This window comes from Colias croceus, chromosome 20 (assembly GCF_905220415.1).
Source record: "Colias croceus chromosome 20, ilColCroc2.1".
In the NCBI taxonomy this organism is placed as follows: Eukaryota; Metazoa; Arthropoda; class Insecta; order Lepidoptera; family Pieridae; genus Colias; species Colias croceus.
The window spans coordinates 4,483,225-4,714,032 of NC_059556.1; the positions used below are offsets into that span (position 1 = coordinate 4,483,225).

The 230,808-nt window shown below is 31.9% G+C and overlaps 11 protein-coding genes and 1 long non-coding RNA gene across 22 annotated transcripts; 5 read left to right on the forward strand and 7 right to left on the reverse strand.

Moving 5' to 3' along the window:
* Positions 1 to 7,868: 7,868 nt before the first annotated feature.
* LOC123700632 (mediator of RNA polymerase II transcription subunit 15-like) lies at positions 7,869 to 60,060 on the reverse strand. Of its 2 annotated transcripts, none has more exons than XM_045647875.1 (6): positions 59,908 to 60,060; positions 19,818 to 19,942; positions 10,762 to 10,811; positions 9,761 to 9,947; positions 9,155 to 9,382; positions 7,869 to 8,986 (listed from the first exon to the last, which is right to left on the reverse strand). In XM_045647875.1, the coding sequence occupies exons 1-6, from the start codon at positions 59,933 to 59,935 to the stop codon at positions 7,931 to 7,933; spliced, it is 1,674 nt and encodes a 557-aa protein (XP_045503831.1). In that variant the 5' UTR covers positions 59,936 to 60,060; the 3' UTR covers positions 7,869 to 7,930. The 2 variants fall into 2 exon arrangements, with proteins under 2 accessions (XP_045503831.1, XP_045503830.1); XM_045647874.1 differs by having other exon boundaries at positions 9,155 to 9,385.
* LOC123700633 lies at positions 49,231 to 51,403 on the reverse strand. Of its 2 annotated transcripts, none has more exons than XM_045647876.1 (2): positions 50,712 to 51,380; positions 49,231 to 50,282 (listed from the first exon to the last, which is right to left on the reverse strand). In XM_045647876.1, exon 2 carries the CDS (start codon positions 50,018 to 50,020, stop codon positions 49,379 to 49,381), a length of 642 nt encoding a protein of 213 aa, XP_045503832.1. In that variant the 5' UTR covers positions 50,021 to 50,282; positions 50,712 to 51,380; the 3' UTR covers positions 49,231 to 49,378. The 2 variants fall into 2 exon arrangements, with proteins under 2 accessions (XP_045503832.1, XP_045503833.1); XM_045647877.1 differs by having other exon boundaries at positions 49,725 to 50,282; positions 50,712 to 51,403.
* Positions 60,061 to 66,957: 6,897 nt separating the features above from the next.
* Positions 66,958 to 76,965, reverse strand: LOC123700875. Of its 2 annotated transcripts, none has more exons than XM_045648238.1 (3): positions 76,184 to 76,965; positions 72,815 to 73,010; positions 66,958 to 68,323 (listed from the first exon to the last, which is right to left on the reverse strand). In XM_045648238.1, the coding sequence occupies exons 1-3, from the start codon at positions 76,365 to 76,367 to the stop codon at positions 68,188 to 68,190; spliced, it is 516 nt and encodes a 171-aa protein (XP_045504194.1). In that variant the 5' UTR covers positions 76,368 to 76,965; the 3' UTR covers positions 66,958 to 68,187. The 2 variants fall into 2 exon arrangements, with proteins under 2 accessions (XP_045504194.1, XP_045504195.1); XM_045648239.1 differs by lacking the exon at positions 76,184 to 76,965 and adding an exon at positions 74,820 to 75,185.
* Positions 76,966 to 105,493: 28,528 nt separating this feature from the next.
* LOC123700922 lies at positions 105,494 to 167,152 on the forward strand. The gene is made up of 8 exons (XM_045648295.1): positions 105,494 to 105,654; positions 153,076 to 153,299; positions 158,557 to 158,762; positions 162,224 to 162,399; positions 162,755 to 162,861; positions 163,888 to 164,075; positions 165,800 to 165,912; positions 166,250 to 167,152. Exons 2-8 carry the CDS (start codon positions 153,109 to 153,111, stop codon positions 166,472 to 166,474), a joined length of 1,206 nt encoding a protein of 401 aa, XP_045504251.1. The 5' UTR covers positions 105,494 to 105,654; positions 153,076 to 153,108; the 3' UTR covers positions 166,475 to 167,152.
* Positions 167,153 to 167,749: 597 nt separating this feature from the next.
* LOC123700742 (copper homeostasis protein cutC homolog) lies at positions 167,750 to 170,197 on the reverse strand. The gene is made up of 4 exons (XM_045648060.1): positions 169,990 to 170,197; positions 169,211 to 169,353; positions 168,782 to 168,838; positions 167,750 to 168,451 (listed from the first exon to the last, which is right to left on the reverse strand). The coding sequence occupies exons 1-4, from the start codon at positions 170,000 to 170,002 to the stop codon at positions 167,882 to 167,884; spliced, it is 783 nt and encodes a 260-aa protein (XP_045504016.1). The 5' UTR covers positions 170,003 to 170,197; the 3' UTR covers positions 167,750 to 167,881.
* A 537-nt stretch (positions 170,198 to 170,734) lies between these two features.
* Positions 170,735 to 178,338, forward strand: LOC123700848 (protein Pixie). 2 transcript variants are annotated; one of them, XM_045648193.1, is made up of 12 exons: positions 170,735 to 170,858; positions 171,079 to 171,293; positions 171,400 to 171,615; positions 171,878 to 172,085; positions 172,361 to 172,547; positions 172,722 to 172,843; positions 172,927 to 173,027; positions 173,108 to 173,285; positions 176,193 to 176,314; positions 176,723 to 176,919; positions 177,235 to 177,469; positions 178,166 to 178,338. In XM_045648193.1, exons 2-12 carry the CDS (start codon positions 171,081 to 171,083, stop codon positions 178,211 to 178,213), a joined length of 1,827 nt encoding a protein of 608 aa, XP_045504149.1. In that variant the 5' UTR covers positions 170,735 to 170,858; positions 171,079 to 171,080; the 3' UTR covers positions 178,214 to 178,338. The 2 variants fall into 2 exon arrangements, with proteins under 2 accessions (XP_045504149.1, XP_045504148.1); XM_045648192.1 differs by lacking the exon at positions 178,166 to 178,338 and having other exon boundaries at positions 177,235 to 177,541.
* Positions 178,339 to 182,214: 3,876 nt separating this feature from the next.
* Positions 182,215 to 182,908, reverse strand: LOC123700998. Its single transcript, XR_006752668.1, has 2 exons — positions 182,719 to 182,908; positions 182,215 to 182,385 (listed from the first exon to the last, which is right to left on the reverse strand). It is a non-coding gene; the product is annotated as an uncharacterized LOC123700998 (long non-coding RNA).
* Positions 182,909 to 183,334: 426 nt separating this feature from the next.
* Positions 183,335 to 193,790, forward strand: LOC123700994 (annexin B9). Of its 4 annotated transcripts, none has more exons than XM_045648393.1 (8): positions 183,335 to 183,470; positions 183,736 to 183,775; positions 185,993 to 186,169; positions 188,004 to 188,208; positions 189,677 to 189,906; positions 190,350 to 190,446; positions 191,314 to 191,495; positions 192,692 to 193,790. In XM_045648393.1, exons 2-8 carry the CDS (start codon positions 183,746 to 183,748, stop codon positions 192,740 to 192,742), a joined length of 972 nt encoding a protein of 323 aa, XP_045504349.1. In that variant the 5' UTR covers positions 183,335 to 183,470; positions 183,736 to 183,745; the 3' UTR covers positions 192,743 to 193,790. The 4 variants fall into 4 exon arrangements, with proteins under 4 accessions (XP_045504349.1, XP_045504350.1, XP_045504353.1 ...); XM_045648394.1 differs by having other exon boundaries at positions 193,051 to 193,790; XM_045648397.1 differs by having other exon boundaries at positions 193,545 to 193,790.
* On the reverse strand, positions 193,495 to 198,536 carry LOC123700995 (DNA repair protein RAD51 homolog 3-like). 2 transcript variants are annotated; one of them, XM_045648399.1, is made up of 7 exons: positions 198,410 to 198,536; positions 196,126 to 196,256; positions 195,748 to 195,854; positions 195,426 to 195,589; positions 195,038 to 195,166; positions 194,729 to 194,920; positions 193,495 to 193,830 (listed from the first exon to the last, which is right to left on the reverse strand). In XM_045648399.1, exons 1-7 carry the CDS (start codon positions 198,443 to 198,445, stop codon positions 193,801 to 193,803), a joined length of 789 nt encoding a protein of 262 aa, XP_045504355.1. In that variant the 5' UTR covers positions 198,446 to 198,536; the 3' UTR covers positions 193,495 to 193,800. The 2 variants fall into 2 exon arrangements, with proteins under 2 accessions (XP_045504355.1, XP_045504354.1); XM_045648398.1 differs by lacking the exon at positions 198,410 to 198,536 and adding an exon at positions 196,369 to 196,414.
* Positions 197,127 to 202,647, forward strand: LOC123700997 (mediator of RNA polymerase II transcription subunit 29). The gene is made up of 5 exons (XM_045648402.1): positions 197,127 to 197,527; positions 197,701 to 197,762; positions 198,065 to 198,149; positions 201,661 to 201,759; positions 202,447 to 202,647. Exons 1-5 carry the CDS (start codon positions 197,312 to 197,314, stop codon positions 202,561 to 202,563), a joined length of 579 nt encoding a protein of 192 aa, XP_045504358.1. The 5' UTR covers positions 197,127 to 197,311; the 3' UTR covers positions 202,564 to 202,647.
* LOC123700996 lies at positions 202,588 to 213,334 on the reverse strand. 2 transcript variants are annotated; one of them, XM_045648400.1, is made up of 8 exons: positions 213,148 to 213,334; positions 209,751 to 209,806; positions 209,495 to 209,629; positions 208,494 to 208,632; positions 207,411 to 207,472; positions 207,099 to 207,233; positions 205,861 to 206,001; positions 202,588 to 203,218 (listed from the first exon to the last, which is right to left on the reverse strand). In XM_045648400.1, exons 1-7 carry the CDS (start codon positions 213,230 to 213,232, stop codon positions 205,870 to 205,872), a joined length of 744 nt encoding a protein of 247 aa, XP_045504356.1. In that variant the 5' UTR covers positions 213,233 to 213,334; the 3' UTR covers positions 202,588 to 203,218; positions 205,861 to 205,869. The 2 variants fall into 2 exon arrangements, with proteins under 2 accessions (XP_045504356.1, XP_045504357.1); XM_045648401.1 differs by lacking the exon at positions 213,148 to 213,334 and adding an exon at positions 212,477 to 212,589.
* Positions 213,335 to 217,515: 4,181 nt separating this feature from the next.
* Positions 217,516 to 229,762, forward strand: LOC123700865 (biotin--protein ligase). Of its 2 annotated transcripts, XM_045648222.1 has the most exons (15): positions 217,516 to 217,950; positions 218,183 to 218,442; positions 218,657 to 218,810; positions 219,257 to 220,031; positions 220,389 to 220,584; positions 222,318 to 222,442; positions 222,573 to 222,599; positions 223,487 to 223,619; positions 223,806 to 223,982; positions 225,382 to 225,567; positions 225,901 to 226,086; positions 226,822 to 226,928; positions 227,128 to 227,228; positions 227,528 to 227,744; positions 228,588 to 229,762. In XM_045648222.1, the coding sequence occupies exons 1-15, from the start codon at positions 217,815 to 217,817 to the stop codon at positions 228,760 to 228,762; spliced, it is 2,955 nt and encodes a 984-aa protein (XP_045504178.1). In that variant the 5' UTR covers positions 217,516 to 217,814; the 3' UTR covers positions 228,763 to 229,762. The 2 variants fall into 2 exon arrangements, with proteins under 2 accessions (XP_045504178.1, XP_045504179.1); XM_045648223.1 differs by lacking the exon at positions 222,573 to 222,599.
* The last annotated feature ends 1,046 nt before the right edge of the window (positions 229,763 to 230,808 follow it).

Consider the following 230,808-nt stretch of genomic DNA (forward strand, 5'->3'; position numbering starts at 1 on the left):
TTTAAAAGGCTGAATTGTTCGAGCTTGGTTAAAATTGCGATGGAAAATTATGAGAGCCCTTCATAATATGAGTTGTACAAACCTTTTCACGTTGAGTGCGGAATAAGGCTGAAAACATTGTTATTATAACTTGACTGGTTTATATTTAAAAGATACTTTATTTTTGTAAATATAAATGAGCTTTTTAATAGAGAAAACCACCAAAATATATCTGAGTCTTAACAAATAAATCTCATTATTAAAAGCTAGAGCAATTAAATGAATGAAGTAACTTTTCGTGCATTTTCCTATGGAGAAACACTATAAGTATTCAATGACTATGTGGATTCCGCGGCTTCACTCTGGTTAAATTCGTATCCTAGATGCTTATTGCTTATCCAGTACTTTAGTCATCTATGTACTAATACTAATACTGTAAATTCAAAAGGATCTGCTCAGCTATTTGGCGTGAAAGAGTCACAAATTGCCATATACTTATTATAACAAGCTTTCGAGTTTAGGATATTACTAAGCTAATTTTAGTATTCCATTCAACACCTCCTAGAAGTCCTCCTACGTGCCTTATTCCATATTGATGCCATAAATCTTTGTCAAAGAGACAGCTCGTTTGCGATAGCATTTGCTTAGTTTTGGTTGACCTATATGGATCAGCTATTTTCCTATACTATCATCGCATAGCAATCTCTACAATCAATGTTATACTGAATTCTGTGGGCATATTGATATAAGCAGTGTGGTTCAGTTCTTTTGTAAAATATAAACTTCAACTTTTGGGTGACCTATATCGACCTGAGCTAAGGATTTGTATCATATGGTTAACAATAACAATGGATAGCAATCTTTACAATCGATTAAATTAAAAATATACTTATATAAGCAGTGTGGGGATGTTTTTTTCTTAAATATAGAGTTCAGCTTAATTTACAAATATGAATTAAGCAATAATTTGAATCTCAGGGTACCAAACCTAAAATTTATAACCGTAAGGATACCATTGTAATCCTCGGTTAAATGTCTTTCTCTCTTAAATCATCTTTATAAATATAGAACATTAGACTAGTGAATTTTATAACAGTAAGTAGGTACTGTCGTATATAGAAAGAATTTATGCAAAAATTATTACGAAGAAATTATTTGTTTACATTCTGTTTGTATTAGACACTCGCGTTATCTATTTTCAACCTGAATACAGAATTGTTTTTCTTCGTTTGTTTGTTCGCAAACAATACTATTTTCTGTCCTTTTTTGAGTAGATTAATGTGAAATATATTCATATTTATTAGTCAAGTTTTAGTAGTTTTCCTACATAGACTTTGTTTACTGTATTCGAGATTCGAGCCCTTTTTTTACCTAACTATAATAATTTTCCAGAAAACTTACCAAATTATTCTTACCGCGTAAAAAAATTGATACTGTGATATTACTATGTTCATGAATATGGTATTGTTCGAAGGCGCTAGTCTACTAGACACTAGCGCCTTCGTGAAAACAGTTACTTCTTACTTTCCCATAGTGGAACTTAGTATAAGTGACAAGCACTAAGCACGTAGTTACTATGCCTGTGTATACCGACCATAAGGCCAAGAAAATAAACTCTAACTCCAACAATTATTTATTCAATTAGACATCTTTTAGAAGCACTTTCGAATCGTCATTACATATTTTAATAATTACCACCAATTACAATAATTAATCATAGTCTTATACTATAATGCTGCATAGTAATTTTGCACAACATTGTAGTCAAATATATTGCAGGAATGTACTACACAAATTGAAATAAAAATGGGTTGCCTGTAAAGTCGGTATACGGGCGAAAGTTTTACGTGACAACGACTTTTTATGTCTGTCTCTCTCGCTCTTAGGCGGGCTAACCATGCCCGCGTGCCTCTTTCGGTGACTCATCGTAACGTTACCGAGCGTTACACTTTTTCATAAGTGACTTCCAGCCGCAACCTAATTTAACCCTTAGCTGGTATCGCCTTTTTTGGCAACACTACCGGTATCGTGGGTCAAATTCTACCCATACCAAACAATCTGTTGTAGAACGTAGATTTTTTATTATTAGTATAAAATATGGTTAGATAAGAAATAAAAAAATATTTTTTTACAAAATTAACTTTATTTAATTTTAGAATATATAAAAATATCATGTTTTACACGGATTTGTAATTAACCTTATTTTATGGCACTTTTTGGTTAGTGTGCACTTAAAACATAAAAAAAAAATATAAATGTTAGAAAAACTTTAACTAAAATATATTTATGGCACTTCTCATATCTTTATTGTAACAAAAAAATAAATTGCTTCTGAAATCAGCATAAAATAAAAAAAATGACAACCAAATCCAAAATGACTTCTACCATCAAATATCATCCTCATCTTCTTCACTCTCATCTCTCGTATTTTCGTTCCTCGTATATTTTCTATTATTCTCGTATTTCCTCTTCGTTTTCACTGTCGTCAGAACTTACTCCAAATACACTGTCTTCTGAGCAACTAACAGATTAGGGATTGTCTCGATCGCTGATGATTTTGTCGTCACAAAGTTGGTTTACATTTGGTATTCTTTCATTTTTCAATTCCAAATCATCACTTAAGTCGTCCATCAACTCCTCGATTTGTCTGTCGTTCAAAAAGCCCTCCAATGTAGTACAAATAAACAATAAAACAAAAAAGTAAGTAATTACACTCAGTGAAAAAAGTTACTTATTTGGTGTCGTGGGTCGAACGTGACCCAGAAAGCTACATACCTCCGCTCCTAAGATAGTCACGGTGCTGCACATCCACCCCCCGCTGCAGCTAGTGACGCACTGAGAATACTTAGAAGCGCACAGTCGTTGCATAAATATTTAAAGAATTATAACCGAAAATGTGCGCTTCTGGGTCAAATTTGACCCACGATACCTGCTAAGGGTTAAGACGTTGTCACGTCAAAATGGAGATATCTCCTCAGATGAAACCTGGAATAACAGCTAGTCGTCTATAGCTTTCTACTCATAATAGAAGCATAAACGACAATATGTCTTGAAATATTTAGTTTGATGAAATATTGCCTGGATGCTCCATAAACTATAATGCTATGTATACAATGTCTGGCGGAGACAAAGCTTCGCAGCTGCCTTATCTAGACACATCCCGCACCTGGGATTTAATGCATAAATTGTGTTTGCGTTTAGTTCTATAGTCTATGCTCACAATATGTCATATTTTAGTCAGTGCGAGGTGTAAATTGCTTTTCATGGTGTTATTTTTCATCGCTGATTGAAATATTTTGATAGCAATTATATTTTGCACTGCGACATTAATACATTTTCATGTCTTTTTTACTCGCTGTTGGTTCGTTCATTCATAAATTTATTAATTCACGTAATTTCAAACAGCATGACAGCTATTTTAAAAGGTTTCATTCGTCGGACGAAAACCTTTTACCCCTTTAGGATTACCCGTACCCGTCCTTCATTTGTCAGCGTATTTTGGAATTCGGATGGATAAATATCACTGGCCATATTTATGTTATGAAGATTATATATTAAAGAGAAATATACCGCAACATATATCATAATACTTACATGTGTTTAAGTATGAGTTTACGGCTAGTTTACGATAAAAGGAAACAAAAAATTCCCTGTAACAAAAACATTTTCCTATTCTGTTTAATATCTTCTTACTTATAAATGTGCTTTAAAAGAAAATATTTAATAAATCTATACAGGGATATGACAAGCATCTGCGTTGGACGGTCACTTTGAGCCTTCAGATGACGTCACTGTGAATGCTGTTTATCTACCAGATTTATTTTCCTACCTCATACTGAATATAAAGTTATACATACATGAATATAAAGTTATCTTCCCGAGGGGTTATATCAGTCATTGTCCGTGTAAAATTGATGGATGACTTGTCAGTGTGTAGTGGCCCAATATTCATATTCCATTACTATACCATTTTGACTATCTAGTTAAATGAGTTTTCGCTTCTTTGGGACGAAATATTGTATGAATACAACTACCTACAATCTAAGGAATTGTATAGCTAACTAGCAAACTGGGCGAATACCAGAGACACCTTTTCTTTGCTATAAACCTCACGGAGCCCGAGACCTTTCCAACGAATGCAAAACCGTGGAAATCGGTTCGTGCATTCTGCAGTTATAGCGTCAGGAAAGAAAACCCGAATTATTTTTATATAGTAGACTAGCTTACCGCCCGCGGCTTCGCCCGCTTTCTCTAAAACGATTTGAGATTTAAACTATCCTATCTCTCAAGTTGGATCGAACTGCATATGGTGTGCGAATTTTATTATAATCGGTTAAGTGGTTTAGGAGTCCATTGAGGACAAACATTGTGACACGAGATTTATATATATTAGAGATAAATAGAAGCATTGTAATTTTAAGTGAAAAATTAATCTACTTTACTTAATATCAACCTATAGGTAAAATAAAAAGTAAAAAACTTAAAATTCCTGGATTGCCGCCGCCCTGCGGAATTCAGCTGACCGTGCTCCCAATACATTTAAGATAATCTCATTTTAGGATTCTAGATCGATTTGTTTTACGAGGACACCAATTGAATAATAAGTTCCTGATTAACCTAAAAGCCAGGTAATGTGATTACCGTAGTCGTGAGAATTTTAGACAATTATATATTATTTCTTTTTCAAGAAAGTTTTTACTGAGACAGTTTCTGAGATTGAATAAGATTTTTTTATGTTCAATTTATGAAAATTAGTTTTGCTGCTGTGTTGACGAGAATTTAGAGTATGCTTTACTAAAAAGGTGTATAATGACTATTCGTTTTTACAGCTAGGTACAGCCTGCAGTTGAATCCATGGCTTTTGACTTCTTTACAATGTTAAAGTTCTTACAAGTAGGCGCAGAAATGCCCGTCTCCTTTCTCAGGTGTACTCAATTTATATTTCATATATTTCTTTTTGTAGGTATTTGCATTGTACTGTTTGTTAAAAATGTATGTTTATATTCAATCTACAAGTACATAAAGAAGCCATACCATACAAGCCTTTCAGCGGTCATATACAAAGTTTTAGTGGCCTTTCATATAAAGTTATAACTGTATACACGTCGCTTTGATAAATAATGACATGCCCGGGCACTGAGCAACTTTGCTGGTTCGGGTTTAAAGGTCGATAAATCATTTTGTCAGTGTCACTTTATATAGCAGTTTTGTTAACTAGAAAACTTTTTGTTTTTAATCACACAGCTGTTTACGGAACATGTGACGGGAGTGATTAGGTTGTTGGACAGATATCTTTAACAGTAGATATACTATATATTTTTAGAATATAATTGATCTATGTATTTTACTTTAAAGTAGAAAGTAGTAGTATAGTTTATCTGTGGTACATTTTTTAGGAGTTTATGTAGTGGTTTTGTCTAATCATTTCCTACGGCGATTCCATCTGAGCAAAATCAAGAAGACAATTACTCTATCCGATTGGAATTCTAAATATGATAATATAAATAAGTAGGTACCTTTAATAAAATAAAATCACGTGCTAAGAATTATAAAATTTACTACCCTTAAGTAGGTATTAATGCATTTTTTTTATTCGTCATTATAAAATCTACAATAAATAGAATCTGAAATTGATACCAAAAATCATAAGAAATGTTTCTTACGATTTATTATTCATATTCTTTGTAAACGTCTAACATTTTTATAAAGTAATATAAAGGTATATTATTGTCGGTTCAAATTCTAAGAAATGTGCAATCCATCAATAAACCCTATTGCTTACTCAAATATATCTTGGAAACTGTTTGTTAGGTTAACAAGCAAAGTTGATGGAAAAGTTTTAAGATCTTAAGGGAAATGGGAGCGAAAGATTAATCCGCGGTATTTTCGCTGAAGAAATAATTTCGGCGAAAGTTTGTGGTCTGGACGATAGGCTAAAGTCTAAACTGTTTGGAGATTGTTTGAGCGAGTTTTATCAGGTATGCTAAAATAATAGGGGCATGACTTCTATAATAATAGTCAAATTAATAGAAACATTACAATGAACGTTGTGTTGAAGTATATTAGCAAGTTAATTTTTTAAGTTATGTACCTATGTATTCATATCCTACATTGGGTTCAATTCCTAGTGGAGACGAAGAAAAAAAAAAATGTCTCGGTCTGGCAGGACATAGAAGGCTGATCACCTACTTGTTAAAGTTAATCGATCAGTGAAACAGATGTATGCATAATGCATCTGCCCCTTACCACACTTGGGGGCACAAGACTTCACTTTATTCGCTTTAGAGGTTATGTAGGTATGTGCGTGTGTGTGTGTTTCAGAAAAACGTAACGCAGTCTACCTACATAGCTTCACTAATTAAGACAATAAGGCATAACAGACAAGAATTAAAAAGCGGATGAGCTAATTTCCCACTTCACACGGCTTTCTTGAGTCGACGTAGGTTATTAAAGTAATTGCATTAGTGTCTTTGAGAGGACGTCGCAAATTCAATTACGGGGCGAACAGGCGACATGCAATCTATCTTTTTATTAAATTCTTTTTTAACCTTATTTTTAATCGATTTATTGTCTGTGGAGATATACATAATCTTTGCTTTTTAGGGCGTACTTTTATCACATATGGAATTGAACGGAAGCCCGTTCGTTTATTTATTGAAATTAATAAAGAATTATGTATTGCTCGAGTCCTACGTTTATTAATTTGTATATTTAATTATGTAAGAAATATGTTTCATATACAATATCTTCGAATTTATGTACATATATATAAAAAAGTGATTTTAATACATACATACATTTTTCTTAAAATAGAGGTGAACTACATAGGTACTTATTTCCAGCGAAAGGAAAATTTCAAGTAAAAATTTTCGTCTTTATTTTCATATGAAATGTTTTGTTATGGCGAGTGTATGTAACCATGTGCCCAGCACCAATAACGAACATAGCAAGTTAAAAGGTTTCTGACGTTTATTGCACCGACCTCTTTTGATTTGCTTCGTTTATTTTCTGCTAGGAAAGTCATTTAGTTAATGTAAGGGAGCAATGACTGTAAAGTATGCGTTCAATTATATGTTTTTGATGAAATTGTTATTGCCAATTAACACTACTTGTATATATTTTATAATGTGAAATAAGTATATTATATTTCATAAATGATGTGGTTTATACCTAATAAAACAAATTTGAAAAGTTGGTGGTAGGTAGGTATACCTCCATCGATCGAACGAACGAAGTTGGCCATCATCCTTTCAGTATATTAAATATATTATATCAGTAAAATATCCTAATTTTTATAATTTATAATGATGTCATGAGTAATGTAAGTAACAAAACAAGTAAAAAAAAAACGATCCCATTAATTAAATAATTTAATTTCGACACGAGACGTTGAAGAGTAGGATATGACTAAAAAGCAATGGATTCCTTAGGCGTTCCCTTTTGACGTATTTAAACGCCAATTCGTTATATTACGATGGGTTAATTTTCCTTCCTGTTAATAATAATCAATAATCCTAATGGATATTGTTTTTTTCTCAAACTAATTTGCCATGTTGGGCATTTTGGTTATTATTTTAAATATAATTTCAAAACATTCTCAACTTCCATGAACAACTTAATTAATGTTTTGTTAATACAGGCTTACCAATTATTTCGTGTATCTAATTAATTAATGTTTGAATTTTTGATTACCTATTCAGTTAGAAGGTAAGGTTTTCTTTTTCTTTTTACAAGGACCTTGAGGACAAGGTCTTACAAACAATTTGTGTTATTTCACCCATTCGTCTATACCTAAGAATTTGAGAAATTTTGTGACAATACTACCTACCTACCTACGCACTAATATCTCATTATTCTACGAACATGAATATAGAAAAGAAAGAATAATGTATTGTAAAAATATTTAATATCTAGCAATTATATCTAATTTATGTACATCGCAGTTTATTGTTCAAGGTGCCTCATCCCCTCGTAGTGGTAAGTATTGGTTACGTCTTGTATAATAAGGTCGACGTTGGTACATTGGTTCCACAAAAGACCTGGATTGGGCTTGCTGCGGCTGTTCTTGTGACTGCCCTACTGGAATAGGAGTTACTGAGTACCCAGCCGCTACCAAAGCTTCGAACTCTTCAGGAGTATACGCTTTGTTGTTCCTTGGAGGAGGCAACTGCGATCTTTGCTCATCCAAATTCTGATTCTGCCGTTCAATATTTACTTGTTCCGAACTCGATGCTTGTTCTATCCTGTAAGGCTGCTCCCTGTACTGTTGATCCCTAGACTGATCTATCCTTACTACTGGACGAAGGACTTTCTTGGGTGCAATATTTTTGCTCACGTAAATAGCGGATAGGGGAGTCTTCGTCGCCTCGATAGCTCGCGGTGGCTCTTTTATCGCCTGAGCAGGTATTTCGTATCTACGCGCTTCGTTTTGTCGATAGACTGGTCGATAATAATATTGATCGGCAATTTGCACTGGTCGTTGGGCAGCGGACAGATTTTCTTGAATAGCTTGAACCTTTTCTGGTTCAGGGAAACGTTTCAGATATGTGACAGGCCTTTCATTTGATAGAATACGAGGTTGCTCTTGCCTTAACAGTGCTCTTGGCGTGTCCACAATTCTAAACTGTTTTGGGGTTGCTTCTTGTTGTTGATACTGAGGAGCAACACGATAGAGGGGGCTTAAATTTTGCAACTTTGGTGCTGGTACAACTTTGAGACCTTGAGCTTCAGGACGTTCGTACAAAGGTTGCTGAACCGATGACTGTGCTGGTTGTATGGTCACGTAACGAAGAGTCTGTGGAATGCGTTGGTTTTGCTGAATTTGGCGGTATTGCTGTTGTTGTTGAACTAGTTGCTGTTGGGCTTGTTGCTGGTTGGCTTGTTGCTGTTGAACATTTGTTGTTTCTATTAAGTATTGTTGAGGAGCCACTGTCGGTTGCGGAGTGACGTGGATTTTGGGGCGTAGCTTTGTTGGCTTTTTGCTTGGTTTGGTGATGTATTGTTCGATCTGTAAAAAAATTAATGCATCATTTTAATCACAATTCCCATAACCTATAGTTATTTGAATTTAAAGTATAAAAAGAGCTTAATTAAATCCATAATATTCTTTGATTTTCCAGTTATGTTTAGTTTATAACTATTACGTATGATATTTATTGATTTGAGAAAAAAATACCTGTTGATATTGCGGAGGTGCTGTCTGAGTAACGATTTGGGGAGCCTGCGTTTGCGCATATGCTTGAGGTCTCTGCACCGCATTTAGCAATGCCAACAGATCTTGGTCGTATGCAGCTGCTGCATTGGCTCCATTGTCACTGACAGATAAAGCAGCACCAACAGAAGCTTCTCCACCATTGGAAGAATAGTGTGGTCTTGCAATCACTGTGTGTGATGGTGGGGCGATCTGCTAAGAATACAAAAGATAATATTAATAATATACCTAGATATTTTGAAGAAAACATTGAATTAAAAAAAAAATAATATGTTTAAGTAGTTTTATATCTACTGTTTGAATTTCGACAGAATTTCTTTAATGGTAGAATAACTGACAACTTGACCGGAAATTAAAAAAATAAAATGCGAATTGTTCAAAAAGTAATGGTATCCGTATAACACTTAGTATGAATATATTCTTAGATTTAGTTGTTTAAGTTTATGATAGTTCATAAGAGTTATTACTTCGTATAGTTTGATAATATCAGGTGAAGATATAGATAGTTCATGGGATTTATTTATGCCTTCGTTTTTAGCCTTGGATAACAAACATAACAAGAAGGCTCACCTGTCGTTGGACTTGAGGGTCGATATAATAGAACTGCTGCAAGTTCTGCTTGTGCTCCTGCTGTGGGTTTTGGTATAACTGCTGCAACTGCTGGTTGCTGGATAGCGGTGCTTTTCTCTCCGGTTGAAGTTCTAACAACTCTTGTGCGTTTACCGAGAACACTTGGCCTGGGCGGTATTGTTCATCTCTGGATAGAAAATAATATTGTTTAAATAGTTGAATTATGCATGAGCATATTTGATATGGATATATAATGCATATAGAAAATAAAATTGTCAACAATACACAACTATCAGGCAGTTGTAATTCATTTTTTTACTGTGCGGATAGTATATGAATGATATTTTTCTAGACACAAAGAAAAAAAAAGATGTGTGACACTCGGGGACTGCCGCGGTAAAGCTATTGTATAGCATGCCTTCAAGCCATACCTCCGTACCCGTCGGAGTGAAGAGCGTGAGGTTTTTTTCGTCACGGAATTTCTGGATTCGGTCCCCGCGCTCACGGCCCGCGATAGAAGCTATGCAATAGCTTAAAAAATCCTTACGTTTTGATGATCACAATTTCAACATTCTCAATAAAAAAGTTAAAGCCTCTAACAGATTAATTCTTGACTTTTCCCTCTCGTACTAAATTCCTACCTTTATAAAGACGCACAATTGCCTATAGGTAAACAGTTTATTTACCAAGGAAGCCAATTATCGCTCTACGACAGCTGTTTCTGATTTGAAAAGGATTAATTCAGAGAACTCGAAACTCCAGTAAACATTAAGGTCAAAACATTACTTAATTATCTCAATGTTTTGTTTGAATTAGAACAATATCTGAATACAACATTGTTTTCCGTTAAGAACAATTTTTGAGTTTGTTCCTGGTTATTCAATTTATCAGGAAGATTGATTATTTAAATTTAAACGACTTTCCTGAAAACATTGATTTAAATTTATTGTATAGGTATCTAAGGATATTGAAGAACTATTTATTTAGAAGAATATTTTTACCTTGCAGCTTTGTCATCGTCTTGCGGTTCTTCCACGGGTGCTACTGGTTCCTGAAATATAGAGAAAAAGTTATTATTACAAATTCATCAATTTACTAATCTAAATTAACTATTTTTATGAAAAAAATACTCTACGTTTTGCCGCCACTTCGAAATTTACAGAAAAGAAAAAGGCAAGAAACTTCAGTAAAAAATTATAATGAGAAAATGTTGGATTGACACGCATGATTAAATGGAACTTTCATCCAATTAGTGTCGCATTATCTGAGAAAAAATTACAAAACAGGAAACTATAAAATCCAACAATCGTATCTAATTGTCAAATAATTATCTATGTCGCATTCACACCGTAATATATAGTGTAATTATGTGTTGCATTAGATACACATTCTAGTGAAAGTGTTAAAATATGTAACAATGCATTTCCATCATTAGCATGACGTGTATCGAGGTGTATCAAATGCAGTATACGTATAGAAGACAATAAAAAGTGGTCGTGGCAAGCGTAATCCATTTAGGTAATAGACCGGTCTCTTTGGAACTTAATCTATACATATAATAAATCTGTAGAAGGGTCAATTCTGTACATTGAAAATATTGAAAAAATAAATAGCAGGGGGTGTTACTGGATCGATACCAAACCCAAATATGTGATTAAAAAAATTTTTGTCTGTCTGTCTGTCTGTCTGTCTGTCTGTCTGTCTGTCTGTCTGTATGTGAAGGCATCACGTGAAAACTAGCAGTTCGATTTCGATGAAACTTGGTATAATTATACCTTATTATCCTGGGCGTAAAATAGGATACTTTTTATCCTGGAAAAATACGTAGAAAAAAAAAATCGTAATTTTTCAGTTTTATCCATAGACGTTGTTCCGTAGAACCGCGAACACACGTTGCGTATTATTATAGGCCTAGCCGTATTTGGGAATTGGGTCCAATAGATATTTATAAGATGTTATTGTCAGAGGTACTCAAAATGGATAAATAAACCATCCACGCGAAGACCGACATCCGCGCGGACGGAGTCGCGGGCGGAAGCTAGTATTATAATATAATGTTTATAATTTAAACCATTTATTCTTCTAAGCTCTGAAAATATACTTTAATTATTAAATATTAAATTCATCCTTATTTCTATGCCTACAATATTACCTATATACTTAAACACCGCATGTTTAACTTGATACACAATTGGTTCACCAACCTCTGTAGTTATCTTAGCAAAACTTAATTAGAAAACATGGGTTAGAATAAACATTGGCTTTTCAGTTTTCACCCATATTTACATTACATAAATGTTATCTCATATTTCGAAGGTATTAGCAAGTAATTAGATATTCCATGGTACTTGTTAGATTTTCGCAACAAAGAAACAGTTTTAATGGCGGGCTATCGTTTCGTCACTGCCATTAAAACATCACGAAATAATAGTTTGTTAGCAGCAAGTAATAGCACGTTGTTTACGCGACTCACCGCCGTGGAATGTCCCCTAATGTTGTAATAATTACACAAAAAAGCAAGCGTGAAACATAATCTAAGCAGAACGGTGACACGAATTGATTATAATTTGCGATATAAGATGGCCTAATGGAAAATGCTTTGGCATTTACGACGGCTATGCTCATCGGCTGCCTGTTTAATCTGGCTTCACAACCAGGAAGATTAAATTGGTGGATCATAGAGAAAGGTGTCTTGATTGATATATTTAATTCAATTAGCCTTTAAGATAATCATAGTTATAACAAATGTGAAATCCTGTGTTCCTTAACCAGGAAATGAAAAGCTATTGAGCTTATTTCAATGCTTTGCGCAAGTTCTTGTAAATATGTAGAAGAGATTTATGAGTAGTAAATTCGTAGGTAACTCTTAACTGTTAAGAACTGTTAAGTATTTTGTATTCATGTATGGTTACTCAATAATAATAAGATAGGCGCTTTAGATAATACATGAAAATGTGGAAATTTATGAGAGTGGTACTAAATTGTTTTTATAAAATGTGCATTGTTTTCTTTGCTCTTTCTTATCTATACATATAATAAATCTGTAGAAGAGTCAATTCTGTACATTGAAAATATTGAAAAAGTAAATAGCAGGGGTGTTACTGGGTCGATACCAAGCCCAAATATGTGATTAAAAAAATTTTTGTCTGTCTGTCTGTCTGTATGTGAAGACATCACGTGAAAACTAACGGTAATTATACCTTATTATCCTGGGCATAAAATAGAATACTTTTTATCCCGGAAAAATACGTAGAAAAAAAATCTTAATTTTTCTTAAGTTTTCCGCGCGGACGGGGTCGCGGGCGGAAGCTAGTTATTTAATATAAATATTTGTTTAATGGGAATACAATAAATTTTAATACGATAATATATACATTTAATATATTGGTAAAATCCGTCTGGTCTATGAATTGTATTTTTCATCAGTCAATCAACGTAATTGCTTCTATCGCAAAACGTGAGAGTCACCATTTCAAACATTTTAAATGATTGCCATTTAACTATTGAAATGTATTTTATTTCATATTATTTAATACAAACTTGTAAATCAAAAGTATTTGTGCTATTGCAAATGGTTCGAAAGTTTTAATTAGCTTGATTTTCTAGCTATTTATATTGATTTTCATGGAATAACAAGTTCAATTTCATGATAGAATTTCAAGTTGAATGATTTTATTAGAATAACGAATATTATAATATTTAAAGATAATACCAATAGTTAAGCCTAAAATAACGGAATAATGTTATTGTAGTTTTTGTAGCGATTAAAATACAGTCTAAGTTTCGTAAATATTTCATTTAGGGCCGATTTTTCAATCCTTGGATAAAACTTACCCGTCCAATAAAGTATTACACGATAATATTAACATGACACCTGTAAACTGTCAAATACCGGCAATTAGAAGATATTTCATAAATGGTAGTTTAATACGTTATTCGACGAATAAGTTTTAACCAAGGATTGAAATATCAGCCTTTAGTTCAATTATAAATACAAATCATTTATCATGATCTTATCTTAATTATATCAACACAAATACATTATCCTTTTTAATATAGGTACCTCTAAAGCAGAATAATTAAAATTGTCAAAAATATATACTGATTTAATTTATTCGTAGAATAGGCTTTTGCAATTCACATGAAATTGAAAACCTACGCATCAAATTGATTCTAGGTAAATCCATCATAATGTTAAAATAGTTAATGCATTTCTAGAAATTATTTCCCAACTAATTACGTAGTGTCGTCATAATAATAAGCTACGAGTGCGGGTCAGAAAATCACATTTCCACAACGTGTGTGAAAAGATCAAAGCCATTAGGTATTACAGCTATTTAATATACTTAATGACAATATTTTACATGTAATTTGGAAAGTCAATATGTGCTAATATCTCGATAAATTGGTAAGGCTTTGCCGCTTCACTTTATAAGGTAGGTAAGATGAATATTATGACTTGACTTGTATGACAGCATGATAGGTATGTTCCTGTGCCCCTCGCTGGGGCAGAGGGCATCCAAAGTGCTCTGCCAGATGTTTATCTAGTATGTAGCAAAGTAAAAATTTTAAAGGATTCTCGAAAATGATGTAGAGAATATCAATTGACGTGTATTTTCTTTTTAAATAAATATAAATTAATAGGTCCGACCATCTGTTATTATTCATAATAACATTGGTTAACTGTTATGATTATAAAGACCATTTAACCAGGGTTAAATAGTAGTTAATTATTGTTCTGGCTTTTAAATTGTAGTAATTTATAATCGTATTAGTACAAAACTAAGAAACTGTGAAACTATTAGTAATATAATGAAAGAAATAGAAAGATTTAAATATCAGCTTCTCTTACATATGACTATGAAAGTTGAAGTAATTGAAACATCTATTAATTTAATGTAATAAATGCTTCAATTACCTTTATTAAGAATACATTACGTTTAATTTAAATAATGGCCATTTGTAAAATTTTGAAACTTGATATTATGGACGATGAGTTGCTAAAATAATTGAAAGTTTAGAACATATCTTTTGAAGGAATGAGGAAATTATTTTGAAGAAAATAAATAATATAAGGTTAGAAAACAATAATTTATATAATATTTTCGCAGTGGAATTGCGTTAAATGCTTAGCTATGTTTCGCTAACCGACATCAAAGCGATTTACAATTTGTTCCGTTTCTGCAGACGTGATCAAATTGTAAGGTATTTTATGTACAAATACCTTAGATGTTAATGTAAAGTCACCTTAAAATCATAATTAATAGTAGTTAAGTGCTTTTGCGTAAAGATGTGTGAAAAAAAAATAATAAAATGGAGAGTATCTCCAGAAATTGAGCACAACAAAATCGATAGGTACTCGATATTTTATATTTTGTAGATAAAAATCCAATTATTTATTTTAATTTCTCATGGACTGCAATATTAATTTTTCTATTATTTTACACATCAAAATAAAGTAACGTAAATAACTTCTTATGAGGTCTTTATTTCTTACAATAAACTTTAACTATTAGACGCAATTAATCACACTGCAGGCGCCATGTTGAACGTGACCACAGATTAAATATATCTAGAGCAAATTATATTATAAGTAAAAAGGTGTAGGTAGGTTACAAACACTCAGAGAGTGGGTAGAGAGAAGGTGGGGGTCACTCAGTTACCGGCTTGTGCAGGTCCTGTCAGGACACGGATGCTTTGGCAGCTACCTGCACAGGATAGGTCGGGAACCGGCCCCCACCTGCCACCACTGCAGTGACCAATTAGATACGGCACATCACACCCTAGCCGAGTGCCCGGCATGGACGGCGGAGCGAAGGCCTCTTGAAGATTTGCTGGGAGAGGAGGAGCTGACCCTGCAGGGTATCGCGAAAATGATGGTCAGTGGCGACACGGAATGGAGGACGGTCGTGGCCTTTTGCGAGGCTGTGATTAAAGCGAAGGAGGTTGCAGAGAGGGCCCGGGAGAACGACCCAACGGCGGATCCTCTGCGCCGACGCAGACCCGGCAGACGCAGGCGTCTCTACGCCCAGCGTCAGCCTTGAGACAGGATTTGACGAACATACGCAGGGGGAGGTTTACGTAGAAACGAGCATACTGTAGCTATGCTCGCTGCAAGTAAACCGACCCCCCCTGCGACAGAAGGTGGAATAGCCCGGCAATAGCGCGGCGATATCCTTATTGGATACCGTCGCCTATTGCCACATTATGGGCTTGGGAGAGTCGCCAAATCGCGGCACTCACCACGTAGGCGGTAGGGGTATAAGGCCTGGCTGTTAACCCCTGCCGTCGAAGGCGAATGGTGGCCACCGTTGGGTTTTAGTGGGTATGGCTTCTCGCGAGTCCCACATACCCCCTCACGCAGAAAAACTGCAGAGGGGGATGCGTAAATGCATTTCCCAACGTTAAAAAAAAAAAAAAAAAAAAAAAAAAAAAAAAGGTTACAAACACTAGATTCATTATTTTGATCTTCAAAAACAGCACACGAACGCACACACGATTTAGACATCAAAAGATCATTAGATGGCATGATTCAACTATAGTGACCGAAAAAGAGACAACCAAAGAAAAAGGTGGCAAATTTTAATATGAGTATCGTGGAGAGGTTTTATAATAACCTATCTACACCCTTTTACTTTTCGCATTATCTAGAAGCTGATAAAGCATAATAATTTTTATAACTTACAGATAAGTAAAATTATAAATTTTGTTTGAAGAAATTAGTTTGAGGGAAAGTTATACGATTTTATCATACCGTTTGTACAGAGCCTAACGGTTAAATTCAACCTCGAACCTATATTCGAGGAAGTTTGTAACTGTTCACTGATGTTGAATGGATGGACCTATACCTAGATGTATTAATAAATAATATAATAATATTAATATGGATGCTAAATATGTGGACGTAATCGACAAAATTGAATAGATAATTTTATGTACCTAATTATTATATAAATATGTACTTATTTAAATACACAGAGTCACATTTTTCGAATTTGGACTGAAAAATGTAGTTTCCTAAACTACAATTTTATAAACTTATTTCAATAATTAATTTATTCTGTGTCATATTGTGAATTCTCTATATGCAAAATTGGGTTAATTATAATTCAGATTCAATCCATTTATTCTCATCATCACTTTATAATTAAACCTAGGATTTAATTAAGCTGAGAACAAAATTTAATTTCATAATTACTGTTTCTGAATATTTTACGTATCTGTTTTAAATAGGTGACTGCGTAAGAAATAGCGTTTGCATTAAAATATGATTATGATGTGTAGAGATTCTTATGTATAAATTGAACACGTTACGGTGCATTTACATCAAACGAGCGAATGCTCATTCGAACCCCTCTATGTCAAATAGTGTCAACATGCGTAGAACATTCTTTCGTTGTTCTTAGTGCGTTCTAAAAGATTCTATACAATGTTCCAAAACTGAACATTACTGAATACGAGTTTTCGTTGACACTAAAAGATAGCGAAATAAATGCTCTTGCTCTAGCTCTATGTTCGTTTGATGTAAATGCACCGTACGGTGTATTTTTAATGACACAAGGTTCAAAGTATCGTACTTTTACTTGACATAATTCATTCTGAACCTTAAAACAATCGATGTTTTTAAAGCAACATAAATCTTCAGAGAAATTATTGTATAATGATGTTTGCACATATACACTATTAATTATCACTGCCCTCTTAAGAAAGATAGTCACAGGCGTCTCAAAAAAATAAATTCGTCAAGAACATACTTAATTATTTACTGAGGTATAAATATATATGATAGAGATAGACCGATGAGGTTTGATTTACTCTGTTACATTGCAAGTAAAAATTGCTAATCACAAATACCATTTAAGTATTGGGAATAGAATGTCATTGTAAGAGGAAGGGACTGTGTTGAAATCAGGCTAGTGAAAGGGCGGCAGGACAGACAGCTGTACAATCTATATCGATATATAAAATACTACTATTATCAATACGATTAAGGTATTTAGTGAACGGATATTCGCGCCTGAATCCTAATTTATAGCTCGGATATATGCTCTTTTGGAAGCATTAAATTCATGGGAATACTTAGATTATGACGTCATGTCTCTCAAAAGCTTTTAGGTAGAGTGAATCAATTATTTTCTCTATTGCCAAGTAGCTAGTTATTGTCCAACCTTTGCGCATACAATTTGAATATTCTTGTTATGTTTGAAGTCATAGCATGAGTACTTATCAATATAACAAACAACGTAGACAAGTAAACAGATCATACGAAATAGCGGAACAAATAACACTATAAGATAACTAGCTGTTCACCCCGGCCAGGGTCGTCTTTTTTCAATATTTTCTAAGGTATAAAACCTTCCGTGATCTTAAAGGAACATCAAAAAACAAATTCTTGAGTTATGCGCTTACTAACATTCATTTTTATGTATACAGAATACAAGATTATATGATGTTCTAAGATAGTTTTAAAGGAAGTGCTTACTCATCTCTCTCATTAGGCTTCTTACTGTCACACTCTAATGAAAGCTAAGACATAATTCATTAAACTCGTCACTGATTGGCGGATATCGTCAATAATCATTAATTAATAAACACATAACAATGTTGCTATGACTTACTCGTAATTTCACAGATTAATTTAACCGTCTTCAGTCTGGTAATTAAACGGATCATAAATTATTTTACTGCTAATAAATCTTTATTATATAAAATAATCATTACATATAATTTATATTATAACATTATAATCGCATATAAAGCCGTGAATTGCGATGGTCATGCAGCGGTGATATGCAAGATTTTAATCAAAAGTTGACGATTTGAAATTAAACGAGCGTGCAAAAGTATGTCTATGTCTTAATTTCACTAAATAATATTATTGTTTAAATCAATGTTATTATTATAAGCTATACAAACTTAATAAAAACAATATGAAGTTTAACAACTACTAATTTCTATAACTTCCATAAAATCCGAAAATTCTATGTAGAATGATAAATAATATTTAATACCACAGATTACTAAATAGTTACTGCATAATCATTGAGATATACATATGGAGACGACACCGCCTACATCACTTATGTTCCGCTCAACATACGCCACATGGCTTAACTGCACGCTCATTTTTTATTTGTTTTAAAGTGAAACGCATCAAAATATATGCCTTCGTGTGTGTTACGATATTGCACAAATAATACGGAAAAGTGCAAAGGAATAACTTTCATCGGTAAGTACCTAACTAGATAATAATTTTTAAAACTTAGAGCAAAAAAATGGCGCACAGATTTTGTTCGTGGTGTCTCCTCCATACGTAGTAATATTATCTCAATGTGCATAATAATTTATTTCTAAAGCTGCTTAAAACATAGTATTGTTAGTATTGAATATCCAACCCATTGTTTTGCCCGCGCTTCCTATTTTAACGCATTAAGGGATGAATTTGCAAATATCTTGAGTTCCCTTGCGTCTTAAACCTTTTGCAAAATTCAGCTACGGCGGTTACGTCTCCACTTTGATATATTGTTTTGTTTTTTCATTGCACTCATAGAGATTAAATATTTATAAATATACAAAAAGTCTGTGTATATTTTTATTTTAATAATATTCTCGTGTGATACATAATATCTTACCAAAGTTAATCTTAAGCTGCATGTATTCAAAGTTCAGGCTATTTCCTATAAAATTATAGTTTTCTCTACAATCATTAGATCATACAATAATATTTAATTGTATTATACTTCTACGGTATTAATTTTTTCCTATTTCACTTCCAATTTTTATTTTCATGACATAAAGTAGTGTTTGTGAAAAATGTATGTTATCTATATGCTAAAATCTGTTCAATTTTTTACAATAGGTAGATACATACTAAACAGGAACGCTAAACAGGCACTAACCTTTTCAAATAGATCTGTATCTAACGTGAGGTAGAGTGGCACTAGGAATGCCGGGATGGAGAAGGCAAATTGGCATAGAAATATGCGAAAGCGAAAGAAGGTATCATCATCCTAACTGATTGAAGGCTAATAATAATAAATAGAAATCCTAGTCTTACCTGTTTTCTCGCGTTTCTATAATAATAGTGTCCCGAACCAACATCTTGGGTCTGCCGTTTGTCCTTACTGGGCTCGGCTTCAGCTTCTTTCTTAGTTTCTTCGCAAGAGGCGCATAGAGCAAGAGCTGTAACAATACAACATAGATTAATTAAAATATTCAAAAAGAATATTATGAATAATGAATTATAAATCTTATAAAAGAATAAATTGAATTAATGAATTAGACCTCTCGTTTTGATTAGATTGAATTAAAGAAATGGATATAATTTTAGTGATTCAAATTAATATTTAGGTAACTAGATAGTCTATCTATAAATTTGATTAATAAAATTACGTAGATTTATATAAAGTTTTCGTAACCATTCCTAAAAAAATAATGTCGTGATCATTAATTGGGGCATTGTTAAATACCGTCTGTTGGTTAAAATAATATTTCACAATTTCCTTTTGTAAACTTAGCATAATTTTAAATATTATGAACCCACAATTACTTAGTTATTATATTTTATTACTTTGTAATGTATGAATGTATAATTGTATAAATGTATAGTCAATATTATTGCCTATAATTACATAAATAAAACGTTTAAACATTGACAAAGGTCAAAGGAAACGAATGGCATAATATAATTCACCTAATATTGTTTTGGTCTAAATTTATTGCAAATTAATTGAATGTGGTTGACGGTTTCCGTGCCGCATAGAATTTAATTATTGCACTGCTAGGTTTGTCTGTTAAATCTAATAAAAGATGCTATATTAATAAGAAATATTTTTAATCTAAAAAAGAATTTGTTATGTCTAGAATCTTATAAACTAAACTAATTAAGATCACAGTCCAATTATATTCGCAAATCGCAACATAATATATTTGCCCTTGAGTAGTGAGCTATAGAAGACATTTTATTCCGTATTTCAATATATTATATAAATTAAAATTAAAATAAACATTAAACTGATTTATGTATTACGATGAAATATGAACTTAATTGAAGGATGGCAGAACAATGGTATTAAATATGAATCTATTATAAAGTAAATTACCCATAGAGAAATCGGAAGCACGTCTATAATGTATGCAGTTTTAATTACTTCAAAAATCATTCTTACCACTAAATTATTACATATTAAGTCGATTAATATTAATGAAACTAATTTGAATGCATTGTTTTTTCGCTTAAAATAGTGTAGAATTATTTATTGCTCAACAAAAACATGTGTTTATAACATTGCATACATACATATTCAAATGTGTACATACATTTTAATAATGCATAAAATAAATACGTACTTAGTTATATAACATAACAAATGTGGGTTGCCTGGAAGAGAATGCTTCTAAGCAATAAGGCCGCCTTTCGTACATATGTGCCAGTGCATTATTCTCTAAGTTTGCTACTCCTGGTATATATGTACAATAAAGCATAAATAAAATAAATAAATTCTACATTTGAGTCGAGTTACAGTTATTTACACAATATATTATTATATCCATTTTCACCTGCATGTGTCTCAAACAAATACCTATATTAAATTCAAAATATTAGATAAATGTTTCTTTATTAAACAACTTAAACGTTAAGCTTCAGCTTTTCTTTTGTGTTTCGGTTTATCCGCAAATTTTTATCTAAATAGCAGTGTGTTTCGAAATGGTTTTCCTCTTTAAATTTTCGTACGTGGAAAGAATAAAGATTTTTCTGAAGTGAGTTGTTGTTTCATTGAAATTATAATGTTATTGTTAACTTTGTTAGTAGTTACCCTATATATTTTAAAACGATCTTCACTCATTATTTGAATTACTTATGACCATTATCTACACTAGCTATTTCTTTTTTCGTCTGGATTTTTTTAAATAACAAGTTAGAGTTATGAATTGGTTTATAATTTAAAAATATATAACAAATTGATTTTCATTTCCATTGTTTACTTTTTTCGACTTAGTAAATACGAACCTAGTTATAATTTATACGATAAATCATTTATATTCAACTAGGTTTCCGCCCGCGGCATCGCTCGCGTAGTCAAAGAAAAACCCGCAAAGTTCCCGTTCCCGTGGGATTTCCGGGATTATTTTATTTTCCCGGGATAAAAAGTAGCCTATGTCCTTTCTCGGGTATCAAAATATCTCCATACCAGAACTCATGAAAATTGGTTCAGTAGTTTAGGCGTGATTGAGTAACAGACAGACAGACAGAGTTACTTTCGCATTTATAATATTATCTAATATAAGTATGGATATCAAAATCATTAACAATATAAAGCTCTATACGAGAAAATGTATGTTCATTAAAATAACGGCACAATTCAGTAAAGCCTATTAAGCTAAAGGTGCTTAAATCTAGACAGTGCAGGTTTTAAACCGGCTTTAAAAGGCTAACCTTAGACCTTTGGCATAAGCTGCTTAGATTTATCGTGGAAGCTTATAAATGTATAATAGAAGTGGGTTTTAAAAGCTGGGAACGGAAAAATGATACTTTTGCAAATAATAGTAACTAGGTTTCGTTTTTGAATGTCTATGTATACGATATACGAATGTTTTACGAATGTTTTCAAAGATTATGTATATTATAATAGTATTAACATTGTAGTAAAAGTAACAAATTGTAATACACAGCTTCCAAGTAGGTACAGCAGAGTAAATCCCAATCCCCACAAATATCAAGACCACAATAACCAATTCAATACAATTGAAACCGAAACATCAAACCAGACCTTTGTAGAAACTACAGGCTCTAGCTACAATATAATTCCTGGATATCAATTATTATAGGTCTATACAATTTTCTGTCTATGATTGGCTTCCCTGTAAACACGGTACAACATCCAAACAACATTTATCAGTCCGGGGAATCGAGGTTAGAACTAAAGTGCATTAAAACTGAAATTTCACCATTACCAAGATGGACAGAGAGATGGAGAACAATATGATAAGTTTAATTTATATTTCGTCTGGTACCTACCTAACTCTAATTGCAGATCAATTTAATATATTTTTAGAAATACATAATCTGAAGTTGTGCTTCTGCTTTTGTTTGTTTATAATATTTACTATTTCACCTCAAAACGAAAACAAAAAAAGATGTGATACTGATAATATAAGGCACTGTTCTTATATCGCTTAGGTAATAAAAATGTAGATATTAGAGACTTTAAACTGAAATAAATAAAAGAACATTTAACCGCTTCATTTTCCTTTAGATTTTATTTCTTCCTAGCCCTTGTATTCCTATGCAATAATGCATTTAGTTCACCATCTCTTCGTCTAAATGAAGTTATCCCGCCGCATATTAGATTATTTCTCGTCGCAATCAACAAACTCGATTTACGATGCTTGTGAATGCCAAACAAACGATTTTGTTGCTGCTACGATGGCAAAAAATCTTGAGAATCTAAGAATTATTCCTTGACAAACCGTGAAAAAAGCTCTTGAAGCTTTAAGAACATTTGAAAAATGAAATTCTTTGTGGTATTTAGCAGGCAAAATGTATTCATATCACTATACAATACGCATTTATGACAATTTTAGTGGAATCATTATTCCGACCACGGAGGTAATGGTTATGGTTATAGACCTAACCGCTATTTGTTTTGCTTTGGAAAAACGAAGCATTTTATTATACACAGACAATTTTGCCAATGAAATTTTATATACCTACTAAGTAAGCTATCCCGGTAAACGCTTTTCTGCATTACTGATATAACTTAGGAGTATGAAAATGAAAAACAGAAATGTCCGATACTCGAACTATCTGATATGCATACAAATTTACATGAGAATCAGTCAAGCCGTTTCAAAAGAACTACAAACAGAGCGAAACGAGAATTTAATAAAGTTATGAAATAAGATCAGATTAATATAAATGCATAATATAATTTTAAGAAATAAGCACAAAAATTGTAGAAAAGATATTGGGATTTATTCCGATCAAACTCCACAGCAACGAGCATACCTAAAACTTCTAAAAGATGAACTCAAACAAAAAACGGACGAGGGTATAAAAAACTTAAGTATAAAATATATTAAAGGCATCCCTAAAATCGTTGAAACGGATTCAAAAAACTAGATCAAGCTAAAAGAACAGAAGATTTAACCAACCCGGCTATCGATAACCTGACATACCAACTAACCAATAACTATGGTGAAATTAAATTCTCAAATAAATCCCTGAAATTTATGTATGCAAATGTACGTAGTATTGTAAGACCAGGTAAATTAGATGAACTTAGATGTGTGATAGAGTCATTTAAATACACAATACACGTAATCATATTGACTGAAACTTGGATCAAAACAAAGGACGAAGGTGAACGACTCCAACTTCCACGATATAGGCACTATTATAATTACAGGTCAAATAGTAGAGGAGGTGGGGTCTCAATATTTGTCCACAACAATCTCCAACACAATCAAAGTCACGATCTAGTATTACTTGATAACCATTATCTCTGGGTCCACCTCTATAACTATTCATTGGACATAGGTGCTATATATCGTAAACCAGATCCAGTTACACTTCAAAATTTTTTCGAAACCTTTGAAATACAACTTCAAAAAAGTAGCAGAGCCATCATATTTGGTGATTTCAATATAAATTTATTAAATTTGGATCGAACTAATAATACCTACAAGGACTTGGTTGAGATAAATGGCTTCCAACTACTAAACAAGATTGATGAAACATACTGTACACGAGAAACCAATACGACAAAATCAATTCTAGATCATGTTGCTACAAATGTGAAACAAAACGATTTCCACCTTGCCATTGTAGAATCAGCAATGTCAGATCACAAACAGATATTCTTAGAAATGAAGAAATATAAACCTGATTTATTTAAAAGAATAGAATATGAAGCACTAAATTACAATGAATTATACTTATACATAAAAAATAACCATACTTACAATAACAATTTGGAATATTCACAAGTGGAATTAAGATTAAAAGAAGCAATAAACAAAAATAAAGTCATTAAATCAAAAATACTCAACAAACCAAGACAAGACTGGATACACAGAGATATAATTAAAGAAATCAACGACAGAAATCAAATTTATTACGAGCACAAATTGAACAAAGATAACAAATGCATTGAACAGAAGTTTAAAAAAAAGAGAAATCAAGTAACTGCTAAAATACAGAAAACAAAAAACGAATATTATACAAGAGAATTTCATAAAGTTCTCAAACAACCAAAGAAGATGTGGAGCCTTATAAACTCGTTATCTAGGAATAGCACAAAGGATACTGTCATTCCACAGATCATAACCCCTACTGGCTTAATAAGCGATGAAAAGGAAATTTGTAAGTGTTTTAATATCTTCTTTGCTTCGGTTGGCTCGAATTTAGCAAATAAAATTCCTAAAACCCAGAATTATCAACTTAATGTGACATTAGATTACAATAATTCATTCACCCAGTTTAATCCCACTAACGCTGAAGAAGTAAAAAACATTATTAACTCGCTAAACTCAAATACCAGCTCAGGGTTAGATGGCATTAGCGTTAAAGCCTTAAAATGTATCAAAGACTTGATAAGCCATGATCTAGCGTGTTGTATAAATAAATGTCTATCAGAAGGAACATTTCCAAACTCTCTAAAAATTGCCAAAGTCGTACCTATATTTAAAGCTGGTAGCAAAACAGACCCTAACAATTACCGACCCATCTCTGTCCTACCTGTTATATCAAAAATTTTTGAAAGGGTCTTGCACACTCAATTAAAAAAATTCCTTGACTCAATCAACTTTCTTTATCAGAAACAATACGGCTTCCGTCCCAAATCCAATACTCTCTCAGCCACGTCAGATCTTATAACAAAACTTATTAGTAACTTAGACAATAGAAATATTGCGGTTGGCATTTTTGTGGACCTAAAAAAAGCGTTTGATACCGTGAGCCACGACTTGTTACTAACAAAACTTCATTGCATTGGTATCAGGGGAACAGCTCATGAATTAATTAAATCCTACCTCGCAAACCGTTGTCAAATTGTCAAAATTGGATCATGTCAAAGTGATCCTATGCCGATATGTTATGGAGTACCACAAGGCTCTATTTTAGGCCCACTATTGTTCCTAGTATACATAAACAACGTATATGAGCTTCCCTTCAAAGGTGACTTAAGTCTATATGCTGATGACACCAGCCTATTCTATTATGGACAGTCAATACACTCTTTGATATCGGAAGCTCAACATGACATGACCCTCCTTAACACTTGGTTACAAAATAACCTACTGACAATTAACGTTGAAAAAACGAATTACATTATATTCTCACCTAAATCTAAAAAAGTTCCAACACACGCCCCTCTTTTTATAAATAATCAACAAATTAAACAGATTAATGAAGAAAAATATCTGGGTCTAGTATTGGATAGTCATATGACCTGGAAACCGCATATTGAGAAAGTCAGGAAAAAAATAGTTTCATTGTCAGGTGCATTAAGAGGATTTGCAAAATGTCTTCCAAATACTGTTCGATATACTATTTATAACTCCTTAATTAAATCCCACTTAGATTATCTAATACCTATATGGGGAGCATCCGCTAAAACTAACATGAACAAAGTGCAAATAGCCCAAAATAGATTAATAAAAACCCTTTTTTGCTATAATTATCTCACTCCAACAAAAAAAATATATAAAGATACTAAAATAATGGATATTTCGCAAATTTACATCTATAATACTTGTATCCTGATACGAAAATTGTTTAATAAGGAAATTCATACAGATATCACTTTAACTAAAAGAAAGCGAAATTCTAATCTACGACAAAATGTATGTTATGACAACCTAAATATCCATCCAGCCCGTACCTACTATGGCTCAAAAAATTTACTTCATGACGGAGTTAAAATATACAATAGCCTACCTACAGATATAAAACAAATAAAATCATTAGGATTGTTCAAAAAGAAATTAAAACTTCATATACTACAAAATGAAAATATTTCCTGTAATAACTATCGTGTATAAAACTTAAAATAGTAAATAACTGAAATAAAATCAGCAATATAAAGAAAAATAACAACGATCACAAAGTACTCTTATCACAGTCACTAGTTAAAAAAAAAATAAAAAAAAAAATATATTATAGTATAAAGTGTTAATTATAACATAAAAAGTATATATACAAAAATAATCAAAAGAGTAAAAACCATTATAACATAATATTATGAATTATTATATAAAGTAATAAACAAAAAAAAAAACAAACAAGAGTGTATATATTCAAGATTGTAAAATTACTTTAAATAGTTAAGTCATTTACACTAAATGTTTGAATAAATTTACAATTAATATTTATTTTAGTTCATGCACTCGATGTCACATTTAGTTGATTTATATCCGCGTTAGCATTCCTTACGAACACAGCCATACCGTCATAAGACGATATTATTGTACAGAGTAGTTCTCCGCTCACCCGCAAGTTTTTAACATTTTTGTCAAGGTGTACAAGTTAACACTATTGAATTAGAATAAGTGAATTGTAAAATTCTTTTGAAATAAATGTCTCTAAACCTAATATAATGTTTCTCCCCCAAACTGTGGTTAAAAACCTTTTTACAAAATCCTTCTATTACACGGTACAACACGGTATAAAACAGTATAACCACAGTATAACTGAGTTTGAAAGTCGAAAGTGTTGCGTGTTCGCTCGTTCCTGTCCAGTAAAAGTAAGACTTCCTAATCGCGTATCTGACATAAACCTCAGCGGTGACAAACCCGCACGCACAGTTATTAAACGTTATTAAGTGATCGGTTAAATTATTGTCATTTTGGCAGACATGCTTATGTAACTAACACAACGGAACTCTATAGGTATTTTTAATGTTTAGAGTTTTATTTTAAGTGTGAATAAACAATATATTTATGACATTACTAAATGTAGAGTCACACAAAAAATAAAAATAAAATAATTATGACAATAAAAACTAACTAGTTATACCGTTATAAGTTTTATAACATACTCAGATTAAAAGAAGAGTAATTATAAAAAAATAACATCCAAGGTGCAGATTGCATTCAGGGCATTATTATTAAATACAATATCAAACATACATAATGAATGAGAGCACAACAGAAACTTCAAATTAAAATTCTTAATTAATAAAGAAAAAGAGCGTTTAAAAAAGGTTGAGAACAGCTTAATGTGCAATTATGTTTCTGAGATTCGGTACACTGTGTCAGCGTGAGGAAGGTCAAGGTGTTTTCTCTGCAAGTTCACGCGCTTTTTTGCTTATGAGAATTGATGAATCATGTTTTTATAATATTGATTTATGACTTGTAAACGATTTGTAGTTAAGTATTATCATTAAGAGAAATTTAGATTACATGTTTGATATATAAGTAAGGCACGAAAGAATTTGGTTCTTGTTTTTAAATAATAACTGTTATTAACAACATTACTGTATAATATTAACCAGCCAAACTATAATAATAGTAATTAACGTCAGTTGACCTACCTTATAGATAACTACTAGATAATATCAGCATTCCAAATTGATATTAACTCATTCTTGTTTTAGTGAAGGTAAGTGCATATTGTTAGTAGGATCGATACGTAATACACCACTTAGCGAAAGAGGATAACATAGCTTGTATATAACAGAAACGATTATGTATTTGCGTTTATTGTATTTTAATTAGAGATTATATAAATATTAGATTATTATAAGCATCGTTACCCAGTCATATTAAGTACCTACCTAAACAAATTACTAAAATATAAACGTTCAAATTCTGTTTGTACTAATAGTTACTAGGAATTTCTAATGTCTACCCCTTTATATTTGATGACTATTTCATTATAATACATCCCTAGAATTATTTAAGTTTAGCCCTGAGACAAAGACGAAATTTATTTAGTTTATTTATGTCGCTCGAAATTGTTTTGGCTTCAAACTCAGAGGAAGATTGAATTTCGTTTTCAAGGCTATCTTGTGAATTTGGCTAGAGACATCGAAATAAAACCAAATAGCGGCTAGCGATGATTTTAATTAAATCTAGATTATTGAAGAGATTTACTCTATAATTCGTTTATTCTTGTTCTATTCTGAATAGATATTTTGATGTGGAAAAAAATAATTGTACATAATAGATATTATGTAAATGCTGGCACTGTATCTTATGGAGTGGAAAGCGTCGATCGCCTATAGCACTAGTCTAGTACCTAGATTAGTCAATTGTCATGTCTCTTTATTTGTAAACTTTTATAATGTGGGCTCAAATAAGTTTCATTTTCATAAATAATAATTAAAGGAACGTGAACCTAAAACATCACTTGCTTAGTTACATACCTTACCTCGGTATAAATTAAACATTAATATGTAGTACACTTTGATTATAGAAATGTAATAAAATAATTTGCACGCTGTTAAATAACGGCTAAACATGCTGTAATATTATATTGTAAGTTATAACAGCCTAAAATACCATGTTTAAATGCAAATAAAGGATTTATTTATTTATTTTATTTATTTACACGATGTACTTTAATAACGTTAATGGTTTTATAATCCGAAGTAATTAAACTTTAACATTAAATAATATTTCACATACCTATTACGCAAGTTGTTAATATTAATATTTACCAACGGATCTGTTTAAAGCGGTAACTCAAATAGTGACCCTTACAAAGTTAAATATATCAACAAATTAGCTTTCCGCCCGCGGCTTTGCCCGTTTCAAAAAAAAACCTGCATATTTCCCGATCTCGTGGGATCCCTATCCTATGTGTTAATCCAAGTTACCCTCTATATTTGTGCTAAATTTCATTGTAATCGGTTCAGTAGTATTTGCGTGAAAGAGTAACAAACACTACACGTCCATCCTCACAAACTTTCGCATTTATAATATCAACAAATAACACTAATTTACGTACAAAGCAATATTCGATAAGAAACTATACACGTAAAATGACTTTACACCTACACATTCCATATTCTTACAAGGATAAAAATTTATCGCAAGTCACTAACACAGATTTGATGCCAAGTGGTACAGAAAAGATTAATTTTCGTGTCGATAAACTGTATCTATTTATAAAGGGTATACTTATTTGGAAACCACTCGTAACGTTTTATTAAATAAATGACTGTTCAGAATATAAATGGCTCGGTTTATGCTATACAAGACAAATAAGAAAATAAATTGAAATTACTGAAGTTCATTTTTGTTCCTTCGTTTACGTAATAATTAATTAGCTGACTGCCTAAAAGACATTCTACTATTTAGTATTCTGTTAAAATTTAAAGACTAACAAATGATTAAAGTGACCGCTTTAATCATTAATTGTTGTCATGTTTAAAAAAAGAGCGTGTTTGCCGAGCACACTTGTCAGAAGTGAAACGTCTTTGAAAAGATTTTAAGATACCAAAAGAGTCACCTTATTACATGATGTGAAGAAGTAGAAATTGCTTGAAGCAATAAAGCCGCCCTTTGCATCAAATGTCCTGTCTGTGTGTGTGAAATTTGTATTTGTTTTGTATGCAATAAAGATTATATATAAATAAATAAATAAATGGTATTGACATGACGCTACCTTGAAATTTTACTCTCAACGCGCTTAAAGAAGATTCTCTTCAAAAATAATGTAATAAAATGTATTAACTATTAATACATAATATATAACAGCCCTTGTACGTAGTACCTACTATTAACAGTGCAAGGGCTGAGGAAAAGTACACAGTTGCTTGACATTTAGTAATTGCCAATCACTTAATAAGAAGTTCAAACAGCACTTTTAACAGGGCAAAGAAACTTAATATAATATATAGTTTTTATAATAGGTCGGTAATTTATTAATTTTTAGACCGTAACACGCTATATGACGGACAGGACTTATATTACATTTTAAATTTTTAAAGGAAGTTGTGAAATAATGCTTTTAATTAAAGTAATATTTTAGTTAATTCCTTTGATAAATGTGAAGTAATTGTGGAGGTTCCGTGACCCACTTTATTAGGATTTATGTATTGTTTGATAAATATAAAAGTGTATTATTATGAGGGTAATTAACTTATATTTATCGTAAATATTTTATTCTTTGCATTTAATAAAAGTAAGCTACATCCTGATCCTTGTCTAGAGGTGAAATCAGTTTGCTTTAAATTTAATAGCAATAAAGAAACAAGCAAATAATTGAATTTAACTTTTAAAAACAGTTAGAAGAGACGTCAGAGGTCATATTCTGATTACACATCATAATATTATCTATACTTAGTAAAATATGAATTTTAGTACCAAGTTTCCGCATGGAAGTCATTTAAAAATACAAGTAGAGCGCGCGTCATTACTCCATAATAGCCTCATGTCCAAAGTTATGTGATGTATTTTCACTGTCCAATTGCCACAAAAATAGCTGTTATTAATGACCTTAGACAATAAAACCGGAGAAAGTGTCATTGCGGTCAAGTGAAACAAAATTATATGTCCAATTTATGTAAGTAATGCTTTGGAAATTAGAGTCGTAAACGTTACACCTGTTGTTCGGACGTTAGCTACTAGCTTTTCGCCCGCAGCTTCGCACGCGTAGTCAAAAGACAATCCGCATAGTCCCGTTCCCGTTTGATTTTCGGGATAAAAACGGTGCTTTGTGTTAATCCAAGTGTGTGTTTGTTACTTTGGCATTTATAATATATATATAAGGATTAGATAAACTTATTATTTATCTCTTGTAAAACTTCCTTTACAAGAGATAAATAATAAGGATGTATTGTATGTGACACTATGCAAAAACTTTAATATAGGTATGTAATAAAAAATGGGTTACGCATATGTCTGCAGCGGGATAGGACTACACTATCGTAAAAGATCTGTGATAGTTTTAGTTTACTACTTCCTTTTTGCATCTAATCGTATTGCTGGCAATTTATGGAGGGTTAGTGTCCATAATCTTATCATAAAATTCCATCCATATCGGTATGACGTAAAATATACACATCAACACCGTCTAGGGATATTATGTTTAAAGTTTTTAATTTCAAAAAATACTGGCTAGTTTTAAAATATTTTAAGAAAGCTTATTTTATAAATCTTTTTAAATAATTCTAAATTTGAATTTAAGAAATTAAAGAAAAAACAAAAGATTTGCGCGGCATAACTAGAGAGAAGGTCGAAGGTGCACTTTACCTACCATTAGTTTTCGGTTCTTTTTTGTCATTTATTGGTGTTTTACAACAAGTTAGCGATTAATTTCGAAATTTTGACACTGTACGCATCATGCAGCGGCGCCATTTAACAAGAGAGGAAATGTTAAGGGCAGTAGGCATGCTCCAAGCTGGGGCTACTCAACGGAGTGTTGCTGAGGAGATTGGAACAAAACAGAACGTTATCTCGAGATTATGGTCACGTTATCGTGCTACTGGAGAAGTGGCTGAAAGACACTCAGGTGGGAAGCGCATAACCACCCGACGACAAGACAGATTTTTGCAAGTTGCTGCAAGAAGGCAACCAAATGTTACGGCCATGCAGTTGGTTCAAAGGCTCCAGTCAGAGCACCAGTTGCTTGTGAGTGACCAAACTGTGAGGAGGAGACTGCATGAAGCTAATCTTCATGCTCGCAGACCGCTTCGTACTCCAGCACTACGCCGAGGAAATCGTGGACGAAGATTGCAGTGGGCTCGTGAACATTTGCTCTGGGAAGATAACCAGTGGTCTGTAGTGCTGTTTACTGATGAGTCTCGATTCGGTTTCCATCCCGATTCACGAAGAGTACGCGTATGGCGAGTTCCTGGTCGTGAGAGTCGACTACTACACCATCAGGAAGTCCACCCTTACCACGGTGGAACAATTATGGTTTGGGCCGGAATTCGTGTTGGTGGACGAACAGACCTCGTTTGGATCAGAAATACCATGACGGCTGAAAAATACCGTGACCAGGTGCTAGGACCAATAGTCAACCCCCATCGGTTACAAATGGGCCAAGAATTTACGCTCATGCACGACAACGCCCGTTCGCACACAGCGCGAGTGGTAACCAGGTGGCTGCAGGAGCACGACATATCCGTCTTAGACTGGCCCGCGCAATCACCTGACCTAAACCCTATAGAGCACGCGTGGGACATGCTCCAAAGAAGGGCTTTGAGGAATTTTCCTGAAAACATTGTGACTGAGGAGCAACTTTTTTTACATCTTAGCAGGACCTGGGACAATATCCCACAGCTTGACTTTGATAACTTGATTCAAAGCATGAAAAACCGTTGCAGGACGGTTGTTAACGTCATGGGTGGTTTCACTGATTATTGATTTTCTGAATGATTGCAAAAACTGGCATAATTTTCTTTTATTTTTAACTTTTTTCTCAAAAAACACATACGTCGTTAGTTTTGCCATTACTTCACCTTTTGTCTTTTTATAAATAAAATTTTATTTTCGCAAAAAAACTGTTTTTGTTTTATTCTAAGCTATAGCCTAATAAATAGGCTTTATAAAAAATATTAAGTTGCATTCTATTTATAACAAATTTTTAGTTAATTGAAAAAAATTCGTAATATCCCTAGACGGTGTTGATGTGTGTATTAAAACACACAAAAAATATTTAATACATAATAAATAAGGACATTAAATTAAATATACTACGTTTTCGATTAAATGTGTAAATTAAATTAAAATTAAATATTTTCATATTTAGAATAATAATTCATTTTAATTTTATCGTATCGTGATGAAAACAACGAACCTTTTGCATTGGTGCGTTCCATAGAATTACACGCGCGTAGGAAAATGTATATCTATACGTAGGTAAGGACTTTTCTGGGAGTCGACCGTGGTTTCACACAAATTAGGTCACGTTTGCACTTAGCACATCACCACACCCTTACTGAATATTAAAGTGGTACTGTAATTACTGAATTACAAAATGTACTCGAATACAGCGACTGAAGATTGAATTGCACGACTTTCTTGAGCTTTAAATTTACTTTTATTACCTTTTGCTCGATTAATACCTTTTAAATACTCTGTTTTTTATAGGTAATTGTCTAAAATATAAGAATCATTGTATGTATATATATTTTAAGATGTGTATGAACCAAAATAAATAAATATATCAACGCGGTAAACTCGGAAGCTTAATACGGAAAGCTAGTAAGATATATAAATCACATAATATATATTGACATGATTTTAAAAGAGCAACTATGGAGTATCTTGCTGGTTCTTCTCCATAGATACTGCTTTCCGAATCGGTAGTAAATGTTAAAATATGTTTTGACGATTCAAAAGTGCTTCTAGAAGAAGTCTGATTGAATTAATTAATGTTTGAGTTTGAAATACCTACCATTTGGGTTTTGCAAAAGATGAACGACCAGTGTTGTGGAGTAAAACATAATTTATTTCAATGACTCGGGTAAATAAACACACAGCTGGATTAATTTAACTGCATGTTGAGATAATCTCGCTACAGATCTACATTGAACTAAGTTTATTGTGTTTGGTTTATCTAATGCTTGCTACAAAGGGGCTAGTAAAAACGTAATTTTAAATGTGAACATACATGTGAACATTTTCTTATTTATGTATTTAAAATAATTTATTGTACAAAACATTATAAGTAAATCTAGTACAAACTAATAAGGTAGAAATATTTTGCTCAATAAACGGCCTTATTGCTACACAGCAATCTCTACCAGGCAAGTTTCTTTTTTTTTTGCTCGCTGTTGGTTCATTTTTTTCATAGAAAGTATTTTTTTTATTACAATTGCTTAACTTAATACCAAAATATTGAATCAAATCATGTAATTACATTTTGCGGAAAATGAAAAATAACAAATTCTCTCTCTTTCGTGTTCTATTCTCAACTAAATTTTCCTATAGAAGTAAATAACTGACCTTTATTTCAAAATTTTTCTTATTATAACAATTTGAAAATTTAAATGTATTCATAAATAAATGAAGCGCACATTTATGAGCTCGTTACACAATATTAGATTTCAACCAGCTAAAACCATCCAAACTTCGTGACAACATCTACTCGTGACAAACTTTGCAATTGAAAACAGATTTTCCCCAAGATTGAAACTGAATCTTGATTGATTTATAACCCTTGAATATAACCACATAACTGTGTATCTGATGCTATTAAAATGAGATGGGTAATACAATACACACATACATACTCAAACATGTACACACAGTATACAATACTTGTTATATTAGTTACTGGTTACTCTAATAATTTACTTTAGTTAAGGAAGAGCACGACCTTCTCATAAGCTTTCATCTAAAGTTACTAAGAGGTATTTTATACGGACTCAATCTACTTTCTAAAGATTTTTATGAAAATAATTAGTAATTAATTTTGTTTAGTTAATAACAACTTTTTGTAAAACAAAATTTAAACTCGCTCGTTAATTAATGAAAGCTTTGACAGTAATTAGAAGAACAACTCTGTTCATTACATTTAATTTAATATATTTTCTTAAACGTATTGAAGATGAAAATAGCAAAGAAGGCAAAGGTCGTTAAATGTCAAATCCATAACGAGAATAAAAATGTTAATAATCGCAATGAACTGGCAACACAGTTATAATTCACTAACCAAGCCGTGAGAAGCTCTGACTGTGTCAAAGCTATTGTAGAGAAAGTTGCACTTGATATAATTATTTGGAAAATAATCTCTAAAATATATAAAAATGAATCCCTATTTGCCTTGGTCGTGGCATCACGCGAGAACGGCTGGACCGATTTCGATAGCAAGAAAAGTTAAGAAAATGCGAAAACTTAACGACAATTTATATTTCTCGGGTTTGACAATTTGCGCGAAGATGTCGGGTCAGCTAGTTTTATATACATTTTATTACATATCCGTAGAGTGAAGTAGGCTCAGTGATGAGAAACTCGTACTTCAAATAGATTATTATGGGTTTTGATACCAAGCGAGCGTGCAGGATATAAATTGATCTTTAAATATCTGCGCATGATAACTCAAAAACTGCTCGAAACGATTGTCGTTCATCGTGAGGAAATTGACATTTAGATCGATTCAGTCAGTCGAGACAGTCGATTGATCAAAAGCTCGATGACATACAGTGTGTCCGTATCCCAGCAGTGGGAACAAAATATGTGGTGATGATGATGATATCCGTAAACAAAACTTAGACGAGGGAAATATTATGTTCATCGTATTTTTCCAATTGGAGAATGAACCCACGTCTTTATTATAATATAACAGTCTCTGAATAGAAGTTGAATTGACAGCTATGGTTCCGTGAGTTGGTCGCATCGCTGATTTTTGCATGTGCTACTAAAATATTGATAATATAATACTACAAAAGTGAAGCGTTTGTTTATATGTTTGTAAAAAATGTTATTAAAAAACCACGTGTGGCACTCGGGGACTGCCGCGGTAAAGCTATTGCATGCTATGCCGCCACACCTCCGCCCGTCGGAGTGGGGAGCGTGAGGTGTTTTCGTTACGGAATTTCTTGATTCGGTCCCCGCGCTCAAGGCCCGCGATAGAAGTATACGATAGCTTAAAAATAATTAAAGTGAATTCTTCGATTTTTTAACTTCGATAACAAATTAAAATAACTATAACTTTCTTGACAATTTAAATATGAAAATAATAATATTAATAGGTTTTTATATTCAACCAATTTGTAGAAAATTATAATTGGGACAGAAAATACCTACGCAATACTGGAATTTTGTGACGTGACTTTAAAATATTCCGAATATCTTAAAATTCTGATAGAATAACGGATTCTCTACTTTCTTGCGATATTGTTGTGTTACTAGGAAAAGATTAGCAATTATCCACGATATTATAGTATGCATGCACGACCGCGTACGGTAAAAAATGCATAGCTTGATATTTAAACGTTAATTTTTAAGTCATTTATTCGGCCTTATTATTGGCATTTTGATTAAATAATTTTAATACCTTATTAGTTATTACGCAATTAAGCCATGCACTTTTCTGAGCACTCTTACGGAATTTTTAACCTCAAATTTACTTTCGATTTTTAAGCATTGTTCAAATTTTTATATTATGTTCTGATCTATGCAATATGTGATTATTGTATAAAATATACACACATGTAGGTATACACCGTAGATATCTATAACTGAAAGAAATATGATTTGATAGAAGGAAATGAAATGTATCTATCCTTGAAGGCTTTTATTGTACTAGACTCGGTTGATATGATCGATCTATTAGATTTTCTTTTACTCAGAATATCATCGAGATCTGTCTATGACAGTCACGTATAATAACTATGAATTTATATGAACTGGAATAGACATTGTACAGCTTACAAAGCTTTCGAATATTTCGAAAAATTCTTGATCGAATTGAAGACCATAAAAACTGACTGACATACAGGATGTTGTTTACTTTCCTTAGGTTACTAAGATTAAAGATTAGTACGGAAAGTGCCTAATCTTCTTTAAGTCGTATAAAATTTGATTCCAATTTATTTGTCTTAGATAAATCATTATATTCCAATTATGTATAATGTAAGGTAAAAGCACCTAATACGGAGGTATTTCGCAACATTTGAAAGTAAGTATCAAAAATAAGCATTTCTAAGTCTTTCTAAAGGTGCCAAACCACTTTATCGTTAAAAGTGGAACTTAAATTTTGTATTGCTGTTGAGTCTATGTTTATTTTCATGATATTTCTTATTTTAAAAAAATATTTAAATAGTCATGTCGATTTTCCCTAATACGGAGGTATGATTTTGGTCAGAGCCTAATACTGCGGTAGGCGGCTCCTAATACGGAGGGTCAGATATTATATACATTGAAGTTCCGTACAAATAATATTTGTTAAATAATAGGAATGTGTTAGTAAAGTAAATTGTAAGTTTTTTATTCATTAACCATTGGTTTGATTACGTTGATTCACTTTTACTGTGTTTCATTTATGCTTTTAGTTTTATCGGAAAAAAAAAAACACGCATATCAAATAAGAATCCACAAAAAAGACACAAAACTTCTTATTTATTTACGCAACCCTAAATCTGATAATTTTAAGTTCTATGAAATAGGGCCGTAATAGGAGATCATATAAAACCTAATACAGAGTTACCTGGAAATATCTACCACCGTAATAGGAAAACTACTCGTGTTTTTAATAATCCTAATTCTGACCCATCAAAAATTCGATAAACAATAGAATGTAAATGCTTAATCAAATGCTAACAGTTTTTTGGCTCAGATGTGTAAAACTCAAATCAACAGTTATACAAAATAAATGATTTGTGATACATTAAACTACACCTTCCTATTTTTACCCCTTTTAAGAAACAAACATTTTGTACTCAACCATTTTCATATTTAACTGGATTTCTAATTAAGAAAACATACCGCAGAATATGGTTTCTAATTTATCAGATTAATAATTATTCCAACTAATCTTGGAATTAATTCAATAAGTAAATAAAATGAAAGTTATAAACAATTAAACATGCCCAGTATTTTTCCTATTTCGGAGTTATGCCACCGTATTAGGATTAATCTATAAAATTTGTATGTTATTACGGCGGTATTTTATTTCTTATTTTTTGGGTAGAAAATGACTTACAAATATGAAACAAGCTATTTAAATAGTGAGTGTAATAGTAGGAAAATGCAATAAACAATACATATACAAACTTGAACGGTTTTTTAATACGAAAAACTTAGTTTATAAATATTAGTGTACTTACTTTTGTTGTTTCGCGTTTGTATGGAAACACCTCTCATGTCGATGCCGTTACACAGATTGATTGATCTTGTTGTGTTGTCTATGTGCTATACTTGCAAACGTTAGTTAAGTCATGGAGTAATAAATTTGGAATAAATAGCTTACGTTTTGGTGTACTTAAAATTTATAAAACAGGAATAAAACTCGAAAATAGAAATACCACCGTATTAGGAAGCGATTTTGACTACCGCCGTATTAGGAGCCTTTACCTTACATAGATATAATTAAAGGAAAACATGTCAAGCGAACATAGTACATAGATAGGGAGGCGAGGTAGCTAAATGACGTAATTCAACGGCGTCGTCGAGACTTATCAAAATCGAAAGAGAAAATAATTTCGAAAAGAAAAGCTTCTATGGTAAAAATCATTTAAGCGGTGGGTTTGGCGTGTACGGATTTTCAAAAATGTAAAAAAAAACAGTTACTTGGGCATTCTCGAGCGCGTCAGATATTCATACTACGTATGCCCCAAGTCCCTCTGATAACAACGGTATACTAATCTGCCGGTTTGCGTGGTGGGGCTAGGCATATAAATTCGTCAAAAATGCACAAAAAAAAAATTTACTCGAGCGCGTCAGATTTTCGGAAGGGGTGTTAAGTAGGCCCCAAGGAAGCTCCCCTTAAAAAAACTGACGATTACGACATGACGATAAGTTATGATGAATTTTTGAAAATGCAGAAAAAAAGAGTCCTTTTGAAATACTCGAGCGCGTCAGATTTTCATAGGGGAGGTTTATCTCGGTATCCTGAAAGCATATTTTCTTAATCTGACAAAAATGTTGGTGGGTTCTCTTAATCTGACCGAAAAAGGTTTGTGGGTTTCTTTTTTTTAATCATCGTTATTTCATATCAATTTTTCTTAACTCCCTCAGTTTTCGTGATATACACAAAAAACCGGGAGTTTGACTTTTTACGATGCTTCAATTAAAAAAAGTTTTAACTTTGGACAAAAATGAAAAGAGACCTTTTTTTGTAAAATAAAATTACCTTTTTTGTTTATTTAAACTTTTTTTTTGGAAAAAGTAAAGTTCGCGACTTATATGCTGCAACGCGTTTTTCGGAAGATGAAATGGCTCCTCCAGACTTCCGGTCATGCGGAAACCGGCAGATTTTGTATTTTTAGTAAGTTTTAGATTATATTCTTCAAAATAAAAATAAAAACAATCGCGCTCGAGAATGCCGGATTAACGTTTTTTTTTTACAAGTTCGCGACCCTATAACTCGGCGGCGTCAAGGACTTATGGTCAGATTAGTTAAATTTAGTCTTAAAACACTAAAATCAACCCCCAATATCTTAATCTGACGCGCTCGAGTATTTCAGACTATCGATTTTTTTTTACTAATCTGATCGTCTATCCTAGGCGCGCGTCACTACATATAGAGCTAAATAGTTAACAAGGTTGTTCTATTAGGTCTAAGGTATCTCTCATATCTTAAACTGCCACGCTCGAGTATTACAGAAAATTCCCCTCTTCGCCTCCCTATCTAACAGAGTAAACCTCGATCGAACGGGCTCCGAAGAATAATTTATCTTATCTAACTAATGAGATGTTATCAGCCGCTATTGTGGCTTCGATATTACGTAGCGAATTTCTTTTATGCTTACACGAGGAAGCACTTGAGAAATGCGAATTGATCGAATAAGTTCAGATAAAATTGCTTGCGATTTGAAATTGTTGAGCACGACGTAGGTAGGATTTTACAAATTCCTTGAGAATTGAAGACGGGTCGTGGCTTTAATAGCGAAAGTATTCGGTTGCATACTTTCTTGTGTACTTGAGTTTTGAACGCGTCATTGCGTCAGTGTTGAGCGCGGTAACTGAATGATTTGAGTTCGATATCCAATTGAGTATGCTTGAATGTAGAAGTTTTATTTCCTAATTACCCATCTATTGGGGAAATAGATGGAAAGATGTATTATTCTTTAGTCTCCACTAGTCTTGTAACTTTACTAAAAGAAACTTATTTGTCAATTTTGCTGTATAAAATGAAAATATTAATGAATTTAATGTTCATATTCTCATAGCCGGTACGCTATCAGTTTCACAATAGTTATGACCGCTTTATTGATCTATGAAACTGGTTGCGAAATGGATATAATTGATAGCTTGTTAATAAGTTAGTCTGTGAGATTTCAAGCATTTTACGATTAAATATAAATACATAAGAAAGCAGTCAGAAATATTTGGAACTACGTCGCATTTGAAAGTTTTTTATTGTAAGCGTAAATCGTTCAAATGTACCACAAAAATAGTTCCTAGTGAAAAACGACTGCCATTAGTTAGAGAAAAGGAAAACAAAGCGTATTTGCTAGCGGCTTTTTAGGGTCAATTCATTGTATAAGCAAAACAGGAGTGTCTAATTGATTAGTTTCTATTGATGCCAAACAAAACAAATGGATTTAGCTCGGAACTTGCGATAAATTACGAACTCAATCCCAATGAACGTAGCATTTATCTAACTTTGCTTCGGGAATAGTTTAAGTGCTTAGTTATCGGTAGAAAAATACTCGAGAATGATAATAAGTAGGTACTGTGAATGGGCAAGCTTCGATAGGGAGGTTGTAGAAAGTTGACCCATGTCCTATACTAGCGTTAGATACTATAAGTACCTATTCTGTGCCCTTATACAGAACAATAATAGCAGATTATAGCAATGAAATGGGTACAATTGTGTATAGACTAATAAACTACAGAGTAAATAAAAAAGGAGTTTGTTGAACCTCTCTTCTTTATATTTCTATAGTGAATTTTTAAATATCTTCCCATTTCACAATGGTTGAGGTCATTATGTTCATCAAGAGTGACACAATTGTTTCTTCGACCAAACACGTAAAAGATTTAATTATAATTTTCTTAATAGAGTGAGAAAATCCTCCAAATAATAAGCAGTAACAAATTGAATTAAATGTCATAAAAACAAAGTATGAAATCATGAACATTAACAATTCCATTCTCATATTCGTCACAACTCTTTGCTAACTAAAAGCATTGTCTGTATTAATTATTTAATGGAATTTTGACAATGGTTTAAGAACAATAAAAACAACGAGGTCGTGTTACCATGTTGCTGTACTGGGTTCATTCCCACAATTATAAGTCTATACCTGAAGGTCACCAACAGTCCATACTTTATCCGTACTAATTGTTATCTCGATCTAAATGTTTAAAAACTATACCCATATATCAAGGTCGATAATTGATGTGTTTTTAAGATATCTTAATGGATTTGTTTAAGGCAAGCGATTTTAGTTCAGATTACGAAAATTCCCATTATTCCAATTTCCAAACAATGTCAATTTTACAATAAAAACACTTCAAAAAACATAAAAATCCTTGGTATGCAGTCTTCTTGATTTTACTGCAAAATAAAGCGTCATTAAATTACCTATTATTTGTTGAAACGGTCGTAGAATAATAAATTGCACGTTTTATACATAAAAGTTAATATCCCGATGTTTTACACCCGTGTTAAATGAAATTCAAGATTAATGAACCCTATTTACGAGACATAAAAAGTATTAAGATAAACAATCAAACCTTTATATTTTATATATTTATTTAGTGACGGTAATTACAATAGATATTATTTATGGTAGAGCCATTTTAATAGGCAACATTTGACAGTTCAACAAAATTCAACAACGTAACCTAGTAACGACGACATAGAATAACATGATATTTCGTTTTGTTAGAACTGCACATTTGCTTAACTTTTTTCAATTACGATTACATATTTATAATTATAATGACCGATACAAGTTATTTTAAGATTTCATTTTACTGATAAACCATCCTAAACATAATAAACAATTTCTGAATTGAAGAACTGACGTCGCTACAATTTTGTGTCAATAAACCTTTTTTCTTTTTAAATACTAGAGACGTTACTCTAAAAATCGAAATCTGATATCTAGAATCGAATGCATTGATTACTTGTCAATAAAAATCATCATAAGTTAATAAATTCGATTGACAAATGTTTCAAATCCGTATCGATTAATAAATACACTTTAATCGATGTTTTTAAGCAGGTTACCTCTCTTCGAAGATAAAATTGATAGACGTCAAATGTTGCCTATTAAATTGGCTCGACTATAGTTACATTGCATTTTCCATCAAAATTAAAGCCAATTTTAACGTTGAATTATAAATGAATCAAACGTCAAAATAATTCAACACGTAACTTCAACAAACATGCTCGAAAATATTATTGCTTTTAAGTAATACGACTCCATTAATCTTGTCAAAATTAACTTGTTGGTTATTGTTTAAAACTATCTTAAATTATATAAGTAGCCAAATGGCTTTATAATAAAACTGCTACAAAATAAACAAATATTTCTCTACAATATGATTATATTTCTACAGATTTTACGCGTGTAATAATTAACTGGAGTTTTAATCTATTTTCAGTTTCAACTTTTCATTTCATAACAGTCAAAACAAAAAGTATTCTTTTGAATGCTATATCTTATCTGTGGTGCAATGTTAAGGCTTGAGGATGCAAGCATGCGTTAAAATAAATCAAGCATAGAAGCAAGTCATGCGTATGTTAGCTTAATAGTTAATACCATACCATAACGCTATAATCGGCGTACTTCGTGAGCGGGAAAGACGGTTAATACATTCTAATCGGTTAGTGAAGTTGCATATTATATGGAGATAGTCATAGTAGATAAAAGACTAAATGCGAATATTTTCTGACGTGGTATTATTGACTAGACAATTAAAGTCTACCTAAAAGAACCTAACTACAAAATAGCTTCAGTTTTAATTTCTTAGTTTAGTAACTACGTTGTTTATTACATGTTCCAGGGCTTTGCCCATCTCATATCATAATTATATCTGTGTTTAGATACACATAGAGTATCTTTTGTAAGAATGCGCTACGTTTTCCAATATACAATCAAACTGGTTCCCAATAGTATAACGGCATCCGAAAAATATGTTTGTTTTTCTTTTCCGTGCTTACTGTTTGTGTTTATAGAGCATTAAAAATAAATATTTAAAGCGAATTTCAGTGGAGAAATAATTTTCTTTTTTTATACGTTAGAAAATTGTGCAACATGCACAAGAATTATAAGCCGTTTCATTAGTTGTTAACACTAAGTGCAGAAAGGGGTGTTGAGACACGGTCTCTTACTTCTTAGCATGCAGCAGGCTTCACTTTCATTTCGTTTCATTTTCTATATGTGTAAATTGTATGTAAAGAAAATATATACAGTTTTTTACAGTAACGTCGAAATTAATAGTCGTATAGCTACATAACTTGGGTACTCTACAGATAAAACGGCTATCGAATTCAAGGGAGTTATTACTCCGAATTCGATAGCCGTGACTCGATAATGAAGTAAATCACTTAATCCACATCATAATTATACACATGTTCATATACACATAATTATTTCGCTTAGGTGCATCCTAGTTCAGTCGACTCGGCTATCCACAGATTATATCTCATACAGGATATATGTAACGGTAAATTCACTGCAACATCCATAACAATGACGTCACTTCATCTACAATTCAGACACCTCAATTCATCTATTGAATTGACACAGTGTAGGCACAAATTGCGTTTTCAGCGCCATCATACAATCTAGTACTTACTTCTTGTTTATTTATGTACGTAGGTACCTTTATTAATAACGTCATTTTGTAAATAATTGGTTTTAGAATAACCAAAATTGAACAGCAGACTAATGATAGAGCTTTAATGTCTACACATAATTATTTAAAAATGAATATCGAGAGGAGTGTGAAAATTAAAATATTATGTTTGAATAAATAATTTTGGGGAATTAAATCGGATCGATCAAAAGCTTAATCATGTGTTAGCCTGATTTTCTTGAGCAAACTGAGAATTCATTAATTTTCAAACCTTGAGGAAAAGCATAGAATTACGAAATGGAGAGAGATTTAAGTATATTATACAACCATTCATCTCTACTCCTTGAGAAAATATGTGATTGTAGGCTGTGTTCATACTTTAGGTTTCATATCCACGAGTTATTGCTTTTTTTAAGTGAAATTTCTCTATGCGCGTTGAGAGTAAAACTTTAAGGTCGCGTCATGGTAATACCGTCCCATCATGGAGTAGGGCGACGATTTTGGTATCATTGAATCTTGCCAAAAACGTTTCACTTCTGACACGTGAGCTCGGCACAAATGCTCTTTTTTATACTGAGGTAAGTACTAAGATATCATAACGTGGCATAGAATAATTGCTTTATATTTCTAGTAGTTTAGATACTGCTCATAAATTGAGAAATAAGTTTAACCCGATTTTGTAGGAAATGAGTCACAGGATTTTGCAAAATACTATTTGCAATCTGACAGAAAACTTGTACCGGTATACAGATAAAATATAGTTGTACCTAGATTATTAGTGTGACGTAATAAAGTTGACAGTTACTGTAAGCAAGTCATATTATATTCATTTATGCTAATAAATGGAACGATTTTCATAAAGTTATTTGCCTCTACTATTTTTTATAGTACGTGTAGGTGCGTCATTTGTTCGTTAATATTATGTTTATGATATTAGATTTAGAGATACCTAGCAGGATTATAGTCATGCAATTTAAAAACCAGAACTAAACTTACTATTAGTTGGTTCAATAAAGAAACGAATCTTCAATGGCGGCCAAAGCTGACTTTGACAGATGGTAGGATCAGCAAAAAAGAAAATAAAACTAACGTAAATTGATAATTATTTTATTAATTATTTCAAATTGTTTGTTGACAAACTTTTTTGTTATTGTATTTGTGTATTTATATGAATTATCATATTAACGTATACAGAATGTAATAAAATCCCCATAATACTTGTAATAAGCCCATAAAACTGAACAACTTTTCCCAAAGAACATATTTTGTCAAATTCCAATAAAACATTATTTACTTTTGCAAATGCATAATTGTCATTGTAAATTTATGATAAAAACTATTATAGGGAAAATCAAATACATTTTAGTGATTTTATTTTTCCCTTTTTTTTGCATACCGTACGGCCGTGTGTGAGCGAGAGGGAATGATAAGCGCCGCCATTGAAGATTCGTTTCTTTAAAGAACTGACTAATATATACTAAAATAAACTAGAACTACTTATAAAAATATTATATTATTAGGTATACTTTAGTTAAAAGATTTCTATTAAGTACCTTCCAGAGTGCTAATAATTTGCTCATAATATAATATTTCGCTAAAGTTATCCGATATAAGTCCGGTATTACAAGTTTAATTACTTCTTGATCCCGAGGTAAATATAAATTGTTTCCCAAATGATTTCAGGAGCATTAACTTTTCTTACGAGAGGGTCGGATATAAAAAGTAAATAAAGTCCCTCTCCTCAACATTTTACGCGTTTATCCATCAAATAAAAGAGATTTTGAATTGTAGTGTATGTGATACAGTTAATTTAGTCTCTGCTTGGCAAAAATATCTTCAGATAAAAAGAAAAGATTTGATTTTTAACATCAAACGAATATAATATGATTCAGAAATAATCTCAAAAACTACCAAAAATATTTTGAATATCAATTCAGCCGTATTGCACACTATTTACAGGTTTTATTTTTTTTAGGGGACACCCGAGCCGAGTTATTGAACGGCTTGCTTCTTTTTCAAACAGAATCAAATTGCATTTTTTTCGATATTCAATTTATTTTTCAAATAATAGTTTCCTGCACATTTAGTAGGAATTCTCCTACTAGAGATATTCGTTTCTACTAAAAAAAAGTGCATGATGTGAGAATGAATGAACAGTTAATATTCTCAATATACAAGTGCCGATCAAACCTAACCTGACCTATAAATTGGAAAACACATATTGAATATTTAAAATCTAAGTTGTCGAAATTTACCTATGCCCTATTCCAGTTAAAACATAGCACAAACTTACACACCGCTTTATCTGCATATTACGGGTACGCCTACTCATGGCTAAGATATGGTGTGATGTTATGGGGAAACAGCGTTGATGTTAACGATTTATTTAAAATGCAGAAGAAGTGCGTGAGAATCTTAGCCCAAATAAAAAACACAGACAGTTGCAAACCATACTTTAGAAAATATAACCTTTTAACATTACCATCGATGTATATACACGAAATTTGCACATTTCTCTATAAAAATATTAATACATTTTCACGAGTCGAGGAACACCACGAAGTAAATACGCGCTTTAAAAATAGATTACACCTACCATTCTCAAGAATCAAAATGTTAAATCAAAGCCCCTATCACATGGCTATAAAAATATATAACAAACTTCCTGACCAAATTAAAAACCAAAAAACTATTTATTCTTTTAACAAACAACTAAAGCTCTTTTTAATCCAAAAATGCTTTTATTCAATAAATGAATATTTCGAAGCTAAACTACGCTAAACTTGAATTTTCGTGTGGCTTCGTGTGGCGAGTCTTTCCAATCTCATATACCTAATAAATGTAATTGAAACTAAACTAAATGTAATTGTGTAATTCCGGACATATATAAATTGTACATTATTATTTTTGTTATTTTTGTAATCTAATTATTGTCAAATTTAATTGTATGAGATAATATTATGTAATTTAAATATAACATTATGATTGTATTGCAATACCTGTATAAGGTTACTAATATGTAAATTGGTTGGTAAGCAATAAATTATTTGAATTTGAATTTGAATTTGAACCTAACAAACAAACAAAACAATGTATCGATTGAATTTGAAAAATTTATTGTCTCTACACTACTACGTACATTAAAAAATGTCTCACTATTACAAGCCTGAATTTTTGCATCATTAAACTCTATTATATTCAAAAGAAAATCGTTGTCAAACTATTACTAAAGTGTTGTGGTAATCCAAAGTGTGTAATAGCCACTTTAAAGTAAAAGATGGATGTCCTAAATTTTATAAAGTGGATGTAATTTATCTAATAATTAACCTTTAGAAATCACTTTATACCTGCCACTATCAATAAATGGGACGACCTGTGAAATTTGCTTGACGTTAATAATAGTAATTTTCATCTAGGTCAGACCCCCAACTATATTAACTATTTCGCCTCTATCACAGATAATATAATACTGAATAGTTGTAACATCACTATATGTTAGGTATTTCGGATTTTAGAACTATTTCGGTGACACTATTTGGGTAAATTATTATCGAATAAATTGACATTCTTGCAACCTTAGTATTTTATGCTCTGCTGTATGCTCTGGATGAATTATCAAATTTTCATAAAAATGATAAAGAAGAAAGAACATTATATTTATCTCTACTGCATTATTTTTGAATGTATGAGGCTATTATTTTATTGTTTGCTTCTATCTCATACGAATCCGGACGCCAGCTTCTAACATCTAAACAACATAATATTTTTAAATTCATATTCTGTTAAGCGACCATTATGTTGCAAAATATTAAAATAAAACATTACGTAGACTAGTGTTAAACTTTTTATGCATTATTATTGGAAGTAGTATTGACAATCCGTAATAATTGAAAATTCCTCAAAAACTCAAGCTTACCGCGAATTCAACATTGTAGCTAAAATGAGCACAAAGAAGTTAATCCAATTCCAATCAATGAGAATTCCCTTTGTTAAAGCTTTAATCAAACCTGAATGATTGGTTGTTTTGCAAAAAAATATATGATTCAGAAATTGTTTTATATTTGATTGGAGATTTCGATCTAGATTATATGAAATCTATTTTTATTCTTTTCTATTATCTGAACCTGAAATAAAAAAGAAAAAAAAATCTTTTCTATACTTAATTTCATTTTATTTCTGTTTACCTACAGCCAGTAAAATTAATATCATAATTCATGAAAATTGAATATTAAAGCAGGTCGGCCGTCAAATGCAATGTACTGTTAATCTAGACACGCGGCAGCGTGTCAAGCCGAGTTCAAGCGAAGAGAACTGGCGAGCAGCAGCCGTGTGTATATTTACACGAACCATTTCGAGCCACTTTTCACCCCCTTATAACTCGAAAACTATTTAAGATAAACAAACCAAATTTGGTACATATCAAGAGGACCTCAAGATAAACAGGAACCTTAAATTTCATAAATACAGATTAAACAGTTGCGTAGATATTAATGTCCAAAAATCGCAATTTTTAAGACTGACTGACTTATAGACATATACAAAACCTAACCCACTTCCAGATGACCTAGAAAGTTCAAATTTTGTAATCAACTAGGTAATAGTGAGTGTACAAAGGAAAAAATCAGAAAATACTGAATTTATTTGTATTTATTTTTTTATTCAATGACATTAATTTTGTTTGTATGGAAAAATGGAAAAGTTTAAAAAAATCGAAAATAGTATATTCACCTTACTAGTCTTAAAAAATAGATCAAAACTAATCAGTGGCCGAAAAAAATTTTGAAATCCATCAATAAATGACTGAGATATAGATTATTGAAGTTTACATATTTTAGGACGAAACATCTGTAGATTCGATGCGCCTCTGACATCACACTCACTCGCGCTAGTATCGCTAGGGCGGATTAAGTCGATTGCATGATTTCTTTATTCAAGACTGTTATTAAACGTAAAATAAAAGAAAATTGTAATAAAAATATTGCTCATACAGTTAAAAATAATATATGTGGGGATGGTGTAAAATGAAAAGCCAAATTCGCCCAATCGATTTATTTCCCAGACACCGGTTACATATCAAAAAAATATTTCAACAACAATCCTCCATTACATCGTACCAAAAAACACAAAGTCAAGTCATAGACAACATAGATCGTTTTACAGTCTACAGATAACATATCCACAGATTAAATAATAGAAAAGCACAGACTAAAAATAAAAGTAGTTATGAAATACAATCTTAATTATTTATCCTATTCCCACACGGTCATCCTGCAGAATCATCTGTCCCAGATGAGTCAACAGTCGTAGATGATCAATATGGTAAGTAGACAATGGTAAATCACCTTTATCTATTACATGTAGAAATCCTTCCTTCTTTCCTCTTTTATTTGAATTAAGTATACATTCCACGCAATTATCAATGTTTGTTTTAATCTTTTCTTTTAAATTCTCCATATAATAATTTCTATTTATTAATTCCTCAGTCTTAACACAACCAAAATGTCCGTTTTCATGATGTTTTCTTATAATTTCATTTTGCATTTTCTTAGGTACAACCATTAATTTATTTCCATCCTTAATCTTCCATAACATTCCATTCTTCTTTTTTGCAAGCACAATTGGACTAGCATAATCAGACTTACTTGTTTTTATTATTCCTTCATCAAGCCATTCTTTAATCTGTTTGTCAACAATGTTAAGCTCCAAAGGTGACAATCGTCGTGGATTCTGATAAACTGGTATATCATCGGTTAATAATATTTTAAGTTTTACATTTGATTCTTTAGTACATCTTTTGGGGTTATATTCTTTTATAATATTCTGTATTTTATTCTTATATTCTTTGTTTTCAATATTTGTGATATCTTCATTTTCATTCTCTAGCATTGTAAGGTGTAATATTCTTGTTGCAGTGATAGTTCCAGATTTAAAATTGATTTCTACTTCTTTCAGTACAGGATTTCCTAATATAATGTTGACAGGGATAGCGCCATCATCAACAACATAAAATAAAGTTTCAAAATAACAATCATCAATTTCAATTTTTGCTGTGAAAGATCCTTTTGTATAAATTTCCTTTTCAGCTATTCCAGTTAAAGTTTCTGTTGTTCCTGAACTATAAGATAACAATTTTTCACCTTGAATCTTCCTAAAATAAGACATAATTATTAAATTAGCATCGCTTCCGGTATCAATCAGGGCTTCTACATCAATATTATTTATTTTCAGCTTCTTGAAAGGTCTCACATCAATATTATTTTTAGTTGACATACTTAATTTCCAAACTCTTTTTTATACTTTTAGAACATTCAGTTGATTTATGGCCAAACAAGTTGCATTTAAAACATTTAATGCCTTTAGTACAATTAGGCGACTCATGATCTAAATCTCCACAATTGAAACATCTCTTTACTCGTAGTGTTTTTTGAATTTTCATGCCAATGGACTTTGATACTGAATTACTTTGAATCTTATTAGGTGAATATGATTTTTTTCTTAATTTCTGAATAAATGTCTAATTTCTTTCTGAATTCTTTAATGTTACAAGCGCCATATAAAATATTTTTGTTGGACTCACTGTCTTTAATACCGTCGATGACATATTCCATCAGGGCTTCATCTTCAACATTCCCAAGTACTGCAAGTTCCTTCATATGTAAAAAATATTGCTGATGAGTCTCATTCATCTTCATCCGGCGAGTTGAAAGTCTCTTGTGAACAGTTGCACTGTTCAACTTCTTACCAAATTCCTCACGGAGCTCAGACTTAAGTGTATCCCACGTGGTGGTCCCACTTAGTGAACGTAAAAATAGCTTGGCGGTTCCCGCGAGAAGCCGCTTCGAAAATATGAGTTTTTCTATTTCGCCCCATTGCATTAAAGAGGAAATATCTTCAAAATCTTTTACGAATGTTTCGATGCCATAGGCATCATCACCCGAAAATGGCGTCATTGATTTCTCTAAGTCATTGAAGGAAATACGCGGCGATGGTTCACCACAATCATCATCATCTTTTACTCGTTTCGGCGGCATGTTGAATAATGTAAATAAAAAGTTTTATAGTCTTCAAGTCGTAATCGTATAATCATAAGCTTCTTTAAATCTTAGTCTTCGTTCGTAATTCGTAAATTCTTAATCAGGTTAAATCACCGGCATCATAGTCTTCGTCTGTTTTTTCTTTATTCCACCATCCCGTATCCCGGACGAGCCCCCAAATTATGTGGGGATGGTGTAAAATGAAAAGCCAAATTCGCCCAATCGATTTATTTCCCAGACACCGGTTACATATCAAAAAAAATATTTCAACAACAATCCTCCATTACATCGTACCAAAAAACACAAAGCAAAGAGTATAATGTATAATAGGGCAACACAAAGTCAAGTCATAGACAACATAGATCGTTTTACAGTCTACAGATAACATATCCACAGATTAAATAATAGAAAAGCACAGACTAAAAATAAAAGTAGTTATGAAATACAATCTTAATTATTTATCCTATTCCCACATATATAATTTTACATATTCACATTTATTTATTCTTTATATATGAGTGTTTAGTTTAGTTTTAATTTCAGTGTAAATAAATAAATAAATCAATAAAATCTTTATTTTGCTTTAAACATGGTATTCAATGGTGATACAATTATATTAATAAAGCACAAACATATTCAGCCAATACAAGCATGCAAAAATAATTACCATAAATGGTGTAATGGAAGAAGGCTTCGTCGAAGGTCGAAATGATTTAATTTGCGTAATATTAATATGAGTGAAACATCTTTAGGCGCGTTTAGAGTAAAATTTCAAGATCGCGTCATGGCAATACCGTAACGTCATGGAGTAAGGCGACGATTCTTCTACAACGATCTTTGCATCTTGGTGTGTCTTTGCATCTTGTCTAGTGTGTGTACAAATTCACGCTGGATGTTTAGAAAATCATGTTATCTTTTAAACAGAAAACGAGTTTAAAAAATTGCAGATAATGACGGGGCAATGTGCGCTGACATTCATAACATTTATGAAAATATAGAAAATAATACTAAACAAACCATACAGAGAAACCGCAAGAAAAAATAAAAAAAATCCTATATAAAAAGTATTATACTTATTCATGCTTAAAAGGATGTCTCAATGACTGATATAATTGTAAACATATTTGTTAACGAATAAATATTTTTGATTTTGATTTTGATTTGATTTTGATTCATAAAGTAAATCAAATATGCAGAGTAATTTTCTGTACAAAAAGTAATGATATCCCACCAAAAACATAAATGTAAAATTTGGAGCCGAGTTCAATCGTTGACTTAATTTGCCAAAAAAAGAAATGAGATCTAAATGTGTGCCAAGTTCTGCAGACAGTCCAGAAATTTATTTACAAAGATGTATTAAGTTCTTAGGTTGACTGAAAACTCAATTGTTTTATTTTCCCTTAGTGAACAATGTTTATTCCAAAATATAACTTTTTTAATTTGAACAATATAATTATTTTCACAAAGCAAACAACTAATGACCTTTTGAACCCCATAATTTGATGAGGCTAGTTTTTAGAACCTCACAAATTTTAAACAGTATGTAAAACTAGCCTCATCAAATTATGGGGTTCAAAAGGTCATTAGTTGTTTGCTTTGTGAAAATAATTATATTATTCAAATTAAAAAAGTTATATTTTGGAATAAACATTGTTCTTTAAGGGAAAATAAAACAATTGAGTTTTCAGTCAACCTAAGAACTTAATACATCTTTGTAAATAAATTTCTGGACTGTCTGCAGAACTTGGCACACATTTAGATCTCATTTCTTTTTTTGGCAAATTAAGTCAACGATTGAACTCGGCTCCAAATTTAACATTTATGTTTTTGGTGGGATTCAATTATCAAAAGCGTCTGTTTGAATTGCGATTCACGCTTGATCATATTGAATAGTTGTTTAATTTAGGATCTCGTTTGATAATTTAAATCAAAAGGGTAAATCGTTTGGAATCATACTACTATCTACATTATCCTAAGCGAGTAACTTTGTTAGTTGTTGTCTTTTCGCAATAATGGCTGATCATTTTGTATAAAATTGTGCACAGATATAGTTTATACCACAGTATAGATATAGCAGAAACATTATTCGCAAGCAAGCAATTCTATAATTAACAAATTTTGCTTCTCTAGAGTCTACACTCTACCATGCTACTTTTATCATTAACTAGCTGTGCCGCGCGGTTTCACCCGCGAGGCTCCGTTCCTGTTGGTCTTAGCGTGATAATATATTATAGCCTATATTACTCGTGGATAATGTAGCTTTCGAATGGTGAAAGAATTTTTAAAATCGGTCCAGTTGTTTATGAGGCTATTCATTACAATCAAACAAACAAAGTTTTCCTCTTTATAATATTAGTGTAGATTTGAAATGGAAATATCCTTGCATTAGCCCTAGCGCCTAATGAACATGTAGGTACATCAATAAATAGTATCAAATAAGTACATGGATGGTTAACTACAGGAAGCCGTCGTCTGTACGTACAGCAAATGTTTACAAATTACTATCCCGGCTACAGACCGATGGAACTTGTTTTATTCGTAATATCCTCTGCAGGATTTACGCCTACAGCCGATTGCTTCCTTTAGGGTGCTTTTCCACCAATAATTTTGCGAGGATGTGTAGTGAGAAATATGTTTGTAAATAACTAATACTAACTTCAAACTAAATGAAGCGATATGATTGGTTATTTACAAACACATTCCTCGCTACACATACACATCCACGCACATTAATGGTATAAAAGCACCCTTAAGAACCAATCATGTCGCTTCATTTAATTTGGAGTTTAGCGTTTTGCGTTTGAAGCGATACTATTGGTTATTTACAAACACATTCCTCGCTACACATCGTCCGCAATTATTGTTAGAAAAAACCCTTAATCCAGGTTTTATAGATATGCCTTTTCCTGTATTCATATATGTCATTGCCCTATCACATGCCATTGTTACGTTCGCGTTTGATAGGTTAAATATCGAATATTTCCTTTGATACTTGTAAATGTTGAACAAGACCCATCTCCTTTGTCATGTCTTTAATGTTCCAGCGAAAAGAGAATAAATTATTATTATCACAACGTAGTAAATTTGTTATAATAAATTATTTACTTTACATAATAATGCACCTGAACCTGAGTAATGTGCCTGTAAATGCATATTTTATTATGTACAAGAGTATAACTATATTAATATTATGTTTATGTAACATCTAATTTTTTTAATAAACGAGTAAATAAATAAGAAGGCATACCTACATTTTTATTTTATTTAATTGCAATTAAATTTAATTGAAGGTTAACCTCTAATATTATTTCCGTCCCAAATTTTTAGACCTTTAAATACATCATACATATATTTGGAATATAGCCTCAACATTAGGTACGAGTAATAAAAATTGAACACCGAATTTGCCGTGAGCTTCGTGTCCTTACAATTTGAAAGGTATGTTTTCCATACTCAATGACTCAGAATGTATGGCAATTGAACTAAAATCCCAATTATTCATCCTCCTTCACCTTTAACATATAAATAAACTTTAATGTTTATGTCTCGTTGAACTAACATGCATGTTTTTGGAATCTATGGATTAGCCTTTATAGAATTAGCTTCATGCTACTTTAATTGAATCAAACGAGGTTTAACAAGAGTTCAGACTAATAATGGACTTAAAAACGTATTTACGTCACGTATTAGTGAGCATATTTAAAGCATTATATTAATATTAAGTTGTAATATATTTCATTTCTGAATATTATTACTTTACTTGCTAATATCAGGTAGTACTGTAACTGGTAAGATTTGATTAAATAATTCTGTAATATGTAGGTCTTTTATAACAAAGGATACTAGGTATATAGGCTATATTATACGCACTGCAGCCAGTCAATAAAGTTAATTGTTATACATACAACCATCCACAAGTAAGCACAAGGAATGTAACATTATGAAGTAATCATAAAAGTAATAAGTTGTCAATTGCAATGTTAGATAATGCCAAGATATATTTATATATGGGATTCTCAAAGGACACTATCGAGAAACGCAATAAATCATGAATTAATCGTGGATGTGTCACAATCCACTCGAGTTACGTATTATGAAGTAACCATAATGTCTCTAAGAAAATATGAAGAAGCTGTACCACACGGTTTATCCCACATTGGTCAGCTACTATTGGTCTTAATGTGATCATATATATAGCATATAGCCTTCCTCGATAAGTGGACTTTTCTCTATCTAACAGTGAAATAATTGTTCTTTTTTTTTTTTTTTATTCAAGATTAGGCAAGCATTTGACCATCGCTACGCCTGATGGAAAGCGATAAGCATGGTCTAGGATGGAACATGCTGACCTAATAGATGCCTATTCACTTTTCTTTTGAATAAGTCCAGATTATAATTATCAGGAAACACGCAGGCCGGAAGATTGTTCCATTCCCTACTGGTACGCACGAGAAAGGAAGAAGCGTAACGCTTAGTGCGTATAGGTGGAATGTCGATGACATAGGGGTGGAGACCAGCACCGCGTCGACTCGACCGGTGGTAAAAAGGAGAAGCAGGTATCAGGTTATGCAGTTCTTCAGCACATTCACCATGATAGATCCTGTAGAAGACTGCCAAACTAGCCACTTTTCGACGATGTTCCAAGCTGTGTAATTTCGAGGTGGTGAGGGCCTCATTCCCGATAAGCCTTATCGCTCGTTTTTCAATCGAGTCCAAGGCGCTAAGTTGGTATTTTGCTGCACCAGCCCAAAGGTGAGAACAATACTCCACACCCGGCCGAACTTGAGCCTTATAAAGGTTTAGGAGCTGTTCCGGTGTGAAGAATTCCGCCACTTTGGAGAGAATTCCCAGCTTCTTGGCGGCAACTTGCACCTTGGACTCAATGAAGGTTTTAAAGTTGAGGTTAGAGGAGAGCTTTAGGCCAAGAAGCTCCAGTTCATTGGACAATTCCAAGGACACATCCTGAAAACTAGGTGTTAAATTTAAGTCGGTGCGTTTAGCTGTTCATTTCGGAGCCGCGGTTCCTGAGAGAAGCGAGTTCTAGCAAACAAACGAACTCATCAACTTTACAATATTAGGTAGGATATATTTCATATACATTGCGTTATACTGAATTATACAAAATATATCGAAACACGAGTAGTATCTTCAAATTCCCTATACGATCGCTATACACGTAACTCTAACAAAAACACTTTTAATATATTTCCAACATGTTCGTTCATACAGGCGTGAAATGAATATTACGATGGCACCAAGGTTTTATTTCAAATTACCAAGAGCGAAAGACATTCCAATTTTCTAGAGGAATTCTCTAGTAAGTCAGTCTGCCCGAAATATTATATTCTACATTTAATATGCCATAGATTTTACGATGTTAATGTGATTACGTGCGCACTCGATTGCCAGAGATTTCTCATCAATGAACGACAATTTATTTATTGTATTAATAACATATCTATGACATTATTTACTAACCTTTATTTCTAAAGGGGAAGGGTAACGTATTTATATTTATTACCTAGACACGCATTGTCAGTAGGTTATTGGTATAGGCAAAAGCTTTAATATAGAGAAAACATAATATTTCAACTTTTGTTAAATGTGAACGAATAAAAACAAAGATTATTTTCTACAGTTGGTGATCATGTTCTTAAAACGAATCGATTAAAAATCTGAACTGAAAAACTAAATATTTTTTTTCTCCATGACAAGAATAAAGATACTAAATAAAATTGTGTATTTATGTAAGTAATTTTGTTCTATGTTGTGAATTATGGTTATAGCTAAAAATTTAACAGAAAATATTTCGCAATGTACCAGGAACCCATGATCACAAAGAACAAGACCGGTTGGGAAATGATCGGTATCTTATAATTGTTATATTATCTGTAAGCTAGCTTGTATTGTTTAACGGAAATAGCATTGTGTGTGAAACCTTAAATTATTTTTTATTTATCGTGATCACTGTTGTGATTAAATTTAAGTGCCCATTTATTATGCTTATAATTTATGTGATGTAAAAATTATCAAATGAATAGCAAAGGTCATAAGTATGTGAAAAATTATCATTTACTTTATTGATTTGAGTGCACATTTTTCAATCCATTTTTCTAAAAATTAAGAATACTAAATAAACGTTTTTGGTAAAACTTTAGGTAAAAAGTTAATATTATTAGTCTTTTTTGCTAATAACAAACGCAATTTTTCACGTTCAAAACAGTAATCACATTTAAACATACTAAATATATTTTAAAAGTCAAACAAAATTATGCTAAACCTTTTTAGGTTTGTTACTTCACAAAAACGAAAGAATGTAAACGATAGGGTTATTCAAGCATAATTCAATTAAGCTATTGTTTGTGCGGACAATAGACAAAAATACCATTTAAAGAAATCATTTTCTTTATGTTGTAAAAGTACCTACTTACTTCTTTGTGAAGTTAATTCGCAATCATTGTGTCAATTTTCATGGAAATTGATAATATTTTTAAAATCATTTTTATAATTCCACCTATTAAACTTAAATACCAAAAAAATGCATATAAAATATAAGCTTAAGTCTTAAGCTAATTTAAGCTATTAATTTAGTTAACAATTTAAACAGTAATAGCATGGTAATAGCCAACCGTATCTAGAAACTACAAGTGGAGTTATAACTGCGTTAAAAACAACCGACTTCAAACTTGCACGTTTGCAACATTTACAAATACAGACAAAAATGCTCATAAAAAAAAACTACTGGGCCTATCCGAATAAAATTTTTATGGGACCAATTCGACACCATCCCGCATCGAACAAAAAAAGAATCACGTAAATCGGTTGTAAACCTCGGAGTAATCGGTGTACATACATAAAAAAAAACATACCGGCCGAATTGATAACCTCCTCCTTTTTTTGAAGTCGGTTAAAAAGTAGAGCAGACAATAGTTTAAGCAAAATTATCATAGAATGAAGTAAACTTCTGTAGTATACTTATACATATTAAGACATTTATACATATAATTAAAAAAAAGTAAAGCCTGTTGGACTTAAAATATGTCTTAAAAAGTCTAAAAGAAATTATAAGGAAAAACTGTAATGAATTTAGTTAATATTTTTCCTTAAATGTTTCATTCGTTGAACTCTAAGCCTTCTTACTGTTACATTCACAGTCGTCTAATTAGTTGTTTTATCAAAATTATAATCTTATTAATTAATGTTTATAAAACTGACAATTCTTTATATTTATTTCAAAGAAGACAAAAGTCATAATATCACAAAGATGAGTCAATTAAAACTGTAAACCTATTAATTGCTACAGTCACATAGCGAAGTTACTAATTGAAACAATAACAAAGTATTCAACCTTCTAATTAGCCTTTTATCGATTTAATAATCCAATTAAATAATGTTTATAAAACTGACAATTCTTCATCAAAGTCATAACAAGAGTATTTATTTTTAAACGATTTATTATCTAAACGTTAAAGATTTATTTCAAAGATAAACAAGTTAATTAATTTATATTTTAACGTAGACGTAATGAAATCAAACAGGCAAGAATGTATATTACGTCATTACAACGATATCCCGGCACGCTCCCTCTGAAAATATTAAACTTTCGTCTGTGCACATGTATCACGCAAAAACTACATAATTAATGAACAGTATTCTCGTTTTCACTGTTACACGTAAATATATCCGTGAATAGTTGGGAAATATTTCATCTAATTGAGATTTTCTTGTCGTCAAGCATTTTAGGGTTTAGTATGTAATATGTACCTATAGTTAGTTAATTTTAGGGATCTACATCAAAAGATAAGTTATGATAACTTATGAATGTTTTAAATATTATATCATCTCTATGTTCAATGCAATATTTTTGATTATTGTCGTATATCATCTAATATAATATTATAATGTATATTCTAATACAATGTCTATACTCTATAGTAGAGGTTAAAGTGCTAATTTTTATCTATCATCAGAACTATTAAAATAGCAATAGGTACATTCAGGTTTTAGCATTATAATTGTTTTATTTTCAAGACTAAATATTTTAAATATTATGAATAAGTTTATTAATAAATGACATAGTAATCTGAAGCCATTCTTAATAATATGAAATGAGTATTTGAAGTGATAAGGATAACAATTTAAAGGTAGAGCTGATTATATTGCGTATTGCTTAAGAAAATTCCTACACATTTTATCACAAAGTTTAAAATCGATATGCAATCAGTTTTAATTTATTCATATTAATAAGAACAGCAACTTATACAAAGTTGCCGTTAGTAAAGAAAACTATTAATAAACTTGATTAATGCAAATGAACAGTTAACTGCTTGAATAATTTTATAGGCAGATTATTAATTTTGAAATTGTTATAAAATTGTAGCTACATCTTCATGGTTAAGAATTAAGATAACTCTCAACTTTCCCGCGCATTTTCCAATGATTGAGCACGCGCTCATCTATTTGATTGATGCTATCTTCCTAATTAAATGAATTTAAAAAGGAAAGTAATTTTTCTATAATAATCATTCAGGTCGGGTTTTTCCTTTCTTCGTGATAAATTAACAATTTCATTTGCTTCCAGATACCTACTTCAGCTAGTTAGAAAAATTCGCTCAATTATGATCCATTAGCAATATCAGATATCTACCTAAATCTATCAAATAGATAATCATGCAAATAATACCTACTTAGTATTTTTTGCGAATTTAGCACTTGGACAGAAAAGTTGTAAAAACTTACCTAGAATCAGTAAAATCTTGAGTTCCATGTTTATGGCAACACTGGCACAGGATAAAAAAGAAAAAAAAAAAGGATTAGCTCGATTCAAAATTGGAATGTTTTTGCGGCGGCGTACGTCGCGCGTTACCGCCAAACCGCGTATGTTTGTATGCGCTTGTCTTTTGAGATGACCACCTCAAGCGCATTCACTTTCTACGTAGTGGGGCTGCTAGGAAGACCGGGAACGGTCTGTTGACTCAACAGCATAATCATTGCTTACCTTGCACAATACAGACAATGCATATTTTATTTGATTCTAAAACACGATTGACCTTATTATCGGGTAATCAAGAAAGCTTTTGTAAGTTCTAAAGAAAACATTTGTAAGTATAATGCCAATTCTGTAGCGATGTACAGTTTGTGATAGGGGATTAATTAATTCTAAATAATAATTGCGATAGATAGGTATGTACGTATAATTAATAATTATAATTTATAATGTAGAGCTGAGGGTCTACGTACAGAGACTTATTTATGTGTTTGTATTTAATATTTCGTAACAATTTATTATAGACCACAGACACATAATATTCTTCATTCCATTTCCATTCTAGGTATGTCATCCGCAGTATTGTTTTTACAAAGGTTTATATGTTATTAATTCGCTATACTAATTGCCTTCACTAATTTTAATGTCAGTTTTTAGGTTTTTAATCAACTCATACTCTAAAACAATGTAGGTAATCAATTTACTTTCTTAACTAAAATTTTGCTTTTCATTTACCCTTAGGTCCCTTAACCGATACGCTTTAGCAGAATAACCTTTAAGCGAACAAAATTAATTACCTACATTTTTCCCAATTTTAGCGCACAAAATCAGCAATTATTAGGCCTTATTAATTCAATAGAAAACCCAGGTCTCATTTCTGATTAATAGTAGGATAAGAACACCTAATCCCAGACATTAATTATATGAAAGTCGATAATAATTACCTCTTATATCCGAACACATTATTTGACTATAATATATCATCAATGTATAAACCTAGTTAACTTTACCCCGCTTCATTGGCTGGATCCGCTCAACCTTGAAATAGGAAAGGTATATCTATTTTATTCGTCATTTACATGTTGCAGTATAAATGGGAATAGGAGCAGTACGAAAATGTACCGGTATCGTATGATATAAATTATTTTAAGTTACAAGTTTCACTTATGACGACAGAATGTGTCTTGAGACAAATGTTAGAAGAAATTGTGTTTTAATAAAAAATCTTCGAAATACAAAATCTTTGAACTTCCAGTAGACGATTATAGTCAAATGAGTTTAACTATATTTTTTGAAAAATTGTATCAACTATCAAGTTATTTGTATATTGTGCTATATATTAGTAAGAGTTTATACATAAATTTTCAGTCTTACAAAATAGTAATTTGACTTAACCTTAATCTAATTCTCATAAACTGTGTATATTTTCTTAAACGGTCACTATCTCGCTTTACATCTAAAGAATTGTTAACATCTACTTTATTCGCAAATTAAGTTAAATTGTAACTTCATTTGAATACGGGTCACATTCCACGAATTGTCCAAACAACCTTTCGTAGAGCTGAACGTTTAAAATATTGTACAACAGCAACTACACTGGACTTTAGTAGTCAGAATAATGCTATTATCAGTAAAATGTATACCTAGCCTAGATAAATTAAAAATGTCTCGGGAGTGGCACTTTGAATTGTGGCTAATTATCCAAGAATTTACTTCAGTTGTCTCTTTTTCGCTCACTATATAAATCATGCCATCTTACTTTAACATCTAATCGTTTGTGCGTTAGTGTACCGTTTTTTGAAGAGCAAATGTAGTGTTGCTGTTGGTAACCTATCTACACCTCTACTTACAATACTTACTTACTTATAATATAATTGAGTCAGAATATAGTGTTATTACGGCAGCACAATCGAACCTAGTTAGAGGTTGCTATCATTAGTGAATGATGGAGACACACATAGCTGGGGATTGCAATACCACGCAATAATAGGCCATTACTTTGATATATGAATACTACGGGTATTATAACGTGCGAGAAAATATTCATGTAAATTATAAAGCTTTATTGTCTGTTAATTTGTTTTATTTAAAGTACCTGTAACATCCTGTTTGTTATATTTTTGTGTAAAGAACGGAATTTATCTTGTTTTCATATTAAGCGTGTAAACACGTATTGAAACTTTTGCTTATTTTGACTGAAGCGGGTAAAAGTTCGTGGAAATTGGTGCAGCTGTTTGAATTTTGACAATTGTTTGATCTGCTCCAAACTAGGTATATGTTTATTATGTAGGTATTTTAATAAAATATAAATAAGAAAATATAGTATTACAAGTACAGATTTTATTACAAAGTAGCAAATAACTAAAAAGATTGTTATCTATTTATATTGCATAAACTACATCATTTTATCGATAACGTTAAACCAAAGCAACAAATACCAAAATTGTATTTTATGTTAAGAAAATAAAGAACGACATCCAATTTACCAATAACAAAATCGATATCCATTCACAAATACCAATAATTCTTTGTCCCTTACGTTGAGAAAATGTCTCCAATTACTATTATTGCAAATTGTCCTATATAAAAACCCTCTATAACACACGTAGGCTATTTCGTTTGCTTTTCCTCAATTTCTCTGGAACATCCTTTCCTCAATTAATATTGCAAGTAATCATTTCTTGCACACACATCAAAGATAATGCGTGTAATGAAGAGAATATTTGGTGGACATTTGTTAATATTTCAGGATTTCGTATAACTATAGTTAAGATGATTTCTTAAGATGATTACACACATTATATTATATAAACTTGGGTATTCAATACAATATAATATTCCAAATATTATTTTTACGATAGTGGAAATCAAGCACACATTTTTTCTGTAATAAAGTTACTGTGCCTTTGGAAATAGGAAATAGAGACAATATTAACAACAATACTAAAACAATATAAAACTATAGCCAACATTTTATTGCGTAAAGTAGAACTGAGACACGAGCAAAAATTATATAATTTTACGTTGTCGGTGATTCACATTATTCCTTCTTTTGTGCAAGACTTATTTTCCTTTATGTATAAAAGCTTCTAATTCTCGAAACTTGATTTTGTATTCTTTAGAATATTTTAAATATGTGATATTCAACATATTATCTACTTAATTACATTTTATTACATTACTTATTGCATTTTAAAATGTTATTACTATAACATTAAAAGAAAACCATTTGCCACACATCAAAGCAGAAACTAGGTCTAATCACTACTGTCTGTATCTAAGAAATTCCCACGTTCCAATTAATTTTGTTTTATTAAGCGAGTGGGCGTCCAAATAATAAAAGTATTCTCAAGTACGTTACACTTATATTATGATCTAGATAATGAGAAGTTGATTGATGGTCTTCTAATAGACGTCTTATACAAACATTATGTATCGATTGCAAGAACATTTCCTTTAAAGGTTGCAAAACACAAGCCCTTACATAACGATTATACAAACTATTTTATGATCGAACTGATAATTTCTCCGCTACTTTTTTTTCTTTTTATTCTATAAAAAGTAAACGCTCTTTCATTATTACTCTGAACTTTAATATAGGAAGTTTATGAAAGGGCCGTTATTAAGTAAGTAATGGTGCTGCAATTATTCAAGTAATTTATTGTAACCTATTTTTATTGAGAACGTATTACAGAAGTATCCTAACCTACTGTCGCTTTCAAAATGGGTTTTGAATGAGTAATAATCTGTTCTAGTGTTTTTTACTCTCTAACATAAACGTTTTGCTTATTTCCTGAGTAGATATAAAGTATAAATATAGTTAAATTTGTGTGTATATTTTTTTTTCTACAGGGACGCCAATCTATGCAATGTGAAGAAATATTTAAATAAATATTATCATATTTTGACTAGGTACACAATATAATAATGTGAAAATTGTGTGCTATTTTATGATTCGGTGAATCCATTTCGTGAATCTAATAAAAGTTTCAAGACTACAGTCCATCTCGTTTCCATAATACGAATTTTAGAACTAAGTTAGTCTCTATTCGTAATATACCATTTTCTTTAACAAAATAATGGGCGTATTGGATTGTAAAATGATGTTCTATTTTGATGTATGATTATATGTATGATGCTGTAAGGTACCTTGTACAAATAAATAAATAAAATCCATCATCATGTTTATGTAAATATATTCATATTTATCACTCATAATTATTTTAAAAGATAGTAAAGAAAGGAATGCAAGTATTATATTATTATATTAATTGAGGAAGTTTGTACAGCGGTGGTTAGAACGTGGTAAAGCTGCCAATTACCGCCATCAGGCACCGAGAGACTTCCTTCCATGCGCAAGAGAATTCAGTTAGTGTGGCATGGCGTTACCGGATATTATGTGGCTCTGATTGCTTTGTAGATTATGTGGACACTTAAATATTGCACCTGGTAACTGTTGGTGATAAAATTCCACTGTTAGAGGCTGTTACAAAAGCATAACTAGGGCTATGTGACATTCTTATTGTTGGTACGTAAGAAGTTTGCATGTTTTTCAATAATAGCTAAACATGCTGTAGGTAACACTGTTAGTAAAACAAAATATGTAACATCTTCAGTATCACATTTACAAGCAAATAGTTATGAATAATGCTGGTCACTCACATTCGAATACGCAAATCTACAAGTTTAGGACGACATATGCAAATGTTTTTACCCTGCATGAGCGCAACATTCGTATTTTGAACGAATATTTGCACGCAAGCCAATAACCCAGGTAAAGATCAACTTGTCTTGTTATTTTCTACTGTATGAGAGTGACGTTTGTTTGTGTTATTCTAATACATAGTTTGATATATTTTATATGTAGAGCTATTAAAATATTCCACCTGACACACTACAGCTTTAAATTTTCAGAAGAAAACAGAGAAGATAAAGATGTAAAGTGATATTTTGATAAGTTTATTTTTTATCACTTAAACATAATATTATATACATTGTAACAGTTCAAAAATACATACACACATGATTTTATATTTTTCAGTGTTATGAACTTTAAAAAAAAGGAGCGTCGGGACAACTTTTCAAACTACTTTACTTTCTACTGGGATTCGTGTACCATCATTGAAACTAAAGAGCAATCAACTGTGATATCGACTCAGAGTTATGTAAAACCAAGTCTTAAAAATTCCATATTAATATTCTAGCTTAATGCATACGGCCTAGATCACTGGGTATTGAAAAAATTTCATACGATTGTCAATTTTGTAATCATTTTTCAATGTCTCATACCTATCTCGTAAAACTGAAGTGCCTTCATAAACTACTATTATTAATTTATTATCCAAGTTTAAGGGTTCAAAATTCTTCTTGATTTTAATAAATTCATTAAAATCTAAATGTTTTCAATAATATTTAGCCAATGTATATAAGTAACATTCTGTAATTCTTTTTAATAAAGACGAAAGACTTCCGATACTACTTGCATAATATTATATTCATATGAAAATGTTTTACGAATTAAATATTTGCGCCATCTACCCATAACTTATTTTTCTTAGGAACTATAGTGAAAGGCGAAAGGGAACTCTACCTAAAGTTACAACGCTGTTACAAGTGAATGCGCTTCTACATAAAAGTAAAACTCTACATAGCTTCCAGAAACATGTAATAGATGGCGCTGTTTAAATTTTCTATGAGGCTTCAACTAACGCCATAATTCCAAAATATTCATATTTTTCACTGATAAAAACGACTATAAGTACTAATGGTTGAGAAATTAATGATTTTTTTTAATGATTCGCAGAGAACATTGAACAAATAAAAAGGTTTATTAATAATGTATAAATATTTCTCTTTCGGAGTATCGTTTAAAATTGAGTATCGACAAAAAATATCTAGACATATTTCGAGTACTTAGGTATTTTTTAAGGTTTGTGTTAAAAACTTTGCAAAACTGAAAATTAAAGATCTAAATAATTATTAACTTAGTTAACTTAGTTATTAAATTTTCCTTGTCACCTTCCTGTTGCTCAGACTTTCACATGACAAGAATATCACATACATGTAATTATGTGTACCTTCTTATTGTTTTGCTTTATAACAGGGTTCAATAAATCAGAATTCAATGATTCCTTAAATTATCTGTTTCCCGTGGAAGATAAAACTAATTACATATGCTATAATAATTCGATTTACTTTTAGTCGGATAGGAAAGAATTGGATAGGATTTCTTAAGAATTACTTTTTGTACTTTGTTTGCTAAATAAAAAACGATTTTATTGTTTAAAATATAAAGAAAATATAGATGATTATGAATTAAATGATGATTGTATGAATCTGGTTTTACCTAAATAAGGCTAATAAATTATAATATAACAAATTATAGCATTAAATAACACTACATGTTCGGACGTTTAAAATGGATTGCTAATGTTTAAGACCAATATTATGAGAAAAAGGATAGAAGGCTTTTACAAATTTTTATTATGTAATAAATATATACGACCCTATATATCCTAGTTTATAATATCGTAAAATAATTCCATTATGATTTTTAATGATGTGATAAAATTGTTTTTTGTATGACCTTTTTGATGTGATTATCGCTCATAACTCTTTTATTATAAGTATCGATGTTCTAAATCGGGATAATGTTACTTACGCTTACGCAGTGCTCTGATCCTGTTGCTCTTAGCGTGATGATATCTAGCCAACCCTTCCTCGATAAATGGGCTATCTAACACCGAAAAATTTTTAAAATCGGACCAGTAGTTCCTGAGGTTAGCGAGTTCAAACATATCATGTCATATTGGGTAATTTAATAAAATTACTTTAAAACCTAAAATAAGTAGTGCTACAGCTTATTTCTACTGTATTATGAATACTAATTTGCAATTTTCAATTGAAAATTATATAGGTTTTGAGGTCAATATTTATCTACTATTTTGGAATATTTTTCACATAGGCTATTAAATGATCTTTCTTTATATAATTCTAAGGATTCGGGATAAAAAAAGACAATATTAATAATTATCCAGTTTATTAGTAAACATTTCACCAAGTATTGAACTGTAAATTCTGAAGCCATAATAAGAAATAAGATCCAATATTACTTCATAAACTGGCAACTAAGAGGAAGAATTCACGAGTTTTTTAACGTATACTTAATAATAATTCCTGTACTAAGTTATTGAGAAATAACTAAACAGTTTATAAAAACTATTAACTTTTATTCATCACAAATATAGGTAACTTATGATGCGCGCGATTAATATACAACTAAATTATATAAACACATATAAACGTGTTACACTAGTTTTGTGTAACAATAATAAATTACATTTAATATTAAATTCATAATATCATGCAATTATTATAAAACAACAAAGATTTATTACTATTTATATTAAGTGAACACATTTTCTTTCTAATTGGGTATCTCTGAAATTTATTCTAATTTACATCTTAGAGTCAACAATATAAATTTTAAAAATTTAACACATGGTTTCTAAGTTTACAATTTCTTCTACCTACTTATCGTAATAAGGCAAAACCTATAATTTTAATAACCAGATTCACAACTGAATAAGTTCTTATTGGCTTATTAGTCGTTAAAAATAATTTAATGACAAATATTATGAGAAAATATAAGCCAAAAAATGGCTTTTTGGGCAAATCGTGAAACTAGCTCTATTTAAAATTTTTATAATAAAATAATTATGCTTAATATTTACAAACGTACTGCTTAATAATACATCACATTAATTGACGTGGTAACTTTTTATTGCGTATTTCTAAGTACATACATACAAAATATTTTACTACATATTTATATACAATACCAAACAATGCTCTAAAAAAACTAAATAATTATAAAAGCACCAAATAAAAAACATTAAATCTACACAAATTATTTATCTAATTCTTTTCACCCACATAGTATCAACTATCAATGCATAAAAACAATTAAAACTATTATAATTAAAAAGCATGCACTTAACATTTCCATATTTTAAGACCTCACCTCTCATACTAGGAAAAACACAATCATCGAATTATATCTATTAAAAAAATAGTTTGGGATGTAACGATGTTTTTGTTCTATCCCGTGTAATCGGTAACCGTGTAGATATGTATTTGCATAAAATTTGAATTCAATTTGAATATAATCAATGAACAGCTTATTTCGTTCTTACAACCACACACCTTTTTTCCTACAAATACAAAAAGGTATAAAATAAAGCAATTATATTTTATCTCAAGAAGGAATCATCACAGCCTCTTCGTTTGCCTAACTGGTGGCAGAGCTGAGGAGAACCCACTATGTCACCTAGAAACACGCTGAGAAGATATAGTTCTTTGGCTTGGTCTGGTGAACTTTTGTATTGGCTGGAAAAGAAAGCATGTATTATTATACTATAATAATTAAGGAGAAAAGAAGCGGTACTGTTTATTATAAGGCCATACTTTATAGGGTCAAAAGAAACAATAACATAGGTACCTATACATAGGTAATCAATGACTAGCTGCGCTCTGCGGTTTCACCCTCGTGGCTCCGATTCTATTGGTCTTAGCGTAATGACATATAGAATAAGAGGAAGGCTCCTCGAACAATGGACTATCCAACACCGAAAGAATTTTTCAAATTGGACCAGTAGTTCTTGAGATTAGCGCGTTCAAACAAACAAACTCTTTATAATCTATAATATAAAAATGAATCCCAAAATGTGTTGGTAAGCGCATAACTTTAGAACAGATGAACCGATGTCTTTAATTCTTTTTTTATTATATTCCTTGAAGTACGAGGATGGTTCTTATGTAATATTATGTAAAACGTGAATATGTATACCACGGGCGAAGCCGGGGCGGACCACTAGTATTAGTATAAATTATAATATATATTATAAGTAAAAAGGTAGATAGAAAGTTAAGATAAGTTACCAACACAACATTAGATCATCAAAAACGGCACACTGATGCACTCAATGCACTCGTCAAAGTATGTCATGAGTCAACTATCATGAAAAGAAATAACTGAAGTTAATTCTGGCTAATTAGACACATTTCAATCTATCTACTTATAAAAATATAATTGTGTGAAGTATAGAAAATTAAGTACACGGTATCATTCACAATAGAGCAACGTAGTTTTTTTTTATATATTTCGACTTTAATTTCGAAGTGTTGTACAATATTAACTATATATTTTGTAAGGTTTATATTAAAATAATTTCTGCTAATTATGACACTTATAGTTAAGTACGCCATATAAAAATTATTTATTTATTTTAATAGATATTTTAAAATACTTATATGTAGAATCTAAAAATTATAAGAACAACAGTTTATTTCGTATATTCTGACAATTGAATTCGGTTGCAACAAGCGATTGAGAAATTTTAGAAGTCATGAATACATTTACTTTCCAAACTTAACCTTCACACATAAGACATTATATTTTAAATCGATTATATTGAAATACAGCTTTTTAAATCGCAGAATTAACCTTAATTTTACGATACTCGCGGAACAAATAATAATAATTATAGTTATTGCATTGAATATTTAGGTTAATTTACAGGTAAATGAGATTTAATTATAATTTGTTTTTCAGTACCTATATCCATTGTTTATTTGACGTATTTCAAAGTTAGATTAGATGAGAGAAAGTTACCGCGGTTGTTGCATAATATCTCTATCAACTGAGAGCAATTACGAGCAAGTACCTACATTGGTTAAACTTTGTATTTTGTACATACAAAAGTAGAATTAAATTTCAGGAAATATTGATTGCTATGTTATACATTCGTAAACCACACTTCTTCTAATCACATATTAAAATAAATATATATTTTAACCACTGAAAGTACGAATACGAGTTAATAATATCAGAGTGTAGAAGCTATATAATATTATATTATTAAAAATAAGTATAATAAATAAATGAACTTCTCGCAAACTCTTCTGACATACGAAACACATATTCTTCAAATTTCACCTCTAATATGCACTATCCATCTACATCACCCTTTCGCGCAAAATATGTAGCAAAAACTACGTGACTCTCTCATACTATATACAGTCCGGTTGCGTACGAGTTACATCAACGGCCCACTTAGCATCGGTGCATTCACAATCACTGGCCTGCTTCGCGTGGCCTTGAGTTTTGTAACCGTAGAAACCCATGCCTTCATGCGCCGTGTCAAGGACGACCATTGTTTTCGTGAACTTTGTATCGTTTATAAATATTTAATGACATTTTTTGCAAATTTATACGAACCTTGCATTTACATTATACATTTGCATATTTCTTTCTTTGTCAATTTTACATAATTCAGAAATTCCTGTTTTTACTTTAGGTTATATCTGCTGGTTGGTAATTGTGTCTGTAAGTACAAGCTTTTCCACTAAGTAAATGTTTTTTCCTTATTTCTACCAGCATTTAAGTCATGTTTTGCTTAGAGTTCTCTTTAGTATCCAGTTATGTTCTTAAGTACACGGCACAGACGTTTATTGCATAAGACATTTTATCGTCCACGTAAAAGCAAAATAACTACACGAGGTAGTGCTTTGAAATAAATGAAAGGGGGAACAAAGAGGTCCACCTTATTTTCTAAAGATTATTGTACTTATAATTTATTTTTTTAAATTTACTACAGATCCATATATCTAATCTTACAAAGAGATAATCAGAAATTGCTTCCTCTTCAGAAAAACTATAAAGTAGGTAATACAGGGTGGCTCTGAAATACGTTGACAACTTATTTTACGATTTATTTTATTTTTCTTTTACACAGTATAACGGTGACTACTAAATAATAAAAATACAGTATTATTTTAATGTAAATATCTATTTATTTTCAAAATAACCACCTTTAGCTTTAATACAAAGGCTTAAACGTTTTCTGAAGTTTTCGACGATTTTCCGTACCTCCTCTTCAGATATTTTGTCCCACTCACAAGTAAGTGTTGTCTTCAGCGCGTCTTAACTTCTGTGTGAAGTTGCACAGGCCCTCGCCTCTAGAATTGATCATACGCTGAAATCCATTTGATTAAGATCTGGTGAAAATGGAGGCCATTCCTTGGAACTTATGAACTCTGGGAAATGGTCCATACATCACTACTGCACATTTGAGGCCCTGTGAGATGAAGCAGAGTCCTGTTGAAAAGTCCACGATTGGTCACCGAAGTGCTGCTGGTTCCAAGGAAGAACTACACTCTCCAAAATATCGCGTCGGTATATTTCTGGATTCACTTTCACACCTTTTTTTACGAAAACGAGAGGAGTTTTGCCTGTTGAGCAAATGCCACGCCAAACCATGACTGAATCCGATTTTTGCCGAAGGGGGATAAATGCTGTGGCTCCACGGCGACTAGAAGAGTAAACTCAATCATTTTGGCGGTTATGAGACTGCTCAATTTGAAAAAAATTCCATCTGTGAAAAAAATATTTTTCCACGCTTCACCAGCGGAGCGTGCTTTCAGTAAGCGACATCTTTCAAGGCGTATTTTTTTATCTTTATCATTCAACCGCTGTGCTTTTCGCAGCTTGTATGCTGTTAACTTGAGCTCATTTTTAACAACTCGTTGTAACGTTGAATGACTTACAACTAAGTCTCGAGCCATTTTTCTTACCTTGGCTTGTGAATTGCGGGTCAATCTTTGTTTGACGATATGTCGAAGTCTAGGCGTCCTCACAGTTATTTTTCTGCCTCTTCCCAGACGGTCACCAAGATGGCCAAGCTCATCGAAGCGTTTAAAAACAGAAGAAAATAACTGCCGACTGATACCGAGAAGTCGCACTACCTTGCACTGCCGCTTACCAGCCTCATATAAGGATATTATTGCACCTCGTTGAGCAGACATAGTAAAAAATGACTAATTTTAATTTTATTCTCCTCACAAATAACGTTAAATTGGCGCCAAAACATGTGAAAATAATAATTAAAAAACAATAGCAACGCAGCATGTCTCATTTTTGAAATTTATTATTTTGAAATTTGTCAACATAATTTAGAACCACCCTGTAAGAATTGTATTTTCTGATTTTTCAGATAAAATTTTGTCGCACAAAAAAGTGGAAAATAACTAGTATTCTTAAACATTCAAGTATTGCACCAAATCATATAACTAAAACAAATATGGTCATCTGTTACTTGCAGGCCAATTCATCCTAAATCCATTTAGGTTGGCAGTCTGCCTAAAACGTTAGACAGTAAAGTGGCCCAATATAGACAAAGTTATAAAATCTAAACTTCACTGCAAACTGTAAACTGGCTAAATTGTTTCGTATAGGTATATTGGTAGGTATTACAATGATAGTAAATTCTCATTTAGAATACTAACCACGATTTATCGGGGCAGTAGTACTAAGATTTCATTAAATGAAAAGTGATAGGAATAACTCGACTTACAAGGAAGTTACAGAGATTCAATGACTCGTTCTGTATGTGCTTGCTCCGGGAAAGAAACCGAAGGCATAGAAAATTCGATCCTTCTGAGAATCAATGAATGGTAGCAAAATATACATCTTACTGAATTTTATAATAATTAACTTTTCCTCTCTCTCTTTTATAAATACTCATGTGATTTTGAAATATTTTTCTTTGCTTGGATTCTATTCGATGGTTATAAAATATATATTTTGCTTTTCCATATAAAGAATAAAACAAATCGGGGTAGTAGCCCATATTTATTCAGTTGATATTATATATATTATGTATATATCATTTATCTAATACATACCTATTACATACGTTCTTATATCTGTATAGGACACATATACAGAGAAACTTTCAACTTTTATAAAATAACAAAGGTCTGGCCATCGTGGGCTATTGATCTATTACAAACCAACGTTATTATTTAGAAAATACATACCTAAACACATCAGGCCAGTCCATCTGCGGTTTCGGCTGTGTTCTAGCTCTCTTGGCATATTGAGCACATACTCGCTCAAACACACAGGCCCGTGTACCGAATTCACCCACTATGTATTTCTCTACTTCTTGTACATCGAATGTTTCTGGTTCGCTTGCGAATGTCAACTCGCGGCGGTTTCTTGATCGGTATGTGGCTGGAAAAAATGGAGACAAATAGGTAAGGTATAGAGATTTGAAACGATGTAATATGATTGGGATTTCAGAAGATGGACCATCACACTGCCCTCATTACCCACTGTTTTAGAAACGAAGGGTAAATAATATTATGCACCCTGTTTTAAATTCATACATTATCTAATAATAATTTCTTAATTTTTAATTTCGAAAAGAAAAGTTTAGTTTTATTTCCATAATATTTTCTTAATTTATTTGCTATATATAATATACACAGTGTATAATATACTCGTAAAATGGATAAGCTATCCATTCCATCTATACAGCACTTTCAAAGGTTTTTGTTTTAAAAGTTCGGATAATGTATCGCTTCCGAATTACCTACAGCCTTGCTGTGCGACATTTTGTTACAAAATAGAAAATGCAGTTGTATGGTATTCATTTATATTATACATTTCTAATATACCTATACATGATATTATATTCTGTGCTTAATGTCTAGCAGTTTATTTAAAACGTATACAACTTGGTTGTGTCTTGTAAATCGTTAATTAAATAAATATATTATTACTTTTATTTTTGTTTAAATGTAAGTCTATATAATATAAATATTTTAATTTTCTTAACTGAAAGCCAGTGCAAAAACATTTAAATTATATTCCATGACGAGCAGGACGAGCCTGTTTCAACAATAAAAAGGCGAATCAAAATGTCCCCGAAATTTTCGATATACGGAAATACATCTTTAATAGTCCGACTTCCATCGTAAATTTGGTCCGTTTAAATAAATAATGCATGCAGCGGCACGATTTCCCGTATCGAGTAAATATGGAATATTGTTTTTGGTTAAATTGAATAGTGAAAATAATGTTTCACGGTTTGATTGATTATTATTATTGGTCCATTTGTTCAATTGAAACTACATACGTCCTTACGATATTAAGTTTTAAGCATGTATTATATCTTATATTGCTGAATTAATAAATCTAACTACCGGGACTGGTATGGCTCTATATTGTAATATTTAGCAAAATTTTACTTCGTTTAACTCTGTCCTAAATGTTAGCTATTAATAATGTCACTTGACAAACATAATATTTATCGTTTACTATATACTATGAATGATTATGAATATAAAATTATAAAGTTTACTCTGATGTCCGTAAATAGGAATTGATACGCGACCCATGTGTGGCTCTGATTAATTATTATTATCTGTACGTGCAATTAGGTCATATAACATATTATAACTATGTCTTACAAGACTGACATAATTGTATATCTTAACCTGCTTGAGAAAAGAAATAACACCCTCGTGGTTTTATTGCTTTGGGGGTTACTAGTTACTACCAAGGAGTCGATCAAAATAATATCCTAATTCTCATTGATAATATTCATTTTCAAAAAGTACGAATTTAAGTATGGTGACTCGCTAAAATATTACCAACCTTTTGATATATTAAGTAATATCTGCTGACTCTACATTATTTATTACTCATAATGACGTTCGCTTCCGTCCCGAAAGGGGCAATATTCTTTTTACGAGATTCATTATGTATATTTTATGATAATAACATTATAAAACATATAAGTATTGCAAATTCGCTAAAATGTATAAAACCAGCTTGATAATAACATGCATACTATAGCATTCATAAAGAAGCATGATAAAGTATTATATTGAAATTACTTTAAAGTAAGGATTTATTTGTGATCAAAATATTTGACTAGTGGAAATAACTTGAACAAGTAATTAGATATATTACGATCATTGATGTACTGTACGTAGTACTCTTAATATTAGTTTCTTATTTACAAGGCATACATACCAGGACTCAACGAATAGCTCAATTTCTTCAAGAAATTCGTCAATTTAACACTACCAACTATAAATGGAAATCCAACAAGCTGTACTGGCAATTCAAACGGAGCTTCTTCGGTAGCAACGTTATAAAAACAAACAAATAAACTAAAAAAGGAACAAAATATAACACCAAACTGCATTTTGAAATTTAGCTTTTGTTTCTCCCGTCAATATTTTTCACGACCTAAACTATAAAACTGCGATCTATTTTCAAAATTCGCGCGCCTTAGCTCATTTCTTTTTTGTTATTTTTCTAATTAAATAAAGCGCAGTCTACACGTGCTTAAAGCGGTACAGCTAGAACTGGCAACGATGGTAAAGCGCGGTGTGACACGGAACGTAACGGCTTCCCCGTCTCGTTGGTCAATCGGAAAGTTATGTCATTCTTGCAAGTAGGTTATTGTGTTCACTTGTACTTTCGTACAGAATCTTCTCGATAAAAAATATCTCAATTTGTTTAAACTAGCATCCTTAGATGTTTACATTTATAAATTAGCCTCTGTACCTATGTAATAAGATAGACTGTTGAGTGTTGCCATTTTTAAAAACCAATCTTACTCAACCGTGAACACAAAGTTAAAACGGTTTTGTTCTAAGTTATATTCAGTTCCCCAAGTTGTTGTATTTGCATGAATGCACTTTTAAGTACAACTTCTAATGAAGGCTTGTAAAAAGTTTCACAAGCTCATTTTATAACAAGCATAAAAATTAAAAACTATCCAAACAACAAAGTAAATGTTTATAATTTATGATAATAACGAACAAGGCTAACCGGTGTGTCCTAGATCTTATAATTTCAGTTAATAATAAATGTGGACTTATTTTATAATCCTTAGTTTTAAGTATACTTTGTAATAAAATAGATATATTTGAAAAATAAAAATATTATCGGATGGTCAAGGAACTTTAATTAATATTATTCATATAAATATAAATAAAATAAAAATGAAACCAGTCAAGCGCGAGTTAAACTCACGCAATAAGCGCTCTGCGTCATTAAGTTTTTGTAATCGCATCAGCTTTTTAAGCGATAGCAAAAGGCATTGTTTATTGCAACATAAAAGTATGCGTAACTTTTTAATAAAGTAAACCAAAATTAATTAAAGTAAGCCAAAATTAAAACGAAATGTATAACTATATTGATTTTTATTTGGTTTATTTGGTTGGAGTTTTTTTCCATAGCCTTTTAAACGATACCTAGACGAACTTTAGATTTCGTTTTTTATATTCAACTGTGTTAAGTACCTAAGTAAGAATCATAAAATTTAATTAATTAGATATAGATACCAAATTCAATGTAGAAATATTAACACAAAATTAAAAATTTACCTGGACTAAGAGCGTACGATAATTTCTTGATAAAATTCGTCACTCTCACAGCCATAATGATAAACGGGAACCCGACTAATTGCACAGGCAATTCGAAAGCACTCTGCTCTGTGCCAACCAGCACACCATGTAATACCAGAAATGTAAGCACAGTCCACACGTAAAAAAATTTCACAAGCTCCATCGTTCAAACAAAAAGTTAACACCAACTTCGAACAAATTTTAAACGAGGGCCTTGTTTTCAAACTTCGAAAGTATTCGAATTTTAAATTTGTTTTTTTTTCTTGCACAGAGTCTACACAACCTTCGTGGTAACTTTTTTAATACGACGATATTTGGTGCTCGTTTAATTATAACTGACCATGTCTAACACGGGTACGCAGGTTAGTGTCGTAATGTAATGGACATAGTATCTATTACTAAATCACCGTGTCGATTAGGTTAGTCGTCAGGACTACTCGATTGGTCAAGGATTAAATAATCGTCTGAGTATGTGACGAGCGTCACGCACCAATACTTCATTCAAAATATTTCAGAGAAATTGTCATCATTTATCATTAGTTAATTAGCTTATTGCATTTCCAACGCATTAATTAAAGCTTTTAGGATATTTTTTATTGCTTAAAAGACTTATTATTCAATTTGAAAATTACACGCGAGTAATGTGCCAACGAAAATTAAATCAAAAGAGGTTTCACTATAGGCCTTGCCAAAAAACCCGCGTAAAAGGTAAAGTGCGCGACCGCGCATGTGTTAATTCAAACGTCATCACCGTGACTGCACTAAAATTGCGATACAAACACTAACAACCCCACTGTCTATTGTTTGCAGAAAGTACTAGAAGGAATGTTATACAATACCTTATCTAACCATTTGACACTACTTTACGCGGTATTAAATTATGTATCGTTAGGAATTTATATAATTAGCATTCAAGCTCGTTTGTACTCGACAAACCGAATAAGTGTAGGGTTGCAGTTTTTAATCTAAACTAGTGTTGTTATGAGGAAAATTTTTTTTGTTTATATAATACATAGACTCAGTCGGTATTGAAACGTTTCTGAAAATTATTTCATCAGCACAAACCTATTTCGAGACATGAGTGACATCGGTTATATTTTTAAAACCCGGATCAACCTTTGACGGCGCGGCGATGAGGGCTCCTAAAAATATAATTTTATTTTGATCAAAATTGTTACAGGATAACCAAAACCCTATGTGACATATTTATTTAAGAGCTTATAAAAAAAAATGTTGTGTGGTTTTATGAAACCACGGTAAAAGTGAAACTTTTTTTCACACTATAAACATTTAACTAAAAATTATCGTATTTGTACGACAATTAACGTACGCATCGTGCGTCACGCGACATGCGCTACACAGACCAAAATTTTTGAGACGATGTAATAAAAGTTTCACTTTAAAAACTCTAATAAACATGTTATGAATCTCTTAACAAATATAATAAAGATAGTAGCAGTGCTAACTCTAAAACAAATTATGCTCTATTTAACTTCCAATATATTATACCCGTACTCTACTCCGATTACTTACATAATATATGAAAATATAGCTCATAGGTATCTTGAATTCGTCTAAAACTTATCCACTTATGCAAAGGTATTTCGTAGCAAAGAATTTACATTTATACATTCAAATCGCTGTAATATAAAAATAACGATCTCGCTAGTCTACAGTTCTTAACATGAGTCTCGAGGTGCTTGGTTTATATTTACACTGCCTCTTGAATGTAAAATAAGATCAGAAATTCAGATTTAATGGACAAGTTTTCATATATATTTTACACACAAGACTAGTATCTTTTTTTAATAATTAGGTATTCAAAGAATAGACGACCTCATTCTCGATTGTCTAAAAAATCTTATTCCCGAATAGGTTGATGTAATTACTACATTAAAATTTTATTGTAGATAAATAACTACTTCTTTTTCAGAATAGAATCATTCAAAGCATAAAATATTTTTTGTTGTCTTACAATGCAGAATTAAGTCATCCTTTTAACAAATGCCAATTTGTAACTTTGTAAGACCCAAAATGCAAGGCCATGTGAGCGTGATTTGCAAGCGAATTACTGCGAAAATAAATGTTACAGGCAATGCTAATTTAATATCACATGTACTATCTACAATATAGTTGCAAACTTGATAACAATGCTAGTATACGTTCATGTATTTCCCAATTCCCACATAATAATAAAGAGGCGGCTGTAACATAATATTTCACGTAATGCCTGTTTCCTTCCTACTGTTGGAATTATCTCCCATATTGACATGACGCAATATTGCCACCAGTAATGAATGGTACAGAAACAAATGAAGACATTTAATTAAAAATACAGGCGTAAGTAAATCTTTCTCACAATATTTTCCACAGAACATAATATAAAGAGAGGTCCTTTACCTATATATTTATTATAGGTTAAGGACCTCTAATATAACCTATTAATTATGTTCTGTATATTTTCAGACCTACTGGGTTATTGTAAACATCAATCATATTATTATCATAGATTTGCAATTTTTACTGATAATATAAATTTTTGAGAATAGCAAAAAAAAATCGCTAATGATTTATTTCGAATAAAACTATCTTAATTAAATGAAATTGTGAAGTCGTTCACGTCTGTCGAAACGTAATATCAAACCCACCTTCGAAAAAAAATTGCCGAAAGGTTCAGCAGAAAAGCGCACGTGGTAAACAATTTCCTAATAAGATTTGTTTTTCATCTCAAAATTTGTTATAAATGTATTCCTAAGAACAAATCCAATGTATAGCTGCTGCTAATGAATTCTTCAACCAATAACACTAAGCCTGACCCAGAAATCAAACTCTTGACACTACCTATCGATGAGTGTATAGGTATTAAGTGCCTATAAAACAAAAAATCTATTGTAGGTCAATAAAAAACTGCTTTTTATCATGGAAATGTAAGTCAGTACTTAGTTAAGTAACGACGCTTGCAGTGGAATTTTAAAACCTATTATTTTATCAATTTAATAAGATTTTAATAGATTTTTGTGTACAAGGCAATTGTACTGAACCATGAAGTCTGTTAAAAGTGTGTCCTCACATTTGTTTTTCTTCAATTCTTAAATCTTAATTAGCATAAAAAATTTAAGTATTATCCATTAAATTTATTATGTCGTCTGTAGTATTAAGGTCTCAGGCATTGAGATAATATTAATATGGAGCAGACACCACGAACAAAATCTGTGCGCCAAGCGCGGCGGCGCGGGGCGCGCGAATGACGGCTAGACAGTCATAGATTATGCGATGTCACTGACTCACCGCTATAGAGGCGACACTTGGTTTCATTCTGTCTATTTTATTGGGTGCCACTCCTTACATGCACGTTGACTTGAAATTTTCTTTGTACTTACTTAATATTTATTTTAGGTATAAACTGACTTTACTACGCGGGGCTAACAATATCTGGCATATAATATAGGATGATGTAAATAGTGACGTCATATGGAATAATTTAATTTTTTTCGTGTTTTAGGTTCAGTCAGGGCTATGGGAAGTTTTATTCCTTACAAATTGAGCCTTTTTTAGAAAAAAATAAATAATTTTTCCCTTTCTTCACGGCCCAGACATGGAAACCTTGAATAGAAAAAATATTAATTACTTATCTCTGAACTAGCGGTCCGCCCCGGCTTCGCCCGTGGCACATATTTCGCAATAAAAAGTAGCCTATGTTCTTTCTCAGGGTCTTAAGATTGTCTGTGCCAAAGGAGAATGCCCATGAAAGTATGGACCACAGTACAGTGTTGCGTCAATGCCAGAGTGGTTTTGGAGGGTTCTTCGATATTCAAAAGATTTTTACCAATTGATTTTTTTGTGATAAAAACAGGGGTTTTCAAGATATTGAGAAAAATGTGAAATAACCTCAAAACTTAAATAACCCCGATTTAGTTAGGTTTATGTGTGATTTAGGTAACATTTTATCGTCCAAAGGTTATTTTTCGATTAACATATTTAATCTATGCGTAGAGCTTATGCTTTCAGACAAAGTCTATCTGTTCATCGGCTAGTGTAGGTAGGCACAGAAATCTTCCGGGACGGATTTCAAGAAAACCTAAATATATACTTAAAAAATGCCAATTGAGTTTTTATTCGGTTTACATGTTGTTGTTGTTGTTTGAATCATTTTTTCACTACATATTCGAAGAAAGAAACAAATAAGAAATAACTGGTTACCTACCAAGCTATGTCATAATAATATTTTTTTTATATATACATATTTATATTATTTTACTTCACTATCTTTGTTAAAACAACCTACAGTGTATAAACAATACCTTAAAGAGTGATTTTAAGTTAATTGATTTTTTTTTGTAATTCAATGAAAACAATAATCGATATTAATACATTTAGCTATTTACCATAGTAAATGTAATAAGTTACCGCTTGGTTACCATGGTAACCGGTAATGGACACTAAATCTATAATAACGGATCTAAACAATTACATGTCTTATAAGATTTTACAAAACATTCCCTGTTCAAAATATATTTTCCAATGGTAAGAAGGCCTCTAAATTGCCGAGATTTTTTTTAATAGCATTGTTGTCTTGATGCATGAGAAAAACCAGTACCAAAAATGGGCATTCTCCTTTCATCAAAATCGGTCCAGTAGTTTATGAGCCTATTAATTACAATCAAACAAACAAACAAAGTTTTCCTCTTTATAATATTAGTGCAGATAAATAAATAATAATTCAATTATACGTTCAAGTCAGTAGCTTATACAATATCAATTAAAAACTTGATTAAAATCAATTAACAAAAAAAAATTGGTGATTGAGTAATTGATTTTCATATTTCATGATTTCACCTTTTTTCAATTAACAACCAGTCTATGCTTTTCTAAATATGTAAAATTATTATTTTATACTATAAAAATATACGCCAGCAAATATTACTAACAACACTTATTTCATGCCCAATGTCATATCTTAAATTTTTAATCTATGACAAAATGTCGCCCGCCAAAAATTTTGCTCTAACTAAGTTTTAAAAATTATTATCTAGTTACTTACTGATGAAAAGTTATTCCTTTGCACTTTTCCGTATTCTTTGTATTATTTGTGCAATATCGTAACACACACGTAGGCATATTTGATGCGTTTCACTTTAAAACAAATAAAAAATGAGCGTGACGTTCGCGCCAATGAGCGAGCAAGCGACTGAGTGCAGTTACGCCACATGACGTATGTTGAGTGGAACATATGTGATGTAGGCGGTATCGTCTCCATATTAATATTATCTCAATGGTCTCAGGTACACTATGTCAATGGCAAAAGATGGTTTGATTTTATTCAAATTTAAAAATTATTCAATGATTCAGGCAGGTTCTATAAATATTGTCGACATCATACGTATTTTGAAATTAAACCTTGATCGATAAATATTTTATCTATTTCACAATAAATTGTAAAGCAAAGCCACTAATATACTTACATATTTTATGAAAATATTGTTTTTATACCTACGTTTAGTTCCGCAAGTTGACCGCCTCCTTGGTACAGTGGTTGACGCGTGAGCGTGAGCGTAGCGTAGGTCCTGGGTTCGATTCCCGGTGGAGACGAAGAAAAAAAATGTCTCGGTCTGGTAGGATACAGAAGGCTAATCACCTACTTGTCCCTAAAGAAATTCGATCAGTGAAACAGATGTATGCATAATGCATCTGCCCCTTACCCACTACGGGGACACGGGACTTCACTTTTAGTTCCGCAAGGTTCATGTAAGGTACCGCAACTTGATCAAACCAATGTATCTAGGTATTAATACGAATGCTAGGCTGTGGTTAGATAACCACCAACTATACTTAGCTATACATAGCTATACGTCATAGTAGCGAAACCTTGCGATGTCTTGTGGGATACGATAATGGCTATTGTCTTTGTGAGAGACCACGGAGGCCTTAACATGACCTCAATATGGATTTCCCACTGATTGAAGCACTGTATGCACGGATATATTACTCTTATGTTCATATCTTACACCATTTCGTTAGTTATCTTAAATAATCTATACATATAATAAATCTGTAGAAGGGTCAATTCTGTACATTGAAAATATTGAAAAAATAAATAGCAGGGGGTGTTACTGGATCTGTCTGTATGTTCAGGCATCACGTGAAAACTAACGGTTCGATTTCGATGAAACTTGGTATAATTATACCTTATTATCCTGGGCATAAAATAGGATACTTTTTATCCCGGAAAAATACGTAGAAAAAAAATAAATCTTAATTTTTCTTAATTTTTCTGCGCGGACGGAGTCGCGGGCGGAAGCTAGTATATCGTAATTTAAAATAAATAATAAAATTAAAAATTATAATATCAATACTTGGCTTTTATTATTGCGACAGAAAGTGTACAAATTTATAGTTTATTTCTCATAAAATCTTCCCATTTAGTGCTTCTGTTTCGGTTAAAATATTCCCTGTCTGATTTTCGTGACACCAGAGTTTATATTACCAGTTACCACTGCTATTATTTCTTTAAAATAACAATTAATTATAATTTTGATAAATTTCATATTAAGGTTGTAACAATTATTAAACTTATTACATCTATCTATTATCTATACATATAATAAAATCGTAGGAAAGTCAAAACTGTACATTGAATATTTTTTTAAAAGAATACATAATCCATGATCTATAATCGATATAGAAGCCAAAAACATAGTTTTTAGAATTTTTGTCTGTTTGTCTGTTTGTCGGTTTGTCTGTTTGTCTGTTTGTCTGTATATTTGTCCGAGCTAATCTCGAAAAGTACCGCATAGATTGACTTCAAATTTTGCATGAATATTACTAACAGGTCGGGTGAGGCTTTTATATACACATTATCATGCTATCACCTCCGGGGGAGGAGCTGTGAACCTTTATTTTTCTAACGTATTCCGTGTATTACACAGCGTACAATCTAAAGACTCATGTTTAAATGTTGTTTTTGGGTAAGCCACGCTATTATCTAGCTTTACACTATAAAAACTACGTCATTTACGTAATTTTGGCAGAGAAACAGTTTAATGAATCTTAGTAGTATAAAGACAAATTTGAAACAGCGCCATCTATGAGACTTCATTAAAATCAAATCAATTTACATGTTTAACGCTTCTTGCAAATTCATAATTAAAAATTAAATAATATGATATTGGTGGGGTTTTTAATTGTACTTATTTATTTAACTTTTTAACCCATGTCTTCCCAGAGTCCACTTCAGGTGCTTATATTTTATGTGAATATACTTAATAAAATTTTACAAGTGAGGGTAGATGTTTATTATTTGATGTCAAACAAGACACTATTAACAGTTAATTGTGACATTTTAAAAAATCCTTCTTGCGTTCCCACTAAAGGTAAATTGTAGCTTTTATAATTAATTATTACTTTATTAATTAATTATATAGTTAGACTCATGTTTTTAATTAGAATTGAAGTTACGACAAAATAAGAAAATGATGAAATTTTATTTTTATGTATAACTTTTACAAGACTATATTAAACGCCCAAAGAAGGTCACTTTAGTTCTGGATAGAATTTTATTTGTTAGTAGCTTTTTAATAAAATTAGGTAATGTAATCTTTTCATTTTTTTTATTTACAGATTCAATGTTCATAAAAATTAACGATTTGCATGAGGATGTAGCAGAAATAAGTATCCTGGCGCGTGGTCAATTGTTGACTAAAGTTAATTTCCAACGTATGGTACAATCATTGGAAGAATCTTGGGTAATTTTAGAGGATATTTTTCGGGAATGAGAAAAGGGGCAGCCAACCACGTATCAGCGTGCGTGCGTGAGAATCTACCTACGTTTTAGTACCAAAAAAAATGTTATTTTGAAACGTAAATATTGCACTCACAACTACTGTACAAGTATGATTTTTAATCGTGCTTTACTGTCATCTGATTGTTTTATTATCGTTATGGCTATCGCGGTACAGATCGTACTGGGATCAGAGTACATATTATTTATCAATTGGTGTGGTAATATACGTACCACACCAAGTAAAATATTTACAATCATACCAAATGGATTAACACGGTATGTACATAAGGCGGTCTTATCGCTTACTAGCGATCTCTTCCAGACTGCCCAAGGTAAGAGATAAAGAATTATACTCATGATCCAGCAATTTTCAACCGAAAAAGAAGTTTTTCTGTAATTGGTAGTTGTTTCATTTATTTATTTTAAATACCTAATTTTACTTTTATATTTGCCCATTTGCATTACATTCAGCTTCCATAAAACTTATAAAAATTTTATGTTTGTTTCTGTCTAATAATAATCGGTTATCGCAAATTGCTAGAATTTTTAACAATGACGAGCTTAACGCAAATTATAAATGAACCCACACATTTCACAGACCATAGCGAAACTATTATTGACCTTATATGTACGGACATAAATGTGCAACGGATATCAGTGAACCATATAAATGATTTAAGTCACCATGCGTTTGTTTCGTGCGAACTTTACATAGCTAAAGATAAGTGTATCCCTCTAAAAATACAATACAGACCAATTAAAGATATTAACATGAAACTATTCGAAACCTCTATGTCAAGCATTAACTTGGATGCTATAATAGACCACCAGGATATTAATAATTTTGTTTCGAATTTTAATTCAATCATTTTATCAATTTTTGACTGTCTAGCTCCCATTAAGCACTTTCTTGTAAAAAATCAGAACTACCCTTGGGTCACATACAATATCAGGTTACTGATGAGACGTAGGAATGATGCATATACTAGAGCAAAGTATTCTAAAAAGGATAGTCATAAATTATATTATTTGGAGTTAAAGAAAGAGGTTGTGAATGCGATTGAGCGCGAAAAAAAATGTTATTTTGAAATGTTTGTAAACACGAATCTAAATAACCCGCGTATGCTCTGGAATAATATAAAAAAAAATGTTAATTTCAGTAGAAGTACTGACAATGCGTTGCCGGAGCATCTTAGAAAGCCGGATGATATAAATCGTCATTTTTTAGATATTCCTGGTAGATCATGCGCGTCTCAAGAGGACTTAGATTTCTTTTTAAACAATAAAAAAGGGACTTCACAGTTTTCTTTTGCGGCTGTCTCTAAAGACGACGTGTTTAAGCATTTTAGATCATTGCATTCTAATGCTATTGGTTACGACGGAATCTCACTAGATATGTTAAAATTATCGTTGCCCTTTACTCTGGAAACAATTACGAATATCATAAACACTTCACTTAAGACTGGCACCTTCCCTTCCACCTGGCGTAAAGCGCTCATTAAACCATTGCCCAAAACTAACAATCCAAATTGTCTTAAAGATCTAAGACCAATTAGTATTTTGCCATGTCTATCAAAGATTCTTGAGAAAGTTGTATGTGAGCAAGTCAGGCGCTACTTAGATTTAAATGATTTATTACCAACTAGGCAATCGGGCTTTAGGAAACAAAACAGTACCATAACAGCTCTGTTGGATGTGGTTGATAATATGCTTGAGGCACAGGATCGAGGGGAGGGGAGTCTGTTAATCCTCTTAGACTACTCCAGAGCTTTCGATTGTATCAATATAGACTTGCTTCTCTGCAAGCTTTCATACTACGGTTTTGATGATGACTCTTTACAGTGGTTTAAAAGTTATCTTTCCCACCGCTCACAAATGGTCGAGTTAAAAGCGCAAAGTAGTCAAAGTGCATGTTCGTCTGCATGGGCGGAAGTTTCCAGAGGAGTACCGCAAGGTTCTATTCTTGGTCCTCTTTTGTTTATTTTGTATACAGCCGACGTAACGCAATGCATAAGGCATTGCAAATATCATATGTATGCGGACGACATCCAATTATACATCTCGTTCAAGGCGAGTGAGATGGATATCGCTCTGGAAAGGCTACATGATGATTTGAGACGTATATCGGCTTGGTCAGAATCTTATTGTCTTTCTCTCAATTCTAGCAAAACCAAATATATGATCATAGGCTCAACTCATCAAATCAATACAATATTGACCCAACAACCTACCATATTTTTAAACGGAGAACCAATAGAAAGAGTGACTGAAGCGCGTAATCTTGGTGTAGTGTTTGATGAAGGCTTGTGATTTCACAAGCACATCTTAAATATTTCAAAAAACTGTTTTTACCGACTGAAACTGCTTTATCGGATTAGACAGTCCTTGAGTGTTAATGTCAGGAAATTACTTTGTGAGTCGCTTATCTTGTCGAAGTTTAATTACGCGGATGTGGTTGTGGGTCCTAGGTTGCTGGCATCAACGAAAAAAATAGTGCAACGAGTGCAAAATGCGTGTGCCCGCTATTGCTACAATATTCCCTATCGTGATCATGTTACACCGTACTTAATCAAACACAACACACTTAAAATGGAATATCGTACCCACTTACACCTGGCTACGCTTCTATTTAATGTTATAAAATATAGAGTACCTGTATATTTGTACAATAAATTGAAATGGTTGGCGGAAAATAATACAACCTACCAGACTAGACACGCATGTTCTTTGTTGGAAATTCCCCTACATAGAACAACTACATTTAGAGGGAGTTTTAGGTATCGAGCCTCAAAATGTTGGAACGACTTACCGCCGCCTATTCGTTCACTACAAAGCCTATCTTCTTTTAAAAAAAAATTAAAGTTATATCTTCTCGATTTTCAAAAACGCCTACAAGAAAAAATTTAGCATCCCCAATAATGTTCCTATTTGTTTATTTATTATCTAAGTATTTATCCAACAATGTCGTAAAATATATTATTTATTCCCTAAGTATAATTATTTTCAAGTATAATTACATTATAATATTAAAATAGATATATATTTCGATTTTATTTTTAATAACCTTATGCAGTTTTGAGCAAAAAATACATCCACTGTCAGCAAGGCATCCTATAAGGCAACCACTGAAAATCAGTGTTTTGCACTGAGTGGCAGGCCTTTTATGGCATACATATATTTAAGTTAGATTTAAGTTTTTTTTTTTTTTGTTTTTTTTTTATTTTGTATCTTTATGTATCCATAATAAACGTATTTCATTTCATTTCATTTCATTTCATTTCATTTCATTTAATATAAATACTCTTTTTTAGATATAAATAACAAAAACAACTTTTTTATTAAAATTTAGTACCTTGGGAAGATATTATTATCTATGTGTTAATAGAACAATACATAAAGGAAATTATGTTACGATTTTATACAATGAAAATATGTAAAAACATATTAGCAGGTGTAATTATTAAATTGATCCCGAACCCAAAACTGCAGTTAATTTTTTTTGTCATTTAGTGTTTAATTCATGTCAATTGGTTCATTAATAAAAAAAAAATATGATCATTTAAATAATCACGGCGAACATTTGCTAAGGCATTCATGTACAAGGTGTAATCGTTCAGTGTGCACAGGCGATTTTTTTTTGTAAGTATTACAGATAACAAAAAACTTTAAACTGATATCGAAAGTAATTACCTAATAATAATTTTAAATAAATCGAGAAATATCAAAAAAAAATATCTTTAAACCCTCCCATACATTAAGTACATAATATGAAATATGAATATCCCATATACAAGATTTTAGCTTTCTTTTTCTTTTTTTGGTTGTCTGCTTTAATTACTTCGCAAATTTGAAGTGGCATTTTCCACGCTTTTTCCGGACATTTTCACGCATTTTCCGGATATTTTCCGGGCAATTCCTCACGCATTTTCCGGGGATTTTCCAGGCCTTTTCCACGCCTTTTCCGGACCATTTCACGCATTTTCCGGATATTTTCCAGATATTTTCTAGGCATTTCCCAGGCATTTTCCTGACATTTCCCTGGCATTTTCCGGAGATTTTTCAGGCATTTTCCACGCTTTTCCCGAACATTTTCACGCATTTTCCGGATATTTTCCGGGTATTTCCCGGTCATTTTCACACATTTTCCGGGGGATTTTCCAGATATTTTACAGGCATTTTCCGGATATCCCCGGAAAATGCCCCGGATTTCCGGAAAGTACGTAAGTTTTTTAGCTTAGATTAGTAATAAATTCTATTAACAATTCTATGAATTGTTTGTACGTGTTTACTAAATAATTGTATGTAAAGTAGTAACTACTATGCAGTCGCTATTCCACGCGGACGAAGTCGCGGGCACAGCTAGTACATATAATAAATCTGTAGAAGGGTCAATTCTGTACATTGAAAATATTGAAAAAATAAATAGCAGGGGGTGTTACTGGATCGATACCAAACCCAAATATGTGATTAAAAAATTTTTTTTCTGTCTGTCTGTCTGTATGTCTGTCTGTCTGTCTGTCTGTCTGTATGTTCAGGCATCACGTGAAAACTAACGGTTCGATTTAACTTGGTATAATTGTACTTTATTATCCTGGGCATAAAATAGGATACTTTTTATCCCGGATAAATACGTAGAAAAAAATAAATCTTAACTTTTCTTAATTTTTCCGCGTGGACGGAGTCGCGGGCGGAAGCTAGTATACAAAATATAACTAACAAATCGTAATAGCTACAGCATAAGTAAACATAAACTAACAAACATAAACAATAAATAAGCGAAGCTATACTAGAAATATTTATATCACGATACTAGAACAGTAATTAGCACCGACCTCGCTGTAATAAGAAAAATTTAATCAACTGCGCTAATTAAGTGCTTCCCCCATCTCAAGTTTCTGCTAAGGAACTACTTGTGAGGTATAATTTTTAATTTTCTAATTAAAAGGCAAAACATTTTACATTTTCTAGCAGCCGTTAAGTGTTAGTACATACTATCCATTTATACTTAAGTATATACCTATTATATACGGCACTTTACGAATCGAACATTTAGCTCGGAAAAACAACAGTTAATCAAAATTATTCGGCTATGTCTGTACATAATATTAATATATAAATGCTTACATAATATCAAACACAATAAATATTGAACGTTTTGTTTCTTATAAGCGTGTATGGGCACATAATTCTGTATTATTATGTAAGAAGAAGAACAGTCATCACATCAAGAACAGCCTGCTTCCTCAAACTTTATCAATGGCGAACAAAAAGCTTAACACTATAATAACACTCTTTTATTTATAACTGGAATAAACCGGATGAAAATTAATAATAGTCTAAGATGACACTTCTATCTTTTTATCCCTAAACGGAAGTGGAAGTCTGAATATTCTCTAGCATTTCTTTATTTTTTCAGCCAATCATCAATACGCAAATTACTGCTCAGATTAAGTTTTCATATTTTACATTTTAAAATTACAACAACACAGTCTTCTTGTTATAAATAGTTAAATTAACCAGTCGATATCGCCGGTCAATAATTTTAAGGTGGAAATTTAAAAAAAGTTATGAGGCAGTGGACTAAGTGAAAAACAATTTATTCTCCGTAAGGAATTATAAAGTACCTACTTATTTGAATCGATATTTCATAAACTCTACAAATCATGCCTCTCAAATAAAAACTATCTACATCTTTATAATCTTTCACAACTTACGAAAACTAGAGACATTATTACAATGTCAAGATTGAAATTAAGCATTACATTACCTTGAGATGTATCAATCCATAAACACATAATTAAAGCCACTATTAATAATTTAACGGTCATTTTTAAGGCTTTTTTATATCCGTTTATACACAAATATACGGACAGTCACTCTCACAAACTCTTAGTAGGTTATGACCTTACCACACTCACTTCTCGACTTCACCATTTTAAGATATTTGAATTCATACATTTTTGCATGGTAGGGCATTTTCGGCTACCGTATCGTAAATAATAATTACAAACGAATTTGGGTTCCTATTTTCTCGTAGAGACTTTTATATACATTTTGTGGAATTAATTTAAAAAAGCATTGCTGAAACTATTTAACCTTCTTATTTTTAATACCTATACACTTAGTTAATTCAAAATATCTATAACTAAATAGAAGAGACTATCTAGAAAGAATCTATCTATCTATAACTATCTAGAAAAAACTAATGAACGAACCTTGGAACGAACTTATTCGTGTGATCTTAAATCCGTCCCAATAAGTATAAAACAAAGAGTACATAAAGCCTTATTTGCTCTCTTGAGGTAAAACCATAAATTAAAGCGAGGACTCTAATAAAGAAAGCAATCAATCAATGTTATTGCTTGTACAGCACTCGTTCGGATGAGCTGACTCGAGTCATGCTGTTTACGTGACTTCGCTGTCTGATTATAAAACTGCATTTTAAATTAATTTGTTGGTACAAGGTAGGTACATGATACTTAGAAAATACGTTATACAATCTATAATACAGGGTGGCCCGTTTTCAGTGGTCCAAAAATTTTTTTCAGCTTGAGAGCATCATGAGTAATCATTTAAAATAAACTTTAGTTAAGCGAAAACTTATGGTTTAGAAATTATGAATTTTTTTTTTAATAATCCGGAGTTTCAATGTTTTTGACACAAAACTACTCTGTTATGAAAACTACTGGACCGAATTGAATGAAATTTGGTATAGGTATAGCGCAATAACCTACCTATTGCGCTATAGGCTCATCTTGTGTAAATAATTACACTACATTTTTTTATTTTAACTTTTTCTGTAGTTTTTTGAATTTCTCGGCAAAATGTCGATTTTTCGAAAAAATCCTGTGAAAAAAAAATGTACCATCAAGGTTTTGCTGGTACTGCTAAAAACTACCTTAACATAAGGTTATTCTTTACACAAAAAATCATAGTTGTCCTTCGATTGTAACATCTTCAAAAACAATATCATGTGCATTAAAACATGAAAATCGAAAAATTACGAAATTTACCATAATTCAATTTTAATCATTTGGAACGGCCAATTTTTGATTAAAGAACCATTTATTGCCATAAAAGTCGTTACAAATCAGTATTCACATGGCTATAAAAGTTAAAATGAATGAAATAAAATTTTAACCTGCTAGCCAAGATAACTTTACTTTATTCTAATGTAAATTTATTGAGTTTTTTTTTGTTATTTAGTTTTTAGGTTTAAATCTTAATTAAAGGTTTGGAGAATCAATAAAACAACATAAATATTAATTAACATGTTGTTTATTTTTTACAAAAGGTTTTCGAAACATAATCTGCATCTGCGTAAGAAATTTCTTCGCAGCCTATTAAATGGCTGCCGGCTTTCTTTAATGGCTGTTATAGCCATTTGAATTTATGCCTATAAATAACCATAAATTCATTATACATAGGTACATTTGTATACCAATTTATGGTATTATACCATTTAATACCATAGGTTCATACCTATCCGGAGAGGAGGATCGGTCGCGGTGGCACCATCCACTGGCCAGCCTGTTCACCCGACTTGAACCCCGTTGATTTTTTCATTTGGGGATACTTTAAGGAGATTGTGTATGCACGGGAGAGCACATCGGAGCAAAAATTGGAGGAAAATTCAAGTGGCTTATAACAGCCATTAAAGAAAGCCGGCAGCCATTTAATAGGCTGCGAAGAAATTTCTTACGCAGATGCAGATTATGTTTAGCGAAAGGCGGACGGCATTTCGAAAACCTTTTGTAAAAATAAACAATATGTTAAGTAATATTTATGCTGTTTCATTAATTCTCCAAACATTTTATTGCGATTTAAACCTAAAAACTAAATAACAAAAAAAAAAACTCAATAAATTGACATTAGAATAAAGTAAAGTTATCTTTCATTTTAAATTTTATAGCCATGTGAATACTGATTTGTAACGACTTTTATGGCAATAAATGGTTCTTTAATCAAAAATTGGCCGTTCCAAATGATTAAAATTGAATTATGGTAAATTTCGTAATTTTTCGATTTTCATGTTTTAATGCACATGATATTGTTTTTGAAGATGTTACAATCGAAGGACAACTATGATTTTTTGTGTAAAGAATAACCTTATGTTAAGGTAGTTTTTAGCAGTACCAGCAAAACCTTGGTGGTACATTTTTTTTCACAGGATTTTTTCGAAAAATCGACATTTTGCCGAGAAATTCAAAAAACTACAGAAAAAGTTAAAATAAAAAAATGCAGTGTAATTATTTACACAAGATGAGCCTATAGCGCGATAGTTAGGTTATTGCGCTATACCTATACCAAATTTCATTCAATTCGGTCCAGTATTTTTCATAACAGAGTAGTTTTGTGTCAAAAACATTGAAACTCCGGATTATTTAAAAAAAATTCATAATTTCTAAACCATAAGTTTTCGCTTAACTAAAGTTTATTTTAAATGATTACTCATGATGCTCTCAAGCTGAAAAAAATTTTTGGACCACTGAAAACGGGCCACCCTGTATAAAAATGAATCCCAAAATGTGTTGGTAAGCGCATGACTTGAGAACGGCTGAACCGATTTCGTTAATTCTTTTTTTGTTATATTCCTTGAAGTACGAGGATGGTTCTTATGTAGAGAAAACGTAAATATATACCACGGGCGAAGCCGGGGCGGACTGCTAGTAGTCAATATTAATATAGGACTTGTTGATTTAGAAGTAGCTTTTTGATTTAGATAGGTAAATCATTAAAACATTAGAGTTTTTATATATAATACCTAATCCATTTTAGTAAAAAAGATACTTTTGACTATAACATAAACTTTTATTACCTATTTCTTTAAGTTACTATTACAATGTCAATACCATTATAAAGTGAAGAATAAGCTAGCGGAATTACCTACTAACTTAATTGTTTTCTAACGAGGGAAGTAATTATCACAAAAGTTGAACGAAACTGTTTAAACAAACATTTTTAACGAATTACATTTTTTTTATCTTACAGAATAATCGTATGCTTTATTGTATTGAAATGTAACTATATGTATTGATAAACTATAACAGATTTAATATATTGTGTTTCCATTTATGATCTCGATATTTACCAATATACATAAATAAGTAATTCTAAAGGTAAATATATGTAATATATAAGAATAATATAATAATCAACCTATATCAAACGAAGCAAAAAGGTCTAAAACACCAAAGGCTCGGGCTTAAAATAATACTTCAAACAATAGGAAACACTTTTGCGAGCTTATAATTTTATCCAAACTTTCCCCCAAAATATCAAAGCTTGCGTGCCCAAGGCTAGTAAGAACAAACACGAACTGAATCGATTTAAGTCACACGGAAAACAATATCGATTATTATAGTGATGTAAGAGTGTTGATATCAAGAAATAGATAATAATCTAAGTATCACAGTTCACACCATTTTACAATATACAATACAGGTATGTACAATGGGGTAGAGAAGTTTTTAAATTTTATAAGTATCTTATTATTAGGTGAATTAAAATACGAAACTCCGATTCCAAGCAAAAATGCATCTTGGTCAAAGGTTTTCTAGTGGCTGCTAGCCTACTAGCCAAAACTAAATAGCATGTTGAGTACCAGATAAATCTCATATATTTTTGTTTTATCGATTCACCGTACGTGTTATTTCGAAAAAAAAAGAACAGGTATTCTCTGAACTTATGACTTTTATAACTTTAATTCTGCAGTTTTCCTAAACCCTCTACTTGTTATTTAAATATTACCGTCGTCTAAAATTAAATAAACATTATCACGACCATTCCTGACTGTACATTGCGTGTGTTACGCGAAAGCACGTAACAATATACGTAACTAAAAATTGGGTCGCCCGTTACAGTCCGTAATTTTTTGGCGCACTCTCTTTACAAACCATTAGATGTACTGATAATGAAAAATGGTATAAGGAAAATTGGCTTATGTTTCAGCTATAAATCATCCTTTAAACATGCCTCTATTTTCTCGACTCTCGATAGCCTGTAATACTTTTAGGCGTTTTAATAATTACTGTCGAAGAAAATTAACCCTATAGTAGTCGCGTATTTAAAAGTGACGTGTAAGGTCGCGTGGGCTACAAGGATATACCATTTTTAAAACAAGAAAAATTAACAAATACGTTGAAAATCTGTTTTATTTATTTATAAATCTTCATTTCTATATATTTTCTATTTAAAATAATCAACAAAACATACAACCATATATTTTATGGTTAGAAAAAACAACTACGACAAAAATACCATTTCACATTATTTGAGATCAAAAAAAATATATATACATAAAAAACCTAGTTTAATCAGTATTTTGCAAACAAAATAAGCACACAATTTCAAATTGTCAGAACATATAATCTTTTTGCACGTACACCTTTCGTGTGTGTCAATTACGGGCTCTAACGCAGTCAAGGTACCGACCAAAATAATTTATTCGATTTGGTCCTGCTGTTTATGGCCGGGTTTTTTGGTGTGAAAAAACTAAGAAATCTTTTATTTTGAGGGAAAGAAATCTTGGCAATGTTATTTTGTCTGATCTTTTTGGCGCATTCACACATGCCGCCGGCTTATGCCGCCGGGTTTCAGACCGCTTAGCCTTGCCGCTGAACGCAGGCCGATGGTTTTATACAATGGTTCATTTTCTTGATACTTTTTCTATTAATAAAAGTACTGCACTATCATCCCAGTTTAATTCTGTCATTTCGTTATATAAAATTGTGTTATATTATATGAATACGACAACACTACCACTCCGTATCAAAACCCAAGCAACCAAAAGCCGTGCGTGCCGCAAGTAAAAGAGGCAAATGCCGGCGGCATGGCCTTGCATGGGATTTGCATGGCATTTGCATGGCACTTGCACGGCATTTGCACGGCATTTGCACGGCATTTGCATGGCATTTCCACAACATTAGTGCATGCGGTAATTATTCAACTTAGAGTACACGAAGGATTAAATAACTGGAGCTATTAGATTTTTAGAAATTTACAATTTAGTATCACTGGATTACACGTGTAGACCACGCGACTACTGTAGGGTTAATTATCTTCAAAAAATATTTTCAAAGACTTTTGGTATCAGTAAGACCACTATTCAGATTGACTATTTATTGAATATTTTCAAAATTATTCTGCAAAACAGACTAAATGTAAAAATCGTATGAATACCTATTATTTTAAACTTGAAACAATTTACGGAACCAATTTTCCTAAACAAATATCAAAACCCACTTATACAAGCAAATTTGTTTTGAATTGTCTTGCATTATACTAATTAGAAAAATATAAGTGCCTGAGGATAACCATAATAACATTAAAGAAATTACGAAAGCCTGCAATATGAAGAGCAAAGCTTTCCAAAAATATTTAAGGATTTTGCTGTACATTTAGAGCACGCAAAGGACTGTAATAACGTAATAGTCTCATGTGCTGACGCCAAGTTAATGTGCAGGTACTTCTATATAGACAGTTTGCATACTAAATAAGCGAACGCGATCTCTATTTATTAATTTATCTGAATTTTTACAGGATTGGATTTTAGAAAAAGACGGAATCTTTGTTTAGACAAAGATTCCTTTTGACTTCGATTAATTTCACCTTAATATTAATCGAAATATTACCCAGGTTTACTTGTCGAAAAACAGATAGAGATACTTTCACATTTTTAATATAAGTATGGATATAAAAAAGAAAAATTGTATAAAGACTAATTGAGACATCAAAGCACATTTTAAGCTCATAGGCGTGGAAATTTTTGTTGTTGCTTTTTCCATTATTTTAATCGAGCCATAGTTTAAAAATTAGTGCATTATAAATAAAAAAAAATGCATAAAACTTCATCACTTTAGAAGTAAAATTTTAAAAAGTGGAAAGTAAAAGTAGTGTAGTTCGCGTTAACGAAGTTGAAAATGAAAAATATTTAATATATTTATTTATAAACCAAATGTTTTTACACAGATACACTTTGATTGACGTTGCTCGCTTTACACATATTGGCTTAATCTATGTTTATTAAAAAGGATTCCCTATAGTACCCACACTAGGCAAGCCTGTATCGTGGGCACTGAGACGATTTTACCAAAAAAACAAAATTAGATGGATTAGTTATGGACAGAAAGACGAAAATTAGAAATGTTATAATTGAGAAATTATCTCTGTCTATTTTATCACGTAGAACCATTGAATGGATTTGAATAAATTTTCGTTTAGATTATATGCTAGATATACAAGTTAGTTTTAGTGTCCCAAATTAGTCGCCATAGCACAGATTAGAGAATATAGTTACTTCGTAAGTCATAGTACCTAACAATATAATTATTTTACGCACTTTTATGAATACGGTCTTTAAAAATCAAAGGACGAGGAAAAACATTTTTATTTCATGCGATGTTTTAAGTATCATATCTTATTTTACAACACGATGAACACAATGTAATCTGTTCTGATTAGTAAAGAAAAACTGAAAATACCAATCCATTCTTTAATCGACTAGTCAAAAATACTTTCATGTGATTTAATATAATTCAAAATATAATAGAATCTAATATCAATCATTCCTTTTACATTTAACAAAATATTCCTCATAAAGGAATGCAGTAAATCCAGCGAACGCTGCACCCAGCAACAAGTTTCAGCCTGACGACAAAAGCGAGCTGCTAACTATTAGACCAAGAACCACTTCAAACAACTGAAAACTTTGAATGTACATGTGTATGGAAGTTTGATCTGTTTATTATGGATATTTACATTATATTTACGTTATAATCATGAAATTATATCATTGTTACCTGACATAACTAGATAGGTTTAAAATATTATTATGCTTTAGTTTGTAGAGTTTGTAAAATTTTGATGTCATAATCGTTCGTTCGTTGTTAATTTTTGTACCATACATATGTTTATAGATATTGTAACTATATAGATAACATTAAGTACCTAAAACCATTCATTCTATAGCCAAGATTCAGCCATTTTTTTCTTAACGTGTAAATTCGAAAGATCTATACTTACTTAAGTCTATCTATCTATACACTTCTCTACCAGATAATATATAAAACAAAATGCATGGAACTTTTAAATATTTGTGTGTTAACTGTATATACTTGTAGCAGTGTGTGTTAACTCTCTTAAGAAATAAGGCCAGTATGTAACAGTAGCCAGGAAGTATTTAAGCCTTTGAGAACTAGCAACGAGTGAAATTCTTCAGTATTTTTTATCTTTTAAGCCAAAGTAATGTATTTAGTTTCTTTCAAGAGTCTAGTATCTTTATCCGTTAACTTTTATGTAATTTACGTGCAAAAGTTCAATTTGTTGTTTGTTATAGCCTTATAACCTCAAAACAGGTCTTTGAGGTCAATGACATATAAGTCAGTTTCATATGGTAGTCTATACATATAATAAAATCGTAGGAAAGTCAAAACTGTAGGTACATTGAATATTTTTTTAAAAGAATACATAATCCATGATCTATAATCGATATAGAAGCCAAAAACATAGTTTTTAGAATTTTTGTCTGTTTGTCTGTTTGTCGGTTTGTCTGTTTGTCTGTTTGTCTGTATATTTGTCCGAGCTAATCTCGAAAAGTACTGCATAGATTGACTTCAAATTTTGCATGAATATTACTAACAGGTCGGGTGAGGCTTTTATATACATATCATCATGCTATCACCTCCGGGGGAGGAGCTGTGAACCTTTATTTTTCTTACGTATTCCGTGTATTACACAGCGTACAATCTAAAGACTCATGTTTAAATGTTGTTTTTGGGTAAGCCACGCTATTATCTAGCTTTACACTATAAAAACTACGTCATTTACGTTATTTTGGCAGAGAAACAGTTTAATGAATCTTAGTAGTATAAAGACAAATTTGAAACAGCGCCATCTATGAGACTTCATTAAAATCAAATCAATTTACATATTTAACCCTTCTTGCAAATTTATAATTTAAAATTAAATATTATGATGTTGGTGGGGTTTTTTATTTGTACTTATTTATTTAACTTTTTAACCCATGTCTTCCCAGAGTCCACTTCAGGTGCTTATATTTTATGTGAATATACTAAATAAAATTTTACAAGTGTAGATGTTTGTTTTTTGATGTCAAACAAGACACCATTAACAGTTAATATTGGTAATAGAAGATTGTGTTCATTGGTGACATTTTTAAAAATCCTTCTTGCGTTCCCACAAAAGGTAAGTTGTAGCTTTTATATTTATTCTTTATAATTATACGTATATAGTTAGACTCATGTTTTTAATTAGAATTGAAGTTATGACAAAATAAGAAAATGATGAAATTTTATTTTTATGTATAACTTTTACAAGACTATTAAACGCCCAAAGAAGGTCACTTTAGTTCTTGATAAAATTTTATTTGTTAGTAGCTTTTTAATAAAATTAGGTAAAGTTATCTTTTGATTTTTTTTATTTACAGATTCAATGTTCATAAAAATTGACGATTTACGTGAGGATGTAGTAGAAATTAGTATCCTTGCGCGTGGTCAGTTGTTGACTAAAGTTTATGTTCAACGTATGGTACAATCATTGGAAGAATCTTGGGTAATTTTATAGGATATTTTTCGGGAATGAGAGAAGGGGCAGCCAACCACGTATCAGCGTGCGTGCGTGAGAATCTACGTCTACGTTTTAGTACCATAAAAAAATGTTATTTTGAAACGTAAATATTGCACTCACAACTACTTTACAAGTATGATTTTTATTCGTGCTTTAGGTACTGTTATCTGATTGTTTTATTATCGTTATGGCTATCGCGGTACAGATCGTACTGGGATCAGAGTTCATATTATTATTTATCAATTTAATATACGTACCACACCAAGTAAAATATTTACAATCATACCAAAATATAAAAATTTAATGTTTATTTCTGTCTATTAAAATAGCTCCTTTTTAGATATAAATAACAAAAACAACTTTTTTATATTAAAATTTAGTAGGTACCTTGGGAAGATATTATTATCTATGTGTTAATAGAACAATAACAACATGTTACGATTTTATACAATCAAAATATGTAAAAAAAATTAGCAGGTGTTATTATTAAATTGATCCCGAACCCGAAACTGTAGACTTTAATTTTTTTTTGTCATTTAGTGTTTATTTCATGTCAATTGTTTCATTAATAAAAAAAATTATGATCATTTAAATAATCACGGCGAACATTTGCTAAGGCATTCATAAACAGGGTGTAATCGTTAAGTGTGCACAGGCGATTTTTTTTTGTAAGTATTACTGATAACAAAAAACTTTAAACTGATATCGAAAGTACTTAACCTAATGAGTAAAATGGCCGTAATCATTTTTTTTAATAAATCGAGAAATTTCAAAAAAATTATCTTTAAACTCTCCCATACATTAAGTACATAATATGAAATATGAATATCCCATATACATATATTATGAAAGATTTTAGCTTTCTTTTTCTTTTTCTGGTTGTCTGCTTTAATTACTTCGCAAATTTGAAGTGGAATTTTCCACGCTTTTTCCGGACATTTTCACGCATTTTCCGGATATTTTCCGGGAATTTTCCGGGCATTTTCCGGGGATTTTCCAGGTATTTTCCACGCCTTTTCCGGACATTTTCACGCATTTTCCGGATATTTTCTAGATGTTTCCAGGCATTTTCCACGCTTTTTCCGGACATTTTCACGCATTTTCCGGGAATTTTCCGGGCATCTCCCAGGCATTTTCCGGAGATTTTCACGCATTTTCCGGATATTTTCCGGACATTTACATGCATTTTCCGCATATTTTCCATATATTTCTCATTTCCCAGGCATTTTCCAGACATTTCACTGACATTTTTCGGGAATTTTCCAGGCATTTTCCACGCTTTTTCCGGACATTTTCACGCATTTTTTGAATATTTTCCGGGAATTTTCCGGGCATCTCTCAGGCATTTTCCGGGGATTTTCCGGGCATTTTCCACGCTTTTTCCGGATATTTTCACGCATTTTCCGGATATTTTCCGGACATTTTCCGGGTATTTCCCGGACATTTTCACACATTTTCCGGGGGGATTTTCCAGATATTTTACGGGCATTTTCCGGATATCCCCGGAAAATGCCCCGGATTTCCGGAAAGTAAGTAAGTTTTTTTAGCTTAGATTAGTAATAAATTCTATTAATAATTCTTTGAATTGTTTATGGTAGTACGTGTTTACTAAATAATTGTATGTAAAGTAGTAAATACTATGCAGTCGCTATTCCACGCGGACGAAGTCGCGGGCACAGCTAGTAAAAAATAAGAAATAAAAGGCATCAAAGTTAAACTCAAACAGATTCTTTATTATACCTATTAGGTACCTATACAAAATAACTTCTCTACGTCAACCATATTTAATAACTAGTACAAAATAGGTTAAATATGTACTCATAACAACTTTCGTTTAAATTATTTAAACGGGTAACAAAATATTTATTGTATACAGAAACGTTAATAGCGCCTCATTAATTTTGAAACATGCGCACTTAACCATTAAAAGCCAAGGAATAATAATATTTAAAAATTCATTTCCATAAAATTTGATAATATTTGCTGCGTTGCATACAATTTTCTGCTTGATGTCACCAGGACAAATTTTACTTTGTTTTATAGTGAATCATTTAAAAACGTAATAAAGGTTTTTATCTATTACTAGCTGCTCCGCGTGGTTTTACCCCCGTGGCTCCATTCCTGTAGGTCGTAGCGTGATGATATATAGCCTATAGCCATCCTCGATAAATGAGCTATCTAACACGGAAATAATTTTTCAAATCGGACCTGAGTAGTTCCTGAGATTAGCGCGTTCAAACAAACAAACAAACTTTTCAGCTTTATAATATTCGTATAGATTTAACTAATTATTATAACTTTATATAGATACCTAATATTGTACTTTAAGCTGATGGTAGGGTATATTGCAATAGTCAAGTTATAGTTCAGGATACATCGCCCATTTTTGCAAGTGACTACTATCAAGCTGATTTTCCGTTTGTAGCTTTATTTTGATGAGACACCGAATAATATCGTGTACGAAACTCTCGATTGTGGTAGCTAACAGAGATAACAAGGATAAAATTTTTTGATATGATGGTTCTCAAATATTTATTACGCAATTTGTAGGACAATATGTCTGTTGAATTATATAAACATTAACTAAGTGAAAACAAAAAAATCAGCTTGTTAGTAATCATTTATGATGACCTCGTTATCGATACACTTTGGAAAGGGGGACTCTTTGAACAAACCATAGATTTTGTAGGACAAATATTTTTTCGAATAATTTAGGTAATTATCTTGAGATTGAACAAAAAAAATTCATTCAGTTAGTAATAAATATTTGAGAACCATCAAATCAAAAATTTTTATCCTTGTTATCTCTGTTAGCTACCACAATCGAGACTTTCGTACACGAAATTATTGGGCGTCTCATCAAAATAAAGCTACAAACGGAAAATTAGCTTGATAGTAGTCACTTACAAAAATGGGCGATGTATCCTGAACTATTAGAAGTTTATATCAACATTGATATTTTCACATCAACATTTTTCATTTTCATTTCATATAATAATTATATATGATATTTTATTCTACCACTTGCTGCTGAGCAACAGTTTTTAATGATAAAAATAACTCTATGCTACCTAGTTAAATGTTGTATATATATTTATTCATAAATGAGAAATTATGAAAGAATAAAAAGGTTCGATGTTCTGAATTGAACCTAAGGCACATAAAACCGAAAAGTAAAATAAATTTGATCGCTGCGGTGGGATCACGGGAGGTCGAGTGGTTAAGCGTTGCCACGGTACGGTGATAGACGCGTTATAGAGACGTGTTTGGTATGGTATCATATTTTTATTAGTTAAAAGAAAAACTGTAAAAAATAAGATACATTTCATTTGTGATACCAAAAACAACAGACATATATTTCAAAGTGTATGTCTGCTATTTTAAATGGTCAATGGAGGAACAGGAATTCTTCAAATACAGGAAAGTTCAAAAGGAAGTCAAACATGCCGCCGACCGGTAACGGTGAAGAAGAGGGTCCCTAATCTTAACGCATACATACGGTTAACTTAACTACATGAGATTAATATTAACAAGCCAATACACGAAGCAGAGGCCGCTCTACAAATTGTAAATGTGGATCAGCGAGGATAAAGTCCGGCCCCTCGCCACGGCCGGTCTTCGCGACAGCATCGGACTCCCCTATCGCCTTACATTATCCATTTGATATATACGTAGTGGGTCAAAAAATATTAACATCGCGTTTCAGACTCTGGATTGCGATTGGCCGTTTCAAGAATTCCGTTACAGTGAATGCGCATGCAGCAAAAACTCTTGCGTGCGAGGTCGGTGATCGCGACGAACAATCGGTACCGCTGCTCTAATCTACTTTAGGACAAAAAACTAAGAACTACACTGCGTATGACTCACGGAAACTAGTTTCTGACCTATTACATATAAATGTACAAAACTTACTACCACTTTGAACACGTTATTTTTGTCAAATTTTTTAGAATTCGAGTCGAATGTAATTTCTCAAATCCAATTGAGGTCAATGCAAAATCAGAACGCAGGATCATCCCTATTAAGGTTATCTCAAAGATGGCTTTATACCAAAATTGTGTTGAAACGTAAAAAGCGTAGCTTGGACAAATAATATTAGCGATACAAAAAAACACGAATGCAAAACAGACATTCCCGATACAATCCTGAGGACACGACCCTTGTTACAGATTCACTTTTATTCTAACGATTTTGATTGTACGCCTGGAGGGCAAATCTTTGTTGTTTATGTTGGGTTAAATCAACGAAGCATTAATAATGATAAACTAGAGAACTTTTCAACCAGTCAAGTCAGACTTTTCTGCTGTATAGGATTAAACAAAGAAGAGAACAAGTAGAAACTTTACGATGCTTTTAGTTGAAACCGGTTCAGCAATAACGAGACTAAAACAACCTCACTCATACCTACTTTTATTTATATACCAACCAAAAAGTATTATAGAGATAAATATGTGTTTTAAAGTAAGGAAATAATTCTATCGTTCTTTAACAAAAAGGACATAGAACAAACAACATAATATGTACAAGAAACACTTAGCTAGATGGAGGAAAATAGACTTGTACTATCCGTCACACGATTTATTCTTCTCCCTATTAGAACTATTCTCTCTTCAACAAAGTTACTAAATCCTGAATTGCTAAGTATATAATCGCGTTTACAATAGGTATATCCGTCAATAGACAACATGCAATGTAAAGTAAATGTATGTAAAATGTATGTAAGTATATGTATGGCCATTGCATATGCCATCACATCAATTACTTCCCTTGCGAGATAATTCCTTTTACGTCTAGTGAATAGTTCAGTGTCTATCTGCAGTAATATTTCTTGCTAGCTACAATAAAGTTTGGGCAAAATAATTGCGCGCTAGTACAGGAGGTTTGAATGGTCTCCTGTGGACTATCTTTAACCCATGTGACTTTATGAGGTTTAGTAGGTATTTTATCGTGGTAAATTGTAACAATACGCATTCAAAAATCACTTTCAGTGGCTGAGCTAAGCCATTGAAAGTGATTTTTGAATGATTTTTGAATGTGAATTGTGTTTTCGGAACTCAGTGAAGTTCAATTATTAGTAGTCCATTGCTTTTGGTGCAGTGTATTCTGACATAACATAGAGCCCTATCATAGGGTGACCTAGGTATGCGTAAACGCATTCTCTACTGTATGTACATATGAATTTATGGTACTTTATTGATACTCTAGATTCTATAACACAATTCTAATTCTAAAATTAGGTAATTAATTATAATTAAACATTTCTTTGCCATTACCTGCCTAGTATAAATATTACTCCTAAAATTATGATATTATAAAAAAATCATAACTATACACATTGAATGACGTCCAACAGGGTGTCCATAGTTTTAACTTTAAAATATATCTAATATCCGGAACAATTCGTATAATATTGGTTTCCTGAAATAAGTTGAAATTTTTTTGCGTAACAAGTCAAAGAACATTGTAAGTATCAACCTTACTTTTCCATTTTTCACAGTTGCAAAGATCACCGTTAATTTTAGACAAAATAATAATTTTAAATTAAGCACGCCTACACTTATACCTTGGCAATGTATAGTAACTACGTAAAATGTGGAGAACACACGCAAATATCTAAAAGAATTTTATATTTGCTGCTTCCATAACTCAAATAATATATGGCTTTCTTTTACTTTCGCAAAGGCACGTAAATTCAAATTTATTAATAACCGCTTTAATCACGAAATACAAGTAGAAACAGTAACAATCTTATTTTGAAATACAAGATAATGTTAATAAAATTGCAATAAATATCAAGTAAAAGGCAACAGCATCAATTTAATTACAAATTACGGGATAATGTTTCCATCTGGATGAACATATCAAAACAATTAACGCACTTAACCGAATGAAAGTGAACATTTGGGTTCTCATGAATATTTGATGATCCACGTAAGAAACAATTCCACCTGACCTAACTCAAATGAGATAATACGAACAAACATTCTAACAAAACAATTTTCTTGCTTATATCTTGAGTAATTTCAGCAGAAATTAATTTGCTACCTAATATTTTAATATTGGTTTTATATCATGCATAACAGACTTTATATTGAATTTTTTTTTATCATACAATTATTAACCCACCTTGAGCAAAAAAGTTTCTTTATTTTCTAGGAAAAGGTAAAGTATATCTAAACAGATTAGAAACGGAAGAATTGAAAGTAATACTGTGGCGGTAACTCTATCAACTTCTGTAGATATGGACATTAGAACTTGACATTAGGCCCATAATAATAAAGAGGATAAAGAACCGTATATAGAAAAGCGAAGGGTACACTAAGTCTAATTAAATTAACTGAAATTAACATAATAAACATCCTAGAACCTGACTAGACTTAATAATATAATATAAAAAAATACAAAAGCCTATAAAAATTTACTCTTATAAACTTCGCTTAATTGTACCCCCGTGCCTCAGAGACATAAAGTAATTTTCTCTTCGCTAATATAGGATCTCTCTTCATAACAAACTATACCATTGTTATAGAGTGCACTTGTACTTGCACCTAACAACACATCAAACTACATTTTTTTGTTGGCCTTCATAGCTGAATTTCAGTAGAAAAATCCTTTCCAAAAAAAACTTGAAAACAAACAAACACAATTTCCAATTACCTTACATAAACTTTAACCGATATTAATAACACAGTAAATTTCCGAACTTCCAACAATTAATAACTGAAAATGGCCAAGCTTATCAAATATTCACGATACCGTGTCGCCTAAAACATTTTAAACATTCAAAAGTTCATTATGAAAACACTATACTAGTTTTCGTGTCATTTCCTTCAAATTCCAAACCTTACAGTAATAACCACAAAGGCTTTCACAGCTGACGGAGACTGCAAAGAGCTTAAAGCCTCGGTTTTCATTTTGGAAATACGTGACAGTAGACTACAGGACTTTGACAACGTAGGACGTGTTTCGCGCGCTTTACAAAATACACAAAACTTACGATATCATTAATGTAATTATTATCTGTGGCATTATGCCGTGAGTGGAGTATACGTGAAGTCATAAGCGTGTTTTGTGAATATATTTGGTGAGTTCATTTCAGTTTCACACTTATTTTTGTTGATATTTTAATTAAGTTTCTGTATATCATGGTGTTCATAAAGCATTACTTGTAATTGTAAAATTACATTTACACCATACTAATACTCTATTAAAGCTTAGTTCACATTAAGCTACGAAAAATATTATCGTGACGAATTAAAAGCACATTATTAAAGTTAAGTTCCAAAGTAATATATTGTTAAATACGAAGCAATTATAGAGGGAAACTTATTATATTACTTCGGATCAGGTGAGTTTTCATCACATTTATGCATCCACAAGTACCAAACTTTATATTTTGATCTACATCATGTACTAATTGATACATACTGTACAGTAGTACGCATATGCACATTTCTGGAAGTATCCAGAAATGTGCATATAATGCAAATCCAATAATGCAGACATACAAAGTTTATAGTGGAATGCTATTTTAGGATTGAGGTCAATCCATACATAAATAGGAATCAATCAATAGTCGCTAGTGTTCTTGATCGATGTATGACAATGGAGATTTATTACAAACTACAAGTGCGAAACAATAACTATTATAACTTATTGATTACTTTCTACAAAGTTTTTGAATTATCCTTAATGTTATATGAACGTACTTTAGATACAAACTTCCTATTAAATCAATGTGATATACCTAGCAGGAGTTTAAAAAGTTTAAAGGAACTTAGAATGTATTTTTATGGTACCTGGGTAATCTCTTATTAATTTAACAAATAATATACATGATAACTTAGTAGGCATAATAAATTTTCAGCACCAAGGGGATTGTTTCAATAAATTAAAACTAGCGTGTAATGGTTTGGATAACACCACATTAGCACAAGCACTTCGTATTATCAGATAAATTTTCAAATTGTAATACTTTCAGGCGAATTATTCAATTAAAATATGACATTTAACAGCATAGCAATTGAGAAGATAATTATTTATTTATACGAAAGTAATCGATAATATCAAGGCCTATATAAAAGCGATCGTTTCCCTCTGCTTAGTACTTCGTAGGTACCGTACCTACCTCTCATACATATAATATGTAAAACACAATAGCTGAATGATTAACGAAGTAAACTGATAGAACCTCAAATTATAGCGACTTAGAATAAGTGGATTATTTGGCATTTAGCATTTATTAGATCGATTTGGACAAGGTGTATTTTCTTTAATTCTGAAGCTATCAAAGTTAGCTTACCTGAAAATTGACCTATGCCGCCATTACCATGCCGCTACTGTTTGTAGAGTTTTATCTAAGCTTATAAAGTCCAAAGTTACTATCAATTTAAATACCTTATTATCTGTCATCTATCTGTAAATGTTATGATGTATTGTTTAGGATGCTTAAAAAAACCTCTATATTTAATAGCTCTCTCTCTATCTCATCTATACTAATCTATACAGAGGAAAGGTTAGTAATTATGTATGTTTTCACGCATAAACTACTGGACCGATTTCAAAAATTCTTTCACCATTAGAAAGCTGCATCTTCACTGAGCGACATAGGCTAGGTTTTATCCCGAAAATCCCACGGACGGGAATTATGCGGGTTTTTCTTTGAAAACGTGGGCGAGGCCGCAGGCGGAAAGCTAGTAATAAATAGAAGTCTTGTATATACTTGTATATCTTGTTATGTAGTATGATCTAGCTACATTACAGATCAGTGAAACAGATGTGAATGCATTTAACGTTTCATAGTTTTCTTAATTATATTGGCTCTACCAGACAGTAATAGATTCTGACGTCCCCATAGGGGTTCAATTTTGGTTATAACCTAGTTATAATGCTCATGTGGTAGGTGTTAACAATTTAGGTACCTAACTACCAGTGGGAGACTGTCAAAATAAGTTAAACAGGTAATTGTTATAAAATAGAGCAAAATGAAAATAATAATACTACAAAATATGCAAAAGTATTTACTCTAATACAGTACTGATTGAGCCCACTTTTTGCAAAATATATACATGATAAATAAGGGAAGTGAAGTGTTATAAAATGTCGAATAATAAAATACTGGGGAACAAAAATCGTTGAAACCACTACATGAAAGTAAAATTACATGAGTATATTCTTTATAGTCTTCTACAGAATTTATTTTACGTCAACCTTTCACTATTCACACACCACAATTTTATAATAGCAGAGATTCAATTAAGAACAAGAATAGAACTGAAACTGCATGATACAGGGGTTTGTTCGTACAATTAGTGACTGCTTCACTTGATTCCTATCATCTAATTAACTTGCATTGATCAATATTCATTAAATGCATTGAATCCAGCAATTGAACGTAATTAAGATTTGCTCACACTCGCAGATTACGTCTAGAATTGGTTTAATGCGTATTGTATTATCTCGGATTTTCAAAGGTATTAAAAACCGAATTACTTTATTGTATGGGTAATAAGATAATAAAAAATGTTATTATGTTAACGCTGAGCGAGATAACATGATTATAAAAAATATTTCTCTGTGAGTGCTTTAAATGTATGTACCTAATCTTTTGAGAAAAAATATCTTGAATCGTAAAAATAACTTGTGCTATAAAAGTGATTCTACTCGTGTAATAAAACTAAATAAATCCTACGAAATATAAGATATAACCACAATATAACTGTTTACATTTATAATTTTAACACCGGCTTAAATGTAAAATATAAAGGACCCAAGAGAATTATAACAACATCTAATTTCAGTTTATAAATTAAACTAAAGGCATAATAAAGTTTGTCAGAATCAACATAATGTAACATTAATTATTATCATTCAATAATAAAGTATTATATTAACAGTTCATAGAGAGTTCAGGTTTTATAAACCGTAAATTGGGCATGTTAATATATCATTTTAGAAATTAGAATTCCGTTTTTCTATTTATTTGTATTTCTATTTCACCAAACGTAGGTACTTTTGGTAAAATTAATAACTACCTATTTTAGTCTAAAATACGTACGAGTATAATATTATTTTAAAGGAGGAAGAAACTTTAACTGAAAAGTATGTCATATTTCGTACACTTGAAGAAATAAACGAACATGCTCTCGCAAATTCTGTGAAGCTACTTTGACACGTGTAAGGTGTGTGTCAAATTAGGAAATAGGAGTATATACAAGATACAAACGAAGGAAGATGGCGAGGAAAACATTTGTAGAAATCTTACTATAATAATAGACTTTATTTTACTTTTTAATTAGGCCAGATATTCACGGATAAGATTTGCTCTAACATAAATTTTAGTTCCGCTATTACTTATTATTAATTTGAATTATCAACATGATTAAATTCCACGCTACGTTTTGTATGAAGTAGAAAATCTCTCGAAATATCAAACATTGAAGCATTATTCGTTTCCATTTCCATAAAATTTTTATATTTTCGTACACAAACCTCCTCATTACCAGCGTCCTTCCACAAGACGCGAATGTTGTTCATTATAGCCTCATTTTGGAAAATTATCAGCTTTTAAAGCCGCACATTGTCAGTATTATCTGAGTTTACACAAAGCTCATTAAAACTGCTTCGTGAAGTGGTATGCGGGATGTAGAGCCTATTAATTAATGTCTGTTTTTGTTCAATATACAACGAAATAAGTATATGTGTATAACAATTTTATTTCAGTTACTGGAAATGATACTAATTTTCCTAATGTATCCCGTTCTAGTAATACTTTCATTTATATTAGATGTCTATAAAAATGGACATAACGCGGTCCTTGGAGGCTCCTATACCCACTCACAAATTACAAAATTAATTTCCTTACAATTACATATTATGTCCACGTACATAATTGTGATTAAACAATAAGATCTAACGACAATTATATTTGTATCATTGAATACTCGGATACAAGATGGCATCCCACTTTGTTAAATTAAAAGTTGCGTTCGTTATGTACGTAATAATTCTATACAATTATTGTATATGAAATCAATAACGTACCATTAAAAACATATCTATTACGAAACAATGTATTAAATAGAATTATAATAAGGAATATACACATTGCTGCGTATTATGTATGGATAAACCTGTCGAAAAATATTATGTATTTATTTTTTATGTTAAGAAAGAATTTAATCTGTTTAATTCAGGATCTAGTTAAATAAGACATTAGTTTATTTAATTTCAAGTATGTAGGTTTAATTAACAACGAAGGATAATTTTGATTAAATGTGTGAAACTATTTGAAACTCAAACTCAAACTCAAACTCAAACATTCATTTATTCAATTAGACTACTATTTAGTAGCACTTTCGAATCGTCATTACATAATTATTTTAACATTTACCACCGATTCGGAAAGCAGTGATCTATGGAGAAGAATCGGCAAGAAACTCCATAGTTGCTCTTTTAAAATCATGTCGATATTACATAATATGTAACTTATATCTAAATACATAATATATCATAATATACAAAGAACTGTCCTGTGGTTTTTACAGCACGCACCGTGCACCTACGAATTTACATAATTCAGCTCTCATTAGGTATTCCTTTAGTTTTCGCAAGTGTCACTATCCTACATTTTGTACTTTGATTAGCTCACTCGTTACATATTCATTATATAACCGTGCACTATCCTTTCCTATCCTTTCCTATTACATATTACGAAATAAGTTACACATCGAATAATATACAGGTGCGTTTTTCCACTTAAAAAACGTAATCTTCTTCAAATTTTTTGTCAATAAAAACAGACAAGAGTTCAAATGCTTTCAAATTATTCCAAACTTTCCGCCTGCGGCCTCGTCCGCGTTTTCAAAGAAAAATCCGCAAAGTTCCCGTTCCCGTGGGATTTCCGGGATAAAACCTAGCCTATGTTGCTCAGTGAAGATGCAGCTTTCTAATGGTGAAAGAATTTTTGAAATCGGTCCAGTAGTTTATGCGTGAAAACCATAATTACATACATACATAATTACAAACCTTTCCACTTTATAATATGTATTAGTATAGATTAATCACAATAATAGTGATAATAGTGACTAAAATAACATAATTTAGTAATTTGTACCTAAATTTTAAGCACTCTAATTTTAGAAAATGTATCCAATTTTTATATCACTTTTACTGTTATGAATGTATTTAATGTATGTGTACTTAGGAAAAGCAAATTGACTTTGATTTATCAATCGCGTGCCTGTCGGTCACTAGCCCCGAGTTATTGATTTTACCACAACAATTTAGACGCACATAGCCGAAATTCAACCTGAGTATAGGTACTTGATCTAATTTCCAATCAGCTCATATTGAAGGTATATTTGATACACCTTTTTAACTGTATTCAATATGCTAGTTTCTATAAGCTAAAAAATACATCATCGTTGGTAAAAACCACGTAAAAACTCTAATATCAAAACTATAGTTAATCGTTTCGTAGATTCTTTCTTTTTCATTATTATGTTCTACTAGAATCGAGAATGTTCTGTCATAAAATGAATTTACATTTTTACTTGAGTATATTATTTTTTTTTTAACGAATAGGTTAAGTTAAATGGCAGAAAACCACACGTCTAAAGATTTTCCTTTTATTGTATTTAAAATGGCATCCAAAATCAAAACTCTTTATGACAAGGAAACAAGAAATAAAGAATCTTTTAGTGAAAGAAACTATAATTGTTAGTTATTTAAAGAGAAATTCATTTTCATACATTATATTTTCTCTATGTTTTTACTTGATTGCCAAGGTTTTCCAGGAATCTGTTTGTAATACCATCTTGCAGTTACTTGAATATGTAGTACATTTAGTATGTTTTTATTTTACCGCCAAATAAGATCTAAAAAGTCCTCTTCGTTGTTTTATCATAATGTGACTGCGTTTAGGCCTGTATGGTGTACACACACGGTTTTTCGCCGTGAAAATGTACGGAACGGCGCCGCACCGGGACGTCTACATGCTTCCACATTAATCCATACAACATTGAAGACCGTGTCTACACACGGCGAATTAACCCCAGATTTTCACGACGAAAAACCGTGCGTAGGTACAAGAGGCCTAATTCAAATTTCATATCTCTATACGTCAAGCTCGTAATTTATTACCATACTAGCTTACCGCCCGCGGCTTCGCCCGCTTTCTCTAAAACGATTTGAGATTTAAACTATCCTATCTCTCAAGTTGGATCGAACTGCACATGGTGTGCGAATTTTATTATAATCGATTAAGTGGTTTAGGAGTCCATTGAGGACAAACATTGTGACACGAGATTTATATATATTAAGATTAACATTTCCTTGTCACATTTCAAACTATGAATGACCTTTGGTCATCATTGTAAGGGTCGACTACCTAATGCTTATATTTGTGCTAGCGCATAATGCGTATATGGCAGACAATATTATGAAAATTGCTTCAAGTCTCTAAATACTTATACTTAATATTCACACTCCATGAGACAATTAAATAGAAAAATTATATAAAAATAATAAGGAACCCTTATCAATTACCTTAGCGTTAAAATACTTTTAAATTTACAAAAAATTGTTTTATTTACCTTTGCAAGCATATATTTCCTACAGAATAACAAGCAATTTTGCTGACAATGCGTGAGGCGTAACAATAGCTGACCGATTGCCAAAATCACGCAAACAGAATCTCCATTGTTCATGAAATGTGAACAACAACCACTAAACTGTCTCGTTTACGAGTATCCGTACTAATCGTCACTAAGACTAAAGAAAAATAACGAGAAAATTTCGAAAATACTGTAAAATAGAAGTATCTGAATATTCTATATTAAGGTTTATATTTTTATCTGAGACTAGCGTCGTTTCTGGTACATATAAAGCCTATAACACTCAAAGACCATGGTTCCATACCATGTACAATGTACATATATCGAACGGTAAAATTATAAAAACCAATAAACCTTTAAAGACATTTTCAGGCAGCCATGTTTATCTAGGACACTTCGGAGAAACCTTATTGGGAGCAAATTATACTAAACCGTGTTAAACTAAATAGTCAAGAGGTTTCTGGTGATATAGACCAACCCAGTCTATAGTAATATAATCCCTATTGTAGTCTCTGTACTTAGTCCGTTTGCCCAAACTTTCAACAATTATTGTGGTACAACCATCGTAGATCTGCGTATAACTATTGAATATTTAATACTTAAGGCTAAATATACCTCCAAGTAACGATAATCCGTCCGTTGTTAAAAAGAAAATGTTGTTTTCTTCTATATTATAACGTTAAAACATATATTATCCAATCCATATCTGTATTTCCAAAGATTATTAAAAATTTACAAAGTGGACTTGATAATATTTAACAGGATTTGTAATAAAAAAAAATACGTAAAATTTATCTCTTTTTCAGACGTAGTCGGTTGAAAACATATAATTGAATACTATCAGGCTATATTATAATATACGCAATTACGGACACCGCCCAGCTGTAGCGGGTGTGGTTTTGGCTCCCAAATTGTCATATTATTGCTTTCAAGTGTTTTAACAATGATGATGAATGACATAGAACAACTTTATTAAATCAAAGTAAATTGTTTGAAAATAATATAATTGATAATATCTACTAAAGTACTTGAAATGTTACTTACGGATAGGTATTTCGATAAATACTGATATCGTCAGACGTCAACTAAATGAATGCGGAATTTTATCATTATTTTATTTCCAATGTAATAAAAGTCATGTTATTTATTGATGATAATATATAAACCAATACGTAGCAATAATTGAGTTCAGATACAAATTACAAAGTTTTTATCTGATTTTGTTTGGATTCGCGAATCATAAGCACTATTATTAAAATTCTATATTTAAATAAGTAAGTGGAGCTTTCGTCTCTATATAAAATTTTTTTTTTCTGAAATCATGCTGAATCTAGTTAGACATAAAATTAAGGAAGCAACGACATTTGCAACGCGCCATGCAGTTTTCCACGGTATTTTCCTCCACTTTAATTTTTGCACGTTCAATCTCGAACTATATATTTTTTACAACTAAGTCCCCATTTCATACGGAATTAAAGAATATTATATCTAGCTTCTATCTTCGCTTTTATTACCTTGCAAGTTTGTATGACATTCCGTTTGCATCATGGCTCCTCCGTTTTCAATGGAACGTCACGACACAAAGAAAATTGAGAATTCTTTTCAGCATCTCGATGAAAACAGTTCTGCTTTTACAAACGTGAAGTAGGCATTGATATTTCGAGGTCTATTCGATAGCTGTTGAGAACCGAGTCTTAATAAATTCAAGAGGGTCGAATAAATGCGAGATTAAGATGAATCTTCTTTAAATCAGGTCTAAAACAAGACTGACGAGGGTAATGCTGAGTAATCTCTTATTTTCATTCTCATCTTTTATTTAGTTAAAATGAAAGTGCGCAATAAACTAGAGTGTAAAAGGAATTTTTAAATAGAATTTGGTAGACATCATTTTTTAAATAAATAATATAAGGTGAACTTATTATCATTTCTATTGTGAAGCAAAAACTGAAATCATCGGATCTCTTTCTAACAACAATAAATTTGAACAAAAGTAAAGGGTAATGAGCTCATATTAAACAACGATTTTTATAAAACAATTTATTTAAATGTTCCAAAACTTTGCTTCACACACTTCCCCGTCTCATAGAAATATATTTCATGTTAGATTCAGCTTGATTTTCTTCATACGAAATTATCATGGATGTTAATATTATAAAGCTGAAGAGTTTGTTTGTTTTGTTGAATGCGCTAATATCAGGAACAGCAAGACCGATTTGAAAAAAATATTGTTAACAGTAACAGTATTAGATAGTCCATTTGTAGAGGTAGGCTATAGCAATATATCATCACACTAAGTCAAACAGCTGAGGTAGCTAGTCATATAGGTACAATTTCAAATACAGTATATACATGTATATACTGTAGATAATTTGGTAAATAATACCAATCATATCCTTTACCTTTCCTAACAAAAGCGAGAATAAAAGCTGCACACTGCATATGTACTATGAATAATCAGACTCAGGTGGTACTATATCCGCGCTCGCTAGTTCTTCATACAATTTAATTAAAAATAATAAGTGAAGTGAAGTGTATGTTACAAGTGCCTCAATGTGGGTCGTGTGCTTGACCCGAACGTTTATAATAATGTTAGTACTCATGTTTTATGATGCCCCATAGGGGTAGGAAACGGTAAATGTTTTATATGATGGGATTCAACAGAATTGACGAGAAATTATAATGAATATGTGCTGAAGATACGATTTGAACTTGCGATTTTAATATAAGAAAATATTTTGAATATACTTAGAGCATTTTATTTTATTAACTGAAACTGAATTAATATCATGTGATGACAAACTATCAAAACTAGTCAACTAAAACAGTTTTTGGATAAATAAGTACCAACAAGTACCTGAAGTAATGTTTGTTTAAGTAATGTCGTTCTTTTAAGAAGTTTCTTTACATTTCTAATTTCTCTATAACAAGGAAACAAAAGGTTGATTATACAAAACAGTCGATAAACAAATAACTCACAAAAATGCCACCATTATAATATAACGCGAGCTTAATCACATTTTTTTGTTCAAATTAGTTATTCACAAAAATTCTGCTCACTGTTTAATTTCGCGCCATTACTTTTTTTACTCTTATATAACGCGTTAACCAGCCAGAGTGTTAACAAAAAGTTCGTATTAATTCTGCTGAATCGTAATATTCCAATTTCCTGCTATTATAAGCATTGCAACGCTTTGATGAACAGATTTTCAAAGCAATCAGCCTTTGTGTTGAAGCATCTTTGTTTGCTCATCGTTTCGCGTCGAATTGATGTTGCGGGAACAAATATTCTTGTGGAACGTCTTGATTTTCCGTGTTATTATGTAAATAGTTTGTATGTATTGGGAGTAAAACATACTTACATATATTTTTTGTGAATGTAATAGACAAAAGTATAATATGTTTATGTATATTACTATGAATAGTTAATGTCAATTTAAAATGCACACGAAGGATTAAAAAAGGTTAACAATTTTCATTTATTCAAGACTTGTAAAGGATTTTTTATCGACTTCAATATTCCTTCTCATGTCAACAATGAATATTTACTCGGCCTAAAACACTTAGTAATATTTTAACCCTGACACATCAAAGTTTAATATTATGTCCAAGCATGATGAACATTTAACGACATCATGTTAACACCCTTTTAACAAGGACCCCACTTTACTAGCGTATGCAAGCTTGGTGTCCTTAGCAAACATCTTCACAGATTATGTTAGACCCCATCTTGTGTGAGAATATTCTAATCGGCCGTTATTCACATTAATAAATCCTTAATGCCATTACATAATAGACTATGTTATACCTAGCAGAATTTATTAATAGAGTATATCGTAAATTATAGGATGTTATAAACCGTATTTAGATTATAAATCATTACTAGCTGTCCCGGCAATCGTTGTTTTTCTAACTCATTATCACTTAGGTATTTGAAAAATAGATGTCGGCGGATTGCAATATCTACCAAATGTGCACACAAAATTTCATAGGAATCGGTCCAGCCGTTTCGGAGAATTTTGGTAAGTAACATTGTGACACGAGAATTTTATAAGAAGAAGATGACGTATTTTTAGAAAAATATTTACATACAAACTTTTACTAAATATGATTTGTTGATAATTATTTAGGCTTGTTTGCAAATAATAAACCCAGGAAACAAATAGATCAATTAACCCTAGAAAGATAATCATATTGAGTAGTACGGGAAAGATAGTCATGCGTCAAATTTACGCATGTTTTTTAGTTAGCTCTAAGTCGAGGTATATTATTTTTTTTCTATAAATATTAAGTTATTATATATTTACAGTTATTTTAGAATAATTAATACTACAAATAATTTATTTATAATTATTTTTATACATATAAAAAAACGAAAACATTCAACGTCTGCTTTAAATCTACAATTCTTGTAACACGTATTCTTTTTAATAAAAATTTATTTTTTACCACAATTATCAGACTTTTTTATATTTTATGTATATGGTGCACATATAGTTATATGAAAAATTCGTGAGAAACCACTTTAGCACGTATCAACATATGCTCACCACATACAACAATGTTCCTTTTTTTGCAGGACGTATTTGCCTTTCGTCATATTTCAGAAGGACAAAAAGTATAGTAAATATGTTTTTTTACTGAAGGCCTCCTCAGTACTTTCTTACGACGCGGACGTACCCGATACTATATTTGGCAACAAATTGGAGATATTATCACGCAAATATCTTCTCAAAGCTGGTTGTTCTAAACGCCCACGCATAAACAAAGAAGACAGTTCCATGCTTCTATATTTCATGTTTTTTTTGACTCAGATGTTTTTGTGCTTTATTGTTAACATTGTGGCCATAAATTTAATATGCAATATGCAGGCAATTTTAATGCTTCCATAAAATAAAGCCATTGGCCATCTCATTATCTTCCTACTATAGGACATCAGGGAACGCATTCGGTCTAATGCATCTACTCCGCCTTTTGCTTGAATGTAATATATCATCTTTGCTTTGTACTTCATCGGGAAAAGCTTCTTCTGTGTCATTTTGCTCGTCGTCTTTATTTTCGTGGTCCTCCTACTTCACTATCGGTATCTTCACAGGGACCTTCTTCGCTTTGCATAATAGCGGCCAGTATACAATATTCTTCCAATTTTCTATGCTCAATTGTTTTCTATATTTATTATATTATGTATAAAAATATTTTTTAACATAAGTCACAATATACACTATACAGTAATAATAAGCTAAAAAATATTCAAATTACCATAGAAGTCAAAATCTTAAAAGTCACGGTAAAGATAATCATGCGTAATTTTGACTCACGTAGTAGTTATATTTCAAAATCGGTTACATTAACTTTATTGACACTTATACCATAGGGTAGCTCTCAGTGATTTATGAAATGTCCTAAACGCACAGATATGGATTCGCGAATTTTAAAAAGATACAACTATATTTCTAAAACGCAGGAGTCAATTTGACGCAGACTATCTTTCTAGGGTTAAGTAGATATATTATAAAAAAAATCGCAGAAATATAAGTTCTAGTAAAATATTATATCAATTTATAACGCAGATTAACATGTACATAAACTTATAGAAATCGTCATAGTTGAAGTATTGCGGAACTAGTGCAGTCTCCTCAAAGATGTTAATGCCCCTTTGTTCCACAAGTTCAAAGAAGTTGGGACGATCTTGAGGCAGTTTATAATTGATAGCAGATAGATGGTTAAAACGTGCTTTTCTGATATTTATGTAATATAATAGTGATAAATCAATTCAAAATAAAGTTGAAGAAAAAATAATTAATTGACTCAGAGTTAAATAGTTTTTCATTTGATATGAAATATTTATAAATGAAATAATTTAAAGCGATTTGATTTCATTTTTTATTGCATATCAAATGAAAATAGAGTGTATTGATAAAATATAAGAAGTTTTTTGACAAAAAACACACAGTGTTTATCCAATTTAAATGCTAACGCTCTACATTTAATACTACTTATAAGTTAAAAGCAATGAATAAAAGATGAGAATATTTTATAAACTGCAGTGCGGTGCTGCAGATTCAAAACGATGATCCCTTAATAAAATTTTATATGATACCTAGACGAAAGGTTGCAGCAAGTTTTTATTAATTTTATTAAGCTGGTTACCTTTTGCCCAGGTTGCCTGGAAGAGATCACCTCTAAGCAATAAGGCCGCCTAATAAACTGTATTTTGTTCTGTGTATATTAGTAATAATTTTCCCGAGTATAGTTTCATTAAAGAGTAATAAATAAATAAATAACAAAGCATTCAAATAGTTTTTACAATCAAATACGTACGGAAATTAAAACAACTATTTGTTCTATTTAGGTCGGTCCACTGAATGTTTTATTTTCTATTCGTTAAAAGGCTTTCAAATTAATTTGATTCGCATGTACTTTGTAACGTTGGTTGGTATTTGATCACGAATTACTAATTAAGGAATTTTGATTGGAATTGAACAAACAAAGACGTAATTCTCGTATTCGTGCGTAGGTACTGTATAGGATTTAAATTTTCAGTGTAAATAAATATGTAGATTGTAGATATTGAACATACCACGGTAAACTTTGTTAGGGTATTTATTAAGTGGGGTTTGGAGCAGATTAAGAAACCTTTTTTTATTCGTTATAGACAAAAAATTGCATGCACAAAATTTTGTATGAATTGGAGTTATTGTTAATATTATTTCCCATCATATAAACGTTAATTAATAAAAAATCGTTTAAAACATAATACAACAAAGTAATTAAAGAATCTGTATTATAGCGGTTGAGCATTCTTCCTAGTAATTGGGTCATGTCCAACAATTAAACCTAAGGTTTCAAGAGATTTTTAACATGCAATCCATTTCATATATGTAATATTATGTGAGAAGCTTTTCTGTCCAACAATCCATTGTCATCAGATTTTTATCAATCTCCATTATCATTCCCTCTTATCAGATTATTTCTATGTATTCATTTGCTGATAAAATTAAAAAACATACACGTACATATTATGTATTTTGCATGGTACATTAATATTTCTTAAAATATTTCTTCAATCCAATAAATTCCTTCTCTATAAATCATCGCATTACTTAGAAATAAAATTAAAATAAATCAGAAATGCGAATAAAATCTACTGCATCTTCTACATAATCCTACAAAATGAATACCTTTCAACTGACTGAAAAGGTTCCCATATTAGGAGTGGCTCTGCCATTTCATTTGAATTTTAATTGAATTTTCCCATGAAATAATTTCTCTGTGCCTGCAATGTTGGCTGTTTCCGAGTAAGCAATTTTGTAATATACTTTTATAAGTATTAAATTGTACGCAATTGAGGATGGAAATGACCGTATTTGGTGTAACGTTGAACAAAACATCTGTTATAGAAACGGAGACATAAAAATTTATGTACATTTTTGTAAGAAAATTTCTAATAATCATAGTTTTAAGTAGAGTTTGAGTAGAGTCACAGATAGAGTTCCAGGCTGTAAAAATTTAGATTGTATCACGTGCAAAAAAACATAAACTCAATACTTTAAATTATAAGATTCTCAATCAACGTAAGAAATGGCCTGGATTTTCTTTTTCTTATCTTACATATCTCATTCACAATTTCCTTTGAAATGAATACATCCACACTTACACTTCTTTTGCGTAAAAAAATCACAACATTTGTACCATATTTACACTGCCCGTTTTTTAATTAAAGCTCGCTTCAAAAAGAACTTACTATCCAAGACAAGTTATTAAGCACACACTTAGAGAAGCGGCAAGTCTCACATGAAAATGAGCTCTTGAAATTTATCTCGCGCTCAAAAGGGTTTGAACTCTGATGTTTTACGGTAACGAGGGCATGCTAACTGATCGTAAAAGTTTGCAAATGACCATCATTTTCCAACTTCTAAACTAACCCTGGATAGAACACAGGATTAACGCCGTGTCAAACTATTGTTTCCGGGATTGATGTTATTATCATAACTTTGTATGAGGCAGTTATTTTGATGTAGTTTATTTTATTTTTAATAAGTATATGGAACAATAAGATATACAGCAGTCGTTATCAGGCAAGGCTTACTATGCAAAACATGCCATGTATGAAAGATACTACAAATTATAGGAATAGAAGTTATTGGCCGTATTACTTACTTCTGTAGACATCATTTTTAGTAATTTAACTTCGATGGATTTTTTGTTTTGATAATAACGTCTTGTTAAATTAATGAAATGATTAATATTAGTTACTTCAGTCCTAGTTATTAGAAATTTACTTAAAAAAATATACGTTTACGTAACACTTTCGTACAACTTAATTCACAAACTGCAGTCTTAGTATAATAACCGCAAAGCTGTTTTCTGCTGGAAGACTATATTAGGGGCCATCCATAAAGTACGTCACACTAATTTCATGAGTTTTTGAGCACCCCCCTGTCCTTGTCACAGGTGGTCACATTTCTAAGACCCCCCCCTCCCTAGTGTGACGTCACATGTTTTGCAATTTAACATCGAAAAATTATTAAATTAAAAAAGCAGTTTCAAAATAGTTATATTTCCATTTAAATTAAGTACTTTTTTATGAAATCAACATAATATCAAATATTTGAAACAATAACAAAAAAATAAACTAATGAATAAATATAAATTGTCCACAAAACAATTTAAACCGTATTGCCCTAAACATAGAGTTGGACATATTTTTTAGTTTAATTTATATTTCAAATTACGCGATTAGTACCTCTAGATTTTGAAATGTGATGTCACGAAACTTAGGACCCCTCCCACCCCTTGTCACACCATGTCACACTTTGTCGACCCCCTCCCCCCCTCTTTACGTGTGACGTACTTTATGGATGGCCCCTTATGAGCTTTTCAGTTACTAGGGAAATGCATGTTTCACACCAGTAGATGCCAAGATTCCACTGGGATAAGGCGTGTGTCGCAATTGTGTAGAAAATACGTTATTTTCCAAATATGTCCGCGTTTTAATCTTGTGATTTTTTGGGATATTTTATAACAAAGTTTTGGACGGAAATTTGAAAGTTTGGAGACAACGAGTGAGTATACTTTGGTCTTAATTTTTGAGGTATTTTAAATAAGTATATTTTGTGATAATAGTAAAAATAAAAGTAGAGCAGAGATACCAATTTTTTACAGTAATTTAAATTACTCCATATTAGTAGATATTAGATAACTTTGCATTACGTTAATAAGAAACGTCTTGCTTGTCTACTCTCTTGATTAAAAATTTTAATCTATTAAATCTCAGAAAAAAAATACAAAAAATCTTCATACTTCTCAAGGTATAAAATTGCAAGTAACACTAATATTATAAAGTTCAGCGCAGAAATGTACTCACATTTAATATCTTGAAAGTAATTACTTTGTCTTGAAGTTGGGAACGAAACACACATTTATGTCAACGCGAAACTTTACTAAGACACTTATTTTCTAAGATGTTATCATAATATTTTTAACCAAAATAAAAAGGCAATAAAACTTTTTAAAGATATAGTCATTTTGAAAAATTGTATGTAAGTCATTGAGATTTATCGGTAGGTATAACATTTATTTTTAAAAACTCTTAATTATAAGAAAATAATATTTCTTAATTTTTATGTAAAAATATATTTAAGAAACAACAGCTTCATAATACAATAAACAAAATCTTGCTTTTAAGCCTAAGGGGATAGCTAGTCTTCGAGAGAGAAAATCTATTGTGGATACTTATAAAAGAGCTTTACTTTATAATATGGCTCAATTATTGGCTTAAAGATTAAACGTATTCTGCTAATCGACTCAAAATAATTCAAAAGATGCAATTCTCAAGAATATACAATAAATTTAATTAACTTATTTTCATTTAAATATTTGCACACCCAAATGGTGGGTAGAATGTACATATTAGCGCCTTAATATTGTAACAACACCTTTTTTGTAACTACATTCTTGTAAATAAATGAAATTTGAATTTGAATTTGAATTTGAATTGATTGAACCAGATTCCAAATATTTATTATCTATTATTTATTTTCAGACAGTATAATGTGTTTTTTTCACGTTTTTAAATTATAAGCATTTTAATACATCTTTACATTATTTATCGACGTTTTAAATAAAGTAGAGGTATTTAACAAAAAGCGATCACTCCAATCACCTGAATAATAGAGTGAGTCGAATTCAAATTGAACTAAAATCCCTTTTACGATTGAACCTTTACTACGCTAATTTAATATTGATCTTATTGAACGGATTAGCTTTAGGAATACTTTGTCCGCGTTGAATTGAATATTTCTAAAGAAACCACTAAGAAATTTCTATACAAGCTTTCCATCCACGGCTTTGCTCGCGTGAACCTCTTTCACGTTATCGCGTAGCAGCGTTTTTCATCCCTTTGACTGACAACTAATTTCTTGTTCTTGACAGTATGAAAATAGCCTTAATCTGTTTCACAGGTTTGGTCTATCGCTCTTCCCAATTAATGGATTCAATAGTTTTGCGTGAAAGCCTTGCAAGCAAACAGACAGAGTTATTTTCGCATTTTTCTGTCATTATAGAAATCCATACTAATATTATAAATGCGAAAGTAACTCTGTCTGTCTGTCTGTTACTCAATCACGCCTAAACTACTGAACCAATTTGCATGAAATTTGGTATGGAGATATTTTGATACCCGAGAAAGGACATAGGCTACCTTTTATTGCGAAATATGTACCACGGGCGAAGCCGGGGCGGACCTCTAGTTATCTATATATAATAAATACATCAATAACGAAGTTTATATTTTTTGAGATACTTATGTTTGTTTATTTATTTTACATCTTAATACAAAGGAAACCATACTATTACTTAAAAAAAGAAAAAGCACAACTTATTACCAAATAAGTTGTGCTTTTTCTTTTTCTCTCTTTACTTATTATACTTTTCTTTTACAAAAAAATAGAAAAGCATAAATAGAATATTCTGCCCAAGAATTCCAATATCCAAGAAGCAAATATGAAGTTAATTAAGCTCTTTTGTTCATATACTTATTGCAGACCTTAGAAATATGTGGCCTTTATATAAATAACTAGCTGTCCCGGCAAACGTTGTTCTGCCTTACTCTTATCACTTACGGGTATGAAAGATATTTGCCGATTTTCAAATCTACCCGGATATGGACAAAAATTTTCATGAGAAAGGGTCCAGCCATTTCTGAGGTATACTTACTAATATTGTGACACAAGAATTTTATATATATAGAGATTAAACGTAAAACATCAATCTCACAAAGTCGTGACAACAATCGTTATTTGTAAAAGAAAAGGGAACACTGTTTCCGTGCAAATAACTCGAATGCGGGAACAAACTGTAATAAGCGGATATGTATACAACAACAACAATAACAGTCAGCCAAAATAAACAAGCCGAAAGCTTTTTTATGTAATTTTATGAAAATATAAAATCAAATAAATAGTACATTACATAATTGATTACTACTATTTGTTTATTTCAATCTATTGTAATTAATAATTATGATATACTTAAAGTTTTATTTCATGTCGTTTTATGAAACATTAAAGTAATTTGAGGGAGAAAAGCGATTATAAAGGAAATTAAATCTTTCCGTAACTGCCTTCGGGTTCAAACAGAAGTCTAAGGTAAGGTAATATAAAATTGTTTACAATTTAAAAAATATTTCTTTGATTGTAATAAAATTATTTTGTGAATACATTGTAATATACAGCTTCATCTTTCCAACGACTTTTAAACCAATTCTTTTATTTTATCTCCTAACTGTAAAACCAACTCCTTTATTATTATTTTCCTTCAAAACTTCGGGAAATAAAATTATCCGCTTACGGATATAATGTGAAATGTAAATAAAAGCAATTTTGTCCACATGGATCCTTTTAGCACCATCTGCTCTCCTTTTACAGTTTCATCAAATATTCAGGAATATGTTGCATTTGTTACATGAATAGAACTGTCCATTTGCAAATGGAATCGACATAAGAAGGAAAAACCGTGTTTACAATATGATAGCTCTTTTTAAAATAATTTATTTTCGATACTAATATTATAAAACTGAAGAGTTTGTATGTTTGCTTGAACGCGCTAATCCCAGGAACCACGGATCCGATTTGAAAAATTTCACTACCAGATAGTCCAATTATCGTGGAAGGCTTTTTCACTACTAGATAGTCCAATTATCGTGGAATATAATTAATGTCATCACGCTGAGACCAATAGGAGCGGTGCCATGCGGATAAATTCGCGGGGCACAGCTAGTTAGTAGACTGCTGCTGCCATCAGCTGAAATTCGCCGTTATTCTAGAAGTTCCACGTCATGGATTGATTATTTATATTTGAAAAATCTACATTGTAAATAACAATGTGTATATATACAATACTAGCTTTCCACTCGCAGCTTCGCTCGCGCAGTCAAAGAAAAACCCGCATAGTTCCCGTTCCCGTGGGATTTCCTGGATAAAACCTATCCTATTTTCCGGGGCAAAAAGTAGCCTATGTCCTTCCTCGGGTATCAAAATATCTCTATACCAAATTTCATTGAAATTGGTTCAGTAGTTAAGGCGTGATTGAGTAACAGACAGACAGAGTTACTCTCGCATTTATAATATTAGTATGGATTATCATTATTTATAAAGGGCTTTAACATATGAACAGGAGTTATACGATAACTCCAGTCACACTGAGTAACTTTCACACGTGAACCTATTTCCATAAACTTACCCCGTGTGAGACGGATAAATGACAGCTAAGGCTTAGTGGGATTCCAATTTACACCTGTATGCGAAATCTCAGATCAAACTATATGCAATATATGCTGAAGAATATAATATGGCGGCAGGAATACAAGGTGTGTTCCCATGTATTTTAATATGAAGTCATATATATGTCGTGGTCATATCGTAGATTTGATCATTTCATGATATGAGTGGCCATTTCACGAAATGGTCGCATATCGTGAAATGGCCAATTTAGTTTGGCCACATCATGATGTGGTTTGGGCAGATCAATGATAAGAAATCGTTTCACGATATGGCCAATTAACGCACGGTTTTTTCATGAAATGATCAAAATTATTTGATCATATCGTAAAATAGTAGTATAGTAGTTATAATTAATCGTTGGTAGAGGCGCTGCAAGCTCTGTGTTTATGTGATAAGATGGCGGCCGCTGGCGAAAATTAAATTATTCGCAGTTAAAAACTTCATAATTCGTTTAATAACAATATTATGAAGAAAGTCATAGCAAAGAATTTACGACGAAGAGGTACGAGTACTATGGAAAATGTGGATATCTTATATGTATAAGAAAAAATGCGACTTAAATAAAATAATTTAAGAAACTACTACTATATTATTATAATTGTTTGTTTTTTAAAAAGCGATCCGCTTCAGGCACTCGCCGGCCGCTACCGCGGCACGCTCGCTTTGCTCGCTCGGCTCGTGCGTTGTTTATCAAAGTCTAACCTAACCTAACCTAACTGTTATCTATTGCAAAAACGATTCGCTTCTGGCATTCGCCGGCCGCTGCCGCGGCACTTAAATGACATTAAACAAGTTTTTAGAATATAGTTATTCTGAAATTTTTTAATATTTTATGGACTCTTTATATTTTATACGATCTGGCCAAATGTGGATAACCAAATCGTGAAACGTTGACGATTTAACGATCTGATCAAACTATGTTGGCCATTTCACGATATGCGACCATTTCGTGAAATGGCCACTCATATCATGAAATGATCAAATCTACGATATGACCACGACATATATATCATTTTCACATATAACTTAGACACTATTTAACTTAGACAATATAAATAGCTTCTGAAGTTATGGCATAGGTTGAATAAATTGCTTATTTCTTTCCCGTCTCATTTCTAGCATATGCTATAAATATTTATATTATAGTAATAATTCACAATAAATGAAAGGCTTTAGCATCGTGCGCTTTTAATCATATAATATAGAACATAATTGTCTTTTCTATTATTAAATATTTTCTAAATAGTTAACAAAACGCGTATATACAATGCCTACATTATATAAATATAATGTTAAATACGTTAAATGTATTTATATCTTATCTAAATAATTTATTTATCTAGGTATATTAACCAGAAAAAGCTTCTAATTTCCGCTAATTACCGGCCAATGAAAACGTCGCTTCAGCAAAATTTGCAAGAAAATTACTATGAGAATTCTATGACATTATTAAACCCGTCTTCGTCCTATTTTATCTAATTGCCGCTAATCAATTAATAGAGTGCACATTTCAGCCTGAAATAACAAGGAAATAACCTAGGAAGTAACGTTATATAATACTGGCTTTCCACCAGTGGCTTCGCCCGCCTTGTCAAAACCTAACCTAACCTAATAAATTTTATACTTACACCTTATGCATATTACATCCTACATTTTTATTATATAAATAATTGATAAACCACATAAATATAAAAATAGCATAATTATTGCTCCGACCAATTAAAACTTTACTTTTAACTTTACAATTTTTTCATAAAAATCAAATTCAAAACTAGTTCTCAATTAGCCTAGTTGCAGTCACCAATAAAATAAGAAATTTGCTGCAAAATCCGATCCGCAAATTTTACGTTCAATAAACTTTTTAGGACATCTCTAAATATGTGTGCAAAACTAGTGAAGAATTTTATATACGTTACCTTAAAGAAGACAGATACCATTATTATTATATCATTTGCACAGTATACATATTATTTATTTCTTTATTCTTCATTGTATACAGAATGAAGTAATAGTGAAAATAAAAGTTGGTACAAAAGATACACAGTGTACAATTGGCGGCCATATATATAATGCCATTTCTTTCAGGCAACATAGGTACTTACCGTGTAATTAATAGCACACATAATATAATACTATACTAGATATAAATTGGTTAATATCATATCCCGCCAAATCGTAACCTAAATAATTAACATACCAATAATGCTGAGATATGTATCTATTTATGTATATCAAATCAACTGTCACTTTGACAAGCTTGTTTCAAACCGGGAGGAGTCAGAGCTTGAGTCAGAGTGAGCGCTTAGTGAACAGTTTTTTTTTTCAGTGTGAAAATTCAAAAAATATTTTTTTGAGTGCATGTATTTTTATTGTTTGTTGTGTATTACAATGTGTTGTATAGTTTTGCTATCATTATACAGTCATGCACAATACATAATAAATATTATGTTTATACATTGTATCTCATTAAAAAACTCATAATGTAAAAAAGGTTCAACTCATTCGCTTGTACTACATAAAATTAAATTATAAAACGTAATTGCAACAGAAAATTGAACACAATATTTCAAGAGAAGTTCGAATAAACAAAAAGCTTGAGCGCAATTTTTTAAATAAACCGTGCAAATAAAATTATTCTTCCTTAAGTTTTTAAGCACTTGGCTTTGTTACTGCACCGAGATAATAACAGCTTTAATTAAAACAATCCTTTGTAATAATTTGTTAATGTAAAAGTCACGTAGATGGTCCTGGAAAACTTGGTGTTTAATTCTTTCAGATTTCTGTCGAAAAGTTTTTCTAGAGCTATCTCTTGCTGTATTTTTAAGTATTTAAACGAAAACCTGGATAGTTTATATTTATATTTCTACTTTCCGATGAAAATAAACTTCCCTGTATATTTAATTTGACAAAATTATTTAGTAGGTAATATTTTAAACGTATTTCAATGTAACTACGTTAATACGAATTTCGGAAGAATACGGAAAACTTTCAGGAAGGGAATACATGAAAACTGTAATTATTATTCATGGTGAAGCACACAAAAATCAACGTGATAAACATATACGAGAGAAGACAATAAAAAATTATTATTGTCTCCGAAAAATTTACGCAAGAGATACCGTCACCACAATTTGTATGTAAATGAATTTTATTGTTCTTGCCAAATAATTTTCACATTCATACCTTAGTGGTTTTAATTTGCAATTCAGCTTTTCCCTGTTTACAAGTAAAATGCTTTTTATAGCCAATAACTCACATCTAATTAAAATTTTAAAAAGTCCTATAGTTACATATGGAATTTTTCATTTTAAAATTTGGAAAGAAAAAAATATGCCGCAGTAGAAGTTGAGTCTGGCCGTTGAATTTTGGCCAGTATATTAACTACTTGGCCTCTCTAGGGAAATCATTTCTCTACCGAAGATTGGCATAAACCGTAGTCCGTAGCTGCATACATTATTCGTATGATTTGTCTAAATCTATGTATCCTGTAACTTACCAAACATTTCAGAGGATATTTATAACCTGGGATTATTTGTGACAATTGCTGTTTTTTTTTTCCAAGGAACAAGATGTGTCATTTAATAAAAATAATAATGCTTTTTGAAAAACAGCCAGAATTCAGAAATAATACAATGTATTTTTTATTCATATCTACTTCGATAAGACTACAGATACATGAGTAAATCAACTTTTGAAAGTAACAAGGCTTCATTGTAATAATAGATAAATTAGTTTACGTTTACTATTGATCATAATCATAGAAATTACCTGCAAGTTTACATTACAGCTTTTCCCAACGTAGTAAGTACCTACTAAATCTAAATCGAAATCAACAAAACAATACCAAATACAATAATATCGGATAATCAAAGCATTGTGTGGATTATTTGGTAGATTCGGATTCAAAAGTTACCAAGCAGTAGACCTTTGTTTCCGTATGTATTGTGTTTGGATTAGAAGCATATTGTTATTTCTGGAAATAGACGTGTCTAATGTCTATAGCTGTACTAATGACTGTGTTTGGTAATTAGTGATCTTTATACCATTACGATATATAAAGACATTGGCAGTAAGGGAATTAAGTAATATTAATTATATAAAAGCATATCAGAAAAGAGACTATTATATTAGTATTAGATATTATATCGTACAAGTTTATTCATGTTTCATATGATATATTTATTAGATATTTAATATTAACGAAAGTCGAAAATACCGCCCTCGAGTGCGAATCTTTAAAATAGCTTCAGTATCTACTAACTGAAAATCTGTGTAGGTTTCTTTTTTTATCAACATTTCATTGTCCCAATTATTTCTGTTTGTTATATCTGTAAGTTTTCAAAGGTAATAATAAAACTAATTTTACAAAAAAGCAACACAAACCGCCTAGCGTTATAATAGGTGTGCTATCAGGTGAACTGCCTTTTGCCCACTTTTTTAAAAACTTTTATATTAACATTAATATGCAAATGAAATTTAAAAGCATTTTTTGATCATACCAAAATTTCCAATACGACCATTTTCTAATTTACTTCATAATAATATAAATCCTTAACATAGCAGCTTATTGAACTAAAAATCTTTCCATCGTTTTCAACAACATCGATTTAATAACATTTTGAAGCCTTTTATGAGGACTGACAGGAAATTACGTCATCTGACTATCCGGTCTCAAATCCGGATGCGATGCGAATGAAAAATGTTCCCGTACCATGGATAACGGGTTATAAATAATGATATGTTTGGGTTTCATAATAACGTAACACAAGGTTTATTATAACACTAGCTTTCCACCCGCAGCTTCGCCCGCGCAGTCAAAGAAAAACCCGCATAGTTCCCGTTCCCGTGGGATTTCCTGGATAAAACCTATCCTATTTCCCGGGGTAAAAAGTAGCCTATGTCCTTTCTCGGGTATCAAAATATCTCTATACCAAATTTCATTTAAATTGGGTCAGTAGTTAAAGCGTGATTGAGTAACAGACAGAGTTAGTTACTTTCGCATTTATAATATTAGTATGGATTTAATATGTGGATTAAATTTAAAAAAGTTATAAGGTGAATTGAGATCAAACTCAGAAATTTCTTATGGTGCTAAAAAGTGTTTTGGAATTGGTCTAGATCTGGCATAGAGTTTCACTGAGATAGAGAAACCGAATCTTTTGGGTTTTGAAAAATCTTTATTTCTAGCCAGACATGTTATTGCCATTATTTTTATTAAAAAAAATAACTACGAGGTTATTCTACATCAAAATACTTTAAAATAATCATTCATTCAAAGAATTTATACTTAAATTCATCTCGCGAATTCGTGATCAAATTATAACATAAATTTGTTAATTACAATATTACGTGTACTATCCGAGTAATGAATGACATTCATATTGGTCTAAGATCCGAACATAAGGCGAAATTCAACGGCGTGATAATAGAATGAGACCAATTTTATAATTAATTTAGTCTATTAAAAAATGAATTAAAAATGGGTTGACTGGGAAAATCCTGGACAGGACATTTTTAATGAATAAATTTTTTTTTTTATTAATTGCAGTTTCGAGATAATAAAACAATTTTGTAATAAAACAGTGCTGACATAATTTTTTTTTCATCATCCTATCAAGTGAAAGTAACTGGTACCGACATACCTGTTTATACCTGCCAACCTAGCCGTTTGTCCCGGTAAATATTAGAAAAAGAGTACGACTGCACATTCTGTAGGTTTCATACTTTAAGTCTATTATATTTTTTTTATTATCTTGATACTGCAATTAATAAAAAAAAATGTTTTTTTTTTAATTCATTAAAAATGTCCTGTCCAGGATTTTCCCAGTCAACCCATTTTTAATACATTTTTTAATAGACTAAATTAATTATAAAATTGGTCTCATTCTATTATCACGCCGTTGAATTTCGCCTTATGTTCGGATCTTAGACCATATTAAATCCATCTCAAGAAAACAACAAGGTTTAAATAAAAGCATTGCAAATATTTCAATGGTTTCTTTGTCATAGAAAATTCAACATGTAGTTTCTTATATTCTTTCATATAGATTCTCCGTTATTCTGTTGTATTAAAAATTCTCACTACATTTCGAAATAAGCGCCCGAGCGTCTGATAGACAAAGGGAAATGTATTATTTATGCTCAGATAATAGAGCTTGAATTCAAACATTAAAAATCTTACATCTTAACGTTAACATTTTAAACATTTCTTAACATTTACTTACAATTCGTAGACGAAATATAAATAAATTTGGCTTATTACTTAATTTAATAATCTACTATTCGTCAATGATGAGTAGTTAGGCTACGTAAGTTAAATTTTATAACAAATATTCTTTACTGCTTAGTCTTTCATGTTAATGTTGATACAATGACCTTCTGACGCTATCTACAAAAAATAAAATAGCGTGCGTGCCGAACACACGTGTCAGAAGTGAAACTTCTTTGGCAAGATTCAAAGATACCAAAATCGTCACCTTACTCCATGACGTGACGGTATTGCAATACGCACCTAAATACTAAAAACAAAAATTAATATTAACAGAAAATTCGTCAAAAGATAAACATGGGGTATAACTTAATTGTAGTGCAAATAGTTTCACTAAATATGTAGGTTGATGTATGCTCGCGAGCAGTATGCTTTACTAATGAGCTACGTTTTCCTGATAAATAGCCTAGATATTAACTAGGGTTCCCGCTCTAATATATTCCGTTTTAACTTTTATCTTATGAAAATCATAGCGAGCGCAATAATTAAAGTGTCGCATTTGTTCTGAAGAATGAACAAGTTAAAAACTTTATGAACAGTTGTTGTCTTTGGCAGCATATTTTCTAAAAGCATCCGTATTTCTTAATGTTAACAGGAAAAACAACGCGAAATTATAGCTAAATTATAGAAATAGTTCGACTTCATTTACTTGTTTGTGGTTTTTTTTAATGTAAATTCTATTTATGTATTACACAAAATTATATTAAAATAAACTTCTTACACAAAAACTAAATGCTCTACAATAAAAACGAGACCATAATAAACAGCAAATTTACAAAAGCCTTTTACTTTTACAAAACAGCAATAAACAACAAAAGTTTACAAACAAGTGGCAACCCTAGCTGAAATGCAATTACTTTGATGTGAGAGCAGCCCTGTTGGCAGCGGGCAGGTTAAGCAAACAGCTTCCAAAGTGCTGCTGCTAAATGGATTAATACACAAACAAGTTGACCCTTCAAAGGGAACATCGAGAGCCTTACCATGATGAATTATAGCAGTATATCCAGTGTGAGAAAGAGATGGCGCTAGACGACCTATACAGGATGTCCCACTGTTGGTATACTAAGCTCAAAGGAGGTTATAGTTTTGCATACGCTGAGTACGTCAAAAATACTTATAAAATTCCAGACGCATTTTTTTTTCAATTAGATGAATTCTTAAAACTCTATGTGAACACCCATAACAAGCAACCCGCCCAACTTAGACACCAGCACGTGAGCTATCGTTTAAGATTATGTTTTCATGGACAAAATGCTCACATAAGAGAAGCGGTATATGCCGGCTGCGCGAAGCTAGAGAAGAAAATATGGATTTTCAGGAAAAATTTAGCAAAAAATTTTTGATGTAATTTTGTTGTTGTATTTTTTACGTGATCAGTCTATGCAAAACTACAAGTTCCTTCGCGCTTAGTATACCAATTGTATAGCGCTGTCATTGTTCCTTACTGGAAGTAATACTGCTTAAAGACTTCTTGGTACGGGGGCTGAAAATGATACCGTCAGAAGCAAAAGTTACGCAAATAAATTAAGATTACGCTGACCGTACGCCTCTTTCTGTTTTGGGGACAATAGGTAAGTTCTATTGGTTTCGTTCGTAGCGATAGAATTGCGGAAAAGGCACTTTTGGTAAAGATAACGGTGGCTAGGTACATATTATATTGATTTATTGGTTTGTTTTGTCTGTTTTAAATAGAATTAGTTAAATTACTTTCATATAAATATAAGCTATTACGTAAGACTAGTGCAAGTACCTTAATTTTACTAGGTAGAGTGTTGATAACAAATCACAATTAGTCACTAGCTATTAAATGAATGAGGGTAGTTGGTCGGATATCGATATAACAATGTCGGGAAACAATGACAGCAAAAGCTCTAGAACTTTGACAAATTGACAAAAACATCAAGTGACATTTGTATAGTTTGAAGTGGTTTGAATGGAGAGTTGAATTTCTAGCAGCGGGTATAATCTAATTTCAGTATCTAGATTCAGGTTCTACCCTTAGTTCAAGTAACTTTAAATAGCACCTTATTAAAAGTTAATACCAGTGATTTTGAAAACTATTTTTATACTGCAACCGCACAATTAAACTTTTCTTTTTTTTAAGACTTTATTTTCGATTTTTTTATACTCTCACAATTAAGTATTTAATATTAACGATAACTTTTCTTGCTCAAATCGTTTCTATAACTCTCTTAACTAAAAAAATAAAATTTATGGGTTATCTGCGATATAAGCAAGAATAAAATACAAGTGTGATATACAGAACCAATTTGTGTATAAATTTCAAGCACCAATCCAAATCTGGAAGCTACTCCAGTTATCGAAGCAGAGCTAAATTAGCTGACCCGGTTCCAAACATTAAATATATTTGAATCCGAGTAGGTAACTGAATACATTTCATAGTCGTAATTTACGGAAATATGAATTTATCATAATTTTGTAAATATCGTAAACAAAATTTACAATATCTAAAGAAGGTTTTATACATATTTTGTAATTCTATTAACATAAAATGAGAGAACTGAAATCTTAAAACTTATTTTATGACCGCTTCGCTATAGAAAATCGTTAAAGAAACAGCGTGCACGATGAAGATTTAAGTAGAAAACAAGTTGGATAATTAAAATAGATTATTTTTATAGTATTCTGCAACTCTACTCAAATACAATATAGTACCTAAAGCAGTCGCGTATAGATTCCTAACCTTTTACTATCTTAATTTCTTTCTAGTAAAATTAAAATACATTCATCTTTTTTTGCTCTTATCTTATCTCTATGTAATGGATAATTTTTTTCAACTGGCAATAAATTTTTATACAGATTATAGAGACGCCTATACTTTGTAACTTAAAAATATATCTTTAGTTCGATGTTAAATTCATACGTAGATATAAAGGAATTCGTGCTGAGTCAAACTTCGAAAATTGAAAAGGAAGTAATTCTGGACTCTATCAAACCAGCGCAAAATTAGTCGACCTGCTTTCAAATTTCAAACAAAACTGAGAAAGGAAATCCCGAGGATTATGAATACATGGACATAATTCTAGAATGGTCCACTCTGCAAGAATAATACATATACCTTTTATACCTGGATATAGAGAATGGGGTTTAATGCAGTCCAGTTCCTACTAATATATTAAAAATTTAAAACGTATGTTATTCCTTTGTTCTAGGAAACTTTAAAATTAGCAAGGATACAAATTTGATGAGAAAAAATTGTACGGATTAGTTTTAACCGTGTTTTGTATGCTAGAGGCAAAGACTTAGGGTTGATAGTTGAAATTTGTTGATTCAAAATTGTTTGTGTGAAATAGACAGACTGATATCAATACTTTGGTACATCTATTATTTAATAACCTACTAAATTACTTATTTTTTCATCCATACTAATATTATAAATGCGAAAGTAACTCTGTCTGTCTGTCTGTTACTCAATCACGCCTTAACTACTGAACCTATTTGCATGAAATTTGGTAAAGAGATATTTTGATACCCGAGAAAGGACATAGGCTACTTTTTACCCCGGGACATAGGATAGGTTTTATTCCGGAAATCCCACGGGAACGGGAACTATGCGGATTTTTCTTTCACTGCGCGGGCGAAGCCGCGGGTGGAAAGCTAGTTATAAATAAATAAGTTGGATAGTACCTAGTCATAATAAGGTTTTCTAGCGAAAATAGTAGTAGCGAAAAGGTTTTATCGAGCGTATGGCACACAATATCACTTTAATTGCTTCAACCAATACTTTGTTAGTGACCCATATTCACTTCGATTAAAATCTGTTGTAAAAAATTATCAACATGCGCAGTTCGAGAAGCGATGTATTTTTTATCAGAATAAAATAAATATAAATTCAATCTTTCCAATGTATATTTAATGTTATAAAATATATTCGAAAAAAAATGCATTGTATTTTATGATAAAAATATGGCAGGGTATGAAAGTATGTATGTACCTTTATTTTATAAACTAACGCAGGTAGAGCCAAAATCGTTATGACTCGAATTTTTTATACATAGATATTTTTTTAATATTAACTTATTTTCTTAATATTATGCAAACAAACTTTTTGCATTGCTTTAAAAATTCAAGATCCCTTGTCACCTGAACCATTTTAAACATTCACAAACCCGTTGCGTAGGCACTCAGACTGTTTCGACTAAAATTCGCAAAGGATTTTAATTTTTAAAGCATTCATAATAGGAAAAATAAATCTACATATTTCACTAATTTGTTTTTTATTTTAATGAACAAAAATTATAACAAATATTAATAGTACCACAGACTAATAATAATATACTACGTATATAGTACTTTAGTTTTAATTACTGTGTGTGAAACAACTACGACACGGAGGTCATAATAATCTATAGCCTAGGTAGTAGGTATACTAATAATAGAAAGCTGACGAGTTTGTTTGTTTGAACGCGCTAATCTCAGAAACTACTAGTCCGATTTGAAAAATTCTTTCGGTGTTAGATAACCCATTTATCGAGGAAGGCTATATTACGTCATCACGCTAAGAGCAACAGGAGCCGTGCAATGCGGGTAAAACCGCGGGGCACAGCTAGTATGCCATAAATACGAATCATAAAAAAATCTTCAAAAATTAAAAGTTAATTAGTAAGGAATTAAATGAAATACTTTTCGAATAACAGTAGAAAATTGTTGAAAATAAAATACTCCACGATTCTTGTAAATATCAGTGAAACCCTCGTAAATTGTTGTTAGCGATCGACATAACACGTTGTAAATATGTACATGAATAATTTAGATACGCATAATAGTATATTTTAATTTTTATAAATATTATGCTGAACTCATATAAAATGGGAAACCGCTCACCTATTTGGTGATGATTCGTATAACTCGCTAATGTTATTTTTTAATTATAGATATTGTATTTTCGTTGTTTTGTTTATATTAAAATTTTCTTGAAATTGTAGAATTGTAGAACTATATGAGGTTTATAACATGTTTGTAAATGCACGATATTATGTACTATGGGTACGACTTTGAAAGCAATTTGCTTAATGTTCTGTAAAAATTAGGAAAAAGTTTATTGTATTTGGAAATTAAGATTATTGTTTTGTGTCAATTTCAATTATTGCCAAGGTTTATAGTACGAAAAGAAAAGTATTGAGTTCAATTTTAATTAAAGTTATGTACGAAATGTTTGCGAGTTCACTATAAAAGTACGGAATTGTATATGTAGACTATTTTATTGCACTACAAATTGTATATTATTTTAAAGGTATTTTGTATGGCATTTATGTGAAATAATTGTTATTTTTGTACATTGGAAATTAATAAAAAGTCAAGTGAAGTAAAGCTCAGTCAAGCTCTCGCAGTCAACGGAACACAACGCTCTCTACGCACGAAATTGAAGATCTCACCAGCCCTTGAAAGCTCTACATTGAAGAAATAACGCTGACTTTTATTTCGCTACGTTATTATAGCGAAGCCCGCGTGCTTCGCTCGCGGAATAAATCCCTCGCGTCTACATACGGGCTGTGACGGCACACCGCGTTTTCCACGGACGCTAGCAGAAGCGTCGGGAGTGGACGTGAACCAGCTACAAAGGCGTTCACTCAGTGTGTATAGTCACACAAGTAGCGTATCGGCCGTGTATAAACATTCGCGTGACCTGCGTATGAGCACGCTCGTACTGCGTCTACCGCCGCGATATACACGGTCGCATATATTGTATCCACGCTACAACATTTTTGGTGCATTCGAGCCGGATTCTGCATATTACAATTTGGTTAAATACAGGCCAGATACTGTATTTTATGGTCCTTCGATTGAAAAGGAAAACGCGTGAAAATGCCAATTACGAGATCGCAGAAGAATACTCCACAAGGTCGTCAGATGTCAAGCAAAGAGGATGATAGTCGGTCCTTACAAACGCCGACTAATATTGCTATGACGACAGACACATTGAATATACAACAGACTGCCGAGAACAAGGAAGAGACCTCTGCGCGCTATTACAGGGCGATAAGTGAAAAAGCGAGGTCCATACGCTCCACAGAGTCAGCTGCACGAAGACGACGTTTGGAAGCTGAGCAGGAAGTGCTACAGCGGGAATATGAAGTAGCACAAGCAGCTGCACGTCTATCGCGTGTTAGATTGGAAATTGCACAATGCGATGAAGAAATTGATGACTCTACGATTGATGATAACGAATTTACGACGGAGTGTTGTGAAAATACGAAAAAGACAGTGGTATTGGAGAGAGAGCGCGCTGCCAACACCAACTTATGTTCGCTTGACATAAAAAATGAAAATGTTACATCAAAATTCATCGAAGTGCAAACATTAGCAGATGCATTAAAAGAAGTGATTATATGCACAAAAAATAACACGGCGGCGTCGCAACCGAATTATATGCACGAATTGCCGTTCTTTGACGGCATTAGTGATGAATGGATAGCATTCAAAACAGTTTATGACGATACAGCTCCATTGTTTAATGATGTACAAAACATGGCGCGATTACGAAGGGCAATAAAGGGTCGTGCACGTGAAGCAATAAAAAGCTTGCTTTATTCAGCCGCTAAGCCGAATGACGTCATCGACTCGCTAAGACGCCGCTACGGTAGAACAGACGCTTTGGTTCTAGCTGAGTTAGACAAACTACAAGCATTGAGAAGAATAACCGATGATCCACGGGACGTATGTATGTTTGCGAGCCAAATTAATAATAGTGTAGCTGCTATTAAGGGCCTTAAGCGACCCGAGTACTTGCTTGCGCCACACATTGTGAAACTAATACTAGAAAAACTACCACAATCGTTTCTATATCGGTGGTATGACTACATCGGCGACGAAGAACATAGTGTGTCCGATATAACACGTGTTTCACAGTGGTTGAATCGGGAAGCAGATAGATGTGGATCTCATGTGAGTCTTGGTGAAACAAACAATTGGAGAACAAATCGGAAGAATGTGTATTATAGTGAAGGAAACAATGTTACGAATGAACATACGGCAAATTATAGTGTCAGTGAAAGTAAGGACACGTGCCTTCACTGCAAGAAAGACCACGTGTTAAGTGAGTGCCCACAATTTATGAAATTATCCACACATGAACGTTGGGATGTGGTAAAAAAGAATCGTGTGTGTTTCAATTGTTTAAAAGGAAAACATAGAAAGGAAAATTGTAGAAAACCACCTTGTAAAAAATGTAAACGGTGGCATCACTCGCTTTTGCATGTAGATTACGCCGTGCAAGAGCGAGACAGCGATAATGTGACTTGCGAACCAATAACGAATGCAGTAAATAACGTGTGTGCAACAAATATGTCACGAGCTTACTTGAAAATGGTCGAAGTTGAAGTATTTGGGCCAAAGGGCTCGGAAAAAATAATTGCTCTGTTAGATGAAGGATCTACAGTTACCTTGTTGGACTCAGCTGTGGCAAATCGTGTTGGTGCTAGTGGTTCGAAAACAAAACTCGTAATACAAACTGTGGGTGGAGGAAATATCGTGAATAGTGACACGCAAGTAATAAAGTTAAAAGTGAAAGGTATGCATAACAAAAAAGTGCAAAGATTAAATCAAGTGCATACAGTAGACAATTTAAAACTAGCCCCGCAGTTCTTAGACAAACAACGAATGCAACAGTTCCGTCATCTACGTGAGTTTACTACTCAACTGTACTACGAGGCTAAAGAGCCTTTATTACTTATCGGACAAGATAATTGGCAATTATTAGCGTCTAAACAAATGAGAAAAGGAAAAGCGGGACAACCAGTGGCATCACGTACAGCGCTTGGATGGGTGCTTCATGGAGTTGATACTACAAATACGACAAGGTCAGTTAACGTTGTAAATACATGTTTTTATGCAAGTGCAGGCAATACAATGCCTTATGTTATAAAACAAAGCCTAAAAAGCCCACGTGACCTACAAGTGAAAGATTATGCACTTACAACGCATAATAAAACTTGCACGTTGAAATTTATTGATAAACATGAACACGTGACGAGAAAGGGCCGATATACAAGTTACAAAAATGTTTCTAATGTGTCTCCTACAAATACATTTAGAGACAAAGTGTTCTCACGATATTATATCGAACAAAGGCCGAATGTTCACTATGGTGAAAGGATTAATCGAGTAAAATGGTTTCCCACACGATACATAGATTGGAAATATAGAAAAATTGGTCCTGATGGGATACACGCTACTGAAAGCGTTTATGAAACAGGCTCGATCGCTAATCACAGATATTAGTGCTATGCACGAGGGGGAGGATGTTAGCGATCGACATAACACGTTGTAAATATGTACATGAATAATTTAGATACGCATAATAGTATATTTTAATTTTTATAAATATTATGCTGAACTCATATAAAATGGGAAACCGCTCACCTATTTGGTGATGATTCGTATAACTCGCTAATGTTATTTTTTAATTATAGATATTGTATTTTCGTTGTTTTGTTTATATTAAAATTTTCTTGAAATTGTAGAATTGTAGAACTATATGAGGTTTATAACATGTTTGTAAATGCACGATATTATGTACTATGGGTACGACTTTGAAAGCAATTTGCTTAATGTTCTGTAAAAATTAGGAAAAAGTTTATTGTATTTGGAAATTAAGATTATTGTTTTGTGTCAATTTCAATTATTGCCAAGGTTTATAGTACGAAAAGAAAAGTATTGAGTTCAATTTTAATTAAAGTTATGTACGAAATGTTTGCGAGTTCACTATAAAAGTACGGAATTGTATATGTAGACTATTTTATTGCACTACAAATTGTATATTATTTTAAAGGTATTTTGTATGGCATTTATGTGAAATAATTGTTATTTTTGTACATTGGAAATTAATAAAGATATGTGCAAGTAAAGGGCTGGTTGATAATAAATTGGGCGCACGGTTTGAGCATGGCATACGGGCTCTCCGTGCGGTAAAGACACGCAGATATAAGCCTCGCGCCGAGCGTAGGCAAAATCAGTTCTCGGGAGTCAACGGTACGGAGCACAAGTAACCTACGCGACTATCACCAGCCCTCGAAAGCTACTTCAGGAAGAAACGCTGATTTTTATTTCGCTACGTTATTATAGCAAAGCCCGCGTGCTTTGCTCGCGAAATAAATCCCTCGCGTCTATACGGGCTGTGACGGCTTATACTACGTTTTCCACTGGCGCTAGCAGAAGCGTCGGGAGTGAGCGTGAACCAGCGTTCGAAGGCGTTCACTCAGCGGAGATAGATACATACGTTGTGTATCGGCCGTGCACAATATATCGCGTGACCTACGTACGAGCAAGATCGTACGTCACCTACGCCGCGATATACACGGTCATACATTTTCCGTTTCCGCACACAACAATTGTCATAATTGGTTTGCGCGTAATTACATTTTCAGTGCAGCGGTGAAACTTTTTATAGTCTCTACTTTTGTTCTAGATTTTCTATAGTCTTGTTAAATGGAAAATGGCTAAGGGCACGTAATATGTTATCTATGTCATATTTTGTATCTTTGTTATGTATTTTTAGTACTTATTGGCTACTGATGGTATTTAAAACAACCATTATAGTTTTACATATCACTCAAATTAATATTAAGCATATTTTTTACTCAACAATAAGGGTTTTTCTATTAAGAAATTAAATTGTTTCTCTTATCTACCAACTCCAAGTTTTTTGAGACGGATTCAGAAATTATGATACAAAAAAGCATAGTAAGAATTTATCCTTGTCCATACGTTAAATAATACAATTATGTTCCTTATATACCAAAAGTCCAGACCTGCCAAAAGTAAAAAAAAAAAAAAAAATTAACGTCACTAAAGCCAATGTCGCCAATTGCATAATGTACTCATAATATTTTTCCAATTGGCTTTTGACCCTCCTATGTCGTCAGCTGAAATTGGCTCTATATATTGGAAAAGCAAACGAATGCTCCACTGCGATCAATTTATCGGTTGAGTGAACGAGACCGATCTCTATAATTACCTGATAACATTTCTGACACTTATTAATTGCACTGGCCACATTTGTTTTAATGAAACTATCTGTTAACATGAAAAATTACGAGCATATAATTGCTTATTGAAGCTTTCATAATTATTGTTACGCGATAATTATGTTGGAACGCAAGGAGTAGGAGGAGTAGGAGGATATTGTCCCAAACTGAATTCTAAATTATAAATCTGAATCTAATCTTTGACAAGTAATATAATAATTAAATGTTAAGTCCTTGCCCACTAAAGTTCATAATAGCGAAATACGGACAATGAAACCACTCAATATGAATATGACATCTAAAATGAGTTTTCGATTCAATGCTCACAACCAACATTACGGAACCCTTTTAGGTGTGAAAATATCCTCTTCAATAAAGCAAACAAAAGATTTGTGGAAGTTTCTGAACTTTTCAAGTGACTTTTCTGGTTAGATGGATATCTTTTGAACGGATCGATCGACGCTTATTATTCAATCCCGTAGAAGATTTTTTCATAAATTCAGTACCTACCTATTTTACAGCTTTTTAAAAGGTAAGAAATAAATATTCCTTTGATCCCTTTTTATATCGCACTAAAATGCGCATATATACGCATTGTTTCCTTTGTGAATAGAAAACTAAATCTTCATAATATATATATTATAGCAACTTTATGAGATATCAATTCTCTTATAATTTATCCGTCCCTTCTATAACATTGGTATGTGGAGGAAGGAAGGTGGAATTCCTCCATCGAAAAAGGGAGGATCCTCGACCAGTCTACTCGACTGGCCGGCCGTGAAGGCCCCAATGGATGATGTCGGAAAGTTGTATATATAGCTCTGTAGCGAAACATTTCGCTTGCGCGATTCAGAGCGAGGTGTCGCTACAGGTAGATACTCCATCTGTCGCCAATTAATTAAAAAAAATAGATTATATACTCGTACTTTATTTTCATTGTATTGGCTACTGTATTATTATACTGATAAATTCTATAATACACAGTATACGAAGTTATTGGATGTTATGACAAACAAACCTCTATTGTGTAATAATTACTATATTAATCGGGGCCATAACAATGCATCAAATTACTATGGATTTGAAAAACGAAATCATGCAAATATTTAACAAATTACAAATATTCAGAAGCACTACGAGGTCCTTAATAAAATAATAAAGCTAGAAACATTTGGCACGAGAATCATAATATGTATAACATGCTATTTTCATAATAACGTTACAATCTATCGCTAGCAATCTATTACTAGCTATCGAAGATTGTAACTAAATGTTTGTCTCCAATCTTAAATAGCACATTCGATATTAATTTAGACGTTTCAATTAAACTTATAAAATTGCTTCATTAATTTAATAGAAGGCTCTCCAAATTGTGTAATACTGACACTTTCGTTGAAACATTTTCCTCGGCAAAATCTTAAACATTTCAACATAACCAGTTGGTTTTAATTAAGGAATCAATTGTTGGCGTTGACTCCACGATTCTCAATCAAAATGTCGCATAATAATTAATTATAACCCGAAGCTTTATATAACTTGTAAATAAGGCCATAACTTTGCAGGTTGAATCTGCATGAATTAATTAGCTAGATTAGCATTGGACAATGCATATTTCAACCCGCAACAATACCTACTTATCTTGATTATGTAGTGTGGTTTGGTTAAGTGCTTGCTGTTTCCGACTGAAAATAAATGGTTTAATAGATCAATATCTTATTGATATTTATGGACTAGCTTCTCTATGGACTAAATTTAGCAGAAAGAATAGAAGCAATGTGACTTGTCTATAATATGTAGAAGTGCAACTGCAATATGAGAAAATCCTGAAAGAAAAACAATCGTAGATTTATATTGCGTAGTATATCCGTGAATTAAGATACGATTTTAAGCCTTATTATAAATCGTGTTTAAAACATTTAAAAGTACATTTTATTAACCAAGCTTTTACTTTAACTTATACGCGGTTTTGTACATTATTCCAATTCTAAATGAATGTAGCTTTAGCTAATCAAAATTTATTCCACTTCCAATTAGAAACATCTATAGCGTTCAAATTAATTTATTAAAAGGTCAAAAACCAATTTAATAATGAAATAGTATTATTATACCGTCCTATTCATCAAGTCCAATACAACTGTTAATGGTATTGAGCCACTCAAATAAATTAAAACCTCATGTCTACAAAGTACTTACGATTTATGAAGCTGCATTTTAATATTTTAATATTTCTTTTATTTCATCTGTATTCAGAATTTAAAATGCTTCTGTTTAAGTGTGATTATTTCAAGGCTCCTGCCATAAAAAATATTACAAGGAATTATTCCAAGCGTAGTTTTATTGATAATAATATGCTTAAATTTCTTTCACTTGAATTAAATTATTATTCTTTAGTCATCGAAAGATATATACCTAATCGTAAGAACCTTCGTATATCAAAATTCAATAAATCAAAACCATCCAAAGCCGAGGATTTTATCGATAAAATTTGTTCCGCAATAGCTTTTGATGCTATTTTTTAATTTCCTGCATTAGCAATGTTAGTACCTATTGTGGATACCTTTTCATTTTTAAATGAAGGTAACATTTTTGCCTTCGATTTTTGCAAAGTGTTTATGTCTCTTCCGTTTCTGTTGTATATATGTGTAAAAAATGTTTATAATGTATAGCTATAAAAATAATATAGCCAAATGTCGAATAAGCAATATTTTTCAAGTTTACACTATGGAATTAACCTTCTATAGAATTTTTACTACATCTTAATATATTTTTTGTTCGTGAGAAATTAGAAACTGTACGTTCTATATCTCCCGTTTACAACGAACTAAATATAATTAGCAGAACAATAAATTTCACAAAGTAAATAAAAAACAGATTTACCTACCCATGGCACGTATGTTTCGTAAGATATCAGGCAATAGACCAATAATGTAAAGCAGGGGAAAGGCACGTATCACAAAGAAATATTTATAGGTCAGTGTTGGATACTTTATCGATTAACAGGTAAGCCGTAAGAAGGCTGAATGCGACTAAACGATCAATGACTTGCAATATTGAAGCCTTTTTTCTTTATGTTTTCATGGAACGTTTAACAGCGAGTAATAATGGCTGCGGAATGTTTAAAAAATATATTCGAACCATTGTGATATTTTTAGGGTATTATAAAGGCTGTTACTGCTGCTCTTACTACGTACGTGACTTGTCTATTTTGTAAGTTTTCAATCAATTGACACGCAGATATTATGTAAAGAAAATTAAGTACGAAGGGTTGATTTCAGTCAGTTTAAAACATGAATTACGTCGTTTTCAACTGTGTTTTCAACTTCTCAGCGACTGACCTATTGACTTGGACATACTTGGAATAATGTCAGAAAAGGAATGTCATGTCACGAAGAAAATGGGGAATTCTTTTCCGTGCCTCGAGTTGTTGTGATTCAAGGAGCGTGCAGTATTGCTATTTCGAATTGAAGCTTTATTTACTCGTTTATATTAGATTTATATTAGATATTTCCTAGATTGCATTACGAGAAATATGATGTGTTGTATTTTTCAGTTTGTGGTCAACATTATATCAGTAGAATTTCTACATTATTACTGGTATCTGAAAACATAAGTATTATGGTCAATCCCATTAGAGTTTACCAATAGGTGCAAATAATTAATTTTGAGCTTCAATTATAAACTTTGTAAATATTTTCTTATAAAAAAAACCGCGTAAATAATCCAAAACTCTGTGTTTATTTTCAAAATCTCATCAGCTATTCGCAAACAAACAAGCGAAACAAAAGCACAAGAATACGACTTTGATGCTTACTTTTGTAAATAACTACGTCACCAAAGAGCACTAAACCAAGTTTAGCTTCCGATCTCTAACTTTTTCATTTCCTTGTTTACAAAACAGTCTAAAATGAGATATCAAATCTTATATTGTTGTCATGCTTAGATAGTGAAAAACTCCAAAAACTTAATGCACCTATTCTGATTCAAAAAAACTTTGTGTAATAATATACAGATAAATTACTATTACTGTCTGATTAAAATATTGAAAGAAACATATGAATGTTTTGGCTGAAGTGGTGAACGAAGTGAATTAATATAAAACATACCTTTTTTTCGTAGATTACCTATTATTATAAATTAAAACCAGGACGTGTTTTTTGTTCTTTATAACCCTATTACTGTTACAATAAACGTTTATCAACATTGTAAACTAAACAATTAAGTTCCGAAACGAAAAGTAACGCAGAGTTTAGGACAAGATGTCGCATGTAGGTCAGGCGCTTGACCCGGAAGTTCATTCGACTTTTACTAGCATTCGCTTTTTGTACCTTCAGCCATCCTGTGTGTAAAAATACATGAAGTATGAATGTTTTTGTTTATTATTTGAGTGTAGACTTGAGATTTTAAACTGTTTGCTATTTCTTATTAAGAGTTTTATATGAAAAATACTCTATAATTATAATAACGTAATTTCTATAAAAGTTTATGAATATGCATTGTATGTCTTTTATTTCCTTTTATTTCCTTCTAAAACAGCCTTTTTTTTAAAGATCACAAATTTAATGTGATATAATTTCTTTAATTAATGTATCTTCATACCAGTAAAAACATATTCCCTTTAGGAAACATCACAAAAATGCACCGAAAAATGTAGCAAAATTTTTAGAAAAGCGTTCAACCTTATCCCAGCGTATTGCCGTAAAATGTCTTCATAAATACTGCGGTAACTAAAGTATGCTACGGAATCCTACCTCGCCAAATATTGTATAAACGAGAATGTAACCGCCTGTACCCTAAACGTATTTAAGTAACCCATTATAATGTTTAATAGTTTCCTTACGAGCCTTTTAACGTTGGTATCGTTATGGGAAAAGCTTCGACATTTGCCTTAGCAGTGAAAAATCTTATTTAATGACCTTATATAACATAGTACTTATCCATTTAACAATTTTTTTAAACAATCACATATTTTGAATTACTTTTATAACTACATACGAGTATCATCATCGTCATCATTCTGATTTTCAGTATACCAAACCTTTATCATTGTATTTTCAGTTTACAGACGTATCAGATTAATTATAGATAATGGTAGGTACTATCTATTATTATAATTTTAATGCTATTTAGTAGAATTCGAGATCTTGGTTGAACGTGTGTATTAATTTCTATACAAACTCGACAGTTACCTACTCAATATTTAAGGTGTTCTAACCTTATTCATTAGCCAATTTAATAAGCGTTTAACCATTTTATCGCTATCCAAATATTTTCAAAACGTTATACCACTGGCTCGTTTGTACCAGAGGTTATTACGTCATTCATCCAACCGCTGAAAATCCCCAGAATGAAAAATGTTCCCACTGCGGATAGCGTGATATGGAGTTATGGAACTTGATACTATAACGATACGAAATAGGTTCTTATTAAAGGCTCACAAGATGCATGAAAAAGCTATATTGTTTACATAGATGATGTCAATCCATACTTAATATTACAAATGCGAAAGTAACTCTGTCTGTCTGTCTGTTACTCAATCACGCCTAAACTACTGTACCAATTTGCATGAAATTTGGTATGGAGATAATATTTTGATACCCGAGAAAGGACATAGGCTACTTTTTATTGCAGAAATATGCACCACGTGCCAAGCCGAAGCGGACCGCTAGTAATTAAATATTATTATAATGTATTAATAAAACTCATCTTCTCTTCACACATCCTTTACAACAAAAATTATTAAGACAACAAAATCGTACTCCTATCGTATTAAGAATGAAGAGTGTATTAGCAATTCCTATATTACTTTGTAAGTTACATACTTTATATTTAAAGGTATATGATAAGCAGTACAATACCTAACTAGTTACATTTTTCAAATTGAACAATGCATCTTGAAAATGTATACCCACAATAAGGGAAAAAGAAAAATAAACCGTATTTACCTTCCCCACTTATTCCTCATCTTTATGCGAATCGCAGGAAAGCGAGCATATGTGCCGCTCCCAAAAACTTCGTCCATAAACATTTACAGCAAACGCAGATGTTACATTTAAATGTATAGTAATTAAATTAAACTATGTTAATTAGATTTGACAAGTGATAACTGCGTTAAAAACAACCGACTTCAAACTTGCACTTGCAAAATTCACAAATACCTACAGACAAAAATGCTCATAAAATAAAAACTACTGGGCCTATCCCAATAAAATTTTTATGGGACCAATTCGACACCATCCCGCATCGAACAAAAAAAGAATCACGTAAATCGGTTCAGAAACCTCGGAGTAATCGGTGTACATACATAAAAAAAAAAAAATATACCGGCCGAATTGATAACCTCCTCCTTTTTTTTGAAGTCGGTTAAAAAGTATGCCACTTGTGTGACAAAATGCAAACGGTAAACAAAAACAGACACGTCTGTAAAAGATTTTAATTAATATAGCAATTACTTTAAACACTTTTGCTACGGAAAAAAATTCAAATATAAAAATTCTAAAAGTTTTACATTAAAATAAATATAACCGTAAAACAAATTCAACAATTTGCTGCCCAGAAATCCGCCACATTTAATCACTAGAAAACTACTCGACATTTAACTGAACAAATTTATCATCATCTGATTGAAATCTGCAGCGCCACTGCAGTTTCACAGTTCAGTAAACCATTAACATTTATTCCGCGTTTATCTGAATAAAACCGAATTTTTGTTTCCACCTGAGCGCTAAAAGATTGCGTTGAATAGTCGCATAAAATATTCGTTTCAGTACTCGACAAAGCCAATAAAATGTGGGCTATGTATAGCCAGGTTGAATGCATATACTGTAACTGCGCTGTTCCCTATATATATGGGTCTATAGATATTTGTTTTAGTACATAGTAGAAGCATAGTAGGCGTTATGGCTGGAATAAACAGAAAAGGTAGATACAGCTCTATGACTCTATATAATCTTTTAATATATAATATAAATCTCGTGTCACAATGTTTGTCCTCAATGGACTCCTAAACCACTTAACCGATTATAATAAAATTAGCACACCATGTGCAGTTCGATCCAACTTGAGAGATAGGATAGTTTAAATCTCAAATCGTTTTAGAGAAAGCGGGCGAAGCCGCGGGCGGTAAGCTAGTCTTATATAAATAAGAAGACATGCGATCGAACTTAAATTTACAAATTTAAAGTTTAATCGCACGTTTATAAACGTGTATTTACCGAGTTCAAAATAAAATTATCGGGAACCTCTCTCTTGTCAGTTATTTCAACAATCCCGTAGAAATCTACGGGTTTGTTCTCTACTTCAAAGTACAAAACAATAAATTCTCCCAATAACACATTATTAAATCTACCATAATAACTCTATCCCAGAACATATATCAGGATAAGTGTATAAAGTTATATAGTATATATAAGCACAAGTAAGCACTCATTTTTCATGGCTTATCGTTTCACCTATTATTGCCTGCCGATAACTTAATCCCGGCACGGAGCGCATTAACGCCTCTGCTTACTTTGGATTATGTGCTGTTTATTTTTGCTGCTTTTTAATATTGATAGAGATTTATTTTCCATTCCAAAGGATTATTATAATAGAATTTTGTTATAGAAGATATATTTATTTTAATAAAAATACATCTAGTAATCATCTCTGAACAGTTATTTCAAACAACAGCCTTTTAGTAATTTCGGCCATACTCCAAGATAAGGAATATACGTTAATAGGATTTTAGACGCATTCAAAAAGGTAATATTATCCGCACAAAAAAGTAAAGAAACATTCTTAAAAGTGTCGCAGTAATTAATTATCCCAAATCCCAAGGAACGCATTACCTTATTTTGACAACTTTCTTTTGGCAGCTTAACGAACTTCACGTATTAATGGTTCTTCCGTAGATAAAAAGGCCGATGATAAAAGGTCCATAAAGTGACGCAGCAACAAGGCTCGGATGTCATTAACTTGTGGCACCTATAAAGAGTTAAACAATGAAACTAGGTGCTGAATGAGCTACAGGTCAAGCAGCGACCCATTTATTTTACCTCGTTATTAAACCTTTTCAAATATTCTTACTTCCACTTTATGTAAGTGTGTTGAATAAATTGTAATAAGTGCCGTAATATGCAAAGCGACTTATTTTAAAGGAATGAACGTTCAAAATGCTTTGACATGGATTTATGCACGCACTTACCTGACAAAATAAAGCCCCAGCCTATTTATACTTCGTGGTGTACAATTTTTCACGTAAAGTGTAAAACCGAGAATTCTATATTTCAAACTCTACCCTTTTTCCTCCTACAATGTTATTCATACTTGAATAGTAGCCGCTGAAAAACAACGTTGATCTTTTTTCTATCCTATGTTGATGCAACCATTTTGAGATCGCATTGTTTCCTTTTTCGATACCTAATTGAATTGCCTAAAATGCTGGTATAAAATTCGTGCATTAAATTTATTGCATTAGTTACAAAAGGAAGTTTCTTAACTAGTTCATTATCTACTTAATAAAAAAATCAAAAGTTCTTTGTTGCAACATAGATAAAATTCCTCAAAATGTTCAAAAGATCTCTCTTGATTTCAATAAGAAATTTCCAATCAACTTATTTGAAATTATTATCTAATGCTTCTTAATTCTTATACAAGTATCTAAATATAAGGCAAATAACGTTCAGAAAAAGTTCAGAACAGTGAAGTGATGTGGTGCAGTAGGTAACTTGACTGACATTCTCTCAAAAGCGCTCATGTTAACGTCACTAAACTTTTGCATATTGTACATTTTCATGAGAATACCATTCGCTGAAAATTTTGTAAAATATTATTATGTACAATAATAAAAGAGAAAAAAATGTTGTGTGGTTTTATGAAACCACGGTAAAAGTGAAACTTTTTTTCACACTATAGACATTTAACTAAAAATTATCGTATTTGTACGATAATTATCGTACGTATCGTGCGTCACGCGACATGCGCTACACAGACCAAAAAGTTTGAGACGATGTAATAAAAGTTTCACTTTAATAAATATTTAATTTGTGTCATATAAGGTGTAGACTTGGTGTAGATGATGGATAGTGGAAACACGTTAGTTATAAACCTAAACCTAACCTAAAACATCATCCGTGTAAAGAGGAAATTAAGTTATTATTTAATCATCCATAATTTATATGAATGAAACTATCATAAAGTTTTAAAGCTTTTATTCATTTTAAAGTAGAATTTCATTAAATTCCAATCATTTCTCTGAAAAGACCTTTCCAAGATTCCGTAACCGTATTACCGAATTATTAGATTGAATACTCCGAAGTATTAATAATAATTCTAACTATAGACAATCCCTAACGTTAACACCAAGTTATTGTGAATGTTATTCAAACCAAGGACAGTTAACCGAGCACTTCAATGAAAGGACTTAGTTAAGAAACTTTAGTACGGCTATTGCTGTAGACATCGCCTATAAAGTAGTTTAGTGTGTTAAACAAGATAATATAAACTTTATCTATGAACTATGAAGCCATGCTAATACAATGCATTATAATGTTAGACAGACTTTTTATACAATCAAAATCTCGGGATACTTTATTTTAAGTACGTTTTGGCTGCTCCCGTCTTTGCTAATGTAGTGTTATTCAAACGAATAAAACAATAACAAACAGTTTTCACAGACTATGAATTAAGCTTTAGGTTTAACCTATTTCCTCCCTGAAACAAAAAAAAAACACAAACACAAATTGTACGAATAAAAGAGCTGAAATATAGGTCATAATGAAGTCCACATATGACAATGCACAACTCATTTAAAATTGTTTTTTTTACGTCCATATCGCGTTGGAACGTTACAGTTCCCGGTAAATCTGAATAGATTTCCATTGTAAATAAACACAGCATTCGATTTCCATGTTAAAAGCAATATTGCAGGAACAATGGGGCGTGAAGCAAACCAATAAAAACATGGTCGCGTTACTTTTTTAATTTCAACGCCGCGACATATCGTTTTAACGACCTTGCATATTACGCAGTAAAACAAATCCGTACGTAAAGTATTATATTAAATGTACAGTTTTGTTTTTCGGCAGTAAAAGTTGCCATATGTTGCTGGTGACGCTACCAAGAGGCCCCTTATTTGCATATTTTATACAGCAAAACAAACGTGTCCATTCCAGAGTCGAATTTATGAGAACCTTTTTGCGATATCAGCTTGTGGTTCCGTAGTTGGTGGTATATGCTAAATAAAACATAGAGTTTTGCTTTGTAAGGTACCTTTTAATTCGATTATCAATTAGATATACTTATTTATCTATCGATGTATAAGGTACCCCTACGACATATATCCACTATAAAGCTCTTTTTTCAAGAATTCATCCTTAAAAATCTATCACCAAAACTTGACCAAAACTGTATGTTTGCGCTTTACCACAACTTGAAAGGTAAAGCTTTCATGCATGACAAACTGAAAATTAAAAACAAATGAGACAATTATTGTAAATGCAATCTTACTCTCAGGCTGTACGTGCGTCGAAACATATTTACCTAATTCCTATTTTAACGGACTAGGCGCGACCTTAAAAAGGGTGCATTTTAAGAAATCTTCTTTCTTACATACTCTACAAATATAAAAGAAACAAATAAATTCCTATCACGATACGCCCCTGTGCCATCTCAATCCCTATGTGGGCTGACAACGTCGAAGTTTCAATAATTCACACTTCAATCTGTCCGTGTTTATTATTTTATCCGACCTCTCGATCCAGACAGGTTGAAACCTATTTGTGATGGAATTATTAGTCGATGTTTTTAACTGATCTAGTTTTGATTTCAAATTATGCATCCAAAAGTTATTTTCAGCTGTTGTTTCCATCTTTTATTTTTAACAAAATTAAAATTTGTTTACGCGATTATTTTATTATAGAGTTAATAAAATATACAAATTTGTACTAATCATTTAAAGCGAAATTTTACAATATGGGTATGAGTTACCACCAATTTTTTAAGATTATTTTTCACGCCGTGTTCATTCGTTGTGTGTAATTTTCATCAAAATTCTATTAGCATTTCTGTTGTAATTTATCAACGTTTGAAAAACGCTGAGTAGACTATAAATGGGAGTGAATTTTAAATATCGCTGACATGAGGGGTGTATATTGTGTGAAATACTTCTAAAACAATTTTCGCAAAACAACTGGGTAACTGTCTAAAGCACGCAGATTAAAAATGATAATTACTAAAGTTTAGTAAGCTCGTCCAATCTATAATTATTATGTTGTGTATAAACATGATTTAATATATCTATAAATTCAAAGATTCGTCCGCAGTAAAAATATTTATTTGAATGCAGAATATTGATTGTTTGGTGTCAAAAACATCTATGCATCCACACTAGGTAATTATAAAATAAGCGGAATTTATTTATATTTTATACTTTTTTATTGCTCTATTAAAATCAGTAAGAGTTTTTTATCTTCTACAGTTATATACCTTTGATTAACCATCATTTTGCTACTTGAAAGAAACATGTTTCTGTAATGTTGTTCTGTAATCATCTTAATTACTATTTATTAACTAACCGCTTGCTCGGAGGTTATTCGAGGAAATGAGTACCCTACGGCTTATATGTTAATCTTGAATCTGTTCAAAATTTCATTGTAATATAATGAGTTTGAGTAAAAAAATACTATAAAATATGTGCCGTTATTGGAAAAAAAACGACGAGTTCTATCTATTTAGCAGCAGCTCTATCTATAAGAGATCGGGATTCATAACACAATGACTACTCAATCTGGACTCCGTGTCTTCCAGTTTCTTATAATATGTTGTAAGTTTTCTCATTATACAGTTTAAAAATAAAATATAATTTAATTATTGTTCCAGGTAAACAGCCAGGATGTGGTCAAACACTGAAATATGGAGATGAAACGGCATGACAAGCCGGGCAGCCTGTCGCCCGTGAAGGTAAAAAACGAAGAAGCAAGCAAGTCTGGCAAACAGGAGAAGGAGCTGAAACTACCACCAGAGAAGTCGCCAAGTGAGGATGGCAGCTTGAGGCAGAGGAAATTGTCCAGGGCTAGCGACACGTCGAAGGAAACGCTTGACAGGTATGTGGTATAAAAAAGAGTGTGTGCCGATCACACGTGTCAGAAGTGAAACTTCTTAGGTAAGATTCAAAAACACCAAAATCATCGCCTTACATTGCCACGTCATTGAGCGTGACGGTATTGCCATGAAATTATACATACTCTCAACGCGCCTAAAGAAGTTTCACTGTCAATTAAGGAATGTCGGTTAAAATAGAGTTATATAACGCTACTTTTGCAATTTACTAATTACTATATAAAACCTGTACTTACAAGAAAACACAAGGTCCAATTTTAAATTGATGTAATTTTGTATGAAGCTTTTAGTAAAAATATAAAGCAGAAATTTAATGTCAGTCACTGTGAATACAAACAAATTGAAATAAATATATAATGCTAACAGCTAAAGACAAACATTATAGGGATTCAAAAATCCACACAAAAATCAATCATCGTTTTATAGAACTGCACCTTCATAAATGTGTTTATTATAAAACATAATACATTGCTAAACTAGTTTCACCGCAAAATATCAATTTATAATCTACAATTTTTTTATATAAACCGTTATCTGATGTTGTTGCATACATACTGATAAAATCATTGAATATTAAATAGTGAATAAGAGCACATAAAATATAAAGATAAATTGTTGTAAAACACAGTCCGTTTTGCAAAAATCAGGTTTCATGCTTAATTCGTTTAGATTTTAGAAAATACTTACACCAGTAAAAGCTAATAGATGATCATTATCACGTCTTTGAAATGTTCGAAGTGGTCCCATGTTCGACCCTTCCTGTTGTTATCTTCCGAACCCATCTTAATCACTACTTCTCTGAAAAACTGCAATATATCCGTTGTTAATTACCCCACATAGTGCTAAAACTTAAATGTCCTTATAGACTTAAAAAAAATGAGAAGATTCTCAATTCAACTGTATTTTTTAGTTTGTTTCCTCAGAACTTCCGACTTTGTGAACCGATTTTGATAATTATTTTTTTATCTGAAAGCTGGTGCCTTCCGGTTGGTCCCGTTTCAAGTTTGTCTAGTTCTGACAATTTGAAGGTGGTTTAGTTTCTGCTAAAAAAATATATTTTCCATTATTATATTATCAATTCTAATGTGCAAATAAAAATCATTACATAAATCACATGAATTATCTTATAAGTACGTTTTGATACATGTACGATATTTATCTAATATACTATGAGTATAAAAATAAATTAAAGCGAAAACGAAAGCCTAAAATTAAATGTCAGAAGTCTCCAGAATATTTCGCAGCAATATTTGTTTTGTCTCAAAGAAATTCGTCTCTAGTGGGTCCTGCAGTTTGTTTACTCTTTACGGTATATTTATTTTTACAAACAACAAGAGTTTATAAAAATATTAACGGTTGAATATGAACTTTATGACATATAAATTAAGGGAATTTTCGATCAATTAAAATTTATTATATTTTAAATGGATATCAAATGATAGAGGTAAAATAAATTAATAATCTATTAATTATATCTTAGTTGTGTAATTGATGTGTCACACTTTAGTCATTTTTAACATTAATTACCTATTAATAGATTTTTATACCAAACATGTCATTCACCTTATTGTTTAATAACTATGTCATTATCATATCAATCCAATAAAACTATCAAGTAAGAATATAATAAGCAATGTCGAGTTCTGAAGAAAATAAATATTCATTGAAATAATCTTTCATACAATATGTAGAAGTCATTTTATAATTTTAATGACAAAGAATAAATCAGAATAGGAATGGTGTGAATTAATTGTGAAATGTACTAATTCAGAAATAGAATATAGTCTACACCTATTTTTTTATTGGTAAATAGATTTCTAATCATACAAATACCACACCATGTAACAAACGAACCATCGACTAAGGCTGAAAATTTATTTTTAATTGGGTTAGGCAAAAACAGCGGAGGACATAATAAACTTAGTAGCTTTTTATTGATAAGATACGGATCTCCAATGCATCATGATTCATGACGTACACCAGAAAAATATTGATAAGTATATAAGTTTATGAGAATAGATTTTATTAACAAACGTTTTTGTGCAGTGACGAAGTTGTGGTATTTGTGCGACCCAATCAGACGTGAAAAACATCGATTCATCGGATTTATTACATGTGCGGTAAATTGTAGGTATGTTTGTACCATTCAAACTCTATCTATATAAATTTCACAATGTTAGTCACCATATTCCTCCGAAATGGCTCGACCGATTTTATTTGACCTATTGGGTAGATCTGGGAATTTATTAGATATTTTTCATAAGTGTAAGACAGAACAACGTTTGCCGGGACACTTGGTAAATTATAAATATTTCCTAACATATGATTAACAGCTACAAAATAAATTTAATACAACTATCAGCTACGTATACGTCTTTCTAATTCGACAAATTTAAAAATACATTGGCTATTTATTCAATATTCAAGCCGTAAATATTTCTAATCTCTATACGGAGCAAGCAATGCATTCATATCAGAAACGTTCAAAACACGTTTCGAGTGAAATGGAGCAAATATAATATGTCACAGCAGTAGTTTATGAATTGCCTGTAAAATTCATGTGCAGACTCACAATAAAAACTGTTATAGTAATATCTCTATTCAGTGTTCATAATTACACAGAATTTTTCAAAATCATTATCGCATTATATCTACATCTAGTTGTTAACAAGTTAACTCTATCAAAGAAGTAGAGTCTTATTTTTTTATCAATTTTATGATGAAAACAGTGTAATGCGTAAGTAGAGCACGTGGACAATATTTTGAATCTTCGTTGATAGTAGTCTCTGTTCAAATATGAATGAATAATTCGAATGAAACTGCGTGTTGTCCCTTGAGAAAGCTTATATTATTTATGAGTTACTTTCCTTCGTGACTTCCAACATAAATAAAATTTTACAATATCCATGAGACCCATATTCCTTACTCCACCAACCATAACATTCATCTCTAATCATATTTAGGTTACTAAGATCGATAAATTAATATTACAAATTAATAATTTTGAATAGTTTATTTTGTAATTAATAATTGTAATTTGAAATGAAGTTCCATAAGTAAATAATAATGCTTATTATAATATAAATCTTCGTCTGCTCTTAAAATAAATATATTCTCAATTTTCTTCCTCGATAAAAGGAAATATAATTTCAATTCCCGAAATTAGTGCGTTCAAACATTCAAACAAAAGAACTCTTCAGATTCATAATATTATTTTCCTAATGTTTAGATAGGCTAAAATGTTTCGTTAAAATAAATTATTTTTATTTAACCTACAATTATACACACACGGTTATACGATATAATATTTTTATTTATCATGTTTTTATGAAAATATATACTTACTTAACTTAAAGATAAAAAAAGAATCAATCATTATTAAAATAAAAACGTGAACAAGAATCACTGATAAATTATTTTTATCAATACAAATATTTCGTCACCAGAAATAATAAGGCTGTACTCAACCACAGACATACCTATTAAACACAAACACCACAGAATAAAATTTAAAGATTTGTTTATTGTACATAGATAGTATTTTCATCTTCTTAATTAATTAGATATCTTAGTTTCCACCGCGGGAATTATTATGCATATTTTGTGATAATTTAAAGTTCTATAAAAGTGGAGTCATAACGTTATAAATTCTGAAATTTATTTACTATATTTTTTAAAGGCATGACATTACTCTACCTCGATTAGTTGTCCCTGAAATCGGATCTTTATAGATCGCCAATGTGACCGCGCCTATTATTTGCAAATCAAAGTGTTTTCACATCACCGTGACTATCGACCAAAACATTCATGATACGTATAGATATGTAAATTTACTTTGAGGAAAAAACATGTCAAATATTGCATAAGTGAGATAAGATAAAAATATATGATTGCGGCTTAGGATTGCGGATTGTCCCGCCTCCAAGATATCTTCTATTTTATCTCGGATTACACAATGACGCGACTTTACGTAGTTTTAATGCAAAGGTTGAACATAATATTATGTGTTCTCTAATTTTATATTATCTTTCTTTTTACTTTTTAAAAGCTTGTCTAAATTTAAAAGTTTATGTAGGTACCTAATTACATACATAATAATATTATCATGTTAATAGTTACTGTCATAATAACTGTATAAGTACTACTTCATATTCAAAACGTTTGACTTACAAACCACATGCATTCCTGCATTTTAAAATATTTATATATAGCAGTAATATATCTAACAAGTAAATTATGATTTTATAAGCTAATCTAGGCAGTTAATCACTAGTAATCCGAAAGCCATCATTGGCATCATATACTTCATTTGCATAATATTGTTTAGCTTAATTCACGTAACAATGGAGTGGCATTAGATTGATCTAAATTGGGCAGTGGGTTAGCTAACTAGCCTATATTTAAATTGATCTAACTGTATACAAAATTACAGGTTTCGGTTCAGTAGAATCTAAAATTGGTGCAATTTCCAGAAAGTTTCACGTCACGTTTAGATTTTTGATTTATACTTATAAAATATCATTAAATATTACGACTGCTCCATTGGTTCAGAAGTAAGATATACTGTAAGCCACACAGCACATTTACAAGCCCTCAATCCAGGGCCATATTCTTATGAGGTCTAACCTATAAACGGATAATTATGTCAAAGGGTTGAATTGTAGAGGTGCTCGTAGACCCGTAGACTTGACTTTTCTCCATAAAATGAAATGCAAATAAAACATATACCTATAAGCCTATACATATGTTATTTATAAAACAGACCAGCTTTACGAACTCCAGGTAAAATGGCATTATCAGGGTATTACAAAGTCATTAAATTTTATTGTAAACAGTGAGATGAGCAAAGATTATTGTTATTGCAAAGGGTAAATGTTTCTCATTTATGTAAATGGGCTATTTGCTTTTCGTACCCTGTAAGAATCTATAAAATGTGTAAGTATTACAATTATTTTTTGTACAAAAAACTGACAATTGGCAAAGTTCAACCTAACCAAACTTTTGCGTGACATTGATTTTTTTACACTTGATTATTTTAAAAATAATTATCATAAAAATCATCGCATCTCAAACAAGGTAATTAAGTCTTTAAAAACTTAATGGCAAGCTATAAATGCAGCGTAGCTAATCCTCCTTATATAAAATGTGATTTATATGAAGAATTGATTATTATCAAGTATATTTTTGAAGAACATTACAGAAACCCTCCGCAGGATATTAAGATATTAATCTTCTTTACAGGCAGGACTCGAAAGCATCCCTCAGTCCGAAGGTATCACGCAAATACTTCACAAACTGGAAGCAGGCATGCGATAAGACCAAAGATAAAACCAAAGAGCTACTCAAACGTTGGAGGACGCTACCCGAGGGAGAGGCAGCAGCACAGATGCAGGAAGCGGGGCATAGCGAGGAGGAAAAACAACACGGATGGAGTGTGCACGTTTGGAGTAAGTTTTTAATAGTCGTACTAGTTGTTAACTAGCAGTAGGTATATAGACTACTAGCTGTACTCTGTCAAACATTACTGTGGCATGTTGTGCTTCCAAGGAGAAATCAATAGAAATGAATAATATTTTTAACGGGTTCTATTCTTAGACATATTTGAGTTCTGTTGGTGCATAATTTTTCGCAGTTTAGTAGCGTAGGTAATTAATAAAAACGTAGCCTAGGTTTGATTTTATAAAAATCGAACGATAAACCTGTAGTAGCTGAAATAAGTGTCTTCTTAAAACATTTGAACGTGATTACTATAAAGAATAACAATATGAAATACATCCCATAAAAATTTATGCATGTACTTTTCATGTAAATTAAAAAATAAAAGTGTACCATATTTAAAAACCATAAATTAATCTATACCTACTTAAAAACTCTTTCCTCTTCATAACCAAAAACAAACTGACCAAAGTCAATGATTTTGACAAGGAAAATTTGCAATCCCGTAGGCTTATTATAATGACGATTTATAATCCGTCGATAATTATCTTTAAGCTAACGTGAATTCAATAATGACTAAAGACACTAAACTAAAAGATAATAAAGTTGAAAAGCAACAAAACAAAAATAAAATGGTTTCAAAACCCAATGAAGAGGTTATAAAACGCGTTACCAGGAATAGTAATATTAAAGAGGAAGGCTTCTATAAATTCAAGAATATGATGACGCGGAACGTTAAAACACAAAAGGAAAAGGGAAAAGTCACTAAGAAACCAAAGAAAATTGTGAATAAACAAAAAACAAAGAAAATGCCGACGAAACGCATTTAAAACGGTAGTCGTATCTCTGAATTTGTAATTTAACAGTAATAAAGTCCTTTTGAATAATGACTGCAATTATTTCATTGCACACAAATTTATCACTTACGATGGGACGAACATGACCATATTTCATAACAATTCGTTGCAGTATCTGCTTAAAGCGTTTCGTAAATTATTACTATCCGAGCGGATACCGAACAGCGAATATGGCCATGTTTTATTCTTTTTGCATTTTCATTTGAGCCGGAACGTACTGTAGAATAAAGGAATATTCGAGCCGAACTAGCGTTTGATTCGTTTGTATTCCGTTCATGAAATATTTATCGAGCTACCACTGTTTACTGAAACTTATCTAGGTTAGCCTTTAATTTGTAACCATGGAACTATTATTAGTAATTGTTCTGGCTTTTATGTCTTGAAAATCATAAAGATGGGTACTTGAAATCGCATATGGACAGAAATTACATTCTTGTTATAAAATTTTAACGCTAGCTGTGTAATTAGGTCATTTTTAAATGAAATATCATTAATATACATAGAATTATGTAAAAATTAATTATATGTAGGTACATATTTTACACATACAGTGTATTATGATTTGAGACACACGTGGGTTACATGACTCTGTTTCTTGCAAACCTATAAATACCCAAGCTCTATATAGTACCTACTAACATAATTTTCTTCAAGAGCCGCAACATAGACCGTCGGCATGAAAATAATAAGTATAGGTAAGCCTGAATGGCGTGTATCGAAAGGTAGATACCTATTATTAGATAAATATATTTTTATCGTTCATTTATTGTTCAAGTTAATTTGCTTGTATACCTACATTTGTAATTTCTTTACTAAAGTACAATTATAGAGTTATTATGCCGTGTACCAACATTTAGAATAAATAGTCGTGGAAATATCTCTCTATGAAATGATAAAGTAATATCTATCAAAAATAACTGATATTTCGACGAAATGTCGAAAATATGAAGATAGATCACGTATCAAACACACCGGTACAAAGCACTCATGAACTTTATTGAAAACCCCTGTCCGAATGGCGAGATTTACGGCAATACACGTTTACGAGATCGTATAACACGTACCATTTTAGATGTAGACTGCAAGCCTTTGTAATACCAAACTGTTACGATGCTTTGTATGTCTTGTTTTTCTTTGAACACGCTCTCTTTTGCGTGCATATCAATTTGCTACAGTTTCTTTGACTTTGAAGCCACACAGTTTTATAATCAAATTAATCAATTTGAACTGTGTATAACAGTATTCATGGTCTTTGTAAATAAACGTCGCTTTATGATGTTTTTAGATAGGTACATAACAAAGCTTTAGACAAATTCAAACAATTTTATTATTTTTTTAATTACATAAAAGTAGTCAAGTTAAAAATATAAATAAACATAGTTTTACCACGTAGGTACCAACTCATGCATTTCAGCAGAGTAAGTTTATTGCAAACAAAACTTTTTATTAACATTAACTAAAAACTGGCGTAGCCGAATCCGATGGAAGTTTTTAGACTGCAGTCATTGTTGTTATTTTGAATACGGAAACCCAATATTACTTATCCTTTTATCCTTAGTTCTATTTTAAAATAAAAATTCGTAGATAATAAAAAAAATACTTAGACTCGTAATGGTGTCATAAACACTATTATGAATTACCTACATATATTTTGATGTTTATTTATAGAGCTACTAATTCTTTATTTAAGAACAATATTCCAAATCATCTAATTGTTTATTGTAGTGTAGCTCGCTCTCTTTTTCGATGGAGGAATTCCAACTTCCTTACTCCACAGTCTGTAGTCAAAATCTATTGAATATTTTCAAAATTGCAAGGTAGATAACCTATTAATAAACGTCTTAACCAAATATAGTACTATGTACTTACAATTTTAGTCGTGATTGTGTTGTTAGCGTGTATTTCACTGGGGTAATGTAATTAGAGTAAGTCGCAGACGTCAGGCGGTGATATGGGACACGCAAACCGTAGGTATTATAATGTTAAATCATGGTTATAGTTTTTAATTCTACGGTAAAACCACACAAAGCCTGCACGTTAGAAATTACTAGTCATAATCTAATTTTCAGGAGAGTAACTACTTACTTCTTCGACGAGTTCTTACTTACCTAAATCTAATTTTACACCTTCATCGTGTCTAAGGACAACAGATTAAGATCTGTTTTAAGAGAAAATGAATGTGCAATAGACATCGATAAAGGATTATATTTTTTGTAAAAACCTTAAGCAGCTTATTTTAAATGTGTTGTTGCGTTTTCGTTTCATCGTTACAAGTAATTTACAAAATTTAATATTTTGTTCATACTGGACCAAACCAAGCGCGGCCTCATCAATGTAGAAGGTTTTTAGTGGACTAATCTATCAACCAAATTGAAGACGAAATCCATTCATTTCATTTGATATTAACTTCCTAATTAACAGCTAACATATAGCTGATGATGTCATGATAGGTTAATAATTATCGATTATTATAGAATAAAAATCGATCATATAGGTATGATAATATGAGCTTAATTACCTAGATATCAAAAGAAGATTAATCAATCAGGATAAGTGTTTTTTAATTAATTGGTTATCAAAATACAATTTTATAACAATACATTTTATTTCAACAGCCACGTGGGTGAACCGATGCAGTGAAGACCTGGAATGCCTAGATTTAGAAGAGGAGCAGCCCTTGGCACAGCTGAGCCCAGTACAGACTGATAAAATGACATTGTTTTTCACGGAGCTTTTGGACCACGACCGCGATGACGTCATCTGTGATCAAGATTTTGATAATTTTTTTGAGGTTATACCTATTCGACTGTATAGTTACAGATAAGTTATTAAGTTTATAATTTCAATTCAAATAATTGACCCAAATAAATTCACTCAATGAGTTAAATTAATATCAAATTGAATTACCTACCTTCCAAAATTTACGTGCTTAAAATTTGCAAACATTATGAGGCCTTTCATTTTATTCCTGAGGCAATAAAAGACTCAATTATATTAATAGATTCCAGAGTTTAAAAGTCCTGGGTCGAAAATATTCATAGGACCGTAGTACCAACATAAATAAAAGTGACTTAAACTTTGCAAACGTTGATATAAAGGCTTTATTGTGCAGCAAAGAAATGGGAACAATTAAATGTAATTTACAGAAGTTGGCGCACTTTGCCGACTGGTCGCCTAACTCGTCCGAGTTTCATATACTTTTGGAGGTGAAGAGAGAATTTATCGAACATTTTCTCAACCCGTTGCCCACCAAGTAAGTCGATAGATTTAATTGAGCCTACCACATTAACCGTCATAATTCATTGTAATGTACAACTGTTGCTAAGCGGAAACTTTTTCTTCTCTTAAAAATAGCATTAGGATTATTAGTAACTACAAATAATATTCGTAAAACACGAAGAACGGTATTACAGGATTTGCTTCTTAAAAATTAATCTTGACATTCTAACCCACTGCCTGACCTAATAATTGTACCGCACTGACATAGATACCTATTTTACTATTTATTTTAAAAAAAATAATCTTAAAATGTAGGTATACATAGTTAATATGTAAAAAAAATATCTTAATGAAGTTAAAAGAATATAATATAATTTATTAATTTTTGATACACACAAATAATATATTCGTTTGGTGTACTTGTTAGTGAAGCTATGTCAAAACTAGGGTGGTTGTACGTGATTGGAAGGTAAATTACACATTTCCCGCTAAATGGAGAGTAAAAAATATACGTGACAGCAAGCTGCCTTTAAACCTTTTGTCGGATTAAGCTTTCTCGGAAGCTGAATGTTTAAAAATACTCCATCATTTATATTCTCATGAGCATAAAACCCTGAACAAGATCGATGTTATGTACCTATGAATTTAAATCAGACATTTTTCACAATTGTGTGTGCCAAATGAAAGATTATATTTTTGTGAATGGCACGCTCGTTAGTAGGCTTAAAAAAGGCTTGTCGGATTTTAGTACCAGGTGTTGAGTCAGTTTATTGGACAACAAAACATGTAAAATGCACCCCCTGTTTGTAAAATTTATCAATTTTCTTTTAACAATCAATGAATACATAGGTATTTATACAACAATAAAAAAACAGTAGAGCATTATTAAAAAACGGTGTAAAAAAAAGTAATATTTTTCTAAATCGTCTCTTGAAAAGGTGTTATTTTGAAAACTTTGCTTTAATTAGCCATCCATATTTAACCGCTACAGATCTGATTTTGGTTAGGCATCAGAAAAACGTAAATATTTTTCTAAATTTAATATAAAATTTGGTGACAGGTGGGCAGAGTTGCCATACTACAGACGGGTCTGTGGTCCAGAGGCTGGCGGGTTGCCAGGTCGCACGACTCTGGAAGGCTGGCTCGCAAGGTGGGCGCTCCTGCTCAGCGAATTAAATAAATTTGCCGATCTGCCACTCTACCTGCAATATTTCTGCAAGATTTTGTTCCATGTTATTGATAGAGCAGGTAAATATATTTACGCTAATATATACCTAAGAGAGAAAAGATTTGATTGGTTGTATACCTACTTATAAGTTTGTAAAATGAAACTACTTATTCGATTATGAGAATTGTTCCATCTTCTCAAAGTTTAAGTAAAGTTTCAAGTTATTTCTATCGCTGATAAATTATTCAATGTTAAGTGAGTAGGTACGATTAACGAATTTCCTTGTTACATTTAAATTGGTCTACCTATTGTATGAAATATCGACAAAGATCTTGATGAAATAACCTGATGGATGGGATTAATTTGACGTAACCGTACCTTCGGCTGGCCTTAGGCACTGAATCACGATAATTACGATCATTTAGCCATACGAAAACAATCTTTATCCGTTTATAATAAAATCCAAATTATGTTGGGCAAAATAAATTCAGCCTGTGAGTGAGAGTCCCAACGATTGTTCACAAAATTGATGGACAATTAACAACGAATACATTAACGAATCTTATGGCCTCTCGTTATAATTAAAGTATTTAATAAATAATATAATCTAAGAACATTTATGATATTTAAGTAAAAACTTACAAAATTATCTTTGCCAGTTGTATGCTATCTATGTCATGAAATAATACAGAAAATACCTACGCCCGCGGTTTCGCCAGTGTACTGTGTAGTCAAAGAAAAACCTGCATAGTTCGCGATCCCATGGGATTTCCGGATAAAACCTATCCGACCTTTCAGTCAGGCTGGCCTTCATAATAATTCTAAAAAATAAATTGAGTTATTTAATAAGTTTAAATAGACTCAGTAAAAACTAGCAACAAAAAAAATATGAACAAAAACTGAAAATAGAAAAGATGTGGATTCGTTTTAAAATCACGTCCCTACTTACCTACCCATACATCAACGGATTTCAAACTTGGCAATTGAATTGAAATTGTTAGCCAAAATTCTACTTCGTAGCATACGAGTTCCTATTTCTTCTTATTCTTATTATATTCTCTCAGCCTCTTTGTTCCAAGTTTAAATCCGACGTCGGCCATTCACAAAATAAAATATAAAACATACGATGCACTGCCAAATGGATGCGAGATTCGGGAAAAGTAAAATGGTATTCAGTTTTTAAAAGTTTTATTTATAGCACCTAAATGCAGGTGGAATAAATAGAACGTATGAAACAACCACAATGAACATGTATTATATTAAAATAATATTATTATGTTATCGCCTGTGGTTATCGCACTTTTCTGCTGAAATTTGAGAGTTTTTTAAACACGGGTGGATTTATAAACTATATAGTTTACAAATTACAATATTCTTAATAGTAGTAATGGATATTGATTGCTATACAATTATTATTAAGTATTTCATTTTCGATTATAATGGAAAATAGGCGAAAAGCATATCTATAACCTAAATGGTTAGGTAGGCTATACTAAGAGTTTGTTTGTTTGTTTGAACAATAATCTTAAGAACTACTGGTTCGATTTGAAACATTATTTCGGTGTTAGATAGAAGGCTTACTACGCTAAGACCAAAAGGGGCGGAGCCACGCGGGTGAAACCGCGAAGCGCAGCTAGTCTGTAATATAATTATTATAGATTTACAGCATAGAGAACATTGACAATTATTATAAATATAAGACTAGTAAAAAAAATGGAAGACGCTGAAATATTTTTCAAGCGAATAATTGCTTTCGTCGTTTTTTAACGTATCAAATCTAAGTTATAAAATATTATTTTTTCAGGCGTTGGTGAAATAACGAAAGATGCTCTAGCCTCCTTCTACCGTTCTGTTATTGGTCTGCCGGCGACAAGGGTCGATGAAATCATTGGAACAGCCTATGATCGGATGACTAGTGTATGGAAAATACAATATTTATTATCTGTTAAAAATAACACAACATTCGCTTATGATGTAACTGTAGCCTTATGGGCTTATGAAAAAATGTTCTATGCATTTTCAAATTTTCAACAGAGGAAAATGTTTCTGTTTTCATTTTTGGTTTAGTTAAGTACCTCAGAACTTTCGATCAGAGTGAACCAATTTTTTATAGTTTTTTTTTCATGTGAAAACTGATTTTTTTTTTTGCGCAAATTTTAAGTTGTAGTTTTATCTCGTACTAATAATTATACGCACGCATTCTGTAAATTTGTTACAAACTTCATCCATTTAATTACCGTATGTTTCATTTCAGAATACATACTTAATCCTCGACTACGGTACGTTCGTGCACTGTTACATCAACTGGCTGATGGGGAAAAACCCAAACGGACCCGGACAATGGTTACTAGTCCCACCAAAGGACTCCCTCCCACAACCGCCATTTCCCGTAGACTATAGCGCCCTAAACACAGAACCGGCCAAGTTAGAACCGTACGCGCCAGATAAAAAAACTAATAGACACTCTGTTATTGTATAGAATATAGATGTTACTTTATGGTGTTCGAAGAGATTTTTATGTGCAATTGTATAGTATATACTTTATAGTTATAATGTGTTGATCGTTTGCACAAATTTTATTGTAACTTTTGTTCCGTCTGCTTTGAATTGTTAATGTTTGAAATATAGGCATATTTATGTTAAATGGCAGTTAATTGTTACTATTTATTTAAAATATTTATAAATTAAATAGATATATATCTAGCATTTTCAAGAATAACGAATTTTGATCTTTTACTGGAAACTTCCACCTCAACGCTTTCCTTTCGAGGTTTTAGTTAGCTGTATCAAAACTGTGCTTATATACCTACTACATGACTGTATTATAGTCAAAACCCTGCGATGATAATAATATGGATCTTAAAAACTAGACAAGATTTTCTACCTTCCTAGGTCCATGCTTGTAAATTGAAATGAAACGCTTTACTTACTTATAAATCTCTGGTAATTTTACCAACGTAAATATATATTTAGGTATAATATTATATCATTAAGATTTAACTGTATATATTATGTAATAAGGACGTGCACAACACGGTAAGCAAGAACTGCCTTAAAGTAAGCCTCCTCACCTTCACATATAGCCTTATTTTGTACCTTAGAAATAGTTTATAATATACTTAATGTAACGTCACTGAATAAAGAAATTTATTAGAAATGCCTCCTTTCATTTGCCTAGCCCTATCCATGGTCCTTGATCATTATCATAAGAACAATTATTATTATTGCCTTGTTATCTAACCCCATAGTCTAACCCGTAGTACAGTGCCACAAACTTATCTGACCCGGTGGCAAAAACTGGAACTACGTGCCGCCATTTTGAAATGTCACATTTTCACAGACTTTTCATAGGGAATATTTTGTTTAAATAAAAAGAAAGCGACATCAGTGACACTGTCACCGGGTCAGATAAGTTTGTGGCACTATAAGTAATAATGCAGCTTTCTAGTGGCAAATACTTGGCATATAAGATCCCCGTCAAGGGAGGACGTACTTGCGCTTGTCGCTACCAGGGTGAACCTTCAGTTCACCTACGCGTCCGCGTTAAAATGTAGTAGCCCTTCTGGTTAACATTGAGAATCACCACAAAAAAAAACAGAATATAAGTTACGTCTATCCGAACGGTGTCGAACAGATAGATGCTTGTGTAAATAAAACGGTGAAACCCTGTGGTGAAACCCGATAAAATATATTATTCATAATATGCTAATTGTTATATTATTATGGAAAATGATATTAAATGAAAATCAATAACATTAATTTAATAAAAAAAAACTTTATTTTCAGAGTAATATACTTACACTATACAGTCTTGATAAAATATATTTTGCCTAAAATTAACATTACCATTCACTATTTCATCACATAATAAATGTATAGATTTTAGCTAATTAATTATCTGCACCATGGATCGAACCACATCTTCGCTAGTAACATACATTTTACCCGCACCCATTCCCAGATCATTTTCCAATTCGTCAAATTTTTTCACAACCTTACAAGAGCTATGAACGAACTTGCAACCCATATCTATAAATTTTTTCACATTATCTATGGTCACGCCTGATCCAGGCATAATTTCTATTTCATCTCCATATTTAAATTGTAAATGATTAATTAACTTTAGCGCATCTTCATCTGCCGCTGTTTGTTTCTGCCCGCTAGTAAGAAGCCGTTTAAATCCAAGTCGAATAATTTCTGTCATGGCAACATTTGGGTCTGAGCATAGATCGAATGCTCTATGGAATGTAACTGGTATTGGATGTGCTTCAGCGATTATTCTAGAACAGTTTTCCTTGTCTATGCCTCGCGTTTCATTCAACGCTCCAAAGACAAAGCTGTTGACGCTCATTGCTTTGTAATGCCGAACATCTGCTAACATTGTAGCCATTTCTGATTCTGAATAGTTAAAATCGGAACCGCCCCTACATCGAATCATGATATTGACCTTTGGAATCTGAAATAATAGAGCTAATGTTTAATATAAATATTGAATGTATCTAAATATCACTCTAAAGTTATATTTTGAGAAGATAAGAAGTGAATATTAATTATTGATAGAAGTATAATTGGCCTCGCTAACAAGCAAACGTTTACACAAATCCAAATAACTAATAAACTTCTTTGCAAATTTTTATAAAAAAAATCTCATAAAATTATCCAGTATTGTATAGCTGAACAAAGAAATAAAAAGTTATCTGTTTATCTAGTCATAAGAAGATGGACATCAGATTGAAAAAATAATCTGGCAACACATTAAGTACCTAATAATTAACTAACTACTTACATTTTTAACATTTTTTGTTTCTTCGCAATTTTTCTTGGATGTTCTAATCTCGTTGACCTATAAATAATACAATCTGCATTACATAAACTGTCAATATTAAACAGCAATAGAATTAATTTTTAAATAATGGCAATACATTCACTTTATACTTGCACTAGCTCAAGATTTTTCCTGTGCAAAACTCTGCCTTCGCGTCTAAGGTGTTAATTGGAACAAATGTTAACATGTACATTTATACAACACTCATACATTTTATGCTGACCTTTTTTTAGCAACTAGTTAGACAATTTTAAGGCTGATGATACAAACATGGCGCAGATTTTATCGGATGAAGCCATTGAAGCTTTGTGATTAGCATAATCTAATATGCTAATCACAAAGCTAGTATTAATGATCATTACTTACTGGAGTAATGATCATTACACTTACAATATTTAATATTTCCAGCACAAGACCAGGTGACGGTGTAAGGCCGCCTTCTGCTAAGGAACTGCATACTTCTAACTCTGATGCCCCACCATTAATTGCGTTTACTGCAGATTCCAGGCTATCAATGCACACTTCTAGATGACCTGTAGTAAATATTAGAATTGATGTAATATAAATAATAATAATGATCAGATATTGAATATTTTGAAAGAGTACTTTAATATTTTCTAATCTTATTATTTGTTTTTTTTTTTATTCTAATTATTAATATTATGTCATAATCATCGTCGCAGCCACCTAGTTAAATCAGCTGTTTCATTAAAAGCCTATCCTATTTATTTAACAACACTGTTTAATTAACAGTCTGAATAATATCTAGCCAATTTATTCAGAAGTTTTGTGAAGTGACGAGAGGCAGAGTTTCGAATATGCTATATACATATATATCAACTGAAGAAATCAATTTCATTCAAAGGCTATTAGTGATTTCTTACACATCTCAACATATATTTTCATATATACCTACTGAAATATAAACTATCACCAGGTAAATTTTCACTTGAGAGGAAATGACTGAAAAATTTTTCTGGATCATATAAATAGTCTAGCTCCTCTTGCTCAAAATCTGCACTCTATATCATTTAAACAATGTGGCTGGATATCATTCAGGCAGGTCATGGAACGGCGCCATCGGATGATCAACATGCTAAGGTTTACTAAAACAGCTGTTTATTAGATGGCTGCGACAAAAAATATATTATAATATGTGTAATGTATACCTGACTCTCCCATTGTATGTATACTTCATAAAGATGTTTAGAGATTATGTAGGCTCTTATGATCTTATCAATATCTTTGATAGTTTAGGAGATCTTGATGTAAACTTATGTTCATGAGCCTCGCTTATCACTTGATCAATTGATGAACCAGATGAGTTTTCTACAACATTTAAAATAAGTTTTATTTTTGTTTCATAATGGGGGAGGAGGGATATATTTTATAAATAACGGGCCATAAAACAATTGATTTTGTATTAAGTGATAAAAATTAATATACATATTAATAAACGATTTAAAACAACCCGGGAGGCGGGAACCATGGAGTGACACTTGACACTTGACAGTTCTAACATTTTTTTTTTATAAATGCCACATATATGGACGTGGACATGTCACTTGGAACTCGTCAAATTTATTTATTATTCATTTCATAGTACTTTTGTTGTGAGCTGTGAAAAATGTATAAAAATAAATTATTTGATGTGGAGTCACAAAATTAACTTTCATTCACAAAGTTTGGAAAAAAAAATCTTACAAAACAAAACAAAAAGTAACAAAAAGTTTCGCTAGTTAATTTCTATAAACTTATTTAATACTATTATACCAATCATAAAATTGACTAATTTGTGTAAATTGATTACTTTACCATTGGTTTAGTGCTTTAGGATTTCTCTTGGATTTCTCACAGGACTTCCCATCAACTGGTAAATAAACTGTACTGTAGCTGAAAACTCTATGACAGCTGATAACGATTGAATGATGGCTATTGTCTCGAACTTCATGATCATGACTGATCCTTTTGACATTTCGAATTATTAGGACACGCGAACGTAGGCAAAGATTGTCCAACGTTCGCCTTTCTTAATTAGGTATTTCATTAATTTTTGCTATTAATTACAAAAACAAGAGATATATGAGCAATATATAAGAATGCGAAAAAGATATTAATTCAATTTTAGGTCTTTTACACTTTTCCATATGATGTTTTAGAGGTTACTTTACAGTGCTATACTTTGCCACATATTTAGGGAAAGTGTTGACATGATATTTGTGTTTAGAGTGCTTTAATTAGTTCTCCTTTTCCTGCAGTTATGTCACGAAAAAAAGGGCATGAAGAGACCGACAAACTCACCCGTATTGCTATCGTAAACGCCGATAGATGCAAGCCAAAAAGATGTAGGCAAGAGTGTAAAAAGAGTTGCCCTGTGGTGCGTATGGGTAAGCTCTGCATTGAAGTAACTCCCAATGATAAAATATGCACCATATCAGAGGAGTTGTGCATTGGTTGTGGTATTTGTGTCAAGGTATGTACAAATTATTGTAATGCTTGCTAATTTATAAGTTGTAATGCTTAAATGATTATTTATATTAGATTGTATATTAAAGATTTAAGTATTGCCTTTTTTTCAGAAATGTCCATTTGATGCTATTACAATTATCAATATTCCATCGAATTTGGAAAAGCATACCACACATCGGTACTCAAAGAACTCTTTCAAGCTTCATCGATTACCAATTCCTAGACCTGGTGAAGTATTGGGTCTTGTTGGTCAGAACGGTATTGGAAAATCAACTGCCCTGAAGATCCTTGCTGGCAAGCAAAAACCCAATTTGGGTAGATATATGGTAAGTAATTTGCATATTCTATACTTTACTATGGACATTAGTATATTTTGTTACTGCATAAATATGCTGCGTAATGCTTGAGTTTGGAAAACATTACCACTGTCCGATTTTAAAATTGGTGACAACCAAAAATACCAGTGAAGTAATTTTGCCCATTGCATGTTTTATGAAGTGAAAAACAATACTTTTCATTTTTATTTCAATGAAAAGTATTGTTTTCCAATTTAATGTTGTAAAAGTTTAATATTTTGTTTGTTCCCAGGATCCCCCCGACTGGCAAGAGATCCTCTCTCATTTCCGTGGATCCGAACTGCAGAATTACTTTACTAAGATCCTGGAGGATGATCTTAAAGCCCTGATCAAACCTCAATATGTGGACCAAATTCCCAAGGCTGTGAAAGGAACGGTGGGACAACTGCTGGATAAGAAAGATGAAAGGAAGAATCAGCCTGAAATCTGCAAAATGCTTGGTTAGATAAAAATTTTATTAATTTATAATTTAAAGATACCTTTCATACACCAGAACTCTCTTTCAGTCTTCATTCAAATTACAAATTCAATTTTGCTCAATTGAATTTCTCAAAACTCACAGATGTTTACAATCTAGTTTGATTAATGTAACATTCTTTGCAATACAAAAATTTGCAAGTATTTTCTGCTGTCATTGTTTAAATTGTAAGAACTCATACCCCAGAGGTTCAGCATATAAAATGAAATATCATAACACAAATTTTCTTATTTCCAGATTTGTCGCACATCCGCGACCGTGAAATCGCCGCGCTTTCTGGAGGAGAGCTGCAGCGTTTTGCTTGCGCTATGGTCTGCATTCAAAATGGCGATATTTTCATGTTTGATGAACCTTCTTCCTACTTGGATGTAAAGCAGCGCTTGAACGCTGCCCGTACTATTCGATCATTGATACATCCTGATAAGTGAGTGTTTTTGGAATGACATATAACTTACAAGATATATTTAACTTACAAGAGTATTATAAAATATTAGACTCTCCGCTAAAGGGATTTTCAAAAATATCCCTGTGTACAAAGATGTAACGACAATTCTTATGTTTAGTAAACAATTAAACTAAATGGAATACCTTTTTTTAGGTTCATCATTGTTGTGGAGCACGATTTGTCTGTGTTAGATTATTTGTCAGATTTTATCTGTTGTCTGTATGGTGTGCCCGGTGCTTATGGTGTAGTTACTATGCCATTTTCGGTTAGAGAAGGTAAGATATAAAATTGTATTATTCATGAATTAGTGGTATCATAACAATGGACTATACGAATTTATAAATTATATTTTTTCCAGGTATTAATATTTTCCTTGACGGTTTTGTTCCCACTGAGAACATGAGATTCAGAACTGAATCTCTAGTATTTAAAGTAGCTGAGTCTGCTACAGAGGAAGAGGTAGAATACAAAATTAATGAATCTTTCCTTTCAAATGTTTCATTTTTGTTAATTTTTTTTAAATAATTTCACATTAACAGATAAAACGTATGAACCATTATGAATACCCAGAGATGACAAAGACAATGGGTGATTTCCACTTGCGTGTTATGCAAGGTGAATTCTCCGACTCTGAGATTTTAGTATTGCTTGGAGAAAATGGTACTGGAAAAACAACCTTTATTAGGATGTTGGCTGGAAACCTAGAGCCTGATGAAGGTCAGTATCTTTTTGATATTTTTCAACTGTTTTTATGTCAATAAAAACAGTTGAAAATTTGTCTGTGATAAAATTATACTTTGAACATTTCAAGTTTCGCTAGCCAATTCGGTTGACCTAATGTTCAACTGATGTTGACCTATCACCTAATCTTCGGTTGACACTACTCATTTATTTAATTAGTTATATACTTGATTGATTGTTTGATGATATTTATAATAACAGCACCTAAATAAAAAAGTACACACACTAATTAATTATTGATTTCCTTTGAAAAAACTAACTATGAAAATTATTATCACATCTTATGAGCTAATAAAGCAGTTAAATAATGTCCATTGGTATCTTGTATGTTGATTATATTACTATACATTTTACTTTATTTATGTGGTAAGAAAAATAAATTGTTGGTTATTTTTTATCTTATGAATAAGAATTGTTGCCATGTACAAGTTGTGCCAGGACATTGTAGCCATAATGTTTATGGTTACAAATTACAATGTCCCGATTAAGAGCGTTTTCACATTATCCGATCCGATATCGGATATCGGACGCCGATAGCCGATATCCGATATCGGATACAATTTACCCTTTCACATTGTCCGATAAAATCGTTCCGATTGATGATGATCATGATCATCATGAGTGTTGCCAGATTTTTTAGAGAAAACTAAACTAAATTGCTAGTTGATAAAAAAGGTATAATTTAAAAAAAAATCAAATGATCGATCATAGTTGTACATACATAAAAATATCTAAAAACAACTTCAAAAAAAGAAAAGTAAAATGTAAAAAAGATTTGATATCATTAAGTAATTACTGCATATTATTTAGATGTGCTATTTACTAAATAGTTTTGATATCGGTCATTTGTATAGTATATATTATATTACGTTAACACGTTATAAATTAAATAAATTTATATCAATACCTACAACAACCTAGTATTAGTTAATAGTTTTAGTAATACATATTAGTAAATACCTTTCAAAATCTATTAAATGTATTTTTAGCAAGACGTACCTAGTCATTAATTAGTCATTTTTTCACTACATATATACATTTATAAAAGTTCATGTAGTACCTATGATAAATTTATTAAGTGATACAATCTTTGTTCACATTTTCTTATTACACTGAAGACATCCTAAAATAATATAGAAAGGGTTTTAGGTTAAAGCAAAGAATTTTTTTTAAGACTAGCTTCCGCCCGCGACTCCGTCCGCGCGGATGTCTTCGCGTGGATGGTTTATATTTCCTCCATTTTGAGTAACTCTGAAAATGATATCTTATAAATATCTATTGGACCCAAATACGGCTAGGCCTATAATACGCAACGTGTGTTCGCGGTTCTACGGAACAACGTCTATGGAGAAAACTGAAAAATTAAGATTATTTTTTTTTCTACGTATTTTTCCAGGATAAAAAGTATCCTATTTTACGCCCAGGATAATAAGGTATAATTATACCAAGTTTCATCGAAATCGAACCGGTAGTTTTCACGTGATGTCTTCACATACAGACAGACAGACAGACAAAAAATTTTTTAATCACTTATTTGGGTTTGGTATCGATCCAGTAACACCCCCTGCTATTTATTTTTTTAATATTTTCAATGTACAGAATTGACCCTTCTACAGATTTATTATATGTATAGATTAAGCGCCCTATAAGACTGAGAATACACAAATTAGTGTTTTTTTTCTGTTGACTGCCTTTTCGAAAATTGAGTTGGCAACACTGAACATTATCGTCCGATAGCCGCTGGCATATCGGTGTCGGCTCCGATATCCGATATCGGACCGGACAATGTGAAAGACAGGTACATATTTCGTACATTTTACTTCCCTCCGATATCGGATATCGGCGTCCGATATCCGATATCGGATCGGATAATGTGAAAACGCTCTAACGATGCGAGTATCCGATCGCTATATATTTATTACTGGCAACATTCTTTGAAATGTCATGTCAAAGTAGGTGAAATTTGTCAAACGTTGGTGATAGTTGCGAAAAATTATCACTTTAATATAAATTATAAAAGCTTACTCAGCTAAATTTTATTACTATTTACGTTAAAAGTATTAAAACAAAATAATTATACGATGTTACGGTTAATTTGTGTATTTTATGTAAAATAATTAGGTTATAGTGGTTTTTGTGCTTATGTGTATTTGAAGTTATTTAATGTATTTTAACGTCTTTTAAAACGTTTACAATGGCTCGAACGGAGATATTCGATCTATTTTTTCATCCTGTATTCCAAAAATGTTTGAAACATGCGGAAGCATCCATGCCTAATGAAGGTAAAACAAAAAGATTTCATTGTTTTTTTTTTTTTTTATTTCTATTAGGTAGCTTTTTACCTAAGTATTTTTGAAATCTATTCACATTATTATCAAAACTTCCCGATATTGTTTTTATTTGTATTGTGTGTGTAAATTATTTATTTTCAAACTGACCCATTTGCTGCAGTTGCCAAGTTGTATTTATTTTCTGTTGTTATCAAATATAATTGAATACAATATGAGTTCAATCAATTACAGCTCTTATAATTTTTTAGCTTAATAACATTATATTATATCAGTTAAAAGTAATCATTTAAAAATTAATAATTACCATTGCTACAGATCATGGCTGTATGTGATGAGAAATCCATACTTCACCGCTAGTATACAATAAACATAGAAATAACAAAATCACCACTCATCACCTGTTGTATCATATAACATTGTAAACAATTAAAATTGACAAAATTGCCTTTTTTATCTAATGAATGTTTTTATTTTTGATCAGTTTAAATATTGTTCATCGCAAGCATCCTATAAAAGTATATAGTTGCTGCTTAAATAAGATTTCCAAATAAATTAGTAGATTTGTAGACAAATAAATTATTTCACTTTCAAGGTTCGAGTCAGTTGCCACAACTGCACATAAGTTACAAGCCTCAGAAGATATCTCCCAAGTCGCAGGGAATGGTGCGGAATTTATTGCATGATAAAATTAGAGATGCATACACTCATCCTCAGGTAATTCGACCTTATTTTAATATGTATTCACTATTTAGAATTGTGAAGTATTTTTCTAACATACTTCCCAAGTCAAAGTATGATCCATATTTTGGGTTTTGATAGTTCAAAGTTATATTATGTTTTAAACAAGTTAGTATGCATAAGGATAATTTCATAGTGTTGTTAATAAATTATGTTGTAATTGGTTTGTTTATATTGTATTGTAAGAAATACCACACCTCTTTGTGTTATTGTGAAGTAGTGAAAGCGAGTGAGTTATTATTAACAGTTAATTATATATGAAGTGAAATTTCTCTGATAAATTATAAACCTAGTCATTATTTTTCTCTTATAATATGTTAAACTAAATCAATTGTATGATTTGAATTATATTTTTAATGCAAATGTCTTTATTATTCCCTCCAGTTTATAACTGATGTAATGAAGCCAATGAAAATAGAAGAGATTATGGACCAAGAGGTTCAGAACTTGTCTGGTGGTGAGTTGCAACGTGTTGCGTTGGTGCTATGCCTGGGCAAACCGGCTGAAGTGTACCTTATTGATGAACCCTCGGCCTACCTGGACTCTGAACAGCGTCTAGTCGCAGCTAAAGTCATTAAACGGTGAGAACTTACATTATAGTTGCTTTCTAATAAGTACTATATAATCGTCAGTTTAATTTATAAAGCTATTTAGTGAGGTGGTTAAGAATAATTAATTGTAACAGAGAATATTTCTGTAATAATTACTTAAGCTAATGATTTATTAACGCCTGCAGTTCAGTCAATCTTCAGTTAATCTGCTGTCTGATGGTGGGACCTTTATTATCAACCGGACTGCTAGAAACATTAATTGTTATCCCACTTCCTATGTTGCAACTAATTCTGCTGTTGTAATATACCAATATGAGAAGTTATATCAATTTCTGAAATTCACAGATTCATTCTTCACGCAAAACGGACCGGATTTGTTGTCGAGCACGATTTCATAATGGCCACATACCTCGCGGATAGAGTGATTGTGTTCGAGGGTACTCCCTCGTCGAATGCTACGGCCAACGCTCCGCAATCACTGTTGAATGGAATGAATAAGTTCTTGGAACTACTGGGTATCACGTTCAGGAGAGATCCAAACAACTTCCGGCCTAGGATCAATAAACATGCTTCTGTTAAGGTAAGACTTGACTTTTCGGGGTTCTATACTCAAAAAGTAAGAAATGTAACCATATAATTGAGTTTGCTATCTGTTTATCTCTCTGTCTGTCTTTTTTTTTTTTTTTTTTATATGGTGTTTCTCAATGTTAGCCAGAAGGGCTTCTACATTTTAACGCGGACGCGGGGGTGAACTGAAGGTTCACCCTGGTAGCGACATGCACAAGGGCGTCCCCCCTTGACGGGGACCACGAACCTCGGCTTGAGCTGTCGCTTGAGTGGAGGAGGCCAGAAGGGCCCTAATCGGACGGGTCTGTCTGTCTGTCAGCAGGCTGTACCTCATGAACAGTGATCAGATTAGAAAATTATTACTTCTACCAGACAAAACGATTTTTGTAATAATTATGTTGAGACTTGATTATGTTATCTTTTAAATATTATATTGATAGCAAATCCGAGTTCATTGAACTTGAACTTTTATTTGTGAAATTCTTGGCATTATCTTATTGATATTAATAGAATTTAATCATTACATATTTATATTATTGTTTTCATAACACAATAAAGAATATTCTTTTAATAATAAATCATGTACTTATAGATTAAAAAAAAAATATTAATAAGTATTCCAAGAATTAAAAAGATTTTTTTAAAAGTCAAAATTACTACGTACTTATGAAAGGCTATTAAACTGATATTTTTTTCATTTGTATTGCAGGATATGGAACAAAAGCGAGCGGGTCAATACTTCTTCCTTGAAGACTAAAACAATTATATATATAAAATGTTATTTATGTATATTGGAGTTATTGCTATCGTCACAAGAGCGATGTTGCGCCATCATTGTATTTCCAATTGAATGTATTACTGTAATAAATCAGTTTTATACAAGTTTGCTTTCTTTTATTTTGCAACACCCTTTTTTTATATAGAGATGACGATAGTGTAAACGATTAACGAAGTAATTAATTAAGCAGAACAATATATTTTCATGTTATAATATGCATTTGTTATACTTACACTAGTGGTTCGCCCCGGCTTCGCCCGTGGTACCTACATGTTTACGTTTTTTTTCATAAAAACCTATCTCTCAAGTTGGATCGAACTGCACATGGTGTGCGAATTTTATTATAATGGGTTAAATGGTTTAGGGAGTCCATTGAAGACAAACATTGTGACACGAGATTTATATATATACTTACTTACATACACATATTTATTTATTGAAGCTGAGTTTTATTTTCTGCTTTTATAAATTAAAATATAACACATTTATTTTGCTGCAAAGCCCCTATTTTATTGTATTCGGAAATCACTTCCTTTTTTGTTATACCAGTAAATACATTACTCAACCAGGAAATCGCACCTCGCTTCATTGAAGCTCTGATTATTTTTTTATAGTTCAGTTTACAAGGCTTATAGACTGTTCAAAACAAAATACACTACTGTCTTTAAATATTAATAATTATTGTTATTACCACGCCACGCAACGAAGAATACATATACGACCGCGCCGCAGCAATGAATTTTACGGAAATTTTCCCTCGAAGTGGTTAGTGGACTGAATGATTTTAATATTCTCCTTTTGTTTGAAATTCAACTTTAATTAAACTGCTTATAAATATATGAAAAATAAATTATAGAATAAATAAATAATTCTATCTCGAGTCGAGAATCGATCCTGCGTTCTTGCTGTACTGTAACGACGCGCGATTTTTTTAAATACAATTGCATATCGATTTATGTAGTTAACTAAGTACCTACAATAAATGGATATTCATTCGATAATAAATTAAAACGTAGCTCCACCCACATACTAGGTAAGTAGGTATAAGGTAGGTATCTACCGATTGGATACAACAATTGGAACAAATCAATATTACACATTTAAATAAGCTGTATGGTATGGTCAAAGGTAAGCTATAACTCGCAAGCTTCTTTACGCTAAGTTGATTTGGTAGAACTAGACTAGACTTCTAAGAATTCTGTTCGAAAATATACTTATAACAACACGTCATACACACATTCTAATAAAAATAAATATATATCTATATCCTACAATACAAATTATAAAATATTGAAATGTCTCTGTGTCACACGTACCTATACGTAATCAAACACGTATTCTACGCTGCATGTATGATGAGGATACACTAGTCACAACAGTTTACATTGTATGATTCACAATGATCTAAGTTCTGACTCAAGAATTAAGATCAATGATGATGAGGAAAAAATCGTACGATAGTCAAGTTATAAATTTAGACATTTACAAATACTTACTAGAAACATTATAAACAGTAAACACATACCTACGTAATGTTACTAAATGTATAATACGTACAATGTACATGTATAAACCGTAGGTAGCACAGGCTTTTGAACCGGATTAGGATCTGTATCTGTAGTCTACTACCTACTACTAATAGTTTAAAATATAATAAGTCCCTTTTGTTTTAATAATTTATGTACCTAATTATTATTACTCATTTGTTGCTCTTCGATAATTAATACGATTAAATACCTAAGTAGGTAGGTAGCTTGAAAATAAGAATGAATGAAGTTAAAATGATGTAGGTATGACACTCTCATTGCATAAGACAGGATGGTATTTCCTAATTAAACTTCCTAGGTATTCGAAAAATTTTGCACCTACGTAAAAGTTGGATAATAGTAGGTACCTAGGTAACCTACGTCACCTACTTAAAAGTTGGCTACATTACGATCGTGAGCAAGGTCAAAAATTCGTTAAAAGCGTTCACTGAAAACATTTTTAAGAATTGAAGAATTGTTTTCCATTGTAGTTTACTAGCAAAAATGTTTATTGATTGTAACTGAAGTGCAGTTTAATTGTATAGCGGCCCCGTGTTCGCGGGCCGCGGCGACGCCGGCCGGTGACATCATCGCTTTGAGATTACGTGGACCTAGTGTCGTCAACCTTTGGTATTACTTGGTTTCATACAAAACAAAATCCTACTAATATTATAAATGCGAAAGTTTGTATGGATGTATGGATGTTTGTTACTCTTTCACGTAAAAACTACTGAACCGATTACAATGAAATTTAGCACACATATAGAGGGTAACTTGGATTAACACATAGGATAGTTTTTATCCCGGAAATCCCACGGGAACGGGAACTATGCGGGTTTTCCTTTGCAAACGCGGGCGAAGCCGCGGGCGGAAATCTAGTAAAGTAATAATTATGAGTTTATGTGTAAACTTAATATCTTTTCTAAATTTATGGAATAATCTCATTTAATTGAGTACCTATAGTAATAGAATTATAATTAACTAGATTCGCTAGAAAATACACATTAAAGTTTAATAAGAAAAGACTTAAGAGTATATCGCTCATTTGCTTCTATAACGTGACAAAGTCAAAATCTCAATTGTTGGGAAAACGCATTTGAAAGTTTAAAATTCCTGTAACTTTTTAATTATTATGGTTAGACTATTCTGCTTAATACAACATATTAAACCATTCTCGTGTTTTTGAATCAAATTGTATTCAGAACAATAAGTCAGTTATTAAATTTTTTATGATTATTCATTCCAGAAAGGGCCCTTCTTGTTGCGTTTTTCTTGTAAAAAGTGTGCAGTATTGCATTACAAATAGATATGTACCATTTTTCTTGAAAAAAAAATTGAATAAAAATCTAAAACTTTACAAGTTATGTCGTATTGTTACGTTTTATTGATAATCAGTAATCTAAAATGTATGGGAAATTTTAATAAAGACGTGATACTGTAGTAGAAATCTTTTTATTTTTGTATTTTGTTTTACAAAATGAAAGATATTTATGCGGTGTTATTGTGTAAATTTCTCTGAAACACGAGTAATATACATATTTAAAAAAAATTATACAATTATAACCAGACATTAATATTTGTTGTTTTACTTTTACTCACTACACAATGTATAAATTGGATAAGGATTAATGCTGTATTGGTTAAAATCGCTTCTAAAATTATCCATTACTTTTCCTAAAGAGAAAATGACAAAAAGATTTAATTTTGGGATATCTATTTTCTTTTTTTCTTTATTAGGGATAATAAACAGCAGAACAGTGGTTAATTGTACAATAAAACTTAGTCTAAATACAGGTATAACTGTCCAACCAACAAAATTATCCACAAAACAACATTATCCACACAACTATAAGAGATATAATATACCTACCATCGATTTTTCTGAAGACTTTTTCATGTGTAAAATACTTATGAATTATTTTGATAAATCTCGTAGGGTTCTGAATGCGTTTGCAATGCAGGCGGAAAATAATGTAATTATTTACGACATCACATTAGAAACGTCAAAAATAACAGTATTTATTCACCTACATATTTATACATATAAACCTTCCTCTTGAATCACTTTATCTGTTAACAAAAACTGCATCAAAATTGCAAAACGGCAAGCATTCGGCCGAGGAAAACGACTTTGTTTTATACTATGTAGTACTTTTGCTTATCTCAGTAATATTAGGAAACTAATCTTTATTGCGGTTCCCGGTAATACATACATCAAATAAACATATTAGCAAAACAAATCACAGGTTCTTGTTTCGAGACAGCTTCTTGAGCTCTCCTAAATTCCAGTAATCTTTCAGTATTTCACAGTGTTGTTCTTCGGAAAAAAAAATTACACTTGAAAATGCAGGTTTCCTTGCAGGATTCTCTTTTAGTTGACGAGACGGCGCAGTTTTTTTTGTGATGGTTTCGATTCGTAGGACTGTCCTGCATTTTTAACTGATTTGTAATTGGTTTTCATTTTTCTTTATTCAGTGGTCTTTTTTCCTCATTAATGCTAGAAAATAAATTGATTGTTTAATTCATTTGTATTTCGAGAATCGGTATGATCTTTTCATTTCTCTAACTTAATTGAATGTTCATTATTTCCTCGGACAAGATTTACAATCTTCCTAGACCTATCATCTGAAAAATAAATTAAGTAATCAGACAACATTTTTATCATTTATAATGCAACATTGTAGTGTATTCTTTGTAAAAATGTATTATTTTTTATCAAAAATGTGTTAACTTGAGGTAACCAACATTAAAACCAAACATTTTGTACTTTTATTATCAACTGTAACGGAACATATTAAATTAACCAACAAAAAACATTGTTCATTTCAGCAACAACGGGACAATCCTATGTAAACCGTAGCATGCGAATACTATTTTTACTACAATAATGACCCACATGCAAATGTCCCGTTAAAGTTGCAAATATAAATCACTAAAAAAACAAAAAGCTGTACTTACCTTTCAGCAAAACCGTGACACAATAAGCTGCTGCGTTTTTACCGCAATCGGGCACCAGTTTCTTTCTCAAGGGAGTAGCAACAACTGACATGAACCGTTCTTGCATTAAATTCAAGAGCCTAAAGAGATGTCGCTAAACCGATAGTCACCGACCTTTTCCTTCATTACTCGGTCATTTTTGGAGCTAGAAATATCGCGTTTTAGCAGCAAGTAGAGCGCGATGCGCCGGATCCTACTGTGTCATTATTCCATAACGATACATATGCTCGTTAACACGTTCTTGTCGCAAATGAGCGATATGTACTTCTTTAACCTGCGCCTTGTGCAAAATAGAAACTTGAATTGTTTTGTCACAAATTGTACTGATAAATTAGATAGGTATTCCCGTTGTAGGTTTAATTTATTGTTCGCATATTTCTATTAAATTGTAACTGACTATTTTTGTTTTATATAAATTCTACAAGTCTACAATTCTAAATATTATTGTGTATTGTCAATCAAGCTACTTGAAGAATAGGTCACTGAGGTCATGAGTGTGCGTCACGGTAAACTGTTGCAATCTTTGAGAAATGAATAATCGATCGACCAAAGGTTGACGATTCCGAATGGCTATAGTGAGTGAGAGGGCGAACAAAAACGCCACGGAACCGACCGACCTCACCGACTCACCGAGTTCCATTCGTACGTATTTATTTCGGAGTTTGCCGCAAAGTAGCTTGGTTGGGTGTGTCGTCTAATAAGAAAAAAAACAAGTACGTACCATTTTAATTAGGTATACATATTATTAAATCATTAATATTAATTAATCAAGTAATAATAATTAATTCAAACCCTAAAATTGCCGCATTCTTTAATAAAGTTATTGTGTATTTAGAACCTAAATTACGTATCGTCGGCGTGCATGTTTGCAAATCGGCAAAAAAGCCGGTTGGTGTGATTGTAGTGGACTTATTTTTAGATCCGTAGCGTTCAAGTGTTGAAATGAAAAGAAATTTTACGTGTTTTTATTTGTTTTAGGACTTTCAACATGAGCGGACAACAGTACTACCCGTACAAGGTAAATTTCCACCTACATTTCGAACTATGTCTACGTTTAGCTGTATCGATTCTCAAGAGATGATGTCATCTTTTCGGGGCAAGGTTGTTCTTATGAAAGCGTTTTATTAACAGAACTAATGGGTAAACAGGTTAAATTTAGTGAGAAAATTTACCATAGAATACTGACGGATGTATTACTAATTTTATTAGACAGTCGCTAGGTGATGACTGATGGTGTTCATACGTGTACTACCTACCTGCGGAGTTGTTTTGAATATTAGTATAAACAATCAATTTGAATAACGAGTTCTGATAAAAACGAAGAAGATAAAATGCATAAGCCGGTTAATGACATTGTAAGAATATATTTAAAAACACCAGTAATCAAATTTGCCCGATACATACCCACGTTCCTTATTAGTGTTAGTAGGCACAAATTCAGTGCTTATTATTTTAATTAAGATAGGTAACTACCTGTGTTTAGATATGTTACCGGAAATGTATGAAATCAAGGAATTCTATACAAATCCTAGGAAATGTGTACAATTCCGATACCATTTAGGAAATGTATAAAATATTGTTTTATAAACTATTTAATGCATAGATATCCTAGGAAATGTATAATCTTCCTCGGAATTGTATATAATTCCAATATGGTATCTAGATATTAGGAAAATATGTATAAAGTAAATGATTTTTGTAATAAAACACTGTATCGGGTGACGGGTCACAGTTTTACCGTAAAATAATAATAATATGTTCGAATATTATCTTACTAAATTAACATTTCTTCAACTTATATTCAATCAAATCAAATTTTAATTTGGTAAGTAATCAGTCCCCTCGTCCCGCTGTCCCCTTGTACACGTCCCAGTGGGATTCTATGTAATTTTAAAAAAACACGAACCTAACCTAACCCACCCCCTTATCCAAACTAAAAAATTCTGATTAGGTACGAATTTTCCCCCCCCCCCCCCCCCTCGTCCCGCGTACCTTCCAATATCTTAGATGTTTTACAATTCCGACTGCTATTTAGGAAATGTATAGATTTCCTAGGCAATGTGTATAAAATAATTTATTTCACACATTTCCGTGCGATTTTAGGAATTACATACATTTCCTAGGAATTTTATACAATGACGGATTACATACATTTCCGTTAACAGATACATCAATTATAGACAGTTATATTTATGTAGATACATCCTTTAGGTATTTTTTGAAAATTTGTTGCACCTAAGTACTGGTTCATTGGTTTTAATTTTCTATTTTCTTAATTACCTAACTACCTAATAGGAATTTACGTAGGTATGCAAAATTTGTTTGTAATTATGTTCCGCAGTATACCTATGCATCACAATTTAATCTTTTAATAGTTGATGAAGTCACGCGATGTTCCACATAACTAATGTACTTACCTAGGTATGAATCAATTTTTTTCTAAATAACATGACATCAATATTGGATATTATTTTATACCTGAGGGATTTTGAAAAAATGAAATTGGTACCTAACGCCAACCCTGACGTGCAATTCGTTTTGTTACCTCCTACCTAGGTACCTAAAATAAGCTTTTTTATAACTTCATGTTAAAACTTTTATAATTATTATGCCCAACGCATATCAAGGAAAAGTTCAAGGTTAGTGAATAATATCATCTGGGCTGATATGATATTATTGTATTTGATTACGTTTGTTAAAATTATTTTTCTATGATTCCTAATCTGGGAAGTCGGACCTATGTTTTGAGTTTTTGGAGAGCTTTTTGTATGCATTTGCATTGTATTTTCACGGTTTCGCTTTTATTTCAATTGAGATTTAAACCACATTTTGTTTTTCCTTGATACCTACCTAGTTAGGTATTTAAATTAAAAAAATATTAGCTACTATTAAGTTACTTACCTAACTTTATTATCCTGCTAAGATATCCTGGCATGTTTTTCGGTCAAATCGACGAACGAGTCACGAAACTTACAAATATTTATGCATGTAAATTCAGTAACTACTGCAAGTAGGTATTTAGTTTGGAATACTTTATTTTGCATGCAGTCGCAGACTACAGTGAAAGCCAAAGTGTGCTAAACTTTCTTTTCGTTTTATTTTACTGTTACCTAGTTATATCAGCAAACATCTCTTGCAACGACGCACCATATTTTCTACACGTTTTATCCTTTTAGCATGGCGACAGTATAACTACCTAGATAATAATATTATCTAATCATGTGTTTTCCCCTAGTGCACCCCTACGGTGTACCCAGCGGACCCCTTCGATCCCGCTGCGGATGCGGAGACCCTCCGCAAAGCCATGAAGGGCTTCGGCACAGATGAAAAAGCAATCATCGATGTGCTGTGCCGCCGTGGCATCGTCCAACGTTTGGAAATCGCTGAGACCTTCAAGACCAACTATGGCAAGGTAAAGGATAATTTAACGCTAGTTCACATCAGGCGAGATTGTGGTAAGCGCTTCCCTATATTTCTTAATAAAAAAGTTTTTCTTGGAACCAGAAAATGTGGCGCTTTATGGCAAACTATTGTTTTGTGGGTATTTCCCTGATATAAACTGGAACTGTCTTACTTGATATTTACACACAGTTGTCCTTATTGGTATTCTTTATTTTTACAACTTACAAATTGAATGAATAAATGCATCGTTTGTATAAGTAATATTGTTCCATTTACAGTGTATATGTATTGATAGTATTTATTAAATTATTGAGTCTTTTACTGCTTACTGAAACCGTTTCGATTCGAAACGTGATCTTTTTGTTTCTTGGCATTATAATGATATATTTTTTCAATATTATTATGACAATAAAAATTGATGTAATTGATGTAGCAAGCATAAATTTTAAATGGGTACCGATTGCATGAAAATCATATTTTCACTATGCATAAAATTAACAGTCTTGTATAGAATGTCACTTCTTACTTTATCTTATCAAATGTTTGCGAAAACTATGCTAAGTATATAAATTATGTAAAGTCAAAAGATTACAGGATTGTTAAACCAATGTTGTAACTTGCATTTAACATTTCACATTCTGTAAAAATTGTAATTTTTTCAAATACATTTAATCAATTTTGATCTGAATGAATAGTTAAAAATTTTATTACATAGGTACATTAATTATATTTTTAATTATGAATTATTTCACCTACGTGATTTACTAACATTTATGGAATCGTGAGTCAACTGCATTTCCACTATCAAGTGGATCAAATATGTATGCATGGCCGCTGGAATGACGTTAAAAGAACATTCCGTTGCAATCAATCATCCACGCATATTAAATTTATTAAACGTTAGGGTTCATACGCACTATGCGGGTAGCCGCGTTGCGGGTAGCCGTCCGGCTGACCGCAAGCACAATTATGTACGTAATATTCATTTCTATGCGCACTGCGATGCGGCTACCCGCAGACCGCTCCGGTTGCTCGGAGAGCTGCGGCCCGAGTGACGGCCAGCCGGACGGTTGCTATACGCACTGTGCGGTTCAGTCTGCGGCTGCCCGCCATTGAGTGAGTGTGTGCACGTGGTTGCAAAATGCTTGCTCTCATCTCGTGTTTGCAAATAAGGATGCACCCAGTACTTCTTTCTTTGCTTTTCTTCTATACGTAACGTGTGTAAATGTAGTAAATAGCTGCAACTTCTTCCATTTCCATCTTTGAAATGGATCGACATGACCGCAAATCGCAACGGTTCTTCAACCGCACTATGCGGGTAGCCGCATTGCGGGTAGCCGTCCGGCTGGCCGCATTCGCAACCGCATCCTGCGGTCAGCCGGACGGCTACCCGCAATGCGGCTACCCGCATAGTGCGTATGAACCCTAAAACGGCATCTGAATATAATAAACATTTTGTTTGTAGAACAAAATTTTTTCTTTGTTCTACAACCAAAATGTTTATTAATTTCAACCCAGTAAGGGTAACTTGCAAATAAGACAAAATTAAATTCTGCAAAAGTGAAGGAAAAGAACTGTTTTGTAAACCAGTTTTTTTCCAAATTTAAAATATTTTCAATGCGAGTTTTTACAATTTATAAAATACATAATATTTTACTATTTCTACAACTCCTATATTATAAATATCAATATTTTTATTATGGTCGTTAAATAAGAAGTATTAATGCGGATTATAACCTGATTGAATACAATCTTGTTTCGCAAAGGTACGCACTATTTGTTGTATGTAATATGTACCTACAATTTACATAGTCGCCAAGTTTAATAGATTTTGTTTCAACCAGGACTTGATCAGTGAACTCAAGAGCGAGCTGAGCGGTAACTTGGAGAATGTCATCATTGCCCTGATGACGCCCCTCCCACACTTCTACGCCAAGGAACTCCATGATGCCGTAGCGGGAATCGGTACTGATGAAGAAGCCATCATTGAAATCCTCTGCACACTGTCCAACTATGGCATCCGTACTATCTCTGCCTTTTATGAACAACGTAAGTATATCTAGTGAAATTTTATTATTGACTGATGTTATAATCTGCTGTTGATTGACTTTTCTTTAATGTGTATAAAATGCAATCGCAATTCAGTTTTAGATGAACACATTTGCGACAGTTTCTTGATGTCTTTATATTCTTTACAGCTTCCAATTATTAATATAAGTCGGATACACCTGAAAATGTTTTAAACGCTTGGGTAGAATAGTAGGTAGGTATTAGATTAATACTTCTGCATGGCGTAGGTTTGAAGTAGTTGAAATAACTAAAGTAAATCTGTAGGTAGATAAATGTGGCACAAATAGGAGGACCTGGCTATACTGAACATTACCGTAATATAGAAACAAGTATTATTCATACATTTTTTTTTTAATTTTCTAGTTTATACCGTTACTCGGCCACATACATGGATTTAAATCGTTCATGCGAAACGTTTATCAAAATTGTTCCATAGGTACACGTTTATACTCTTATTTTCCTCATCAACATTTTGTACTCATTAAATAATATTTAATGATATTACGCACTACTGACTTTATCGTAAAATGTGTGATATATGAAACTTAGCAGATTTTTATCCCATATTGAACCGCACTTTTTTATTTTATTAAATAAAAGCACGATTGCAAACCACTATTCGAATGCCGTACAAGCCAATAGCCATATTATTATGTTTAAAATATTATTTGATCAAACCTTCAGGCCAGTCCATTAGTGGCGTATTGATCGGTTTAAAATAGAAAGTTCTAGTATTTATTATCATATTAATTTACATCTAGTTGTAGGCAACCACTCACAGACGATTAGGTCACGGACCGAGTTTGCATGTAACTTCATTATTATTCGTGGTTCGTAGAGCCTTTTGTTAATTGAACTGATAATGGTGCGATGAATGAATGCTGTTTGAGCAATGTTCTTATGTAAAATATCCAAGAAATCATGACGAATCGAATATTCACTTGGAGTAGGATTACTTGTACTTTATTATATTTATTTAGCATTCAATTTACAAAACGAAAGGGTTATTGCTATGTTATTGCTAATATTACCTATTGTCATCATTATCGTGTCAAATATTTAAAATTACATGTTATTAGCACATAATATTAGTATGGCTTATCAAAAAAGATATCTATGTTCGGACAGTGTTCTACTCAATTGCTTTAATCTGTATCATAACTAATTCTGTGAGAATGTTATTTTTATCTATTATTTCCCTCAAGTCATATCCATAATCCATAGATCTTAGATTAGCCTAGTTACAACAGTATAGTTTGGTACAATGAACATTCACAATGTAGCATCTTGCTATTATCAGAGGTATCTATTTCTAAAGAGTAGACCGTACGTTAGTGTAGGTACAGCAATTATAGGCAATTGTTGAATTTTTTCGTTATCTACACTGGCACATCTATATTTCAAATCTATGTTCATTCCAAATTTCAATTCCATTTTTATTACTCAGTGTACGGCAAGAGCTTAGAGTCGGACCTTAAGGGGGACACATCTGGTCACTTCAAGAGGCTTTGCGTGTCTCTGTGCATGGCCAATCGTGATGAGAACCAGGGTGTGGATGAAGGAGCTGCCAAGGAAGATGCCCAGAATCTAGCCAGCGCTGGTGAAGGCCAATGGGGAACTGATGAATCAGTCTTCAACTCCATCCTTATCACACGCTCGTATCAGCAATTGAGACAGGTTTGTTTACATAGCATATCTATTTGTGTTCATTTTGAGATATCGTTCATTTATGGAGACAATTATTGATGTACATGATATAGGTATTTTCATTGTATCAATAAAATCAAAGGAACGATAAAAATCTAGAGATTAATTATGAGTCGGAATTTAAAACATCATTCTATTTATACCTATTAAAATGTAACTGAAATTAAAAAATTTATTTATTTTCTATCTTGAATTTGTTTATTTTTGAGATAACCTATAACTCCATTTCAAATATCGGTCGATGACAAATGACTCGATGCTATATACATTGTAGTCAACAATGTAGCTAGATCTACGTAATTGACAATATCCTAATTAAAACTGACTGGTCTAGATTCTATTGCACAAAGGCTAATAAACCGACGGGTCTAGATTCTTACACAAAGGCTAATATCTATATCATTTCATTTCAGATCTTCGCAGAATTCGAGGCACTGACTGGCAAAGACATCGAAGATTCTATCAAGAAGGAATTCTCTGGAAGCGTCGAGAAGGGCATGCTTGCTATCGGTAGGTGTTAAATTGTTTATTTAACGCCGCTATGTGAATCGGTATTCATTAAAATAAAGCATAACTTAAAGTAACAAATCAAGTTACTAGGTACTTGTTTTTTTATAATTTTATCTCGTTAATTAAATTTAGCAATTACCACACATGTATTTCACAATATTTTTTTATCACGGTTACTAATAAATTAGTAGTGTATATTATAATCAAAATTAAGCCTTATATTTTTCCATTAAACTAATGTAACCTCGCTTAAAGAAAAATATATGGGGATACATTATTTTAATTAGCCGTATACAATATATTATTCGTTATTGTTTTATATATTTTCCCGCGTCTGTCATGCAAGTTGAGTCATAGCTATTAGGTTACATCAAGGTCACAGCTATGTGTATAGGAAGTGCGGCCTTGTTTTTGTTGTAGGTAGTGATTACATTTTTTCTCTTTAGTTACATTACAGCGTTATCCGTCAATCTAACCATCAAAATATTTTTAAGGTTACATCAAATTAAAAAAAATTGTGATGTTATTTTTATTTGCAACCTTGTTACCGTTACATGGAAACATAGACCATAAGTCATGTTTCAATATTATTCAAATGCAACCTTACCTTTAAGTTTAATATGTTCGTAGATACATTGAAACTCAGATTTTAAGTGCAATAGCATCATCAAAGTTACAAGTTTCAAATAAGGAAAACAATGAACACTAGGTACATAAACTTGAATCGTATTGCATTGACCTAAATATGCTATACGGTTTATGTAGTTTAGGCCATTATAATAAAACCTTTCAAATTCACGAAAATTACGGTAAATTTATGTTTGAGTTTATAATAATATAAATATAACACGCCCTCTTAATTTACAGTAAAATGCGTAAAGAGCAAAGTTGGCTTCTTCGCCGAGCGTCTCTACTACTCCATGAAAGGTTTGGGAACAAACGACAAGACGCTCATTAGGATCGTAGTCAGTCGGTCAGAGATCGACCTCGGAGATATCAAACAAGCATTCCTTGAGAAGTACGGCAAGCCGTTGGAAGACTGGATTGCTGTAAGTGATTTGCCGTTTACTTGATTTTGTGTGTGCTTTCTGTGTTACATGGTCTCGTCATTTCATAAGCGATCAGTGTTTGATGGTTAATGTTCGAGGTATAGTAGAGTACTAACAAGTATACTGGTGCTTCTGTTGTCATCTATAGAGCTGCAATTATATCTAATAAATCTCTCAATAATGTGAAAATTTTTGGGAAAATAAGATCGAGTATTAGTGTAACTACTAAAGTCTATGACCCTAAAATATTTCCCGTATTTTAAAGTGATTGACAACAGAATTAGCCATCATTGAAATCATAATTATATTCTAGACTTTTTTATATTCTATCGCTTATTAATAGACGCAATCACTAAGTGGTTTTAAATATGATAAGTAATAATTAACACTGTAGTTCGTGTTAGTTAGAGTACCAATAACTAAGTCCTTGTTGTAATTACTAGACTCCCAAAGTAATTATTGCACTTGCAATTAATTTAGTTATTAACTGATCATTTATTAGCTGATAGACTGTGTTATTAGATGACTAACGCTTATAATCGCATGAATACTTAGCATATAATTTACAGTATAAAAAAAAAGAATCTGACCCATACTTTCCTTGGTATAAATCGGACTACACAGCAACATTCATTTTATACTAATAATTTTCTATTTACATATTATTCTTTAATCCATCTCAAATTTAATAATGTATATATACAGATCTATTTGGGAAAAATAATAAAAATCGTTAAGTGTCGCGATTTAAGTTCGTTATATATAATTATTATGTTCATGTCGTCAAATACGTAAATTGTAACGACGTTTATGTAAATAACGCTTTAATTTTAAATTAACGATATTGTTTTCTAACATATTTACGATTATTCTTTATTGTTGATTACAATTATATATGTTTTAGTTTGTATTTATTCGCATTTCAACGTTTTTTTTTTTTTTGAAATTTATTTGCGAAAAATGTTACATCGATATACAAATATTGTCCTCCTGCATGCATTGGTTAATAATAAAGCTTACTGTTCACAATATTTGAAAGTACATATGGGGTAACTGACAAATACAACAAAAAAGTGAGCACAATCTGTAATTTGGTGAGTTGCGAAGAAGTGGCGGTAACGATAGAATAATAAATAAATAATAAGAATAAATCTACAAATGCGAATAAAACTATTAGCCGTACGTTTTGGTTACAGGGCGACACTTCCGGCGATTACAAGAAGGCCTTACTGACCCTTGTTGAATAAATTGTGGCCTGCGGTCAGGACTTCAACGAATAAGATAAATCACTTAAATTCTTTTAAGTTCGTCAATTGTTAGGCTATATAGGTTCTTAACGGTCACGCACTGATTTTGTTAAATAGGTACCACTATAATCGATGTGTCAGTGCCATTTAGGTTATCTGTGCCGGGTGTAAATTTCTTTGAAGATCTGTATATTTTGCTTGCTCATTGTCATAACTTTCTTTGCACAGTAGCTAACAGCTTAATATCGTGACGTGCACGGGGTTGGGTTGTTTAAAAACAGCTTTTACAAGTAGTTGTGATTTTTCAGGAGGAGTTAGGAGGCCCTCTCGGTCACCTCCTTTCTACAATGTGTTACTAAGGCTTCAGAACAGATAAAAAATTACGAGCGTCATAACCCCCGTTACAAGCTCGATTTTAAGTGATAGCAGTCTATTGTACCCTATTTACTTTTGGTGCAATATACTTAAACGATGCATTTTACAAATTTTATTTTAAGTTATTTTTGTATATCATGTATAATTTATAATCTCGATATAATCTCGAATGCACGCTGTGTGATTTGTCTATAGAATTTATGGGCCAGTTTCTACACGTTTTTATTTTGCTGTAGTTACAAGTTATTCAATATCTTTGCAGGAAGACCTAACTGGTGACTTCAGGAATGTGCTAGTTACACTTTGTGCTTAATCCTGCAAAATCTTATTGTTTTTTGTTAAGAACTATTAGTTTGAAGTGTTTTGCTATATATGCATGTTTTGCGGATCGTTGTTAGAATGTAAACTGTAATGTAATATTTTGCAGGATGATACTAAAGGGGACTACAAACGCGTATTACTCACACTTGTGTCGTAAGAAAAAGCATAATAAGAAAAAATCTTTCGCTAAGCTAAGTTCAGTGTGAAACTGCCTTAAATGTTAATGTTATAGATATAATATTTGCTTGATATTTTTGTGAAAATGAGATATTTATTGGTGCTGTAGTTTTGTTTAAAATGTATTATTATATTATATACCGATACATTCAAATAAAACTATGTATGTTTTAAATGTGTTTTATTCATAAATCCCTGATGCCCTCGTCCGTAATCTGAGAAAATAGGAATACTTATAACTTAACTTTTAAAAATAAAAATGACTAGTATATTGTAGAATACAAGATGAATATCACTTTATCCCTCTTTTATATTATTAAGAACACTATAGTCGACGAGAACTGTAGTGGCACGCGGAGTTCTAAAACGCGCCAGTGACGTCAGCCATTGCAGTTGCGCGTGCCGTTGAAATGAATGATCGATAATATAATTTATATACTTAAAACTAAATATATAAAAACCCCAAAAAATAGATAAATAAAAACCCGTAAATGCAAGAGAGGGCGCAATATAGGTACTCAATCCCGTTTGCACCTTTTCCAACCCCGCATGCCTCAAAAATTCTCGTCGACTATAATATAAATGATCTTTCTACGAAATCTTGGCAAAATAACAAACTATATGTAATCGATTCCTAGAAATGTAATTGTAAATACTAGCTAAAACAACTGTATTTATTTAACTAGGTTTATACCGCATAGCGGAATGTATTGGTAATAGCCGTAATACTAATAATGCTATTGGTAACCTTTCAAAAACAGTTCATTGATTCAACAAAGCAATAGGTATTAAATATAATATGTAATGATGATATAATAAGAGATGAGATATTTTGCCAAAAAAAAATATATCTTTCTACGAATAGGAATGTATTAGCGCCTTAATATGACATAGGCCGTTAATTCAAAATCTAATTAAAGCTATGTAAGTACAACATCAGAAAAAAAATATTGTAGCTGTTGTGCATAATGGATTTTTAGATAAGTAGCATTTTACAGTGAGGAAAGGCAAAAAATATATGCTATTCGTAGTTTGATCGCATAGTAAGCTACTTTTTTTTGCATTACTTTATAATGATGAATTTTATCCAATCAGTTAACAAGGGATACTCACTTGAAACCTTCCCACTATCTCTGGTGAATTATTGCTCTTAATCAGGGCTGCTAATCTCTCTTTTTCCAAGAACTTAGGTGCTGTTAATAATAAACGTTTATTACACCTGTGCGCCCACGCATCACCAAATGCGCCAACTAATGACCCTGTTGACAACCCTACTCGAGTGCTCATCTCATTTGTTAAAACAACCTGAAAATAAAATTTAATTTTATAACAAAATATCAGCTTAACTTTGAAAAAAGAAAAACATGTAAGCTACATCATTATAAAGGTATTTTTTAAAGAGGTATTTTAAGGGGCACATACTGCTATGTGTTTTTCAATAGCAAGTTTCTGAACCTCTGCCATTAATCGAAACAATAATCCAGTCCTTCGTTTTGTTGTAATACCTTCTTTAAATGGAAAAGTTATGGAATCTATAACAATGAGCCGAACCTGAAATAAAATAAAAAAATTACATTCAAACATTGAAAGTATCTTAGACATAAGGCGGGAATTGAGTATATTTCTAAGAAAACAACAACAACTATTATAGAAAAGTACCCTCCTTTTTTCTAATTATTAGTAAGTATCCTACAAATTATCTTATACTAACTAGTTGCTAGATATATCAAATAATTTCTGAATTTAAGTAAACAACATTTAAATAGCTCTATGAAATAAACTAAGAAAATATAAATTATAAAAAACTTACACAAGGTCTTTCAGCAATAACTTGTGAAAGAGAATAAATAAAGCTACAGAATTTTTCCAAACCAAATGCATTTACATAGTGTAATTTTTTCAAAGCCTCTTCTCTGTTGCTGTGTTCAACATTTAGTATACTTTTGCATTTCTCCCGACTTGCATGCAGAATTTCTAAAGAATGAACAAATATAATTTTTAGCAATAAATTTCCTATGAAATAGCCATCAGTACCTTCGATAAATAAGAAAGAATGTTTAAATTGTAAAATAATTACAAATTTGTATATATATTAAAAAAAAAGAACATTAGGAAAAGATCTGAATGCCTACCCTTAAATCTATTAAGTGAAAAATTTGTGTTTGTGTCTATATAAATAGCTTCAGCATCTAATCCACCAAGAGATTTTGGAATTTGAACTGATGCACACAACTGTAAGCTGAAAAGAAATGGGAACTTAAAATTATTATAATGAATTCAAGAATCAACTCCGTCCTTAACCCATTGAGCCCCAAGCGGCCCGATCAGTCCCAGACAATAGATTTTCTATGGTGTCTGTGGTTCCGGGGCTTGAGTTATTAAAATTTATGCCAGAATATCTAGAACCCATAGAAGCTCTTGTAATTAGAATAATTGTATTATCATGTCTTCTAATTTGCATATTATTAAGTATTTCTAGTAAGATAATATAATTACATTTCATTACGTACCACAATTGTGTCTTCCCAGATCCTGGCAGTCCCAATAATTCAGTGATAGATCCTAATTGAATTCCTTCATTCCCTAAAACATTATCCAGACTTTGACTAAAAGTGGGTATCGATGGTAAGCTCGTTTCTATCTGTAAACAGATAATTAGTAACAGCTGATGTAGGTCAGCCACATTAAATATTTATTGAAAATGGAAATGTTTAGCGATATTAGTTTCATAAAATAATATTGTAGGCACTTACCTGCCACAAATCAGTTGCATTTATTATTTTGAACTGCGAATTCATTATCATTTTTTTTTTAATGATTTATTCATAAACTTTTCAGCTTTTTATTCTATCAAACTTTAAATGTTCCCAATTTATTGTTATTAGTACCTAATAAAAGTACTTTACTTGAGTTTTGATTATTATGTTAACTTTATTTTTTATTTTTTATCTCTTGTTTTTTAATTGATTTTTAATTAAATTCAAAATACAAATATTGAATTCAATGGTTTGCCGTTGCCCGTTTGGCGCGAGCCGCGGCCCGCGATGGCGCGAATTTCAATATTATGAGATCAGAGATGACAGATGAGAGCAAGGATGAGAGACATTCACAGACATTATATTCAGAAGTGAAATGTTTTTTTAAGATTATAATAAGAAAATTAAGAAAATTCAACGTTTAACATTAAGTAAATATTTGTATTTTAATCTAATAATTGTTCGTCCAAGCTCTATCAAGTAAGACTTTTGTAGTTACATTGTTTTTTTTTTAAGTTTTTAAATAAAAATCAGATGATGTTAAGTTGCGCTTTGCAGGTAGTTTATATAACTTTCTTTTATTTATACAGATTTATTGTATATTTGTAAAAAGTGGCAGATACTATGAGTAACCCAAAAACGCTAGACGCTTGGAAAAATGGTACTCATGCCACATGTCAATAATGTCAAATGTCAATCGACCATAATTGACTAGGTATGATCATAGAGGAAGGATGTATAACTGTATGATTTCTGATTGTTTATGTGTATGTGTCAAAACTCAAAACTCATGTAAATAATATTTTTTGAAGAAAAAAGAAGCAGAAGAAAACAGAAACTTTTAACTTGCTCTGTGAACACAGAACACTAGTACTCCTAGCGGAGCAGAGGAATAACATCAGATTAACTTAGTTACGGGGTCTTCTATAATAACTTAGTCATGAATCAAATGAACATGCATGTACCGATGAACCCTGGTGGTGCCATGGGCGCTGCTCCCAACGTACCAATGCAAATGCCTGTATCTGGTCAAATAATGCAACAACCATCGCCACAACAAATGCAGCCAGCAATGCCACAACAAACCCAACAGGATAAAATGGATAATATAACTAAAGTCAAAACTTTAATGGGCTCTTTACGAGAATCACTACCGGTCAGTATGAATTAGAGAATTATAGATTATTATTGTTTTGAAAGTTTCAACCATTTGGTTCAAGTTAAAATAATTTGATAGTGTATATCTTGAAGATTGTGTTAGGATCATAAAATGAAAGGATACTGTATTTCTAAAATTCCTATAACTTAAGTTTCCTTTCAATGTTTCAGATGACGTTAAAATCAGCTGCTCAAATCTTGCATCAAAATCACAGCGTGGATTGTAACACACAGTAAGTATATTTAAAAAAAACAAACAATCTTATTCTCATTGTTGTTAGACCCATTTGACCACACTGATAAAGGTTGTGGTGGTTGTATAGAGGTAAGAAGGATAACATAAACTGTAAGCTGTACTGTTAGAACGTAGATAGTCTCTTCATTTGCTCGGAAATTAATTTTGAAGATAGTTAGCATTGAAGTAGACATTATACAAAATTCTAAGTTTACCTTTCTTAATATATTTACATAGGTACATTATGTTTCAATCATTACAATGTAATCTTTCTGAAGTGTAAAATTTGCTACTTTACAGAAAAGGGCTTGAAAATCCTGCATCAAGGTTTGACAAAAATTTAGAAGAATTTTTTTCATTATGTGATCAGATGGAATTGCACTTGGTAAGTTATTTATATATTCAACTTAAAGGAATGTCAATTGATAGTTACATAAAGTAAATACATTATTTCCATGCATTATATATTTGGAAGCAAACTAGGACACATCCTTTATTAAGTGAAGTGGGATAGATTTGATTTGACATGATTTGATTTTATATGCTCAGAAAGGGTTACTAGGGCTAAGTATTATATGGAAGAAGCATAGTATCTTTAATGCAGAGGCTTGTCTTGGTTTTTAACAGGCTTATTTAATACATTACCTTCACCTGTATATCCATATGACTGTATGTAACCATCACATTTGTATGTTACCAACTCCTTTAATCTTGATTTTGTCCAACTTTAAATGCACAGTTAGAATTAAAACTTTGAACACTTATCAAGGATTGCTGACAATACAATTATGTCACTAAGCATGTTTCTTAGTGTTAAATTGCCATCCCCAGAGAATAAAATGATAACTGCCAAAACACAACTTTTCCAAACCAACAGGCAAAGTAACTACATGCCTGAATGCTTGTTTAATTATTGATACAATAATTATATGCTTATGGACTGATAAATAATGTTAAGTACAGACTTAACATTACCATCAGCTGTTCCACTCACAACAATTTTATATTCTTGATAAAATATGGCCTTTTGTTTTTCCTAGGTTTCAACTTCATTAAAAATGTTGTTCTCATTGGTTCATTGGTTTTCCGTCAAACAGTATCATTATACATCACGCCAACAGGCAAAATGCTTTAGCATTTCGAATTTTATTAAAGAACTTTTTTTATTAATTTATGTTGGATATTGATTTATGTACGAAAAATGTTTTATTTTGGACTCAATCAAAAAATAAACCTATCCCAACTTCTGGACAATCATTGACCAATAACCAGCCCTTTAGATATGTTTGATTTACGTCATGTATTCCGATTATTAAATCCTGCTTAAATAATAAACATCATCATTATAATTAATTAGCTTCTATATTGTAATGCATATCACTTATCAGTAGGTTCACAATTATTATCGTCATAGGTACAATTTATGATATTTGTTTCCCTGACAATGCAAAAGAAACTTGATTTGACTGTTCTAAGAATGATACATCCCTTATTATCTGACTAGACTTTAAACCATATACATTTAGATATTATATTTATGCACAAACAAGATTTTATGTTGTATTATATTGTTACTAACTACTCAAATCATAAGCTGCTTGACCATATGGGAGCTTTATTGGATTATACCTAGTTGATTTTCATATGCATACCATATATATTTATAACAACTGTGCAAAATATTTAATGACACCACATAATACTACATAATATAAGTACCTACCTAACGTAACAATGGAAACTTACAATAAGCGTTATTATTCTAAGCTAATATGTATTATGTATATCACCAAATTTTGGAAGGTGTGGCATTCCCAGTGCGTACATGACTGAATGCTCGTTTCTTAATTTTCGACCTTTATAATAATTATTGATTCAATTATACCCTTGTGGACTGATAATTATGTTTACTGTTGCGAACCGACATTTTCGGTAATCCAGTCAGCCCTGGGGATTGTCCTATTTGCTTAATCTGTTTATCAGTAAAGACCCTGTATCAGGCATTTATTTGAAAAACAAGTACAGCAGCTATCTAGCGTTAACTATGTAACTTGTACAAGTAAACATGTATGTTCAGTTACGTCTAAGCAACAATTAACTTATTGACCCTCCAGTTATATCAGTAACTCATGGATATCACTAATGTCTTTGCTTGCCATTCCGTTTATTGTAACTAACAACAATTCTTAGTAAAGGCCTGTGTTCATTGAATTTGGATAGGCATTAAGGCAAAAGACTATCGTCTTCAGAGTTAATGAACAAGTGTAGTACTTTGCAAACACTGTAGTGTAGCTTTGTAAACATACTGAAGCAAACCTGGTGAATGATTTTATACGCGCCCTTCTTCAAATTATTATTGAACAAGTGCATTCAAGAATTAACCGTTGGTCTTACGACAGACGATAAATTTAATGGGGGCAAAATAAGAACTTGCAAATTGCATGTCCAGAAAATGTAAAGACGCCTTTCAATACTGAATATCGAACGTCGATAGATCATACGTGATACGACGATGACGATTGCGTATGTTGCGTTTTTATACAACGAAGAGTTGTTATCAATAAGCACTCGATAAGTGTGTTTACAGATTCGTATACGTAAATAGCAACAATTATTATTGTACCTACAAACAGAATTGAATAGACAAAAGAAGCTTATCGCGGTAGGAAACTTCTTGATGCGTTGTTATCTTATGCACATATTGACTTATTAATCGAATGTGTTCAATTGATTAGCAAAATTGCCAGTGGCTGAGTTATGAATATGTTTACTGGGGGTACGACTTCCTCAAGAGGCTAATAATGAATTAATGAGTCATTATTGCTTGAGGAACTTGTCTTTTCCGTACTGGGTGATCTGACATGGACATAGGTTAAACTCAATGGTGTATCATGTTTTCAGTAGGATCCATATTTAAATAAACATTATTCTTATCCCATGAGCTATCGATACTGACAAATGACCATACGATGTGTTATTCTTTTAATATCTCCTCTCCATTTACAAGATATTCATAGTCGGTATAGCATAGACAAATAGTGTCAAAAAACTTTATATTTTAAACCCTAATACGAAAATATTCTCAAGTATCTATTTTTGAAGAGCTTGTTATTTTTATTATTATGTTACTAGATTTCCGCCCGCGTTTTCAAAGAAAAACTCGCATAGTTCCCGTTCCCGTGAGATTTCCGGGATAAAACCTATCCTATGTCCAAGTTACCCTCTATATGTGTGCTAAATTTCATTGTAATCGGCTCAGTAGTATTTGCGTGAAAGAGTAACAAACACACACACATCCTCACAAACTTTCGCATTTATAATATTAGTAGGATAGGATAGTAGGACTAAATATGTAGGTAGTGACAAAATAGCAACACAAATTAATTATTATTAGTCAATAATTCTCGGCCAGTATTTTGACCTGACCTTCGTATGATTCCATCTGACTGGTCTAGAATATTGTTGCATAGATATTTCCAGATTGGACTTGGAAGATTTTTGATTGATTAATTATTTATTATATAGTGATTATTGTTGTTATGTAGGTAACAATTATTTAATCCTAATATCTTTTGAAGATTATTTTCAAGCAACTTAATTTACTTTCATTCAATGATAAATGAGAGATTATTATGTAGTTACTCTGTACAGGGTTCTTGAAAGAATCCACACTTAAATAATTTTTTGTTCAGCGTAAGTAGTACTGCTCACTGTTAACTTAATTTAAATAACAGTTAAAATGTAAACTTATCTCATAGATGTGGATCACATTTGTAAAAAAAAGATCTATTTATGGTCCCCTTTGTGCAATTGAATAAAAACCATTCCTCCTTATATTAGAAACATTTTAAAGACTTTCTAATTTGGAAATAGAGTAAAATAATGATTATTTGCAGCGAACAGCAATAACCTGTATCCAGCAAGCGCAATCAGCTGCTCATTATCTGCCGCTCACTGTTATACCTTCTAGAATGGACTCGGGTCCTACCTCACAAGTAAGTTATTAATTAATTGCATGTGGAATGGAATTTTTTAGGGAATGTAAGTGAGTGAAGGAAAATGTAATTGATAACTTAGCTTACTGCTCCTAAATTCTAAATATGAAGATTGGGCGTTTATATAGAATTATACAGTGACCAATCCCCGTCCGACTAGGGCCCTTCCGGCCTCAAGCCGACAGTCCAAGCCGAGGTTTAAGATCCCCGTCAAGGAGGGACGCCCTTGCGCATGTCCCTACCAGGGTGAACCTTCAGTTCACCCACGCGTCCGTGTAAAAATGTAGAAGCCCTTCTGGCTAACATTGAGAGACACCACACAAAAAAAAGAGTGAGCAATCTTGCGAAGCAAATGTTCACATTAGCTCAATTTTCATTTAAATAAGGATAAGCTCTTATTTCATTATATTTATATCTGAAAATATATTATGTATATTGTAGTACAACACAACTTTTTGTTCTGGACATCACTATTTATGAATCATATAGAAAAGTTATCAAATCATCAAAATTTATTGAGCAGTTGAAATAAAAAACACTGACCAAATCTATCATGTGTAATTTTATGTATTTGCAACTTTATCTTGTGGCAATAATTGTATGCACTTGTATGGTACATTTAAGGATCTATTTCAAGCAAAGAATATTATCTAACATTTGCTTTAACTACTTCTTTTACTATTCCAGGAAACAACTTTAAGCTACCCTCAATATTTAAACACAGTTCGACTTCAAATATCGTATGCAAAAGACATCCACGATACATTAGTGGCAGCTGCACAAAATATATCTCCAACTGAATGACCGGAAAGAAATTAAACACAATAATTTAAGAATATTATTTATTAAGACTATTAAAAATTTCAAACAATAAAACATTTTAAATAACTACATCTTTTATTTACGAGTGACCATTCCTTTTAACATATTATCTATGGCACATTATAAATTATTATTATACGTTATACATAACTAGGTGCTTATAATTAATTACATTTTTCAACATTATTACAACTATAATTAGCAATTACTTAAATGTCAAAGATTAAAAACGTAAGAAATATAACTGGAAGCTTTATATTACGAACATTATACATTTTTGAGATCATAATATTTAAAATCTTTTTTATAGAGCATTAATTAAAATTCAAATAATAAAATCATTAGCAATATAACAGCGGAATAAAAAATAGCTCTAACTTTACGATGCAAATCTATTTTTTACATCGCTGGATCTACATACAATAATCATAAAATATCATACCTTAAAACATGATTATAATAAGTATTTTAACATTAGGACCTGCCATTACATTATACAAATACATTTAATTAACTTGGTTATAATTTAAAACTTAAGCTACTTGTATCACAATTGTAAAATCGTTAAATACTATCAGTCTTTATATAAGATGTTGATAAACTTGCTTTTAAGCTTGACGACGCCCAATTAGAAAATCTGTAACAGAAAAAAATTGTTAAATAATGTAACTACGTATTATTCATCTATTTAGATTCTAATTTACATAAATAAATCGCACGTTGGGGACTCCGGAGACAGTTGAAAGTAAATAAGAAACTTAAAAATTATCAATACTGAAATCCTAAAATATCTCAGGGATATTTCAATTCGAATTCGAGTTTTCTAGTACTTTTTGAATTATGTACTAAGAACCTATGCGCCAAGAAACCGCGCTTATAAGCTGATAATGAATGGGAATGGAATGAACCAGCTAGTTAGGTTCGTTTATATTCAATAGTCGTTGCCTTTCGGTCTACGTGGAGTAGGTAGGTATGAGCAAAGTCGAAGGCAACAGCTGTCAGATGTCCTTATCGAGAAAGGAACGTTGATTTATACCAAAGCCCTAGGGGGTAGATAGTGGAAAAGAGCATAAATCGCCGCTATCTTAGCAGCCCTCGCTCGATTGTTTACGAATAAGACCCGCGATAAACTTATTATTGTGACATAAATAAAATTAAGTGCTTCTGCCGCTGTGGAATAATACAGCCCATAAATGTTCCTGTTGTAATCATTACTTATAAAATTATATAAAATATATACCTATATCAGAATTAATGATGTCCCGAACACTTTATCATGGGAATACATTTTGGCATATCTATGTACCTACGTATTTTTATACCATAAAATATATTAATATCACTTATCGTTAGGAAGAGCTGTGATAACAGACGCGAAATAATCATACATCCTGAAATTGCACAGAACATTGTTGCTAAGCTCTGATTAGAACTTTAGGACAATAACCCCCTGATAACTTTGGTTAACATTACACAATAGATAACATCCTTGGCAACAAAAAATGTAACCATACTCTTTGCCATATGTGTGACATGAGATGTAACACTGTTCTGTGGATGTAACATTCGCAAATGGGGTATCAAATTCATCAGTTGCCAATTAACAAAATTATCAAACACGTTTATAGCGATAAGGGCTTTGTAATATAAGGAGTGCAATGCCCCGAATTAAGTTATAAACAAATGGTTCAAATTACGTCTTAATTTTAGACGACGCGGTTGGCGCAGTGGTAAAGTAACTGCCTACTGAGCCGACGGTCCCGGGTTCGATCCCCGGTCAGGGCAAATATTTGTGTGATGAACTCAATTATTTGTTCTTGGGTCTGGGTGTTATTATCTATTTATCTATATATGTATTTATTAAATATTATATTTATCGTCGCCTAGTACCCACAACACAAGCCTTAATTGAGCTTACTGTGGGACTAGGTCGATTTGTGTAATAATGTCCTATAATATTTATTTATTTATTTATTTATTTATTTTGTATAAGGCTATTTGGCCCGGATCGCAGTTGGATACAAGAATATCGCAGTTTTCTTCCTTTGTATCTGTTTACAGTGCATCAACATTGTAGCCTGTAGATATCTAAATATACGGGAATAACAAGACCATAAATAATTTAAATCATCGCGCCTCGCTCGCATCGAGTTTATATTATTTATATAAACAATGTTTTAATGGAAAGTCGTAATGGATTCAATTCCTGTAGATAATGCTGTTTGATTTATAATTTATGCAATATACTATACTTACATAAATATATAATATTATATTGTAGTACTATATAAATAAATGTGTACATTTAATCATATCTATAATAATAACATTATGTTAAATGGCAAAAGTAATAGTAATGGCCTATCAGACTATTACAACAATTAAATAATATCTACCCTCATGTTTATTACGTGTTGAACGGAAAAAAACAACACTGCTGTCATTATTACTACATAGTAGGGGAACAATTATTGAATTTTTTATTACTAAAATAATATAATCGTATAAGAAATAATTGCAAATCGTAAGTGATTGAACGCCTTAGGTCGAGTAAGTGCATCGGGTCGACGATCTATAACCACCGATATTTTGTATCCAATTGTAATATTTCCTTTGTCTCGCAAATGCTGAATAATGAATGGTAACGGTCAATGGTAATGAACTTTTGGGGACGAAAGACGGAATGGTTAATATGGACATCATAAATATTTCATAGGAAATAATACATATACATTTATTAAGACATTTATATTGTAAAGGACGTATTTTCAGAAGTGAATCTATGCAATATTGTATCTTACCTAGGTACGTTAAAAGGACGTCCGTTCGTAAACTATCAATTTTATAACTATCAACGGGTGCTATCTATTAATTTCCTATATAATTATGCTTTTCTCGTTTCCGATTAAAGGTCAATTAATAAATGAACTAATACTTGTACAATTTTACAAAGAAATGTAGAGAAGATATTATTATCTAAGTACCTACATAATTTGATTACACCACTTTAACAAAACCTTTGAAATATAGAAGTATCAGCACAATGAATCTATACTACAATATTATAAAGCTGAAGAGTTTGTTTGATTGTTTGTTTGTTTGTTTGTTTGTTTGAACGCGCTAATCTTGGGAACTACTGGTCCTATTTGAAAAAATCTTTCGATGTTAGATAACCCATTCATCGAGTAACGCTATAGGCTATACATCATCACGCTAAGACCAACAGGAGCGGAGCAATGCGGGTGAAACCGTGGGGAATACCTAGTAAAAGATACTTACAAAATACTCTCATCCGAAGACCTGTTGCGCGGCATATGTTATGTGTAGGAAGCCATCTTCGCTGCGGAATTGGTCGTAAGCTTGGGCCATGGTCATGCTGTGGCTGACCAGAGCTTTGTCGTTCACCAATAGATACAGGGCCTGTGTGGTTAAGGTTTCAGATTAATTAAAGGGAATTTATATCTGGATTTATACGGTAACTGTTTCGAGCTGTTCTAGGAAACGTCAAATGGCTCTGCATCCAACTTCTTGGTATCCAAGATGAAACGACTTTTCGTGCCTATACGTACCTACCAGTATCGGACACTATTTATTTTGTAGTAATATGTGCCTCCATATAGACGTTAAAATTGAAAATATAAAGATTTTTCTTTGGGCTATTTATTACTTGTGTTTTGTTAACTCAAATTTTTGTTTGTAACGATCGAAAAAAAATTTAAAAAATAAAATTTAAGGTCGGAATAACGTTATCATTTATAGGTTTACTTCTGTTATAGTTAAACACAAATTGTAATAGATCTAAAATAAACTTGGCTTCATTACAACAACAACAAAAAATTATATAATAAACAATAACATAAACAGAGAAAGTAACATTTAAAACAGATAATATTTCAAAGCGGGTGCGAATAAAAATAACGATTTCCCGGAACAGTAGGTACCTATCTTATCGCAACAGGACGCGACCGACCCTTCAAGATCGTTCTGCGGCCTCTATCTATATTTATGCCCAAGTGTTCGTAAAGTTGAAATATGGAGACCTATTTGGGACAGATTTTAAACGGGTGTAAGAAATCTCTCACGCGTCCTACTATAAAATACAGATTTAGTTACGCGCAAATAACGTGCGTAGGACGTGCGAAGGTAGAATTTAGTATTGATATAACTATTTTACAAAACTAAAAGGGAAAGGGACAAAAAATTTACGATGCTAAAGTTAGAAATCGAAAGCGGTTAGTATTGGTTGCATAAAGAAAAAAAGCTCCCTTAGAATAAAAAAGCTTTTTGTAAGAAGTTTTTGTTATTGATTTTATTAGGCGACTTCCTGGACTGTATTCAATTAGAGTTAAAATTTTAAAGTTAAGCTTTTTTCTTCAAGTTAAGCTTTTTTAAATTTGAATATTGCGTGCAATGTAATTACAAGTTAAAATGAAGTAGGTAATAAGTTATTTGGTACTGTCTGTAAAATATTACCTATGTTTAGCATCTAAATGTTTTGATAAAATATTTGTACGTACCTGTGAGTCTCTCAATTTCATTTTCGTTCTGATGATATAGAGGAATTGGGACATCGTAAGCTCTTGTGGGACTAGGAATTTGTTTCTTCCCAATATAGGCACTTCTCGTTCCCTTGCGTATCTCTCCACGTACAACTAAAAATACAGATAAATCAACGATTGTCGAGACGGTTAAGCGTATTTTAAATTTATATAAAAGTCTAATTTTTTGTTTAGTTATTGAATTTAATGAAACGTATGTAACTAACATACAAGAAAAGTAATAAAAGTGACCCAATGGGTTTTTAGAATCTAGATTCTAGATAAACTTACCGGAATTTTGTTTGGAAATCTATCCCTTATGACTTGAACCTCCTTGTTTGATCCCGTCATATCTGTGTACAAAATATACCACATTATTAATTATCAATGTGTTACTTTGGAGTAAAAACACTATGGGTTATATGGATAGACCTCATGTCGAAAATGTGAAACACTGATTTGAGTGTTTGAGAGTTCTATGATTTCGCAATACAATCGTTTAACCAACATTGAAATTAGAACTTCCTATAAGGAAAAAAAAATATTTTGTAGAAACTTAAAAGCTACAATCGAAATCTCGATATACTTACTCTTAGCCATAGATAATATAATCACTAGACATAATACAAATAAACAGTTTTACGAGGATTAGATAATGCGAATGTGACGTAAACAGATATTTAATTACCCGATTTCTTATCGAATGCATTATATAGTGTAGAAAAACATCCATGCAAGTCAGGCTATCTTCACATAGTTACATAACTGGTTTAATCTGGTTTTGATGGAATAACAACAGGAATCAAGGGCATAAACAAAAAGTAGTGTCTTGTTTTGCTCATTGCCAGGTAAAAAACAATAGGTAGGTACAAGAAATCAATCATTCGCTTAATTCGATTATAATCAAGTCTTTATTTTCTAAACCATAACGATAAAAACTGGAGATTCTATAGACAAGACAATTTATAAATATGTTTTATGAAGATGATTGAGTGTTATAAGTTTATTGAAGATTTTTAATGGAAAAAGAATCAGTAATGAGTTTGTTTACAATTCTATATCAGTAACCAATCATTTTGTGTACAATCCTTAAAGAAACCCAAATAAATAACATTAAATTTTAATGGACACAATTACGTAAACAACTAATCTTATCATCTACAAATACTACAATATGCTTTGTTGGAATAAGCCCTAATTGAAGGTAGAGCACACTAATAAAAAAGAGCGCGTGTGCTGAGCACACGTTCAGAAGTGAAACTTCTTTGGCAAGATTCAAAGATACCAAAATCGTCGCCTTACTCCTTGAAGTTTTACTCTCAACATGCCTAAAGAAGTTTCACTTCAAAAATATAAAGGTTAGGTCAAACTTACTGTCTTGGTATCCAAATACTTCTTGTGATGCGTACGTGATGTAAAGGAATCCGTCTTCATCCCCGTACATTTCGTATGCTTGTGACATAGTGAGACTCATGCTTAACATCGACCTGTTGTTGATTATAAGGTACAGCGCCTACGAAATAAGGAAAAATTAAGTAGGTACCTAGGTACGTCAAACAAACGTATGGCTCATTTTCCCCCTGACCTGCGTCACGTATATCGCATATTTTTATTATCTGCATCAGAATGACTTGCAAAAAGCTTTTGCTGTCCTTTGAAAGCTCCAGAAAAGTAAAATACGGTCGATTACGATTTCCACGCAGATAATTTTTGCACTTGTTGTCCGCCACCCTGATTATTTATTTCAATGAAATACCCTAGTGCTATTATAGTCTACATTCTACAGTCTACACTTCTCCTATTTTTTGTTTGTATTTGTTTTTATAAATGATGCAGCATGGTAACTATTTAACTGAGTGACGATTAAAAATAATGGATTGCTTGATCTTTTTGTTTAATGTTCCTTTGCCTGTCGACTTTCTTTATCAGTATCTTTTGTTTCTATGCTGTACTAATGTACAAATACATCAACGAGTTGAATCATCATTTTCCTTTAACCATTATAATATTGGCAATAACAATTAGAATCAATTAATTTGTTTATCTTAATTAATTAAAATATTCCAAGTGAAAATAATCTCTGCCCTTAATACGACATTAAATGAGATAGAAATGGTACCTACTAATCATTTTTAACCTCTGCTGTATAAACATCTTATAAATGTTGACCCCAAACTCTCTAGTTCGTAAACTTAACTATCTCTAAGTTGTGATAAAGATACATAAATAATAAACAACAATATGCATTACCGTATTTTGCATATATTTTAAGTATCTGAAAGGCACTCTGAAGGTCGCATTTTAGCTCGGAATCGATCGTTTATAGATAAATTAATTCTTACTTCAATATTAAGATTTTTATTTTTGGTACATACCTGATTGGGTTTAATTTTTATTCTGTTGCGAATTATAACTAGGAATTGAGACATTGTTATATCTTCGGGTACGAGGAACTTTGTTTTGTCTAGTGTTGGAAGGTTTCTTTCCTTGTGATATCTTTCAACGATGAGCTGAAAAAGATTTAATATAAAATATCGATTGCTGTTATATAACTTTTTATTTAAAAAAGTTAAATTTAGACTGTTGTTAAGAATTAGTCTTTTTGACAAGTATCTATTATTGAAAACTTACCGGTATTTTTGTTGGAAATTTACTTTTGATTGCCATTACTTCTTCCTTTCTGCTAACTGTAAAAAAAAAAAACTAAACTTATCATCTTTGAAAAAGGGTGCATTATTTTATGCCTAATCATTTATCCAGGATTCGTAAATAAAAATTAACGTGCACATCAGTGTTTGTTATTATGAAAAAAGTATAAATTACGATAAAATTATTGTATCTCATTAATAATTATTTAGATAGTACACTCTTTACGAGAATTTAATCGCTGAGTAAATAAACGTGGTAAAATTTATAAATATATAGGATGTTATAGATAGAGATAAATGATAAAAGACAAATTCAATTATCTTACAATATAACTAGCTGAACAATTTAAAATTCGTGAGTAAAACTAAAATTAAAATAATTAATGGAAATTTTATTAATGGAATTTAAATAGTGCAGTGGTGGCTCAGTGGTAAGGACCTTGGACTTCATGTTTTTAAATATACAAGTCTGGCGTTCGAGTCGGGCGTCGCCAACCCGCACTTGGCCAGCCTGGTGGATAGGATACCCTCATAGGACCCGGGATCCTAACAGTGGGAACGTATATGGGCTGATGATGGTGATGAATGGAAATTTAGAAAAGTGTTTTACTATTTTGTAAAGAAATGCACCTATAAGTAAATATTTACAATGTAGTATTATCGTAAATGATTATTACTTAGTAGATACTTTGTAATCATTATCAGTATTTCTAATGGATAGGTTAAGTTTATAATTATTATTATATGCACCAACGTGAGTACCTAATATTATCTAAGTATTGTATTATGAAAATGTTATCAGATTTATACCAAATAAGAAACACAGAGTTGAAGAATTATTACAAATCTTGAACGAGCGAATATTTCTACTAAAATATTCTGATTTTTGACATCTCCAAAAACGATACACCTAAACCGATAGAAATAAACCTACCCATAATTAAGTTCAGTCATGGACGTAGTATATCTACTTATAATTTTGTGTGAAGAGGCAACGGAAAAATTTTCGACTTAAAAATTACTACCATTTAAAGATTAAGGAGTAATCTATTTATGGTAATTATTAGTTAAATTTGGTTTTGTACTATTTCGCCGCAAAATGCACCGAAAAACTGCTTATTTTTGTCCGATTCGTAAAAGTGTCCTTAACTATACTCTATTGAAAGTCGTAAGATGCGTTATTTTAACTTTCTTCTGCGGTTTTCGGCAAAGGCAAAAAGGAAAGTTTACTTATTTGTTTACTGCGAGTTTCAACCTATTTACCATTGCTCACACTTGTAGTTTTAACACGTACTCCACCAACCAACTGGACTTAACTATTGCATACCAATGCCATATTGACATAATTATGCATAAAGATTTGGGCATTTGGGCATTCCCAATTCCCATAAGCTCCTATTTTTTTGATGACTTAATCTATAAAAAAACATACTGGGACCATGCTGGGACCCTTCCGTCGTTATGGATCTTAGGTTAAAAATAGAACGCAAATAGAATTCCTCAAATTTTATGACGAGAAGAAAGTATTAGTAATCAACGAAAAATAGAGACTTTATGGAAAATATAGTATTTCATAACAATTAGTAGGTAGTTACCAAAATCTTACACCACGGTCTAGAAGAGAATTACGTAAAAAATATTTAATATGTTCATGTTGCTATTTTAGATTTCTATCTTATATTTTTTAAAGAATTATTCTGAATAATGTAGGCTACACAGATAAGCTAAATATAGTTCTTATATTGTTTCTTTTATGCACACGGTTAGCATAGGTCAGGTCGGTGTTAAAGCTCAAACTCGTTAAAAATAAATACCAATTTACTTGAAGCAAGCACGCTTGCTATCACAATAGAACAAAACGTATCGTATTTGAACTTAAAACGATAAAAAATACCATAATAAAAGTAAAATATGACAAATTCATAGCTCAAAATTATTGGTAAAACCATTCTTCTATCGATAGCATTATTTTAGGATTTAGGATGATTAAAGATATTATTCGTGTGTTAGTCTATTTATAAAATATTTATTGTATATATAACACTAATTGTATATGACTCCCTTTTATCTACTTAATATTGATTTCAATGTAAGTTTAAGCTAAATCAATCTACGACGCATCTCAATTGAATTGTTGCGCCCATTAAAATTTATGTACAGTTTAAAATGGTGATAACGAAATAGACCAGAACTAAAATGTACCTAAAACTTCAATCGGAATAACTTCTATGCACTTCACACACATTCACTACAGCTGGTGACAACCGGTTGCATTATTCATAGGTAGAGATTTGTATACCTATACGAGTGTATGTGTATGGTTGTCGGCGCACAATTATTTTTTGGTCCTACAATTTCGGTCATAGTTGGACATAGGAGCGTATGACTCTGGTCACGTAGCCAAGACATGAATATTTACAATCATAATTAGGCAATTATAAATTGATAACGTGCAAATAATGGATCCTAGTTGGCCTGCCGTGTAATGTGTTTTGTTTTTAAATTTAAAGTTCAATGAACTAACCTAAATATAAAAATAAAACTTTGGTTATTTTGAATGTTTTCTAGGCAATGAATAAATATTTTGGATGTCTACCGACATCAATTTTTAGATTACTAAAAAGTTGCTAAGGGCGGTATTTCTTGATCCTCAGTAATCGTATGAAGATAAAACTAATTAAATTATGATTATTACAAAAATCGAAATACCTATATCATCGTCCTGGATAATGGAAAAGCGACAAAAATTCATTAAGATGATTCCCAACAGGATTTCTAACAGAATTATGCTGATCAACACCGTTTACTACCACAGATTCACACGTTTTTATATTGAATAACGTTTTACTTATTGAGTGATTTTCGAACCCTAACTTTTGAGTTAGGGTGTAAAGTATTTGTACTTTCTCCACAAAAACAGATTAACAGGGGGTATTTCATTCCTGCGTTGACACGTGTGTGGTAGACGCTACGTCTATTTTTGTTTACACCAATTAAGACTCAATTCCTCTTTGAAAATAAAGTAGCATTTTTGGAAATCTACAACTTGTAATAATTCAAACCGTTTCCTTTTAAATGTATGGACGTTCAAAAGTGAGAACTTTATGAACATTATAAATTTTGTCCCCATTGAAGTTATGTGGAATTTTCTCGTACAAAAGGTTGCAGGTAGGTAGTGGGTTACCTTTTAGATTTATAACAGGTTGAATGGGAATGAAATAGTTATTGGTAGTTCTGTTGAATATTGATTATCAATTTATTCAGCAAACATTCGACTAGGTAAAATAATTTTAATATTGTTTGTTAATTTTTATTTCGAAACTTTCATTGAATTTTATAAAGCGCCTTATCTAAATATCCATAAATAAAATTAAACTTACTGAAATTCTTCTTCGATTTAAAGCACTGTTTCACATTATGGTTCACATCATGCTTTATAAGAGTTGTTAGAAAATTTAATTCCATTTTGTTCACCGGTTAGCACTGGAATATCGAATAAATGCAATTTCTATAATGTCACAGACGTCTTTCCACCGCGCTGTTAAAAGCTTTACTAATTGTGATGTGATCTGTGTTCCGTACACATTGTAGTTTGTACAGTCAACCCATTGTACAACATTGAACATAAGTTCATAGTACATATTATAGCTCTTATATTAATTGATATAATATGCACTTTATGGAAATTATATCAAATGAGAAGTGAACATTATGCGCCAGAACGCTCGTAAAAGACTTTGCAGGTGCAGAATTAAAAAAATATTTCCGAAACATTCCAATCCTAAGTTTGTCTCACGCGTTGCGCCAATTCGACCCTTCCCTTCATTACAATAACAATAAAGTTATTGTCACCCTTCAACTGAAAAACCCGACAATAAGTTCCGGCATTGTTATGGTGTCCACGTTTTTTTTGCTAGATTATAGGAACACCGAAGTCTGTCTAATTGTAACATAGGCCTACCGCGTATGTATTGTATGGGTTTGGATGAATTTTAATTAATTATAAATTTAATTCAAGTGAAAATCTTATGGTGTCCGCACTTTTTTTGCTACAACGAAGGAACACCAAAGTCATTGTTACATAGGCCTACCGCGAATGTATAAAACGTTGTATGTTCATCCAAACCATGAATAGACAAATTGAATGAGAAAATAGAAATACATATTACGTATGTATACGCAAATAACCTAGTGTTTACTCTCTACTACTCTACTATCGACAGTCAGATAATATCGATATCACAGACAGACAGATAAGTGCAACATAATTTTATGTGTATAGTAGATAGGGAGGCGAGGTAGCTAAATGGCGTAATTAAACGGCGCCGTCGAGACTTATCAAAATCGATAAATAAAATAATTTCGAAAAGAAAAGCTTCTATGGTAAAAACCATTTTAGCGGTGGGTTTGGCGTGTACGGATTTTCAAAAATGTAAAAAAAAATAGTTACTTGGGCATTCTCGAGCGCGTCAGATATTCATACTACGTATGCCCCAAGTGCCTCTGATAACAACGGTATACTAATCTGCCGGTTTGCGTGGTGGGGCTAGGCATATTAATTCGTCAAAAATGCACAAAAAAAAAATTTACTCGAGCGCGTCAGATTTTCGGAAGGGGTGTTAAGTAGGCCCCAAGGAAGCTCCCCTTAAAAAAACTGACGATTTCGGCGTGACGATAAGTTACGATGAATTTATGAAAATGCAGAAAAAAAAAGTCCTTTTGAAATACTCGAGCGCGTCAGATTTTCATAGGGGAGGTTTATCTCGGTCTCCTGAAAGCATATTTTCTTAATCTGACAAAAATGTTGGTGGGTTCTCTTAATCTGACCGAAAAAGGTTTGAGAGTTTCTTTTTCATCATCGTCATCGTCATCGTTATTTCATATCAATTTTTCTTAACACCCTCAGTTTTCGAGATATACTCAAAAAACCGGGAGTTTGAGTTTTTATGATGCTTCAAGTCAAAAAGTTTTAACTTTGGACAAAAATGTAAAGAGACCTTTTTTGTGTAAAATAAAATTACCTTTTTTGTTTATTCAAACTTTTTTTTTTGTAAAATGTATCGTTCGCGACTCATATAATGCAACGCGTTTTTCGGAAGACGAAATGGCTCCTCCAGACTTCCGGTCACGCGGAAACCGGCAGATTTTGTATTTTTAGTAAGTTTTAGATTATATTCTTCAAAATAAAAATAAAAACAATCGCGCTCGAGAATGCCGGATTAACGTTTTTTTTTTACAAGTTCGCGACCCTATAATTTGGCGCCGTCAAGGACTTATCGTCAGATTAGTTAAATTTAGTCTTAAAACACTAAAATCAACCCCCAATATCTTAATCTGACGCGCTCGAGTATTTCAGACTATCGATTTTTTTTTTACTAATCTGATCGTCTATCCTGGGCGCGCGTCACTACTTAAAGAGCTAAATAGTTAACAAGGTTGTTCTATTAGGTCTAAGGTATCTCTCATATCTTAAACTGCCACGCTCGAGTATTGCAGAAAATTCCCCTCTTCGCCTCCCTATCTATAGGTAAGTATATGTACGATACAATAATTATAAAAAAAATAAACAGATTTCCTACGACCGAGCGGCCGGCTCCACTTAAGCACAAAAATTACACTAGGTATATAAAGATTATGATTCAATTTAATTTTATTTAATTTATTTAAATTAAATACACATAACAGGCCACGATCTTGCCGGGTCCATAGGCGCCACATCAATTTCACGAGCAGATCGTAACCCAACAAAATGTGTACAATTAGGTACTACTACAATGGGATACAGCTTACAGTAATTAACTAAAGCGTATTACAATAAATTAATATTTAAAAATTCGATATTAATATTAAATTATAAAAGAAAGACAATAAAAATAGTGGTTACATTACAGTTTACACAATACATTAACAACAAAACTACATCATTTCAAGATTTGACAGACATGTTCTTTGAATATGTTTATTCGATGATCAAATATATAAAAATCGGAAAATCTTGTGGATAAATCATTGTACCTTCATTGTACAAACGGCAGAAACGAGATATGGGCTTATAAAAAGAGGTAAGGCAAAGAAAAAGTTTTGTTAGTCCGGAAGCGAAATGAAGAAGAAGAATGACAGTAGTGACGGAGAGTGGATAGATGAGTGAACGATTTTATGGAGTGTTATGAGTTCTAGCCTCTGTCGACGCTTTTCCAACGAGACAAGATTAAATTTCTAAGACTTTAAGAAGAGAAACCAGCCTTAAGCAACGCTTCTGAAGTCGTTCAATGCGCTTGATGTGAATTGTATAGTGCGGTGACCATAATATGACACAGTTAAATTCTAGAATTGAACGAATCAGGGTTTCAAATAAATGTTATAGACTAGATGGTGTTTTAAAACCCTTCGTGATCCTTGAGATAAACCCAAGGAGGCGAGAGCTTCTATTGATAATATCATCGAAATGACTTCTAAAAGACAATTTATAATCAAAGTAATTACGTAGGTAGTAGTTAGTAGCTTTTTATTATGGTAGTAGTGATGTTCTGCGCACTTGTCATGTATATGTAGTATCTAAGCCACGATTTTTAGAGCTCTGAACATCTGAAGTATCAAGTAACTACGTACTGTAGTACCAGGCGCGGTCACAGGTCCCCTTTACTCATGAACACTTACCTGTATTGAATTAATATTCCCATCAAAAACTCGTCTATAATATTATATTGTATCTGTAATAAAATCAAACTTCTATGTCAATGCAATCAGGAGATACAGCCGTAAATGCTGAAAATTCTCGTAGTTAAAATATATAAAAAAGATGTGTGTGACATGAACGACAATGGTGTTGGTTTAATGATGTTTATTTTGTTTTTTTTTAATTTAATACAGTTTTTCTTGAATTGTTTCTAAATCTAAATGAACATTAATATTTCCGAGATTACCCCTTACACATCAAAAATTTTATCTCTAATACCTACTTATTACTTCCGTTCCGTTCGTCTCAATATTTCCGAGATTACCCCTTACACATCAAAAATTTTATCTCTTTAAAATACTTATTAGTTATTACGTCTTAGTTAATTTATTAAAATTAAATGTACCTACTGGCTTTAGAACACTCCGTGCGCTAGTGTTCATTTGGAAATATTAAGTGGATTAGATTCATAAAGTATAATATTATAAAGTCAGTAAATAAATGCTAACTAATGACCTACGGAAAGAAATAACAAATTATGATTATGATCCAGGATGTTAAATTTTAATGTAGGTAATTGTGGTAATATGTAGTTTACATAATTAGAATGCATTGTATCGAGAACATCTTAATTCGATTATTCGTCTGTATCCGTCCGTTTTGCCGACTCAGATGGACAGACACATGCGTAAGATATTTAAAGTTTGTAATTATTTTAATTATTAAGCTATTGCATAGCTTCTATCGCGGGCCTTGAGCGCTGGGACCGAATCCAGAAATTGCGTCACGAAAAACCTCACGCTCCCCACTCCGACAGGCACGGAGGTTTTGCTTGAAGGCATGCTATGCAATAGCTTTATCGCGGCAGTCCCCGAGTGCCACACGTATTTTATAGGTAAGAGTTGTTATAGGCACATATTGTACTTCTTATTTTTTATTTCAAGTGGTTTGCGTTAAAAGGAATGTGCCGTTTGACATTTGCTCATGTCAATTTACGGAAAATTCTAATCCTAATCAAATCAAAATCAAGTGTCATATGTCAATTTGTGATTTGTCAATAATTCATCGCAATGGGTCGCGGGTGGTGAATTGAATTAAATATTTATTTTATTTCTAATTATGAGAGATTTATAGAAACAGTAGCCTTTGAAGATGCTTAAACGGTTTCCGCATAGTGTTAAAAGCGTAAAGCTATATTTTATTCATTTAATCTCAATTTCTTTTAAGTTCTCTTTTGCATAGGATGTGCTTTGGAATCGATAACCCATTTTGTAGCTGGTGAACTTAAAGACTGATTGTGGTTAAATAGCATATCATGCCCTTGTGATAGATTGTTCTCCATGTTTTAAATCTCCAGTTAACTCACAAATCATGTTATTTACGCCGATTTACATCGCTATGACGTTCATAAAGACCTGGCGTATTCGATCTTTTCGATCTCGTCTTTTGGAGTTTTTGAGTGGAAATACAAGTGTTGCATTTTGTAAAGTTCCAGAAAATGCGGCAGGTACAGTGGGTTTTATTATATATCACATAGGACATACTAAGTCACTTATATAAATCATAAACATTTACAATATGTACTGTTAAGCAGTAGGTATTAATTGGGTCAGTTATATACTTATTAAGAACTATATAAGCACCCATAAAACATTTTTATATGAATATAGAATATCATAGCTGATATATATAATAAGTTATCAACTTACTATTGCCATTACATAATTTTATTCTTTTAGAAACACCTACCCTTAGTTCGAAATTGTGTACAAATCCCAAGAATGCCTACTTATGTGATTTGCTGGACTATACAAATGCCTCTCGAATATGTAGTATGAAACCAACACAATGTATAGAGATAAGCGACTGGGTATCATGTGCTGGTGGTCTACCATTGGGCTCCAATGATACATCAGAAGTCACTGATGTAGATTTAGAAGTACTGTTTGAATGTGAAATGGACCCACATGAAGAAAGTTCTCACTATGACATCATTTCGGTGAGTGAAAATGTTTGCTTAAACTACTAATTATTCATAGATTCATATTAATATGCATTATTTAGCAGCATAGGACTACTATTATATTGACCGTTATGTATTAAGAAACACACTACTATGTACATAATTATGAAATACATAATAGAAACATTTTAATGCAAATTTTTTACAGTTTTAACATTTGAATTATTTTAAAAATATTCCATATTTCTAGTTGGAGTCAATGGGTCAGCCAATAGCATGGAAAGCTGGATCACACTTGGCAATAGTTTTAAAGACAAATATTGAACACCTTAGCCTTGTTGGCTTCCATTTTGTTGGTGGTGAATTTATAGTTGATCATAAGCTACCAGTTGTCAGGATTCAAAGTGAGTATATTTATTATTGAAGTGAAACATCTTTAGGCATGTTGAGAGTAAAATTTCAAGGTTGTGTTATGGCAATACTGTCATGTCATGGAGTAAGGCGATTTTGGTATCTTTGAACCTTAAATAAAAAGTTTCATTTCTGACACATGTGCTCAGCACACATACCCTTTTTTTCAATACATTAATTACTTTACATTAACTTAATAGCAATCAATTTTAAATTGCAGTCCTTAAATGCAACAATATTAAAGAACAAAAAAAACTGTTCTAAACTGATTTATATCTGTAATCTGATTTTTACTGATTTATGATTATGCATTTCCTAAGTATGTAATCCTATTTTATTTAATTCTTGGTTAGGTCACATTTTTTTTCAATAAACATAATATCATACTGAAATAAATATAATATATAAAGAATTTTAAATCATAAAATATTCTATACAGCTGTTCAACTATCAGGAGAACCTAACAAAGCAACTGATTTATCCATGAGAGGTCTTCGGAGTGATATCCAACACAGTCTCAAATTACCCAATGAACAATTTCAATGGCCAGTCCATGCTTCTCTTTTGAGAAAATTATCAAAAGTAGTAGATATAAAATCAGATAGAAGTGTTACCGTTGAAATGAATGGGGGTAGTGAAAAAGTAGATACTATACCTGTAACTAGACGAAATGTTATGTTAACTGATGCTGGCACAATCACAACTAAGTCACTCTCGGGGGATGATGAAGAGCCTCCTGTAATACCTAAAACACAAGAAACTGAACATAAAACTCCAGAGAAATCACCAAAGAAAGTTCAAGACCAAAAAGTTGAACCAGATAACGAATTAGTAGTAGAAAATGTTACTGTAGAAATACAACATAACATAACACCGAAAAAGTCGAGTTTGAAGCTTGACTTGAAGAAGGGGACGAGTCAACTTTCAACATCACTTTTAAACATATCTAGTCAAATTAAATCAATTACGACGCATAAGAGAATAGTTAGTACTACAGCGCCAAAGAAGCAGCAGCCTCCTCCCCCGGTTGAAACCTGTTCTACAGCAAAAGAGGAATGTATAACAAGTCCTCCTACGCAAATTACGCCGAAGTCAATGAAAAGTTCCCGTCCATTAGTTAATACAAAATCACCAAACGTTTTGATATATTCAGACAGTGTTGTAGCTAGAGATAATTTGGAAGCATCATTGAAGAAAGTTTTAGATTATGATAGGTAAGTGCATTATTTTATTGTTTCATATATATCGTTTCGTAATATGATCCCATTGGGTCAGACTGATCTTTTAACATTTATATATGTACCTACTAACATTTATTATCGTATTTTATCAAAAAGTATTTTGTGCACTTATTCAATATTAATTGGAGATTCCATTAATAAAATGGCAACTTTAAAATTGGGTAGTACTACATTCATTCAACACAGGTCGAGCTGTCTGCCGCTACTGCCTACTCTTATACATGAACTAGAACAAATGCGTAAACGGATTGTTTTAAATAAAATATTCAATACAGTTTTCATAGGACAACTTTTATTAAGCGTAGGATAAACCTAGTTCTGTATCTCCAGGTACACAGTATACAGTGTGTCCCGGGATACATTATGCGCGGGCGCTTGGAGAGGTCGAGCTGCCCTAGTAGCAGTGGCTGGTTGTGCCGGTCGAGCCGCACCTTTACTGTTAGCGCATCTTTTGGACGGCGGCAGGCTTTTGGCGCTCTGCTCCGATCTATTGCATACAGTGTTGCCGCATTACAAAACTGCTGAGGTGAGAAATTAAAATTTTAAATTTGTCGTGGTTTATTTTGTTTGTTTTCTTTGTGGTGTTTTTTGGGAAAATTTGAAGTAATTTTCGGTTGTGGTGGCATTTTTGTCCCTAGAAATTCTGAAGTGCTCTATTTGGACATCCTAAAAGTTTACCAGCGGTTGGTGTATTACATGAATATGTATTATTTAATATTTATCTTTTCAAATATTATTAACATTGAGGGAGTGTTATGCTTTATACAATTACCTTACTATTGTAAGACATCTCCATCTGATGGTTAAACTATAATTCTTTAACATTTATTGATTTACTAGCTGCTCCGCGCGGTTTCACCCCCGTGGCTCCACTCCTGTTGGTCGTAGCGTGATGATATATAGCCTATAACCTTCCTCGATAAATCTAACACCGAAAGATTTTTTCAAATCAGACCAGTAGTTCCCGATATTAGCGCGTTCAAACAATCAAAATCTTCAGCTTTATAATACATATTAGTATACTAGTGGTCCGCCCCGGCTTCGCCCGTGGTTCTTATTTCGCAATAAAAGGTAGCCTATGTCCTTTCTCGGGTATCAAAATATCTCCATACCAAATTTCATGCAAATTGGTTCAGTAGTTTAGGCGTGATTGAGTAACAGACAGACAGACAGAGTTACTTTCGCATTTATAATATTAGTATGGATATAATGAGTATCATTGAGTGCATTCAGTCTTCTCATCGGAAACCTTTGATTGTGTAAGTGGTTTATCGTCACATTAATAGCGATTTATTCTTGTGCTTTTTATAGAAACATAATCTAATTTGTTTGTGATGCCAACGTCATAATTATAATTAAACTAAGATGATAAAAACGTGAAGGCAAAATGTATGTGTTACACCCTCTAAAGATACATACAATATACATATTATATGAAATTAGTTCATACAACGTCTGTTAAATAACCGAGAAAGCTAATCATTAATACTTATAAGTAATAGTTATAAAGATACGTCATGTGTCCCTTAATTCTCAGTTTTCAAAGATTTTAAAGATTTGCCTGTATCATTCTTAATTAATTTAAATTAGCATTAGCTTAAGACAGAAGACGCCAAGAAATTGCGTAATACAGATAATGCAGTAAATCGATTATGCAAAACAAGTTTAAGGGTAAAAGTGACGATGACTGACCTTGACCTATAGCTGATGTCTTTCTCACTGCAATGTATTGGAAATCTCTAAAGTAACGACTTCTTGACCTTCACTACATATTTCAAACATCTATGAAAAATATATAAAAGAAAATTATATTATTTTATGAAATGCTTGTTCAGAAATCTGAGTTAGATATTTTAATTTGTCGAGTTTCAAATTGAACCTGGACACAAATATTGTTGATGGTCTAATTTAGAATACCTTATTGGAAAAATCCCGCCTGTTCAAAACGGGGCGGGTGTGTGTTACATTTATGCATTAAATATGAAAAATATGGGATCATTTTTATTTCACTATCTAAGTATAGAATATAGGCGTTCTAAAAATAAAACATTTACCTTGTGCATTATGTGCTTATAACTCATAATGCAAACGGTAAATGTTTTCATTTTGAATATCTGAGTATTTGTGGCTCTGTGGCATCGTCGATCCTAAATATTATTTGTGGTTATTTCGAAAGTCTTGTTTGTCCAGAGTAATTTTTTTGAATATTAATTTCTCAATTTTCTGAAATCTTTTTTACCTCACTATTTATTTTTACAGATCAGGGAAAATGAAGTAGTCCAGTTTTCTTATGACAAATGGAAGTCTGTTAAAATGAAACATCACATATTCTGCTATCAGGCATCTCCTGCTAAGAAACAGTTTTCCACTGAGAGTGATAGACAGTAAGTTACCTTTAATATTAACTCTTCACTATAAAATAGACAATACGTTTTATGTCAAATAATTGATGATTCTATATAATTTTTAAATAAAAGTTATGTGTGTGTAATTAGCCTGTAAACCATTTTCCAGAGCCAGTCAGGATGCCAATATGTGTTGGTACGAAACAAGAAAGAAATAGTCATTTGCTCCTAGACACTATAATTTGCGTTTTAATAAAGAGATTTATTCATTTTCACTTTATCTGATTATTAATAATTCAAATTGATTATTTACTATTTTTTTATGCAGATGAACAACACATGAAAACTGTACTGTACTTTAAACGAGACAAGCTATAATTTTTTTATTTAATTCGATGTAGAAGATAGAGCATGGTTTAAGATCGCTTTGAAAATACGATAAAATAGAAAAAATGTTTATTTTTTATGATAGCTTTGAACTAAAGCACGGCCAAGTATAACAAGATTAATGCGGAAATTTTATCTGACCATTCCATCTCATCGATTACTGCTAGTTTAGTTTTAAGCTATGTATTTTCAATAACAGTTTTTAAAATCTCTGCATCAATGTTGTGTAAATTCTATTCATTAGTTTAAGTATGGCCTAAGAGATCCCATTTGATATTTTAACGCAAATTCCAAAATGGCGATAATTCTGAATTAAAATATCAAATGTGGTGTAGATTCATATGGATACAACAGGAATTGGCTTGATCAGGTTTTTTAGCATTTCATAGTGCATGTTCTATTGCAAAGATCTCGAGCGATACTCAAATATCAATTAGAATAAATATGAAATGATAATTATCTACAGATTATTGAAGTAAAACTTCTTTAGTCGCGTTGACAGTAAAATTTCAAGGTTACTTCATGGCAATACCGTCAAATCATGGAGTAAGGCGACGATTTTGGTATCTTTGAATCTTTCCAAAGAAGTTTCACTTCTGACATGTGTGCTCGGCACACGCGCTCTTTTTTTAATTGAGTATCGTTGGAGTGCTGAGAAAATTAATATTCTCTATTAATATTTATTGAATATGCTAGGCCATCGAAATATACTGGCCATCCAGGACACGAATTGGATATCCAAGTTCTGGCCTCTGAAGAAACTTGGCGAACTCCGTCCTTATTACAAGCTACAGACCTCACTAACAACGGAATTGCTATATTTTCACAGGTAAATTATTTGTTTATTAGAGTAGTATAACGTTTATTTTGTTAGTATTAGAGATGAAACAAATAAGCTCCAAAAAAAAAAAATACACTAAATGTCAACTTTGACTTAGCATTTTAATATACGACGTTTTTCCAAAGGAACTTATTTGTTGTTTATCTATAATTTTATGTTACTTCCATCTTATAGATACATCTAGAAGCAGATCCGAGCGATTACCTCGGCGAAGAAGGTATAAAGAGCAACGAAGCTAGGCTAGAGATCCTACACAAGATCCTTGGTGATATTCTTGGTCTCCACGTCAAAGATCCTAAGGAAATAACTCAAGTGGACTACACTAGGGCATTTTTCCTCGGAGACCATGTGGTAAGATATTTTTCATATTTTATCGTATCAAGCATCCCCATTTAATTTCACGGTAGCCACTGCTGAAGACGATTGTATTTAAATTATTTATTTGTATATAATCGTCTCTTATTCATAGTTTAAAGTATTTCTATTTAGTTGTGATGTGCATCTAGCTTAAGTTCAAGAAGGCTCTTATTTGAAACGCTTTTAGGCGCACCGTCATTTATCATTATATTATTATTATTAAAAAGAACAGTCACACATACATACTTTAACAATAGTCATATTTGTGTCACTAGAAAAAGTTAACACGTTATTGATCACAATTATTTTGTTCAGTTATTTTTTCGTTTTCGTTACGATGTTATAATATGATTATAACAAATAAATCCCAAAAGGGGCATCTTATTATCCCAATAACTTTTATCACGCAATCATTACACATGACTCATCATTCAAATTTGCACGACACCAAAACTCGTAGGTATATCGAATATCACTTGCATAGTAACTATCGTAATGAATTCAAGTACACATAAAACTTCTAACAAATTAAAAAAAAAACACTCGTGAGCATAGAAAACACAAAGTATAAGAGGAAATGTGTAAAGTTGGGCATTGTCCGGTAGGGTGCGTGGCCGTCGTCTCGCAGGGGCCCGGGCCACGTGACGGTGTGATGCCCGGTGAGGCCTACCTCGCTTGTGCTTTTGTGTTCGTTAATTGTACGCTTTATTTCGGAGATTTCAAGGTTTATATTCGCTTGATGATCTACCTGGATATTATAATTAGTTAGCAGGACAGATAGCGCGCTATATATTTTATTTTTCGATTTTTGTTAAATTAATCCGGCTCGAAGGACCTCATTTGGGACCTCATCTGCTGAAGTTATCTTGAAATCTCTGTTAATTATACCAACTTTAACGAACTAATTAACACGCTTGCTCGATTTAACGTTGTCCTTTTAGATTTGCTTCCACTGCTCACCTTAAAGTCTTAAGGATTTCTAACTTTCTTATTTCTAGGATGCTTGCTACATTCTATATTCTTTCGATTTAATTTCATATTATAGCTAATATACCAAGACCAAGACATTTATGCTTCTAATGTCCAAAGTAAAGGCAATACAGCCCTTAGCCCTTATGCCTTTGTTATATACTCACAACTCAACATGTTTTAGATGTCATTTAAAAATTGTGAGACCAATTTCTTTATAGATTATATCAACGCTATAAATAGACGTCCGACATAAATAGGTATAAAGCGACGTATATTTTATATTGCATGTAACTTTATTTTTCTAAAAATGTTTTATTTTACATTGCGTTCAAAATTGGCTGCTAATTTCATCACTTAATATTTTCTGCAATTTGATCGCGAGTTATTTCTTGAGCTTATATATACTTTTTGGTGTTGTCAGCACAAATTATCGCTAGTTGAGGGTTGGTGTCCATCGGAGGAAGGCAAGAGAGTGCAGAAGATCGGAGACTTAACTTTACAATGGTGTATGCGAGGGGAGGAGCCAGTAGAACAACCTTCAGAAAACTTCCTACCTGTTTATTTGTATGAATGCCCTGAAAACTTCTCTACCGTGGAATATTTTGATGTAAGTTTTGTTTCGTATTTGAAGCAACATGCCTCTTAAGACTAAATTAAAATGGCTGGTAAATATAATGAATAGATAACCTTTATTTAAGTCCCTTGTTTTAAAAAATGATTTGAAATACACATGATAAAACATTCCAAAGTGCGTTCCATTTCACGTAGAGATAAAATACAATTGTGCATTATTATCTTATATCATTATTACACAAAAACAGCGAAGCAGCTAATCGCAAAACGTAATATATCTACTTTCCCCAATTCTTAAAATCTGCCATTAAAAAATATTGATTGAAGATTTGTGAAAAGACTATCACCTATTTTATATCAATTGCAGAACCTAACATCAACAAGCATTGGTCGTATCCTGATATACGCGGATGTGATGTCATCAACCCAGCGTGTGATCGAAGGCCAGCTGTCGCACGGTGCGGGCGCGGTTGCGCGCGCGCAGACCGCGGGGAGGGGGAGGGCTGCCAACCAATGGATATCCCCTGTTGGACAAGCTGTCATGTCTTTACAGGTACGTGAGAATTAATTGACTAGGATGGTTTTTTAATAAAGACAATGATATGATGAAATATGGATATGTCATTTTCATCTTAATTTGCGTTTTCCAAAACATTGAAACTTTTGGTGTTGGAGGCCAAGATCCTCGTGGGTCGTTACGTTAGTAAGTTAGTAGTAAAAGATTGAAAAATGCGTATACATTGTTAGATAAACTTTTGCACCGATTTTTCAGACACAATAAAAGCGTGTAAAGAAAGAGACACAAGAAAAGCGTTGTTATAATTTTAATTTTTCCAAATAAATGCTTTCGCACGTATCGTACCGCTCTCACCTCACAATTAGATCGCTTTCCTCTCTTCACTTTCACACTATTTGAGTCTTCAAAATGTGAGCGCTTATGACATAATATTTATCCCTAGTATTAACTTTCTACATATTCTACATACTGTATAATATACGAATAGACATATAACAACGGGAATAACTGCATCTTTATAACATTGTACATCGTCGACATATGAAGTACTTACTAGCTGTGCTCCGCGGATTTACCCGCAGTGCTCCGCTCCTATTGGTCTTAGCGAGATGATAATATAGCCTAAAGAATTTTTCAAATCTGACCAGTAGTTCCCGAGATTAGTGCGTTCAAATAAACAAACATACTCTTCAGCTATATAATATTATTATAGAAGTATAGATTTGAATAAAAACAGTGTGTAACTAATATTCGTGTCATCATTATTCACAGGTGTGGCAGAAAATGAGTCCCACAATCCCACTAATACAGCACGCAACCGCGCTCGCAGTAGTGCGTGCGATACGCAGCGATCCTGCCTACGAACATTTCGATATCAGGTTTGTTACTTTACAATGTTTTCTTTGTATTAATTGACATGAGATTTTTAATATTTTTTGTAAAATCTTTTTTTATTTAGTTTTTACATAAAAATAAATCCCACCTTCAACGATACGTTTTAGCAGAATTTATTTCACCTTGTCGTAAACGTGCATCAATTTTGAACGATTTCGAAGCTCTATAATATTTTGTTGACAGAATCAAATGGCCCAACGACATTTACTATGGACGTGATATGAAAATCGGTGGTATTATTACAACGGCAAGTTGTATGGTAGACGATGTTATTATCAATATAGGTAAGGCTCCATAATCATATTAAACAAGTATTAGAAATATTGTATACATTGTTCGACATTGTTTTGCGTTACATATACTTTATAATAACAATTTTGAAGTGAAACTTCTTTGGGCGCGTTGAATAAAATTTCAAGGTCGACGACGATTTTGGTATCTTTGAATCTTGCCAAAGAAGTTTCACTTCGAACACATCTGCTCGGCACACACTCTCTTTTTTATTAGTTTTATTAGTGGTTTATAATAAAATATATTTTACGGATCTAAATATGACAGATTTCCTAAGTATATAATTTTCCAGGAACCGGTGTAAACATATCAAACAGTGTACCAACGACATGTGTGAACGATATTATCAACGAGTACAACACTAAACACGGCACAACACTAGCGACGATATCGATAGAGAAGTTCCTAGCTCGATACTGCTCTGAGTTGGAGCAAATATTGGATCAAATTAATACTGAGGGCGGTGTGGACTCTTTTCTGAAACAGTATTATCAATACTGGTTGCATGAGTAAGTATAACGTTCTCGTTTACTTTTAATATTTTTGAGGGTACTTTAAAGAACAATATAATTAATGACCTAGTTCAGATAATAGTTATATACTAATTACATGTTTTTAGAGCATTGATAGGATTTGATCACTTTTTTTTCTATACCACAGATATTTTCATCTTTGAAACTACTCACAATTTTTTATCTTTATTCCTCTTATAACAGCAAAACACACTATATACTTTTAAATCTAAATTTAAAAGTATATTATTAGCTCACCAAATCCAGATTTAATGGTAAATTAAAATTAACGTGTAAATTGTCCTGAAATATTTTACATTAGCCGTTTAGTCGAGTTATATCGTCGTATGATCTCTCTATAACTTATAAGTTTATTATATCTCATTTATTTATTTTTATGTATTTATGTATATATTATGTAGTCCTGTGTCACTCCTTTCGTCCCAACTCGAATCCTTAATTATAAAGGGGGCACTGAAAAACAGCGCTGAAATGTTCCTTAACGTTGCAGCATATGCTGAGCTGTCTCCTTTTTGTCAGGGTCGTATGACACACCTCAATAAACATAGTTAGTTATCATTTTATTTGGTTTTGTTCGTGTTTTTATGTTATTAATTTTAGTGTTTGTCTCTTTTGTTGTTTCTATTTCTTGTTGTGGTGTTTTCTTATTTAACTTTTATGTCTTTTGTTTTAATGTCGATGTACGTGTGTGTGTGTGTGTTGTGCTGTCCTTTATAAATAAATATCACAATAACAAAATACAAGTTACTATCATCAAACAGTTATCACATTAATTGTGCTACCCAATATATAAAAATACCCTTATTAATAAATTTCCAGCGACGAAGAAATCCGCGTACAGACACAAGACGCGGACAGTCCAGTGACTGGCACCATTAGTGGTTTGGACGAGTACGGCTGGCTGCTAGTTCGCACGGAACAGGGCGAGTTAAGATTGCAACCCGATGGCAACACCTTCGATATCATGAGCGGACTTATTGCACCTAAAATATAAAATACTACGAAAATGTTGCTATATTCACTTTTTAATGTCAATGGCAACACCTAAAGTATATGTTAATACCAACACCGCGACTATTAGAGTGGGATTAGTATACCTAAAATATTACTACGCTTCAAAAATGTTATCAATTTCGTATGTCGATGGTAACACCGAAGATATTACGTTGATTGCAACACCTTCGATATCTGACAGGATTTATTGCACCTAAAATTTAAAAGACTTCGAAAGTTTTGCAATAATTTCCTATGTCGATAGTAATATTACGTCGATGGCAACACCGTGGTAATCGTGACTACAGTAACACTAAGAACATAAAAAAGTATCTAAGTGAAGAATCTGAAACATAAATGGTCCTTTATAAAGTGTTAATATACCTAAAAATTTTGTTGACTCGTACGTATAAAACATATTATAGTTCGAAGTATCGAAAGTTATTATCATTGTATTTGAAATTTGAATCAAAGAAAAATAACGTTCAATCTTTCGCTCTCTTTGTAAAGTTTTAAATTCGTTTCGTTGGTTATTGTTCAAATTTGGAAATTTTTATTATGTATTTAGTTAATTATTTGGATAGATTTTGGCTAAATTATAACTTAAATTTAAGTTCATTTTGTGATATTGGTCAGGGTTTATTATGTGGTTATTATTATAAGTTTGTTGTTGGTTATATTATTCGTAATTAAATTATTTTAAAATTGGTGAAAAGGTTAGTTTGGGCTCAACGGGATAAGTTATATAAATAATTTATAATGGAATTTTGGGTGGGGAAATTTACACCGTATTAGAAAAAAAAAACATTCTAGGTATATTCTTAAGTCTTGTTTAACCTTGATCAATTTAAACTTATTTTTGCACTCAAATGGAAACCAAAGAGTTTTGCTAGTAGAATGTAATTCTAATGCCTCCTCCACACTACTCGCGAAGTTCCTCGGCGAAGTACTCGGCCGAAGTTGACTGAAGTCCGCGGTGCTACACTACACACTCGTTCAACTTCGCGAGGAACGCATACGTTCATATTCAGAACGAACTTCAGGTAACTTCGTGCCTCGTTCCTCGTTCAACTTCGCGAGTAGTGTGGAGGAGGCATTAAGGCAACCTAATTAGGCAAAAACACGGTTGATAAACGCGTAGGTTGTGTCGTTGTGACGTTAGTTTTAGTCTTAAATAGTAACTTTATGGGCCCTCGTCACAATGGACAGCGTTGGCCCAACAAATGCTCGTCGATGTTTGCGGTTATTACGGTGATTATGAATAAACATTCACAATGACGGTCGATCATAGACATTTAGGCACTCTACACTATCGTGATTGCCTCTGCTCGCCCAACGCTGCCCATTGTGTAGATGGCCCATTAAACAATTGGCAAACGCACGATATGGTCACCAACTCTCTACTATATTCTATATATTTGTTTTTATTACAGTCACGTCCATCATAAATCAAGATTTAAAATTATAATATATTCTGAATATTTTAAATATAAAATTACATGTTTTATAGAAAAGAATCACAATACTACTGTTGTCATTTCATTCATGTCTATATTTTATACAGTAAATAATAGTTATAGTACCTGCATTATCTTTAACAATAGTTTTAGCTAAAAGCTAGAAGTTTAGTAAGATAATTAATATAAGAAGTGAAATGTAAAATTAAGGGAATCCTTATAGCAGTGTTATGTTTTCTCATATAAGTAAAACAGTTTCTATATTAATTATTGTTATGTTTTCGAAATAAATACGAATCGTTTGTACATTATATATAAATAGATATTATCAAACAGAATGAGATCAAAATTTCAATAGACTTGCTTACAAAATTGTAGACGAATTAAAGCGATTATCACACACAAACGCTGCGTGTCCACGCACGTATGTGCGTTCTTGCGGTAATGCAGATCTAATGCATAATGCGGGTTTTATTTCACTCACGTGCGTAGTTGTGTTTTGTAATTCATGGTGGCTCTGTCAGCTCTGACTTATTTCATTGAAGTCGTTCGCTATTTGCCCAAAATCAAGCACGGCACTGCGGGACTTG

Bases quoted from the DNA above. Each gene is read 5' to 3' on its own strand.
- LOC123700633 (XM_045647876.1), bottom strand. From the start codon at position 50,020: ATGCTAGAGAATGAAAATGAAGATATCACAAATATTGAAAACAAAGAA.
- LOC123700632 (XM_045647874.1), bottom strand. From the start codon at position 59,935: ATGGAACTCAAGATTTTACTGATTCTAG. The intron at 9,386-9,760 runs GTGAGCCTTCTT...TTGTATTCTTAG, and splicing joins ACCCTCAAGTCCAACGACAG to CAGATCGCCCCACCATCACA. The intron at 8,987-9,154 runs GTATTTTTTTCT...ATTTTTTTACAG, and splicing joins CACCTCCGCAATATCAACAG to ATCGAACAATACATCACCAA.
- LOC123700875 (XM_045648238.1), bottom strand. From the start codon at position 76,367: ATGGAGCTTGTGAAATTTTTTTACGTGTGGACTGTGCTTACATTTCTG. The intron at 73,011-76,183 runs GTAAATTTTTAA...CATTTTTTCCAG, and splicing joins ATCGTACGCTCTTAGTCCAG to CCACATACCGATCAAGAAAC. The intron at 68,324-72,814 runs GTATGTATTTTC...TTTCTTTTCCAG, and splicing joins GACTGGCCTGATGTGTTTAG to CCAATACAAAAGTTCACCAG.
- LOC123700922 (XM_045648295.1), top strand. From the start codon at position 153,109: ATGGAGATGAAACGGCATGACAAGCCGGGCAGCCTGTCGCCCGTGAAG. The intron at 158,763-162,223 runs GTAAGTTTTTAA...TTATTTCAACAG, and splicing joins ATGGAGTGTGCACGTTTGGA to CCACGTGGGTGAACCGATGC. The intron at 164,076-165,799 runs GTAAATATATTT...TTATTTTTTCAG, and splicing joins CCATGTTATTGATAGAGCAG to GCGTTGGTGAAATAACGAAA.
- LOC123700742 (XM_045648060.1), bottom strand. The intron at 168,839-169,210 runs GTAAGTGTAATG...TATTATTTATAG, and splicing joins TGCTGGAAATATTAAATATT to GTCAACGAGATTAGAACATC. The intron at 168,452-168,781 runs GTAAGTAGTTAG...CTATTATTTCAG, and splicing joins AAACAAAAAATGTTAAAAAT to ATTCCAAAGGTCAATATCAT.
- LOC123700848 (XM_045648192.1), top strand. From the start codon at position 171,081: ATGTCACGAAAAAAAGGGCATGAAGAGACCGACAAACTCACCCGTATT. The intron at 172,548-172,721 runs GTGAGTGTTTTT...ACCTTTTTTTAG, and splicing joins TCATTGATACATCCTGATAA to GTTCATCATTGTTGTGGAGC. The intron at 173,028-173,107 runs GTAGAATACAAA...TCACATTAACAG, and splicing joins AGTCTGCTACAGAGGAAGAG to ATAAAACGTATGAACCATTA.
- LOC123700994 (XM_045648393.1), top strand. From the start codon at position 183,746: ATGAGCGGACAACAGTACTACCCGTACAAG. The intron at 186,170-188,003 runs GTAAAGGATAAT...TGTTTCAACCAG, and splicing joins TCAAGACCAACTATGGCAAG to GACTTGATCAGTGAACTCAA. The intron at 189,907-190,349 runs GTTTGTTTACAT...ATTTCATTTCAG, and splicing joins CGTATCAGCAATTGAGACAG to ATCTTCGCAGAATTCGAGGC.
- LOC123700995 (XM_045648398.1), bottom strand. From the start codon at position 196,413: ATGAATTCGCAGTTCAAAATAATAAATGCAACTGATTTGTGGCAG. The intron at 196,257-196,368 runs GTAAGTGCCTAC...ATCTGTTTACAG, and splicing joins ATGCAACTGATTTGTGGCAG to ATAGAAACGAGCTTACCATC. The intron at 195,167-195,425 runs GTAAGTTTTTTA...ATTTTATTTCAG, and splicing joins TTATTGCTGAAAGACCTTGT to GTTCGGCTCATTGTTATAGA.
- LOC123700997 (XM_045648402.1), top strand. From the start codon at position 197,312: ATGAATCAAATGAACATGCATGTACCGATGAACCCTGGTGGTGCCATG. The intron at 197,528-197,700 runs GTCAGTATGAAT...TCAATGTTTCAG, and splicing joins CTTTACGAGAATCACTACCG to ATGACGTTAAAATCAGCTGC. The intron at 198,150-201,660 runs GTAAGTTATTTA...GATTATTTGCAG, and splicing joins ATCAGATGGAATTGCACTTG to CGAACAGCAATAACCTGTAT.
- LOC123700996 (XM_045648400.1), bottom strand. From the start codon at position 213,232: ATGGAATTAAATTTTCTAACAACTCTTATAAAGCATGATGTGAACCAT. The intron at 209,630-209,750 runs GTAAGTTTTCAA...AATCTTTTTCAG, and splicing joins AATTTCCAACAAAAATACCG to CTCATCGTTGAAAGATATCA. The intron at 207,473-208,493 runs GTAAGTTTGACC...TTTTGTACACAG, and splicing joins AGTATTTGGATACCAAGACA to ATATGACGGGATCAAACAAG.
- LOC123700865 (XM_045648222.1), top strand. From the start codon at position 217,815: ATGTTATTTACGCCGATTTACATCGCTATGACGTTCATAAAGACCTGG. The intron at 220,032-220,388 runs GTAAGTGCATTA...CTGTATCTCCAG, and splicing joins AAAGTTTTAGATTATGATAG to GTACACAGTATACAGTGTGT. The intron at 220,585-222,317 runs GTGAGAAATTAA...TTATTTTTACAG, and splicing joins CGCATTACAAAACTGCTGAG to ATCAGGGAAAATGAAGTAGT.